At 39.7% G+C, this 205,158-nt stretch overlaps 2 protein-coding genes across 10 annotated transcripts; one reads left to right on the top strand and one right to left on the bottom strand.

Moving 5' to 3' along the window:
• Positions 1-16,104: 16,104 nt before the first annotated feature.
• Positions 16,105-170,629, bottom strand: ERC1 (ELKS/RAB6-interacting/CAST family member 1). 6 transcript variants are annotated; one of them, XM_081958232.1, is made up of 19 exons: positions 170,470-170,629; positions 162,356-163,162; positions 143,667-144,083; positions 140,759-140,833; positions 139,593-139,748; positions 138,145-138,228; positions 135,539-135,706; positions 129,244-129,411; positions 125,264-125,401; positions 123,563-123,703; positions 121,219-121,359; positions 117,009-117,202; positions 98,678-98,813; positions 95,394-95,525; positions 87,508-87,668; positions 54,818-54,962; positions 36,427-36,525; positions 29,452-29,640; positions 16,105-22,201 (listed from the first exon to the last, which is right to left on the bottom strand). In XM_081958232.1, exons 2-19 carry the CDS (start codon positions 163,022-163,024, stop codon positions 22,064-22,066), a joined length of 3,351 nt encoding a protein of 1,116 aa, XP_081814358.1. In that variant the 5' UTR covers positions 163,025-163,162; positions 170,470-170,629; the 3' UTR covers positions 16,105-22,063. The 6 variants fall into 6 exon arrangements, with proteins under 6 accessions (XP_081814358.1, XP_081814357.1, XP_081814359.1 ...); XM_081958231.1 differs by having other exon boundaries at positions 138,136-138,228; XM_081958234.1 differs by lacking the exon at positions 16,105-22,201 and adding an exon at positions 35,217-35,283 and having other exon boundaries at positions 29,503-29,640; positions 138,136-138,228.
• Positions 170,630-171,111: 482 nt separating this feature from the next.
• RAD52 (RAD52 homolog, DNA repair protein) lies at positions 171,112-198,472 on the top strand. 4 transcript variants are annotated; one of them, XM_081957259.1, is made up of 13 exons: positions 171,112-171,323; positions 175,207-175,427; positions 176,275-176,348; positions 177,350-177,451; positions 179,027-179,120; positions 181,312-181,379; positions 182,724-182,842; positions 182,928-183,003; positions 190,778-190,962; positions 192,859-192,998; positions 195,198-195,272; positions 197,221-197,421; positions 198,334-198,472. In XM_081957259.1, the coding sequence occupies exons 3-13, from the start codon at positions 176,277-176,279 to the stop codon at positions 198,393-198,395; spliced, it is 1,194 nt and encodes a 397-aa protein (XP_081813385.1). In that variant the 5' UTR covers positions 171,112-171,323; positions 175,207-175,427; positions 176,275-176,276; the 3' UTR covers positions 198,396-198,472. The 4 variants fall into 4 exon arrangements, with proteins under 4 accessions (XP_081813385.1, XP_081813387.1, XP_081813386.1 ...); XM_081957260.1 differs by lacking the exon at positions 171,112-171,323 and adding an exon at positions 172,964-173,030; XM_081957261.1 differs by lacking the exon at positions 175,207-175,427.
• The last annotated feature ends 6,686 nt before the right edge of the window (positions 198,473-205,158 follow it).

Below are 205,158 nucleotides of genomic sequence, written 5' to 3' on the forward strand. Positions count from 1 at the left end.
GTCTGATTTTGTATTGCATAAACGGTGAACTTTGATTCACAAAAACACGGAAGATCATGAATGTGTTAACCTTCAAGGCATCTTTTTTTTTTGCTGTTGTTCCAGTAGACCAGGGGGTCTCAACCTTCCTAATACCGCGACCCTTTAATACAGTTCCTCATACTGTGGTGACCCCCCCAACCATAAAATTATTTAATGTTTTCCATATTTTTTCAAAAATATGTGTTTTCCGATGGTCTTAGGCGACCCCGGGGAAAGGGTCCTTCGACCCCCCAAAGGGGTCCCGACCCACAAGTTGAGAACCACTGCAGTAGACCAACGCAGGTGTCCTTTGAACCAGAGGTGGTATACCGGTACTGGGCGAACCGGTAGCAGCGATGGCAGGAGACTCCACCCACCCACCCAGACATCATTACAGATGCTCTGCGCATGCGCAGGAGTGTTGTGTGTGAGCGGTCCCAGTTCCAACCCGGTAGGGAAGATAAGAGAAAACCATTACTGCTTTGAACCCTGCACATGAAAGAAGACAAGACAACAAAACATGCATTTTCAGCTTCTGAATTCTGAATTTAATTCATTTTGTTGGTGATGAGCTTTCAACTTTTAGGTGGTTTGAGTCAAGCATAATGAAGCGATTGCCTGCATCTTAATATTCCACTACAATCTATAACCCTAGCGATGCTCTGTTAAAGGGTATATCACAGTGATGGTTAACCTTTTTGGTGCCGAGTGTACAAAGTGCGTGCCCAAAACCCCAAAATGTAATGTGAGTGCCCCCCCTGCGCATGCTCCCCCACCCCACCTCGCCCATTTTTGGCTTCAAGGTTGGTGCAGGCCTTCCAAGCCCAAAATGGGGCATTGGGGGGGGGGAAGCTCACGTGGTGCCCCCCCTGTCCAGTTTTGGGCTCCAGGTTGGTGCAGGAGGCTTTCCAGGCCCAAAACGGGGGGGGGGCGACATGCATGTATCCGAACCCCCAAAATGCAATGCAAGTGCCCCCTGTGCATGCATCTTCCACATGTGCCCTGCCCCCTGCGCATGCGTGATAGAGACCCGAAGACCAGCTGGCTGGCGGGAGGCTTACCCGCATGCGTGTTGGAGCTGGGCTGGGGTGACGGCTGGGATGCCCGCAGAGAGGGCTCTACATGCCACTTGCGGCATGTGTGCCATAGATTCGCCATCATGCCATCATGCCATCATAAAACTAAAAGTATGGATAGAAAAGCATGTTTAACAGCGGAACAAGATGCTGAAAAAATGCTATGCAAGGTATATTTTTTCCAACTCTAGGGTAAAATATATGTAACTAGTAATTCAAGTATTAGTGCCATTTTGAGCAGGGGAGTGTCATTGGAAAAATGCAAGATAGAAGATAGAATTCTTTATTGGCCAAATGTGATTAGACACACAAGGAATTTGTCTTTGGTGCAGATGCTCTCAGTGTACATAAAAAGACAAGATACATTCGTCAAGAATCATAAGGTACAATAATAGTCATAGGGTACAAATAAGCAATCAGGAAACAATCGATATTAATATAAATCATAAGGATACAAGCAACAAAGTTACAATCCTGCAGTCATAAGTGGGTGGAGATGGGTGATAGGAACGATGAGAAGACTAATAGTAATAGTAATGCAGCCTTGGTGAATAGTTTGACAGTGGTGAGGGAAATATACATATTGTATGCAGAGTATCCAACTACAACTTCTAGAACTTAAAAAGAATTGATATAATGGAGTTGTTATTGAGTTCCACTAAAGGCTCACTGCTATGCAGAAAACCAGTCCAGTTACATCAAAGCTCCAGATCAACAGAAGGAGCTAAATACTGTCATCTGAGGCCTTATGACAGACACTAAAACAAGAGTATCTGGTTTCTGTTTGTTTAGTTGAGGGCGGGGGGGGGTATGTGTGGACCCACAAATAGTTTTGAAATCCTTGTTTTAGGTTTTTATCAGCTTTTTAACCAACATTACATGGCTGGAGGGCCATAATGCAATCTCAGTGGGCGCCCATCCTCGGTCCTTTCTTTTATTGCTATCATTAAGGCAGAGATGCTGGGAGGTCTTGTAAAGTTAAACAGTACATAGAAGAGATTTGGGCTCTTCTTCCTCTGATTCATATCCTCTTCCTTTCTGTCCTCTTCCTTTGGTTCAATTCTCAGAAATTGTTGGCAATAAACCACTTTTCAAATTGACCTTTGACATCCCTCCTCCCCGAGCTTGAGAGCCTTCTGGTCAGATTAGGTCTGTGCTCCCATGTGTTTGTATGTTTACGAAGGGTTCCCAACACTCTTCTAGATCAGAGGTCTTCAAACTTGGCAACTTTAAGACTTGTGGACTTTAACTCCCAGAATTCCCCAGCCAGCTATGCTGGGAATATACTGGGAGTTGAAGTCCACAAGTCTTAAAGTTGCCAAGTTTGAAGACCTCTGTTCTAGATGAAGATCATTGTTCTTCTCTCGCCGCCGCCCCCCCTCCGCCCCCTTTCCAGCAACTTCCTCTCCCTATTCCAGTCCAGAGCATCCTAGAACAGCAACTCGGAAGATAAAAGAGCTACCCACATCAAAAGGACAGAGTTAAAGAATGCCGGCTGTGAGTTATGAGAGACGAAGCTCAACACTCTGGCTGATTCTCACTTGTAAAATCTATTAATAAGTCAAGATTTAAATCCCAATAGAAAAAAAAAAGATTTAAATCCCATAGGCATGGTAAGCAGCTATTCACATAACATCTAGCCAGGTTAACACCAATAATGCCTGGAGAGAGGGATGATCCAAGGCAGGGGTCTCCAGCCTTGTCAACTTTAAGACTTGTAGATGTCAACTCCCAGAATTCCTCAGCCAGCAAAGCTTAGTGAGTTGTATTGTGTTGGGGTGTGTGTGTGCACGAAGGGAGGCTCAGCCAATCTCATTGTACACATGTTGTACTCTTGACAATAAAGGTTTGAATTGAATTGCAGCCTTCTCGGATGCTTAGTGACAATGGTAAGTAACAAGAAACTTGACTACAAAGGCTCTTGGTCTTATCCAATGAAATATTGTAAAAGGTCTATCGTGCCGTTGCTGACACCAGCACAGTATTAATAATTAATGATTAATTCCAGTCATAGACAGGGGGCTTCCCAGACAATTGGTTCACCTTTGAATGTAGTTATCCAGTGGCACAGACTTCGTAGTACCAGGTGCTCCAAGGCTGAAACTGGAACCAGCGGGAAAGGCAAATAAACCAAAATAGAGAATGGAGAAGAAGATATCAAAGCAAATGCATGTTGCCTAGTTCTCTCTCTATGAAAAAACAAAAGAACCCCAGTATATTTTGAATATTGAGAAATAATTGCATTCTGCAAGCAGAGATTTATTTCTGGCTGCCAATACAAATTCCTCCACCCTATCAATCCGAGGATAGTTAAAAGCTGGGAAGGATGAAATCCCCCCACCCCTCCCAAAGATTTATCTAAGATGTGCTTAGATATCACTCTTATAGTAAGGCGAACTGTTCTTCATGTAAGGACAGCTGTGATGGATGATGAAAAAGAAGAAGTGAGTGAGCAGTCCCAGCTGTGTCCAGGAGAGAGTAAATCCACAGAAATCATTTATTTCTGCATGCCTCAACCTAAGGCCCTCCAGGGGTGTTGGACTTCAAATGCCAGAATTCTCAATTGCACAGCCAAATACCACGCTGATTGTGGAATTATAGGAGCGGAGGTCTAACACATCTGGAGGCCATCAAGTCTGGGAAAAGCTATTTCATCCATTGAAAAGATATATACTGTATGGCATACCCTTTAGTCATGCAGCACATCAGCCTATTCTTGTAATGACCTCTTAATTATTTCAAGAGTAGCCTTTCTGTGAGATGCCGTAGCATTTTACATAGTCTGATATATTTATTTATTCTTTGTTGTTACACCCGTCATGGTCAGATCACTCATGTCTCCGGCTGGACTTCCCTGGCGCTACCCCCACCGCGAGGAGGCGGGACCAGATGGTCCAAGCTGGTACCGCCCCAAGCACCTGATGGAGCCGGATAGGTTCCAGACGGAGCTTGGGCCATTACCTGTAGCCCTGACCCGCGCTCGGTCAGAGGACCTAGCGGCCGCCTGGAATAGGGCGGCGGCTGGGGCCTTGGACCGGGTTGCGCCTTTGCGACCTCTCCTGCGGCAGCGACCCACCCGAGCTCCTTGGTATACCGAGGAGCTGAGGGTGATGAAGCGCCATAGGAGACGTCTAGAGAGCAGGTGGAGGTCCTCACGCTCCGAATCTGATCGAACACAGGTAAGAGCCTACTTACGGACCTACCTTGTGGCATTAAGGGCGGCCAAACGTAGATATTGTGCTGCTCTTATTGCGTCCGCGGATAACCGCCCTGCCGCCCTGTTTAGGGTGACCCGCTCCCTCTTGTCACAGAGGACGCAGGGGGCACCCTTGCAGGGCAGAGCAGAGGAGTTTGGGGAATATCTGCAGGATAAAGTCGCTCAGATCCGGAGCGGATGGGCCCCCCTCAGTGGACCGGACGGGCCGCCAACAGCGAGTCTTGTGAGACCATCCTGGGAGGAGTTTGATTCTGTTGCCCCCGAGGATTTGGATAGGTTGCGTGGACGGCTGCGACCCACCACATGTTTAATGGACCCGTGTCCCTCCTGGTTGGTACTGGCATCTTGGGAGGTGACCCGAGGCTGGCTTCTGGGCCTGGTGAATGCCTCATTGGGTGAGGGACCCTTACCAACCGCCTTGAAGGAGGCGGTGGTGAGGCCCTTACTTAAGAGGCCTTCACTCGACCCAATGGAGCTAGCTAACTATCGTCCAGTCTCCAACCTTCCGTTTCTAGCAAAGGTTGTTGAGAATGTGGTGGCGCAGCAGTTTCCACGACACCTTGACGAATCCGAGTATCTAGACTCACGCCAGTCCGGCTTCCGACCCGGGCACAGCACAGAGACAGCCTTGGTCGCGATGGTTGATGATCTCTGGAGGGCCAGAGATAGAGGTTGTTCCTCTATCCTGGTCCTATTAGACCTCTCGGTGGCTTTTGATACCATCGACCATGGTATCCTATTGCGCCGGTTGGAGGGGATAGGAGTCGGAGGCACCGTTTTGCGGTGGTTCGGCTCCTACCTCTCCGACCGGAGGCAATGTGTGTTGACAGGGGGACAGAGGTCGACCCCGAGGCCACTCACTTGTGGAGTGCCACAGGGGTCGGTCCTCTCGCCTCTCCTGTTCAACACATATGTGAAGCTGCTGGGTGAGATCATCCGTGGTTTTGGGGTTGAGTATCACCTCTACGCTGATGATACTCAGCTGTATATTTCAACCCCAAACCACCCCAACGAGGCTGTCGAAGTGATGTCCCGGTGCTTGGAAGCCGTCGGGGTCTGGATGGGGGACAACAGACTTAAACTCAACCCCTCCAAGACCGAGTGGCTGTGGCTACCGGCACCTCGGTTCAGCCAGCTGATTCCATCGCTGGCCATAGGGGGCGAACAATTGCCCCCTGTGGAACGGGCGCGCAATTTGGGCGTCCTCCTTGATGCCCGGCTGTCAATGGATGACCATGTGGCAGCCGTGGCGAGGGGGGCGTTCCACCAGGTTCGCCTGGTGCGCCAATTGCGCCCCCTACTGGACCGGGATGCCCTACGCACGGTCACTCATGCGCTGGTGATGTCCCGCCTGGATTACTGCAACGCTCTCTACATGGGGCTGCCCTTGGGACGCGCTCGGAGACTGCAGTTAGTTCAGAACGCAGCCGCGCGGGCTGTGATGGGGAGTACGAGGTACTCCCACGTAACACCTCTCCTGCGCGAGCTGCACTGGCTACCTGTGGTTTTTCGGGTGCGTTTCAAGGTGCTGATTACCATCTTTAAAGCGCTCCATGGCACGGGACCTAGTTACTTGCGGGATCGCATCCTCCCACATACATCCCTGCGGCCAATTCACTCACACAGGGAGGGACTTCTCCTGGTGCCGTCCACTAGGCAATGCCAACGGGCGACACCAAGGAGTAGGGCCTTCTCTGTGATGGGCCCAACCCTCTGGAATGACCTCCCCCCCGACATTAGAACCACTTCTGACCTCCGCTCCTTCCGGCAAAAATTGAAGACTCACCTGTTCCGATTAGCAGGCCTGGCATAATTACAACTGTCCCTCCTGGCAAATGTATTATTATCTGGTTATCTTAGGGGTTTTTTAATTTGTTGTGTCTGTTTTAGGGATTTAAAACATATTTATATTAGCTTTGTACAGTTCTTTTAATTGCATTTTAACCTCCTCCAAACTGTACATATTTAACTTTTTATTGTATTTTGTGATATTCTCTATGGACTGTACACCGCCCCGAGTCCCTTCTGGAAGAGGGGGCGGTCTAGAAGCACCAAATATAAATAAATAAATAAATTCATGGTATAAGAGCAAATAATTTGATAAGCAGGTGTTTGAAGTGGTCTGTAGCAGCGGTGGGATTCACTTCCCTTCCCTACCATTTCACAAATGTGAGCGTGCATGCATCACGTCTGAGCATGCGTACCGCCTTCTGAGCATGTGCAGTGCTTTCACATTACTTTGGGGGTGGGTGGGCGGAGTCTCTTGCAGCCACCGCTACTGGTTCAGCCAAACCGGAGAGAACCGACTGAATACCACTTCTGGTCTGTATTAATTTTTTTTTTTCGGGCAAACCAAGTAATTTTAAAATATGTGGACTTCAACTCTCAGAATTCACCAACCAGCTTGAGAGGTTGAAGACTACACATCTTAAAAGTGCCAAGTTTGAAAAACACTGGCCTACACAACTCATGGTTTTGCTTCTCTTGAGTAATTTAGTAAATTTATATGTGTATAAATTCAATCCACGGTATTACATAGACACTTTTTAAGAGCTAAATAAATCTTCCAGCATTTAGAGTGTAGACCAATTGAAAAATGCACTTATTATATCCTACAGACATACTGGTTTCTAAGAAACCTATTGGTAATGTATAATATAGATGTGCAAATAAATCAATAGCTGTATAGAGACATAAAGGTTACAAGAACATTCTGACTTTGCAAAAAGAATTATTCAGAATAAGCAAAAATGTAGGTGTTAAAACTTATCGACATAAGGAGGGAAGGGAGGGTGAACACTTGGAAGAAGAAAACCTTCAGTCTAGAGCAGGGGTGTCCAAACTTGTCAACTTTAAGACTTGTGGACTTCCAGAATTCCCCAGCCAGCAGAGCTGGCTGGGGAATTCTGGGAGTTGAAGGGGGGCGTTCCATCAGGTTCGCCTGATGCGCCAATTGCGCCCCTTATTGGACCGGGATGCCCTACGCACAGTCACCCATGCGCTAGTGACGTCTCGCCTGGACTACTGCAATGCTCTCTACATGGGGCTTCCCTTGAGATGCACTCGGAGACTGCAGTTGGTCCAGAACGCGGCCGCACGGGTGATTATGGGGAGGACGAGATACTCCCCTGTAACACCTCTCCTGCGCGAGCTGCACTGGCTTCCTGTAGTCTATCGAGTGCGTTTCAAGGTTTTGATTATGATCTTTAAAGCGCTTCATGGCACAGGACCTAGTTACATGCAGGATCGCATCCTGCCCCATACATCTCTACGACCAATCCGCTCACACAGAGAGGGACTTCTCCGTTTGCCGTCCGCCAAACAGTGTCGGGGGGCGACACCCAGGAGCAGAGCCTTCTCTGTGATGGGCCCAGCCCTATGGAATGACCTCCCCCGTGACATCAGGACTACTTCCGATCTCCGCTCCTTCCGTGTACAGTTGAAGACCCACCTCTTTCAATTATCTGGCCTGGCTCAACCGTAAATTTTTTCTTATTCCTCCTGACAGTTCTTTTAAATTTTTTTAATTTTTAAATTTTAAATTGTGTTTTTACAATTGGGGTATTTTAATGGTGACTTTTAATTGTCCAATGTGATGTAATTTGTTACCTCCTCCGTGCATGTTATGTCCTGTATATATGTAGGTTTATGTGTTTGTATACATGTTTTATGTTTTATACTCCATTGTACGCCGCCCCGAGTCCTGTCTGGAAAGGGAGCGGCTAATAAATTTAAATTTATTATTATTATTATTACAAGTCTTAAAGTTGACAAGTTTGGACACCCCTGGTCTAGATTTATCTCAGCTTGAGTTAGAAATATGGTGTGGTTACAGACTTATGCATCACACGTACAGGTAGTCCTTGACTTCACCACCATTTGTTTAGTGACCATTTGAACTTACAACAGCACTGAAAAAAATATAATGGATGTAAGCTGTTCGAAGACAAACTGCCTTTTGCAATTGACTGTTGATGATTTTGTCAATTATTATTTGTTATTATGGTTGGTTGCACAGTCAGTAAGATGCTTAGACTAGATTTGGCACTCTTATCTACCTATTGAGTCCTTCATTATTAATCACATTTGTACAGCAGCCTATCTCACAAAAAGTGACTCTTGCACAACAATAAAACAACACTTATTATTATTATTATTATTATTATTATTATTATTATTATTATTATTATTATTATTATTATTATTATTATTATGTGGTTAATCTTTGGTGAGATTCACAGCCTTTGGGGCTGGTTAGTAGCTCAACAATTCGAGTCCTAACTAAGGACCTTGGAACTGTTAAGGTAACGTCGGAGGATATAAACTGTTCCAAGTAGGGTGGTTTTTTTTATAGAGTCAGAGTGTTCAAGTCTGAAAATTTAGAATTTCCAAATAGCGAGGTAGCCCTATAGGTCTTGCTCCAAGGGCTCTAATTACAATCAGGACAACACTCGATTTCTTTTTCCACAGTCGCTCAACTTCAATTTGCAAGTCCCGGTACTTTGTGATTTTTTTCTTGCTGCTTATCTTCAATTCGCCTATCACCAGGTATTGCAATGTCAATGAAATAATAATAATAATGATAATAATAATCCTTCACATCTTTCCTACTACTTCTCTTATTGCTATCTTATGATTATATATGAGCCGAGGTGGCGCAGTGGTTAGAGTGCAGTACTGCAGGCTACTTCAGCTGACTGCTAGCTGCAGTTTGGCAGTTTGAATCTCACCAGGCTCAAGGTTGACTCATCCTTCCATCTTTCCGAAGTGGGCAAAATGAGGACCCAGGTTGTTGGGGGCAATAGGCTGACTCTGTAAACCACTTAGAGAGGGCTGTAAAAGCACTATGAAGCAGTATATAAGTCTACGTGCTATTGCTATATTACTATGTTGTTTGTATATACACAGAGAGCTTATGCACGGGAGACAAATTCCTTGTGTGTCTAATCATGCTTGGCCAATAAAGAATATTCTATATTCTATATAGAAAGTAATCAGTAATACCATATAAGAATCAGTATTGAAAAATAAATGTTATTAAAAGTAAAACATTCAAACCCCAGGCAAAGAGGGAATGAGAACATCCACCTCAACTATGGAATTATCCAGACAGATTGCTGGTTTCCTGGAAGCCTCAGGCTGGTGACATAACCAGGTTTCAAGGAACTTCTGGATCATCAAAAGGCATGCCAGTAATCTAATTTTTTGGGGGAAGAATGTTCCATAATGCAAGCACCAAAGTAGACCCATGAGAGGGGATCTCCTAGCTGATACCTTCTCTAGATAGGTGGGCTGCTAATTTTTTACTACCAGTTTGGGCGCGCTCCCGTGCTCGCTTGTCTACATGCGTGATGCTTCTGCGCATGGTCAGCAGAGCCTCCCACCGCCGCTACTACCAGTTCGGCCGATACCCGGCAACAACCCACCTCAGCTTCTTTATAAGATTAAATATAGCAGTAGCGGATGCAATCGGTTTCCTCTTTATCTTTAATACTAAACGTTAGTCTATCCATTTCTGTACAATCTAATATTTTCTTAATGACACTGTCATCTGACGGCATTTCATCATTTTTCCACTGTTGTGCAAATACAATCCTAGCTGCATTTAATATACCTTATTTTTCAGAGTACAAGACACACCCCTTTCCCTCACAAAAGAGGGTGAAAATCTGGGTGCATCTTATACACTGAATACAGCATTTTTGGCTTCCCAAAATCCCGCCCCCTTTGCAAAAATGGCCGTGCATAGCCTTTAGGAGGCTTCCAGAGTGCTCCTGGGGGCTGGGAAGGCAGAAATGAGTGAAAAATGGGCCGCTTTTTGCTTGTTTTTGGCCCCCCAGCTCCCAGAAGCACTCTATAAGCCTCCTAAAGGCTATGCATGCCTTTTGACAAAAAATGGGCCCGTTTTCGTGAAAAACGGGCCATTTTTGGGAGGTCTGCAGGGTGCAAAAAACTCTTTTAAAAAATTTGCCTCTTCAAAATCTTAGTGCGTCTTATACCCCGAAAAATACGGGTATGTACTACCAGATACATAGTCTTTTTATCATATCATAACCCATTTCTTTACTGCACCTTCCACCTTCTTCCTACCAATCTGGTCCCACTTCCCATCTAATGAGGCCAGAGGTTGATTGCCAGCTGTGCCAGCCTCATCTAACATTGTAGCTTCCTTGTAAATCCTTATCTCACTCAAACCTATACAAAACCAAACCCCACCCCAAACAAAAAAGCACATTCTCTTTCATGGCATGGCTTGAATCAGATGGAGAGTTAGCTTTGGGATTAACGGCACTATTGGGCTTTTAGCTGTATTTGTGGCAGATCTTGTTATTTCGTACTTATCTGAAAGTCTTTCAAAGCAAACAGAAACAAAGCACATTGTTTATACTTTCTGGCATTAAGTGGGAAACCATCCATCTCCAAGAGACATGCAAACAGAGCGCTCTCTCTCTCTCTCCATTTTGTTTTTTAAAAAGGCTTCTTTTGTGTCTCCATTGACAGACCAGCCTTGCTCTTAGCCTCCATCCCATCTTTTCAACTCTTGTAGTGAATTATGGTTTGCTGCACCAGGGATAGAAGCTGTTCCGTGGACGTTGGCTTCAAGGGTCTGTTTTAAAGTAGGCTCTTCAACGCATGGACAAGTCATTCAGGACCTCACAGGATTAAGCATAAAAACCTATGTTTGGATCGGATGCAAACTCCAATGAAGGTTTCATACACTCAATTACTTTACACTTCTTCTGTGTCTAGATCAAACTTTAAACTCTCAGAATAAAGCCACCTTCTTGGCTTTGCCCTTGGGCCAAACCTAAGTCATCATTGTTACATGTTTCTGGTAGTAGCCAACATGCCACCAGATTGTCTGGGCTCTGTGTCTCTCCATATTCACATAGCAGGTTGTTATCCACTAAGAATCTCTTCATTTAGGCACTCCAACTCAACTTGTTCAGGGCAGTGGTGGGATTCCAAATCTTTTCCTACTGGTTCTATGAGGGAGCACTTTGCGCAGGCGCACACCTAATGCGCACTTTGCGTGCACGTGCAGCATTCAAAGATTGCCCTCAGTGTCAGCGTTGATCTTGACATTGTTTTTACTAACTTTTGCTATTCTGCAGAGGAACATACAACATTACCTGGCATTTGAGAACCATTTCTCAGTTATTCATCACCCAACATGACCTCACCTTGTTAGTTGATCATCTAGACTGCACAAGCAGCTTGTTTCGAAAGCTAGAAATAGCGAAGTCCAGAAATAAGATGGTTTGCTGGATGGATAACTTTCTCCAACTTGGTGGCTGTTGGATATGGGACTGCCAGTGTCCGCATGCCTAAACCCACACTGGGAAATCCTCACATTTGGAGTCTTAGATAGCAGAAGACTGACAGATGACCTTTGATGTATGAATGCTTTCACACATGGAATGGTCATTTGATGCTGTTCGTTTGAATTATTTTATGCATCAAATTTATATCAGCTGCCCATCTTACAAATGTTGATTCTAGGGAGCGTACAATTAAAAAAACAATTAAAAACAAAACTCTATAACTAAACCATGGGAGAGTGATTTCAAGATCTTACTTAAGCTTGACAAAACCAAGTTTTAAAGGATTTCTGGAAAATCAGAAGGCTTGGATGTCAGTCTCACTGGGGGAATGATATTCCATGGCAGAGGCTCATTTCCTGGGTCCCGTCTATTATTTATGTTTTTTTCTTCCTGGATACATGAATTTCTTTAGTCTGCTGTGGTCCTCCTCAGATGAACTTTAAAGCTCCCTGATTCCATCCCTTAGTATCAGGTTTGTCAGGATTATGTAAAAGTTGTTCTGACTCCTGTTTGATGGTTCAGTTCTGGCTCAAGTAGAGTCCATTGCCTATTCTGGACTAGGACAAATTAGGCTAGTGAGCTGACCTAAGCTTTCCTTTCATATCATTGCATATGTAACCTTGCACTGACTTTTTCCATGTTGCTCTAGTTGTTCGGACCTCGGCTTCCTTAAAAAGCATGAAGCGGAGTCTCGATCCCGGCAAAACCGCTTCTATTTACATGACTGTGAATTCCTTTCATTCGGTTAGCAGGGCTTGGCAAACAGTCTTTCAGAGGAATATTTATCAACACGAACCTTATCTCGCTTGGAGAGCTGTCAGAGAATTAGTTTCCAAACACAGGGCAACACTTGGCACAGAGTCTCTTATAGTCACAAGCAGAACTTTCCACTCTTGAAACAACCAAAAGAATGAATTGTTTGCTGTAAAAGCCCCGTTCTCTCCTCGTTTGCTTCCTATGGGAGGGGTCAATCACCTCTAAGTGTGGCTTTACTCCCAAGTTGACCCTGCTTTCTTAGTTGTTCTTACCTTCTGACAGCTCTGCGCATGTGCACACTGGGAATAGGCTCCAGCTGTTCCTCTGCCTCCTTGCTGTCTAGCTCCCTCTCTGCCTCCGATACACACCCTTTGTCTGAGCTTTCCTCAGCCTCCAGGACTGGCTCATGTTCCTCCCCAACCTCTTCACTGTCTGATTCTGCTGCCAGCTCTCCTGGCTGCCGGCGGGCCACAACTAGTTATGACTGTCTTCAAAAGGCAGCAAAGTTAGGGCTGCTAACTTGGATCATGGAAAAAAGAAGCTAGATTCAGCCTTCAAAACAAAAGCATCGTGTCATCGCTCATTTCTTTAGACTAGGTTAAGGTCCCTTACTCAGAGAGAAAAGAGGTTGTATATAATATTGGCGTGTGGGTTGTCTAGTTTATATGAGTCAGGAAATCTTGTTCCTCGGGGCTCAAGGCCTTTCTTCTCCACCTTGAAGTCCTTAAAAGGAGTATGACAGAAATCTCCCAATCCTAACCATCAAATCTTGATAATAGGATGGAACTGAAAAAGAGGTTGCTTTTTTTTGTTTTGTTTTTTTGAAGGGTAAAACGATGCTAACATGCAAAATAACCACAGCATTCCCGCTCCTCCCATAGGCAGAACTGTGCACAAAATAATAAATAAGAGTGCAAAATGGAGCAATGGAGTACATTGCATGGTATTTCCTGTTAAGTCAGGGAGCCTTCAATTAAGGAGCTCCTATTAAACGAAAAGAACTTTATTTCCCAGTAAATGTGTTTGGAATCAGACATCCTGTCAAGTTGTCGGGGCAAAAAGTGGAATTTGACTTGGGTAACAACTGTTTTAATGGTCACAGCTTCTTCCACTTGTAGGCCTCTTTCTCAAACTGCATCCCTTCCCAAGTTTCAGGAACCACGAGAGAGAAGACAGCTGTTCCTTCTGGGCTGCTGCCCACCGGCAATTTAGAAACACATTTGTTAAAAGCATCCATTTTCTTTCCCCAAAACTTGGAGAGCCACTGCATTCATCTCAGCTGGATACCCAGAAAGAATAACACACTGGCTGTCCTGCCTTGGGTCTTATGTTTCTCAGACTCAATTGAGCACTCCTTAGGTGATCCCTAGGCCACCGTGTAATTAGTTTGTCTTGATTATCTTGACAGTTACAGTAAGGCAAATAAAGCCAAAGCCAAAATACACCGTGGAACAGTAATAAATTGTATCAGCATGCAAAGAATATTCCTGATTTTTCAGAATGGCAGGAGTTCAAGACCACTTAAGAGTGATGGGTGACCATGGCAGCAGCAACACAATCAGAGCCACACTTGATCAATTCCATCTCCAGTATGGGTCAAAAACATCCACTAGACAAGGGGTCTCCAACCTGGGCAACTTTTAAGACTTGTAAATTGTACAACTGTACAAGTCTGTACAATAATTGTACAGAATTCTTGTAAAGAATTCTGAGAGTTGAAGTCCTCAAGTCTTAAAAGTTGCCAAGGTTGGAGACTCCTGCACCAGCGAATACCGGTTTCCACATTCTTGCTGTAAAATACCTCTGTGTATTTCAGTAAACTGACTTTAAAAATGGCCCAGATTTTTTGTCATTTAAGGAGATATAATCCTAAAGTGGGAAAAAGCAGCACAAGCTGGTTGTATATGAAAAAAAATGGATCCCACCCCTTTTTTTTCTTTTGTGGAGAGCGATGGTGATGGATTTTAGCTTCTTTCCCATTCTTGTACAGGTTAATAGAGGTAATTGGTAAGATACTTCTAGTGCTGGAATCTTTTCAAGTTGCTTTTAAGGTGAGGGAGTAATGAATAGCAAAGGGTTTCTAGAGGATTTCATGCTGGCATAGGAAGGTCTCCTTACCTAGCCTCTGTGGCCATTTTACCCCAACCTGGCCACAGCCATCCATCCCTTTTAAATTCCTGGAAAATGGTGTTAGGTGTGCCAGAAAGAATTAAGTTTAAGTATAGTTTTGCCACACAAGTTTCTCAATCAGCATGTAGCATGTTCCTCTCCTCTCTGCCCTAATGTCATCCCCCCACCCCCAATGTCTAATTAGAGGACCAAATTAGAATTGAATCAGAACAAATTAGAATATTTTCCATCTGTAACAGACCTCAATTCTAAGTAGCGGGTGCCAAGCATTATACGTGTTATATACCTTGGGCCATTTCAAACTGTTGAGCTGAAATGTATTCTTGAGCAACCCTGGGGACAATCATTCTGAGAACTTGGCAGGAAAAAAATGGTCAGGCTGTGTTTGTGCCATAGTTTGGTGTGGAGAGCAAAATTAAACAGATTAACAGAGTTGTAAGTCATTTAGTCCAACCCCCCACCCAAGCAGGAGACCCTACGCCATTTCTGACAGATGGCAATCCAACCTCTTCTTGAAAGCCTCCAGTGATGAAGCTCCTGCAACTTCCGAAGGCAGCTTCTGTTCCATTGGTTGATTGTTCTCACTGTCAGAAAATTTCTCCTTATTTCTAAGTTGAATCTCTCCTTGATCAGTTTCCATCCATTGTTCCTTGTCTGGCCTTCGGGTGCCTTGGAAAATAGCTTGACCCCTTCCTCTCTGTGGCAGCCCCTCAAATATTGGAACACTGCTATCATGTCTCCTCTGGTCCTTCTTTTCACTAGTCTGGTCATGCCCAGTTCCTGGAACCGTTTATCGTATGTTTTAGTCTCCAGTCCCATCTTGGTTGCTCTTCTCTTTGCACTTTAGTTTCTAGAGTCTGAACATGTCTCTTGAAACCATGGCAATATCATTAGACTAACGAAGCTAATTTTGTTCTAGTACACAAAGTGAGGACGCTATTGTCACTGTCAGTTTATGAGAGTGACATTGTCATTAACAATGGGGAAAAGCCACAATCTTAGGCCCCATGGGTTTTCTCTGGCCAGAGTTGTATAGGAAAAAAATGACTTTCTTTTGGGCAAGTGTCACAAAGTAAACAGATCTGTGAATGTTCACCCGAAGTGGAGAGATGTCAGCAGCCATTGCTTTGTGTGGTGAAGAAAATGGACTGTGAGAACCAGAAGCATAGGGCACCATGTGTTGTAAAAACTATATTCATAGAGATGAGCACATCCTTTGTTGTGCTAAAAAGGCAAGCCAATTCCATCCAACATATTTTTTTTAGAATAAGGATCGATGTGTCATCTATGGTTAAGCACTAGTATATCAACATGCCTTAAGTACCAAAATGAAGGAATTCTGGTCCCCAACTCTTTCCCGAGATGGTTTTCACCAGATCTGCACATCCTCTGTGTAATAACCACATCTGAGCTATTGTAAGAAGTGTGACATCAGAAGACTTATCACTTTGAACACTTCACATCTTGGAACAGCAGACTTTAAAATTTACTATACAAAGGTATATATATAAGGACATAACATCTAATTTTTAAACAAGTTTATAATCTCCTCATGAACTTTGTTAATAAAAAAAGAAACAACTGAACAAAAATGTTTATATTATCAAGGCAAAGTTGAATATATAACACAATTTCTTTGCAATACATTATCTTGTCAGTAACATGACTCCATCAATTAAACACATATTATGTTGAAGGCAGCATATGCAACTTGTATTACAGACATCTATTATCTCCCACTGCTAGTCCTTCCAAAAGGAACTCAACGTATGTCAGACTATATATGCAAAAGTTGTCTCCTCCTCAATTATTAAAGTGCAACACATCACTTTCCAAGTAGACAAAAAAAGAATAATATCCCATCTTTACTACGCCCACCTGCAGTACATAAACACGGGGGGAGCCATCCCACTATTTTTCACTCCAATGACAGCCTATTATGCTGTCTTCGTGATTAATTTGATAAAACAGAACTTAGTGTTCTAAGTTCATCATGAACTAAGACTGATGAAATTAACCAACTATTTTGTCCGGGATGAATTAGCAGCATTCATTTCTGGTTATAGGAGCATCTCATTCACTTGAACCAATGTGATCATATCCTTAAAATGATATGTACAAGCTATCAGTACAGGTAAGTCAAAGCTTATGAGCTGTTTGCATTTAAGGGGATGCTCACGACAAATTCTAGTTTATTTGCTGAATGCCTGAAAGATGCATTATTTCATCCTAAGCCAAAAACAGATGGGAAAAAAAAGTAAAGGCATTTATGAATTAAACTTGGCTCAAATATTTTAAGATGCAGCATTAATAAGAATGTCCCAAGGGTGAAATTACAAACCATCTGCAATAAATTCAGCATTCTTATTCTGGCAGGAACACTTGATAGTAAATCAGATACATCTCTGCTGAAACGCTGGTTATTTCAAATGGAAAAAGGTGATAAGGTATTCTCCAAACTAACCAGGTTTAAACATTTGAAAGTACATTCATGTTTTTGTAAGATATGATTAGCAGCAATAATAAATCTAATTATGCTATGCATATTTATGTTAGCCAAACCCTGGAGCAGTAGTAGAAATCTTCTACCACAATGACAAGCCCTTTAAGATTATACTGTCAAAGAAACAATGGAACTCTCGGCAGAGGCATTGGAAATAGAACTTATGTCTAAAAAACCAACAACACGAAGTATGAATGCCAGCTTCCATGCAACCCTCCAATATAAATTTGCACTACTAAAAAAAACCTAGGAAACTTGAAAAAACAACAACAACTGCAGGACTAATGTATTTTTCTCCTGTAAAGGGACTCCATATATATTACCATCGTGATATAGTGAGGAAATCAAGGGTTAGTGATGTTCCTGTGAAGGCCACACTGGTCTGGTCTTCTTCAAGTCTGACAAAGGCAACTAAAAGGTAACTAAATCATCTCTTTCCTTAGACCAGAGTTTCCCAATCTTGCCAATTTTAAGGACTTTCCAGAATTCCCTAATCAGCCGTGCTTAAAAGGAACAAGATTGAAAACTGCTTAAGGTAACTGTAAAAAGGAGGAGTTCACAACTTTGCCTATTCATATTTGAATTCCTTTGGACAATACATTTAGTGTTTATATTTTTAAAGTACAACTTTTCAATTTCTACTCTACCTTTTTAAATTTTATTTTAAAATCAGACAATAGACACACGGTCAGTAACTGCCCCACCAGCCAGAGGATCACACAGACAGTAAAATTGACAAGCAGGGAACAAAACAGAAAAAATATTTTTTAAAAAAAAAACAAACCCCAAAAACACCAACCCTGAAAGATTTAAGAATACCAATGATGGACAGGGTTACAGCACTCATCACACGCACTGGGGGGAAAAAAAATCAGTATTCTTATGTTTACGCTTTGACACTAAAAAGTTCGGAAATGCTTTTTATTCTCTCGTTTTAAAAAAATGTCAACAGACAGCCATTTTGTTCAGAAGGTAACAGCTTCCTTTATAAATGGAAAAAAAGTAAAAAATGTTTATTACAAAAACAGCACCGGTTGCACTGATAAAGACTGAGTGTTTGGCAAGAGAAGAGTTTGCCTTGGTAACTTTGGCAGCCCTCAACCACCCACGGCCCAATTTCTCTGCTCTGTCACCTTTTTTTTTTTGCAGAGGAGAATGATATGCAGTGATCTGCTTTCCCTTCTTTTGCTGAAGTAGCGCCTCTCGGATTCCAACCACTGCCACAAAACTGTATCCCATTTCCATTGGATAAGGTCACTCCAGGATTCTATGCTATGGCGATCTATTCATTTGAGATTAGAAGTTTATTTTATGTTCAGATAGAAATTTTCCTGACAGAATATTAGAATGGATAGATAAACAGATGTATAATACTACTGATGAACGTGGATGTGTATATATTTCTATCTTTAACCCACTCCCGCCACATTAAAAAAAATGGTATCTATTTTGCTGTACTCTTTGTTTCTTTAGCTATTGCAAGTCTTTGGAAGTTCTCAGATAGTCCTTGGCATTCCTACATAAAAACAAGGGACAAAAATAGTCATCGTAACAAACCATGAAAAAAGAAAGGCGTTTTACATTGACATCTCTGTTTTCTTTATAACTGCATAATTCGGAAGCTGAAGCTCTCTTTTCCTCTTTAAAAATGTTTGAAACCTGGTTTTGATGAAATTAGAGCGAAAACCTGGATCACTAAACAATCCAACGAGGCTGGCACAAGAAATTACCTTAATCTTTCAAGAAGCTCTTAATATGTTCAAATTCTCTCTGTGTAGCATCTTTGGAGATCATGGAACATATTTCATTAACAGAAAACCAGCTTTTCAGAGCTTGAAAGAAAAGGAAAACAATTCTCAAGACAGACAAGCCTGGTTACCCAATAAAATCTATATTCACGTGGCTAATCTAAATAAAATTCATGTAAAATTGAAGCAAGTAACAAGGCACATAAAAAAAAGAATGCTTTTGAGGAAAAACTTTTCTGGGTATATTTTCTGGACACAAAAAGTTTGGTCTGATTTGTAGCAGACCATAAAGATATCAAAACTGAGGGAAGCTGTGACTGTTCCATGAAATATCAGATTACCAGACATGGATCTGAGCATTTCATTTTGTCTTCCAATGCAGCCAATGTTGTTTAAATCTACAAGAGTGTTAACCATCTTCTACTTTATGGTCAAAAAGAAATAAGAATATCATGCTCTTCCAGAATTACTTCTAACCTTACAATCTCCAGAACAGAGGTCATATTCTGCCGGTTTGGGGGAACTGGTACTGGTGGTGGCGGGAGGCTCCTCTCACCCTCCCAGACATCATCAGGGACGCTCTGCGCATGCACAGAATCACTGAACGCTCCCGGTTCTGAACCGGTAGCAAAGATAGCATGCCATGCCTGCTCCAGAGAGGTCGGCATTGGAGTGTCCAGAATTCCCAGTTGACATGGCCAACTGGAATAAGGAACTCACGGCTAACACCTTGTATTTAAGACCCACAGTTCCTCCAGATGTGAAGAAAGACAGGCCCTCTTTCCAAATGGCATCAAGATTACCTGCAATATTTTACTGCTGTTAGACCGTTGTTGGCAGATAACAACTTGTGTGTGCATTTTTCTCTCTCCCAAGTTTTTATTGAAGGCTTAGATCCATCCTTAAAATGTAAGAGGATCCACGGTAGAGGGAAAAGATTTTACACAAGAAGGAAAAGAAGAGCAATACGGGAGCTCCAGTCCAGATCTGTGGTAAGAATGGCAAGGGTTCAACAGCTGCAGCTGCTATACTAATAAGAGTAATTTAACAAATTTCTCCCCCACTTCCCCAGTATGTGGTGAATGGAATGCAAACAATAGTACCTATCACCGTTTCTTTGCAGTGGGACCTTTAAGAAATTCTCAGAATGTTATATATATATATAACATATATATATATATTGTAACAGAACCTGTTTTGCCTTAGTGTAGCCCCATGTAGGGGAAGAGTTAAATGCTGAAGAAGCATTCACGTAAACAGGGCAATAATGAGAATGTGGGAACAACCACAAACTATCTTCTCCATTTTTCAGAAAAAATCCCCCTTCAAACAAAACAAAACAAAAAGCTATCAAGGAGAATCTCAGCTAAGTTTACAAGCAGAAGTCATTTCAACCAGAGATAAGGACATTCCAGAGCTTTTCCTACAGAGGATGGATTATTTTACAGCAGGGAACAAGGGCAGCTGAAGATCCAACCATATAACTCCATAGGATAAGCACTGGTGGCAAATGTTAGGCCTGAAGGCTGAGATGGTTTTATAGGCAGCATTAAATTCCTACAGGGAGTAATTAGGGATGAAGGAGGAAAACCTGAAAGGAAGCTTTCGAAGCAGCAGGTCCTACCAAAATATGCCATTCAAGCAATAGGGCCAAAGATGTGGCTTTGATATGACACATGGGTGAATAGTATGTGTAGTTGCTGTCTATATGCCTTCCGGTGAAAGCAACTGCCGACTTAAGATCACTCAGGTCTTTTCTCTTTTATGTCAAAAGGCATTAACTAGAGGCTCTAGTTGCCTTAAAGCTATCATTACAGATCTCTAAAACCATGGAGGTGCTAACTAAGAGCAATATGAACCCTTCATTAGGAAACCCATAGGAAGAAAGACTGTTTATAATTCAAAACCAAGCTTATTTATGCCCCAATCCATTTTCTGAAGCATCTACAAGACAACATGAACCTGAATTTGCCCAACTGCATTCTTTCAAAATTGATCGTGTGACTTGGCTTTCCAGATCTGAACATAGGCATGTGCTGGGTAGAGATGAGGCAGCGGGGGGGAAAGGGGACCTTAGGGATGAAGAATGAAATATATAACATCCAGAAAGAAAGAAATCTTTAAGAGTGAGACTATATTGTAGACATTGCATTCTTTGTCAAAGAAGGAGCATATTTATGCTCTAAAGCAGGGGTGTCAAACTCATGGCCCATGGGCTGGATGCGTCACATGCTGGCCCCGCCTGGTTTAGCGAAGGGGGACGGCCCAAGTTTGACACCCCTGCTCTAAAGGTTCCTCCTGACCCTGAAGCTTGAAATAAGGAAATTACTTTAATGAAGGTGGGAATATAGCAAAACCACAGTTTGTTCCAGTGAATATTTTCAAGAATAAATTATGCATAGAACTAGTAGCGCCCTTAGTCAAAATGTGCTTTCATTATTAATATAATTCAAATGAATATTCAGATTCCTAATTAGGCTGTGAATTGCAATATGTTAACCTAAGACCATATAGAGAAGCTATTCTGATCTCTCAGTCACTGATGGAGGCTCTGGAAAATACCACTGTGGATATGAGGCAACTCCCCAAGAACCTAGAAAACAGATAAAATGAGAGAAGTGGGAAAAAAGGGCACAGTTCAATAAAAAAATGCAACAATAGTGTTATAGTAAAGTTGACTAAAATACCAAGAAAAGGAGCTGAGAAACCAGCCACCAGTTTTCGTAGCTCATTGGGTAAACAAAAGTGAGGCTCACAATAAGCAGAACAATAAGGAAAACACAGGAACGTATCCCGTTACTTATTTAAGAGAATGCATCACGAAGAATGGGGGTATACTTCCCACCTCTCCATTAGGATCAATCCTCTTGTAGAGACATAAGCAGCAAACCTAGCTAAACGGATGTTGGCCAATTGTAAGACACTATTAGAGGACATCAAATTCCCCACAGGCCAAAGATTTTCATTACTTGGAAAGTAAAACAAAAGGCGAGCGCCTCGTCACACTTTCTAGTCTTGGCAAATTTCAGAGCGGACACAACCCAGAGCCAACGGGAAAGTTAACTGTGCGGCAGAGATTCCGACGGAGAAAGGCAGTAAGAAGATGAATGCAGGCATTATCGACTGGAGGAATTACCAGTTTGTGTTCATTTGTTTATAAAAAGGTGCACCAAGAGTGTTTCCTCCCCCTCCCCTTTTCGTATGCTTTATTATTCTCATGACTCCTTGTGAACTGGGAGGGCCTGACCCCATGGCAGGCTGCTGTGGAGAAGCAGCGCTGGTTTCAGTCACGATGATTCCTCAAGTGCATTGACAACTTGCTCCAGGATGTCTGGGCAGTGATCGGCTATCTGCTGGAGAATGGCATTCGCAAACTCTTGTAGCTCTGCGCTGTCCTTCTCGGCCTTTTCCAGCTCGTTGTGAAGCTGCAAGGAAAGAAAAAGAAAAAGAAGAAGTTTCAGTTCCTGCAGCTGGGTTCATTAAATGGCCAAATCAAGATTCAATTTTCCCTCTAAAAGTTGTTTTTTTAAAAAAAGCCATGTTATTTGGAGGCAATCGTATAATCTGAATATACCGTATTTTTCAGAGTATAAGTAATACCTTTTTCCCTCAAAAAAGAGGGTGAAAATTTGGGTGCGTCTTATACACTGAATACAGCATTTTTTGCCTCCCGAAGCCCCGCCCCTTCACCAGAATGGCCGTGCAGAGCCTGTAGAAGGCTTTCAGAGAGCTCCTGGGGGCTGGGGAGGGCAGAAATGAGTGAAAAACGGGCTGCTTTTTGCTCAATTCCCCCCCCCCCCCAGTCTCTAGGAGTACTCTATAAGTCTCCTTAATGCTATGCATGCAATATTTTTGACGAAAAATGGGCCTGTTTTCGTGAAAAACGGGCTGCTTTTTGCTTTTTTTGGGGGGGGGGCACTCCCCAGGAGCACTCTGCAAGCCTCCTAAAGGCTATTCATGCCTTTTTTTGGAAAAAAAATGGGCCAGTTTTTCTGAGTGCAAAAACCTTTTTTTAAAAAAATTGCCTCTTCAAAACCTTAGTGTGTCTTATACTCCGGTGCGTCTTATACTCCAAAAAATATGGTATACTGAAATCAACTGCAGCGCCTTGATCCATTAGATACAGGTAGTTTTCTATTTGCTACAGTTTGCCTAGTTCACCGTTGCAACGGCATTTTAAAAAAGTGACTTATGACTGTTTTTCATACTTACGACCGAAGTAGCATTACCGTCATCATGTGATTAAAATTCAGACACTTGCCAAATGACGTATATTTATGACAGTTGCAGTGTCCTGGGGTCATGTGTTCACTCTTGTGACCTTCTGACAAGCAAAGTCAATTGGGAAGCCTGATAACAACCATATTACTAACTTAGTAACTGCCATGATAACAACTGTGGCAAGAAAGGTCATAAAATGTACTTAAAACAGTGTTAATAAGTGTGAAGTGTCCACATGTCAGTCCCAAATATAATTCTAAATGTATAATCTTCTTACGGAATTCATAAATATTTTGTAGTGATGCTATATTGAAAAACTGGCATAGTTAAAGTAAAGCCAAGCTACAGGGAGGTACCATAGTATTTTAGGCAAATGCATCTATGATTTTGACCAATTTTAAGTTATGGCTGATGAAAATATGGCATCGCCAGTGGAGGCTCTCAGTGAATCTGGAGCACCAGGAACTGGCAGAAAAAGCTGGTTATTTAGACACTTTTTAGTTTGGATTCAAATCTAGATTTAGCACAAAAATAAGACTTGGTCACTTAATTTCTGCAGCAAAATTAGATATAACTGATATTCCAGAATGGTTTTTAATGTAACAATTTATCACATTCACAGGACTACCCGACTCTAATGGCAAATTATAAATATATAACTTTAATAAAAGGACAAAACAAATGTGTGTATGTGTGTACATGTATATGTATGTATGTATGTACACATGTATATGTGTGTGTGTGTTTACTTAACCCTTTGGGACCTGTCTTGGAGATCCTGTAAAATTCTATGTTATCTTCTACCTTATCTGTATGAAGCCATCAGGAAGGACTGTTTACAGGTTTGGATTTTGGAGTCAATTGTTACTGGAAGCTCTAGGTTGATTTCTAAAGTCTTTGGCTGTCTCCAGATGGTAAAGGTAAGGTATTAGAGAATGAAATTGAAATTGCTTTTTCTGGAAACCAGGCTCCAGAGTTTGATAGGCCTGATATTGGAACTGCACTTGTCCTATCCCAAGACTAAGCTTGCTAAACCCAGGACTGAATACTGAACAGTCATATAAATGGACGTGCTTTTAATCAACTTAAAACTCACTGATATTGACTATTTCTTGCTAATCTACATGGGGATAATTTACCCTGAATAGAAGAGATACAAAATTATAATGGAGTTTTAAGAACGATGAAAAATGCTAAAAACCTAGTTCATGGAAGACAACCAGTTCAGGGGAAAAAATAATAATACAAGTGAACGATGGCCTATGCAAATGATGTCGACTGGAGATATTTGGCTTCTGGGAACATGGTCTGAATTTTCTGGCTGGATGAGTTGCATGTCACAGGAACTGGTAAAAATGCTTTTGTGCAAACTTGATTTTGGCCAAGCTTAATTAAGAAGGCCTTGGACTCTTGCAGACAAGGTTTTTTTTTTAATTTCGTCTCGGTGCTCGTGAATTAATTAGGCCAACTCTTGGGACCTTCACACACAGAGCCCTGACATATAGATTTCAGATAAATATGGACACATTGAGAAAGGAGGAGAGGTATTGTTTTAATGAGGCTTATTAATGAAAATGTTGTCCATGGGGTCGCAATGGGTCAGACACAACTTCGCGACTAATAACAATAATTAATGAAAAAAATTAGAACACTGGCTTATTACATTCACAGCCTTCACTGTTGATACTTTAATGTTCAGTATAAGAAAGTAAACAAAATGGAACTGAGCTGCTGATATAGAAAGCAAATATGATTTAAAAGGTGTGACAGAGTACTGATTTGGAATAATAGATTCCTATGTCTTTATCTGTTACACATTTGTACAGGGATTAGAATATGATTATCTATATGCTTAAATGTTCTGCTTTATGTTACTGGCTAACAGATGTTTTGATTTATTCAAGTAACTGAAGAATACAGTTATCTTGACGCCAGGAAGAAGTATTATTTCATGAATTCTGAGGTAGTAGCAGCTGACATTACTTGAGAAAGGGTGGGTTTTAATAAGGAACCAACTATGGATATACATTGGGGAATAAAGCTTTCTGGCTACAGCATGCTTTATTTGTAAGAAAAGTGAAAATAGACATGTATCTGAAATTTACTCTACGTAAGAGATCGTGTTTCAAGTTCTGTGTTCTTCAGATACTCTTTTTCCTCTAATATTATACATCTGTATGTTCTTATTATTTATACTGTCAGGATTTGGACATAGCATTGTGGATTTTTTCAGGCAGGGGGGTGAGCTAAAAGAATTAAAATAGGATACCAGAGAAATTTACATTTGTAGCAAAAGACTACTGATGTATCCTTTGTCAAAAGTTGGGAAAAAAGAATATTTTTCCAGGTAAATATATTTTAGATTTTTTTTCTGATGAACAGGGTAAAATTTTGCTCTTTTCATTCCATTTTTATTATTGTTATGATTATTACTTTTAAAATTATATCTTTTCTAATACCAAATCTATGGGTTTTTTCCTATTAGTTTGGGAGTAATAGATACAAAGCATAAAAACCTCCTTACACTAAAGTATGCAAAAGGAATTATGATAAGGTGATGTTTATGCTGACTAACTGACCATAGCAACTCCTGTAAATATCAGACTGACAAGTTTAACGGGGGGGGGGGGGAAGGGGGGGAGGGATGGGACTAAGTCAAGAATGATACAGAAGCTCAAGTTTGAGACCCAAGATGGTGAAAGATTTGTTTCACAAAGAAAAGGATTTAAATTCATTTACTAAACAGAGTCATGCTAAAGCATGAAGAGAAAGATATTCGGGATACAAACAGTTAATAATAGAAAATCCAGCAGCATTAGGTATATAATATGGTAAAAGAAAGATTCAATATAATTACGTGCTTGGAAGTCACAAAAGTTTTTTCTAAGTATGCAAATATAATACATGGTTATATATGAGGGAATTATCCAATTATATTGGATGAGGGAATAAATGGGGAACTCATCAAATTTGCAGATGACACCAAGCTGGCAGGAATAGCCAACACTCCAGAAGAAAGGCTTAAGATACAGAAGGATCTTGACAAACTTGAACATTGGGCACTATCTAATAAAATGAAATTCAATGGTGAAAAGAGTAAGGTTCTACATTTAGGCAACAAAAACGGAATGCACAGGTACAGTATAGGTGGTACCGTGCTCAATAGTAGCAACTATGAGAGGGATCTTGGAGTTCTAGTGGACAACCATTTAAATAGGAGCCAGCAGTGTGCAGCAGCTGCCAAAAAAGCCAACACAGTTCTAGGCTGCATAAACAGAGGGATAGAATCAAGATCACGTGAAGTGTTAATACCACTTTATAATACAATACAATACAATACAATAGTAGAGTTGGAAGGGACCTTGGAGGTCTTCTAGTCCAACCCCCTGCCTAGGCAGGAAACCCTATACCGTTTCAGACAAATAGCTATCCAACATCTTCTTAAAGACTTCCAGTGTTGGGGCATTCACAACTTCTGGAGGCAAGCTGTTCCACTGATTAATTGTTCTCACTGTCAGGAAATTTCTCCTCAGTTCTAAGTTGCTTCTCTCCTTGATTAGTTTCCACCCATTGCTTCTTGTTCTACCCTCAGGTGCTTTGGAGAATAGTTTGACTCCCTCTTCTTTGTGGCAACCTCTGAGATATTGGAATAATGCTATCATGTCTCCCCTAGTCCTTCTTTCTCTTAAGCTAAACATACCCAGTTCCTGCAACCGTTCTTCATATGTTTTAGTCTCCAGTCCCCTAATCATCTTTGTTGCTCTTCTCTGCACTCTTTCTAGAGTCTCCACATCTTTTTTACATCGTGGCGACCAGAACTGAATGCAGTATTCCAAGTGTGGCCTTACCAAGGCATTATAAAGTGGTATTAACACATAATGCCTTGGTAAGGCCACACTTGGAATACTGCATTCAGTTTTGGTCGCCACGATGTAAAAAAGATGTGGAGACTCTAGAAAGAGCGCAGAGAAGAGCAACAAAGATGATTAGGGGACTGGAGACTAAAACATATGAAGAACGGTTGCAGGAACTAGGTATGTCTAGCTTAAGAGAAAGAAGGACTAGGGGAGACATCATAGCAGTGTTCCAATATCTCAGGGGTTGCCACAAAGAAGAGGGAGTCAAACTATTCTCCAAGGCACCTGAGGACAGAACAAGAAGCAATGGGTGGAAACTAATCAAGGAGAGAAGCAACTTAGAACTGAGGAAAAACTTCCTGACAGTTAGAACAATTAATCAGTGGAACAGAAGTTGCCTCCCGAAGTTGTGAATGCTCCAACACTGGAAGTCTTTAAGAAGATGTTGGATAGCCATTTGTCTGGAATGGTATAGGGTTTCCTGCCTAGGCAGGGGGTTGGACTAGAAGACCTCCAAGGTCCCTTCCAACTCTACTATTGTATTGTATTGTATTGTATTGTATGTATACTCAAATATGCATGATAGAGAAACAAGCAGTTCTTTAGTTTAATGTATCGGTTAAAGCGCTGGATTAGAAAATGGAAGAGAGTCACAGAAAGACAGTTGGGTGACTTTGGGCTAGTCCTTCTCTTTCCGTCTAACTCATCCCAGAGGATTGTTGTCCTGGGGAAAATAGGACTATTACAAAGCTTCTGATATGACTTGAAATCTTTTCAGAGTATGTACGTTCCTTGCATGCATTTATGTATTTATTAGATTTTTATTCCACCTTTATTTTGTACAGGACTATATAATGTTTTCTTGAGCTGTACAAATAAAGATTGGATAGAAATCAAATGAATACATAAATGCATGTAAGAATACTCTGACAAGATATCAAGTCCTATCAGAAGCTGTGTTGCAATAAGTAAAAGAAACAAGAATCTGGGGTGAAATAGACTTTCCACATCATTAGTTATCTAGCAGTTATAAGGAGAATGAAGAAATATAACTGAAACATAAAGCTTATATCAGCACAATAAATGTGCACATGTATTTTTAGGATCCATATCCATTCTTCAAGACCCAAACAAGTGGTTTACTTTAAATTGTTTGAGCCATACAATAATTTTTCAATGAAAGACTCCAGATTTAATACTTATCTGTCAACCTCTTGATATATATTGTGTTTTATCCTGTTTTGAGCTCATGACATTTTGCTGAAGTTTCACTTAGATATTTTTACAAAAAACAAAAAAACCCAACCCTTGAAAGCAAAGCTTTTCATATGCAGAATAAGAAAAAACATTATCTAGAATTTTTAGATTATAAAAATAGGAATACTGATTTGAGGTAATTTTCAGTCTGACTTACAAGGATATTTCAGATTTATGAAGAGAATATTATTATTTTTTGCTGAGATACAGCAGTAGCGTATTTCTAGATCACCTACAAATCCCTTTTATATAGATCCAGTACAAACACACTGAAGATTCTATTCCAGGTTAATTCAAGGGCAGATTTGCTCATTTATACTTTCAGCACCAGAAATGTTTGGAACCCATATTATAAAAGGGTATACTTTAGCCTTGTTTAGATATAATGATTAATAGCTCAGTAATATATGAACGAGTCTCAGGCTTTTAAGCTATCTTACTCTCCATAAACTGAGGTTAATAGTAATTAGGGCGGGCCTGGGAAAAATTTAATTGGGTCTTTGGGCATGTCTAGGGCAATGTGACATAGAGCAGCTAGGAGTTCTTGGAAGTTGTGTAGTAAAGTAATTTTACACTCTGGATAAAATGTCCTCACAACATTTTTCTTTTTAATAGACATTATTTTATTTATTCTAATATGGGTTAAGCTGACCGTACTGAATTTGGGGGGCTTTTCTATCAATTCTGCTGAAAGAAACATGGAATTCTATCCTTGAATCCTGCACTGACAATATATTTCTGAATTCATATTATTTAAGAATAGCAGAGGGCTGTGAAAGTTTGACCATAAGAAAGGCTGAGCGCCAAAGAATTGAGGCCTTTGAACTCTGGTGTGGAGAAGACTCCTGTGAGTCCCTTGGACTGGAAGGTGATCAAACCGGTCAATTCTAGAGGACATCAACCCTGACTGCTCTTTAGGTGGCCAGATCCTGAAGATAAAACTCAAATACTTTGGCTACCTAATGAGAAGGAAGGACTCCCTGGAGAAGAGCCTCATGCTGGGAAAGACTGAGGGCAAAAGAAGAAGGGTACGGCAGAGAATGAAATGACTGGATGGAGTCACTGAAGCAGTCGGCATGAGCTTAAATGGACTCCAGAGGATGGTAGAGGACGGAAGGCCTGGAGAAACATTGTCCTTGGGGTGACGATAGGTCGGGCACGACTTCGCAACTAACAACAAGAAGAATAGAAGTAACTACATCTTGAACCCTAACCCTTATTACTCTAAAAAACTGCACACTTTCATTTAGAAAATAAAACAAATTCACACATAACCAAGGAATTGACATAACCTACTTAAACCCAGTTTAAGCATCCCAATGAAAACATCAAATTCTGACCTGCTCCAGAGTCATCTTCTGCAGCTCCTTCTCCCAAGCTGCACGATTCTCATCCAGATGGTACGATGTGGGAGGAATGAGTCCTCGGAGAATCAGAGGGTCCCGGTCATGGCATAGGGCTGTCAAATGTCCAATATATAACTTCAACTTGCTACGATTCTGATCAAGGTCTAAAAGAGGCTGAATTACCTAAAAGTACAGAAAACAATTCAATCATATCCTGAAACAGAAACAAAGGGGATATTTAATGAAACTTAATGCAAGAAACTGGAGGAAAGCTGAGAGAAATCACTAACTACTGGGCAAGGGAAAGGGTATGTATGGATCCAGTCTCAGAAGATTTGCAGTCAAATTGTGTTTAACTAAAAAGTACTTTTAGGGAATTAACATTTCATACAACCACACCACCCCCGCCCCAAAACTACTATACCTTAGAATACCATTTTCAAATGTTTTGAAAGATGCAAGGAGCCACATTTCTTTTTGATCATTACCAATGAAACGTTAGATAAAGGAAAAGGTTCCCCTCGCACATATGTGATAGTCATTCCCGACTCTAGGGGGTGGTGCATCTCTGTTGCAAAACTGAAGAGCCAGCGCTGTCTGAAGATGTCACCATGGTCACGTGGCTAGAATGACTAAATGCCGAAGGTACACGGAACGCTGTTACCTTCCCACCAAAGATGATCCCTATTTTTCTACTTGCACTTTTACATGCTTTTGAACTGCTAGGTTGGCAGAAGCTGGGACAAGTAACGGGAGCTCACTCTATTATGTGGCGCTCGGGATTCAAACCGCTGAACTGTCGATCTTTCTGATTGACAAGCCCAGCGTCTTAGCCACTGAGCCATTGCATCCCGACTTAGAATACCACTTAGAATACCTGCATTTGAAAGATGCAGGGAGCCACATTTCTTTTTGATCATTACCAATAAAACATTAGGCAGTATGAAATGAAATTTCTGACAAATGATCTACAGAATTTCAGCAAAGAAGACCAATGGCAAACCTCTGGCTACATCAACGTTGACTGCGAATAGAACTATGGCTGCACCTGCTGCTTGTCAGCAGGCATAAGGTATCTCTCCAACCATACCCTTTAACCCTAATAATGAATGTGGAAGTGTGATAATCTCTCAGTCAACAGAAACAGGTGCTGGTATTACTTTCAACAGTGTCGATGAATATACAATTGTTCTGGCTCCTTTGCTATGTTTCCAACACTCTGTGAATGGATTAATGGCCGTGCAATAGGAGGAGCTGAAAGCTTTAGATTAGTGGTGTCAAAATCCTTTCCCTGGTAGGACCCTGTTTATAGTTCAACATTGGGATTAACATCTTAGCGCTGTATTAAAGAGGCAGCATGGAATAACGCCACAAGGACCCTAGGTGGAGAATATCAACCATCTATGGTTACAGAAGAAAAATTAAAACACGAGGGAGCGTTTGAACAGGTCTTCACTGATTAAAACCAGGAAAACAAATATGTTTTTATTGAGATGATTGACATGTATCTTCCTTCCATAGATTATGTTCTTATTGAGAGCTAAAATATATCAAAAGCACACACTGCATGCCTGAAAGTGGGACTTTTTGCCTAAATACTTTCTGCATCTTTCACTTTTGCCTTTGCAGATGGAGAGGAGACTATATTAATAATTGAAAGGAGTTGTTTTCCTTATTGTTATCATCGTCTTTATCGCTTGTGGGAAGCCTCCTAAATTGATGAGTATAGTTTACTTTGAAAATGTGCTGAGCCTGCTGCTCTGGAGCCTAGCAGAGCTCTCTGAAGAGTTTGCTTATTTCCCTTGGGACTCATTTGCCTCACCAGTAAGTATGTCTTATCTCTAGACTTCTCCCACATCTAATTTGAGCTGGCCACTTAGCAAGAGCTGCACCACATCTCACAGCAGCAGAGCTTATCTTGAGAGGATACAAAAGCACCTGCCAAAGAGACAGGGCTTATGGACCGGGTCACAGGTCCTTGCACCACCTACATGCCTTCTATACCTCCCATCAACGAAGGGGTCCTTTCCAAGAGACAGGAATATTTTTTAACAGACTTCCTTATCTTAAAAAAAAAAGTGATTCTGCCCTAGCAGCATCTCTTCATTTGTCTGTTTTTAAATATTTTTGAATATAACTTGCTGCTGAATTTCCCAAACTGGCTTCAAAGTAAATTGTAGAAACTGACGATCATGAGATATTATTTAATTACGCGCTTTAAATCTCAATGCTGACAAGAATTTCAACTGTGCTAAGTATTGAAGTTTAATTAACTCCAATAATGTATCTTACGGGATTGTTCTTAGCATAGGTCTCCGATAGTAGCAGGCAGTGGTAGGATTCAAATTTTTTTACTACTGATTCTGTGGGCGTGGTGTGGCTTGGTGGGCATGGCAAGGGAAGGATACTGTGAAATCTCCATTCCCACCCCACTCCAGGGGAAGATTACTGCAAAATCCCATTCCCTCCTGATCAGCTGGGACTCGGGAGGCAGAGAATAGATTGGGGGGGGGCAGTCAGAGGTGGTATTTACTGGTTCTCCGAACTACTCAAAATTTCCGCTACTGGTTCTCCAGAACTGGTCAGAACCTGCTGAATATGACCTCTGGTTGAAGGATATGTGTCTTTTTTTTTCACTGTGTTTGCCCTAGTTCTTCCCACAAAGTTCTCAGTGTATGATGTGATGTGTTTTGTTCATCGGCTGGTTTGTCTTACGGCCTGAAGTTGATGAAGGCTCAGAGAAAGTAACTAGCCAGAAGTCACCGAGTTGTGGCTTCCATGTCTAAAGGAAGACTAGAATCTGAGGCCCACATTTCTAATTAGATTCAGGCCCTTGGTACAAGTTTTATATCCCATGATTTTGATAGGCATGCCAAGTTCATAAATCTCTAGAAGCCAACCATCCCAAATAGTAAAATCACCACTAAGGTGAGGATTTTGTTTGATTTTCTCATCAACTCGAATTACTAAGGTAACGATTTATCCTTATGGAACATCTTTCATAAATTATCATTCCCAATGGCAACCTTCTCATAACCAGCTGCTACATCCTACTACGAGGATTTTTTCACTAGTACTTTCCCTTGCCATCCATACCTAATTCTTCTCCTACCTGCCTGCTTTTCTCTGTTGATTCAAGTGTTGATTCTTTGACTCTCTGCTCCTCTCCCCTTACTGGCAGCATGAAATGCTGTTTTTATGTGCTAGTTTTTCCTTTTCTTAAAATGTTTGTGAAACTGGCAGTACACTAATACTTATAGGCCATAAGTAGAAAAAAGGAACAAGAAATAGTGATAATGTGATTTTATACTGTTTGTAAGAAGCCATAATACCTAGATCTAAGCTCTTCTAAGATACAACAGGTAAGGAGTTAAGGTTTTTTCCTAAAAGAAAAATGTTTTATCAACCCTATATAATAGATCCTAAATATAGAATATACCAAATATATACCAAAAAGCAACATACAGTATACCACTGTTAAATCCTGATGAATTTAAGCAGTTAAGCAGCAAGAAAACTGATTTCTCTTAAAGTTATTAGTATTCTTTTGAACCAGACATTTCAAGACTCGGGCAAAAGAATGAGAAGATAACAGATGTTGTTTTTGTACAGAAGCAGAAGATATTTTTTATGGTAATTTCATTAGTTCTCAGTATTTAGATTTAAACTACAGTCGTGTGAAAAAGAAAGTACATCCCTCTTTGAGTTCTAAAGTTTTACATATCTGGACACAGTAAAAATCATCTGGTTCTTAGCAGTTCTTAAAAACAGTTAAATGCAGTCTCAGATAAACCATACCACATGACATATTACACCACATCATCATCTGTTTTACAAAAAGAAAAATCTCTGCAATATAATAATATAAATAATAATAACCAACAGCACATTGAGAAGTAGAAGAACCCTTCCCCCAGTGTACATTACCAATACAGATAGTCCGTGACTTGCAATGGCAATTGGGACCTCAATTTCCATCACTAACCACCAATGCGATCATAAAACATGACTGCATTGTTTAGTGACAGTAATCCTTGCAGTCTCAGCTGCTTTCATTAGCCAAAACCCACAGTCATTATGTGAGGCAACTTCCTGCCAACTTCTCACAACCAAAATCAGTGGGGAAGCTGGCAGAAAGTTGCAAGTCTCAGCCAACCAGGCAGGCAGGCAGGCAGGTGGTTGCTGAGGGAGAAAGGGAGTACATGGGGGAAGGTCAGGGACGGGATGCAAGGGGATATGTGAGAGCTGTGACACAGGTTGGGGAGGGTGCACGGGTTGGGGTATGAGGAAGGTGTAGGGGATGGCCAAGTGCCAAGATTGTGATCATGTGACTGTGGAGGTGCTGGGATGGCTGGAATGCCAAGGACTGTTCATCACCATGATTCATTCAGCACCATTATAACTTTGCTGAATGAATGGTCATAGGATAATAAAAAAAGAGGGATAGTAGGAAAAACTTATTAATACTTGCTGAAAGTGTTCAAACAGTCATAAGCAAGCTTTGCCCATTGGATACAGTTGGGCTTTTTTGAACATACGAAAAATTTGACACCTCTGCTGTAAATGATCATGGGGCAAGTGAACCAAGAAAGCGTTTGTGTAGAGTTGCTGATCAATCCATCCATCCAGCTTTCTTGTTCATCTCACTTTCATATTCTTACATCCTACTGTCTTCCCACTTGGATTCAAATATTATTATTTCAACTGTATCATTTATTCCATAGCACAGAGCTTAACAAGTCTTAAAGTCATAAAATGTCCCACTATTTTCTCTCTGGTAATACTATAATATTACAAAGGAGAAAGAAATACGACTATGAATAACTTACATGAACTTTCCCCAACAAAATGAGCTGTCTAAACGTTGAGTTTGATTTTTAATATAATACAGAAAAATGTTCCTTCAACTGCACTTTTCTCATTATTCATGAAACCCTGCCTACTACTTACTTTTTACCATAAAAATGTATCTGAACTAATTAACTTACCTCATCTCTTCCTGTTCATTAGCATTCTTCAGCAATATAGTTCACTTATTATTACAAACCATTTAAACATACATATAGAGAAATGGCAAAAAAGCAACTTCAAACACTATGAAATCACAAAGAAGCTTGAATTAAACAATTTTCTGCACGAAGGGGATTACTTATTTAATTCTCAGATTGTCTTACTAAAATGTAACCTCATGTGTCTGGATTAGGATAACAATACATAGATTTAGTAAATCAAAATGTGTACACAGAATATGGTGCATTATTATTCATCTACCAATCTAATTTTATTATAATGAACCTTTTACATAATTTTACATACAGCAATGTCAACAGCATAGTTCATTTTGCTCATGAATTATAATATAAACAGTGGAAATAAAATATTTTTCTTTATGTGTAATTTAAGAATAAAAGATGGAACACACAACTTTGTCAGAAAAGTTTTCTAAACACAAATATTGGAAACCATGTTCAAATTGTGCGGTTAAATTATAATGGAAACACTTGTTCCTTCATGAATCATGCTATTGCTTTGCTGCAAATCCAATCACATGCTTTGGGAGAGTATTCTCACAAAACAATTCAAAGCTAACATAAATTACAAAACAATAAAGCTACAACAAAAAGTAGGAATAAGTTCTACATGCAAATACCACATTTAAAAGGGAAAGGAAAGACACTTAAACCACATAATCACACAGAAGCAAGATGCAAGAGTGATCATTGGATATTTTTCTACTGGTAAATAAAGCCAATTCTCACCGTTCTGAACAAAATGGCTGAACTAAGAGCATCTGATTGGCTATGCCCAAATACCCTCCTCCTCATCCTATTGGTTGAGAGAAGACAAGGGGGTGGGGAAAGCACCAGAGAAGCATGGGAATGAAATAAAGATCTGGTTAGTATTTAAATCATTCAAAGGAATAATGTAATAGGAAAGGGAGCACTATTTTAGCATACTTTTCTATTCTACTGTTATGAATCATTGTATGTTTGGATAATTATTCATGATAATCTAAATATCATTATAGCATATTTTATGAACTAGAAAGGCTAAAACCTCATTAATCCCCCCAGGCCATTGAGAACTATAGTGGAAAAATCCATGAGTTCTTAGTTTTCTTTGAGCCAGTATTAATATTTTCAGTAAGCTGGCCATCTTAGATTACTGCTAATGTTTTTCCAGTTAGAAAGTTCTCTTGCATTAGCTATTGTGTTTGCTAAGCCATTTGATATCATCCAAATCATGTTTTAGTTTAGTCAGCAACATAGAAAGCTAGCCCATGCATCAGAAATTATAAATTAATTTCTTTTACTAAACTTGTAAGGTAGGAGTCTATGACCATTTAGTGTAAAACTGAGATTTTGCCATGGGGAAGACAGCCAATCTCCCCCTTAGAATAAGCAATAAATCACAGATCTTATTTGAGCATATATATTTCCAAAGGAAGTGGCAGTTTCAAATAGTCCTCACATATAATTATAAGATTTGATGAAGTGTCTAGAAAATTCAGACCTATTTTATGTACAGTTACTTTTATCAGATCATTAGTTTACTTTCTTTGAATGTGGTAGCATTTTGTTATACTGTCTCTAACACTACATTCTGATTACCTCATTGACCTAGTACAATTTTATATTTTCTTTTATTTGAAGTAGACGCCGATTAATTTAGCTATTTATTTAGTCATACAATTTGTCAGTCATCATAATAAAGATAAACTCTATTATTATAAGAACAATCAGTCCACCAATACAATTCCAAGAAGAGTTCTGAAACAGTGAAATCTAATGATTTGCTTAGTGAGAATTCCTATTTTATAAAAGAAAAAAAAATCATCATATAACTGCAACAAACAGTTCTTTGATTCTATCTCAGAAGAACTGATCCTGGTCTTAGATACAATTTAAAAATGGGATATTTCAGTAGTAACAGATTAGTAAAAAAGAAAAGGAACAACTATAATCTTACCTGGTCTGGGGAGGGCTTATGATTAGTTTGATTGAAATGAGATGACTTCAGATTATCATCTTCATAATTATCGGCCATCAGTTTCATGCGATTCTGAGTCTACAAAACAGATAAAAGGAAATTTCAATTTCATAAAACATTAATTTATACTTTTTAATCTATAATATATATTCATTACATTAACAAGTTCATTACATTAGTAAGTGTCATCTAAAGAATGATGTGATGCAGTCTAGTTAAAGTTCAGTTTTTTATTTGAATATACTGTATAGACAGAATCGTCAGATTAAACCTATACTGGCCTCACCTAATGGCTATATCCTGGGAGATTCTAGATCAGGGGTGTTAAACTCATGGCACGCGGGGCGGTTGCGTCACGTGCTGGCCAAGCCCATGCCCGGTTTAGCAAAGGGGAAAAAAGTCGCAATACGTCACGTGATGCAGCAGTGATGAGAGGGGTTTGACACTCCTGTTCTAGAGAATGGCTAACCTGAATCTCTTCCTGTTCCCACAATCCAGCTTAGGACTTTGCTGCTTCTTGTCTCACCCAATTCCTTGGAATATGCTCCCTTTTACCCAGAAATTTGCTGTAGTCCATTAGAGTAAGTTTAATAACTCAGGAATAGAACTTTCCTATGGCATACACCATTTTATCCTGAGTAGTAGTATAGTCTATATACCTCTATTTGATGGTAGCTGACAGTAGAATGTTGGCTTTCAAGGTAGTCTATAAATCAGCGATCCTACTTTGCAGAGAATGAACATGTTTTTGGCAAAACAGCAGTTGTGGTAATTGGCTAAAATAGTTAATGGACCAGACTGTGTAAAAAGAATTAATGTATATACATTTCATATCAGGATTCAAAACAAGTATTTCAGCTCCCAGGGTATCAATTATTTCAGAATTCAAAATAGCTATTTTGGAACAAAGGACCTTTACCAGCAAAATCAAGTTAGAGTGCTGAAGAAACACCCTTATATAACAAATGGTTCCAGGCCATCTCAACAAGTACATTTTTAAAAACACATTACAATGGTTAATTGATAGGGCAGCGATGGCGAACCTTTTTTGGCTCGCGTGCCATAAGTGGGGGGATCGCAGGGGGGAGTGCCGCACCCATAATGCAATGTGCGACCCCCCCGAAGTGCGCATGCATGTACTACAGTCCCCCCCCATTGTTTGCATGCTTTTTTTGCCCACCCCAGGCTCCAGAGGCTTTCTAGGAGCCTGGGGAGGGTGAAAACAGCCTCCTTCGCCCACCGGAAGCCCTCCGGAGGCTTCAGGGACCTTCAGGACGCTTCCCTGAAGCCTCCGGAACAGTCAAAACAAACCTCCGAGCAAACCGGAAGTCCGTTCCTGAACTTCCGGTTTGCCCGTAGGACATTTTTTTTGCGCTCCGGAGGCTTCAGGGAAGCTCATGAAGCCTCCGGAGGGCCTCCGGGGGAGTGGGGGAGGCTCTTTTCGCCCTCCCCAGGCTCCTATAAAGGCTCTGGAGCCTGGGGAGGGCGAAAAATGGCTTTTAAAAAGGGTGAACTCAGCTGGCCAGTGCGCACATGCGTGCTGGCCAGCTGACAGGGCAGCGCCTCGCGTGCTCTGACAAATGGCTCCGAGTGCCACCTGTGGCACTTGTGCCATAGGTTTGCCATCACTGCGTTAGGGTATTTATATCCTGCTTTGCAGAATTACTTTGAGAATCACTTTATTTTCCTTTCCCTTCTATTATCCTGCTTCACACCAATTTAAATTTCATATCGATTCAGACCCTTCATGTATCTGGGGAAGTGAGCTGTAGATCTCGAAAGTTTGTTTCTTTAATGCAATTTGTTACTCTTCAGCAAATTGTTGAGAAAGGAATAAAATGAAGAAGGATTAATATATGTGCTGATTTAGAGATAATAGACTTGAACAGAATGTTCTGGGCAAATAGAAGATTAGTTGAAGATTAGTTGGTGAATCCTGGAATATATATATATTGGTACAGATAGTCCTCGACATAAGATCACAATTGAGCCCAAAGTTTCTGTTGTTAATTGATACATTTATTAAGTAACTTTTGTCCCATTTTATGACTTTTCTTGCCACGGTTGTTAAGTGAATCTGGCTTCCCAATTGACTTTGCTTCTCCGAGGGTCACAAAGACATTGACCCCAAGACAATGCAACTGGTGTCAGTTGTGAAGTATCTGAATTTTGATCATGTGACCATGGGACTGCGGCAGTGGCCATAAGTGTGAAAAACAATCATAAGTCACTTATTCCAGTGCCATTAAAACTTTGAACCAGCATGCATGAGAATAAATGGAAACTTTAGCCGATAGTTGTAAATTGAACTATGAGTAAGGCAAAGATGTGTAGTGCTCCTTAGGAATTTGATGTATTTAAAGATTAATGTAGCCTTTAACTCTTCTATCCTGGAGGAACATTTCAAATATTTTTCAGGTTTCAGAGGATCTTTACAGAAAAGTGGTATCTATAGCTAGCATTCCACAGTGAGCAAAGTTCCAAAACAATGTTTATTATTCTTTTTATCATTATCTCTTGCAGAACCCTCAGAGGCCTCTCCTGAAACTCAAGACTTCCACAGAAGCTCAGTTGAGAAAGGCTAGATTAATACATATTAACCTTTTCTTGATGACACAAGTGTGTGGGCTGGGGATTTGAAAGTGTGTGTATTTTTGTATGCAGACATCGTTTTGTCATCTGAGTAATCAAGTGATTTACAGAGAATGCAAATAAGGAGTGTGGATCTAAACATGTCAGAGAACAATGGAGTTGTACTCAAAGAGGAAAATTAAGTGGATGATTGACCGTGATGGTATTCAGCTGGTTCGGACTGGTTTGTGTGAACCGGTAGTGTCGACCTGCGGGTGGGCCGCCTACCTGCCCCGGCACTATGCCGTCCTATTTAGCCACGTTTTCTAAGCTGCGTGCAAGTCATGTGCATGAGCAAAGCACATGCGCAGGCTGTGTGCATACGTGGAAGGCGCGAGCAAAGAGTGTGCATTCACGCTCAGTTTTGGTGCACGGTGAACCAATGGTAAAATTATGTGAAACCCATATCTGATTATTGCAAATTAAACATAAATACTGAAAAATTAGAGGCAGTAGATGTAGTTATATTCCGGCACAAAACTGAGAGGAAGAGAGTTTTCATATAATGACAAATCACCATTGCAAAATTAAGAAACTGATAGTTTTTCATAAAATGGTACCTCCTTGCTAGATTGCAAACGACCCTCATTACTATTTAGGGTAAGTAGATTTTGACATATTGGCAAAAGAGTCTTGCAAATAAAATCAGTATCAGATTAAATTATCAATGTAATATAAGATCCAACTATATCTTCTCGAAGTTCTGAAATCTAAACTATTTTCTGCTAACAAAGCACCGAAGGCAATTTGGTTACAATAGCTTCTTCAGGAGAACATTTTAAAAATAGTGCCTGAATATTTGACGGGTTTATTTCACAGATAAATATTGTTGTTATTAAAATAAATATGAATTCTTATCTACAGCAGATGATTTTATTGTCTGTATCTGGCAATCATCAAGTTTGGGTAAGCCCATGGGGAGGGCACTATCTGGATGACGACAATCAAAAACGTGAAAGCAGGGGATAATTTAGGTATAATTTAAGAAATAACAGCTGCAATTATGGACAGACTAAATTGTTCAAAAAGTGAAGATAGCAACTGACTGAAATTTCAGGACAAACATTGTCGTTAACACACCATAATTGGCCCATTCTAATTTCCCAGTCTTGCCTGGAAAGGACAGTGTAAGGAGAGAACGATGTTTTTTCAAGGACACGTACATTTGCAATGTATAGTCCTAGCTACAAAATATGTTATATTGCTTATAGACAGGTATCTTCACAGAAAAAAAAACCTTCAGGATTTATAAAAGTAACTTTTACAAATGAATAATTTCTACCAATATTCATAAAATAGAACTGATTATTTTCTGACAGAGGATCAGAGTGGAGAGATGAAGCCAATTTTCATTCATTTAACTTTTAAGAGCTTTATATTTAATTGAAATATTATTGTGAGGCTTTTACATGAGATATTTCAGGGAACATTATCTTGACTTTATAGTTGGAAAAAATGATATGTACTCATAAAATACAATATAACATAAGCACACACCAGTACTAAGAAAAGCAATAAGAATATGGAAAATCACTTTGTAGAACTTTATTCTCGTAGACTTTATTTGGTTATCCTGTTTTGTCTTATCTTATTTCACTCTATGGAACTATTCCTATTCATTTTGATCCAGTTACCAGCAGCAGTTAACAATCTTGTACTACTATTTCTTGGTTGGGCATCTGTCTGATTACTAAATTCTGTGGGAAAGAAATGAGGGACAATAAATGCCCACATTATGCTCTTTCCAGAGAGGAAAACACAAATTACTCTCACATATGTACATTGCATATGTGAACATAAAAATTAAAGCAGATGGCAGATAATATTTTGGCCATGTCAATGCGGAGGAATTCACTGGAAAAAGCAATTATACTTGGAAGAATTAGCGGTAAAAGAAAACCAGGCCACCAAGGAAGACAGTGGCTGGACACCGTCAAAGTTGACACCAGCCGAAGCATAGAACAACTCAAAGAACTAGATCAGAAGAGATGGAGACACTTGGCCCATAGAATCGCCAAGAGTTGGAAAAGACTGAAAGGATAACATCATCATTATAATTAAAGGTGAAGGTTCCCCCGCACATGTGTGCTAGTCGTTCCCGACTCTAGGGGGCGGTGCTCATCTCCGTTTCTAATCCGAAGAGCCAGTGCTGTCCGAAGACGTCTCCGTGGTCATGTGGCCGGCATGACTAAACACTGAAGGAGCACGGAGCGCTGTTACCTTTTCACCAAAGTGGTTTCTGTTTTTCTACTTGCACTTTTCACGTGCTTTCGAACTGCTAGGTTGGCAGAAGCTGGAACAAATAACGGGAGCTCACTCTGTTATGCGGTGCTAGGGATTTGAACTGCTGAACTGCCGACCTTCTGATCAAAAGCTCAGTGTCTTAGCCACTAAGCCACAGTGTCCCTTTCATTATCATTAACGACATATAAATCATAAAGTCAGACCGTTGAACAACTTTCAGATGTGTGGACTTCAGCTCTCAGAATTCTCAGCAATAGTCATCTTGGGTAAATGTGGACTATCTACCCTATCAAGACCACCTTCTAATTTTCTCTAATTGATTGAATGATCTTGCAGTATGACTCATGGTTCGAGTGGGCCAATTAGGAGATGCATGCTTAAAACATCAACCTCTTAAGCTCAGAGGAAGAACAAATACCTGTTCGAGTCCTCAGACTGCTATTAAGGTAACAGAGAGGTTAGGGAGGAGAAAAAGGAATCAGATAATTAGAGTGGTTCTCTAGTACATTTTACAAATTTATTAGAATCTATTAATTTTGTTACAAATGTGAATCTAATAGTTGCTGCTATTGCCTTATCATGACGCTTCATCATACTAAACCAGGATGTTTTTGTTTCTCAGACAAAACGTGGATGAGTATCACATATAAATATAAGTGAAGAAAGTTAAAATATTAAGGATGGATTAGCAAGGCAAGAATCTAAAGCCCTTCCACAAAATAACTTTTTATAAAGCCAGAATGAAAGTTCTCTGAATGGAAAATCTATTGGTTTTCTGTTCCCCCTCTCTGTCTCTAGCCCATCTGCTCCCTTTCCTTTCCAGGAAAACAAAAGAGGTAGAAGTTTGACAGCATGAAAATGGGGTAGGAGGCTGAGAAAACAGATTTACATTTATGCAGTTCTGAGGGTTTGCAGTTTTCTTAAACCTTTCTCCACTTATGTATCTGTACCCTTCACATTTCATATATAATGTTAATGTGTTATCCAGCCTAGGTTATGGAAATAACTACAGCTGGAAAGCTAAAATAAATGCAAAGTAATCTTGAATTGATTACAATCGGTTTTCATTGAATGATAACATCTCCCAGTTTAACCCTGACTCCTGGTGATTTTATGAACAAGCCAAGTAGCTTTCTTCACAACGGAAAGAAATTGGTTTGTCACTGACTTCTCCTTTATAATCCTGCAGGTTATTGATGGACCCCTTGTCAGCACTAACCAGAATTAACCCTATTATAAAAGGCAATTAATACAATCTGTGACTCTTGTATTTTAATGTACTGGGAAATGAAACTATTATTCTTATTTTTAAAAATATTTTTAACTTAGCCAATTATTGGAATCCACTGATTTATATAGTGACTTAAAATACCAGAACCAGTAAAAAATAACAAAGCAGAAAAAAATCGTACGCATTAAGATATAGTAGAAAATGAAAATAGAAAGTAAAAATGTAAAAGTCCCTATTCAGATTAATAAGGGCACTTAAGTATAAATTAACCATACAAATAATTTGGAGTAGAGGAATATTTTTGCTTGATACTTAAATTGCTTGGCAATTTAGGTCTAAGTAAGTAATAAAGCCTTTCTGTCATAACTGAATTCTTCCCTTTTGAAAATAAGTATTTTCCTTTATTAAATTGTGAAGAATTCTGAAAGCAACCTATAATCTGATATTAACCACACACAAGTTCATTACATTTAATTCTTGATCAGTATGTTATTTTTTATGCCTGATGCATTTTCTGGTAGTGCAGGTAGCAATAGCAATTAGACTTATATACTGCTTTTCAGCCCTCTCTACGCGGTTTACAGAGTCAGCACATTGCCTCCAACAATCTGTATCCTCATTTTATCGATCTCAGAAAGATGGAAGGCTGAGTCAACCTTGAGACAGTGAGGATTGAACTCCTAGCAGTTGGCAAGGTTAGCTTGCAATCCTGCATTCTAACCACTGCGCCACCACAGCTCTTACCGTCAATACCATAAATAAAGCCACCCCAAAGCCTAAAGTGAAGTCTCACTTAAACAGCCAACTTGAATTTCCATTTTCCCACAGCGTAAAGAAGCAAAGCTGAAGAAAACTTGGTGCTGAAGGATGAAACGCAGGGATGTTTTGTAAAGGCTTTCTGGACATAATTCAGTGACATTAGACTGATAGTGCAAGTTGCCACTTCACAGCTGGATGGGCTCATAGAGGCTAGTTGGAAACGTCTCCATTTGAAGGCAGCAGTTAAAATGATATTTTTCTTGGGAATTGTTTTCGTCTGATTAAGGAACAATGCAGAGCTAATTAGAGTGGCATTTAGTAAAAGGAGTAAGATAAAATTAGGAAATTAAAAATAATTGCTTGAAGTGAAATATATTTCATCTTTAACAATCTTTACTATTTTACAATTTTGCATAAATACACGAGGCGTAGTGTTACCAGAGAAGAGTAATTTGATCTTAAAATGTAACCTATGTAATGTTGAAATACAGCATTTACTTAATGTACGCATGTGTGTGCACGTATAATTTATAGATTGTATATATTTATATAAAATATACAATATAATGTACAAATGTATAATTATATCTAAACGATAAAGTGTTGCTTCCCAATGAACAGTGCCAAAGCAGGCCTATGTTGACGAATAATTTGTTTCCTCTCTCAAGAATTAAGAAAAAAAAAACTGGATAAATGAATGTTTCTTGGTTTCTGATAAGGAAGACTAATGGAAATTAAGAAGAAGCTTTTAATGTTTTGGCACAGCAATGAACTTTTTTCACTATTCATCTTTGTGGAGTAGTTTTCTTTCTTTCCCTGTTTTCTGGAACATTTAGATTTGTTATTGTGATGCCAAAAAGTAGACATTTTACACTGACAAAATAAGGGGTGAGAAACTATTTTACAAATATAGCTACAGAAGGAGGTCAAATGGCATTAATATAAAATTGGTTTAATCTTTTGCAAAAAAATATGATGATGTAACAGAATGAGAAGTAGTTCTATCAAATCTAAAAATTTGTCAAGACTCTTCTAAACTAATATGATAATTATTTTATTGAAAATAGCAGCTTGTGATAGACCAGTAACTCAAGTTTTTTAAAATTTCCCTGTTCATATACAGATCTGGAATATAAAGCAGACTACCAGCAGATTATCTTTGAACAGAATATTTGCTGTTTATTTGCATACTTTTAACAATTTGTAATCACTCTCATTTACTGGGTGTCATTTAAGAACCAGTTTAAATTAAATTAAACTAAAGATTAAATATTAACATAGAAGTGGAGTTGTTTCTGCCTATACTTGTTTAAAATGTTCAAATATTTAGTGTTCAAGTAAATCCCCCGAGTAGAAGAAGAAAATTATTGTAAGACAGAGATTTGATAGAAGGCAACTTAGAAGCTCCATCTAGGGCTACAGAATCTAAGAGGCCTAAAGAAAACTAGCTGAAATTAAGATTGCAGGGATTCATTTGGTTCATGAATGTGGCAGATGGGGAAGATGATGTACTTGGCCTAATTTAAAAAGCATTATCTATATGAGAGAAAAGTTGTTTTCTGATTTCAATGGAAATCTGGTTGTTGTTGAATAATGCAAAATGAATATTAAAACAAAATCCTCTCGTTTCTTGACTTTTATAAGGCGGGGTTGCCAACCTTGGCCATTTCCAGATGTATGAACTTCCATTCCCAGAATTCCACAGCTAGCATGACCATTGAAAAGAATTCCGAGATGGCCAAGGTTAGGAAATACCTCTGTAGAGCAATGCTGTATTTAACATACATATCCATATCATAGTCAAATACATTAAAGGAGGAGAAAGGAAGAGGTATTGATTTGATATGGTTGGTAAGTAATTTGATGATCAACAATTGATTACTGAGCTTAACACAGACAATTCTCTGACTGTAGGATGAACATAGAATGTTTAAATGGTCATGTGACATTTTAATAGGAATATGAGTATGAGGGAAGACTACCCTTTGCAGAAGTGTCCCCAAATAAATGGCGCACATTCCATCTTCTTGTAAGAATCCAGCATTATGCAAACATTATTATCCAATCAGACAGAACTTCCTCTACTGTATCACCATGGGAAAATATTTTCACTGTGCCTTTTAGACTAAGCTTTATCGCCCAAAAAGATTCCGAAGAAAAACATATGGTTTGTTTCACATTATGAGGATGAGTGCAGTAGGTGAACCCTATCCTCTCTCACTTACAGTCTGTCAATCAAAGAGCAGCTATGTACCTTCCTAGGCAGCAGTTTTCTTCTCCATGATAGCTTTCCATGACCTACTTTGGTTGTGGGTTTTCTCCTTCCTGAGGAAAAGAGGAAATACCTCTTTCTTTTACTTTGAAGTCTGTGCTTGTGTTAGAACAGAGGTGTCAAACTTAATTTCATTGAGGGCTACATCAGGCTTGCGTTTGACCTTGGGGGGGGCAGGGTGGGTGTGGCCAGGGTGGGCGTGGCCAGCTCAACATCACTTGTGTCAGAGGCATCTGTGGTGGCCCAAACGCTCTGCCAGAGAAAACAGGCTCCTGAGCTTTGTTTTCGGCTGTAATGGCCTCCTGCAACCCTCTGCCATTCGGCTACGTACGGCCCTCCTGAGCTCCGTTTCCGCTGGCAGAGGCACCATGATCTGGTCCTTCAGTGTTTCCAGGGTGGCCCTGCGGGCCAGATCGAAGCACCCTGCAAGCCAGATAATGTCCAAAGGGAAGATGAAATGATGGTGAATACACTTATCTTTCTCTTGCTCTTTTTACCTGTTGGAAGAGACATAGGAATAGGCAGACATCCAAGAGGAACAGATGAGGCGTGGGAGCTGGCATAAAGAACCCTACTAGAGTATCGGCCTTACTCATTAGACCAGGGGTGTCCAAACTTGGGAACGTTAAGACTTGTGGACTTCAACTCCCAGAATTCCCCAGCCAGCATGGCTGGCTGGGGAATTCTGGGAGTTGAAGTCCACAAGTCTTAACGTTCCCAAGTTTGGACACCCCTGCATTAGACGATAGTGATGACCAACTGGCCAAACAAAATGGTGGGAAGTCAGCTACAGTACTCAGTTGAATAAGACTCTGCAAGTTTCAAAAATGGGTTCAAAGATTGCACACATCCTATAGGTACAGGATTCTACCACCCCCGCCCCAAATTTAGAGCAAGCCTTGTCTTTCAATTGTATCATAGAATTCTATCAGCCAATACTGTCTTTCAATTATGACATTATGGAGACCAGCTTTCCAATTTTGCACCCTTGAAACTGCAACTTATATCTATTCGCATTTTCTATCTGAAACTTCAAAACCAGACTGGCTTCTGTAATGACAGTCCAGGAGGCAGCACTTGACAAGTGAGAATCGCGGAGAGACAATGAGAAAAGGGCTTTATCATAAAAGCGCAGTGAAGCAGGCGGAGAGAATTTCAATTGTGTTACATTATCACTCCTTTCACACCCAGTAGCAGGGTGCCTGATTCTTAACCAAAGATGTGTAAGTGAATTATTCAGGATCATATGCACTTAAGATTTATTCAGCTGCTGGATGTCAACACATTGTCTTAAAAGAAAAAAAAAATCTTCCTTTAGGCACTAAAGAATTCGTTAAACTGTTCTGAAATTAACTGAAGTGGCAACCAATTCTCACGAAGACTAAGCAACGGATCTTCAACAGAGCTACTGTTTGTGCTTCTGTGTTCAAAGCTACATCAGAATAACAAAATGACTGAGTTGGAAGAACCCTTGGAGATCTTCCAGTCCAATCTCCTGCTCAGACAGGATGCCCTATACCAGTGATGGCTAGCCTTTTCGTCGTCGCGTGCCAAAAGCACGTGCGTGTGCAACAGCGTGCAGATGTGCCTGCACCCATAATGCACCCAGTAAAACACCCTGCGCATGTGCGCATGACCCCCCACATGCACATGTGACTGTCCTGTGTGACCCCCCCACTGCGCATGTGTGTGTGGCTCCCGCATGCCCCAGACCCTGCCCATGCACAGCAGAGACCCAAAAACCAGCTGGCCGTCCGATGATAGGTGCCCGCACATCCATGATATAACTGAGCTGGGGCAACGGTTCGCGTGCCTGCAGAGAGGGGTCTGCGTGCCATAGGTTTGCCATCACGGCCCTGTACTATTCTGGACAAATTGCTGTCCAAGATCTTCTTGAAAACCTCCACTATGGAGCACCCACACCTTCTGAAGGCAAGACTTCCCAATATATTTTCACTGTAAGGAAATGTCTCCTGGTTTTGTTGTATTCGGGTCTTTTCCCGTGTAAGATTGAGATTAACCTTAAAAGCCAAAAACACCAGCCTGAAGATGGCAAGTGAGACCTCACTGAAACGTTGCCAAGACAATCTCAATCTTACACGGGAAAAGACCCGAATACACACACACACACACACACACACACACACACACACACAATATTGCCAAAAGTATTCGCTCACCCATCCAAATAATCAGAATCAGGTGTTCCAATCACTTCCATGGCCAAAGGGGTATAAAATCAAGTACCTAGGCATGCAGACTGTTTTTACAAACATTTGTGAAAGAATGGGTCGCTCTCAGGCGCTCAGTGAATTCCAGCATGGAACTGTGATAGGATGCCACCTGTGCAACAAATCCAGTCGTGAAATTTCCTCGCTCCTAAATATTCCAGTCAACTGTCAGCTGTATTATAAGAATGTAGAAGTGTTTGGGAATGACAGCAACTCAGCCACGAAGTGGTAGGCCAGTAAACTCGTCCAACATCAGTGTGTGACCTCACAAATGCGCTTCTGGGAGAATGGTCAAAAATTCCCATCAACACACTCCTAAACCTTGTGGACAGCCTTCCCAGAAGAGTTGAAGCTGTTATAGCTGCAAAGGGTGGACCGACGTCATATTGAACCCTACGGATTAGGAATGGGATGTCACTTACAGTCAGTTCATATGCGAGTAAAGGCAGGTGAGCGAATACTTTTGGCAATATAGTGTGTGTGTGTGTGCATGTGTGCGTGTATACACACACACTACGTATCAGTGATACATAGGCAGAAAAGACTATCCATTCCTCACCACCCTCCCACCCCAACTCCAGGAACTATTTTTTCCGAGAGGGAAAAAAGTCCTTTCCCAATACTTCGAAATTCCTGGATTCTAAAGTGATGGGGACTGTTCAGTGTCAGCTTAACACGGTCTGTCTGTAAGAGCCCAGAAACAGCTATGCATGCACACATGAATGTCCCTTTGTCTGCACCTTGTAAACACTGCTGATAGCAACATTATTTAAGGAAAGAATTCTACTTGGCGTTGCTATTGTGTCTTTCAGAGAAATAATAAAATTTGGCTGAATTATAAAACTAGTACTTTCCTTAAGCCTGCTGATTAATATTGCCAAGAGCCTTCACTGTATCTGATGCAGAAGTTCAATGTGGCTAGTTTTCCAGTAGACAAAGGAGATGGCTATGGAAATAAGAGGTATGGGTGTAGCTTATGCACAATATTAGATGTGGATTTCTTCTTGATGAATAAGCACTGCTCATTCATCTTTGCTCTCCTTCTTTACAACCAAGAATTCAAGGCTGACTTTGATTTTATTCATATCTTCAGTAACTCAGGAAATCAGGGCAGTCCTTAGCTATCTTCTGAATTAACATCTAGATCAGTGTTTCTCAAACTTGGCGACTTTAAGTCCTGTGGACTTCAACTCCCAGAATTCCCCAGCCAGCATAGCTGGCTGGGGGATTCTGGGAGTTGAAGTCCACAGGACTTAAAGTCGCCAAGTTTGAGAAACACTGATCTAGATCCTATTCTTCCTCGAACACAGTTTCAGTACCTAAAAAGACCTAGGTATTTTAGATAAGGTTGCTAATTATTTGTCGTTTAATTAACAGCAATGAAACGATGAAGCAGTGAAATGCCTCTCAAATCGGCCAAAAACTGGTAAGAAAACCATTTGATGGTTTTATTTGATGGCATTTTGCCCAGACACATCAACTTGTCACAAGTTACCGTATTTTTCAGAGTATAAGACGTGCCCTTTTCCCTCAAAAAAAGAGGCTGAAAATCTGGGTGCGTCTAATACACTGAATACAGCATTTTTGGCCTCCCGAGCCCTTGCCCCCTTCACCAAAATGGCTGTGCAGAGCCTGCAGAAGGCTTTCAGAGAGCTCCTGGGGGCTGGGGAAGCCAGAAATGAGTGAAAAATTAGATGTTTTTAGCTCAATTTTGCCCCCCCCCCAGCCCCCAGGAGTACTCTATAAGCCTCCTAAAGGCTATGCATGCACTTTTTCCCTCGTTTTCGGGGGACCCCACCCCACAGGAGCACTCTGCAAGCCCCCTAAAGGCTATCCATGCCTTTTTTGGGGGGAAATGGGCCCGTTTTTTTAATTTGCTTCTTCAAAACCTTGGTGCGTCTTATACTCCGAAAAATATGGTATGTAAAGGGGCAAAACAAACAGAAAACCCACCCTATCTTGTCTGTTAACTATGCATAATAAAGTAATTACTTTGTGATCCTGCTGGGGATTGAATGACAGTAACTTTCAACAATACATAAAAGATATTATTGCAAAAATCAACTGGCAAAAGTTAGATTTTAGATTTTTAATTTGGGGGGGGGGATTACACTCCCTTTGTGACGTTTAGAAGTGCAAATTTAGAAGAATCATGTCCTAAGCCCATGATGGTGAACCTATAGCATGGGTGCCAGAGGTGGCAGGCAGCACCCTTTCTGTGGGCACACAAGCCATCGCCCCAGTTCAGCTCTGCTGCACATGCGTGCGTGACTCCTGCTGGCCAGCTGGCCTTCGGGTCTCTGCTGTCCATGCCCGGGGGGGCACATGTGGGGAGGAGGAACGTGTGCATGTGCGGGGGCCGTACGTGGGGGAGTACAAGTACGCCCAAAAGTGGGGCACATGCAGGGGGGGTGCGTGTATGTAGGGGGGACATGCGGGGGTTACACGTGTGTGCACAGGGGCGCATGCATCGGGGGCATGCTTTGCATTTTGGGGATTTGGGCGCATACATGCGCATTTGTACACGCTTTGGGCACTCGGTCTGGAAAAGGCTAGCCATCACTGTCCTAAGCCATTCTGAAGATGCCCAACTTCATCAAGCACCAATTTGTTATTTATTGTTACATATCTGCATGTCAAAATATATGGATGGGGTAAGAATTGTTTGGAAGAAGTGAAAGTTGCTTTTTCTTTGTCACTCCCCTCACTCATCCTTTTCCTGAAACTTCTGAGAAGGAAATCAATCAATCAATCAATCAATCAATCTATCTATCTATCTATCTATCTATCTATCATCTATCTATCTATCATCTATCTATCATCTATCTATCATCTATCTATCTATCATCTATCTATCTATCTATCTATCATCTATCTATCTATCTATCTATCTATCATCTATCTATCTATCTATCTATCATCTATCTATCTATCTATCTATCATCTATCTATCTATCTATCTATCTTCCTATCTATCTATCTATCTATCTATCTATCTATCTATCTATCTATCATCTATCTATCTATCTATCTATCTATCTACCTACCTACCTACCTACCTACCTACCTACCTACCTACCACCTACCTACCTATCTATCATCATCTATCATCTCCTCTTGCCAATTTTATTTGTTTATCCTGCCTTTGCTCTGACCCACAGAACTGACTGCTGCAGAGGCCAAACCAACTTCATTTTGCACAATCCCAGCCGGTATCAGTTTCTGTGTAACTTTCTGCTATAATAGTATCCTGGACTGGACTATTATATAAATTGACAGCAAACTACTACTCACTCCCCACCTCCAAAAAAGAAGATTGTGGAAACATGAGTATATATATATATATATAGTCTACAGGAATGGAGAGGGAGAAAAAACTCCCCCAAAGAGAAATTTGACCCTTTTTTCATTTACGTGTTCCCTCTCTTGTCAAAGATGATGGCGTTACTGTAGGTCAGGAAGTTCAGTTGAAGAAATATCAGAAATCATAGAAAGAAGCAGAAAAGTAAGAGGAGAGGGGGTAATAGAAAAAAAGCTGCAAACTTTAGTTTGATTTATTGACAACTGGAGGTTTTGAGAGAGAATCAGGAAAGCCAAAAGTTTATAAAATCCCAGTGGTATTATAATAAGCAGAGGATCTAATATAGGAAGGAGAAATCGGGTCTTAAAGAGGAAACAAATGTATCAGAAATTTGCAGCAGTTTAAACATCTGGAAAGAATGAGAAAGAAGAGATAATCAAGAAGAAGTTGATCTGAATCCAGTTTTTCCAAGTCAGATTCTTCTAAATCTGATGTAAGGTTGAAACCTAAGCAGACAGTTTTTGAGATATAGAAACAAACAACATAAAACAGAACATCTTCAGTTTTAACTAATACATATTTGTATAGTCTTGGGAAATGAAGAATTATTAACCTCAGAATTTATTTGGCAGAAGTTAAGCATCCTGGTTTTCAGAATTAAAGATGAGGGAGATTTAGTGTAAGACTTGGACATACTGATAAGAGAATATCAATCTGAGAAATTACCAAAGTGTATTAAATGATGTTAAAAAAAAGTCTTGTTTAGCATCATGCTACAAAAACAAACTGTATATTGTGTTTTAGACAAAACAATTTTTTTAAACATATATCTTTAAAAGTTGTAACAGGTAACATAGCATAACCCTCATGAAAGAATGTGAAAAATAACTTCTTTGAAATCATCAGCTGAGTTTTGAGTAGAGGACAGTAGAATTTATAACTTGTCCAGAACAAGAATTCTTGATATTGGATGTAATGCTGAATTGTAAGGATAAAACAAATAGAATAAAATCTAAAATCAAAAGAAACCAATGTTAAGAGAGGTTACACCAGTGTTTCTCAACCTGGGCGACTTTAAGTCCTGTGGACTTCAACTCCCAGAATCCCCCAGCCAGTTGGCTGAGGGATTCTGGGAGTTGAAGTCCACGGGACATAAAGTCGCCAAGGTTGAGAAACACTGGGTTACAATGTAAAAGAATTGCTTTATGGCAGGGGTGTCCAAACTTGGGAACTTTAAGACTTGTGGACTTCAACTCCCAGAATTCCCGAGCCAGCTGGCTGGGGAATTCTGGGAGTTGAAGTCCACAAGTCTTAAAGTTCCCAAGTTTGGACACCCCTGCTTTATGGCAACCTTCATGCCACTGGATTGGGAATGGAATTTAAACCCAACCCTTCTGGAAGGCACCTCATTGAGAAAATGTATATTTTGTCTTTAAATTTCCAGGTTACGACAGCGTTCCGAAACAGTATATCAAGTTTTCACAACTTCTACATACTGGATATACAGGTTGCATCACCCAGTTTGGTTAAGGAAACATAAGCTAGAGAATAACCAAGTCAGAGAACACCAAGGATCCCTCATTTCAACCTTGAGCTACACATATTCTCCCTTATTTGTATCAACTTTACAATTAAAAGTAGCCTTCAACTTAACAACTATTCATTTTATGATGGTTTGAAGTTACAACAGCCTCAGAAAAAGTGACTTATGACCCAAAGATTCAGAGTTACAACCACTGCACCGCCCCTGCCGTCATATGATCGTAATTTGGGTGTTGGCACCTGGCTTCCATTTGAGCTGCTTGCAGTGTCCTGCAGCCGTTATGGTGATATGCAATCTTCTCAGTGAGCTTCCAACAAGCAAAGTCAATTAGGTGAGCCAGATTTACGTTAAAGACCATGTGATTTGCTTAATGACCATGGTGACAATAACTGTAAAACTGGGTCTGGTCATGTGAGGACTCGCTTTAACAGCGTGTTGCTTAGCACTGAAATTCTGGTTCCTATGGTATTAAAAGAAAAATAGTGACACTATCTATAAAAAATGGAGATCATGAAATACCATAAAACAACTCAGGCTTTTGGAGCAGGTTAAATAAGCCTATGTGAAATATGTCCATATTGTGCAGATGCAGTCTTCCTGATCAGAAACCTTTCTTTCTTACATTCAAATTCAATTTGTTAGACTACAATCTGAGTTAACTGCAATTCTGCTTCCAGAGCAGAGTTTTATTTGCCTGAATGCTCATGCTGTTAAATTTCCTCCTTTGGCAGTTCAAACGTGTCTTCTTCTTTATGTTACCAAATGAAAACCTTTTATTTGAGATGCATTACTATTGTAATGGCTTGTAAAATATATCCACTGATTTAAAGCAGATATGTATAGTCACACCAGGAATGGTGCTCTCAAAAAAACAGATGTGGCCGGAATAATAATTTATTTAGCATGCTTATATATCACTTTATGAATCTAAGTGATCTATAGTGATTTTCAAAACAATAAGAACAAATCCCAATTAAAATCAAAGAAGAAAAACCCAATAAAATATAAATTAAAAATCCAAATCAACAGGGTAGTAAGCATCACAAACATCAACGACGGTGACTGCTCTAATTTCCAACGTCATTGTGAAACAGTTTTGTCTTGAAGGACTTATGAAATGGGCTAGAGTTAGACACCAAAGGAAAATTGACGAATGTTTTGGAAAAAAGCCTGACTGTGGATCTCCTCCACCCATCGTACCTACCATGTTTCCCCAAAAGTAAGACAGGGTCTTATTTTCTTTTGACCCCTGAAATAAGCTCTTGGCTTATTTTCGGGGAGGTCTTATTATTTTTGAGGTGCAGGAGGCAGTGAGCATAGACACCTCATGGCTGCTGCTGTGCCGCAATATTTTCAGGGAGGGCTTATTTTCGGGGGAGGGCTTATTTTAGCACATGTGCTCAAAAGCCCAATTGGGCTTATTATCAGGGGAGGTCTTATTTTCAGGGAAGCAGGGTACTGTAAATGAAAAAGAATCCCCAAGTGGGACAAGCAAGCAGGTCAGTTCTGATAGAGAACCACAGAAAAGAGCTTGGAGAAGGAATGCAAAGGCTAATAGGACAATAAGAAGTATTGAGAGCAAGGAAGAGCAATAAGAGAGCAAGGAAGCAAGCAAACCTGGGAAGAAACGAAACTCAACATTGCCCCATTTTTACCCCCTGCACTTCTAGGCTTTCGAGATCCTATTATTATTGATAGCCTACGTCAATAAAGTAGAGGGCCAGTAGTTCTTGTAAAGTCGGTCTCCTGATTGGGCCTACCTCAAAAGGCTGACAATTCTACAGGGAAGAAGCGGTCTTCTAGAAACAAAGCCATGTTCAACTTTGCGGATTAAAACCAACATTTCCAAGGATGTCTGGAAACCTATTGGCCACCAGTGCATTTATTGAGGATCTAGTCAGATAAACTCCAGCATATAAATATCTTCTTGTGAACCAAACTTTACTGATTATGTAGGTCAAAAATAGAAAATATTAGCTTCTCTTTCAGTTTTGAGGCTAATCATACAAATAACATTTACCTTAAGCATCTAGGGTTCCCCCTTATCTCTTCTTTGCTGAACTTCGGACATTCCTAGACATGCAGTAAAATAGTAAATTACTTTCTGACAAGTGCTTCTTGTCAGAAAGAAGTACCTGTTGTTACACTGCAAAAGTACCTGTTGTTTCAGTTGCTGAACCAAGCGGTCTTTTTCACGTTTTAATCCAGCGACTTCCTCTTGAGTTTTTTTCTTAGAGGACGAAAGCTCCAGGAGAGCAATGTTGGCATCTTTTTCACTAATGGCAGCTAGAAGGGCTTCTTGTCTGGAAAAAGAAAGAAAGAAAGAAAAGAACCGATTAACTTCACTCACCCTGCTCCAAATATGCAAATGTATCTTGTGCCCTGTTCATAATTTAATGCCGATTCCTGCTTTGTGCTCCCTTTAAAATATCAAGCTGCATCTAGTTAAAGCGATGGTCATTTTAAGACTATTAAAGTGGTGATATGTTGAGGGAACAATAAGCCCCACTGGCCTAGCATTCACTGGAGTTTATAGCAGAAGTATTTGCTAAATAAATCTATTGGGATATCTCATGATAGCAATGAGATTCTCTCAGAGAACTGACAGCCCCTTTCAATATGACTATATCCTGGATATCCCCCTTTATGCAAGAAAGTTGTATGCATACATCGACAGCTTCCTAAAACAAGCTATATCCAGTTAAACTCAGAGCAAGTTACATATACCTGTTTACTTTATCGTTTAAAAAAGTGTCCAGTTCATTTTTCAACTTAAAACGCCCTGTATTTTTTAAAAAATGCAATATAAACTGCTAGCATAGGAAGATCATGCCTGAATATTTCCAGAAGCACTGCGGAAGTCCCTCCTGCTCAACAAAACTACTTAAGAATCACGTCCACATTTCTGGAAAAACTATCTGGACACTGATGAAGTCTGAACTCCCTGTAGAGTCTCTGAGGGAGTCCCCTCAAATGTATAACCAATACTACAAAGACATCTCAGATATGACTTTATAGACTGGTCTCTTTCTTAAAGATACATCAAGGGTCAAGACCATGTGTTGGTTACATTTCTATTATTCCCAAGGCGCAATGACGTGAAAAAAATTCAATGGCCTGAGGTCAGAACAGTCCACTCATAAAATGATTTATGGCCCAGCAGCTCCACTCCTCAGGTCTATGGATTTTATTACAAAATAAACCTCACAATAAGATACAATTTCCTGTCTGAGGGAACAGCTTTTACATTAGGACAGCCTTGCGATTATTTAAGTGAAATAATAGGTCTGAACCACACTGGTGCGACATGTTGCTGGTGTTCGCATCCTCGAGCTGCTAAGTTTTAAAACACTCTATATAACCATCAAGTAGACTGGCAAACATTTAATCCTAAATTAAGAATACTCGCATGTTGGATCGATTATCAAGGCAGTACAGAAAATTTGTGACACAAGACACTTGTACTTTGGCTGCTAGTAACTTGACTTTTTAAAACTGCTTTAAAAATGTTAAATCAATACAAGAGAATATTCTTACTCTTAAGATAAGCTCTTGATTGCCGTGAAGAACAAAAAATGTATTTTTATAAGGACATACTTCACTATTCTCACCTAAAGGATATACGGTAAATAGTCACCCCAACCTGTCTCTCTCTGTGAGTGCATGGTTGTACATGCGTGCACACACATGCCCATGTGTGTATGCAATAAAGAGGGCTACATTTATGTGCAATATGTAAGTAAATGTGATAATTTATTAGAAAGGGTTAGAGATTTTCATTTCTCTTAATATATATATGTGATTCCTATAAGCTATGTTAAAAGCATTTAAATGGTTTGTTATAAAGTTGTAAAGATCTCAGTTAAAGGTAAAGGTTCCCCCCGCACATATGTGCTATTTGTTCCTGACTCTAGGGGGCGGTGCTCATCTCCGTTTCAAAGCTGAAGAGCCAGTGCTATCCGAAGACATCTCCATGGTCATGTGGCCGACATGACTAAACACCAAAAGCGCATGGAACGCTGTTACCTTCCCACCAAAGGTGGTTCCTATTTTTATACTTGCATTTTTACATGCTTTTGAACTGCTAGGTTGGCAGAAGCTGGGACAAGTCACGGGAGCTCACTCCGTTATGCGGCGCTAGGGATTCAAACCACCGAAGTGCCGATCTTTCTGATCGACAAGCTCAGCATCTTACGCACTAAGCCACTGCATCCCTTTTCTCAGATCAGTTAGGATCTCAAGAGCTCAGTTAGGATGTGGTAAATTGTTGTAAGTACTGATCAAAATGAGACAATTTAGAAATTAGAAAATACTAATACAAATACTACACCCCCAAAACCTTCTTTGCAACCCAAATGCTATTACAGGGTTCTTGTAGCCAGGACCGATGCCTTCTTAGACCGAAAATGAAACTCATCATTATGGACTAGGGTAATTTAAATGCATCAATATGTTTAAAACATAATATTTATTTCAGCCTTCCATTAGGGTAATTTAAATGCATCAGTGTGTTTAAAACGTAATATTTATTTCAGCCTTCCATTAGTTTGAGTTGTGCTCATTTACTAAAATCCTAAAACAAAACAAAAAATGTTTCCAGGAAACCACAGTATATACATACAGTATTTATAATTCTTTGTGAAATTAGCATTTAAAGATTGAATAAATTTTCTCAATCTACCAAAAAGAAACAACATACAGCACGAGAACACCTTAAGTTTGTTGTAGCATGACAGCCAAACTTTATTACAAGGACTCTAAGGATTCAACCTTAATACATTTCATGTGGTGCCAGTGTTTCTTAGAAAGATAATTGCTTTTTCATCTGATTGCAGAAGTATTCTCAAAGGACCAAGAGAGATTTTTCTCTTTCCTGCAAGTTCACAGGAGAATGAGGCATGCTTTAACAGAGATCATGCTGATTTTTTTCCCTGGACACAGGTTAAGAGGTTAACTGAAAAACAGAGTAACATATTCAAGAATTAAATTCTGGGGGTCAATAAAGATTAAGAGTCTATAAACACCATGACAAGAAAGATTTTTTTTTAAAGACAAAGAGAGAAAGTTTTAATCACTGAATTTTCCAAGAGTGATTTCAGGAAATAGAACTAAAATAAAATCAGACTGAGAAGCTTTAATTACAAGTGCCATATTTCCTGTCAACCTGTGTGTGAGAGAGGAATGAGCTAGTCTTTACGCAACCAGTAAGCTCAAGAGGGATTATTCCCTGGTGTTTGGTGGCTCGTTGCACTGCTTTTGCATATTGGGATTGTTTTAGGTGTCACGACTAACAGTTTCTTCCAATAATTGTGGAGAACAAATGGATGGTAAATGCTGGAACCCACAGGTCACCTGAGCAAACAAGTTGTTGCAACAATAAAGATTAACGACAGCTGTTGTGTACATAACCTCAGTTACATTTTTATCTTGGGGAATCAAGAAGGTACTTATGGAAATAAATTTGGCTCAACTGAGAGGGGCAGCTACTTGGTGGAGGGTAGGCTGCCTCATATCAGACATCTGAAGTGGTGTAGGGTTTCCTGCTTAAGCAGGGGGTTGGACTAGAAGACCTCCAAGGTCCTTCCAACTCTGTTATTCTATTCTATTCTATTCTATTCTATTCTATTCTATTCTACTACAGAGGAAGTCTGAGGTTACTCTGTGATGGTTCTAGTTCTTCTCCCAAAGTCGATAGGCAACCACTGAGAGACACTCTTTTCTTTTTTGTCTCAAAGCCTGATTGTATAAAAGTACATCACCTTCAGTTACTATTCATAAGGGATCCCCTAAAGAGCTGTAAAATCTGCCTTCAGCCAGATGCTGTAATTGCTGTCTGTCAAAACAGAACTGTTTTCTTACTAAACATTTCAAAGCGTTGATTAGTTTGAAGGTGGGCGGGTGATGGGAAAGGTGAATGGGGGACAGAGGAAGACTGATGGCTTGTGGACATTGAACTTTTATTTAGTTAAAGTCCCCCAGAGAGATACTAACACTACATTTGAGAGAGAGAAAAAAAATCTTGCCTGTTCTGGCGGAACAAGAAAGCAACAGGAAGAAATTGTTACAAATAATGTCTGGGTTCCTGATATGGGAAGCATAAAGAAGTTCACACATGAGCAAACAACACACCAAACAGAATCACTGATATTGCTGCTCACGAAATATGCAACTGTCAAAATGAAGAAATCCCTTTTAGCACACAGCTGTTTTCCTCCCATTAACTTTTCTGCAACAGTAAAATATTGTTGAGGTTCAGTGTCTTAACAATTTCATTCCATACTAGTGACCCCAAAGCAGCACCCTAAAGTAGACTGGTTGTAGTCACTATTTCTAAAAAGCATGAGGATCAATAGTTTAATGGATAAAATGAAGGGCCTTTAATACCTGAGTACATAAGATGTCATTGAAAGTAAAAAATGGCTTAAAAAGAACAGGGAGAAAGTTGATGTCATGATCAAAAGTACAGTCTATTAGAGATAATAGCAAATTACATGTTTATTATCTGTTAGTATAAAGCAACTATTATCCTTCACTTCAATCATCCGTAACAAGGCTTTGTCATATTCAGGTATAAACTGCATTAAACACAAACTATTATATTTATATAAGACTCTTCTTCCTTTTTTTAAAAGAATATCTTTTTTTAATTGGACCGGAATTTGGAAAGATATACATGAAATAAACAGCAATGAGTAACTGTTAGCCATAGTGTAGCCTTCAATTCATCAGTGACTTCAATACCTATTTTCTGAACGCAAGCATCACTTTGTACCTATGCATCTCTAATAAGTAACAGGTTCTTAAATCCATTCTCAAATTGTGAGCAACATGAAGTGCTGTGTTAGATTGCAGTAAGACAAAGGTAGAAGTTTACAAAAAAGAAAATACTTGTCAGCCCTGAAAAACTAGACCTCTCTATAGGATATTTACATTACAAAGACACTATGAAGGGACTCTCTACCTCTTCCTCCACCACTACAAGCCCACCTTAACATATGTTGGAAACTGTTGTTTTGCTTTTGAACTTTAAAATATCTGAAAGGCATATATATATAGCTGTTCAGTCCAAATATGGCACATGCAAGAACAACTCTCATTTGTTTTGGAGATAAAAGTTCATTCAAACAAAATGGTTCTAGCAAAGGTGCTGTTAATTTTGTCTGAAAACACCCATGGATGTTAAACCAGTCATTCTATCTTAGCCCCCAGCACTAACTGTATAGTGTAGCTATAAGGTGTTGTGGCTATTTACTTTAAAAATAGTTTACACATCAAAGCTTTTCTGGTAATTGGGAGTTAGACATACAAATACTCCATACTTTTAACTCCCAATTACAGGAAAAAAAGTTTATTCCTTCCTTCCTTATGTTATACCCAAGCAAATTAGAGGTTTTTTAAAAGCTTCATGCTATGGAAGGAAATGGGGGCATGAGGTCATAGCAAGAGATATACCTGCCATGTCCTCATGTCCCTCTATAGCAATGAATCTCTTAAAATTACTCTGTTAGCAGGGAGTTTTTAAAACAAATTCTGAGTGCTGCATGATGGGAAATGACAATGGAAAAGCAAGAAATATTTAACTATAATTCCCATTCTAAAACGTTTTGGAATGTTTAATTTCTTTACATAATGAATGCTTCACTTTAATTAGTATTCCTCAGGTTTCTATTTCTCAGGTAATGCTCTTGATTTACCTTACAATAAAAAAGGTGGTAGACTTTAGGAGAAACCCTACCATACTACCACCTCTTACAATACTAGACCACACAGTATCAACAGTAGAGACCTTCAAATTTCTAGGTTCTATCGTATATCAAGGCCTAAAATGGACACCTAACATCAAAAACATCATCAAAAAAGCACAACAAAGAATGTTCTTTCTGCGCCAACTCAGAAAGCTCAAACTACCCAAGGAGCTGCTGATTCAGTTCTACAGAGGAATAATTAAGTCTGTCATCCGCACCTCTATAATTGTCTGGTTTGGTTCTGCAACCCAACAAGACAGACACAGACTTCAGAGGATAATTAGAACTGCAGAAAAAACAATTACTGCCAACTTGCTTTCCATTGAGGACCTGTACACTGCACAAGTCAAAAAGAGGGCTGTGAAAATATTTACAGACTCCTCACATCCTGGACATAAATTGTTTCAATTCCTACCCTCAAAACAATGCTGTACAGCCCTGCACATCAAGACAACTAGACACAAGGACAGTTTTCCCCCGAACACCATCACTTTGCTAAACAAATAATTCCATCACCACTGTCAAACCATTCACTAAGGCTACATAACTATTACTATTAGTCTTTTCATCCTTCCTATCACTCATCTCCTCCCACTTATGACTGCAGGACTGTAAGTTTGTTGCTTGTATCCTTACGATTTATACTTATATTGTTTCCTGATTGCTTATTTGTACCCTATGACTATCATTAAGTGTTGTACCTTATGATTCTTGATGAATGTTATCTTGTCTTTTTATGTACACTGAAGAGTACACACACCAGAGACAAATTCCTTGTGTGTCCAATCACACTTGGCCAATAAAGAATTCTATTCTATTCTATTCTCTCATTTCCAAGCATGACCATGATCAAAACGTCATCTGTTTAGTAGCTCCATCTATCTATTACAATTGTATTAAGATTTTGTTTGAAGAAATAGCAATAGAATTTAAGACTTATATACCGCTCTATACTTCTTTACACTTCTCTACTATGCATAATTATCTTGCCTTGAAAAATTAATTTCCTTCTATTTCTCCTCCCTTATTTTAAGGTATGGTTTAATCTCAGTTTAATCTGTTTTGGAAGACAAATCAAAATTTAATAAAAGCAACTGTAACAAGAGAGTAATAAATAAATGACAAAGCAAAAAAACAGTAGCATTAAATTGAAAACACCTACATGGCTTTAATATAGGACAACAAGCAGATAATCCAGTGTTGCTCAGGTATTTATTTATCCTAATCCTGTATTAGACAGGAAAAGCCCTGATTTTGTTGAAAATGTCTGAACCAAACATAATTTCTAATGTTGGATTTTCCCTTACTTGAGGGAGCCCCCTTGTGGAGTATGTGAAGCCATTACCATGGCAACTCCACTGTTCTGTACAGAAGAAGCCATTTTAAGGCACAACAGGCTGTATCTTAACAGAACACACACACACACACAGAGGGGTGTTAGGGGTGTCTCCCCCCCCAATTATTTATTTCCAGAGAGTAAGTCATCTGTGTACCAAGTTTGGTATATATATAAGATAGATAGATAGATAGATAGATAGATAGATAGATAGATAGATAGATAGATAGATAGATAGATAGATAGATATTCCAGCAGGAAACAAACAAAATAGAACTGATGGCTTTTTGTTAAACAGTCAGAAAAACTTTGCAGAGTGTATCTTCTCCAATTCTTTCCAGTCCCTTAAAAAAAGTTTTCCTTTAGGTCACATGAACAAGGAGGGCTTAGAATGAATGAGTTGGCAACCCTCCCGAGACACTGCCATATCAAAGCGCTGAGAAGTGTTCTCTTGGATTTTTAAAATCTATCTTCCCACACAGTCGCAGCACATTTTCAAGCAAAATGTACCTTTTGTTGGTTTCTCCCATCACACTATGTTTGATAGTACTTCGTTCTGTTTTTGGAGAGTTAGCCTGCTAATGGATAGGCAGATATTTATTTATTTATTTATTACTTGAACTTATTAGTCGCCCCCTCTCCCCACAGGGACGTACAAAGGTATTATATAGCGTATAGAGGAGGTAAGAATAAATAAATAAGTTACAATACTTAAAAAGTTAAAACCCCAGTGAAATTAACCCTTAAAAACTAAAATTACAATTAAAAATGCCCTGGGCTGGGGAGGTTGTAGAGTTATGCCAGGTCAGCTAGTCGAAACAGGTAGGTTTTCAGCTTCATACGGAAGGAGCGAAGGTCGGTTGTAGTTCTGATGTCTGGGGGGAGGTCATTCCAAAGGGTGGGGCCCACTACAGAGAAGGCCCTACTTCTGGGCGCTGCCCTCTGGCACTCTCTGGAGGACGGCACCCGGAGTAGTCCCTCTCTGTGTGAGTGGACGGGTCGCAGGGATGTATGGGGCAGGACGCGATCCCGCAGGTAACTAGGCCCTGTGCCATGGAGCGCTTTGAAGGTGGTAACCAGTACCTTGAAGCGCACCCGGTAGACCACAGGAAGCCAGTGCAGCTCGCGCAGGATAGGTGTTATATGGGAGAACCTCGATCTCCCCATAATTACCCGCGCGGCTGCATTCTGGACCAACTGCAGTCTCCGGGTGCACCTCAAGGGGAGCCCCATGTAGAGAGCATTACAGTAGTCCAGGCGAGACGTCACCAGCGCGTGAGTGACTGTACGCAAGGCCTCCCGGTCCAAAAGGGGCCGCAACTGGCGCACCAGGCGAACCTGGTGGAACGCCCCTCTCGCCACGGCTGTCACATGATCTTCCATAGACAGCCGGGCATCAAGGAGGACGCCCAAATTGCGTGCCCCTTCCACCGGGGCTAATTGATCATCTCCGATGGTCAGCGATGGCATATGCTGGTTGAACCGGGAAGCCGGAAGCCACAGCCACTCTGTCTTGGAGGGGTTGAGCCTGAGCCTGCTGTCATCCATCCAGACCCGTACGGCTTCCAGACATCGGGACATCACTTCAACAGATAGAGTTGCTTTGTTTAATTTCTTTCCGACATTTCTGTTTGGTTGGACAGAATAAATGAGATTATAAACAAAATCTCCAAACAGAATGGTTGAAATAATTAAAAATACAGGTGGTCCTAAACAACAGTCCGTTTAGTTCAAGCTTAAAAAGGCACTGAAAAAAGTGACTTACGGCTGTTTTTTTCACACAGCTGTTGCAGCATCCTCATGGTCACGTGATCAAAATTCAAATGCTTGGTAACTGACTGATATTTACGACAGTTGCAGAGTCGTGGGGGTCACCTTTTAGGACGTTCCAACAAGCAAAGTCGATGGGAAAGCCAGATTCACTTAATAGGCGTGTTACTAACTTAACAACTGTAGTGAATCACTTGGCAATGGTGGCAAGAAAGGTCATAAAATGGGGCAAAATTCAATTAACAACTGTCCCGCTTAGTAACAGAAATTTTGGGCTCAATTGGTCGTAAATTGAGGAAAACGTGTACCACTAGTTTCTCTTAGGACAGTATTCTCTTTCCCACAATTTCACAGACTAGACATAGCTCCTCACTTAAGTGTTCACCATGATCAAATATGAGTCCAACTTTCAAACTCTGAAGATGTTTACTGAATGTTAGAAATATCAATAGGATAATAGCGCCCCAAATGTAAGCTTTAAATAAGATTTTATCCACATTTTCCCACCTGACAAGTATGATTAATAGGAACCTTAAAAGGTATTTTAAAAACAGCAGGTATGATTTCCAGATTGTATACTTATCAGATCAAGACTGTCTGGGTAAATTCTATCTCTAACTTTAATAGGCCCCTCCTTATAAATGAAGGAAGTTGAGAACCATTTTATGGGCTACCAATAAATATTTCTCTCATCAAGTGGCTGACCTTGTCTTGGTTTGGAAGCTATACAGGTTGGGCCTCTTGAATGAGACTCCTCCAGGGACATTTGGGGTTATATGCTAGGTTGGGAAGTAAGAAAAACAACAACCCCCCCCCCCCCACCCCGATGAAGACAATTACAAACCACTTTTGTACAGTTGTTATAAAATTACACGGACATATCCATAAAGTCAAGTTGTACTTGAAGGAGACATTTTATGGAGAGTTTAGCACTCAAATTTCTGCACTTAAAAAAAAAAAAGCTACTATAAATGAATAGGAATTATATTTAAAGTGCTCATCTGGATTAATTTGCCAAAAAAAAATAACTAGAAGCCAAAAAAATAAACTGGTCGTAATTTTTTTTCATTTGTGTAAAAGAGAGCAAGGGGAAAAATTGACTTCAACATCTGTTATATTTGTTTGAGGTTATTAAAAAAAATCCCCCAATTTAGAGTTCTGAATGATGTGTAGCTTTGTAAATGACAACGATGGAGTAGAGTTTTGAATGGAACAGTCAGCAATATTCTGAGCCGTTGTCCAACTGTTTCTCCCATAGAGATGCACTGTGATATTTTTTTTTTCTCATTTTATTTTTCAATAGCTCCTGGTTTGATCCAACCTATTTTTGAACTCTAATGCTTTTGCTGGCTTCTCCTTGCACACCACATTTACTTCTAGTACGCTTTCAGAGAGTGATCTTGCTATTGGAGTCCCTTTGCATACTGTCAATTCTTTCCAAGGTTTCACTGGGTTGGAACAAATAGGAGGACGGCTAGATTACAAACACAATAGATCTGAATTTTGCAGCTATGTCATCACATTTAAAATATTGCAATTGCTGGCAAACATTGAAGAGCTATGGATTGTGAATTGCTGACCGTGGCTGCAGGAAAAACCTCAATTCTTCAAAATATAATGCCATTACTTATTCTGAAATTCTGCAGAGTAACGGTTGCTTTTTGTGAGAGCTAAAGAGAAATCAGGTTCATATCACCATCATCTCATAGAGCAGACAATTTTGTTTTAATGAAAGATTAATGTGTCTCTGTTCCTTTTTTCTGTGTTTTCCATGCTTCCCATTTATTCTATAATTTCACTGTGTTAAACCTGGAAAATGGAAGACAATTGTTTCACTTTTTGACAATTTCCTTCTATCTTTGCAACTTTGTTCAGTATTACAACGTTAAGAGCAGTTTGTGGTAAGCATTCAAATATTGAATGATGAAGCATATCTCACTTTGCAAGTGATACTCTGCTCTCTGTCCTTACCTATTCAACTAAACCAGAGATGGGGTTCAATTCATTTTACTACCAGTTTGCTCGGTCAAAAGCATGTGCAGAAGCATCTGGGCGGAGCCTCCAGTCGCTACCACCACCACCGGTTTGCCCGATCTGGGGCCAACTGGCAGAAACCCACCTCTGAACTAAACCCTTTCTTTACTACTTAACATCAACCTCTCTTTATTTGTTGCATTTGGTTACATGAACAATCAAATTAACAATTTTTACAGCTCCTGATGTCTAAAATAAATGAGCCCGAAACTCAAAACTCAAGTATACAGTGTACCAAGTGAAACCAAAGTTTTATTTAGAAACATTGTAGTAACCCGTGATCACGTGACCATGATTTAGGATGGGGTTTTTCATCACTTTCCAGTAGAAAATGGCAAAACCCATCCATTGGAGATGCTGAATTCGCTTAATAACTGTGTGATTCGCTTTATGACCATTGTAAATGATTTTAAAATTAAGTCAGTCACATGATGCCTTGACTTATGATCACAATAATTTATGACCAAAATATTGGGCTCCATTATGGTTAAGTCGATCCATCATCTATGTATCCATCCATCCATCCATCCATCCATCCATCCATCCATCCTCTATCCTACCTACCTACCTGCAATTTCAGTTGTATGAAAATCAGTGGGAAAGAGTGCTTGGAGCTCAAAATCCAATTTATTATGCTGTAGCTGAGATTCTTGGAGAGAGATGCTTATGGGCTCTGTTGTCTTCTTCCATTCTCCCTTTCACCATTTCTGCTGTTGTTATGATGTTCTCAAAAGATTAATAATTGTGGTATGTTATCAGTCCACATTAGGGCATCAGAAATTTGGTTTTTTTTTAAAGCTGAGATGGAATATCAGATACACATAATCAGGGAGGCACATTTGAATGAAGTCCTTACACCTGGAAATATGCTGTATCATTTCAGCTAATATAGCAATACTTTCATTTCCTATTGCCTCTTCTACATTAGTGGGGGAAAAAATCATTGTTGGCAAACAGAACTGACTCAGGAGAGAGAAGCTATAGATTTCTCTAAAAGTAAAATGCAGAATAAATTCAAGGGGCAATGGAAAACACGGGCAACCATTGCACCCTCCTCTTAATATACGGAACGGATTCAATTTTGAGGTACATGAAACAAAACAGAAAAACCCTCATTAACGAGAAATGAGAGAAGAGTTTATTAGGCCAAAATAGTAGATCATGAGAGTGTGGCCAAGAAAAAGAAAAAGAACCATATTTTAAATCACGAGGAAAAATTAGTTCAGTGAATATTATCTGATTTGTACTTTCCGAATCAATACAAACCCTGAGCTGCCCCCTTTCATCTCAGGCTTCACACCCAGTTTTGGGTAATAAATCAGACACTTAATTCAGGTCTCCGCTGGGCTTGGCAGAAGACTCCCAGACACAACTCAGCTAGATTAGCATCTTTACTGCAGACAAGAATGAAGCCTCGAGATGAACAAATGATCCCTGTTGCAGTGCAAAAAAAAAAAGAGTCAAAAATCTATGCTTCAGAGCACAGGTTAAGCTCTGGGCTGCTTCCTCCTGTGTGTCCAGCTGCAAACAGGCAAGAAAGAAAAGCATACCGCACCTCAGAACTTTTATTAGCTTAACTGTAAATCAATTCAACAAGGTAGCATAAACAGAGATAACACATACACTGGAGGTTGTAAATCTGGCAAGGGTATGTTTGCAGCAGAGAGAAGCTTTGCCTGCCTGCTGCAGCAGAGAGAGGGGCTCTCTGAAGAGAGACGGCCTGGGATGTGGGTCATAAATTCCAAAGGCGGGTCTGGCGGAGCTCAAATAATCCACGTTCCAGAGTCAAAAAACAGTGATCACCCGCCCCCCCCCAGGTAGGGGGATACCAGGAGCTAGAAACTCAGAAACAATGGAAAGCAGGTCAGAAAGGGAGTCTGACTTGGAAATGTCAAGTGCTTCCTTTCTTTTTCTGGTTGTGGGTAGCTGGAGAACATCACGCCATTTCTTGCACTTCCATTTTTTTTAAATAAGAAAAAAAAATCAGACGAAACACTTCCTCATGTTATGACTTCCTTTTTCAGGCTTCTTTCCCTCTATTTCCTGATTAAGGAGAGCAGGAAAGGGGAAGGTTGTTTTCTTCTGTCTCTCTGCCAGAAATTCACAGAATTCTCTCTCACGTCTTCAAGGGGAACGGGTCCTCTCTCATTTGTGCAACGTGCCCCCCTCATCCCTCCTCAAACAATGCCCTCCTTCATTTAGAACCGCTAGCAGGTGCAGAAGCTTGACAGGGTAGCTAGCCAGCTAGCTTAGGCATCAAAGACTCCTTCCAATATTCAAGCACCAAACGTTCTTACACAGCTATGCACAAAGGACAAAAAGGAAATTGTAGGACCAGGATAGGAACTGATAGGAAACTGGATGTGTTTTCAGTGTGTCTGGCAGCTGAATGTGGAAGACCAAAGCATTGATCCTTACTATTACACTGAATGGTCCAATGAACAGGGCATCCAGCTTTCGGGATGTGGAAGGAATCTTTCTGGAAGAAAATAGCTGCTGCTTGTTAAGAGTCACCACTCAACTGTTGTCCCGGGAGAGACTTGTGACTTGGCTTTCTGGGGAGTAGAGGGTGTGGTGCTGGGGAGATTCCTGCTCTTTTTGCCATCTACTGTAAGCTGTTGACTGTTTCTAAGTCTTCAGCCTGTTCTGATTGCACTATTAGCATCCTGAACCTCCTCAATCAGTGGTTGGTACCATGGGCTCCCAGTTGACTTCCAACTCCCTGATTCTTTTCTGTCAACATCTTTGACTTCCACTAACAACTTTGCAGCATCTCAGGATAGGCTGCTCAGGTACCACCCTGCCTTCATCAACTCTGCCATCATGTCCCATTGTTTTCGATGACACACTGCTCTCCTGTCCATCAGTTTTGTCATGCTCCATTGTTCTTCTAGTTGTCATTATTTCCTGTTCTTCTCCACTGTTCATTTTGCGGCAATGACCCACATTGGTTCAATGTAGCAGAGCCCTTTTTGAAAGGGCCAACTTGTCTCATCCCGCAGGCAAGTCTGCAAATTTTCTCCATCATGTCTCTCTATCTTCAATACAACTTTGTTGAATTGGTCAACTGAATTCTTTTTTTATTTGAGCTCAAATTCTCAGTTAACAGCTGCAATTTAACAGTATGTTGCTACACTGAGTTATTTATTTTTGTAATTAATAACATAATTTATATCTATTTAATAACGGATAATCAATTACATCATTGAATAAGTTACTAGAGCAATAAAGCTACCACATTTTAAAATGCATTTAAACGTAATTTAGGCCCTACTCACAATAAAAGTAAAGAAGCGGTCAGAATTTCAACAAGTTTTGAAGCCGGACTGAAATGTACAGACAGTTATAGATCCACAAGGAGGTACTATAAGTGAAATCTAAAGTTTATTAGGTAGAAACTTGGCCAGCCTGAAATGGTTAATTATACTAGCAACTCTGAGCAAGCTTTCCTCTCATGCATACTTGTAAAGAAAAAAAGGAGGGAAAAAGAGAAAGACAAGCAATTTCTGGACAGATAATTACTTGGCAGTATTCAACCTATAATCAAGTTTAAAAACAGCACACTCTGGTTTCCTTGAAATATGTCACGGGAAGCAAAATATGGAGGGACTCTGAAAGCTTGGCAATAAATTTTGAAATAAACTTCTGGAGTGCTGACAAATTCTTTTAATTAAGAGTAATCTGTTTTCCTTAATTCTTCTTCTAGATATGTAGTTTTCCTCTCCCCCCACTCTCAAGCCAGTATACAGGCATGCTGTGTGCCTACCTTGCACTGAAAGTAATAGGAAAATATGTATTGGTGAATGTCCATCTTCTGTTTAAAAATTAACCCAAAGCTGAAAGTTGTTTTCTTCAGATGACAACTATATGCTCCCATTTATGAACTCGCAATCTGTGAATCCCTACTTGCCACTTGATCTGCATGCCCTATCCAATAAAATATGACATCTTAAAAAGCCATAAATAAAATTACAGTGGTTCTTCAACACTCATCATTACCATATTTTTTGGAGTATAAGATGCACTAAGATTTTTGAAGAGGCAAATAAAAAAAAAAGTTTTTGCACTCTGCAGACCTCCCCAAAAGGGGCTGTTTTTCGAGAAAACGGGCCCGTTTTTGTAAAAAAAAACAACAAAAAAACCAGGCATGTTTTTAGGGGCAAAGGTTGGCCTGTTTTTCGCTCATTTTTGCCCTCCCCAGCCCCCAGGAGCACTCTGAAAATCTCCTAAAGGCTATGCAAGGCCATTTTGGTGAAGGGACGGGGTTTCAGGAGGCAAAAAAATGCTGTATTCAGTATATAAGACGCACCCAGATTTTCAGCCTCTTTTTTGAGGGAAAAAGGTGCATCTTATACTCAGAAAAATATGGTAATTTGTTCTGGGACGTACGATGACCAAAAATAATGAGTACCAAACAAATGTTTCCCATAAGGAATAATGTATTGAGTCACAAGGCAACTAACATTTTAATTTTTTGAGTACCAAACAATGAATACCAGGACAAAATTTGTGTTGAGTATCAAATTTGATGAGTTTCAAAGCAGTTGAGTACCATGGTACCACTGTAGTTTTATGCCAACTACAAGGCAAGGATACTACTCCTCAATGAAAGCAATACTAACAACTAGTAAATGAAAGTAAGCACAGGTTGTCACATATTATATAACTGTGAATATAATGCTAACATTTGCAGTACAAAAAAGGCAAAGCAGATTTTTTAAATTCTGTGAAGAGCAAATGGATATGGGGAAAATGAACCTAGATGATTGGAAGCCCTGGTAAGGTATAAGCTTTATGTCACAGCTATAAGAAATGAATAATTACAAATACAAACTTAGACAACCCTGGTGTATAATACACCAGATTTAACTGTGGCTGAAAAAAAGAAAGTGAGGATAACTGGTGTGGCATTACTATGGGATAGTAGAAATGAAGACAAAGAAATGGAGAAGATCACAAAGTATCAAGGCCTGAAAACTGAAATTGAAAGATTATGGCATAAACTGGCTGTGGTGGTTATTGACACATTGGGTGCCATACTAAAAAGCCTTGGCTAGCACTTTGAAAATCTGCACATCGACAACATTTTCGTCTGTCAATTACAAAAGGCCACAATGCTTGAATCTACTATGCCGATACATTACGACCTCCTAGGTTCTTGGGAAAAACTCCATGTAAATGAAAGCCAACTAAAGAACTGGCAGCTGTGATTTCATGTTGTATATGTGTACATAACAGCTACCACCATCATAGCCCAAGGCTGAAAAACCACTGTACTATGCAGTTCACATTCAGCCATATGGAGAAATAATATGAAAGAGTGATGATGGGCAGTATGGGAAAAGAAAAGAAAAGCAAAAAGTAACTTCAGATTCAAATTTATCCAGATATTAAATTCTTTAAAAGGTAAACTTTGCCCACCCACCATTTCTCAGTCCCAACATGAGACTTCAGATTCTTATAAAGAAAAATGCCATTTCCTATAACCATTGTGGCCTCCTTTTCAACCAAAATATACACATATGTGTCTATGTATAGAGTTCCTCTTAAAATACCCGGCTTTGAAGCTATACAGATCTATACAAGAGGAAACACGCAATGTGATTTTCAGTGAAGCAAATACACTAGCAATGCTAAACGCAATGTTTTTTCCTCTCACACATCACATAGGATGTGCTTAATTAATATTAAACTTTCCGCATCTGTCTTTTATAAACAGTTGCACAAACTGAAATCACTTCTGCTGTTTTCCTCTACTTGTTTAGACTGTCTGGCATTAACTCCAGCCGATGGAGGCCCGCATTGTATGCAGCAGAGTAGAAATATTATTTTACATACTGTATATAAATACATTGCCTCAAGTATCTGTAAGTTAAATTACTGATATGCATCTAGGAAAGGATACTTATTATTTCATTAATAAGATTCAATTAAAGAAAATAATAAGGTTTGCCCGCTGTCTATGTTCTTCCATCCAGCAGGGGAGCAGATGTTTTCTTCATTGTCACCCTATCAGCATTTCTGTTCGCTGTCAATGGTGAGACAAAAGACCAAGCCATCCACTAATTCCTGGCTAGTTTGTCTTTCCAAACAACACTTATGGAACAGATGGACACTCTTTAATCCTCTAGAACAGGGGTGTTCCACCATGGCAACTTGAAGACTTGAGGACTTCATCTCCCAGAATTCACCAGTCCACAAGTCTTAAAGTTGTCAAGTTTAGTTCTGTTTAGTTCAGAACAGAAAATGATGAATCACAGCATTTATATAACCACCTTGGGGAAGGAAGGCACACAAACATATTAAGATTGCTTTCTTCTAGAATAAGGACACAACAAAAACAAATAGACTCCAATTGGGCCATTTTGGGTCACTCATTACTGTACTGGTTTAGTTATGTGCCACCTATCAGAAGCTTTGCTCTAGGTTAAAATAGCAATGTAAATTCCAAGATATTTAGCCCCCAAATGTTCATTGGAAAAGCCAAGACTTTATAACTTTCTGAAAGATAGCATTGATCTTGGGAGAGAGAGAGTTTCTTCCAGAAGGCCAGGGCAGCTACTCAGAAGTTTTGTTTCTGAGTCCCCACCTTTTATATCTTTTAGGAGAGGATGGATTGAAAATAATGTAAAGGTTAAATACAGAAAAGGGCTGAAAGTATTGCATAATAGAGCCATGATGGCCCAGATCACTCTTCCACTTCTAATACAGACTCTCATTTAGGAAGAGCATAATCACTGCTGGCTAAGCCTGGGGAGGCCAAAATGCAAGTTCATCCTCAGCGATTGATTGAATCACATATTGATTCTGGGTGAACCTACTTTTTTAGCCAAACCTACTCACAGGGTTGTTGTTTGGTAGGGAGTTCTATTTATGTTCCACAAGGAAAGGAAAATGTCTGTCTGTCTGTCTGTCTGTCTATCTATCTATCTATCTATCATCTATCTATCTCTCTATCTATCTATCATCATCATCTATCATCTATCTATCATCTTTCTATCATCTATCTACCTATCTATCTATCATCTATCTATCTATCTCTCTCTCTCTCTCTCTCTCTCTCTCTCTCTCTCTCTCTCTCTCTCTCTCTCTCTATCTATCTATCTATCTATCTATCTATCTATCATCATCTATCTGTCATCTATCATCTATGCAATAAAGCATGGCTGTCCATAACAAACAACAACACCCCTCCCCAAACAAACATTGCTACAAAAAAATAATAATCCTAAACATACATTACAGAAGTGGAGAAGACTAAATGGCAGTTAGGAAAATGTGAAATTCAAGGAGCAAATTAAGCAAAAAGGGAAATTAAGAACAGGCAGTGGCTTCTTGCCAAGAAGCAAGTAACCACATTAGAGGTTTTTCTTTTCTTTTCAAAAGTGATACTGTTACTAAGAGAGTCATCACCCTGCCTCCTGCTTGCCAATTCCACCCAGTTGTAACCATGGACTGAAATCAGATTCCTTGAACTTTTTCTTTTCTCTGATAGAATTGCTCTAACTTTTTTATCCAATTTCTGATGTCCAAAGCCGAGAGCTTCGCTTACACTTACATTTATACACACACAAATACCCAGAGAGAGAGAGATAGAAAAGGAAAGTATTCCTAATCTAGTATGCTTGTTCCTAAATTTCCTTTGCCAATTTTCCTCTGGTGCATATATGAAATCTGTCTGTGTATGTATTCTCAGCAGAAATAAAACAAAGATTATGATAGAAACTGATAGTTTAAATAATCCACTTAAGAAGTCTAAGCATATTTTCTGTAGGGACCAAGTTCAATTAGATGAAAATACTTGATACTCATTATAGTTTGATTATTTTTCATATCTTGATAGTTCATAGTTCGATATTTATCATATTTTAAGACCTAAAATGGACATTTAATATCAAAAACATCATCAAAAAAGCACAACAAAGAATGTTCTTTCTGCGCCAACTCAGAAAGCTCAAACTGCCCAAGGAGCTGCTGATTCAGTTCTACAGAGAAATTATTGAGTCTGTCATTTGCACCTCTATAACTGTCTGGTTTCGTTCTAAAACCCAATAAGACAGACACAGACTTCAGAGGATAATTAGAACTGGAGGAAAAACAATTACTACCAACTTGCCTTCCATTGAGGACATGTATACTGCACAAGTCAAAAAGAGGGCTGTGAAAATATTTAGACCCCTTGCATCCTGGACATAAATTGTTTCAACTCCTACCCTCAAAATGATGCTATAGAGCACTGCACACCAGAACAATTAGACACCAGAACAATTTCCCCCGAAAGCCATCATTCTGCTAAATAAACAATTGCCTCAACACTGTCAAACTATTCATTAAATCTGCATTACCATTACTATTAGTCTTCTCATTGTTCCTATCACTCATCTCCTTCCACTTATGACTGTAACTTTGTTGCTTGTATCCTTACGATTTATATTGTTTCCTAGTATAACTATCATTAAGGGTTGTACCTTATGATTTATGATGAATGTATCTTTTCTTTTATGTACAATGAGAGCATATGCATCAAAGACAAATTCCTTGTGTGTCCAATCTCACTTGGCCAATAAAGAATTCTATTCTATTCTATTTCAAGTGTCCATAGATGACGTATCTGAAAACCTACAAAGTACATGTTGCCAATAAAATTGGAGACGATAAAATCATAGCAAACACGTATAACCAATCAGCCAATTCTACAGTTATTCTGCAGATCATTATCTATTTCCACATTTCTGTCATTTAAAATACTAGAATACCACCCTGGTTTTGTACCTCTCTTTAAAACAGAGGGCTATAATTTTAAGACTGGCTAAAATAAAAGCTCAACATCAAAGGAAGCCAAGAGCTTACATGCCATGATGAATCACTCCACCCTAAAACATTTTGTTTTCTTGGACAGTAGGAAATTTTTATTTTCAAACCCCAGCAGCATAATAGACCCAGAACTAGGAAATCAATTCTGTTCCGAAGACATTCATTCTAAAGGTGGCGATAGCTGAACTGATTAGTGTAAATGGATTAGGGACCTATATTTGGTTGAGTCCAGGGAGACATGCCTTCTCTGCCAGGGGACCTACTCCCAAGATTAGATTAGCTCCATGTCTTTTGATATTCGGAAGTCCCTCAAGATCTGGTTAAGTTATCAGGCCTGAGGCTCCTGGGAACCAAAGACATGCTTTGATGGCTCCATTGTTGGGTTGGGCATTTTTCTCTTATTTGCCTAGGGTTTGATGTAATCTTTATTTTTCAATGTGGATTTTCGTACTTTTATATTTGTGGCTTTCTTGATTATTATACACCACCTAGAGTTGCTCTTAATAATTTTTAATAAATAAACAAACGATGTTCTTATATCTTTTAAGGACACTGCTGATGAATCTGCAACATATAATTCCAGATTTAACAGAATAATGTTCTGTATGCATACAGCATTGTGATGGATCACTTCCTGCAGAGTTTTTAAATCTTGAAACTTTTTTGCTTGGATATGCATTAGAAAATAAACAGGCTGAGTTTAAAATTTCCCATACCTTTCTTTAAATGGACCATTCCCACAGAATAGGAAGTATATTCCTATAGCATGGAGCATACATGTATGGTCATGGTCATATTTGTGTAAAAAAAAGAAGAAGAAGGAGGAAACGGTTTTGATTCATAGGAACACAGACAGAACTGGACAAATAACAACCTTCCAAACAGATGCCAACTGATTCAGAACTGGAAAAAAAGAGATCCAGTAACACTCTTCTGTTAGTTTTTGTCTTTAATCTTTGATTAAAATGTTTTGATATATTTTAAGTTTAATAATTTTTAAAGTATAGGCTAGGGTCCACATCTCATTTCTGACTATATTGTATTGGAATTTATGGGATTTTTCCCCTCAAAATACAATTATTTTCTCTGAGTGGTGAGGAATCAGTATCAGGGTGGTGATGGCAAAAGCAGGTTATTTTTTAAAAATGATTCTGTGAATCTCTTCTTTAAGTGGCTTTCATGTTTCAGGTATAGATTTTTAGAGTAACAATATGCAGCCAACTTCCATTACGCAAGCTACAAGTATTCTCGTGGGATCATCAGACACTGTGACTGTTCTCTCAAGGAAAAACAAATTATCAGCCAAGAATGATTTTCAAAATACGCTGACTGTAAATCTAAGTTGGTTTTTTTTACACAAATGATGTATTACCGGTACTTTACACACTCCATGTTGCAAAGGAATGGTAAACTACAGTAGTCAACATTATCATACAGTGAAATATCTAAGCCATATAGAGAGAGAGCTACTCGATTAACCATATATGGAGATTCGGGGTTCTTTGTAAATCAGCATTGCTGATTTAAATACAGTTACAGGATTTTATTATACTTTTAGTTTGACACTGAGCCATTTACTCTGCCTTGCAGGTGTTGAATATTGCTTGACTGCAGTTCTGATTAAGCCCAATGTTCTTGAAGCTGTACAGTTCATTGGCAACTTGTCTACAGAAAATACAGAATGAGCTGCATTGGCGACATTATCGTTTTTTTGCCAGCTTGTTTCATGCCTCATTTGACACGAAGGCTACGAAATTATACCCCAAACCAGCTCTACATTTTCAAAGCCAAGACCTCCAAATTAGCACATTTTGTGTGCAGTTTGTGAAGATGCCAGTGGTTAAACTATTCTCTTTCCGCGGCCTCTAATTCTAACTTAGTCCTTTAGACCACCTCTTTGAAGACAAGGCAAACAGATGGCGATGAATACATCGAACACATATTCACTTCAAAAATTTTATTTAGACACGTAAACGTATAGAACGGAAAGCACAAACATTCTCAGCCAGGATCTTCAATCTTGAACGAAAGCATGAGCGAATGATTTTTTTTTTGCCTGCAAAATTTCTATGACATTTCCTAGATAAGATTATTATTTTCAGAATTAAGGCAAAGTATTCAAGATTCTTTAAAATTGTATCAAGATAAAACTATCTTGCAGCTTTTCCAGAGATCATTTTTTTAATTGAAAGGCTCATTTTAGCTAGTAAGCTGAAATGAAAGGTTTCATAAGTATTTCACATTTCTTTCATTATAAATATATGACACATGTATTTTGCTGGTTGAGCCAGCAGGTATCAGCAGGCAACTGATCACAAAAATGATTGCATGCAGAGGAAAATTAAAAAAAATTGTTTTAAACAACAACAATAAAATTTGATTAGCACCTATTCTCACCATTTTGTCTTTTCTATGATCAAAGAAGTCAATTTAGCCTTCTCTGTTTTTCTTATTCAATTTGCCAATTCTCCTGTGAAAATTAAATACTTTTTATATGTCTAATTCAGAGGATTTTAAAGAGTTATAGGCAATTAAGTCCATTAACTGATGGACAAAGATTTGGAGAAAAAATAATGGAACTTCTTTGTTTTGTATATGAGCCCCAGAGCTCACTGTAACAGCATTGCCCAAAAGGCATTAAGAGTTGTTAACCTAATTTTGTGAGGCTGCTTCTCCGGTAACATTGTACTGCTAACTAGGGCATACAAAACCTTTGCCAGACCAATTCTCGAATACAGCTTATCTGCGTGGAATCCACACTGTATATTGAACATTAATACAATTGAGCAGGTCCAGAGGTATTTCACGAGAAGAGTCCTCTACTCCTCTGCTCACAATAGAATTCCCTATGCCACCATAGGTCCCTATGCCACCTTGAAATTTTGGCCTTGGACAACCTGGAATTATGCTGCCTGCAGTCGGACTTAAGCATAGTACATAAAATTGTCTGCTACAACGTCCTACCTGTGAACAACTACTTCAGTTTCAATCACAATAATACGCGGGCAAACAATCGATACAAACTCAAGGTAAACCGCTGCAAACTCAACTGCAGAAAATATGACTTCAGCAACAGAGTGGTCAACACCTGGAATGCTCTACCTGACTCGGTTGTTACATCCTCAAATCCCCACAGCTTCAACCTCAAACTGTCTACCGTGGACCTCACCCTATTCTTAAGAGGTCCTTAAAGGGGGCACGCATAAGCGCACCATCGTGTCTACCGTCCCTGTCTTACTGTCCCCACTTATCTGCATCTACTTCCTTTGTTCATGTTTATGTCCATACTTATACCTGTTACCTTGTACATGTTTGATAAACAAAATAAAATAAATGGTAACCAGATATATTGAATGTGCAAAGATAGACTCAGTAATTCTCACAATGGGGGAAAGTTCGGTGAAGACTAGAACTTGCTGAGAAGGCTGAATTGGGTTCTTTGATCAGAGGAAAGACAAGATCTATGTTTATTTGGTGACTGAAAACCTCTTGTGAACTATTTGTGTAAAACAGAAAAAAAATATAGCATTGATGAATATATTACAGTCTATTATAGTATATATTACAGTAAAACCACAGTGAGAGTTAAATTTATAACTACTTATAACTTCTGAAAAGAAGTTTGGAAGGTACTTTGTCTCTTTTATTCTTTCTTTTCCATTTTTCTTTTAATTGCGTTTGTAGCTTTCTCTTTTATTTTTGTTTTTAATTACTTTGTAATAATTTGGATTCGTTTTTATCTTCCTCTTAAAATGTATCAATATCTATTATTTATTCCTAACATGAAATGGAGTATGCTGCCCATGAAGCAGTGCCGGACGTCCACCACATGAATGTGTGCAGCACATGCGCATATGCGTACTTATCGCCTGCGACGCTCCAGCTGCTCAGCGGAGTGTCGCGCAGGCACCGTACGCTCTGTGCGCATAAGCCTTGAATAGCTCAAATACAGGTAAGGAGCGCAGCGGGCCCTCTGGACCACCGTACCGGAACAGTACCTGGTGCTCCCAACAGGCACCGGTACACCTCTACTGGGGCGTACCAGTCATAACCCACCACTGCCATGAAGTTACAGTTGTCCTCCCGTATCCTACCCCAGTCCTAGTGATTGTGTGTGGCATAACAGTCATAAATAAATATATTCAAACGTATTAGTTTTAACTTTTTAAAGATCATCCGTTATGACTTCTGTGGAGTCCTATTAAAGAGGCTTAATCTTCCTCTGTTTTACAAAATCTGTATCAACTACAGTACCATATTTTTAAAGAATCTAAGGAAAAATAGATATCAATTAGAAAAAAATTTCTAGACTTAATATATGACTCAAAACAGATTGCAAGCTAATTTTGATATGGCATATGGTGTGGTTTTTCTTGAAAATTTGCTCATTTAAAAAAAAAACACAAAACAAGCTATGTATATGTGTAAAACAAACTTTGAGATTTCTCTCTTTCCAGTTTTAACTAGACTATATGTCCGGGATAGAATTGGCAACTACTAAAAGCTAGTTTTTATTGTAATTCTATATTAAATCAATAATGACAAGCCTTAACACAGGAGATTAATTTTATTTGAAATTCTGTTAAATAGTGCAGGGTCTATACTTAATGAAATATGTAGCACACTAACAATTTATATATGCTAGTAAGTGCTATGAACATTTATGAGAAAAGGAATGACCCCCCGAGGAACAAGTAGTTTTTCGTTAATAAAAAGAAAAAGTATGGCTCTGGTATAATTACACAAAGCCTATGGAAGTCCATAGGGATGCGGTGGCTCAGTGGCTAAGACACTGAGTTTGTTGATCAGAAAAGTCGGCAGTTCGATGGTTCAAATCCCTAGCACCGCATAACAGAGAGAGCTCCCGTTACTTGTCCCAGCTTCCGCCAACCTACAGTTTGAAAGCATGTAAAAATGCAAGTAGAAAAATAGGAACCATCTTTGGTGGGAAGGTAACAGTGTTCTGTGTGCCTTCGGCGTTTAGTCATGCCAGCCACATGACCACGAATGGAGACGTCTTTGGACAGCCCTGGCTCTTTGGCTTTGAAACGGAGATGAGCACCGCTCCCTAGAGTTGGGAACAACTAGCACATATGTGCGAGGGGAACTTTTTACCTTTACCTATGGAAGTCCTAAAGTATTATGACCATTTTAGTTGTGAGTGAAGACATCTGAATGTGGAATATGTTGAACTGCTGTGGTGTCCTTATATAAATATGCACGAGTTTGATGTGGGCTTAAATTTACATGCTTATGTTGTACTTCCTCAAAAAAATGCAGCCAAAAGTCCAAGGTGATTTGCAAATTTTCCTTTTGATGAAATTGGACCACAAGTAAACATTTGCAAAAAGGTAAGGAAGCATGCAGTAAAAAACAGCTAGTCTATCTTTTTAGCTGCTGCATATTGTGCAAAATCTCTTTTGAAAGGCCTCTGAAGGAAACTGTCAGCAATTGAAGAAATGTGATGTAAGGAAAGCTTCATAGTAATCATCCAGTTGTTGCACAGAAGAAAACAAAACAGGGAAGAGAAAAGACTAGCTCTTTGCTAAAAGTGATTTTCAAAAGCATATATTTGCTGTAATGAAATACAGGGTCATTTTTATAATACTGATTCTGTTCATGCATTGTAATTGCCAGAGGAAGCCTTGGCATTTGGTAGTGTAGGAAGTTAGCACCCACCCAACTCCTAGGAAAATGAAATATTTAAGGAAATATTAAAAAGACAGAATATTATATTTCCTTGGATGAGAAAAGGATAGACATGTTTTTAAAGACAAAGCAGCTTCTTGCAGCTCCCTGCCCCCCACCCTTAGCTCCAGGGTGATGGGGTTAAGACATGGCCCTTAAGGCATGATAGGATTAGCCCTCTACTCATCTCACCACATGGCACCTGGGAAGATTACATCACCAGCAGGGCTCAACCAAGCCTGGGAGACAGACAGCTTACAAAGTTAGCTAAGACCCCCACTCCCTGGGAGTCTGACCACCAATCAGAATACATTTCTTATAAAGGAACAGGAAGCTCCAATGCGGGCCCAAAAGAGAGTATAAAATTCAGGCTCTCTCAGCATCTCTTTCCTTTTTTTCCTTCAAGATCATCAAGGCATGTGATCCCCCTTTTTCCCCCAGGACCTCAAACCATGTGGTCCTGTCCATCATTAAAAACCATCTTTCCAAGCAGCTTCCATGAATCCAGTGTCATTTGCTCCACTTGGAACTGAGCCCAGATGGATATTTCTTCCAACAGTAGGTTCTCTCAAGGATACCTGAAGGCCTGTGCATAAATTTTCAGACTTCATAACAGAAACAAAAATAATACTGCATTTAGATCTCTTTTGTGAAAGTGTCTATAAAAAACAACAACATCTGGAATAAGTAACATAATCTTCTGCATTTGCAGCGTTTTATTGTAAGATTCTGTAAAAGAGTTGGAAACAATTCTGGCAATTTGTATGTATGTATTTACATCTCACTTCTCTTAAAAAATCTTGAAGTAGCTTAAGATGCCAGAACCAATCAAAGGTTCTCAAGTAAAAGACAAACAAAAATTGAAACCTGGATTGGAAGCACTATTAGAAGAACATATTGTGAATGACCTAAAAATTCATTTTTGTGTAATATTTATGAAAATAAATTGGTTTCTACTGAGACCAAAGGCAGAGGTTCATTAATAGGGGATTGACAGCACATATCCATTGATATTTCAAATTAAAATAATCAATCATGAGTTATGCTGTGCTGTATGCCCACTCTGCTACTTCACCTGAAATTTAATTTCACAACATATAGATTGATTTAACCATAGTTTCAATTGGGAAAATGTGACCATCCTAGACCAAGCGGTGTTCAAAAATGCTAGGGAATTTCTAGAAGCCTGGCACTCTGACAAATCAAGCATCAAGAGAGACACATGGACATTAACAACATCTATAAGATAAAGGTTCTACTCACACAGATGTGCAAGTCTTTCCCAACTCTAGGGGGCAGTGCTTATCTCAGTTTCAAAGCCAAAGAGCCAGCGCTGCCTGAAGACATCTCCATGGTCATGTGACTGGCATGACTAAACGCTGAAGGCACACGGAACACTGTTACCTTCCCACCAAAGGTGGTCCCTATTTTTCTACTTCCATTGTTACATGCTTTCGAACTGCTAGGTTGGCGGAAGCTGGGACAGATAACTGGAGCTCACTTTAATACGCAGTGCTAGGGATTCGAACTGCCAAACTGGCAACCTTTCTGATCGACAAGCTCAGCGTCTTAGCCACTGAGCCATTGCGTTTCTAGTAACATCTATTGACTATGTAAAACACACTATCATTCAGCCAGCCCAAAAAAGAACAAAAAGACCGAAGCACCTTGCCACCAGCAATCAGCAACCCAGATCAGCATAGATATCCAAGGTTAACATTAGACCAGCAATCAAGTAAACAATACTTCAATCAAAAACTGCCAAAGAAGCAAACAGCCCAATAAAAAAAAATCTCTAAGACCACTCCCACCAACACTGACAGGCAAGGCACTAGAATATAAACTGACAGCAAACCGCACTCCTTAGTAGCACTGATGATATTACCTACTTTGGGTCACATACAAGAAAACAAGCACGCTCAGAAGGCACCAAGGACCCCTCATTTCAACCTTGCACTTACAAATGTCCTCCTTTATTAGTATCACCTTAAATTGGCAGCAATATTGTGTTTATGCTCCAGAAACTGGGATATTATTGCTTCTCAATGCAGGAATGCAGTTTGGTGGTTTATGTGGCTACAACCACAAACGCTATTCCCTCCTGCAACCAGGCACAGCTCCCAGGCTTGCTGTTCCAAACACACATAAAAAACTCCGCAGAATTCCATGTTTTGGATGATAGATACAACAAACCACAGCACAACCGGTTGTAGTTCATTAGCTAGACTGAAATGCTGGAGCAGCTAGTGGGCCAGATTACAGCAACCAGCAGTGGCAAACTTTGATCCTGGCACTTAAAGTTCACACATAACCTGAATGGAAAGCTGGCCTACAGTGGAATGTTCTTCTGATCTACGGTCTTTGGATCAGACAGAAGAAATTAATCCATATTCTATGGAAAGTTTACTGAAGAGTTCAAATGCCAAATGCCTTGGCTCTGAACACGCGTCATTTGTGTTTTATACTTTTTTGCTAGCATTAGCCAGACAGTTTCTTTAAATGAACCATTTTTTTTACTTATTTAGGAAGTGCATAACTCAAATTTTCATTATAATAATTTCAAAGCTGGAGCAGAAATAAATTAAAACAATGAAAGCATATGATGGTTAAATATTATGCAAGAAAGCAGGAACAGTAATTCATCCATAACTTTCACGCCAACAAACATTCAAAATCTAGGCTAAAAAAATAAATCTTCAGTTGATACTAAAAACGGAGAAGTCTAATTCAATATTGAGGGACACTTTACTGCAGGGGTGTCCAAACTTGGCAACTTTAAGACTTGTGGACTTCAACTCCCAGAATTCCCCAGCCAGCTCTGTTCTGCTGGCTGGGGAATTCTGGGAGCTGAAGTCCACAAGTCTTAAAGTTGCCAAGTTTGGACACCCCTGCTTTACTGTGTTACTGAAAATGAAGTGTTGTCAAGGGGCATTACCATGTTATGGTCAGGGCACTTGCAAAAACACGTTACCAATTTACAGTATGTAAATAGTAGTGTAAGTTTGATTCACTGTCACTCTATCCAGTGATAGAGGGACCGATGTGGGTTCACTATCAACTTTTTCTTGGACAATTTTGATTCCCTTCTAAACCTAGCATCAAAATAATTAACCCCTCAGAAACTGGTATCCTGTAAATCAGTGTTTCTCAAACTTGGCGACTTTAAGTCCTGTGGACTTCAACTCCCAGAATCCCCCAGCCAGCATAGCTGGCTGGGGAATTCTGGGAGTTGAAGTCCACAGGACTTAAAGTCGCCAAGTTTGAGAAACACTGCTGTAAATTAATAATATTCATTTATTATTTCCTCATCTGCCTATTGCTCAGGGTCTGTTCCTTTTTCTAATGATCCAATAACCTCAGTGAAATATTAATTAAAATATAGCTGCTTTGCCTCTTGGAAAATATGGCTCATCTGAGAAACTTCTGGTCATAGCTGAACTCCTGTTCAGGCCCCCTTCAGCTATATTGACACACATAGAAAGTAGGTGAAGGGAACGAAAAAAAAATAGCATTCATTTGCTCAGGAGGACCAAATTCTAAGTTTATATGTTTGAGCAGGAGCTACATAATTGTGTAATCCCTCCTCCAATGCTTCAGGTTTTACTGAGGTGATTCCACTCGGATGCATAAAAAAATAGGATTAGGCAACAACTAAATTTCTCTTTTTCAGTACGCCTTCAACCCGCTCCTTGCCACCTATGAAGCAGAGTAAGAATTTCACATGATGATCAAGCTGCTAGAGAAGACATATTTAGAAACAAACAAAAATATCTAGCAGACATACAGGGCTGCATAGCCATTTGAATTCAAAGGGAAGGCAGTTGTGGGAGGCCAGGAGAAGACGCAGCTGCTTTCAGATGATCCTGACAAGGGCTATGGGGCACACCCACAGATGCTCTGAACCACAGTTTTACAGTCTTCAAACCTGGTTCTTGGCACTATCTTGTTATTCAGTTAGTTGATGTCGTTTATTAGTTTCTGTCTTCCAGACAAGTAACACCTATACAAAGCTCTCTCTTTTTTTTCTTGCAAAAATTACCACAAAGAATAAAACTTCTGCTCATCCAGAATGTCTCTCTCAGCCTTCCGACAACGGCACCAAATGTAGCATTCCAAAAGGACATGAGATTTTTTTCTCCCCCACCCCAAATGACATTTCTATAGGCATTTTATAATCTAATAATACGAGAGGAAAAATGACTCCAAAGTTGTGTATAGCTGACTGGAATTCAGACATCTGTTCTGATTAAAGAGTTTCCTGAGTGGGGGTCCTCCATCCCACTATAAATATTTAGCTTTTAACTCAATTAAAACAATATAAGACAGGTTTTATTCTCCACAACCTGCAACTGGAATTGATGTGCTAGCTTTTTCTGAGATTGCCTTAGAATGAGAACCAAATTCTTACCGCACCATCTTTACTGTTCCTAACACCCTCTCTGTAAACAAACTGAGGAAGAGATGGCAGTGGTAAGAAGAGTTGACTCTCAAGACAGGATGGAAACAAGAGTACAGTAGTAGCAAAAACTTAAGAAGTGAACAGCAGAAAGAATCTCCTTTTCCAACATCATTAACATCTTGATCAATTGTTGACTGGAAAAAGCCCCTTAAAATCACCACCTGGTCCTGTTTTCAGCAGTTGGTCTTCCTTCCAAAACTGTCATGGCTCATTTAGATAGCATAGCACATTTCCCCCCCTAAAGGATTATTCTCAGGGATGTTGGAATTCAAAACATAATGAGACACACTCATGTTTAAAAAATACCTCTATAACATAACCGCTAGTCACGTTTTTCAGAATTCGTTTTTTGTCGACCACATGGAACAAGCAGCGTATTAAAAGAGGAGTATAAAGTACGTGGAATATTAAAACAAACTGCTCTAATCTCAGAGGCTGAGAAAATTATGAACAATTTGAACTGGCAATTTCTCTTCGAAGCATTGGAAGATATGGACTTTAATGAGAATTTTATTCAAGGAATCAACTAGTGTATATATATCAAATGGGGTTTAATGGTGATTTGACTAAACCCTGTTTTATCCAGAAGAGGACAAGACAAGGTTGTCTTCTGTCCCCTTTTTTGTTTATTTTGGTTCTTGAAATTTTGAATAGAGATTAGACAAGATGAGAAGAGAGTGGATCTAAAAATTAAAAATTAGGCTTTGAAATTCAGAGTCTTTGTTGATGATTTAGAGTTATTATTATTTATTTATTTATTATTTATTTCTTAGCGCTTATAGACCGCCCCCTCTCCCGAAAGGGACTCGGGGCGGTGTACAGTCCATATCAGAAATACATCATGAATAACTATAAAATTTAGACAATTAAAATTATTAAGTAGATAGATAAATAAGTAAGAGGAGGATAAAAAGATTTACAGAACTGTACTGCTAAGTAAATAATTTAAAATTTAAAAATTTAAAACCCCAACAAGTATCCTATACAATTAAATTTAAAAGAACAATCCCCCTAAAAAACCAGTAAGAAATATGTTTGCCAGGAGGTAGACGTTATAATTATGCCAGGCCAGCCAGTCGGAACAGGTGTGTCTTCAATTTCTGTCGGAAGGAGCGGAAGTCGGTGGTGGTTCTAATGTTGGGGGGGGGAGGTCATTCCAGAGGGTTGGGCCCATCACAGAGAAGGCCCTACTCCTTGGTGTCGCCCGTTGGCATTGCCTAGTGGACGGCACCAGGAGAAGCCCCTCCCTGTGAGAGCGAATTGGCCGCAGGGATGTTTGTGGGAGGATGCGATCCCGCAGGTAGCTAGGTCCTGTGCCATGGAGCGCTTTAAAGATGGTGGTCAAAACCTTGAAACGCACCCGAAAAACCACAGGCAGCCAGTGCAGCTCGCACAGGAGCGGTGTTACGTGGGAGTACCTGGTACTCCCCATGACTGCCCGCGCGGCTGCATTCTGGACTAGCTGCAGTCTTCGGGCGCGTCCCAAGGGAAGCCCCGTGTAGAGAGCATTACAGTAGTCCAGGCGAGACGTCACCAGTGCATGAGTGACCGTGCTTAGGGCATCCCGGGCATCCCGGTCCAGAAGGGGGCGCAATTGGCGCACCAGGCGAACCTGGTGGAACGCCCCCCTTGCCACGGCTGCCACATGGTCATCCATGATTTTACAAGACACTCTGAGAGAGATCAAGTCTTTGATAAAAAAGGAAAGATTTTGTGCACTAACAAGTTTTAAGATTAATAAATGAAAAGCAAAGATGTTGGTAAAAATGACTACACAAGATCACGACAATCTGATGAAAAAAAAAGTTTTAAAGTAAAAAAAAGTTAAATATTTGGGTGCTATTTGACTAATTTGAATCGTACAGTGTTTCAAAATAACTAGGTTACGGTATGGTATGAAGTTAAAAAAGATACAGTGAGATGGGGGGAAATGCAATTGTCACTGAGATTTTTAAAGAAATCCCATTCATATCCCATTCTATCTTCTCCCCATATTTAATATCTATGTAAAACTAATGGAGTTTGACTTAAGGTTTGGAATGGGTGTTATCAGTATCCCGACTGCCTTAAGATTGACTCAGCCTTCCATCCTTCCGAGATTGGTAAAATGTGGACCCACACTGTTAGAAGCAATATGCTGATATTGTAAATCACTCAAGAGAGTGCTTTAAAGCATTTTAGAGCGATATACAAGTCTCCGTCCTATTGTTCCTTACCAGTTAATTCCAAGGATGTAAACAGCATTCTTGACTAATGCATTCAGTTTAAAAATAGTCTGTATGAAAGTGAATATGCAAAAATTAAATCCAGACAAGAGAGATGCCATTGGTAAATAGGAATCTGGAATATCTGTAATATTTGTACAAGCTAGAGATTAAGACTATTAGAAGTAAAAGGAAAGAATATAAAGTTGGTTTATTTGGTTAAAGTTAAAACAAGATATCTTACTTCTGGAAAACCTTAGCTGACCCAAGGATTAAAAAGATGTTTTATGGATTTGTTTATAAATGACAGTTGGGATATGGGATGAAGAAATAAATCTTTGTAACCTGAGAGGCAGTAAAGAGTTGTTAAATTTGTTTATGAAAGTTGGAAGTCACTTCTTTAGACATTCATTTTCTCTTGCATTGTATTTCTACTTTTCCTTTTTATTCTTTCCATTCTTTTTTCAATTACTATATTTTTTCCCATAAAAATAGTATGTATACACACCCACCCACACCCATCCCAATAACCTATTGTAATTTCAAATTTCAGATAAGGACTAATTCAAAAAATGCCATCTATGTATAAGAATGCATGTGGTGCAGGAACGAAACACATATATACTTCTATCAGGATATCCTCTATTTTTATACATAACTCCACTTATAAAAAGGTCATTACAATTGAAGACAACAGCTATTTAAGTAATTTTTTAAAATGAATAACGTGAACAGGAGTTAACCAATGATCCTTAAAGGAGAAATCAGAATGAAATATTAAGAGAAACAAAGACATACTTCATCTCTAGCACCTCCTCCAAATGCTTTCTCCGTTCAGCCCGCAAGTTGGTTAAATGGGTTTCCTTCTCAGCCAGAGACTGCTGAGTAGAGGACAGCTTTGCTTTCATAGATTCCAGTTCTTGTTTTACTTTCTCCATAGCCATCATCAACTCTTCTACCTAAGGAATTTAAGAATGATAAAGAGGAAGAAGAGAGAAAGTATGTGATTATTAAACAATATTTGCCATTCACCAGAGTTATAGCGTGATGGAACAAAAATATTGCAAATGGTCAATTTATCCCTGTTGAAATAACACAGTTAGTTTAAAATAACACATATTGATACTATTATAAATTACAGGCAGCACTTCTTTATTACACATATGTCTATTCACTATTGGGTTTTAATTTATAATCACTGATAATAAATCTTTTATGCCCTATCTTCATTAAAATGTAGAGAAAAGTTACATTACAATTTTTTAATTACAAAGCCAATGTTCCTAATTTCAGCATTTCAACAAAACTGTACTAACACATTCTCAAATACATTAAAATAATTCTCTTATGCACGTTCAGAATATTTGAATAGATCTTTCTCGCTCAGAGCAAAGATTTAGTTTATATGAAGTGAAGGTTGTTCTGTAACTAATTGAAAAGTTTGGTATTTATGCTGGAACTCTATTCCATTTTGCTTATCTCCATGGTTTGATTAAAGGCAGTGGACATCTTATTGATCTATTAGCTCTTGAACCATCTTGCTGGACCATCAAGAAAGAGTATCTGATAAAAGTTCAAAATAAATTGCAAGGAAGAGTAGATTGCTAAAGGAGAAAGATACCAGCACATGTTAGTCTGAAGAAATCAGAAACAGGACAAGAAGACAATCCCTTCCTTATCTAACTAAACCTAAAACCTATAAAAGAAAGGTAGTTATGGAAGAAGTTTTACTCAGAGGCAAATTCATTTGTCAAGCCTCTTCTTAGAGCCTGGATGATTTCAATAGGATAGAACCACCGATACCCCTGAATTCTTCCTCGTTAATATCACACTGCAGACAGCAACGTGACACAACAGTTCTGATGAAATACCATCTCCTATTGCAGGTTTGTCAAATTTGATTTCATTGAGGGCCACATCAGGGTTATATTTGACCTCGGGGGACCAGGTTGAGCGTGGCCAGCTCAACACTCGTGTTGGGGGTGCCTGCAAGCAAAAATAGGCTCTTGAGCTCAGTTTTCAGTTGTGACAGCTTCCTGCAATCTCTGCCAGCAAAAATGGAGCTCAGGAGTGCTGCCCGTGGCAGTCACGAGCGCAATTTTTGGCTGTGACGGGCTCCTGCAACCCTCTGCCAGTAAAAAGTGAGCTCCAGAAACGGAGTTTTTGCTGGCAAAGGCACTGCAGGCCGATCCTTTGCTGTTTCTAGGGCGGCCCCGCAGGGCATATCTAAGCAACCTGTGGGCCAGATACGGCCCCCAGGCCTTGAGTTTGAACCCCCTGTCCTATTGGGAAAGACAAAGATAGAATGAAATGAGAACCATTATTGCAGCACACTCAAGCAACGGCTCTCAAACTTTGTTTGTCTATGCCCTCAATTTCCTGGAAAATGAATAAAAGGAGGATCATTCATGAAAAACCTCACAAGTGGGTAGAAAAGGCAAGTTAAATTGGATCTGCAGGCCAGAAATTTATAATTGAATTGCCAAATTATATTGCTAGGTGTAACAATATCATGTCATTAGTGGAATACATGCTAATAATTCATTCATTTATTTATTTACTTATTTATTCAATGTTAAAAAAATCTGTATGCCACTTTAAAACACAATTATGGGTGTCTTACAATACCAGTAAAACACTCAAACTATAGAACATATAACTGTAACATGGTTGACTTAAATCCTGCCTCCTCTGGCTTCCTGTAGTCCTCCAAATGTGCTCTAGATGGATTTCTTTTTAAATAGATTTGAGGGGCAGTAACAGGGAAAGGGAAAGAAAGTATGAGTACAAAGTATATTCAGTACAACTCCCCCTCTCAAAATACAGCAATAGACTTATATAACTCTTCATAATTTAAGTGGCTTATAGTGCCAGCATATTGTCCCCAACAATCTGGGTCCTCGTTTTACCCAACTTGGAAGGATGAAAGACTAAGTTAACCTTGAGCCGTTCAGAATGGAACTATAATTATAACTATAATAGAATTGAAAATAAAATTTATCGAAGTCAAAGCTCTCTTCTTTAAAATGATTGGTGAAAATATTTTCCCATAAAATTGCTAACAGTTCTATGAGTGACTAAGATTTGCAAACCTCAAAACCCAATGCTAAGTGTTTTCTCTTCTGGCCATCTCTCAAACTTTAACATATCCCAGTAGTAGACAAACCTCAGTTTCAGATTATGGCAATTATTCAACAATAAGAAGCAGAGCATGCTGAAATATTATCTCTCGGACGATAAAGCATTTGTTAACAGCAGAAGTAGATGTTTATGCATTGGTTTAAAAAGGAAAACCACATATATTGGGCATTCAACAAACCCTGCAAAATACATTAATCTATAGGGCATCAAGTTACCAACACTTCATGGAAGCAATATAGAAATGAGATACTTTTAGCATAACTGACAAAGAAACTCCCAAACGCTTTCTTCCATATGCTTAATATTATGTAACATCCAATACAATTCCTTCGGAGTAATAAGTGTATCTGGATATCTTCAAAAACCCATGCTTCTTGATTTAAGATTCAAGTGTTGAAACTCTTTTTAATAAAAATGGACCACTAAAGACACAGAAATTGAGAATATTCTGAAATACTGTATTATCAAATTGAATTCCTTCGGATCTACATAAAATATACTGTTACATGTTTAAGTTGTAATATCAGTTATGTGTTTTAAGGTCAATCATTACCTCCTTCCAGGTAATGCAGTAGAAGTTATATGGACAGAACTAACGATACAAATCCATAAATATTCAACAATTTTTTTAGAGAGACAAAGACTCTTATGGGAAAAAAATATGCTAATCTGATGTACAAATATCTGGAAAAGTTGAAAAAAGCTTTTTATTATGAAAATATTTTTGAGAGTGGAAGATGATGCTCTTTTTCAATGTACGTTTCATTGTTTGGAAACAGATTGTTTGACTTGGCTACGGAAACTAATCTTTGGGGTCTACAGACTCAATGTGATATTTATTGCAACCTCAACCAGATACATTTCCCAACTTCTTAGAGTTTTATTTAAGAAGAGACATGCTATAATGGGCTTGGGAGACAGGAAGAAGAGCCGCAGCCAAGTCTGACAAGAGATAGCTCAGCTTGCAGAAGGAATGGTGGTGAAGAAAGCATCTCAGAAGAGACCTTTCCTAGTTCTCTGGAAAGGAAAGACAGGCGATGGGGAAAAAAGAGCTTTCCAAGATTATATTAGTGTAATCTTACAATAAATGTAGTATTAGTAGTGCTCGTGGTTTTGGTTTCTTTTCTGAACTACCTCAAAGAGCTCAACAAGAGAGAATTTTATTCTCCATGTGCAGAATTTTATGCATTCAATGCAGGGGTGGGATTGAAAAATTATAGTAATCGGTTCTCTGCCTAGTTGCTGGGTGAGCGTAGCCATGGGGGATGTGGCTTACTCAGCCTCCTATACCATGGGGGGGAGGGCATTTTCACCCTTTCCAGGCTCCGGAGGCTTTCTTTGAGCCTCTGGGAGGGCAAAAACGTTCTTCCCTGGGCTCCGGAGGCCCTCCGGAGAATTGAACGGAGTGTGTGGAGACTCCTGGGAGGGGCAGGGCGGGGCCAGCGAGTCCTTCCAACTACCGTTTCGGCAAACCAGATACAAAATTAACATCCGGTTCACCTGAACTGGTCCGAACCGGCTGAATCTCATCCCTGACTCAATGTGATTGTCCAAATAGCCTAATATGGCGGCAAAGCTATAGCATGAATCATGGGGAAAAAAATACCCTAAAATATTTCCATCACTAAAAAAGAAAAGAAAAGAAAGAAACCATTCTTCAAATCTATCTACCTTTCCAGACCTGAAGAGAAGAAATAGCAGTTGCAGCTTGTTAAGCAATGGAAAAAAGAAGGGATTAAAAAAAACTGAAAAAGACAATAAACTGGCACTAAATACTACTGCAACCAATAAGAAGGTTTCTATCTCTCCCTGCATGTGGGCCTCTACTTAAATAAAACTGTCTGTTTAACTGAAGCAGCTGCTTGATTTAACTTGTAACATTGAAACATTTACTTAAATAAAAATAATTCCTCAGTGAAAGTCAGAAACTTGAAATGAAGGTGATAGCTGGATTTATGGCAGGGGTGTCCAAACTTGGCAACTTTAAGACTTGTGGACTTCAACTCCCAGAATTCCCCAGCCAGCAGAGCAGAGCTGGCTGGGGAATTCTGGGAGTTGAAGTCCACAAGTCTTAAAGTTGCCAAGTTTGGACACCCCTGATTTATGGGTTTGTTGGTAAGCCGAAAGGCTATTGTACAGCTTCAAAATGTTTTCTATTCTTAATTTGCACTAGTCCTTTGAAGTAAAATTTGATTTAGAGAACTAAGTCAATTTAATGTCAGTAAAAAAAAACCACCAACACCCTCAAAAAACAGCAGAACACATCCCAAAAACTAATTCCAGTCTCACTGCCTGCCTTATTTGTTGGAATATATCTCAAAAAAAATATGAAGAGTGCTCTAGACGTCTCTGTTCACTTCCTGTTCTTTACTGTATTCTCCTCCAGAGAATTCACCCATGTCTGAGCCAGTAGACTCCTCTTTTGCATCAGATGATTAATTTACATATCAATGATAATTTGATAACACCATTTGAATTTATTCAGCGCTATAGTCCACGGTGGACAGAGGAAACATATGTAATAGATTAATCTATGGGAGCACTTTGGTTAGATAAACTTTGGGACAGAGTTGTATCAGAAGATAATTAAAAAAATATCTATGAACAAAATTTAGATAGAACTGTGAGGAAAAGGTCAACAGGATTTAAACACTGAAGAATGAAATAGTGAATATAGGTTGGAAGGCAATTTTTTAAACAGCTGATTTTACATTGTGTCTTATTCAAAGCAAAGTTGTTAGAAGAATCTTTAATATAAAAACTAGACTTTGATGCAAAACTCATGAAAAATGTTGCAGTTGTTTATGTTATTCCTGATGTGTTGTCAACCATATCAGTTTGAATGTACTTCAAGAGCTTTTTAAAAGAAGCATAGCATGGAAAAGAGAAAACTGAAGAGTTATAAATTTGCTAAAGTCTGTTGTGGACAAGGTCATTTTTCCAGAAAAGCAAAAAAAATGAGCTCTCACGTCTTATGGCTATATTTATAGGAAAGAGTCCTAAATGCACATCAACATTCTTCCACTGAATCAACCTGCCTTCCATTGAGGACCTGTGAATGTCATAGCAAGCAAAACCTTCAGCAACACAAAGAGATACCGCACGGCGCTACTTTCAAAGATGACCTGAAAACTGCAGCTGGCCCAAAGCACAGCTGCTAGCAAGAGAAGTTGTTGACCTCATCCTCTTCGGATTACAGTTTTATTTCGGGGGTGGGGGTCCAGATTAAAGCAAAAAACCTCATTTCTTCTTTGAATACAATATGCTATTTATATGTGGAAAAACGCCCTTTGTGAGATTTATTTTGATAGCTGATAGCTACAGTTCTTGAAAAAAAGTATATTCAAACAATGCATTTGTGAAGGGGATCTGACCTCATAACCATTCTTAAGATCTACTACAGGTGAAACTCGAAAAATTAGAATATTGTGCAAAAGTTCATTTATTTCAGCAATGCAACTTAAAAGGTGAAACTAATATATGAGGTAGACACATTACATACAAAGCAAGATAGTTCAAGCCGTGATATGTCATAATTGTGATGATTATGGCTTACAGCTCATGAAAACCCCAAATCCACAATCTCAGAAAATTAGAATATTACACGCAATCAATAAAACAAGGATTGTACATAGAAGAATATCGGACCTCTGAAAAGTATAAGCATGCATATGTACTCAGTATTTGATTTGGGCCCCTTTTGCAGCAATTACTGCATCAATGCGGCGTGGCATGGAAGCTATCAGCCTTGGCACTGCTGAGGTGTTATGGAAGACCAGGATGCTTCAATAGTGGCCTTCAGCTCTTCTGCATTGTTCGGTCTCATGTCTCTCATCTTTCTCTTGGCAATGCCCCATAGATTCTCTATGGAGTTCAGGTCAGACGAGTTTGCTGGCCAATCAAGCACAGTAATCCCATGGTCATTGAACCAGGTTTTGGTGCTTTTGGCAGTGTGGGCAGCTGCCAAGTCCTGCTGGAAAATGAAGTCAGCATCCCCATAAAGCTCGTCTGCGGAAGGAAGCATGAAGTGCTCCAAAATCTCCTGCGTTGACCCTGGACTTAATGAAGCACAGTGGACCAACATCAGCAGATGATATGGCTCCCCAAATCAACACAGACTGTGGAAACGTCACACTGGACTTCAAGCATCTTGCAGTATGTGCCTCTCCATTCTTCCTCCATACTCTCGGTCCTTGGTTTCCAAATGAGATGCAAAAGTTGCTCTCATCAGAAAAGAGGACTTTGGACCACTGAGCAACAGACCAGGTCTGTTTTTCTTTAGCCCAGATAAGACGGTTCTGACGTTTGTTGTTCAGGAGCGGCTTGACAAGAGGAATACGACATTTGAAGCCCATGTCCAGGACCCGTCTCTGTGTGGTGGCTCTTGATGCACTGACTCCAGCCTCAATCCACTCCTTGTGAAAGTCCCCAACACTTTTGAATGGCCTTTTCCTGACAAACCTCTCCAGGCTACGGTCATCCCTGCTGCTTGTGCACCTTTTTCTTCCACACTTTTCCCTTCCACATAACTTTCTATTAATGTGCTTTGATACAGCACTTTGGAAACATCCAACTTCTTTTGCAATTACCTTTTGAGGCTTTCCCTCCTTGTGGAGGGTGTCAATGATGGTTTTCTGCACAACTGTCAGGTCAGCAGTCTTTCCCATGATTGTGGTTCCTACTGAGCCAGACTGAGAGACCATTTAAAGGCTCAGGAACCCTTTGCAGGTGTTATGGCTTAATTAGCTGATTAGAGTGGGACACTTTGAGCCTAGAATATTGCACCTTTTCACAATATTCTAATTTTCTGAGATTGTGGATTTGGGGTTTTCATGAGCTGTAAGCCATGATCATCACAATTATGTCAAATCACGGCTTGAGCTATCTTGCTTTGCATGTAATGAGTCTATCTCATATATTAGTTTCATCTTTTAAGTTGCATTACTGAAATAAATGAACTTTTGCATGATATTCTAATTTTTTGAGTTTCACCTGTATGTTCTTGGGTGTACTGTAGTTTCAGCCTTTACTGCAGCAAGGAGAAAAGGTTCTGATTCTAACTTTTTGAAACAATTGTCCGACCCTCTGCATCTTCCTTCCTTCCTCCCCCTCGCCCTGCTTCATTTGTCATGCTAGCTGTACCTGTCATATTTTTCACTTTATTTATTGGGTTCCTTCTCTCTACCATACAGTCTTAAACATTATTTATGTGGTTTAGTTCAGGAGTAGCCAATCTGGAAGCTTTTAAACATTTTGGACAATAACATCTCTAAACAAAGACCATGTTGTTAGCCATTTATAAAGGTTGCAGTCTAACAATGCTCAAGAACAACATATTAACACATTCTTAGAACAAAGTTGATTCTGTCTGCTTCTTGTGTAGTGAAATGTGATAGCATTACTGAGAAGGCTTATTTTCAGGCCTAAGATTTATATATGGGAAAAAATATAATTATACGTCACATTATTTAATATATTTCCTTTACTTGTGTTACCCATGTTAACCTGAAATATCAATACCAGTTGACCATAAGCATGCAAACCTGTTTTTCAGCTTGTGTCCTGGCTGATTCTTCTTGAGCTAATACCATTTCCCGTTCTGCAGTTATTTGTACACTCTCTCTCAGTGCTTCTTCTAGCTCCTCAATTCGATCATCCTTCTTATGCAAACTATCCTGGAAAATGACAGGACACCAGATGAAGTAGCTTCTAGAGCAAGTGCTAGGTCACCCACAAGGGAATTTTCAGCAATGGAATTCCACAAAGTTAAGTTTTCATACAGAAGAAAATCACAGATGTAAGGTGAAGGAAGAGCTGGAGTAAATCCGTAGCCAAGACACAAGTTAGCAAACTGAGATGAGCAATAGCAGTGCAATTAGTGTTAAGACAGCTAGAGACTGGTGGGTAGTTTTTTGTGCAAAAGCACATCTTCACATGCAGTTCAGGTTAGTAGGCAGAAGATGTAGATGCACAGCAAGCATTACCCTTTTTTCACAGGTACCCTCAGTTCAAAAGTAAGAAACCAGAAGAAGCATGAGATGTTGTAAATGACTTAAGAAAAACTGACTTAAAAAAACCTCCACAATACTGAGATCTCTCAAACCCCTTTCCTATAAAGATAATTGATCCACTTGAAAAAATCAGGTGAAAAACTGAAGACAAAGGAATAAAATAAGTTGAACAGTTGAAAAATCCTGTACTATATGACTAGGAACATAGTCTTCTCACAATAAAACACATGTTTATAGATAAAAATGTTACATTAAATATTCATTTAATGCCTGAAAATATAACTAACTAGAGATGATTAATCAAATCTGAAAAATTGAAATGCATTATAGCAAATGTTGGATCATTTTCTGTTTCTGAACAGTTGCCTTTCCTAGCTGTTATACCTTCTTTATGCTGATGTAAATGATTGTAATAAAGATTCGATTGATTTGCTGTTATGATAAAATGATCATCTACCAAGTGCTTTGGATTCTGCCAATTATATGGCAAGATAATTTCCTAACTGTAGAATCCTACACAGCATTGTAATTACCTCAATCATATCAGGGCCCGTATCAAGATACCTACAATATGTCCATAAGAGTGATATTGTTAGTTGTGTGAAATATATATATTCAAAACACAATATTAAGATAGGAAAGATAGGAAGGAAAACACTGCATGGAAAAGAGTGGAGCATAAAGCCTTGATTTTAATTAAAAGGAAATGGAAAACGAGGGGATGTCAAATCTGAATTCATTTTGAAAACTAAAGCCTGGTATCAGTTTTTAAATTCTTTTAATAGCAAATAATAAAAATGCTATTACTTTTGAGAAACCAGCTGGCAAAAATTGACAGATTAACACAAAATTGAATATATATATATATAAATTCCAAACATTAGAAGAAATGCATTCCTATATATAATTATTTGATTCTTTTTTAAAATGGGAAACTAAGAGGAAAGTAGAATACAGTGAAAAAGTGAAACCGAAGTAGAAAGATTTGTTCATTTCCTAGTTACTACTAATGGATGTGTATTAGGAAAGACAAGAGCAGAATGCAACATGGATCTAATGGATAAAAAGTGTTGGTATCAGAATATTCTATCAACAAAGATGATCAATTGAATGACCTTCATAGAGCAACTAGTATGGCATCAAGAATACTAGTTCGTTTATGCCTTCTGCAGCTTTGTTGACTACATTCTTATAACGCTGATAAAAGCCTTAGAATTATACTCAGTCAGTCTGTAAAAAGACAGTCCTAGAAAATTATAGTATGCTGTTTGTTCTGACTACATAGACAGGAAAAATACTCATTAAGTTGTCTACCTTATATCAGAATCCAGACTATCACATTCAGTGCCTTTAGTTGTTATCTTCAGTTCTGCAAAGAATTGTTTGTCCAAGTACAATACATCTGAACAATTATGTAGAAACATGAGGAATAAAAAGAACAGAGCTACTGTATGTAACAGATTTCCATGTACTCTGCATTGGTGATAAGGAGCAATTATTTTTGTAAATAAAATTAATCCGGTTAATTTCCACTTTCAAAAATGTGAAATATATAGAACATTGACAATTTTGTCTCACATAAAATTGGTGGCCCTTAATATTATAATATAATCTGATGAAAATTTAATTTGATGTTTAAATAAATTCTGTATATTACACATTCAGAAATATACACACAAAAACATCTACACTGCTATTCAAAAATCCTCTAAAAAAAAATTAATGAGAGTGACAACTGTTGCCATCACAAAACAATTAGCAACCAATAAACTGTCATTAAGAATCAGTCATATGTCTAGGTTATACATTAATCCTTTAAATTAGCTTTCTGGAGAAAGGTTTGGATTTTTTGCCTAAAATCTTACTGAATTTGGCGTGAGCCAGTCAGAAGTAAGCCTAGATATAGGACAACCAATTTTGAGCTACTCTAAACTATTATTGCTAGAGTAGCAATTAGATCTACATTTTTGCCATGGAACTGTTAGATACACACTTAGATTTCATAGGAACACAACATCTATTATACATAAACTCATCTTTGTATATGCTTATACAATATAGCACCTGTAAATATTCTTGTGATGAATGGGAGGAAATATACACCGAATAAGTGTAAAAGGAAGGAGTGTCAGGATGCTTAGAAAGATACTTCTGTAAGTCTGATAATATTTACTGAAGTTTGTGTATCTCTCAATATCTCAGCAGGCAATTTCTTTTGTTTTGCCAGATTTTTAATTTTTTTCTCCATTTCCAAACTTAGAAGGACTCTAATATTAGCTGAGTTCAATGTTTTACTATTGGCTGTTTCAGAAGATATACATAAAAAAAAACTTCATTGTGCCAAGTGGATTTATGCTTTTCTTTTGATCAGAAGCAGTAGCTTTAGATTTAATATTTTAGTGTTCCTACTATTTCTACTTCTATTTTAGACTCACAATTTTACTTAAATTACTTTTTGTCACAACATTTTACTCTTTTACCAAAGAAGTCACCTGAAATGCTTTGCATTTTTAACTCTTTTGTTCTATGCTGTTTATTGGCTGAACTAAAAACTGACTACTATATAGTATAATCTGCATGTATGTGTGTGTGTGTGTGTGAGAGAGAGAGAGACAGAGAGAGAGAGAGAGACAGATTGAGATTCAAATGCTAAAGCCAAATGATTTATTATTTTCAGAAGCTTAGAATATTATGAGAGCAAAGTTACATCTTTAAGTATAAAGCAATCCTTCATTCAGAGTAAGTTTCAAAGCAAAGCAAAGCAAAGCAGTTTAATTCAGATGATCATGCATTGCATATATATGATATGATGTTACCTGTAACTGCTGGGAACTGTCATTAAGATTGTCTTCCCGCCTCCTTGCTTCTTCCAACATTTGCGCACTCTTTTTCTTCTCCACCTGTTCTTTATGCTTTAAATTTGCTACCTTCTTATTTTGATCTTTAATTTGCCTACAAATAGGAAATCAAATATTCAAACACTTGTGCAACCCGCATACATTGAAACTAGCAAGTACTGTAAGAGAATTTTCACACTCAATACAGATAAGTTAAATAATACCTGATTTTTCCAGTTTTAGAAATAACATAGGTAACAGCTCCTTCTGCGATCTCATTTCTAGAAATAACTTAAGTGTAATACAATTTCTACCACTCTGTTTGATTATATGAACCACATATGTGGGAATTGTCCTATAACTGAAAAAAAATTGATTTTTTAAAATTCCCATTTGAATGTACCAATCCTGTTCCCTGAAATGCAAACTTGGCAATTGTTTGCAATTCTATGGAGGGTGGAAATTCATCTTTTATAGATTTTGACCAAAAAGCAACCGTTCGGTTTGCAATTCCAATGAACGCAAACAGATTACTCCTGCATGCACATATTATACAATTAATTCCTATTCAAGATTTCAAGCCAGAAATTATGTTTAACATGCAAAAAGGCTATAATTTCCCTCATTATGATAAACACTGAGAATTACTACAAAACTACATTAATAGTTTACTTGAAAACCACTGGTGATTTAATAAAAAGAAAATCCTGCTTAGTTATCAATTTTTTTAAAGGAAAAAAAGGAGTCCATGGTTCATTTGTAAAATATACTTCAGAACCGATGCTAATTAGGAAAGCTGTTCATTGAAGAAATCTGTATCTTATCAACACTCCAAGCAAGGTAAAATTGTGTAGAAAAATTGGTTACTTATTAAAATTATGGTTCTTTTGAGTAGCCACTTATGAGTTCCCACAATGGACTCTCTAGCTATGCAGAACATTCCTAAGCTTAGGAATTTTGATGAGTCTTCCACATGCTTTAGGCACACTTTTCACTAACCTTCCTAGTTGCCATCAAACTCTTTCACCAGTTGATTCTCATGAATGGTTAAATAGGGAATTGTCTAGGACCGTGATGGCGAACCTATGGCACGCGTTCCACAGGTGGCATGCGGAGCCATTTGTTAGCGAGGTGTTGCTGTCAGCTCCAGCATGCATGTGCGCGCTGGCCAGCTGACTTCCGCCTTCTTTTGATGCTGTTTTTCATCCTGCGTAGGCTTCCTTGAGGCATCCGGAGGTCGAAAAACTGGCACTTACGGGCAAACCGGAAGTTCAGGAACAGACATGCGGTTTGCTCATAGGGCCGTTTTTTGCCCTCCGGAGCCTTCAGAAGGCTTCCCTGAAGGCTCCAGAGGGTGAAAAACGGCCCTACGGCCAAACTGGAAGTCACTTCTGATTTGGTTGTAGGACCGTTTTTCATTCTCTGGAGCCTTCAGGAGGCTTCTTGGGGGGGGGGAGCAGGGGGGGACTGTTTTCGCCCTCCCCAGGCTCCTAGAAAGCCTCTGGAGCCTGGGGAGGCCAAACAAAATGTGCCAAAAGCGGGGGGGGGGAATTGGTTGCATGTGCATGCGCGTGCAGGGGGACAAGCGCTTGGCATTATGGGTGTGGCACGCCTATGCACGGCTCCCCTGCACTCCCTCTGCTTTTGGCACAGGAGCCAAAAAAAGGTTAGCCATCACTGGTCTAGGAGATGCGTGAGGGACCACGAAGTATGAGAAGAAAAGATCCTTCTCCCAAATGCCACATCTCTCTGGATATCCATAGTGCTTGGATATTGTGACCAAGTACATGCTTAACAATTTTGGCAAAGATGGTACTGAAGGAAATCCAGAGGGTTGTCACAGCTGTGTCTAAATATCTCTCTTAATGTGAGTTGGACACTGCTAATTTTCTAGATCACAGCAAATCCTTACGGTGGTTACAACTCTTTTAAGAACTGCTACAATGATAACTCTTGTCCCCAAAACAGGAACTGATCTCTCCCACAACTGGTAATTATTCAGCAAAAGACCACTGCTCTAAAGGCATCAAGAGAGTGCAAATATTGCTCCAAGCTATAGGATGTGTGTCTGTATGTGGGTGGAATGTCCTGGCTCAGATGAAAGAGAGACAGTCTGTGGTAGAAATGAGATCTCAGGAGGCAAAATTAGCTTGCCTTCATGCATGACATAGACTGTACATTGAATAATATGCTAGCTCAACTGGCCACCAAAATTAAAAAGGCAGTTTTCCAAGACAGCAAATGCTTGTGACCTAGTCTGAGGGACATTCTTTAAATGAGGGTTAGGCAATGCCATCAAGCTTTCTCCATCTGGTTCAGCACCTGAACTGGAATTAGTCTCCACTACCAGAACTTTCTCTCCGGGAATCTGATCTACACTGCTATGGTAGTGTGGTAGCTATTCACCATTTTGATGAGTTAAATATGAGAACGTAGAGAGGCACTGAAGCACTCACTTGTAAGAGGGAAGAACTTATAAATAAGGCAGCCGAAGATGCCTGGATGTGCTGGCCTCACAAGCAGCTCTTATCTGGGCTACAGTCATATTAAAATTGTATAAGGTTTATCTTTATCTGATAATGTCTGAAAAATATGGCTTGAAGCTTAACACCTCAAAAACCAAGCTCATGGTCGTCAGCAAACAACCCATTAATTTATCACTGATAAATTCGGAAGGAATATCACTAGAAAAAGTTGAAAGGATCATGTACCTCGGTTTTAATTTACATGAAAGCTGGGACATGATCAGTGAAGTAAAGACAAGGATAGAGAAAGCTCGAACAGCATTCTTCAAAATGAAAAAGGTCTTCAGCGGTCACGACATAAGCCTAAGACTGAAAATCAGGCTTGTCAGATGTTACACCTTTTCTATCCTGCTCTACGGAGTAGAGAGTTGGTCTATGACAGAAAATCACTTGAAGAAACTAGAAGCATTTGAATTTACAGCCGGCTGTTACGTATAAGATGGGCTGGCAAAATCACAAATGAGGAGGTGATAAGCCGCCTGGGAAAGCAAAGGGAAATCATCAAAGCCATTAAAAAGCAAAAATTAGAGTGTTTTGGACACGTGATGCGACAACCAGAAAAATACTGCATCCTTCACTTAATCCTCCAGGGAAAGATTGAAAGGCAAATGAGGTCCAGGCAGAAGAACATCATGGCTTCAAAACTTGGTTTAGACAAAACTCAGCAGCACTTCTTCATGTAGCTGTTGACAAAAATAGGATTGCCAACATGATTGCCGATGATGGATATGGTGGAAGAAGAAGAAGAAGAAGAAGAAGAAGAAGAAGAAGAAGAAGAAGAAGAAGAAGAGGAGGAGGAGGAGGAGGAGGAGGAGGAGGAGGAGGAGGAGGAGGAGGAGGAGGAGGAGGAGGAGGAGGAGGAGGAGGAGGAAGAGGAGGAGGAGATGGTTTATCTTTAAGCTGTGAATTCAGTCCAAGTTTTATTCAAACAGAAACCACCTTACTGAGAGTTTCAGAAAGGTTCTACAAACAGATTGGACAGTCAGAGGCCTTAACGGACTAGCAACTTCTCTAGATTGCTTCTGAAATACCAGGAGACTTTACACTCTTCTGAGTATAATCCTGATCATGGTAAATCCTAACAATTCCCGTTAAATCCCACCATTTCTTGGTATGGTCAAACATTCTTATTATGCCTGTCTGTTTATGCTCTATTTTCAGATGCAATGTTCTCAAGAATTGGGTGGAGGAGGCTCATGATCTGGAAGGGCCCAGAGCAGGAGTGGGACAACTGATTCCTAATGGGGCTGGCAGCACAAAAGTGATGACTGAAATGTGTTCTTCCTAATCATTGTCCACATTTGAAGACCACACTTCGACACTGGATAGCTTTGCAGCCAAATCAGGTTTAACAGGCATGGGAAATCTTGCAACTGGATAAAATTTGGTGAATGTCAACTGAGGAACGGTGGAAAATCACAGCTTTTACGTTAAAATTTTCTGCTTGAGAACAATTCATTATTGGAAACAATGTGTATTCTTTTCAGGCTTATACCATTTTGCCTTGAACCGTTTGCTGGCCTGTAGCGCATTTAGAAAGTATTCAGACCCTCTTCTCTTTTGTCCATTTTGTTATGTGGCAGCCTGATTCTACCGTTGTTGAAATTCATTTCCCCCCCTCTCATTAATCTACATTCAGTACTCCATAATGACAAAGTGAAAACAGAATTTTAAAAATGCAGACTCACTTAAGGAAATAGGGTGACTTTTGTGTTCTCAATGATCAATGATCTTATAATAGGGAGAGCAGACTGACAAGGAGGAACTGAGAAACTGCTTAGTTGTCTGCTCCCAGATAACTCTTCTTAGGTGGAAAGTCTAATTAATCTGGCTTGCTTAGTAAACATCTGGCAGTGCAGATGGCATTATATATAGTATGCTAATCTCCAAAGAATAGGCATTAAAAAAAAAATTCCTACCAGAAGGACAGAAATCACCTCAGAATTTATTTATTTATTTATTTATTTATTATTAGCGTTTATATACCGCCCCCTCTCCCGAAAGGGACTCGGGGCGGTGTACAGTCCGTATTAAAATACAACAGATTAAAACGTAGAAATAACTATATAAATACATATATAAGAGGAGGGTAAAACAATAAAAGAATATCGGCACTTGCATGAGGTGGTGCCTCAAGAATTTTGAAGGGTCCTCACGGTGCATAATAAATAGGTGAAATGAAAAAGAAAACTCTTTCCATGAAGTTAATACGGAAATGGATTTAAAAAGTCCCATCAATAAAAGAAAATAATTTGGAGATCCAAGCATGGTGCTACTGTTGAACAAGAACGAGAGTAATTGGAGACATACTAGTAACACGAGCAGTGCATACATTGCAATGCATATATACTTCTACTCCCCTGCCCCTCTTCCTCCCTCTCTCCTGAAAACCCACTTGTGTTACACTAAATCTCTGATGAAAAACTAAATGATTCTGCAGAATCTAATTACATTGAATTCTAGTAGCATTCAATTATAGGATGACTGCTAAGGTCAACAGTTGTTATGTAAGGCATTTTACTTTTAAAGTGAATACTTGTGTTGATTTACTAACAACTCAGATGCTTTACATTCTTTTAAAAATATGGCCATCACTTCAGAGGGCTTTAAGTTGAACTATGGAAGCTGTGCATCCCTTCACAACACAAAAAGGAGAGCTTAAATATTGATCAAAGACAAGTTTTTTTAAAAAAAATCTATGCACTTGGGAGGTAGAACTTCTAATGACCTGTCAGGAAACAGCAATTTATTTTCTGTGTTGTGTATCCTTACAGAACAATAGGTTAAAAGGGGAAAGAGAAATGAATAGAAGTTCTTCACGAACAAAGCTCCTATACCACAAATTACAGAACCCTTTAATCTTCACAATCCATTAGCAGCTGCACTAAAAGGAGAGAGCGAGAGAGACAGGGAAAGAGAAAGAAAAAAACCCCTCTAATCCTAGACAGGGAAATAACTTAAATCTAAACATGTATTTGTGGGATCAAGCTCCAACATTGTATTGTACTCTTTTGTGTTCTTCCAGCAAATGAAAAATAAATATTAAACCTGGACCCCAAATATATGATTTCAGATGAGGATTTACATGATTGAAAGATCCTTTGGGCACACCCAAACAAGATGTTATAGAAATTACCTTCTTGTACTTTGTTTCAATAGAGGTTATAGGATTCCCAATTGAGGAAAACCTGATCAACTTTGAAAAGAGCAAATAAAATTAATCGTAATAGGTCTCCATTAGTCTCTACTGCCATCTGCACAACCTTAATGGAGAAGATACTAAACAGTGTGGTAGATCACAGTCTGTTCTTTGCAGATGCAATGAAGGCTTGGATAAAGGACCTCTTTTGTTCATCTACAGTAGGGGTCAGCAACCCGCAGCTCTGGAGCTGCATGTGGCTCTTTCATTCCTCTGCTGTGGCTCCTTGTTGGTGGTCGGCTCCACAAGTGATAGGGCTTTCAGTTAGGACAGGTAGAGGAAAAAGGATGCCACACTAGGAGACTCTATGGTGGGGGAAACTGACTTCCGGTCAGCAGAGGAAAAAGGACACCACGCTTAGGAGGAGACTATGACGGGAGAACCAGACTTGCGGTTGCCTCCAGAATTGAACGGGGGGCATCCGGTTAGGACCCTTATGGCTCTTTGAATCTCTAAGCTTGCCGACCCCTGATCTACAGCTATAGCACAGGTTGTTGTATGTCCAGAAGAAAAGCCTGGATCATCGATTGAACCAATTGGCTGCAAGAATTCTTCCACTTGTGGTCTTATCCTTTGCCATGTCCTTTATTGCTCTCAATTCCCTTTGACCATCTAAAAGCAGCAGTATCATCTGCTTGGCCTATCTCCACATTTCTTGAATCAGTCAGGACTTTGAAAATGTCACCAACAGATAAGGAGGAATTCCTCAAGCACATTCTAAAGTACAGATTGATCAAGTACCTTGGTTGGATCATTTTAACTAGCATGTTCCCTTGGAGAGGTTCATAACAGCTGACATTCCAAACGTGACCAGAAAATGGTCCTTCCAAGACAATGGATTTACAGATAGTTCCCCCACTTTTATATTATTTACACGACCAAACAGAATAACATAAATAACTTCTATCACACTATATTTGCGGGGCTGAGACAGGTTCGTGAGTGTTCTTGATTGGGCAACATCAGACGGATCACTTAATTTCCCCACGGTAATAAGTGTGATGTAGTTTAAAGGCAAACCATCTCAGCTAGCTCAGTAAGAGTGACTTTTTGAAGCAGGATGCACAGTATTCTGACTGTATCCCTACACTGTCTCAATCACACAAATGCAGCAGCAAACGGAGCAACAAGTAATTAAAATTTGCGGACTATCAGAAGGATCTTCTGGTCAGGAAGATGGAACTCTTACAGATCAAGACTACTTTCTGCTCTTTTAGGAGTGAAAGACAAAGAAACCCAGCTGTATTAAATAAACATAACATGAAAAAAAGTAAGCACTTTAAAAAATACTTCAGAATGACATGAAAAATGCATTATAAAATAACCACTAGCAGTAATGCCTTTATAATAAGGTCTTCCTAACCTGGATTGAAAGCCAAGAAGATGGTAGATCACAGCAATTTTCAGACAATCCGCAAGACCACCAAGGAAAGCAAAAAAGCATTTTTTTAAAAAAAAATTCAATGTGGAAATGATTTGCTTTTCGGCAGTACAATCAAACAGATGGTTATGGAATTCCTGATTGTTTTCTGACCAGAAGACTAAATGAACGGGGTGAAGACAAGAGTTCTTATCCAAGAGTGGATAAGATTGCTACTTTATTTATGCCAATGGTCCTTAAGATCTTTCATCAATTAAGACTACTTATTCATAGAACATTTTTATATGAAGAGAAGCAATGGGGGAGGGCCCCTTTTAAAGTTCTATCTTAAGTATACAGGTTTGTGTCTATCTGATTACGTGTCTATGTCTTTGTGTGTGTGTGTGTGTGCGCGTGCGTGTGCACATGTACATACTATAGTTATATCATGAAACTCCTACTATGGAGAAGTTTTCTGAATGCCCCTTACATGGCAAAGGATACGAAAACCAGAATAGTAGTCTGTAATATAACAACGTTTAGGAATTGCTGTTTTAAGATAAGTGAGGCTTTAAAAGCCGTTAGCCAAATAATGGCTATTCAGCTATGTGCATTATTAGACATTTGGATATTCTTTGATTAGATATTGTTTTGACCTTGTTTGCTTTGGCAGATGACCCAGAGAAGATTACGGTCTTGCCTGCATCCTATCTGTTCTCTTGACAATTAACCGAAGAGGTTTCTTGACATATAAGATATGGAAGGCTCTTCTCTTTGCAAGTATGCCATCTATGGAAGGAAACTAGAAGTGTCGTGTCATATTTAGATCACATATTTTATCAGCTCTAAAACTCTAAAGTGGCCAGAGAATCAATTTATCCCCATGATTTTATCTCAATGTCTTAATCGTATGCTAGTAAGAAATACAAAAAAATTTAAATCAGGAAACTAAAATATTTCAGCAGGTGACTGAAAAATTTACTTATTTTTACAATCTTCATAGCCTCTTGCTACTCTTTTTAGTAAGGTAGCTGTTGGGGATTTCCTCTCTTTTCGTTGCTTATTATTTTATTCCCTTGGTTCCATCAGCTCAAATATCTGTGGCTGGGAGTTGAAGTCCACAAGTCTTAAAGTTCCCAAGTTTGGACACCCCTGCATTAGGAGAAGCTGGAACTTTATAAGACTGACAGAAAGAAAAGAAGTGGCAACTATGAGCAGCTTTTTTTTTCTTTTAAGGAAAAAGAAAAGCAGCCCATTATGGAGTAAAGCAAAAAATAGAAAAACAAAGCCTGGGAAAGTTTTGAGAGAGAGAGACTAGACTAGACTAGACAACTAGCATGTAAGGGATGTCTCAACCCGCAGAAAGGGACATGGGAGGGGTTTCAGAAGGGAGACTCCCTATTTTTCTGGAGAAAAGAAAAAAGGAAGGGAGAAATACTTTCAGTCTTGCAAGATGCAATAGAGTTAGTATTTCCTGGTTGTGCTTTTCTGTTGGGACTACCTTGCAAGGCTAATAAGCAGATTAGCACGTAATCTGTTGGGAGGAGATGCAGGGGGAAAAGATGGGGAGAATGGCTGATAGGAGCCCACCAACATCTAAAGCAGGCCTACACAACAAGCAGCACCATCAAGAAGCCGGTAAAGCTGGCCAGCATTTTTAAAAGGTCAATTCACTTTCCGTCAAAAGACATGCGGCTGAGTAGCTCCAAGCCTCACTGCCAACAATTCCTCCAGCACTGCGACCACTTTGCTACCTGCCAAACAGTCAATCGGTTTGCCAGGTATTCCTTGCTTGGTGGCCTGCAAAGATTTTTAATTTATCAATGAGCCCCCTTCTCCTCTACTAATTGCACAGGTTTGATCTACAGTGCCAACCACCGCTTTTGCAGAGAATACGTAGCTGCTTACTTCATATATACCTTACTGTGCTTTCATATTTAAAGTTCAAAATGGGAACAAAATATACCTCAAGTAATTGTGAATAAGTGAATAAGATTTTTTAAAAAGCCAGATGATAAGTAAGAATTAAATAGGCACAGGAATAGGTGTTGTGGCCTGCCAGCGGATCTGGCAGCAGATTCAGACAGTGAGGAGGTTGGGGAGGAACATGGGCCAATCCTGGAGTCTGGGGAAGGCTCTGACGAGGGCTCTGTGTTGGAGGCAGAGAGGGGGCCAGAGTCGTATGCCAGTTATCAGCTGCCTTCAGAGTCAGACATCAGTGAGGCAGACGAATAGCTGGAATCTGTTCCCAGTGTGCGCATGCACAGAGTTGTTAGATGAAGGGAACAGCTAAAAGAGGAAATAAAAGAGGAGCGAAGGGGGAGTGGAGTTTGCAGGAGACAATTAGTTCGCTTAATTGGTTTGTGCCAAGTTTTGCAGATATCGGCCTGTCATCTCTCCATGCCAGATAAGGTCTGTGACTGTAAATCCTCCTTTGGAAGACTTTGCTGGATGTGAATGAGGAGAATTCACAGTAACTTAATAAAATGGTTTTTTTGTTGGGACAAGGAGTTTGCTTTTTGCTCTTGGGAAGCCTAGGTCAGAACAATAGGACAGATAAAAGCCTTCATTTTTGTTAAGATCAAAGCAATAAAGACATCCCTGCAAGAGTGAAACAGAATTCTGCTCAACTTCCTGCTTCTGTCCCTGTATCAAAAAAAAAATGAACCTATGACAATATCTACTTTGTAATATGGTTAACATATTAAAATCCATCTCCCATTTCTTTTCAGCTATCCCCAAGACTAAAATTTAAATGTTACAAAGCTACCATGCTTTGGACAAATATTAATGTGGCACTATTAAGATGAAAACTTGGTAAGTCGAACAGGAGTTCTCTTTCTCAGCTTTTGCCACAAGTCCTTGTCATTTTCTTATGCTGCTGTTCTCCCCCCCCCCCCATTGCATTTATAAGACCTGGTATCCAATGCCAATAAAAACAACGTTTGTTCCTTTAAAAGTCACAAAACTATAACTAGCCTGTTGTATGTGTGCCAGGAAGAAGTCCCAAATGGGTTTTTAGAGAAGATTGGGTTGGGTGGATTTTATTTCCGGAAACCAGGAAACTCAAATCTTAAAAATAAATTTCATATACAGATAACTATACAGGAAAGAAAAAGGAAGTAGAATTGAAAATGGTCAGACATGGATAGGATACAATTTTGCACCTAATCCTTAAAAAGGATTGTAATAAAATTCAAAGGTACAGACATCTAGAAGCATTTTCACTTCTATCATTCTTAAAATTTCGTATGTGAAGGAAGTCACTGAACTATATTAATATTACAGTGCTGGAAGACAAAAAGTTTGTAAAACTATCTATAATTCTGCATGATGGGACATGTAAAATGAGATCCTGATTTACAAGTTTTAAAATCTAAACTTCTGGATATAAAACTCTTAATTCTGACTGTTTACCAAAGTAAATTGAATGACTGTTTACTCTTACTTTTTTTTCTTACATGAGGTTTTTCCTTGGACAGTTATTTTAAGAATGTGGTTACTTTAAAAATATTATAAATATTTCATTTATTTATTAAGATTTATATAGTAGCAAAGCTATGAAAGCTAATTCTGATTTTAGAAATCCAAGAATGAAACCCACTTGGAAGGCCAAATAATAATGGTTTTAATAAAATGCTACCGAAGGCAAAGTATAATTGTAATCAATTGTTTAGGATTAATGATAAAATTAAAAGTATTAGTAAGAAGCATCAAGCAGTATGAGAAGTAGAATACAGCTAATGCAGTTCTTTCAAATGAGAATCTACTTCTTTCAATACCAGGAAAAATAGTATATTTAATAGAAAAAAGAAATATCCCATGTCCCAATACTTTGGCACTCAATTATCCTATTTATAAGTAGAGAAACATCTATAGAACCATTTAGCAAGACATAAGTTGTAAGTCAAGGATTACCTGCATAGTAAATAAATGTATGAATATCAGACCATTTCTGATTCCATGATTCATTTATTTTCACAGTAGTATATCTACCCAGGAAGGTGAAAAGGCTTTTTATTCTAAATGAAATTTACTTTTAAAAGTTATTTATTTTATCTTTGCAAAATTATTACATATAAATAATCAGCTGAACTCTTCCTTCCAGAGATAAGACTATCGTGTTTTTTAAAATGCAGAACCTTTACAATATGCATTACATACCAAACAATTCCCTAGCAACTATATTTCAGTGGAAACTTCTGGCACATGCCTTTAAACAAATATATGTTCAGTATTGTTCACATTTAGCTAGTGAAATGTGATTAGGTCTCTTTCCTGCTAGCTTCTTATCCGGTTAGAAATTAAGAAAATTAAGGTGCTGTTTTGTTTGGATTTAAAAAAAAAACTCCTTTGCCGCCTTTTACTTTAAAGCATTTTAGATCTGACTTAAAAGAAATCTACATAGAAGAAGACTGGGATTTGCCAGCCCTATTTTACCATAATCTTCCATATGGCATTAATAAAGCTACATGCTAAATGTTTGGAAGTTCTATGGCACAGACAGGCTCTTGAAATTATCACAACAGTATTTTTAAATTTTCTCCCACTACATGTGATGAAAACAGGGAATGTTACTGTTAGCTTTGCTTCCCAGCTTTATCCTCTCCCATATATGAGTAAGTGGAGTTAATACCAAGAGGGAGGCTGATCGATAGCTCAACACAGACTTTTATTGTAAGCCTGCTTATACAAATATTTTTACAATTTTAATAATACCCTCTCAATCATTCTTGAAACCTGCAAAGAGGAAACATGTGAGCGGCATCATATTCAATAGTCTCTATTCTTGAGGGTCACTTTGAAAACATCCATCATTACCCCAACGAGCTTTCCAACTGATTGAGTAGTTATGATTAACTGCATAAAAGCATTTCTCTTCTTGTATCCACATGCTTTTTCAAAGATGGAGACTCAGAAAATATTTATTACATTGTGGTATTACACTTATAGAGCTATTAACCAACATTCCTCTCAGATATAAGAAAGATCACACCAAATATTTGAGCAAATAAAAATGACAACTCTTTTTTAAGGTAAACCAAATAATTTTTTTCAAAGACCTGATACCACGTATAATCCATAGCAAGCTGTAAGTCTGGGGGGATGAGGGTGGGCTTGTTACAATGTTTGCAGCATGACAGCTGTTGAAATGAGGAATGAAATTGTACAAGCCACCCAACCAAAAGTTAATAATAAACGATTGATAATAAGCAATCCAACTGAATAATAAAACTGCAGTGACTGGCAAATGGTTTTGTTATTGGCCTCTCTTCTCCATGATCAGAAAGGAAGAAAAATGAATATGAGTGAGATGAAAACTATGTCAGCGAGATGATGAGGGAAGAAGCTAATCCGTAATGTATTATTTTGTTCCACCCTCTCCTACTTAACACAGTAATAGGTACACTGCCAATACATGAATAAAGCACTTTTTTCTCTCTGTTGTGCAGAAAATCATCAGTTTCAGATTTTTTAAAAAAGAAAAACCAAAGAGCTGCAGTGCTTCATCACAAATTGCAGACCTGCCAGTCTAATAAAATCTTTAAATGAACATACTGACCTTGAAGTGAGGCTGAAGCAAGCAGCAAGTCCAGGGTAGGGAATGAGAAAGAAAAAGTCAGAGAAAGATTTAATGAGATACACACTCCAAACTTGACACATCAAGAAGAGTGACGGAAAAGCAGCATAGCATCAGAAAGCAGAGCCAGAGAGCAAGGTAAGACATTTTCAGTCAAATCTCAATATTTCAGAAAGTTTCTCAATCAACGAAAGAGCTTTCTAGTTAGATTGCATATTTTCACACATAACATGTGATTCAAGAGTCACCTTCAGCGAGATTTGCAGCATAATAAATATTAATAAATTAGTTAGAACAATTAATCAGTGGAACAACTTGCCTCCAGAAGTTTTAAATGCTCCAACACTGGAAGTTTTTAAGGACAGATTAGATAACTATTTGTCTAAAGTGGTGTAGGGTTTCCTGCCTAAGCAGGGGGTTGGAGTAGAAGACCTCCAAGGTCCCTTCCAACTCTGTTATTCTGTTCTATTCTAAATAAATAAAAACTATTTCAGGGCTCACCACCCAACAGTAACACTGAAAGAATTCTCAGTACACTGTGTGGATCACAGTGAAAAGTTAAGATTTTACTGTTGAGGAAATGTTCTTATCTTAGACATCTTAGTGGGAAAGTTAAAATCCTGACAATACCAAGTTTCTTTTGGCTGCTCCTCAGTCAAGTCTAGTATTTATTTGAAAATATTATCTCAAAGAGGAAGCCAAATTTAATAAGAGGACAGAGATTAGGTGAAACTGAGCTTTTGTATGTTGCTCACGAAGCTTCGGGGGAAGCTAGAATATTTAATGAGTAACAATCTTAAGTAATATATGAATATTAGACTTCATAAAAAATACTGTATTTCATGTTATTCTCAAGTTTTTCTTCTTCAAGCATCTATGCTTTCCGGATTCTTTCTAGTGTCCAGATGATATACCTCTTCCAAGCTTGAAAAATATATAACTTGTATCCAGTTTTTTATTACTGTATATAATAATAATGAAAGGTGGAAGCTATTAAATGTATCTTTACACAAAGCTAAATTAAAACTGTAAATTAGGATATTTTATCATTTCAACTAAATAATTCAAAATGCACATATCTTAGTTCATTTATTTTCAAAGCGGTAATTTTGAATGTTTGTTTTGCTCATTTGGTATTAATCCATGGATTTAAGAATAAAGCACAACCTCCTGAAAACCTGAAAAAAGCAATGATTGATTGCTTTTAATTTGTTCAATGGATTCTGATAAGGCACAATAAAGGTTATTTTGAATAAATTATATACTCTTTTCATTTCTTTTGGGTGAACTATCGCAGTTGTGTACAATGATATGCTTCATATTTTTTGTGGATTTAGAGCAGCTTTATATTAGTATCACTTTAATTCTAGTAGAACAGAAAAATACCATGTTATTCCAGCTTTGACTCAAATTGACCTGCATGGGTCAAGTTTCTTTTACTTAAACCTTGTCAACTGAAGATTATTACTGGACTGACAATCTTTTGGCTTCTATGCTGGGAAAGCTGCTCTCGTATCACCAATTCTTCCCTGAAGTATTGTTGTAATCAGCATGGGAAATCAGTTTAGTTGGGATACTTAGGTTTTAATCTTTTTTCACCCGATCTAAGCAAGTAGAATTTAAAAACAGAGATATCAGTCAACGTTTCCTTTTTATGTATCACTTACTTGCTTATAATAAAAGAAATTATAATATAAATGTATATATCTACTTTCTAAGTCCATTCCTTTAAAACTGTAAAAAGTTAAATTTATTCTTTGCCAAGAAATGGCATTAGGTTAAATTACATAGCAAAACAGCTGACAATCTATTTGATAAATCATTCACCAACCAGGAATTTTATGTTTGTAGTTTCAACATTAAATGTGGACTATATATTTTTAAAATCAAATATATGCTATAAGTGTGTGTGTGCATATATATTCCAAAGTACTGCATCATATGCGGTATGTATTATGTATAACTCTGAAATTTTCGTAATGTACAAGGGGGTTCTCCGATTCTGTGTTATCACAACCCCTGAAATGACAACTGAATTTATGAGCTAGACAACAAATGTATCACTTTGATAATGACCTGGCTCCCCAGGTCAAACACAACTCTGATTTGGCCCTCAATGAAATTGAGTTTGACACCCCTGATTTAATGGAAAGCTTGCTAATTTTTTCGTATTTCCTGAAAACTATGTTTCATTTTCAAGACATCCATTTCTCATTTTCAGTGCCTTATTTATTTTTATCTTTATTTGTTTTTTATAGTAAGAAAGTCCTCCCTTGATTCATACAAATAGGATACTGCATATGTTCTATGCTTCACTATGCTCTTACAATAGTTTCCTCAATTGTACTTATTTACACATGGATTCAAAATTAATGGGGAAACGCTACTGGGAATTTTATTCACAGCAATACTACAAATTTATAGCAATATTACAAATGAATAAGGGGTGAGATTTAAAAATATGAATCACTCTGAAGACCTTGTAATTTCATGCCATTAGAGTATTATAAAAATTGCATTGTTAAGGTGCAATAAATATACACAAAATAATTACCCAAGAAAAACTGTAGCCGATGAGTACACCTCACAGAAAAGAAACAATTAGTTTTGAACAAAATTCTGTATCCTACAAACTTCCATACAACCCTTCCTTACAGGCTGTCATGCAGGGGCAGACACTGGTAGGAAGATAGATTGCATGAAATATGCTTATTGGGAAAAGGCATTGCCAAAGGAACCATACAATAAATCAACCCGAGCCAGAGAAAGAGAACAAGAAAAATGCAACATAAATATCAATGAAAAATGATTATGGAAAAGCAAGTTGAGAGCAAGGAGGCTTTAATTTTTTTGTTTCATTAGGCAAAAAATGCTACAAAACAAATAATAATAAATTAATACTTTTAAAGTTGACTGTAGCAGAGATAATCGCATTGATTTTCTATTATTTATGGGAAACAGCTATGGGAAAATTGTTTTTCTCCTCACTTATGAAGTGCCTTCCAAGATAACAGGTGAAGAAAAGCCGCTACATCTTAAAGCTATTTGACTCTAAGCAGGATAAGTACCATCCAAAGACCAAGCTGAGCTGATAATCCAATCCTGAGAATTTGCTGTGTTCAGTTATTAGTATGCTCTTAATAAAATGCTTACTTTGCACTTCCCTACCAAACTCAACGTGAGAATTGTAAATGCTAAATGTACAGCTTTTCCCTATAATATACTTGCCTTCTGTTGTCTAGGGCTAGGGTAAGATTTAGATTTCTGGATCAATCTGTTGTCATATTGAAATATTATATCAAACTAGCCGATAACCTGGTGTTGCCCAGGTATTTATTTATAGGGAAAAAATGTCCGGACCAAACGTAATTTCTAATATTAGATTTCCCCCCTTACCAGAGGGAGCCCCCTTGTGGAGTACTGTGAAGCCGTTACCAGGGCAACTTCACTGCGCTGTAGAGTAGAAGCCATTTTAAGGCAGTACAGTAGAAGCCATTTTAAGGCACAACAGGCTGTATCTTTACAGAACACACACCCAGAGGAGTTTTAGGGGTGTCTTACCCCCATGGTATTTGTTTCAGAGAGTAAGTCATCTGTGTACCAAGTTTGGTTGAAATGGCTCGAGGCATTCCAGAGTTATGCACACACACAGCCATTTATATATATGAAAGATAAGATAGAAGAATAATACAGAAGATAAGAAACAGCAATTCCATGAAGCTATTTCATTTCAAAGAAATTTCCTTAAGATGTGACTATGATCTGCATAATTTTACTGGCCTGGGGCCAGTATTTATAGGATTTATATCCTGCTTTTCTGCACATATGGTTCCCGAAAAAATCAATAATTAAAATATAAAACAATCAATTAAACTCCTATAAAAGTGATTAAATCATTACTAAACTGGTTCAAACATGACAGTTTTGGTTAAAGAGGGAGGTCCTAGAGGGTTGGAGATTGTGTGCAGCTCTCTGTGCATTTTACAGTTTGGACACAGTAGGAAAAAGCTCTTTCCCCATGTATCTGGCAAACAAAGTATTTAAAACACCTCTGCCGCTAACTGTAATGTCCAGCAAGATTCATATGGAGGTAGGTGGTTTCTTAGATAGTAGTCAAGTTATAAAACCAACCAAATCTTAAACTATGCCCACAAGTAAAACATATCACCAAATTCATTATTACCGTATTTTTCGGAGTATAAGATGCACCAGAGTATAAGATGCATCAAGGTTTTGAAGAGGCAATTTTTTAAAAAGGAGGTAGATAGAGGGAGAGAGAAATACACTAGGTAGGGAGGGAGAGAGAGAGAGTAGTTAGATAGGTAGATAAAGGGATAGAGACAGAGAAAGAGAAATACAGTAGGTAGGTGGGGGGGAGAGTGTAGCTAGGTAGGTAGGTAGAGGGATAGAGAGAGGAGAGAGAAATAGGAAGAGGTAAAGAGAGAGAAATACAGTGGATAGGTAGGGAGAGAGAGTAGGTAGGTTGGTAGGTAGAGGAATAGAGAGAAAGAGAGAGAGAGAAATATAGTAGGTAGGTAGGGAGAGAGAAATAGAGAGAAATAGAGAGAGAAATACAGTAGGTAGGAACAGAGAGAGTCGGTAGGTTGATATGTAGAGGGATAGAGAGAGAGAGAAATACAGTAGATAGATAGGGAGAGAAAGAGAAATACAGTAGGTAGTTAGGGAGAGAGAGAGTAGGTAGGTATGTACGTAGGTTGATAGAGGGAGAGAGAGAAATACAGTAGGTAGGGAGAGAGAGTATAAGTAGGTAAATAGAGGGAGGTGGACAGAGAGAGAGAGAGAGAAATACAGTAGATAGGTAGTTAGGGAGAGAGTAGGTAGGTAGGTAGATGTTTCCAGGTGTATTTATCCATGTGCTGGAGAAGGAAATCACTGACAATTTGCAGCACCTAAGACTTTGTTTCTGCTGGCACAGCACTTGATCAATGTAATTCTCATCAATCAGTTAAAGAGTTTTCCAAAAGGATTTTTTTTTTTCACTCTGCAAACCTCCCCAAAACAGCCCATTTTTCATAAAAACGGGCCCCTTTTTAAAAAAAGGGCATGAATAGCCTTGGGGGGGGGCTTGCAGAGTGCTCCGGGGGGGGGGGGGCAAAAACAAGCAAAAAACCGGCCTGTTTTTCATGAAAACGGCCCCATTTTTTGTCAAAAAAATTGCATGCTTAGCTTTATGGAGGCTTATAGAGTACTTTGGGGGGCTGGGGGGGGCAGCCTGTTCTTTGCTCATTTCTGCCCTCCCCAGCCCCCAGGAACTCTCTGAAAGCCTCCATAAGGGTATGCACAACCATTTTGGTGAAGGGGGCAGGGCTTCGGGAGGCAAAAAATGCTATATTCGGTGTATAAGACTCACCAGATTTCAGCCTCTTTTTTGAGGGAAAAAGGTATGTCTTATACTCTGAAAAATACGGTAAGTAAATTAAGGAAGTCTCTAGTAAAAAAAAAATGATGCATTTTATTTCAACCCAAAATTTCAATTTATCTTTCACAATAGTCAAAAAATGGCAGACTTCTCAACTATTAAGAAAACATTGTTTTAAGTGTGTACCTGCCTGTAGCTTTTTAAAAGCAGCTCAATAAATCTGAAATTAGCCTTTCCTTCTCCACTCTCTTAACACCCTTCTCACCTTTCCAGTTCAGCTATCTTCTTATCTTTATCGTTCTTCTCATTTTCCATCTCTTTTAGGATTTCCAGCAGGCGATCAACTTCAGCTTGAGCCTTGGTAGACTCTTCTCGATACTGGGCCACCTCTTTTTCGAACTGCTGAAATCTATCATTCATCTCTGGATTGGCCCTGGCCTCAATGGTTGCTTCATAAGCCTTTTGAGAAAAAAAAAAACATTCTAAGAGTTATTTTGCACATCCACCCATCTATAAAATATTCTATTCTGAAAGAAAAAAAATAATGTAAAGGAGAGCCATTGCATACAAAATGGAGCCCAGTTCTTACAATACGAAGATACATTAATTCTTGAACAATGAAAACTGTGCTCCTATCTCATATAATATTCACATAAAATGAGATCTTTATTATAGTTGTAAGGTAAAAGTTCCCCTCGCACATATGTACTAGTTGTTCCCGAATCTAGGGGGCGGTGCTCATCTCCGTTTCAAAGCCAAAGAGCCAGCGCTGGCCGAAGATGCCTCTGTGGTCACGTGGCCGGCATGACTAAATGCCGAAGGCGCACGCAACGCTGTTACCTTCCCACCAAAGGTGGTCCCTATTTTTCTACTTGCATTTTTACATGCTTTCGAACTGCTAGGTTGGTAGAAGCTGGGACAAGTACCCTCTTTCCCCAAAAATAAGAGCTCCGCGGATAATAAGCCCAATTGGGCTTTTGAGCGCATGTGCTAAAATAAGCCCTCCCTGAAAATATTGCAACACAGCAGCAGCCATGAGGTGAACACGCTCGCCGCCTCCTGCACCTCAAAAATAATAAAACCTACCCAAAAATAAAGCCAAGTGCTTATTTTGAAAGTAAAAAGAAAATAAGACTCTGTTTTATTTTTGGAGAAACAGGGTAACGAGAGCTCATGTGGTGCTGTGGATTCGAACCGCTGACCTTTCTGATTGACAAGCTCAGAGTCTTAGCCACTGAGCCACAAGTGTTCTTTAGATTTGTTAATGTTTGTGTGTCCAATACGAGCCATATTTTTATATTGAATATTTTCACCTTTCCTAGAAGCAACAGAATAAGTATTTTTAAAAATAATAGTAATTGCTATAAATTATACTACAATATTTTAAAATTTTCAATGGGAGTGTCTTTTACATTTTTGTTTCTTTCCAGCTGCTGCCAGTTTTTGCTTTTGTTTGAGTATCTTAAGAGACTCAGATTTTAGTCTAGACAACTTCACCCTAATACCTTATGGGTTTCCTGGGAATCCCAATAAACTCTGCATGGCCACGTGATAACTACAACCAATGGATGAAACACAGCTGACCACAAACATTCTCCAAGACGTTACTGTCTTTAAGATTGACTTAAAATTTTACTGGCTGGCTAGTCAAAAATACTATTGACAAGCTAGTTAGTATAAGATGTCCATCTTCCCGGCAAGCTAAGATACATTATTTTGGCTAATTTCTGGTTATGGAAGTCTGTGGTTGTGGACAGAATTGGACTATTTCCCTTCTTTTTTTAAATACAGTGATTTCACAAAGCGCCCCCCCCCCCCCCCAAAGGCCACTATTCCAGATTGGAATTGTTGCCATAAAAATTTTCAGGAGCTTCCCAGGAGAAAGGAGCTGATATCGCGACGATACGGACGTGTCGATACTTTTACCACTGCGATACTTCGCAGTCGATACTTTTACCACTGGGTGGTCCATCTGGACCTAAACCATCTCGAAGGGACGATGACAGGGAAGAGTACGTCTTGCTGATCCCAGGGACATCGCAAAGTCCCTGATTGATCCAAGAGAATTTCTTCTAGCCGGCAATAGAAGTGCAGCTCCAAGCTGCTGAAGTCGGGACAGCTCCGCAACCAGAGGAAAGCGGAAAGAGAAAGTATGTCCATCTGGTGAGGAAATTTTATTTTTACAAAAGAGACTGCCCAAAAAAGATTAAAACCAAATCAAACTTGTAAAGAAAAGAAAAAAAAATAAGTGGCGAATTTAAGCTATTTTGTGTTATCCTTTTTTTTAAATTGTCTTCTATGGATGGAAGTTTTGCAAACACTTCCTACTTTTTAAAGTGAAAGTATTGGCTTTTCTTCTACTTTTTTTTTAACCTATGGATTAAATCTTTTTTTTTTATTTTCACAACATTGGCTTGGATGGGTTTTTTTTTCTTTTTATTTTGTTCTATTTAAGAGCCTTGTTTCTTTTAAGCTTGGAATATAAAGAGAATATAAAAGGAATATAAAGAGAGCAGTAACATCAGAGGGAAAAGAAGTTACACTGCCACTTGGAGGTTGGAGGCTGAGTTCTGGAAATATTTTTCTCTCTCTTTTCTTTGATCATTTTGACCTTGCACTTCAAAGGTTTTAGCTTGCAAAGAGATAAGATGGGTTGTTTATGCAGGTGCCCTTTGGATGTCTCTTTGGCAGCGAGAGAAAAGTGAAAAACAAAGCTTTGTTTTCCAACTAGAGTGGCAGTGTTTATAAATTGGACAATGACACAATACCAAGAAGAAACCATAACATTACAACAGATTATGTTTGAAATTCAAAAATTATTTGAAACATCAGAGAGAATTGAAAAAAAATTGGAAAATATAGATGGTAATATAGCAAAATTTGATGAAATTGAAGATAGCCAGCTAATGGAAAAAGTGGAGGTTAGAGTCTCAAAAACCCAAGGGAAAAATGAACAAAGAGGCAAGATAACTGGGGATATTGACAGTGATCTGTACGTGATTGGAAATGGAAAGAATGGAACATGGAAAGGGAAGAGAGATGGAAAGGAGCTCCACCCCAGATTTCAAGGTATAGAAGGAGAAAAAAGAGAAGAATTGATGGATTTAAGGAGAGGAACTTTGACAAAAGCACTACTGATAACCAAAGATAAGCTGATTAAAGAAGCTGATGTAGGGTTTCGAGAATTTATAAGACATGCAACAAGCAACAAGGTGCGAAGAGAAGTCCACACAAAGTTGATTAAAGAAATAACCAGAAGATTAATCCCACATAAGGCAAAAGAAATAAGACTGTACTACTACTGGAAAGACACAGGTTGAGACATAAAAACTATTGACAAAATACTAGCTAAATAGTTAAAATTAGAGCATTATGTTAAAAATGAAGTGATAATGGATATAGCTAGATAGATAATTGATAATGATATAATGTATACATATGTATCGGTTTGACAAGAGAAAATTTGGTATAAATTTTTAAATGGTGACTATGAAAGGAAGTTTAGAAATTTTGTTATGTATGAAAGCCTATAATATTGAAATTGGATTGATCATGGATATAGTTAGATAAATAATTGATAATGATATAATGTATACATATATATTGGTTCGACAAGAGGAAATTTGGTATAAATTTTAAATGGTGACCATGAAAGGAAGTTTTGAAACTAGGTTATGTATGAAAGCCTATAATATTGAAATTGGATATAAATTGTAAACAGTGATTAAGAAAGGAGGTTTAGAAACTTTGTTATCAAACATAATTAATTTTTATTTAGAATGTTTCAGAAAGATAGAATGTTGTTGGATGATATTGTAAATAGACAATGGAATGCCATTATGTGGTTTTGCTTTGAATTTTGGAATATTTGTTATAAAGGGATGTTAAAACAACTATAGTCATATGAAGGATGAGGTATTATGATAGTAATATATATAAATATATTTGATGTAAAATATATAATTTGATATGGATTATAGGTGATGACTGTGGAAGGGATGCACGAAAGTTATTTGTAACCAATTGACACCCTTTTTATAATTTGTAATGGAATATGTTTTTATGGTGTTTGCTCTTGTTTGTTTGTGTCTATTCAAAAAAATAAAAAAATAAAAAAAATTCAGTAGCTTCCCCTAGTTCATAATATGAGTTTTCTTAAGTCTCTGACTTGCAGACTTTCAATTATCAACACCTCTTTCAACACTCATTCAACATATAGGTATGTTCAACTGATTTATTTCTACTTTATTAGTACTTAAGTTGATAACTTTTTGAATTCTTATGTGTGCTACAAAGCAGCAGGTTATCTGATTTTGAATATCATATGAAAATGGGCATGAACTTCTTTCCCAACAGAAGTGCAGTAATAATTGTACAGCTTATTCTGCATAGCAATGAACTCAATGATACAATGAAATAAGGATGAAGTCATCACTACAATTTCATTTATGACGAGACAGGTATATAACGTTTACCTTTTTCAGCTGAGATTCAAATTTCAGGCATTCTTCTTTCTTTTGCTCCAAAGCAATGTCTAATGTTTTCAGTCTAGAGTCTTTTTTCAATCCTGCTGATGCTAACGAAGAGGCATGTTCCTTCAAATCCAGGAGTGTAGTCTACAAGACAATAAATGCGTCAACAGATATTGCTCTCATTCTCAAATATTGATTGTGTTCTTTCATAGGCTTGAATACCATACTGCAATAATGGATTATTCTATTCAATTCAACTCTACATTCCATTCCATATATACTTATATATGGAATATACGCTTAGAATCAAAATTGAAGTGTTTTTAGTTACAAGACAGTTACTAATGTTTGAAACTCATTTAAGGGCTATATGATTTAAAAATAGCTATCATACTATTTTCAGTGTGATAGCTATCATCATATTTTAACGACTCCATAATTCCTTGCGGGGTGGAGTTTGAACAACTGAATGGAGCTAGCACAGTGTTTACCGGCTGGATGCCCTTTCTGTCGCCAATGATGAGTTCTGTTCAGCAGATATATTCTCACTGTGCCCGGAGAGAGAAATATCTGCCTCTACCTAGGATTGAACTCACAGCCTCCTGATTATGAGGCAAGAGCTCCACCTCTAGGCCACCGCACCACTTCTTTTTTAGTGTGATAGCCATCTATTTGTTTAAATAAGCGATAGGAGTTTGGGAGGAACTTTCATGACTAATAAACATATTGAATGCATTTAAGTTTTAATATGCTGAAATCCAAAAAATGGTTTGAGAAATTGCTCCTTTTTACAACATAAAGGTTTGTTTCATCTAGTAGAATGTATAAAGGTGTATAAAATGGGAAACATAATTAGTTTTGATTTTAGAATAATAAGCCTTCTCCCAAAACATTCTAAATGGATTGTTTTCCAGTGAAATATATATAGAAGCAATTCAACCATTTCAACAGAATTAAAAAAAAAAACATGTTTCATGTATTCTGGCTATAGAAAACCATGGGATTTTGGAATAAGTCTTTCCTTTCCTAATTTTTCATCCAAGGTTCACAGACACCAGTGTCTGTCATCCATTCTGCAGAAAAAAGTTAACCAAGTGATAACTTTATTTTAAAAATTCCAATAAGAACCAACTGCAAGCAGATGATCTTTCAGTCGCCCAGCAAAAAACAATTGGTCTGCTGGTCTTGGCACATTTGTGTTCTCCTTTGGGTTTCTTATTTATTTTTTATTTTATTTATATTGGATTTATATGCCGCCCTTCTCCCAAAGGACTCTATGGGCTGCTGCATTCTTTCATGCATATCATTAATGTTAAATAAGGAAAAGACAAAACAAACCAATGCCTCAAGCTTTTACATCCATTTATATCCATCCATTTACAACTCATTAGCAACACAGCATGTTAAACTATGCTAACGCAAGTATTGTACTAATAGTGGTCCTTCCATTTACAAAGTGCAACTCAGGAGCTTTTGTAATAACTCAGTTGTGGAGCCCTGATTGTCTCTAACAATAGTGCAAAATACACAATGGCTCTTCAGGCTTAAGGCCTAGACTTAAGCAACTGTTGTTCTGTTATAGCTTATGGATGTTCGCAGCTACCACATAAGCTTAGATGGATTTTCTTTTTAAAAAAATACCAGATCACAAGGCGTAGGCAACACACACTGAAAGTGATCTCATGTGAAACACTGAAAATACCATCTGAAATCTTGGTCCAAAAGAACCGAAGAAAACAGCATGATTTGTTTGGAACTCAAAGCAACTTTTAGAACATGCACATTTCACTCTGAGCATGTAACAACTGAAATATTTCAAACTCCAATGTTTTGCACACCCTTACTTTTGACACAAGCTTATGCAAATGAAGCAGTTACGCATTTAACTTACGTGGCACCTTAGAATCAGACAAACAGAATCTAAAGTTTTTCTCAGCAAGGAAACTTAATTAATTTTCAAACTCGGTACATTGAAGGAATGCCTCTTTCCATCGATTTTCCTCCCCCACGCAATAAAATCACCTTTGGAAAGCCCAGTTTGGGTAGTAGTAGCTATTAGGAACAGTCTATTTCAGGGTTGTCCAACTTGATTTCATTGAATGACAAAATCAGAGTAGTGTCTGACCTTGGGGGGCCGGGGTGGGCATTGCCAGTTTGACATCACTTGTGTCGGGGGCACCTGTGGTGGTCTGAGTGTTTTGCCAGCAAAAACGGGCTCCCGAACTCCGTTTTCAGCTGCAACGGCCTCCTGCAACTCCCTGCCAATGAAAACGGAGCTCGGGAGCCTATTCCAATCCCATTTTAATGTTGCAATTCCAAAATGTATATATGCATCTCTAATATTAACCTCCTTTTCTGTAAGATCTGCTTGCAAGATGCTGACTTTCTCTTTAAGGTCTTTCATATCCTTTTTATGGCTGTCAATCTCCTCTTGTTTTTCTCGCTCATCTCTGTCACGCTGCTCCTTGAGTCGCTCAATAGTACGCTCCTGGCAAAAACAGAATATTATTGCATAGAAACGTAATCTTTTGAATGCACATAAACATGGTTGATTTCAGAGTTCCTGTCTCACTCAGAATACAAGCCTTGGTAAATTCAATTTACTGGATTTTAAAGGATATAGAGAAATGTGATTTTAAATAAATGCTTGTAATCATTTTATTTTGAAACCATTAAATGGTCAACATTTGAAATAAATGAATTTATTAAATAAACTACCAAGGATTTTTATTTCCAGAAACTAAGAATTGAGACAGCACTCATTGTTTCTGAAAAAAGGCATTACTAACATTAACAAAGATGACAAAGGATGCAACATAATGTTATAAATTGCTAAGAAAGGGGCTTCACAATGAAGGCATCAGGCTTTGCTATATATGAGAACCATTATAACAAGCAAATTATGGAAAGATAACAGTTCTAGTTTTTTAAAATCATTGAAAAACATCACTGATTACTTTGAAATAGCCTTTTACAAATTTATAAATTCACTTTAGAGTGAATTTATAAGTGTAGCCACACTAATTACCTGCAATACTTTCCCCAAGGCAAAGCAAAAGAAGTTAGCATTCAATTTGCGGTATAGGTGGCTGAGTCCTAATACAAAATACTTACCATTTCTCTATAGAAAAATCTATATACTACAAAAACTTTCATGCCTGTGCTTTTTCACTGGGCAAAATCAGGGTAAAACCTTTTAAATCAAGGCACCTCAAATGGGCTAATTTAGAGAATGTGTCCAATATCTGGGACCCATGACTCCAGTAGAATTGAAATTTGGCAAATGTTATAAAACATTTATGACATAAAATGATCATAAGTAATTTTCAACAAAATATCCTAAACATTTTCTGTGGTCAAGACGGGCAACTTGCAAAGCACGTACATATCTGAATGTTTCCTTAAATTTTTAAGAACTTTTCTAGTGAATGCAATACATTAGAAACTGCCATGGTTTATGATATTGAAGAATCTGGCAAGGAAACGTTTCTAAACAATGACCCAACAGGTCACTGATTGTTTATGCAAGGGTCTCCAAACTTGGCAACTTTAGGACTTGTGGAATTCCACTCCCAGAATTCTTCAGCCAGCCATGCTGCCTGGGGAATTCTGGAAACTGGAAGTCCACAAGTCTTAAAGTGGCCAAGTTTGGAGACACCTGGTCTAATGAGAACCTAAAATTGTTATGCAAGATTATTTTCGTTATTTAATGTTAAAGTCATCAAAATCCTATGGATACCAAGATTCCACTTGAATAAACAACCTTGACAACGTCATTACCTCAATTCAATTTTTTCCCCTTCGACTTGGAGGGAGGAAGGGGTCTGTTTATTTCATAAATTTTCTCCTTTTCCTTTATTTTTTATCATTACCAGGATTAATAACTTTGTATTATATTGTTAATGCCATGGTATGCATTTATATTTTTCTTCATTTCAACCAATAAAATAAATGAAAGAGGACCCAAGATAATTACTTCTCAAACAAATGTCTACAGGGATGAAGGCACCATCTTTAAATAATGTTATCTCCTTTCCTTCAGACTTACCTTTTCTGCAAGTGCTTCCTCTAGTGTAGTCAAGGCTGTATCAGTGTTGGTGGTATCAGCTTGCAGGGATTTTACTCTTTCTTTCAAACTGCTCATTTGTTTCTCTTTGTCTCTTAGTTGCTCCTGAAGATTCTCAATCTTAAAGGGAAGGACAGAGAACATAAAACTCAGGGGCCACAGTTAGGGATCAGAGTTCTCAGTATCCTAATCCTAATTGCTATTCTCTACTAGAGAGTAGCAGAGAAAGATCTCATAGCCACTACTCTCTTTGGCCATTATTTTTATTGTGGTCCTGCGATTCAGCCACAATGTCTGACCTGCAAAAATCCAGACTACCTCTAGATACAGAAAGTTCTCTTTATTGGTAAGAGTCATCCAGATTTTTAAAGTCCAGACGTTATGCTTCTATTGTGCAGAATCTAGAGACAGGGGAATGGCAACAAGGAGGAACACAGGAAGACCCACAAGGCTCTAAGGCTTCTTTTGCCTTTATGTAACTGAACCCAACCCTTTGGCCTCAAGCTCAATTCTTTCTCCAAAAGCATGATGCACTTAGGATCCTCTATGCTTGTCTGAATAAGAAAGCACTTTCTTATCATTGCACACCAGAACAAATAGACACAAGGGCAGTCCCCCCCCCCCCGTGCCATCACTCTGCTAAACAACTAATTTCCACAACACTGTCAAACTATTTAGTAAGACTGCATTACTATTATTATTCTCATCTTTCCTATTACCTATCTCCTTTTCTACTTATGACTATAACTTTGTTGTGTGTATCTTTAAGATTTTTATTGTTTTATTTAGTTTCCTAGTATGATTTATGTTGATTGCTTATTTAATATCCTATGACTATCACCAAGTGTTGTATCTTATGATTTATGAGGAATGTATTTTTATGATGACTATGATCATGATTTATTGCTTATAGCTTTTATGTACACCAAGGGCTCATGCACCGAAGACAAATTCCTTCTGTGTCCAATCACTTGGCCAATAAAGAATTCAATTCTATTCTATCCCATCCCCATCCCTACCCCTTTCTCACTTCACTCTGAATAGAGAAACTAATAGTATAAGAAGTATGGCTTTCAGGAAAGGGTTAGGGTTAGGATTTAGAGGATTTCCTTTCCATTAAAGTTTATGATGTATTTGTCAAGAATTTAAAGTGTTCCAAGGTATTTTGCTGAAGTGACCAACAATTATCTCCCTGGAAGCTACAATATTTTATTAGCCAACTGAACGAACAGTTAATTCAACTGTAGTTAATGTTAAGTCTTACGAAATCCTTTTCAGTTCAGTAGCTAAACAAGCAGAAGACGAGGGCATGTATCTTTAATCAGTTGGTGGGCTATAATAGAAACATAGTAATAAAAGTAAGTATGAAGGGTCTTTACAGGCATATAGAGAAAGTCTGATCTTAGAATCTGTACCAGCAAGTAAGCGGGAATCTCTACGCTTTTAACACATATTCCCAAACTGACTTTAATTGAAACATCAATTCTATTTTCCAAGTCAATGATTTATTACAAAGTTCAGAAATCTGTAACACAAATCCACGCGGGAAATTCTTCAGGGAATGGCATTTATCGTAATTGCATGTGAGAAATGTCTAATCAGCTATTACTGTCCTATTTAATTGTTTGTGGATAGAAAAATTTAAAAAACACAGGAAAAAGTTGTACACACTGATGGAGGGCTGATGGTTGGACTGTAGGAACCTCAGAAAAGATTACACAAAAGAGATCAGCCTTCTAAGTGTGTCTGTAAAAAAACTTCTGGATGTGTGTGTGTGTGTGTCTTAATTTTAAAAATAAATAGAAATATGATGTACAATTCAAACCAATTAAAAAACAAACTAAAAATGCCATTCAATACAGCTATAAAAATACAACCTCTTTCTAATAGAAATATCTATTTAAATCAGTTTAAAATGTAAAACTGTCTCAGCTATCTAAAAGTAATGGAGACCATATGCATATTTCATCAATCCATTGTGTCCTCTGTCTCTCTCTTACACACCCTGGGAAGAAGATTAAAGAGGACAGATTAAAATTAGACTAAAGCTCGTAACATAGGCATACAAGCTCTGTAGGACATTTTATCCTATAAATCTATTTTATTTCTTGTACAAGCTGTCACACTGCTTATTTTCTCTCAATTAATATTAGCAAACAGTTCACATAAATAGCAGTCGGGAAGTCTTTCACAGACTTCACTGAAACAGTCTTAACACATTTTTAAGAATGTCAATAATGATTTGGTTCTGTAATGCTTATATATATTAAAATGTAGTAAAATGCAAATATAATAACATGAAATAACAGTAAGCAAACAAAGAAGCTTTCTGCATGTTTTATAGAATTCCTAGCACTCTTACAAAGAAAATCCTGCCCACTTAAACTAATTACTGAATATAATTGATAGGCACTTTAAGATCAACAAAGAGATACTGATATTGATATTCAAATAATGTTTTAATTTAATGAGAATTAGTTAAGTAAAAATGACTAAAGCTTCTTTTTCATTCTACTGCAAGGAAGAGTTACAATACTCAAGAGGTAATCTTAAAACATCTTGTAGCTAAGACCTTGTATGTCTTGATGAAACCATTTTTTCCCAGACTTCTCCTGGTTAAATCTAACCATTTATTTGAGGAGACTGGGATAAAAGAAGTGCTACAGAAAGAGAACTGCTCAAAATATCTAGGATCCCTTTATTTATTTGTTCAATTTATATTCCACTTTTTGCTCAATTAAGTATTTGAAGCATAGGTTTCTCCTGATGCTTGAACTATAATTTCATGATTCCTTGCTACTTTAGTCTGTGTTATTGAAGAAGGTGGGGTTGTACCCAAATCATCTGGAAGGAAACAGGTTGATTATTATGCAATATAGTTTGAGCAATTAGTTTGTTTGATTAGGTTTTTTTCCCCCAAACTAACTGTAACCAGACAACACACTATTTATATAGATATTGAAACTGTTGCTTTTGTATATGTAGCAAAAATAAAAATATATATTATATAATATAGTATCATTAGTTCATAAATGTCTAACGAAAAATGTAGTTAACTTGTACTTAATTCATGCTTCCATAAGTATTAACTTAGGGCTTTATGTGGTAAGCATCCAGATGCTTTGGCCCTATCAAACTATAGTACTTATGCAGCAAGAAAAAAATAACAAAATTATCCTGAGATAATCATTTAGTAGGAACTTGATCAAAGGACAAAACAGCTCATATAATGTTTTCACTGATACTATCAATTGTGTTGTGAAACAAGTGAGCAGGGAGACACATTTGTTAAACGTTTCTGCAAATAGAAAATATTCACTCCAGGTAAGTATGAAATTACTGCTTCTACAACTAAAGAGAAACAGAATAGAATAGAATAGAATTCATTATTTGCCAAGTGTGATTGGACACACAAGAAATTTGTCTTTGGTGCATATGCTCTCAGTGTACATAAGGAGAATAGAATTCATTCATCAAGAATAAAAAAATACAACACTTAGTGATAGTCAATGTTACTAATAAGCCATTATTAGTATAAGTATTAATAACTAGAACAGTTCTAGACTATTATTTGAAAAACCTGTATGTGTGATTTGCATAATCTGCATGAAATATCATATATGTTCATGCTGATTGCATAATCATTCTAGCAAGTAATGCAGAATCTGCCACTCCATTAATGAATGTTACAGTGAATACAGTTGAGGCTAATCAGATGGATATCTTATCCATATATTGATTACAATTCAATTACTGCTTACTGCTTAATTTAGCATAGGAATCATTGTTAATTATCATGGTTTTATAAATATGTTCATTGGTATAAATATGTTCATTGTTACTAGAGTCAAAGAAGACTCAGTCAAGAGCTTCAGAAAACAACTTTACAGCTGAGGTTAGTGTTACATTCTGGTGAAAATAAAAAATTGTTCAGTTTTTAAAACAATGTTTGGTAAGCCTACCTTTTTTTGAAGAATGTTAACCTTGCGTTCTTTCACATCAAGCATATCCTTGAGATCATGAATCTCTCCAGCTTGAGTTCCCTTCTCCTCAGCCATCTCTTGAATTTGCTTAGTCTTTTTGTTCAACATTGCCTCCTTCTCTTCCAGGCGCAACCGAAGTGCATCTACCTGAATTCAGTCATATGGGGGAAAAACCCAGTTTCTTCTCATTAAAATGCTTTTAAGCAAGTAAACACTGCTAACAAATAATTGATCTATCCATGTGTACTGTATTTATCTTCTCTTCCTCTCTAAGAATTAGTACACCAAGAGGGCAGATCTCTCCCTGTTGGACTTGGGGGTTCTCTGTTGCTGTTCCCCACTATAGGGAAAAAGACCTATTTCCATGATGGCGAACCTATGCCATGCGTGCCTGAAGTAACACACAGAGTCATGTCACCTGGCATGCCCGTCGCCCGTTCATCTAGATTTCTGATGCGCAGGCAACGATCAGCTGGTGTTCGTGCGTGCAACAGTGCCGGAACCAGAAGAACTGGTCTTCCATTTTCCGTCATGAGCATGCACGCTGGCCAGATGACCGTGCGCAGCAGTAACCGGAAGACTTGCTGGCATGCGTGTGCGGGAGACTGGAAGTTCATTTTCTGGTGTGCACATACCCCATGGGCAGCTCCTCTTCCTTGTCGCGGCCCAGATGAGCGTGCACGAAGTGCTCTTTTTTTGGTACTCGGTGCCGCATGCATGTGCTCCCTTTTCGGCACTTGGTGCCAAAAAGGTTTGCCATCACTGACCTATGTATTCAGTCCAACACAGCTTAGAGTAGTTCCTATAGCTATGGCATCTGATTCTGCTGAAGCCACAATCTTAGAATGAGCAAGCAACGTTGGCCTTGAATCGGAGACACAAAGAGTCTCCGATTTTCAGATATACCATGGGGAATGAAGGAACGAAAGAGCCATCCATAGAACCGCTGGAGAAAGAGAAGCAACTCCAACTAAGCACAGATAAAGGTCTGTATTAAGGACCAACCTGTGGCAATTTGGGAGGAGGGGAAGGCCTACTTATTTCTTATTGTGTCCGCAGACTGCCACCCAGTGATCATATTTTGGCTGACCAGGTTGCTGCTGGATGCAATTCAAGGTATTGGTTGTCATTTTTCAAGCTCAACATGGCATGGGACCAAGTTATTTGCTCTAATGGTATCCACATACTCCTGGTCCCCTCAGTGAGGCATTGACCCCCGATAGGTCCTAGGAGGCGGTTCCTGGAAAAGTCTTCCCCCAGAAACATGGACAACCCAAGTGTTACTGGGCTTTCATAAGATCATGAAGACATACTCTTCTCCCAGGTATTGGCCAGGGTGCTAGTTTGAATACATCAGTGAGGATGTGTAGCATAGGTACTTTGTTTCTTTAATGAGAGCCCCTGGACCTGGGTTTCTTTCTTTCTTTTTTTTAACTTTTGATGTTTTAAACTGGATAGATAGGCAGCTTTACAAATTTGATTAACAAATAATACATGATGAAGAATTGGTGTTAGAAAACGATTTAGGGATGGAGGTGGTTAAAAAAATAGGAACTTGAGAAAGGAATGACCAAATTCTATTTTTTAAGTTTGTAAGAACAGGGAAAAGTCTCTTATTATACTAGAAATTGGAATAAACCATATCTTTGAATGTTCTTCTTATCCTGTATGGTACAGTAGTGAATTTTGACTATCAAACTGATGTTCTCTACTATCATTGCAGTTCAGATTCCTTGACAATATAACTAAATTATTATTTCCTACAGTTTCTTGTGTATATATCAGACAAACAGGGAACAGGGATTTATTAGACAGCTATAATCAAATATATAGTTAAGTTCAAACTGAAAACACACCTGTTCCGACTGGCTGGTTTGGCATAACTTTAACGTCTACCTCCTGGCATACACATTCTTACTGGTTTTTAGAGGGGTATTGTTTTAAATTTAACTTGATATTTTAAACTTTTGTATTGATTGATTTATTAGCTGTACAGTTTGGCATATTTTACCCTCCTCTTATACATGTATTTATATAGTTATTTCTACGTTTTAATCTGTTGTATTTTGGTACGGACTGTACACCGCCCCGAGTCCCTTTCGGGAGAGGGGGCGGTATATAAACGCTAATAATAAATAAATAAATAAAAAATGGTTGCTAAACAAGAATCCATTAACTAAGGAATACTTCTCTAATTACTGGTATACAATGAGTGCATGTGCATATATAAAATTAAAGTTCAAAATCACAGTGAGTGTCCTAAAATTTTTATTTAAATATCAAATTACTTTATATGTGCAGAAAAGACAAAACTGGGATGTTAGTAAATATCTTCACATGAGAAAATGATACATTTCTTGGGCACTGAATTCATGTTTCTACACTGAATTGGTAAGGGGTAAGCCAAATAACTGGCATTTTTAAAAAAATCCCAAAACAAACAAAAAAGTATTTTAAGAAAACTATTTGGCACAATATTCTTGTAAGCCAAAGGAATCATGTGCACAGTAATAAAATTAAATATAGATGAAGCATTTCATTTCAAAATAAATGTTGGTTTATATTTTGCTTTATTTACAAAAATATTCTAAGTTCCTTGGCTTATTCATAAAGCCTCTTTCTCGAATTCAAACTTGCTACAATTTCCTCTCTACCGATTGGCCTTTCGGAATAAACAAGCTCAAGATATTTTGCATTTCAGACCACTGTTACAAAAGTCACTGCCAACTTTAGGCAACTTAAAACAAAACAGACGTCCCACATAAAAACATAAAATGTAAATTTATAAATCCAATGGTATCCGTGGTAATCCATATCACTGATTCATAAATTACTCCAAAGAAATTCATTATATGCAGAAAACATATTGAATTTCTTGGCCACTGGCAAATGTGAAACATACTGGCAGCTGTTATTAATTCATGTTCTCTCTGAAGATACATATTTATGTACTAAATAACAGAAGCCCATATTGCTTTAAAGGCCAATATATATATTAGACTGCAAAATAATTTGTAATAAAGATTTAAGAAATGTCATCTCCACTCCTATACCATTAGAGACCATTTTTTAATTATGATGCTTCCCAGAAGCTCTCTCCATTTAACTTTCACCGTACAATTTCCTGTACAGTTTTTGTTTTCTCTTTCAGACTCTTTGTAGAAATATTCAGTAAGAGATTATACAAAGATTGTCTTGGCCCTCCACAAACTGCTAAATGGCTAGGTTTTTAATTAGGTAACTGCAAATTGTTAGGCTAAACATTTAAAAGAAAGTGTAAATTTTGTAAATCAAATTAATGTTAGGAAAAGAAGCATTTTGAGTAATAATATAAATTAATGGGTAAAAAAATATCCTGAAATTTAAAATTTTGTCAATTTAGGAAGTTTCAACTTTCAGAACCAAAGCAGTGAATTATTTAACTGCTAAGAAAGAATTCAACTTACAGCTATGAAAATGATCATTTTGTATTTTGCAAACGGTTTCCCAATTAGGTATTTGCAATCTATGTAAACTTATTCTGATGATTCTAACAGAAGACAAATTTTAATAACTAATATACTAGCGCCCTCTTATGGCTAATATACATAACTTTAGTTAGCAATAAGGAAGCAATTACACACACACACAAATACATAATCAGTTATTTAATGTTTATATTGAACATTTCCCACTTAAAAATGTAATGGAAGTTTTACCCACACCTATATGTATTAATTTCAGTACACATGATGTGCTAGAATGTATCTTTAATCTATGGCAAAGCAACTTTTTAGCCAATGGCAATACCACTGTTAAGAGTAAAAGCCACAAGAATGCTTGATTTCCCCCCTTATATTTATTATATTGATATATTTAAAACATAGAACCAAATAACCAATTCCCTGTCATTCATTTTTCAATGTCAAGATTAAAGGACTTTTGTAAATAAACTTCTCTCTTTTAAAGACCAGAATCCTAATCAATGAAATTGATAACTTTATGTGTACCATTTGCTCATACTAGTAGTCCTCAACTTATGACTATTTATATAATGATGATCCAGAATTACAATGGCCTCAGAAGGGGTGCTTTATAGCCTATAAAGTACTCCTGGCCATTGCAAAATGTTTCCCCCCACACAACTCAAGGTCATATGATTGGGATCCAGGTGCTTGGCAACTTGTTAGCACTTGCTGAATGGTGGAGAATCAATATTCAGGGATGAGAAAGATCTTCTAGTTTGTCACCCGCTACAAGTGATCATGTGACTGTAACGTTTTCTGCCAGCTTCCCTAGAATGTCAGTGCGAAAGCTGGCAGAGAAGTTTGCAAGCTGCTGTCTCCTGCCTAGAGGACTAACCCTCTCGTCTTTGGGGTTGGCTGAAAGAGCTGCCTGCCAAGGAGAACTTAAGTCCTTGGGGGGCACTGAAACGGTGCGTGTGTGTGTGTGTGTGTGTGTGTGTGTTCCTGCACCCCACTGAAGGAATTTGCTTCCATGCATGGAAGGGAGCTGAACTCCTTTGATGGAGTCCAGAAATGGAGTCCGAAATCCTTCAGCTTTGTTCTTGCATCCCAATGAAGGAGTTCCTTACCATGCACAGAGGGAAGCTGAATTCCTTCAGCGTGCAGCTCTTTCATCCAACCTCTAGAGCCGTGATGGCGAACCTATGGCACATGTGCCGGAGGTGGCGCGCAGAGCCTTCTCTGCTGGGACACGTGCCATCACCCCAGGTCAGATCTCCGTAGCGTTTCTTTTGTGAGCTTCTGTTTCCCTGCATATGATGACACAGAAGCTCACAAAAGAAAAAGATCTCACCTCTTGCCGCGCTGGCGGTGTTGGGATGCCCCGTCTCCCACCAGCCGGCTGGTCTTCCACCGGCCGGTGGGTCTCTGCTGTGCATTCGTGCATGTCCTGTGCATGCGCACATGCATTGAGCATGTCCACGCATGCAAGCATTTGCATGCGCGCATCTTTCCGTGTGGGCCTGCACATGCGCAGCTTGGGCACTCGGTGTCTAAAAGGTTTGCCATCACTGCTCTAGACAAAAGAGTTAGATGAAATCCAAGCAGAGTCAGCATGGTAAGGGAGACCCTGGGAGATTCGGCACAAGAGTTTCTCTTTCCTCGTGGGTTGAAAATCCTGCTTGGATTTTGGCAGGGAGGATTTTCATCTCCTGAGCTGAACCTTACAGGATCTCCTGTATCCCCGAGGAACCCCATGGTTCTTATTCCAGCTGCTTAACAACCCGTACAATTGCTTAACAACCACAACCAAGAGTGCCAGGATTGTGGTTGCTGAGCGAAGCAGTTAATGTGTCAACTCGCTTAACTTCTACTTCACTCAATGATCCACATTCTGGTCCCAACTATGACCATTAATCAAGCACTTCCTGCATTTGTAAATAAAAGATAAAGCAGAATACAGCCAAGACTTTAAAATGTTGCACAGAACTGGAAAAGCGATAGCGAAAAATGTTCAGCACTGTATTTGTATCGGTTCTGACATATTTAATTACAAGACTGACAGCAAGTTGCAAGTTAAAATGATCTCTTTTCCAATGTGAAAGCTTTGCATATTTCTTTCAGTGTCAATTCTAAATGTCTTATACGAGCATTTAAATTAAACAGCATTTGTCTTCTACTACGACCTGAAATGAGGATTTGGAACACAATAACACAATCTGATTGAGAGGAAGCTAACTCTAATGACTTTTAATTTCAGTGCAGATGTAAACAAGTTTAATAGCTGATAAACAGGACAGAGTGTCTTGTACGCTAATTAAAGAACACAAAACAGAGGTAGGAACCGAGAGCCAGTTTTAACTCTGGATGAAAATAAACTATTTCTTCTCACTGGGACCTAAATGATCACATCAGAAAAGGTAAGCTTATGGATGATAACAAATGACAGATTGTCCTCATTTAATATCAATAAGTGAGACTGGAATTTCCATTTAATAAAAACTAAGATAATTATCAAATTATTCAGGGATCACAGAGATCTAGAGTTTGTCACCAGCTGCAATTGATAAACAATGGGAGATAACTATTATCTTCATACTATGTTTATAGATTAACTAGTGGGCACTGCTGAATAGACCATATTCTTTGTTTTCTCAATTCTTTCTTATGATTTAAAGAGATATTCAAGTTTGGAACTAGGAAATCACAGATTTTCCTTGAAACGTTAGAAGAACTGAAGGGGAAAATCAGAAGGAATGCACATTCCACAGCCCAACCCAATAATTCCATCATCGTGCAGAACTCCCCGGTATTAGGGATATGTTCGTTACCTCTGTTTGCAGGATGGCAGCTCTCTGTTCTTTTGCTGTGAGGGATTCCTTGAGTACATCAATATGTTGCTTACTATCAGAAAACTGGTTTGTGAGGGTTTCCAATTTTGTCTGTAAAGCCAGCAACTCTGTATCTTTCCGGGATAGTTCCTGCTTCACTTGACTGATCTATAGGAAGAACCAAGGATGAGAATGTATGTGATCAAATGGCAAGAATGCATTCAAAAGCATTATGGAAACGGCTTCATTCCAGTTTAGCACCACATTTCCAGCAATCTGAAAGGTACGGCATCAAGCCAGCTCAAGGAATCTGAATAAAGGAATAGTAAACCTTAAAAAACATGCTTTTGTGTATGTTTAAAGAGTTTTTGAGGAAAAGAGACTAAAGCATTCCTAAAAGGAAACTCCTTGATAGGAAGATCATAAGACTATAAAGTTGTAGGAAACAGCTTCTCTTATAACCACTAGCCTCACAATTGTGAAAAGCCAAAATTGAAAAAGGCCCCAATACCAAGGAAATCAGTCGTAGCGTAAGATTTTTTTTCTTTAAGCATTCAAAAGTGAACAGCAGGAAAAGAAACCCTGGTTTTTAGTGAGCGGAAACGGTTCAGATGAAAACTATTACTAGAAGGTATTACATGTCTGCATTATTATTACCCTGTTTCTCTGAAAATAAACCTCCCTGGATAATAAGCCCAATCGGGCTTTTGAGCGCATGCGTTAAAATAATCCCTCCTCGAAAATATTGCAACACAGCAGCAGCCATGAGGTGACCACGCTCGCCGCCTCCTGCACCACAAAAATAAGACTTCCCTGAAAATAAGGCCAAATTTATTTCGGCGAGGAAAAGAAAATAAGACCCTGTCTTATTTTCGGGGAAACACGGTACTTCACATCTTTTTTCACTTTAGCTTTATGCGCTTCCTCAAACCTCAAGAGATGTAAGATAAAATATAAATGTAAACCAGAGCAACGTACACGGGCAAACACAGTTTCAGTTCGTTTTCAAGGTTATTTTCAAGGCTTAGAGATAATAAGCTACTAGTTGAAGCGTAGCTAAAGCCTTATAATATGCTGGCCATCTTTCAAAACCTTATGTGAAAATGGCAAAATCTTGCTAGATTTCAGACAAGAACATTAAAATCACATGAAATTTCATGCAGTAAAATGGAGCAACAAAGTCAACATCTGATGAAGATTAGCAATCTCAATTCATTCCATCATTTTGGGTAACATCTTTTGAGGGCAAAATATGCTTTTATATCTGTGGGCATCATATTGCTGACCCCCAGCCCATGGAAGGAATTTAAATAATATACAGTAAGTCTTTTTATCCTTTATTATACTTCCAGCTCTTTAAAAACATCTTTAGCTCTACAGTAATAGTAACATTAAGATGCCAAAAAGAGTATTTCCTCTTCCTTTGTTATAAATACTATCTACTACCTGACCTTAAAGACAGGTGTAACTTCACTTCATTTTTGCCTTAAGACCTAATTTTTAAGATGAAAAACACAATAGTTTCCTATTTCCTACACAACATGACAACTAGATAAAATTTAAAGGAAGATACAAAGTTCAGAAACTTTCAAAATCAAAAAAATCAAACTTCTCAAACACACAAATGTTGGTGTAGCGGTGAAGGTGCTGGCCCAGAAACCACAAGACTGTGAGTTCCAGACCTGCCTGAGGCATGAAAGTCAGCTGGGTGACTTTGGACTAGTTGCTCTCTATTAGTCCAATACACCATGTGGAAAATAGGAAGAGGAAGGAGTATTACCGTATTTTTCGGAGTATAAGACACACATTCCCCCCCTCCCCAAAAAGAGGCTGAAAATCTGGGTGCGTCTTATACACTGAATACAGCATTTTTGGCCTCCCGAAACCCCGCTCCTTCACCAAAATGGCTGTGCAGAGGGTTTGGCAGGTCTGCAAACTGCTCCTTGGGGCTAAGGAGGGCAAAAACAGGCCATTTTTTGCTCATTTTTGCCCCCCCCCCATCCCCAGGAGCACTTTGCAGACCTCCCAAACCATCTGCATGCCCTATTTGTCACAAAAAAATTACATTTTACTAGAACTAGAAATTGAATTTGCTGCATACAATAAATCATAGAAACAATGGAAGACATCAAATGTGCCCATGCGTGATATGTAAAAAGCATCATTCCAGGAAGTTCAAGCAACACAAGGTTCATATTTGTGCCCCTAACAGCGCATTAAAACTGTGCAACCTTATTAAAACAAGATTACCTCTCCTAGCTCAAATTAAAACAAGCAGGCTCTACTATTCGTTTCAAAAGCTTCATACATGCATCTCAAAGATACAAACCATGCTGTGACAATTTACTTTCATATTCTGTCTAAGCGCTAAGATTACAATGCATGCAACTGGAGTGATCTTTTAAGCTGAGCAAGTAATATTGGGTGTTCAAAGGTAGTAGATTATACATTGCAATGTATCAACCAGGTGTGAATGAGGACAGATGCAGAACTGTTAGTTTTCTTGCTCTTTAGCATTGCAGAGGGTAAAGGAAGGAAAGTAAGCCACCCCAGAAAGCTAGCAGAGTAGTGCCGCATAAAGAAACTTTCAGTCTTACGGCAGAGACCTCTGTCTGGAAATCGGCCACTTTTTTTTTCAGTTCCTCCCCTTGAACCTCTTTGGCATTTAGCTCTTCCTTCAGTTGCTCTACCTGCCACGACATTGTTAATTCTTTTACATTTAGAGCAAAATATTTTCCTCTTAACCTGTTGCTACTGGAATGCAAAGCGTAGTAAACATACAAAACACCTAGCAGACCCCGCCATGATTAAACACCAGTTTCTCAGAATAACTACTTTCCCCTAAACTCATATTGCAACAACTATCATACTTTACACATTTTTAGATGACGTCATGTAAAACATGCCTATCAATCCTCGGTATTCTGGTGATCTGGTAATTTTTATCTCCCTTTATCTCCTCTTTATCGACTACTATGATGTGTATTATTACATGACGCTGCTGTTGAAAACTAACTGGAAACTGCAGTTGATCCAAAGTAAGGAAACAAGATTGCTAAAGTGCTTTTCCATTTATATTACACTTTATTTGCTGGATTTTGTACCCAGTCCATTTCTAGATTTAATGTAGAATCACCCCTTGGAATGCTTTTGGGAAGACCTATTTTTGGTGCTTTCATTAAGTGATGTGAGACAGATACCTTCCAGGGAGCACGTGATGGCACTTCAGCTATAGAATTACTGAATTGCGCCCCTCCCGGGAGTCTTAGATAGATCTTTTGGGCATCAAGTAACCATATTATTCACCCATGTCTTATAAACAATAATCTTGTAAAAGAAAACTTTTTGGATTTGCTAGTTGGCTTCCTTTCATTATTTTCAGCTCAGTTTACTATTTTAATCAGAACCATATCAAATGCTGAATTGATTGGAAGCGACATAAATAAGACAAGCAAATCTATGCTATGCATTTTGATCTGATTGCTCTAATGCCCAAAGTTAATTAGCATATAAGCAACAATTTAAAATGCAGACCCCAATTTCATCATTTTTCAAAGAAAGCCCAGGGTGTTTCCTTCTTTTTCTCTGACATTAAGCAGACTTTAAAAACATTTATATTGATCAGTTTGGTTAATACATGACCACTTGTAACCTTTTTGAGATCTTTTACCCTTATGTGACTTAAATTTCAAAGTCATCATTTTCTCCAAGACACTTTTGTTATATCATCGACAGTTGTTTACGTACATTTATGCAAGAAATGTCCCTTGAGTATTTTACCAGAGCCTGAACAATACACAGTTTTATTTAATTGTGTTGACGCAATTCGATTTTCCTAAATTGGTTTCTACATCTTAAATCAAATTTGGTTCACCAATCTAAAATTACGGTTACATGGATTTACAGCTTTGCTTAAGTATTTTCACTTAATTTGAAGGAACTCTAGTAGAGAAGATAGAGCACCAATCCTTTATAATATTCTGTGATTTAATGAATGACTTTGTTTTTTGGGGAATTGTAAGCTATTTTTTAACATATACGGTTTAGTTATTACCTTGTTTTTCATAAATTTGGAATGGCTGCGATACACCTCCATTTGTTTAATTTCTTCTTCACGTTCCTCTGTGCTAAGTGCACCGTTTGATTTCAACATTTGGATTTCTTCTTCTAAATCTCGGAGTCCACGTTCCATAGAAGAAATTTTAGAATCCTTCAAATACATGGAACAATGGTTTAGTTTCCTCAAAAAATATTTTGCTAACAACATTTGAGTTAAGGGACTATGTCTGAGAAACCTCTCCCTGTAGCATTGTGCTATACATAATTTTTAACTGTAGCATGTAATCAAATAGGCATCTAGAGTTTAACCCAAAGGTGTTTTTTCAAAAAGCAACTGGACTTTTTGGTTTTTTGAAGATGTTTCGATTCTCATCCATGAAGCTTCTTCAGTTCTGACTGAATGGTGGCGCATGGAAGGATTCAGAACTGAAGAAGCTTCTTGGATGAGAAGCAAAACATCTTCAAGGCAAAAACAAGGAAGTTCAATGACCTTTTGAAAAAAATACCTTTGGGATAACCATGACCTGGATGACTGAAACTCTCCATAGACATCTACAATTTAAAAAGAAAACAGATATACACTAATGGAAAGTGGCATTTTGAACCCAGAAATAACACTGGGAATTCACGGAAAACTTGGAGGCAAATAAGAAATAATCCTTTAACAGAAAAACATTTACACTTCAGCAACACGGTCAGAAGTATTTATCTGTACATTCAATGAAAATAGCTGCTGACATACAAGTCCTTTCAAAAGGAATGGAACATCATCTAGAAAAGAATGTACTATTTCTTAATTTTTTTCTGTAATATTTTTCTCCTGTTTCAAATATAACAATTATTTCCTTGTTATTGAAACCATTTTATATTAAAGTTCTTCCTATGAAACAAACAATTATTTAGAATATATTTAAAAATAGGCATACATTAAAAGAATTAATGACGGCAAGTATGACAATAGGTAAAATAGACCTATATCATTTCACGTACATAATATAAACCAGATATAAATAGTTCTGCACATTTATACAATACTCTAAAATTCTCCTGACAATAGCAGAGGTGCTAAAAAGGAATCAGTGCATTGTACAACATGTCAGAGTGAAAATTCAAAAAATAAAGAGAGAAAAACGATTCCATTGGATAGAAAGAATTGGTTACCTTCATTTCTATAACAGTCTGTAAAGCTTTGGTTTTGGCAGAATCGGGAGCATTTTCAAAACGACGGTGCATCTCCTGTTTTAAGAAGAAGAAATATTAAGTAGGTACCTAAACACAACAGCATCAAACATCTGAGATTCATAGAAAAAGTATTATAGGTAAACAATTCCATCTTTTTTCCTGGTACAGCTACGGTTATTATTATTTTTTAAACAAACAAGAGACAGCTAGAGCGAACGGCATGCCAATATTTTCCGCAAATAAAGCATACTCAAAAGTAATAGCTAAAGGAACTTTAAAATTTTTAAATACCTATTAGCAATGATCTTATCAAACTTTCGTCTTCCAGAAGGACAAAATACTTGGGGGAAAAACAGGATTAATAAATAAGAGCAACAATCTGCTATGTATTCAACAAGCTGATAAAGCATCTGTGCCAGCAATACTCCTACATTCCCAGAGTAGCAACCACCTAGTTACTGATGACGACAGCCCTTTCCACAGTGATAACAAGGAACTGTTCATCAAAACAATTCAAGTGCAGCTGACATAAATGTTCTGTAGTTAAAGGTAAAGGCTCCCTTCGTACTTAAGTGCAAGACGTTCCCGACTCTAGGGGGCGGCGCTCATTTCTGTTTCAAAGTCGAAGAGCCAGCACTGTCCAAAGATGCCTCTGTGGCCATGTGGCCGGCATGACTAAAAGCTGAAGGCACACTGAACGCTGTTACCTTCCCACCAAATGTGGTTCATATTTTTCTACTTGCATTTTTACATGCTTTTGAACTGCTTGGTTGGCAGAAGCTGGGACAAGTAACGGGAGCTCACTCCGTTACATGGCTCTAGGGATTTGAACTGCCAAACTGCTGACTTTTCTGATTGACAAGCTCAGCGTCTTAGCCACTGAGCCACCGCATCCCTGCTTTGTAGTTAAGAAGGAACAAAATGAAAATGCCTGGACTAAAACACTGTTTTGCACTAGACCACAATTATTCTTGGATTAGAATAATGACCAACAAATCATGCACTCATTTTCTTTGCATTTTTATAGTAATTTTCATAATGAAACATCCAGAAATATTAAATCACATTAAATATTAGCATAAGGTATTAAATGTTTGGGTAGTGTAAGCATCGAGACTAAAGGGAAAAAAACTACAGAGGCGTAAAAAGTGTAAGGGGGAGAAAAGAAAAAGAAAAGATCTAATAAAAGACAGAAAAGAAATATATAAAGAAGTGACCTCCAAAATTAATTACAAGTATAAACTTTAATGACTCTTCACCACCTCTAAGGTTACGAACATTTATCTCATCATCTCTTACCCCTGAGCAAATCCATAAAAATTATCTTTCAATCCTGGTGTTAGCTGAAAATCCATTCAGGAGCCAGGAGTAACATGTCTTATTTTATTCTTGATCAAATAAACCAATTTTATATTCCTTCATTTTACTTTTAGATTCTTTAGTTCATTTAAATATTGTTGTACACTTTCATTTCTTCTTTGTCCTATCACAAAGAATTATTCAAGGCTTTAAGAAGCCTATTTTGTAATTTTCAGTAGAAAATTATTCAAGTTACTTTCTTGGTTTGTAAGGTATACTTCCCTTTTAAATTGTAAGTCAATTTCTTTGTACATCCAATGAAACAACCTTTTCTAAAAACATTCTCTTAGACTGTAAGTTGCAAATCCACTTTCAATATCACCTCTATTTTGTCAGATATGTTTTTTCTACATCTAACATTTCTTCAATAACATATTTTGGATAGAGTCTGTCCAGAGAAGGAGACCCCACTACTGACATTGTTGATATTGAGTCTATTTTCTGATTCCATTCTTCAAAAGTCTTCTTCAATATTTTTATTGTTAGACTGTTCAGCACCCTCTTACATACCTGTATACCTCCCATAGAGCTGTCAGATCTCCTTACATAATTTGACTTTAATTTGCTGTAAATATGATTTTAATCTACAAAAGAAATGTGGAAAGCAAGTTTTCCTTATAAGAAAGTCTTTAGAGACTATATGATGGGTATCTGATTTTGTTTATATGAATATGTTCTGTCCAAAATAATTCAGCTGTTTTGCCTTAAATTTATAAATTTAATCATAAAGTTATATGAAAATCAATGAAGAATATAATGCTTACTCCACTTGAAACATGATGCAAAACAACAAATGGTTTCAAACATCCTTCATAGTAAAGTCCCTTTCTGGGAGAGGGGCGGTCTAAAAATCTAAGAAATAAAATAAATAAAAAATAAAGTAATTGTTTCTATGGAAACTATGGAACTATCATTCTTTATTGTTGCCCAGATTTCTGGTTTTCCAAATAGAACTAGACAATCATTTACAGATTCCCAATAAAATCAAATAAAAGAATAATGTACAGATTGTGGTGATTCAGGTAGGTTCTATTTATAAACACACAGAATAGACTTGCTGTTATATAAGGATAGGATAAATTCCTGATTGCTCCCAGTATTTTTCTTGCTCAAGAACGAACTTCTAAAGAACAAAAAAGTAAAGTTCATAAATATGTTGCTTATTTTGTTTTTAGACATGTTCTTGACTGATACCCTCTCCATGTCTGAATTCAGACTGAAACATAAATGGATATTCACAACCCAAAAATTCAAATTTCAGCTTCCAATCTTTTTTTTTTTTGGATACTTTTGATATTATTCCCAGATACATCCACAACTTCCTACACACAAAATTTATCAAATGATATGTGAGGTCAGAATAAATTATGAATAAGAAACCAATTGTCACTCAAGTAAGTGTAGATTCCAGACTAAGATGTGTGTTGCTTTAAACTGGTTAGAAAAATCTGCAAGTGCTTGCTCCTATCAAAAGATAAAAGAAGAAAAAGAACTGGGCAAGATTAGATGGATTATATGAATAACTCACTTCTCTGAGCAAGCTGCTTTCCTTTTCCTTTTGCTCTAGTAAGGTTTCCAGGTGATGAACGTGCATTTCAGCCTCTGCCAACCTTCGTGTGCGTTCATGATCTTCCTCGGTGGCTTTTGCAGACAATCCCTTGCTCTGCAGCATTTCCAGTAACTTTTTAATGGACTCATCACGAGCATTTAAGGTCTGTTTCTGAGTCTCGATGCGCAACTCCATTTCTTCCAGGGTTTTGCGCAGCAAGAAGAGTTCCTTGGCTTGACGCTCATGCTCGGCGTGAAGTCGTTGGAAGTTTTCTTCTGTTAGTTCTGTCAGAAACGGTTCACTGGATCTACTGCTGGTATCTTGCTGGAAAAGTTGGTTCAGGTCCCTCTGGATCCTCAGCTCGTCCTGAAGAGCTTGAATCGTCATCTGCATATGCTGAGAAATAAACATCTGAATCAGTGATCGCTTCAGTAAGAAGAAATACAATACAGATTTATGACAGAGAATATAAATATACAGCGTTGTTTCCCAAAACATTTTAGACATCCCTTTCTTTAAAACAGATTTAGAGCAGGTTTTGAACAATTAAGATATGAGAGATTCCATAGAGCAGCAGTCTCCAACCTTTCCAGCTTGGCGGCCTGGCAGGAGGGGGAGGGGATAGTTCTGGGCAAGTGGTAGGTAAGAGCCCAGCTCCATTTGTGTGAGTGGCAAGCACACCCACCCACTGCTTGCACAAATAGAGCTTTGTGTGTGAGTGCGAGCGCCCGCCGCTCACACAAGTGGAGCTGTATGCACATGCCCCAGCGCTTGCACACTGCTTGCACTCACCCACTGCTTACAAGGCCCACTAATGAGCCATGGCCCATGGAGTTAGGGTCCCCTGCCACAGAGTTGTATTTGCAGAAAAGCTGTATATGGTGGTACACCTGCTTCTGAAAGTATCATACATATCTTGTATAAATGCAAACAATATTCTGGGGACATGGATATTTACTTGGAATTCTGTTTAAAAATAAGAAATATTGATTGGGATAATCAAGATAAAGAGTCATACCTCTTATAGGGAGTGTATTTGCATATTACTAAAAAGGCTGCAATTTTCATATCAAAGGCCATTATGAAGAAAATAGCCTACCTACCCGGTTTCCCTAAAAATAAGACCTCCCCAGATAATAAGCCCAATCGGGCTTTTGAGTGCATGTGCTAAAATAAGCCCTCCTCCGAAAATAAGCCCTCCCCTAAAATATTTAAACACATCCGTAGCTTGTCCCCGCCATTTCCTGGGGGAGAAGGGGGGAACATGCCTCACGCGCCCCACATGCACCTACCATCCCTGTGGAATGGCCTCGGGGAGGCCACTTCTGCAAATCCTAGCTACCACGCCACTTCTCTTAATGGCGGCTGCAAAAAATGGCAGGCCCAGCGATGTTAGGGCTGGCAAGAATGTACCAGAAACAAAGACAGAACTTCCAGCCCTCTTTGGACCAGGTGATCAATGGGCCGTGAGCCGAGGTTAAGGGGCCTCCTGCACATCAAAAATAATAAGACTTTCCTGAAAATAAAGCCAAGTGCTTATTTCGGGGGTCAAAAGAAAATAAGACCCTGTCTTATTTTCGGGGAAACATGTTAAAACAAAGTGAGTATGAATATATTTTACTGTGTTTTGTGAATTCTTTGGAGAGCTTTTTGATATGGTCAGGTGTTTACTCAATAAAAAATATTGTATATTGTGTTCAATATAGAACAATTGACTAGAATATCTAAAAAAGAACAGATGTCTAATAAGGCTATGATACTATAGACTTTTACATTAGAAAGTTGATTTTAAAAGTACTCTATTGCTAAATAATCTCAAAGGCAGTAGAGTTAAAAAAAAGATTTAAACTGTTTACAGATAAGTAGCTTGTCAGTAGAACATTTCTCAGCTCGATTAGGTGAAGCAAAGAACATTTTGTTCATGTCGACATGAACAGAAAATAGTCAAAATAAACCCAAGGAACAGAAGTATGCCCCATAGGAAAGAACAGAAGCACCTTGACATCAACATATTTTATTAGATTCCTAGAACAGGAAAAAAATTTTTTTTTTTGGTTTATGAAAGCAAATAGGAAAAGATATTCTAATGCTATCAAAAAATAAAAACACAATTTCACGTGCTGGAACTAACTGTTCGAATAGCTATGTTAGCAAGACCAGACGTAATTTCTTCCAGTGAAACCTACCATAAAACACACAATGACTTGATAAAACAGGATATATTATTTTTTACTGATATTGAAATTTGAGTCTTGTCTTTCTAATGAATAGCATCTTAGAAGTTTAAAATAAAAAATAATAGATTCAACGTGGGATAGAAAAATAATTACAAAGTGTAATAAAATGGCAATAGCATTAACTGCTTAGTCTACAAAATTACTGAACAAAACAAACCAACTTTAGCAGATGACAGTCTACCAGAAACAGGAATTTATAATATAGTACCATCCATAGAGGAATCGTACATGCTTTATGGACAATTAATGTGGTGAATGAAACAATTCTATCTCTTGTTTTTTAAAAAACAAGTGTAAGTCTGGTGTCTTCTCCATTAGCTTCACTATCAAACACCTTTTATTTCAAAGACAGCTATAGCAATAAATATGCAATCACATGTGCCATTATAGTGTATCAAGACTCATGAAACAGACTAAAAGCAGAGCAAGAACTGCTTATTAGAAATGTACAATGACTAACATACTTACAAATTGCTGGAAGAATAAAAAACCATCTCAAAAAAGGACAGACGTTGAGAAAACTGACAGAATTTGAAATATTTATTTAAAAAAATCAAGCTCACTTGTCAGGGTGTGTGTGTGTGTGTGTGTGTTTGTGTTTGTGTGTGTATATATATATACATACATACATACATACATACATACATACATACATACATATATATATATATATATATATATATGTGTGTGTTGTATTTGTGCTGATAAATGAATAAAGAGAGACTAGTATGGATCCATTTCAAGCTGTTTAGCTCTCATCAGCTAGCCATACCCTTACTGGGATTTGAACCTGGGATGTGTTACATATTAGGCAGACTTGCTAGCCACTACACCACCGGTTCTCCTCCTTTATCAGCTAAGCCAGGGAAATAAGTATGTGTTTGTGTTACAACCCCTGGTATGACCAAATATGGGAGGGAGCTCACTCCTCCTTCTTTCTGTCCTTCGGCTCATCACAGAAAACCATGCAGGCAGAAACCCATATTTTTATTTGTAATGTTGCCTTTTTATATTTTATACAAATATAAAAAGGCAACATTAAAAATAAAAATATGGGTTTCTGCCTGCATGGTTTTCTGTGATGAGCCGAAGGACAGAAAGAAGGAGGAGTGAGCTCCCTCCCATATTTGGTCATACCAGGGGTTGTAACACAAACATATATATATGTATGTATGTATGTATGTATGTATGTATGTATGTATGTATGTATGTATGTGTATATATATATATATATATACACACACACACACACACACACATACATACATACATACACATACACACACACACAGACAAAACAGATGGAATAAATTAAAACTGTATGATAAAGTAGATGCAAATCTTCCAGAGACATACAACTAGTCTTTGACTTATGACTGTTCACTCAGCAACCGTTTGAAATTATGAGGGAGCTGAACAAAGAGGTTTACGAGGCGCTTGTTAGAAATTACAGCCGCTGCAGGACTGCTCCAGTCACAGGAATAAAATTTACGCACTTGGCAATCCGCCCATTTTATGACCAACTGAAGGAATGCTACAGTGCACCTGTGTATCTTTCCCCCATCCCAGCCTGCTGGGTTCTTCCAGGCCTTGGGCCTGCATCTCACCACGCTGGTTCCCCACATCCTCCTCCTTATGTCTTGGGGATAAGCCTTTTCTGTAGATCTCCTTCAGAAAGCAGCTGAAAGCAGCCTTCTGACACCAAGGCTGTGTGTCACCGTCTCAGACTTGAGCACCATTTTGGGAGTGGCTGCAATGAATTGCGGCTGTTCCAAAAGGATGCCCACTTCTAGGATGACGTCATGCAGCTGCCATCATGCATAGGGAGGCTGAGGGGTGAAACAGCTGGCTCTCCTTTCTGAATGTGATCTCCGGATAAGTCTAATTCCAGAAAAAATATAAATGGATATTAGCAGAATTTGTGAAAACATATTCTGGTGGCAGCAAGAACAAATTTGTCATAACACTGGAAAAGAGAAACTTTGCTGATGATGTCAGATTGGAGGACCAAAGTTGGGGAACATGCAACGACGATGTATATCCGTAACAGAAGTTTAACCAGCAAAAAAAGTTCCCCACTATATTATATCAACAGAGAAAATTTAGACATCTGGAATATTAATTCAAATATATGTAGCAATAATCTTTAATGTTTAACATAAATGTTTAATGCTTAACAGCTCTCTCTCTCTCTCTCTCTCTCTCTCTCTCTGTTATTTCTCTGGAGAAATAAACAAAAAGAAGGGAAAATGTACTACTAGAAAGCTTCCGTATGTTTTTATTTATGTATTATTAATACTTATAATTTATTCTTGTTATTCAACTTCTTCTATCTAATGTGAGATTTTTTTCCCTTTGCATTTCCTTATTGTAGTAGTAATAATAATGCCAATATTAATAATAATATCACTTTGAAAAACAAATGGTTCTCTCTCTTACTTTTCTTCAACTAGACCTACACCTTAATTGGGAGACAGAGACACTGAAATGCATGTAAGTACAGAAAGTATTTGTATGATATTATTTACTTTACTCAAAACTCCCTGGAATCTGCCTGCATGATCCTTAAATTTGCATACTTTAGCATTTCCATGCAGGAGGTCCTCCCTACTTTGGTTCTTGGTGAAGTGACTCATGCAAATGTATCGGGGATTTGCATTTTTTCATATTAACATATTTCTTTCCATGCAATGATTCACTATAGCTACTAAAGTAGTTCAGTGTGATTTAAAAAAATAGTTTTTTGTATTGTTGAATGACTAAAATACTTTCCTCCTCAGTTGATCCTCTAAAATTCTTTGCTCAATAAGCATGACTTTAAAAGCAAAGCTCTGCTGGCTCCATCTATCTTTAACCGCATTCAAGCTCTCCAACACACTCAGATTCATATCCAATATTGATCAAGGCTGGAGACAGAGATATTAGGTAGGTGGGCCGGTATAAATACTCTCTTAACTTGGGATTTTCATCTTTTCTCTAACCACAATGAAATAAAACATGTGCACGAATGTACTCACAACTTGCTCTGTGGTTTTATACAAACATATGTTTCCAAAGGAAAGAAATCGCTGTGTTCTCCCCTATCCGCTCCAGAAAATATGAGCTACAACAAGACAGACACAGACCACAATGGAACAACAGTCAAAGAAAGCCGAAATAATCTCTTGAAGGGATTGATCTCAATGCAGAGACACGCAGAAAAATTTCTCTGTTCCCAATATCGCATTACTTTCCAAAAGTCATAAATCTCAGCAAGGGTTTTACATCCTTGTTTATTTCTAATTTAGATTTCTATTGACACCCAAGTCAACAGTGACCCTGGGCAACACAAATTAAAAATAAAACCATAGTCGACAGGACCAACAAAAGAAACAAAAGACATATCAAGAAAATTAGACACACACAGTCTGAATGGGCACCTACTCCAACCTCTTTTGGAGCTTAGAGAAAAACCTGGCCTTCAAGACTCATTCGAAGGATGACAGGATCAGGGCTGTTTGAAATGCCAGCAGAATGCTGTCACAGAGGGCAGGGGCCACAACACAGGAGGTTGACTTCCTATGTCCCAAGAGAAAGCACTATCAAGCCAGGAAAGGATACAACTGATGCGCTAGATCAGGAGTGTCAAACTCAATTTCATTAAGGGCCGCATCAGGGTTGTGTTTGACCTCAGCAGGTGGGAGGGCAGGGCCCTCTGCAAGCAAAAATGGAGCTCGGGGAAGCTGTGCGTGGCCCCCTAGGACCCTGATTTTGGCCGGCATGGCTTCCCGCCAACCCTCTGCCAGTGAAAACCAAGCCCCTGAGCTCTGTTTTCGCTGGCAGAGGACTGCAGGAGGTTGCCCTGGCCAAAAACGGGGCCTGGGAGGGCTGTCTGTGGTCCTCCCAAGCTCCGTTTCCACTGGCAGGGGCACTGCGGACCTGTCCTTCATTTTTTCCAGGGAGGGCCCACAAGCCACATCTAAGCACCTTGAGTTTGACACCCCTGAACTACATGAATCTGGGCAAAGATCTTCCTCACCACACCTGCAACTTGCTCTTTGAGCAGGATCTGTGTGTCTGAAAACACCTCCCAAATACACATCCAGTTTTGTCTGGGAAACTGCAACTTTGGAACCAAAGATGGAAACCAAAGTTCTGTGAACCCACAGACATCCTGCCTTTTGCATTGGGCCTTCAGGCCTGTCACATTTAATGCTGTGGGAAAATGGGAGGGAGGATTATCTGGAGTATATAATAGCAACATTCCTTTCTCAGATAGCCAAGGGCATCTTGCCCTGCACCTGGAGTGGAGTGACTGGGAGGCATCTCCAGTTGGGATGGTGCCTGATTGGATCACATGATGGACATCTGGGTACTGGGCAGGGATTTGGACTTTCATTTGGGTGGGGAAAACCTGGAAGCTTTCAGATTCAGGTTTTATCAGGTATGCCAATATAACATCTCTAATAAAATGGAACTTTTAAGGAACTTCAAGCCTCGGAGTCTTCTTTCATTGGGGGTGTTACTTGGAACCCTGAGACATGCAGTCTCATGAAATTCCTGGTTTATGTCTTGATTTAGGGTTTATTTTAGTTGAGAAGCATAATACCTATTTGCCTTTGGCATCTTCTTAACACTAAGCTCTAGTTACAGTTTAATAACCCTGTTTTCTATTTAGCTCCTCGGCTCTTTTGCAATGTGACTAGCTCTCTATTCTGCACTATTTGCTCCCCTTTTAAAGGCTATGGCCTATTGTTCTGTTGGGTTTGGTTTATGTCTTATTTTTTTCGTTGTTCCTTCTGGGCTATTTTTATTTAAGGACTAATTAAATAGTTCTAATGTTTTCCTTTGCCCCTTATAAAAGACAGACTACAGACCTGACATTTAAGATACACATTCAATGAACACATATTCCTGCAGGGAAGACTCACATCCTGAGTATATCCTGGTGGTGGTTGGAGGTCAACTATGACAAATTATTCCTTTTCATTTCAATCCCGCCTTCAATTGTCATGTAATGTTGGCTTTTAGTCCTACAGGGATTTTTTTTCAAATATGCATAGTAGGATATGTTCCATCTAGCCAAATGTAATTTTTATAATTTGTTCAATGTTTAAACTTCTTTATTAATATTTGACTAATTTGCAGTGAAGAATGTGTGAGCCTATATGCAGAATATAATTTCATTGTTTCCTCTTTGATGGTAAAACTTTCCAGGTTTTTTTTTCAAGGGGGGGGAGGGTAAAGTTCTGTTAATCAGAAAGAAGAATCACTTTTCTCCTTTGTGTTTAACAATAAGAAATAACTAACCCTGATCATGAACATTGTTACATCATGATCATACATAACAAAAGGGCTGCAGCCTCAATATATCCTTATTAGTATATGTTTTATGGACATCTACTGTTGGGAGGACGTTGGGGGAATGGATTCTGTGTTGCAAATTATTTATATCCTGCCTGTTATTTTTATAAGTAACTCAAGGCGGAGGACATACGTAATAGACCTTCCTGCTTCTATTTTCCCCCGTGGAGTAAGTTGGGCTGAGAGAGAATAGCTGGTCCAAAATTACCCAATCAGCTTTCATACATAAGGCAGAGTTAGAACTCACAGTCTTCTTGGTTTCCACCTTTATGCCTAAATACTAGATTGATCTATCTGTCTATTCGTCTGTCAGTTTTTTTATGCTGCGAGCAGGGGCGGTATTCACTTACTTTCCCTACCGGTTCGCAAATGTGAGCACGCCCGTCGACACATGCGCACAGTTGTCTGCACATGCACTTTGCTCGTGCGCATGACTTGCACGCATGCACATGGCTTGAAAACATGCCTAAACAGGACAGCTCATAGCCTGGGTGGTTGGGCAGGCCCATCCATGATTTCCACTACAGGTTTGGGTGAACCGGTCCAAACTGGCTGAATACCACCTCTGGCTGTGAGCCACCCAGAATTAATTGGGCCCGCATCTTCTAAATTGGATAAAATCAATAAATACTCCTTTGTTCACTTCTCCTGTTCTGACGTCACATCCCAATATACAATGTCAGTTTATCTTTTGTCTGCACCCATAACAAGGGAACATAACTACGATGCTACATAGAGCATAATTTTCCTTAGGATTCTCAGGAGTTCCTGGATGGCACAACAGCCCAGTTGAGGGCTGAGTCAATAACTGGGGTGGTACCTGGTGACCAGGGCGTGGCCTAAAGAGCTCATCTGACTCAGCCCAATCAAGAGAGGACAAGGTCAACCCATCTTGGATACTCCTCCCCCTCACTACGGAGAAGGCAGCATTTCCACTCATTTCCTGCAGTTAAGATTTCCAGCGAAGGCCATAACTAATGAGCTCAAAGACAAACTGTTTAGATTAATTCCTGCTATGTTTGCAAAACGGGTATGTGGCTGATCTGGCAAAAGGACTGCAGGAGCTTACCCATTCTCTGTCCATCAGAACATAATTTTTAAAGACTCGATTCTTCTTCTCCACTACCAGTTTGCTTTCTGGATTGGATTATTCTGGGCTTCCTAAAGCAAGGTAGAGCTCTGCTGTGATGAACAGTCCTATTAATATTATTTTGATTTTCACAATGCATGTTTATATGGTGTTGCATTTACTTGTGATCACCAATCTAGATAATGTGTTTTGACATAAAAAGTGATCATCCACAGATTGGCTGTATCCTTCTTGACTGGCAAGGGTTTACCAAAAGTGGCTTATTCAATTATCCATTGAGATAATGAATCCCTACGCTACATTATTGGATCCACTACTTGCTTAAGAAAAGGATGTACTGTACTGCTGTTTATTTTACAGACAGTTTCTACTTGCATTTTCCATTCCCTTTTTAAGACACGTTTGAGAAAATAATTTCCTGGATCACAGCCAATCTATTATTCAAGTTTATAAACCCCTGCTTGAACCCTCTCTCTTCCATTTTTGATCGTTGCTCATTCAAGAATGCTCTTGAATACGACATTTGCAAATCAAGATAACTATGAAGTTTGGGCAGACTTCACATTTATTCCTGATCAACATATTTTTTTATCAGCCAAATTGAAACAGGGAACCTGAGAACTTAATTTAGTTTACTTTATTGTCATTGCACATGGTACAACGAAATTAAATGCTGTCTTCAGTGTACGTTATAACTATAAAAATAACTACCTATACATCCTTTACTTTCTATATAATCGAAATTGAAAACCTGATATTGCACTATACCATAGAATTCAATATGGTTACTGCCCTGAGATAGAAGCTGCTTTTCAGCCTATTTGTCCTTGTTTTTATTATCCTGTACCGTCTGCCAGATGGTAATAGTTAAATAAAAAGGATGCCCAGGATGAGATGAATCTTTAAGAATGTTTTGAACTTTCTTAAGGCAGCGAGAGCTATGAAGCTCTTCCAAAGAGGGGAGAGGGCAACCAATGATCCTCTGGGCAATAATGTTGACCCTCTGGAGTGCTGTCCTATCTGCTACTGTGCAATTGGCAAACCATCTACAGATGCAGTAAGTTAAAATACTCTCTATGGTGCAGCAATAGGTCACCAGCAGTTTTTCATTCCGTTGTTGTTTCCTGAGAAGTCTCAGGTAATATAATCTATGCTGGGCCCTTTTGACCAGTGCTGCAATGTTAGTGCCCCAGGTCAGGTCCTCTTTTATGATAACACTTAAAACTGGCCACTTGCTCCACTCAGTCTCCATTGATAAGCAAGAGCTGGATGTCTGATCTATTCCTTCTGTAGTTCACTATAAACTCCTTGGTCTTATTGGTGTTAAGGACCATGTTATTGTCTCCATACCACAAAAGCAACCCTTCCACCAGAACTTGTCATGAATATTAGGAACTAATTTCTTTTGGAGAGAATAAAGTACAATAAAAAGACAATAAACAGAGATTTTAATCTAAAACCTAAAAAAAATGAGGATATGACAAATGATGTGATGCTTTTTTAATATCTAAAAAATATACCTAACGAATGCATCTCAAAAGTTCAACTTGTAATGTTCCTAAATTCTAAAATTTGAATACAAATCCTAAGTTTGAATGAATTAAGATTATAAAAACATGTAGGAACATAGTGAAAAAAGAAACATTGTGTACGGTATGCCTGTTTACTTTTATTAATGGAACTGTTAGTTAGATCTGTCATTAATTACAGCCAATATAAATACATAGATCTAGTGTTAGACTTTCCATCAACCAAAAAGAGCGGCAACAACATTAAGATGAATCATCCATTTTCCAAAGACTGTTCATACCCAACTGTCACAGCAACCATGAAATAAAATGTTACCAGGGAGATAATGTGATTGATAATCAAATGGAATAAAGATAAGAATCAATTTGCTTATATTTCAGAAAACAGCTCTATGGTTCAATGCCATTTCTATCATTTCACTTTGTCCTTCAAGTCTGGCTCAAAGGTAAGAACAGGAAGAAGAGGAAGGAGATACTCTTGAAGGAATGGAAGAGCAAAACATCAGCATTGTTCTGAAAGGCAGGTGGGAGTGGTAATGAAAAAACTTCAAGATTACTCCCTCTTGATTTTGTTTGAAATATGCACAGGCAGGCAGGCAGTCTGTCAAGCTTTAGAGATTCTATTAGTAGATCCAGCAACAACAGAATTCTACTAGTCCATAACTTAAGAGTCGGTTTTCTGATCTAGTCTATTTTGAAGGGTTGACAAGCACTACTGATCATATGAAAGTTTTGAGAAGTAACATGGAAATGCAACCTGTGCTCCATAGCTACCAGAAAAGCCTGACATAAGCGTACTCAAAAGTATTGTATGTATAACAGATGATATGGTTTATATTTTAAAAAAAAATCTGGCCAAGTCAGGCTTCCAGTGAGTGCCTGGAAACAAAGGAGATGACATCATTGCTATCAGAAGATACAGTCTTTCATAAGAACACTAAGTCAGCCAAACTCACTTTCTAATCACATTCAAAACGTTCAATTTAACCACTTTGTGAATATTAGAGACCTTCAAAACGATAAGCCTCATTTGACACCTGGTGAGTTTTATCTTCTTTGGATGTAAACAATTTTAAACAGAAACTTAAGAATTTAAAATAATATACCTTAGCAGAAAAGGTTTTGATTTAAGTAAGTTTAAAATAGATTGGGAGTCCAGAGACATTTCGAATATTGGTTATTTCCGTTGTAAGATTTGAAAAACAAGTATAATTAAATAATATACTCACAGGAAATGACTGGAATGAAACTGAACCTATATTAGGGATGGAGACTTGATAAATGTTGCAAATAGACACTAGAGGGAACTAAAGGATCAGGCAGAAAAGAGTTAACCGGGCTAAGCTGACTATAACTTTTTCTTATCTTAGTTTTTTTGAAACATTGTCTGCTGTATTAATAACTGATATCAGTAACAATAATTTCAGTGGATAAACTTTTAAAAGATGATGAGAAAAACTTTACAAAACTTTCACCTGACATAAATATTATAGAAAATCAAGAAAAGGATCTGGTAATGGAACACCTGTGACAAGGAAACCCAGGATGATATCTTTTTATGGGATTTAAAAAAGAGGCTGATGAAAGCTTTGAAGCCTTTAAACGCCAAAGATTGATAAAAGATCAAATCCTGTAATACTACAGGAATGATTTAAAGTTCAGGACTGAGCACAACAAAAATAAAGAATATAGAGTTGGACTATTTGATCAGGGCTAAACTATTTGTTTGAGATTTCTGGTAACTCCTAACAGATTTTTTGCTGAATTAGGATGGAAAAGATATGATTCCTAGGTTGCTAAAACTTAGGCTATGGAGAGAAGCGTTTTTGTATTTGTAATTTTAAAATAAAATGAAAAGTTAGTATATTGGCTCATGTTCCGTGTAATGAAAGTTGGAAGCCACCTTTTTATTACAGTCATTTCTGCTTTTTTCTACAATCTTCTGGACTTTCTTTTCTTCTGGTTTACTTTGTGTTAGTTTTTGCTATGTTTATTAAAAACTGCACTAAAATTATGAACAAAAGATCTACTCAAGCTGTAGAAGATACTGAAGATGGGGCTTGCATAGGTGGATCAAAATGTGTTTACCTCCACATTCTGCACATGACAAATAATCAAGGAAAGGAGAGGCATGTTTTGATATATTCTACCTGGGTTTTGTTGTGTTATGGACTCAGGAGAGGAAAAGGTCAGCTTGCAAACCAAATAACAGCTGACTCATAAATAAAACTGGCCAGAGATCATATGAGTTTATAGTCTAAATCATCTGGAGTGCACCATTTTTTTTTCTTAGTTTTATTTCAAAGCAAATATGTTGGGACTAAATTTAGAATTGTTAAGTAAATTTGGAAGAACTAAAGTTGGCAGAAATAATAGTGAATTACAATGAAACATCATTTTAGTGTACAAGCGAGGAAGTTACATTTGTAATTTATAAATGATTGTTAAATATTACATGGGTCAGTGTGATGGCCTAACTTACTGGCATTAATTTATGTCATTTGCATCACTACATAATCATGCAAGTTATGTAAATCACTGCAGAAATATAGACTATTGCATGGAAAGTTGGGTAAAGCAAGGTCCACTAAAATAAAAGCTTCATTATGGTCAGGTCACTTTTTTTTTCAGTAGAGCTGTGCCATATATAATTCTACAACTTGGATACTTAGAAAAAGAGTTTCATTAGGTAAACCAGAGGTATAAATGATACTATGCAAAGTAGTACAGCAATACTGTAATTACATTGCACAAGTATGTAGAACTCTTGCATTGGAAAATAGGGTTCTCATTCTTAAAAAACGGACAACCCCAACACGAAAACAGTGTTTAATACTACAGTACAGATAGTCCTCAACTTACAACAGTTCCTTCAGCGATCTTTCAAAGTTACGACGGCATTGAAAAATGGGATTTACAACTGTTTTTCAAACTTATGACCGTTGCAGAAACCCTATGGTCACATGATCAAAATTCAGATGCTTGGCAATTGATTCATATTTATGACCCTTGCAGTGTCCCAGGGTCATGTGATCACCTTTTGCGACCTTCTGACAAGCAAAGTCAAGGGGGAAGCCAGATTCACTAAATACCGTATTTATCGGCGTATAACACGCACTTTTCCCCCCTGAAAAATAGGGGGCAAATGATGTATGCGTGTTATACGCCGATATAATGTTAAGAAGCCATGTTTTTAATGCGGCTCTTCTGTGTGCCGGGCACCCGCTTCCCTCCCTCCTCTCGGGCTTTGGAGGGAAGCTTCTGCAAAAGACCGGGCGAATGACAACAAGTTACGAAGTCTCCGAGGCTGTAATTTTCCGAGCTGTGCGCGCGCGCCTGTTTTCCACGGCGTGGAGCAGCGGCGAGATTCTGTGCGGCGAGCGATGATTCCGGGGGCCATCCGGGAAGATGAGGAACGCGAGGGGGACCCTGCCCCCCCACTGATGGCCCCAGAATCATCGCTCGCCATGCAGAATCTCGCCGCTGCTCCACGCCGTGAAAAACAGCCGCGCGCGAACAGCTCGGAAAATTACAGACTCGGAGACTTTGTAACTTGTTGTCACTCGCCCGGGCTTTTGCAGAAGCTTCCCTCCGAAGCCCGAGAGGAGGGAGGGGAGCGGGCACCCGGCACACAGAAGAGCCGCATTAAAAACATGGCGAAGTCTCCGTGGCTGTAATTTTCTGAGCTGTGCGCGCGGGCCTGTTTTCCACGGCGTGGAGCAGTGGCGAGATTCTGCGCGGCGAACGATGATTCTGGGGCCATCAGTGGGGGGGCAGGGTCCCCCCTCGCGTTCATCTTCCCGGATGGCCCCCGGAATCATCGCTCGCCGCACAGAATCTCGCCGCTGCTCCACGCCGTGGAAAACAGGCGCGCGCGCACAGCTCGGAAAATTACAGCCTCGGAGACTTCGTAACTTGTTGTCACTCACCTGGGCTTTTGCAGAAGCTTCCCTCAGAAGCATTCCGAGGGAGGGCTGTAAGCTTCCCTCCGAAGTCTTGGGATGTTCTGAGGAGCCCCCCAAGGCAAAACGCCGCTGCCAGGTAGTTAAAAGTACGTCTCTGATTCTGTCAGACTCTCAGTCTCTCTCTGATTCCTTCCCTCACTCCCTCTTTCTGTTCCTCTCTCTGTCTGTCTGTCTGTCTGTCTCACTCACACACACACACACACTGTGGTCACCTTGTTGAGTGTTCCAATCACATTTGAAACACTCAACAACTGGCCTGCATTTATGGTATTTTGCAGCATTCTGCAGTCATAGGACCAATTTTGTAAAAATTGTTTTGTAAAAACAGAATATCCAAGTTTCTTTGTTAAAACAGTTGCTTTTACTGTCCTTTTACATTATTTACCTTATAAGTGGTAATAATATTAATAAAAAAAAGTTCTGAGCTACCCTTATTTTGCTTCAAAGTTCTTTATTTGAAATTTAAATTTTTTTCCTGAAATTTCCCTTAAAATGAAGGTGCATGTTATACGCCTGTGCGTGTTATACGCCGATAAATACGGTAACCATGCTACTAATTTCACAACTGCAGTGATTCACTTAACAGTGGCATGAAAGCTTGTAAAATAAGTCAAAATTCACTTAACTGTCTCACTTAGCAACAGAAATTTTAGGCATTTTAGGCTCTTTAGGCAACAGAAATTGTTTTCTGAACATTTGTATGAGAAGCTGAAACTGAAGCTGATCTGATAATTTTCTTTTCCTTTCTTATAAGGCAGGGGTGTCAAACTCAATTTCATTGAGGGATGCATCAGGGTTCTGTTTAACCTTGGGGGGGGGATGTGTGTGACTGGGGTGGGCATGGTCAACTCAACATCACTCGAATGAGCGAATCGGCAGTAGTGCCTGCCGGAACCCACCCCTGATGTGGGGATATTTCTTTAAAGTAAATTTCATTATTCATGTCTTCAGAATAAAGAGCAGAAATCACTAGGTGCAAGTGATATATAGAGGGTGTAAAACAATTTAATAAGACATGAACTGGCAAATTAGGACACCAAGCTTTCAGATGTCATTATATATTTCGCCATGCTTTTAAATAACACCCTTCCTTTTTGGCCATTGTTCCACAAGCCTATCATTATAGTGGTAATTATAGTGGGATTTAAATGAACAATTTGAAAGGGTGTGCAGAATTATATAGAAAAACCACTGTATCCTCTTCTGTTGAATATTATCTGGCTGACCAGAAAGCCATAGCTTTTCATGCATTTTTAAAGTAAAAAAGAAGTATTTCATTCTTTTAGATAAGAGGATCATTCATTCATTGTTTATAAATTGTCAGAATTAAAAGGCTCCTGACAGTTTATACCACAAAAACATAATAAAAACATAACAACCAACTGCTTTCATTCCATATACAAATAGCTTACCTTAATACAATAAGCCTAGTTGTGACATTTATTCCCCCGATTCCTTCTAGAACAAATATTCATAGATCAGTTCCTACCTCAGCAGTGATAGAATACACTGCAAATTAGATAGGAAACTGCAGAAGTGGCAAATACAAATGGAGATGGTCCTCATTTAATAACCACTTCTTCAGTGGCCATTCAAACTTAAAATGGCACTGAAGAAGCTGTAGTTGCGGCTGGCTTAGTGATCAGATGTGAAGTTCTGATGTTCCCCATAGGCAGCTGTTGGTTTGCTTTAATAACCGTGACATCTCCTTAACAACCGTGGTTTCACTTAATGACTATGGTAATTTTCTTAATGACTGTGGCAAAAAAATGGTCACAATACCAACCTTCATTACGATTCTGCAAATTATGGCTATGATGGACAGGCTCCATTATGGTCAGAACTCAGTGACTGCATATTAGGTCACACTTGTTTGTGTTTACAATATCAACAATATGCAGAATGAGGATTTTAAACCACCACCTAGTGAGATTGAGAGGGGAACAAGAACACCTTGCTTCTTTGTATAAAGCCCTATTAGCCTCCTGATATTTGAACTGAACCTTCTGTGACAAATTTTAAAGGCAGGGGTGGGCTGCAGGGGGTTCGCAGGAGTTCGGGAGAACCTCTACCTAAGATTCTGTGCAGTTCGGAGAACTCCCAAATCCCACTCCTGGCTGGCTCCGCCCACCCTGCCACTCCCAGGAGTCCCCATGTGGCCTGTTTTGGATGCAGGTAAGTGCAAGGCGCACGTGGAGGCTCGGGAAGGGAGGGGAAAGGAGCCTACGGGAAGTTCGGGAAGGCTAGAACAGGCCCATTTCTGGCCTCCAGAGGGCCTCTGGAGCCTAGGGAGGCCGTTTTCGCTTTCCTGGAGACTCAAGGAAAGCTTCCGGAGCCCAGGGAGGGCAAAAAAGCCCCCTACCATGGTGCAGGAAGCCGACTAGGCCATGCCTACCATGGCCACACCCACCCACTAACTGGGCAGAGAACCCCTTGCTAAAATTTTTGAAGCCCACCTGCGTTCAAAGGGTTCTTGTAATGGACCATTTCTGAGAGTTTTTTTTACAATTGAGAAAAAAGAGCAACAGGATGCCGAGTTTAACATGGAGAGGTTTTTAAGAGTTTATTTATGGCTTTTAGAATTTTTATTAACAGTGGAAAGTTTTCCTTAATGGCCTCTAGAGAAAGTTAAAATGAAGAAGGGCAGGACTTTCAAGCAGTTTTTTGGCTGAAGCCCCCATATTATGGGATAGTCTTAATCTGGAGATTAGGCTAGAGTCCTCATTGCCCACTTCAGGAAATTATTTAAAATAGAGCTGCTCTATGATTCTATCTACGTGTAGCTTTGGAGCAAAAAAGGCAACCAAATTTAAAAAGCTTTTTCAAATACCAAGACCAAGCGTCAACTGTTAGTTTTCAAATTAGGTTCTGTTGATTAATTGTGCTTTGAAATTAATAATTACTTAATATTATGAATTATGGTATTTCTGTATTATGCAACCTGAAGAAATCAGAGTAGATATCTATAGTACAGGTAGCCCCTTGACTTACATTACATTCATTTAGTGACCAAAGTACAATGGCACTGAAAAAAGTGATTTATGGCCATTTTTAATACTTACGACCATTTGCAGGATACCCATGGTCAAGCGGTCATAATTCGAATGCTTGGCAACTGGCTCCTATTTATGATGGTTGCAGTGTCCCCAGGGTCATGTGATTGTCTTTTGCGACCTTCTGACAAACTCACTTCACAATTGTGTTACTAACTTAACAAGTGTAGGGATTCACTTGACTGTGGCAAGAAAGGTCATAAAATGGGGCAAAGCTCACTTAACATCTGTCTTGGCTAGCAACAGAAAATTTTGGGCTGAACAGCTGTATTAGTGCTGCTGTACTGTCCCTAGGGCCACATAATGGAGGGATACTGAATGATACCCGAGACTATATATAAAGGTTAATAATAATAATAACAATAAAAAAGAGAACTAAATTAGACACAGTTAAGTTTTGATTAATAGGGGGAAAATGTTGTGACATAGAATATAGTCAAATAAAGAAAGGATAATAATAATAATCTATACATATGTATGGGTATAATACAAGGAAATTGGATGTAAATTGTAAACAGCGATCTGGAAAGGAGGATTAGAAAACTCTGTTATTAAATATTATGGATGTTTAGCTAGAATAGGATATAAGGATTTAATGTTAATGGAGGATTTTATAAATAAGTAAATGAAATGCCAGTATGTGGTTATGTATTAAATTTTGCTATATTTAATGATGAATGACTTTTAAACAATTATAGTCAAATAAAAGTGGAGGTTTGATGATAGTAATATGTATAAACATTTGCGTTAAGATACTAGAGTTAATATGAATTCTACTTGATGACGGTAGAAGAGATGCACAAAAACTGTTTGTAACCAACTGATATACTTTCTACAGGATGTAAAGAAGGAGGATTTTTATGTTTGTTTTAAAAATTAAAAATAAATAAAAAAGTTTTTGGCAAAAAAAAAATGGGCTGAATAGCTGTATTAGTACTGCTGTACTGTCCCTAGGGCCACGTAATGGAGGGAGCTCCCATTACTTGTCCCAGCTTCTGCCAACCTAGAAAGCACGTTAAAATGCAACTAGAAAAATAGGAGCCACCTTTGGTGGGAAGGTAACAGCGTTCTGTGTGCCTTCGGCGTGTGCCGGCCACATGACCACGGAGACGTCTTCGGACAGCGCTGGCTCTTTGGCTTTGAAACGGAGATGAACACTGCCTCCTAGAGTCAGGAACGACTAACACATACGTGCGAGGGGAACCTATACCTTTACCTGTATTTGGGGCTTTGAAAATGGGGAAAGAAGTTGCCCCCAAGTTAAATATAGAAAAAGCTAAGACAGAATCTTTCTGTCTTTTTAAAACCAGTCAGATTGGTTAAGATTATTGTATTCATTGTGGAATTTCACAGGAATGAATTATTCAAAACCTACCTACTATCATGACTGCATTTTCCCACTCTCCCACACGCCCTTTTTTTTTTCCTGCTTAAGTCCTTAGTTTACTAACCTGATTTTCTTCCTGAACCACCCGATACTGTTCTTTCCAAATCGTGATTTTGGAGGCTTCATCTTTCCTCAGGGCCCTCTCTTTTTTCAGCTCAGGACTCCAGAATGTCTTGATGCTGTTCATGGAGGAGCTAAGTTTGCTTTCTTTCACTTCGACATCCTTCCGCAATATATCATTTTCCCGGAGCACCTCCTTTAGCTGTGTCTGCAGGTCCATTATTGTGTTGTCCCTAGCTTGGCGTAGTGAATGAGGCACTGTAGAAGCCATGCTCACAGGAGGAAGATGGTGTTCTCCAAATGCAATAGTATCGCTGGCAACTCCACTACTGGCAATGTTGGGGCTGCTGCCCATTGCAGTCATCCTAACACCGTAAGGCAAGCGACCCCCAGATCGGCCAAGGGTCATGGTGCTTTTAGGTGTATCTGCGCCCACATTTTCATGTTCACTTAGGTACATGGGGCCTGACGTGGCATAGGCAGCATTTAAGGACTGGATATTTTCCATTGAAAGTGTCTTGCCACTTCCACCTCCAGTACTACCTCCAGAGCTGCCCCCTGTACTGTTGGTTCGACGATGGCCCAATCGTGGTGAACGTGGCAGCCTTGGTGAACGCCCAGGGCTCTGGCTACTTGGCTCAATTTTCCCAACTGACCGAGCACTTCCATACATGATTGAATTTCTGATGGAATTTGATTATGAGTTGAGATTCTTTGAAGTGGTCTTCCTATGTTTCCGTTTAAGGCTGGCTACTTTTATATTAGGTCCGAGCATTCGTTCCTGAAATCATAGTTTTTTGATGTCAATCATCTGAAACAGAAACACAAATATAAATATCTCATTTCGCACAATCTATTCCATTGCTTATTGTTCAATATGCTTTAAATTTCCTTATGTTAGTAAGAGTTCAAATACATGGTGCACTATGTAGGAAAGTAAATTTAATATTTTAAAATTATTTTGAATCTCCTTCAGGTGTTATTTGTAAAATCTGTTATATTATGCTCGCAAGCCTATCTACTTTTCTTCTCTTTTTGTCTTTACTCCTGTGCACTGTAACATTTATCAATTAACTCCTTATGCGCACATATATAAAAATAAATTAGTTCGGATATGAAGACCATGATAAATAAAGGCAGCAACATAAATGCAATTATTGTGCCTTTAAAAATGGTAGTACAAAGATTTGCGCTATTTTTTAAGCATCAGTCATCAGATTTTAATGCTGAAATTTAGAATTTTGATATTAAATTGAAGTAAAAAAAATTCCATTGGAGACACTGCTAGAAATACTTCAGATGCCATAGCGTAAAACAGAAGTGACATATGGCAGTGATGTTTTATAAGACAATAAATATTCTTTTTATAGGATCCTTTTATAGGATCAAAACATTTAACGGATTAAAAGCATCATCTAAACCACAACTACTGAATGGTTAACAGCATTTATGATGTACATCACCCAGAGTCACTGGTTGAGAGGGGTGGCTACAGAAATCAAATAAATAAAAAATAATAATGAAATCATTAAGGACAAAAAGCAATGGCTTTGGTTCAACAAAAAGCTACCAATCAACTAACTGTTTCAGATTATTCAATATATATAAAAATGTAAAAGTGAAATTGTAGAAAGTGTAGAATTTCTAATTGGTGAGAATTCAAGAAAGAATGTAGAATGGAATTCAGGTGGAAGCAGATCTTGAAAGCTGTCAGAAGGGAAAGAAATGAGGTGCAGAACATTTTGATTCAAACTGCTTTGAATAGCTCTGTTTGAATCAAAATGTTTGCATATCCCTGAGGGACATTTGGAGTACAAGAGAATGTGGAAAGGAAAAATAATGGCACTGGTTACAATTACACATTACAACTTGGTAAACTGACTTTGGCAGGCAAGATATAGAAATATGTTATACCAAACTTGAAAGTAACACTTAGCCTTAACACTGCCTTCTCGTTACCAAATTCTGAAAAGCACTCTCTGTTGCTTCTATGGGTTTGCAAAAAATTAGCATAAGAACAATAATTTCTATGTACTGGTCTGCTTCATACAGACGATCAAGGTGTAATAATATCAGATAATGTCTCCGTCTATAATAGGAATGAAAATCAGAGGATTCCTCAATCGTGTAGAACAGAGCAGATTCTATACATCAGTGATGGCGAACCTTTTTTTGCTCGCGTGCCACAAGTGGGGGAGCGCAGGGGGGTCGAGTGCGGGCGTGCCGCACCCATAATGCAACGCGCGACCACCCCAGTGCGCATGCGCGCAAAACGCACGACCACCCCCCATTTTTACATGTTTCTTTTGCCCTCCCCAGGCTCCAGGGGCTTTATAGGAGCCTGGGGAGGGCGAAAAGAGCCTCCCCCGACCCCCCGGAGGCCCTCCGGAGGCTTCAGGGACTGTCCAGAGGCTTTCCTGAAGCCTTCGGAGCGCTTAAAACCACCCTCCGAGCAAACTGGAAGTGACTTCCGGGTTGCTCGGAGGGTCGTTTTAAGCGTTCCGAAGGCATCAGGGACCGTCCGAGGCTTCCCTGATGCCTTCGGAGCGCTTAAAACCACACTCCCAGCAACCCGGAAGTCACTTCCGGATTGCTCGGAGGGTGGTTTTAAGCGCTCCGAAGGCTTCAGGGACTGTCCGAGGCTTCCCTGATGCCTTCGGAGCGCTTAAAACGACCCTCCGAGCAACCCGGAAGTCACTTCCGGTTTGCTCGGAGGGTGGTTTTAAGCGCTCCGAAGGCATCAGGGACGGTCCCTGAAGCCTCCGGGGGGCGGGGGAGGCTCTTTTCGCCCTTCCCAGGCTCCTATAAAGCCTCTGGAGCCTGGGGAAGGCGAAAAATAGCTTTTAAAAAGGTGGGCTCAGCTGGCCAGCGCGCACATGCGCGCTGGCCAGCTGACAGGGCAGCGCCTCGCGTGCCCTGAGAAATGGCTCCGCGTGCCACTTGTGGCACGCGTGCCATAGGTTCGCCATCACGGCTATACATGATTATACAAGTGTAAATGTTACCCTCTCAACTTAATATATAATTTCATAATTTCTTCATACAGTAGCCCAAATTAAAAAAAAAAAAACGGAATCTAAACTGGCAGAGTAAGACAGAATATCAGTAACACAATGTCTAAGACTATTAGGATTACTCAGTATTATTAAAAGGTCTCATTCTGAGGTTATAAGGAGGATTGTTCTCGTTAGTCAAATAGTCTGTGTGTCCTCCTCCTCAATTTCAGATAGATCCCTATTTCTTTCTGCTTTGGATAAGCTGCACTGCATCACCTCTCTAAATGGGGATACATGCTTGAAGTCAGAGCTGGAAAACAGACCCTGACTTTAATTCTCGGGAGCTGGGATTTGTTTGCTTTCAGGATCTGCACAAAAGTACTTAATTATACAGTTTGTCAAGGCACATTTTTGTTGCTCACTCACTAGTTAAAAAAATAGAATTGCTGTGGGTGGAGAAGCCAAAACTGCTTGGTGTAATAAGATGAGCTAAAGGCACATCCATGCAAAGCAAGGAAGAGCCAGATAAAAACACAAGTGAGGAGAGCAGGAAAGAGACACAAACTATGTGCAAATAGTCCATGGAGAAACAGACACGGTATAGGTAACACAGATTATCCTAAATCTTATTAAAGAACTATTTAGCATGAGGCAATACAATATCATTTATTCTGACTTGAAGCAACAACATAAGCAAGTATGCGCTCATCACTGAACAGATACTAAAGATTATGACCGACAAATGAAAACAGCAATTCTATAATGCTCATTTTATTTGCCCTTTATTTTTATTAATGGTATTTTGGAACTGATTTTCTTAAGAAAGTGGGGCTGAAATATCCATTAAAACAGCAAGGAAACTGTGTAATATTTTTATCAGTTTTCATAATTATATCGTGTCATATAGGTACAAGTTAGGCAAAATAGTGAAAAAGTACAAACCAGCTTTATACCTTCTCTGATACATATTCAGGTTCTGATCATCAACACCTTGTGAAACCATTTCCATTAAACTACTGGTAAACAATAATTGTATATACAATGTACAAAAATAGAAATCCATAAGGCAAGAAATTAAAAAAAAAATCATAGGTCAAGATTCAGAAATGACCAGAAGTAAAATCTTGAATAAAATCTTGACGTTGGTTGCCAAGTGAACTAATTATTTTTGTTGATCTAGCTCACGGGTGTCACGTGACGGTTCACGTTTTCCCCATTCGCGGAGTTGGGGTGGACGTGGCCTGCGTGTGACACATCCAGCCCACAGGCTGCCAGTTTGGCAGCCCTGATCTAGCTTATGAAGTGGCACCAGAATTACACTTCATTAAATTGACCCCCCATTTCTATATTGACTTCTCCAGTTTCTGTATGGGTTTCTCAAGATCACTCGCTCTACAACTGATTAAAAGAAGTTGCTCATATTACACAAACACACCAGTTGCTACTATATTAAAAAGCATGGACATTTTCCTCTGAATCTCCCTTTGAAAGAAAACCAAGTTGTTATCAGAAGCTGATTTTTAAAAAGAACCGTTATGAATACAGAATATTCAACTGGTATAAAATTCTGATTATGCAGGAAAAGATATACTTCTGACAGAGCCACTGATACTATCTGTAATGTGGTATAATGAGAACCAAAACCCATCCACATTCCATTAAGTAATTTCAGATAGATTTTCACCACAAGCAATGAAAAGGCAGCTATCTTTTTCCCCACACTAACAGATAGTCCTTGGGTTATGACCACAACTGAGTCAATTTCCATTGCTGAGACATAGTGTGAGTTTTGCCCCATTTTACAACTTTCTTGATGCAGTTGTTAAATGAATCTGACTTCCCCATTGGTTCTGCTTGTCAGAAGATCACAAAAGGTGATCACATGACCCCAGGACACTGCAACCGTCATAAATATGAGCCAGTTGCCAAGCATCTGAATTTTGATCATGGAGATGTTGCAACGGTCATGTGTGAAAAATGGTCATAAGTCACTTTTTTCAGTGCCATTGTAACTTTGAACGGTCATTAAATGAATAGCTGCAAATATTAAATCTGTATTAAATCTGAACTCAGAACCCCCAAGTTAAAGCCCCTGATTGTCCATGAAAATCAATGAATTATTTAGGGAAAGAAGTGCTTTCCACTTTAGCATATTTTAAAACACACACATGCTAACACTACAAACAAAATATGATAGAACTATCCATCATAGTAAATTACTGAATATTCGCTTTCTGATGCTTAACAGAATTCTAAATGGGCTCCTTAACTTTATTTAATCCTACTATTTCTGCTATACAGACTCAAGAACCTGGTTAAAAATTCAAGCTTTTTTTAAATTTTAATTTTGAAGTACTGTACCATTCTTTCACATTTTCTTTATACTTACACAAACATAACTTTTAAGGTACTTCTGACAAAAACACCCTGGTCTGTAGTACAAAACATGTTTTTATTTTATAGTAATTTAAAAAGTGGTTAAAGTAACATATTGGCTGTACAAAGTTTCCTTCAATTAAGCATTTAAAGGACAAGTCTACAAAATAACAGAAGCATCACGGATACTAGACAAGACCAAGGCTTAAAAACATATTTTAAATGGATGTTAATAGGGAGTAGAGACTCATTCTTCCACACTGGCAGAACGAAAATTGGAATGGAAAATGCGGCTTATTGTCAAATATTTTCCTGGTCAGCAAGGAGTAGACCAGATTAAAAATGGATAATTCCCAAAAAAGGATGATCTAAATTTGCAAAGTGGAAGGCCTAAAGCAGGGGTGTCCAAACTTGGGAACTTTAAGACTTGTGGACTTCAACTCCCAAAATTCCCCAGCCAGCTGGGGAATTCTGGGAGTTGAAGTCCACAAGTCTTAAAGTTCCCAAGTTTGGACACCCCTGGCCTAAAGGGAGAGGAGGAAGCTTTCAGTCACAGGACTGGACTTTAACAGAGAACTTTGCTGCTTGAAATAAAAACAGATAAAAAGGATGAGCCTTCTGAGATTATTGGAACATGTATCAGATGATGTTCTCCTTCTTCAAGCCCCAACTGGATCAGATGCAAGGAAACATTTAAATGGCAGCTGTTTGCTATCCTTGGAGCAGTCGACAACAATGGCATTCTGAACAGAACTACAATTCCTCATGAACAGGACAAAGAGCAGAAAGCTGCGGATTTCATATTATACACAATACCATTTATTGTTTCTTGTGTAGCTAAAGTGCATTGGATTTCATAAAGTGCAGTGAGTCATTTAATAGAAAGCAGCTACCTATTGTTCTAAGCAGTGGCTTAAACAGGGTATATCACATATTAAAGTGTGCTGCCAGAATAGGAACAAAAAGGTATTAAATTCAGGGTGGCCTCCTTCCTATCCTATTTTCTCTCTGGCCCGAAATATAATAAATGACATCTAAATCAATGTTAAATGTAGCAAACCACTCCTACCGTTTTCTAGAAGGTAAAGTAAAAATAGACATCTCCCTTTTATGAGAGGACTTACTCCATTTAGTCATGCTTTTTTGAAATAAGAAAACTGTTTGCTCTGCTTTATGGCTAACCAAAAATAGCAAAATCTTATCTGAACAGAGACAAAGGTCTACAATATGTAAGTTATTACAAGTCAAATATGTGAAACAGCAGACATCTATAAAGCGCTTCTAACACCTCTTTTGGATTAATCAAATCAAAACATTCAAATTCATTATTCTGAATTATTTAATTCGAAGTTTGATTGTTGTGTAATTTTGAAAAGTGATTTCAAATGAGTTTTTAAATGATGTCTACATATGTCAAAGTTAATATTACATTATGCAATATGATGATAGATAGATAGATAGATAGATAGATAGCTATAGAGAGAGAGAGACAGAGACTGATTAGGGGCGTGCATAAGCATACCAGCCTAAAACATCCCCATCCTACTGTCCCCATTTATTTGTACCCATTTCCTGTGTTCTCATTCATGTTTATTTTTATTCCTGTTATCTTTTACATGAGTGACTAACTAACTAAATAAATAAATAAATATATAAGAGTAATTCTCCACAGATAACTTCTGTATCTATAAGGATGCTATTTAAATTGACAAAGGCATCAAGGCATACTTTTTAATAGGATTTTTAAAAGTAGGAAATGACAAGAGTTGTCAGGCTCCCCCACCAAGTAACCCTATCTCTTTCAGTACCCTTAATCTGTACTTTTTTTATTTAAAAAAATCACCACTTTTAATATCTTATCTACTATTTCAAAGCGCCTGTTAGTGGAGGCAAGAATAAGCCAAGTACCCGTAAGTGAGAATGACTCTATAAACCCATCAAACAGCTTAACGCTGCTTTAGGATCTCTGCAAAGGTCCAAAATGATCCAGTGTAGCTCAGGGGATGCACAACTTGTTGCATCCATCGATCCAACAAGACCATGGGATCCCCTTTGAGAGATCACAGTGGGCAGCATTAAAGTCCAAAGAGAAGAAACCAGGAAGGGCTGGCTTGACATTGATAAGATGTGTCGAGATTCTTTCCCCCCCTCCCACCCCTCAAGGCTCTGTGTCAATCATGACCAGGATGGGATAAATTATGGGCTGGGACTGTGACAGCTTCGCCCTAAGAACCACTAAGTTATTGTATTATTTTAAGAGGTGGGACCCCTAATCCCTGCCCTCATAGTCCCTTGTACTCGTATCTATTTCGTGTATTCATAATCATATCTGTTATCTAATTCATGCTTGATGAGATATATATATAGAGAGAGCTTTAGAGATAGATTTTTTTTAAAAAAAAGGCTTATAGCAGGACCGATGGGGGGGGGGGGGCTCGGCCACAAGCTCTTTCCCGGGTGGGCTCGGCCACTCAATTCCAAGGCAGGGAGCCAGGACGAAGAGCCTCCCGATCGAGGGACCCTGGATGCCCAGGCAGGCCTTGAGGGGGACCACCTTCCTCTTCCTTAGGGCAGCGGACGGGGGGGAGGCCGGGCAGGAGCCTCGCGACCAAGGCGGGCAGGCCCTTCCCCACCCCATCCTTCCCTTCCCCCTCAGGATCCCTGGCCCCACAGCCAGTTCGGTCCCGCTCGCCCGGTTAAGACCCAGGCCGGGATTCCCGGCTGCTCCCCAACGGCCGCCCAATACCTGTCACAGCCGTACAGCGGGTGTCCCGGAGCAAGCCCGCCTTCCTGGCCCCGTTGCACCCTTGGCCACTCGGGCAGCGCCTCTTCTCACTATCACCTCCCGCCCGCGCCTGCAGCCGAGGCGCAAGAAGGCGAATCAGGCAGGCTCCGCCCACTCCCTCCCCCCACCTCCGTCGTCGGCGCCAGCCCCGCCCGCTGGCGTGTGACGTCCCGGCGAGGCTCTCCCCGCCCTGCCTTTTCCGAAGGAGGGAGGGGGGGAGCGGAAATCAATCGGACGGTCGATCAATTGGCGGCACGCGCAGCCCACGCCCTGCTCTCCCTCCCTTTCCCGAATGTCGACTCACCTCGGCCCTCCGCTCGCCGTAGTGCTTCACGCCCCACCCACCCAAGCCTGCCAATCACGAGAGGCGCGTGGCGATCCTTCTTCCCCCCCCCTTTCTCCCTCTCACCTTTAGACCAATAGAAACTTGCTGCCGAAACGTTTTCCCGCCTTCTCCGAGAAGGCCTGGGCGGCACCCAGACACGTCCCGGATGCCACCCTTTCCCTATGCCTGTCCTTCCATGCTCCTCCCCCTCCCCCCCTCCCCACTGAGCGCGAGAGGCGGTCTGGCGCAAGCGCAGTGGGCCCGAGCGGGAAGTTCGCCTGCTCTTTTATCTTAGGGTTGAGTCCAAGGCGGCTCTGGCTCGTCTCGGGCTCCATTTATCTTTTGTCCGGAGAGGGCGGTGCCCTTGACAGCCGCCTTGTACGGAGGGCAAAAAAGGGGCTCAACGATCGTCCCGCTCTTTCAGAGCTGCCTGACGACGCCATTCCAAATTTTCAGTCCCCTTTTTACGTCTAAGGGATCCTACTTTCACGTAAGTTTCCTGCCTATAGGGTTTCCTGCCTAGGCAGGGGGTTGGACTAGAAGACCTCCAAGGTCCCTTCCAATTCTACTATTGCATTGTATTGCATTATTTGTATAAGTTGATAAAAGGTGTTATTCGGTTTGCTCAGCTATATGGCAGACAGGCTGATCCTAGTAATACAGGAGGATATTTGTGGCTCAAGGTTGAAATGAAGGGTCCTTGGTCCTCTCTGGGTTGTCTAGTTTAATGAAATGAAGGACTAGGGGAGACATGATAGCAGTCTTCCAATGTGCTCTTGTTTTCTTGCAGACGTTTAGAATAGCAGAATCGGAAGGGACCTTGGAGGTCTTCTAGTCCAACCCCCTGCTTAGGCAGGAAACCCTACACCGTTTCAGACAGATGGCTATCCAACATCTTCTTAAAGACTTCCAATGTTGGGGCATTCACAACTCCTGGAGGGAAGCTGTTCCACTGATTCATTGTTCTCACTGTCAGGAAATTTCTCCTTACTTCTAGGTTGCTTCTCTTCTTGATTAGTTTCCACCAGGGGTGAAATTCAGCAGGTTCAGAAATTTTGAGTAGTCCAGAGAACCGGCAAATACCACCTCTGGTTGGCCCCAGAGTGGGGTGGGAATGGAGATTTTGCAGTATCTGTCTCCTGCCATGCCCATCAAGCCACGCCCATAGAAAAAAAGTTTAAAAAAATGAATTTCACCACTGGTTTCCACCCATTGCTTCTTGTTCTACCCTCAGGTGCCTTGGAGAATAGTTTGACTCCCTATTCTTTGTGGCAGCCCCTGACATATTGGAACACTGCTATCTTGTCTCCCCTAGTCCTTCTTTTCATTAAACATACCCAGTTCCTGCAACCGTTCTTCATACGCTTTAGACTCCAGTCTCCTAATCATCTTTGTTGCTCTTCTCTGCACTCTTTCTAGAGTCTCCACATCTTTTTTTTATATCGTGGCAACCAAAACTGAATGCAGTATTCCAAGTGTGGCCTTACCAAGGCATTATAAAGTGGTATTGACACTTCACGTGATCTTGTTTCTATCCCTCTGTTGATGCAGCCTAGAACTGTGTTGGCTTTTTTGGCAGCTGCTGCACACTGCTGGCTCATATTTAAATGGTTGTCCACTAGGACTCCAAGATCCCTTTCACAGTTATACTATTGAGTTTCATTATTGTAACTAGGTAACATCACCAGTGCTACAAATAATGTAATATAAACCGAGAGCCAAGCTCCCTCCTTACTGGTACTGATGATGTTACCTAGTTTGGGTAATGAAACGTCTGCAAGAAAATAAGGAAGCTCTGAGGGCACTAAGGGCTGATCATAAACTGCTAATCAGGATCAGTTCTGGCTAGAGTTGGGAGATATAGATCTAGAGATGGTTAGAATGGGAGACCACTAGGACATTCCCCCCCCCCCGGGGGGGAGTGAGTGAGGGCTTATGGATTGGAAAGTCCAAAATAATTATGGAAAAAGACGACTTACAGGTAGTCCTTACCTTACGATCACATTTGAACCCAGAATTTCTGTGGCTAAGTGAGACATTTGTTTTGAGTCAGTTTTGCCTCATTTTACAATCTTTCTTGCCACAGTTGTTAAGCGAATCAACCCATTTGTTTTAGTGAATCTAGCTTCCCCCATTGACTTTACTGGTCAGAGGTTTGCAAAAGGGGATCAGATGACCTTGGGATTCAGCAACCGTCGTAAGTATGAACCAGTTGTCAAGCATCTGAATTTTGATCACATGATCATGGGGATGCTACAAAGATTGTAACTGTTAAAAACGGTCATGAGATACTTTTTTCAGTGTCGTCATTTTGAATGGTCACTAAATGAACTATTTTAACTTAGTTAAAAGTACTTTAACGTAACTGCACCTGTGTATGGTTTGCCAATTGCACAGTGGCAGATAGAACAGCACTCCAGAGGTTTAACGTCATTGCCCAGAGCAGGGGTGTCCAAACTTGGGAACTTTAAGACTTGTGGACTTCAACTTCCAGAATTCCCCAGCCAGCATGGCTGGCTGGGGAATTCTGGGAGTTGAAGTCCACAAGTCTTAAAGTTCCCAAGTTTGGACACCCCTGGCCCAGAGGATCATTGGTTGCCCAAAGAGCTTTATAGCTCCTGCTGCCTAAAGAAAGTTCAAAACATTCTTAAAGATCCATCTCATCCTGGGCACCCTTTTTTTTTGAACTATTACCATCTGGCAGACGGTACAGGATAATAAAAACAAGGACAAATAGGCTGAAAAACAGCTTATATCCCAGGGCAGTAACTATTGAATTCTACGGTATAGTGCAATATTAATGCAATATCGGGTTTTCAGTTTCAATTATATAGCATGTGAAGGATGTGCCTTTGTGTTTTTATTTGTACAGTTATATGTACACTGAAGATGGCATTTAATTTCGTTGTACAATGTGCAATGACAATAAACTAAACTAAACTAAACTATTTGAAGTCAAGGACTGCCTGTACTAATTGCTTCTATAGTGCCAGCAAGAAAACTGTATTATGTCCTTCATCCATCTCAATGTGGAGGAAACCACTTTTGCTTTTTTTTTAAACAATCATTATCTCTGCTTCCTTTCAAGCATTTACCTTAAATTAATGCTTTTTAGCTGTTCTTGGTATGATAACACCTTTTTTTATACAGCTTCATAGACAAATGAAAATATTTGCAGAATCTGTGGGGTTGCTAAGAGCTCACACCGATTTGATGGCAATCAGTTTTATGCAAAAGCAGCTTGCCTTGACACTGTATTATAAACATTAATCATTTCCCAGCTGGAAAGCCAGACATCTTGCTGAAGAGGAAGTGTGGGACATGTAGTCCAAATGTGATCAAGATGCACCAAGGTGGAAACATCATGCTGAGCAAAGTAATAGCATTGGAGCTTAACTACTCAAGTCCTTGAGTAGCAATGTGATGAAAGCAGATTAATTTTCAATTCCGTTAGAATCATTTGCATCTTTGGACAAGACTATTAATGGAGAAACAAATTTAAGCATGTTTTGGGAACTCTTGTTTTGCTGAGTTTCAATGAAAACCTTATAATATTATTTTTATAAAGCTTGTGATGCATAGATGAAGTTCATAATTATTATAGAGGACAGTCAACCATATCTTTTTAAAATCAAAGGCATACCTGTAAAATATATTCAATTCTGATACATTTAAAAAAAACTTCTGAGATGGGAAAATTGTTCCTCTTGGTGCACCTTGATATGAGTTGGCTGCATTTCCTTTCCTTTTCTTTACCTCATGCCTTTCATTGACTTACTGTTTCTTATTCCTTTTTTACATTCTGCATAAAATTGGCTATTCTGGAGGGGAACATCATGATGGAGATAAATATATCGTGTGTGTGTGTGTGTGTGTAGATATAGTTAGATAACTAGATAGATACCATATATAGATATAGAGATGTAGATATATGTATGTATTTGCGTCTGTATGTATGTGTTCTGACTTAGGCTTCCCCAAAAATTACGAAGCAGATTCCTGGTCCAGACAAAACCCCTTTTATTAAACAAATGTGAATTCCTCTCATTCGCATTCAGCAAGGCCTGGCAAGCAGTCTTTCAAAGGAATATTTATGACTACACACCTTATCTATCTTGGAAAGCTGCCATGTAAATATTTTCCAAACACAGTGCTGTGCAAGGAAAGACTTGGCACAGAGTCTCTGAGATTCACGGACAGATCTTCACACTCCTGAAATGAATCTAACGACCAACCGAACAAATTGTTTCCTGCAAAAGCCCACTCCCCTTTCACTCCTCTTTTATTTCCTATGGGAGGGGCCATTCACCATCCACCTGTGGCTTTACTCCCAAGTCGACCCTGATTTCTTAGCTGTTCTTTTCTTCTGGCAGCTCTGCGCATACACACTGGGAACAGGCTCCAGCTGTTCTTCTGCCTCACTGATGCCTGACTCCGAAGGCAGCTGAGAACTGCCAGACGGCTGTGGCCCCATCTCTGCCTCCGACACAGAGCCCTCATCAGAGCCTTCCCCAGACTCCAGGACTGGCCCAGCTTCCTCCCCAACCTCCTCACTGTCCAACTCTGCTGCTAGCTCCATTGGCAGACCACAACAGTATGTCTGTCTGTCTGTCTATGTGTGTATATAGGATAAATGTATGTATATAGAACAAAAATGGCATTTTCATGCAGTTCAGAGTAAGCAACTTAATGCCTTTCAAAGCTTTTGAACTTCTGACAGGCTGTGCCTACCAGGATTTATGGCAAATGTAGTGCAAATACTCAGTAATACCAGATTGTTACGCTTAGGCGGTCTTTCTGTCAGCATTTGTGCAGACTAATTCTGTTCAGATTTAGGTTGAAATAGACAAAGTCTGCTTCTTTCTTTCAAAGAAGTGTTGCTTTGGTTTAATGGAAATTGTTGCATGTATATTTGCATCATTTTTTTTTTTATAATCAGAAAAACACCCTGCCTTTCATCTCAGTCACTAGGATGATCAAGGAGTCATCGTACCGTAGTATAAGGGAAAAGCTATTCTTGGTTTCAGGTGCATCTTATTCTCTGACTGAAATAAAATGCTCTCTTTAATTAGGAATTTCTCATTTATTAGGAAAAGTCAAGTTCTGGAAAAAGAACAAAATTTGCACGGAGCTTCTGTGCGGATATCCTGCTCTGCTAATTCTGAGGAGGTATCTTCACATTAATTCTTTGCAATATTTAGGATTACTATTGGTTCAAATGTATTAATGGAACTTACTTCTCCTATCGGTATCTTGATTTATCGGTATGATTTATCAGTTGTTTGTATCTTACGATTCATGATTGTATCTTACGATTTATGGTCGATGACTTATCATTTTGTTGTTTGTACACTGAGAGCTTATGAACTGGAGACAAATTCCTTGTGTGTCCAATCACACTTGGCCAATAAAGAATATTCTAATATATATATATTTTGAAGGGATGTCCAGGGTAGAAATGGCAAGAGATGGAAATGGCAACACCAGTGACACACCCAATACATGGTTTGGACAGGTCAGTATATCATTGCTTTTAGTTAGTTAGTTAGTTAGTTAGTTAGTTGGTTGGTTAGTTTGCTGCCCATCTCGCTGCAGCTATCTTAAGATTCTCAGGGATGAAGTATTGTGCAACATTTATTAGGGATAAGAATATGGTTTCTACATCATCATAACAAATCAGTAGGAAACGTACTTAGATATTTTAAAGGAAACAGGCCTGGATGAAAATCAGGTTGGCGCTAATCAATCTTTCTGAAATAATCCCAATGTATTTTGTATCCTAGGGACGCAGTGGCTCAGTGGCTAAGATGCCGTACTTGTCGATTAGAAAGGTCGGCAGTTCGGTGGTTCAAATCCCTGGCGCCTCGTAACGGAGTGAGCTCCCGTTACTTGTCCCAGCTTCTGCCAACCTAGCAGTTCAAAAGCATGTAAAAATGCAAGTAGAAAAATAGGAACCACCTTTGGTGGGAAGGTAACAGCATTCTGTGTGCCTTCAGCATTCAGTTATACCGGCCATATGACCACCGAGATATCTTCGGACAGCCCTGGCTCTTCGGTTTTGAAACAGAGATGAGCACCATTCCCTAGGGAACGACTAGCACATACGTGCGAGGGAAACCTTTACCTTACCTTATTTTGTATCCTATGCAGAAAACATGAAGCTCGGGTATTATTGAGATTATTTTACAAAGAAGACTTTGTACAATTTTGAAGTGCTGTTTAGGTCTCTCTTTTTTGGATTAATTCATAAATTGCTTCTTGTTGAGGAATACTAGGCAATATGCCGATATAATTATCTCTTCAATTTGCATTAAGATAGTGAGACTTCAGGAGTGAACTTTTAAAATGTTACTTTTATCATTTTATAATTTATGACAGTATGATAACAGTACAGTTTATTCTTTCATTTTGAAAAAGACTTAAGTGTGAGCAAATTAAATCTTGAAATGGAAACAATCAGAAGAGGCAAGAAGGCAGAAAGGTGGCTAAATCTGTTGATTTTTGTGTTTTGTGAAGTGCCAGTACACAGCAGATGAGTACCAGGCTGTTCAGGCAGCTCTGCGGCAGAGGCTGGGCCCAGAATACATCAGTAGCCGACAAGCCGGAGGAGGACAGAAGGTACAAATTAGAGATTAGAGCTTTACTTTACTTTGTACTGAAAAGCATCCTTTTAACCCCAGAGATGTGAACCTGACAGGCTTGGAGTAGCATGTTAAGATGCGTTAACACTTAAAAAAAAAAACATGTACTACATAGCTGTCAACAGCTAGTATCACCAAACCAGATTGTTGAAAATCAGTACTAACCTTCAGGTTGTCAAATTAGAATCGCTGACAAGAGATTTCAAGAGAAAAATAAACATAATCCTGGCCAAAATGGCTCTAAAAACGCCAGGTTTTTATTGCAATATTATATGTTGTGTGTACAGCTAGTCCTTGACTTACGGCCAACTTACAATTGAGCCTCAAATTCCTGTTGCTAAGGGAGAAATTCGTTAAGTGAGTTTTGCCACGTTTTACGATTTTTCTTCCCACATTTGTTAAGTGAATCATTGCGGTTGTTAAATGAGTGACACGGTTGTTAAGTGGCTCTGGTTTCCCCATGGACTTTGCTTGCCAGAAGGTGGCAAAAGGGGGTCACGTGACCCCGGGGGGGGGCACTGCAACCATCATAAATATGAGTCAGTTGTCAAGCATCCGAATGTCAATCGGGTGACCTTCGGGATGCTGCGTAAGTGTGAAAAATGGTCATGAGTCACTTTTTCCAGTGCTGTTGTAACTTTGAACGGTCACTAAGTGAACTGTTGTAAGTCCAGGACTCCCTGTTTTGCCCAACTAGCTTTACAAGGGATCTCTCGTTCTGTGGCACTGAATCTTCCGACAGCTTTTCACACATGTAAAGGAGTATGACGCATATAATGCTCAATCCCACCTTTGCTCCCTACATATCCCATCCCACACTGTGGCCTAGATTTTGAGATATTACCAGCTTTCTCCTCCTGAAATAAGAGTCCATCTGATCACTTTAATATTTATGTATAGCTCTTATGTAGAGAGCTATTTAAGTGAAAACAACGTCTGTCTCCGAGTTGGTAGACATAAAAAGTAAGCCCCGTTAAAATGTATTTTGTTACCTGCTTCTTTATGGTTTTTGCTGTGCTATGTCATAATATAGTTAGAATATAGTAATATAGTTAGAAACTACGTATATTACATAGCTATAGATCCTTCTTGAAGCTTGAATCTATATATATAAAAATGTGTGTGTGTGTGTGTGTGTGTGTGTGTGTGTTCCAGAATAACTCTGGAACACCTCAAGCAATCTCAACCAAACTTGGTACACAGAGATAAATAATGTGTGTGTGTGTGGGGGGAGACATCTTTAACACCCCTTGAGGTGTATGTGTGTTCTGTTAAGATACAGCCTGTTGTGCCTTAAAGTGGCTTCTACTGTACTGCCGTAAAATGGCTTCTACTGTACAGCACAGTGGAGTTGCCACGGTAACGGCTTCACATACTCCACAAGGGGGTTCCCTCTGGTAAGGGGGAAAATCCAACATTAGAAATTATAATTTGATTTGGACATTTTCCCCCTATAAATACCCAGGCAATGCCATGTTATCTATTGGTATGAGATAAAAATGGATATTTGATAGTCTACAGCAAAACGTATTTCCTTTCTTTTTGCTCTCAGGTTTGCTACATAGAGGGACACAGAGTCATCAGCCTGGCCAATGAAATGTTTGGATATAATGGCTGGGCTCATTCTGTCACTCAGCAGAACGTTGGTGAGTCCAATAAGAACTTTGTTTCGATTAAAAAATGTGGGAAAAATATTCCCACCACAAAGGCAATGCTAATAAAATGTAAAAGAAAAGGCTGCGGGCTTCGCAATACTGCTCTGTTCAGGGAAGCTTTTTTGAACTGGCAATAAGATTTCATGTAAAGAAAATTAGGAAGCAGGTTTTTTTTTTCCATTTTCCATGTGTTCCTGATAAAAATCCATTGTAGAAGAGCATGAGAAATATTATGAGGAATTATAGAATTGCCTCTCTTCCTTAGGCAACTTGAGACCTTGAAGTACGAGGGTGGCCAAGAATTCTTGGAGTTAGTTTGCATATAAAATAGCAATAGCACTTAGACTTAATATACCACTTTACAGTACTTTACATCCCTCTCTAAGAAGTTTACAGAGTCAGCCTATTGCCCCCAGCAATCTGGGTCCTCATTTTACCCACCTTGGAAGGATGGAAGGCTGAGTCAACCTTAAATACCTTAAATAAAATCTTTATTAAAACCTTAAATAAAATTGATGCCTATTCATCATTTTAGATTGATTTCCCAGCCAGAAAGCAGATTTGCTTATCTCTGCTGTAGTTCTCTTACCTCTTAAGTGAAATCACCACAATAGCGTGTTATTCTACTAGTTACAGCTTTTAATGTGTCTTTTGCTAGTCCTCTCAAGCACCCATATTTATTTATTACTTGGTTTTCTAATTTGATAGATGTTTAAAACTGTTCCCTGCGTGGCCAGATCCAGTTTGTACAATATTCTCAAATCTTGAATTCTGTTATATCAGGCCTGCAGCCTTCTTTTCTTTTGGATCTTTGGCCTGCCACACTTTCTATTATTCTACTATGCATTTTCTACTGTGGGAAAATGGGAGGGGGGATTGCAGGAGTGAGTTGTCTTGTAGCCATAACAACATTCTTTCTAGAAAGCCAAGGTCATCTTTTGTCTTTGCACCTCTGCACCTGACCTGACCAGAACTGGATAGATGGAACTGCCAGCATGGCAATGGAAGATTGGACATGGGATGGACTTGGGGGTGTGGGGGCAAGATCTTGAACTTTCAACTAGGTGGGGGAAAACATGAAGCTTTCAGATTTGGGTTTTCCCAGATGTGCCAACGTTGCTCTCTTAATAAATTGGAACTTCGAGGAATACTTTGCCTTGGACTCTGATATACTTTTGGATGCTATTTGGAACCCTGACACTGTTGCATTTTTGTGATCGGTGGTCACTGCCTCCCGGGTTACCAGTCCTTCTGTGACTGTTTCTCTCCACCTCCTGCCTCTGTCACCTGCAATACTTTACACTTTTTGAAATTGGTAGCTTCTAAATTAAAGAGCTACCATGTTTCCCCAAAAATAAAAGCTGGTCTTATTTTCTTTTGGGCCCCAAAATACGCACTAGGGCTTATTTTCAGGGAAACAAGATTTTAGAGTGATCAGCCCCGCCCTCTGGCGCTCACACAAGAGCCCAGCAAGCACGCGGGGACTGATGGCATCCGGCAGCAGCTGCAGTCCGCTGGTCCATTAGTCGGCGCACTCTGGAGCTGCGCAGAGCGGAAGGCACAGCAGAAGGCAGGCGATGCCGGCACACCACACGGGCTGCAAGCAACCCAAGAGACATGAAACAAACCTCCAGTGGCCACCTGCCGCTCGGCCCCACCGCCGCTCAGCTTTCCCGCGGCCTGTGCATCCAGATCGCCTGCCTGTCCCGCACGCCTCTGCCTCTGTTTTAACAACACAAGACAGGGTGCATTCATCATTTCACCTGAATGTATCCTTTTGCTTTTTGCTGTAGTAGTCTGTTAGGAAAGGTCAAGCACTGATATATGATACAGTTCCAAGTAAAGCTTCTTTGGTACTTCTAATTAACACGGAACAATATTTATGGAAGGTTTGTTTCCCCCAAATATGGTATCTTATATTCAATATGTGCTAACCATAAATAGCTGTTTATTTAAACAATGAAAATGATCAGGCACCCTTGAATTTAATTTTAGTTAAGTGTGTTCTCTTGCTTCCTTTTTATATAATTTATACTGAGTTTGGCCTTAGTTTTCTTTTCAAAAATAAAGGCTACCATAAAGGTCCTTTAAAAAAACAACAACTCTCATGCAGTTTTATATATTTCTGTTACTGCTTCTTGCCTTAGTCGTTAGTGTAACTTTTTTCTTCCTCCTTTTGTAGATTTTGTTGATCTAAATAATGGCAAATTCTATGTGGGTGTTTGTGCCTTTGTGAAAGTTCAGCTTAAGGTAAGCATGCATATGTGGGTGGGTATTCTAATGAGGTGGGGTTTTTAGGAACAGACAGTTAAATCAGAGGTCCCCAACCCCGGGCTGTTGCCTACTACCACAGCCTGTTTGGAACTGAGCCATACAAGCAGCAGGCGAGCATATGCGCGCAACTCCACTTGCACGAGCGGCAGGTGCTCACGTTTGGAGGTGCAGCTCAGTTTGTGCAAGTGGCGTGCATGTGCGCCTGCCACTCACACAAACGGAGCTGTGCATGAGAGTGCACGCGCCCGCCATATGCATGGAAACAACCCTTCTCCCCTGCTGGACCGCCAAACCAGAAATGTTGGGGACCACTGAGTGAAATTATACCTAAATGTGTACAATAAGAACTCTTGAAGGTGCTATTTATAGTCAGGCGGAGAGATCCTATTGTTATTACTCTTGTCAGTTCTGTTACTGGTTGAAAGGGATTATTTAATGCTGAAGAAGTTACTCCACTTATATTTTCCCCTTTGTTATAGGCCAAAAATACACTTGCTTTGAAGAATTAAAATACCGTATTTTTCGGAGTGTAAGATGCTCCAAAGTATAAGACGCACCTAGCTTTTGGAGAGGAAAAAAAACAACAACAATCTGCTTCTCCCAGGAATTTGCCTCCTTGCAGCAAACAGCAAACAGCCCATTTCAGTTTCAGTTTCAGCAGAGCCTGATTAGCACAAGCAGCTGATGGTCGGTTGGATCGGCCTCCCGACGTTTCAGGCTGCAGGGATTGCCATAGCCTATTTCCGCTTTTGCACATCCCATTTTCAGCTTCTGCACACCTCGTTTTTGGCCTCCGCGCTCTCCATTTTCCACCGTTCTGGGCAGCATGGATCGGAATGGGCAGAAAATGGGTAGTGCGGAGGCCAAAATTGAGATGCAGAGGCCGAAAATGAGGCATGCGGAGGCGGCAATAGGCAATGGCAATCCATGCAGCCTGAAACAGTTGATGGTTGGGAGGCTGATCCAACCAACAGCTGCTTGTGCTAATCAGACTGCTGAAGCTGAAACAGGCTGTTTGCTGTTTGCTGTTTGCTGCAAGGAGGCAAATTGCTGGGAAGCAGAGGCCAAAGGGTGGGCGGGTATATAAGATACACCCAAATTTTCATCGTCTCTTAGGGGGAAAAAGTGTGTCTTATACTCCGAAAAATATGGTAGGTTGAAGTGTGTGCTCCTGCAGATGAAGTATCCAAATCCCTGTAGATTCCAAAAAAATATATGAATGCACCTCCGTCATCTATTCCTTTTTTCCCTTCAAATATTAAGAAAGGAATTGTGAAGGTAATTATAGTAAGGGGGGATATAAATCTACTCATATTGCAGGATGGGGCTTACCATGAAGATGTTGGCTATGGAGTAAGTGAAGGCTTGAAATCTAAGGCCTTGTCCCTTGAGAAAGCAAGGAAAGAGGCTGTCACAGATGGATTGAAGAGGGCACTAAAGTAAGAGTAACCAACGCATGCAATATTTTGTTGTTGTTGTGAAATAGAGAATTATGTTTTAAGAAGCAGCCGTCTGTCTCTTCAGGTGCTTTGGTAATGCTCTTGGGAACTGTATTTTGGATAAGGACTACTTGCGCTCAGTGAATAAGCTCCCCCGGCAGGTATGTTGTGGGGGAGGAGGGACAGGGGGAGGAGAGCAGGTTTCAAAGAAAGTAGAAATGCCAAATTCTGGAGTGAGCACAAATTGTAATAATTAATAGTAACTTGCATCATTTATTCTTCTTCATAATCACCATATTTCACCATTTGCCTTTTTTCTCTTAGAAATGTTCTCTCTTTTGTTCATTATTACTCAGAACTAAGCCAAAAGTATTACGTCATCATTCTAGCATTATAAAACAAGTTGTTGTTTTTTTTGTTTTTTTGGCGTTATTTGGAATAAGATTCTGTAACCTGCACAAAAACACACGTAACTTCGTATAATTTTTATGCGGATCTTAAGAGTATATTGTTTTCTACCTTAGGACCCTCTGGATAAATTATCTTGAACCTTGCAATTCATTTATTAATTTACCTAATGGTAAGGTTAATGGAGCTTATGTTTATTTTTGCACAATCATTTTTAAGATGACACTATGAAGCTTCTAAAGATCCCTCTTTTAATATCTCTCGGCCTTGCCACAAGATTAATCATGGTTTATTCACTCTTTAAAACCTATAATTGGATAACTAGCCTAGTCTCAAATGTTCCCCTTTTAGGGAATGCTGTTGGCTGACAGCTACAAATGGCCCTCGATATCTGGATCCTTTATCTGGATCCTTTTCAATCTGGGTTCGAACCAGAAAACAGCACTAAAACGGCACTGGCTGCACTAGTCAGTGACCTTTGGAGGGCTCAGAATGAAAATGGTGTAACCAGTCTGGCCTTCCTTGCCCTCAGTGGCTTTTGATACCTTCAACCGTGGTATCTTGGCTTGGCTTGGCGAGCTGGGAGTGGGAGGAGGCACTGTGTTATGATGGTTCTCCTCCTTCCTCTGTGGCTGGTCCCAGTTGGTGTTGGTATAAGGCAGGGGTATCAAACCCAAGGCCCATGGGCCAGATCCGTCCCGCAGGGCGCTCAGATGCGTCCCACGGGGCTTACCTTTGCTATCGATTCGCAAATGTGAGCGCACACGCTCAGCCTTCCACGCATGCCCTTGGGCTTAAACAAAAGTGCCTAAATGAGACAGTGTAGAGCTGGGGTGGGTAGGTGGGTCTGAACCGGTCCAAAACGGCAGAATACCACCTCCGGGGCTGCTCTGGAAATAGCAAAGGACCAGCCCATGGTTCCTCTGCCAGCAAAAACAGAGCTTGCGAAGGAGCGGGTTGCAGGAGGCCGTAGCAGCCGAAAACGGAGCTTGGGAGCATTTTTTGCTGGCAGAGCACCACAGGCACCCCTGACACAGGTGACGTCAAGCTGGCCATGCATTCCCCCCCCCCCCCCCACCCGGCCCTCCTGGAGGTCAAACACAACCCTGATGCAGCCCTGAATGAAATTGAGTTTGACACCCCTGGTATAAGGGGAGAGGTTGAGCATTAGGGCTTTGTAATGCTGATGATAGCCAATGAGATATCTCCACCCTCAGCCAGGCAGGTGTTGCTGTGGCAATGCTGGACAAGCTACCTGAAGGCTGCACTGACTTCCAATTTTTTTTCTGAGTTTTTTCTGAGCTAGCATCTATATAGTCCCATAGGGCAGTGTTTCCCAACCTTGGCAACTTGAAGATGTCTGGACTTCAACTCCCAGAATTCCCCAGCCAGCATTCGCTGGCTGGGGAATTCTGGGAGTTGAAGTCCAGACATCTTCAAGTTGCCAAGGTTGGGAAACACTGCCATAGGGCACCATGCGTTATGTAGTATCAATGTTAGTCTAGTCTTGTTTTCTACTTTTCTCATTTTCTGGTGATTCTTTTATTGGTGACCATATAAGTCTTTATAAGTACAAAAATAAACCACAGAGCTAAATGATGAGTGCACATTCCAAATTCAGTTTGGAAGTATAATATGCCACAAATGTCTAAATGCTACTTCTATTCAAGCAGGATCCCCTTTCTCTAAAGTCTTCTACTCATTCTACCAGGTTAGATACGGTGGGCAAGTTCCTAGTCCCTTATTTTAAAGGTTGCCATCCTATGGAGGCTAAGAAATGTACCTTTTCTGGAACAGCCCACTCTATAGAAACCTTCCCCCAAAGCTTAGCAGGCCTTTTACCTTCCTAAAGGGACACAGTGGCTCAGTGGCTAAGACGCTGAGCTTGTCGATCAGAAAGGTTGACAGTTTGGCGATTTGAATCCCTAGCGCCAGGTAACAAAGTGAACTCCCGTTACTTGTCCAAGCTTCTGCCAATCTAGCAGTTCGAAAGCACGTAAAAATGCAAGTAGAAAAATAGGAACCACCTTTGGTGGGAAGGTAACAGCGTTCCGTGTGGCTTTGCCATTTAGTCATGCCAGCCACATGACCACAGAGACGTCTTCGGACAGTGCTGGCTCTTCGGCTTTGAAGCAGAGATGAGCAATGCCCCCTAGAGTCGGGAATGACTAGCACATATGTGTGAGGGGAACCTTTACCTTTATCTTCCTAACTTTCCATAAAGCACTGAAGGCCTGTCTTTCCATCCAAGCGCTGGGATTAAAACAGCCGACTACACATTGGAAACTTGACTTGGCCCCAAGTTTATATACACACTTGGACACGGACACACACACACACTTGGTTTTAATAGTTTAATGTCAAGTGCAGGAAATCGGGAGTCAATGCAGTTCCATCCGAGGGCCGAGAGTCGGACTGCTGAACCACCCTGGCCTGCTTTGGACCTATTTGGGTCCGTCAGGGTGGTTGGGGAGGCTGGGGAGACCGGAGAGAGGCCGGAGAGGCTGGAAAATGGATGCGGGGGCCGGGGCTGAAGGCAGGAAGAGGAACGGCGACGGCGCGCATATGTTTGGCGCAGGCGATGGCGGAGGGAGTAAGGAGACGTCCGTGAGAGTGACTGGCAGGGCCGGGGCTGGCCGGGACTGGCTGAGCAGAATGGAGCTGAGCAGCCGAGCAGCTGAGTAAACGGCAGAGACGGCAGCGGCGGCAATGAGAAAAACGGGAGAGGAGACGCCGCTGCCAGGGGGCCTTGCTGAAGATCTGCTATCTCCGAGCGTCCCCTGGTGGCTCCCCCCGCCTGCAGACCAGCCAGCACTAATAAGAAGACGCCGAAGGCTTAACATCAGGATATTGGAACGCTGGGTGAGAGCCTGGAATATGAGGTTTTTGGGCTTTTTGGGAGGGAGCCAGGACAGAGTCTGGAGTTACAGGACGATGGCCGGGGGTGGTCTAGAACAGCAGAAGCTACCGGAAGATCGGGCCTAGGGCCATGGAGAGGCCGGAGTGGTGCCTGGATTAAGCAGGCCTAGGCTAAGAACGCCCCCCCCACCCACTGAGGACCCTAGACTTCTGTCCATGAGCTCATGCTCACCTGGGACCATCTTATGCCCACTCGGGACCATATAGGGCTTTCACCCACTTTTGTCATCTTTTATCATCGTTTATCATCTTTGCCACCTCTATTATGCCTGCACCATCTGGACATTTGGACTTCTATCTGCCCCATCCTCATCCAAATACGAACAGGATTCTGCCTCTTACCCCCCCCCCCCCTACTGACTTTGTTACCATCTGCAGCAGCTTAACCCCACTGGATTCTTATATCAATTTACCTGAGGTCAGACCTGCTCCGCCTGCGGGAGGCCCCTCTCTTGCAGGCATGGCCCATGGCTCTCTCAAGGGCCCGCCTCGATGACGGGTTTGTCAACCCCGAGGTGCAGGAAACGGAAGCTAAGGGGTTTTTTAATTAAATGCTTTGTATCTTTTTTAGGGGGTTCCAGGGTGGGGGGGAGGGTCCATCAGACCGGGAGGGAAGCCAGTGCCAGGCAAACGGGTGAGTCCAGGAAGGAAGGGAACGAGGGGAGGGGGGGGAAAGAAAAGGTCATTTCAACGGAGGGTTGTTTTATTACAACGGTCGTGGGGAGAGGGGGATGCAAGGACAGGAGAAGATCCCAAGGTCGGTTGGGAGACCGTGGCTGCTGGCTACGCCCGTTCGTTTGTACCAACCCCCGCAGTTGGGGTGGTCAGGAGCTACAGAGCCAGGGCCTGTGGCTGATGCTTTGCAATGCAAGGTCTGTGATTAACAAGGCCCCCCTCATCAATGAGTTGATCTCAGAGGGGGAGCTAGACCTTGCAGGGATAACGGAGACCTGGTTGGGCCACGAGGGCGGTTTGCCCCTCGTGGAAATGTGCCCACCGGGTTTCCGGGCATTTCATCAGCCCCGGGCCCTGGGTAAGGGTGGTGGGGTGGCGGTAGTTATTCGGGAATGTTTGGAGCCGAGAGAGTTCACTGTTCCTCAGATACCCGGGTGTGAGTCCCTTGGTGTGAAATGGGGCCCAGGGAGGCAGTGGGGCTTGCTGATTGTATACTTGGCTCCTCGCTATGCATCAGCAGCCCTGCCCGAGCTCCTCGAGCTGATCTCGGAAACGGCAGTTGAGACCCCCAAGCTTCTGGTTATGGGGGATTTCAACTTGCCGTCGACGGGAGAGGCTTCTGAGGTGGCTCGGGAGTTCATGGCTTCCATGATGGCCATGGACCTGACCCAATTAGTTCAGGGCCCCACTCACGAAGGTGGTCACACACTGGACCTTGTTTTCGTATCTGAGCAGTGGACGAGTGATCTGGGAATGGGGGATTTAGTCATCACGCCCCTGTCATGGTCTGATCACTCATCTCTCTGGCTGAACTTCCCTGGCGCTACCTCCCACCGCGAGGAGGCGGAACCAGACTGTCTAAGCTGGTACCGCCCCAGGCACCTGATGGAGCCGGATAGATTCCAGACGGAGCTTGGGCCAATACCTATAGCCCTGACCCGCTCCCGGTCGGAGGACCTAGCGGCCGCCTGGAATAGGGCGGCGGCTGGGGCCTTGGACCAGGTTGCGCCTTTGCGACGTCTCCTGCGGCAGCGATCCACCCGGGCTCCTTGGTTTACCGAGGAGCTGAGGGTGATGAAACGCCACAGGAGACGTCTAGAGAGCAGGTGGAGGTCCTCACGCTCCGAATCTGATCGAGCACAGGTAAGAGCCTACTTGCGGACTTACCTTGTGGCATTAAGGGCGGCCAAACGTAGACATTGTGCCGCCCTTATTGCGTCCGCCGATAACCGCCCTGCCGCCCTGTTTCAGGTGACCCGCTCCCTCCTATCACAGAGGACGCGGGGGGCACCCCTGCAGGGAAGAGCAGAGGAGTTTGGGGAATATCTGCAGGACAAAGTCGCTCAGATCCGGAGCGGATGGGCCCCCTTCAGTGGACCGGAAGAGCCGTCAACAGCGAGTCTTGTGAGACCACTCTGGGAGGAGTTTGACTCTGTTGCCCCCGAGGATTTGGACAGGTTACGTGGACGGCTGCGACCCACCACATGTTCAATGGACCCGTGTCCCTCCTGGCTGGTACTGGCATCCTGGGAGACGACACGAGGCTGGCTTCTGGGCCTGGTGAACGCTTCGTTGGGTGAGGGATCCTTGCCAACCGCCTTGAAAGAGGCGGTGGTGAGGCCCCTGCTCAAGAAGCCTTCACTGGACCCAACGGAACTAGCTAATTACCGTCCAGTCTCCAACCTTCCCTTTTTGGCGAAGGTTGTTGAGAATGTGGTGGCGCAGCAATTTCCGCGACACCTCGACGAATCCGAATATCTAGACTCACGCCAGTCCGGTTTCCGACCCGGGCACAGCACGGAGACAGCCTTAGTCGCGTTGGTTGATGATCTCTGGAGGGCCAGAGATAGAGGTTGTTCCTCTATCCTGGTCCTATTAGACCTCTCAGCGGCTTTTGATACCATCGACCATGGTATCCTATTGCGCCGGCTGGGGGGGGATGGGAGTCGGAGGCATCGTTCTACGGTGGTTCGGCTCCTACCTCTCTGACCGGACGCAATGTGTGTTGACAGGGGGGCAGAGGTCGACCCTGAGGCCACTCTCTTGTGGGGTGCCGCAGGGGTCGGTCCTCTCGCCCCTCCTGTTCAACGCATATGTGAAGCCGCTGGGGGAGATCATCCGTGGTTTTGCGGTTGAATACCATCTGTACGCTGATGATACGCAGCTGTACATCTCAACCCCAAACCACCCCAACGAGGCTGTCGAAGTGATGTCCCGGTGTTTGGAAGCCGTCGGGGTCTGGATGGGGGACAACAGACTCAAACTCAACCCCTCCAAGACTGAGTGGCTGTGGCTACCGGCACCCCGGTTCAGCCAGCTAACTCCATCGCTGGCCATAGGGGGTGAACAACTCCCCCCTGTGGAGCGGGCGCGCAATTTGGGCGTCCTCCTAGATGCCCGGCTGTCTATGGATGACCATGTGGCAGCCGTGGCAAGGGGGGCGTTCCACCAGGTTCGCCTGATGCGTCAATTGCGCCCCCTACTGGACCGGGATGCCCTACGCACGGTCACTCATGCGCTGGTGACGTCTCGCCTGGACTACTGCAATGCCCTCTACATGGGGCTTCCCTTGGGACGCATCCAAAGACTACAGCTAGTCCAGAACGCAGCCGTGCGGGTGATTATGGGGAGCTCAAGATACTCCCACGTGACACCTCTCCTGCGCGAGCTGCACTGGCTGCCTGTGGTTTTTCGGGTGCGTTTCAAGGTATTGATTACCATCTTTAAAGCGCTCCATGGCACAGGACCCAGTTACCTGCGGGATCGTACCCTCCCGCACACATCCCTACGACCAATCCGCTCTCACAGGGAGGGACTACTACTGGTGCCGTCCACTAGGCAGTGCCAGCGGGCGACGCCTAGGGGTAGGACCTTCTCTGTGATGGGCCCAACCCTCTGGAATGACCTCCCCCCCCGACATTAGAACTACCACTGACTTCCGTTCCTTCCGTCAAAAATTAAAGACTCACCTGTTTCGATTAGCTGCCTGGCACATTCTTAGTTTTTACCTCCCGGTGGATATATTTTAATGGGTAATTTTGGGTAATATTTTAACTCCTGGGTTATTAGAGTTTTTAATGTACTATATTTATTATTCTATATACAGTCTTGCAACCTCCTCCACCTACGTATTTAATTATTTAACTGTTTTATGTATGTATTTTATAACGCATTTTAGTGACTGTACACCGCCCCGAGTCCCTTTCGGGAGAGGGGGCGGTCTATAAATACGAATAATAAATAATAAATAAATAAATAAGTTCAAATGATTGCATGCTAATGCCCTCAACAAGAGGTCAACGCAAACTGGCCGTAGAGAAGAATCAACAGAATTCAAGATGGGCTGGATTTAGATCTCATATGGGCGCAAAGGGACTCTAGACTGACGGTGCGCTTGACCCCTCCCTCGGGCACAGCATGGTCATCTACATTTAATAGGTTTTTAATTTTTGATTGTGAACTACCCAAAGTTTGCTATAAGATGGGTGTCTATATAAATCTTTTAAATAAATAAATTGCCATAAAAAATCAAAAGAAGCCAAAGGTGATCTGCAGGGTACACGGCCCTAAGAATAATTGTAATTTGCTTTAAACAGATAAATAACGCACATTAGCTCAGATTACAGCATTGGCTAAAAGTATGATGTGAAGGTGCAAATTCTGCATGAAATACCCCTTGTTTTCCGGGTAGCTTTACCTTTGGACTGGGGTGGGGATGGGGGGTATTTCCTGGGCAGCTTCCCCCTGATAAATTATGTGAAATGCTTCTACTATTCTCTGAATTTCTCTATTTCAGGGGTCCCCAAACTTGGCAACTTTTAAGACTTGTGGACTTCAACTCCCAGAATTCTCCAGCCAGCTCCGCTAAATATTTGGAAAGTTGCCAAGACCTCTGCTGTACTTGAATGGCTTTCTGTTTTATCCTTTTGCTAGATGCCTCCAGATTTAGATTTGGGCAAAGTGAAAAGACAGGACTTTGATCCTACTATTGAGAAGGCAAGATATAACAGCTGCTTGCAAAAAGGAAGTGAAGACCAGAAGCTCTTTTCCTTGTCTACCCCAAGCAAATCTCGCAAGTCGGCTTCTCCCTCGAACGCGATTGAACAAAACCAACATAGGTTAGCAGCTTCATTAGATGTTTTTCCCCCGGGCAGGCACACATTTTGAAATGATAAACTTTTCATAATGAGGTTTAGAAAGTTGCTGGCAAAAGTATCCTGAACTTTAATTCAGTAAGAAATTCCTGAGCGTTGTCAGATATTCTACTTTTGTTCTGGCAGGAGGGAAAGAAAAAGTAATGTAGGATGGCTTTTGTGAATCCTGTCAGGAAAAAAAGAGAGTCTAAATGTTTCCTATTTCCTAAGTGGGTATAAAATTGGCAAGGTACATATCCAAGTGGCACATACTGTATTTTTTGGAGTATAAGACGCACTTTTTCCTCCCGAAAAAGAGGGTGAAAACCTGGTTGTGTCTTTTACGCTGAAAACAGCATTTGTGCCCTACCGAAACTCCTCCCCTTTTGCAAAAATGGCTGTGCCGAGGGTTTGGGAGTCTTGCAAAGTGTTCCTGGTGACTGGGGAGGGCAAAAATGAGCAAAAAATGGGCCATTTCTGCCCCCCTCAGCCCCCAGGAGCACTTTGCAAGATTCCCAAAGCTCTGCATGCCCCCCTTTTTTCCTTCAAAAAACGGCCAGTTTTTGCGAAAAACGAGCCGTTTTTTTGTTCGTCTTTGCCCCCCCCCAACCCCCAGGAGCACTCTACAAGCCTCCCAAAGCTCTGCATGCCCTTTTATTTTATTTTTTGCAAAAAACGAAGTGTGCAGACGGTTGGGGAGGCCTGCAGAGTGCAAACACATTTTTTAAAAAAATTACCTCTTCAAAATCATGGTGCATTTTATACTCGGGTGCGTCTTATAGTCTGAAAAATACGATATATCCTATAGCAGCTTTTTTCAGTCTGATGCCCTCTGGTTGCACTAACATTACGCTTTCAGAATTTATTATCCAGCACGAATTCCTCTCTCATGAGTTTATACTGGTAGTCTTGGATCTTCAGTAAGTTATTAAGAAGGCTTGAGTTTCTTCAAAGTTCCATTTTATTAGAGATGTCATACTGGCACATCCGAGAAAACCCAAATCTGAAAGTTTCCAGGTTTTCTCCACCCAAGTGAAAGTCCAAGTCCCTGCCCCAGCACCCACATGTCTGTCATATGGCCCAATCAGGCACCGTCCCAACTGGAGATGCCTCGCAGTCACGCCACTCCAGGTGCTGGGCAAGATGTCCTTGACTCTCTGAGAAAGGAATGTTATTATGACTATACACCTCCCATACGTCATATAACCCCCCCCCCCTCCCGTTTTCCTACTGCATGGAAGGCCTGAAGGCCCAAATGTAAAAGATTTCTTCCAGGCCTGACAGATTGACTCAGCCTTCCATCCTTCCAAGGTCGGTAAAAGGAAGATCTAGATTGTTGGGGACAATAGGCTGACTCTGTGAAACCGCTTAGCGAGGACTGTTAAGCCTAAGTCTAACTGCTGTTGCTAAGTGCTATTATTAGAAGAAAAGTATCATGGAATTGAAATTTAATATGCCATAAGCAAGCCTTGCCATCCAGCATGAGGAAATGTTATTAATGAACTAGAGCAGGGGTGTCAAAGTCAAGGCTCGGAGGCCAGATCCAGCCCGTGGGTGCTTAGATCTGGCCAGTGGGGCCCGATCTAAGGAAGTGGCAAAGGACCGGCCCACGGTGCCTGTGCCAGCAAAAACGGAGCCCAGGAGGGCCGCGGGCTTCAGGAAGCCATCACAGCCAAAAACAGAGCTCAGGAGCCTGTTTTTGCTGGTAGAGCACTTGGGCCGCCACAGGTACCCCCGACACGAGTGACGTCGAGCTGGCCATATCCACCCCAGCCCCCCCGGGGTCAAACACAACGCTGATGCGCCCCCCCCAATGAAATTGAGTTTGACACACCTGAACTAGAGGGATAATCCCCCTTGGTTTGTACTCTGTTATCACAGGATCTCACTGCCCTTGGATTACGACGCAACTCAACTTCGGAAGATACGGCAGAAGCAGCTTCAACAGAAGTTCAGACAGGAGATGCAGGAGAAACAGCAGATGCAGTCAGATGTTTCAGCTTGCAGGGCTAAAGATCAAGGTAAAGAGGGTTGCAGGAACTGGGTATGGCTAGTCTAGAGAAAAGAAGGACTAAGGCAGTGATGGCGAACCTATGGCATGCGTGACTTCCGGTTTCCTCTGAGGGTCGTTTTGAGCACTCCGAAGGCTTCAGGGACCTTCGGGAGGCTTCCCTGAAGCCCCCGGAGCAGTCAAAACGACCCTCCGAGCAAACCGGAAGTCCGTTCCCGAACTTCTGGTTTGCCCGTAGGCACTCCAGAGGCTTCAGGGAAGCTCATGAAGCTTCCGGAGGGCCTCCGGGGGCAGGGGGCTCTTTTCGCCCTCCCCAGGCTCCTATAAAGCCTCTGGAGCCTGGGGAGGGCGAAAAATGGCTTTAAAAAAGGGTGAACTCAGCTGGCCAGTGCGTGCATGCGCACTGGCCAGCTGACAGGGTACCGCATGCCCTGACAAATGGCTCCGCGTGCCACTTGTGGCATGCATGCCATAGGTTCGCCATCACTGGTATAAGGTCTCCTGCTTGAACAGGGGTGGGGGTGGGGGGTGAATTAGGAGACCTCCAAGTTCCCTTCCAGCTCTATTCCAGATAGAGGAGAATATAAGTAGTATGATTAATTCCTTCCATGTTAATTGTGCCTTCGTCAGAAGGAGAAAATGACCTGCCAAACAAAGGTTCTTTTATACAAAAATGCATAAGCTGTTAATATCAAACACGTTTAACTTAAAAAGAAAACCATAGAGGAAAAAAGAGGTAGTGAAATAAATAATCTGGAATAGTTTTAGGGATGCAGAGGATCAGAGTGTTTAAACAGGAGGTGATCAAGTAATTATAGGGGGCAATTCTAATTGACAAAAATTTAAACAGTTGAGCCGTAAATAGATTTTGTGAAGCAATTTTGATGTAGTTTTGCAAGAAAATAGAATGATGTGGAGCTCAGAGGGCTGGGAAAGGCTTGGACCCAAAGAATGGGAGAGTTGCAGTGACTTCTGTTGCCCCTGAAACTTTCCCAAGTGCTGTTGAGTCACATTTGACACCTTTTCCAATAAGTGTTTGGATGAAAATATTCAAGGGGATGGAGGAGGGAATCAACAAAATACAATGACTATCCCAAAGGATTCCAAAGGATTTTAGATTTCACTTGAAAAAAATTATTTAAGTATAAATACAGCACAGTTCGTTTGATGGGAGGGGAAGAGGAGATGAGGGCAGTGAAAGGCTCTTCCTTGTCACTCAAGATAATTATAAGGAGTTGCAGTTACAACAGAAACATTAAGAAGCTCCCCCACCCCACCCCGAAGAAAAGCATTCAATCAGCTGGAAGGGATCTTGGAGGCCTTCTAGTCCAACCCCCTGCTCAAACAGGAGACCCTATACCAGGGGTGACAAACTTGATTTCATTGAGGGCCGCATCAGGGCTGTGTTTGACCTTAGGGGGAAGGCTCTGGGATGGGTGTGGCCAGCTTGACATCACTTTGCCAGCGAAAACAGGCTCCCGAGCTCATTATTTGACTGCGACATTTTCCTGCAACTCTCTGCCAGCAAAAATGGAGCTCTGTTTTGGCTGGCAGAGGCACTGCAGGCTGGTCCTTCGCTGTCTCCAGAGTGACCCTGCAGGCCACATCTAAGCACCTCGTGGGTCGGATCCGGCCCCCGGCCCTTGAGTTTGACACCCCTGCCCTACACCATTTCAGACAGGTGGCTGTCAAGTCTTTTCTTTAAACCTCCAGTACCCACAACGTCTGTAGGCAAACTGTTCCACTGGTTCATTGTTCTCATTGTTAGGAAGGTTCTCCTTAATTCCAGGTTGCTTCTCTCCTTGATTAGTTTCCATCCATTGTTTCTTGTCTCACCTTTTAATTAAATTAAAATTAAAAATTACAAAAAAAAAAAAAAACCAATAGCAAAATGTCCAGTGATGACTGACACACACACACACACCCGTAGCTCTTCAGTGCCAGGAGAAAAAAGGAAGCTGGGAAGGGAAAGGGAGAGAATACAATCTCCTGGGAAGAAAGAGACCAGTAGGAAGTTGATCTGCAGCAACTCGGAGTTGCACCGTTGCGCTACCACCGATTCTCCTTTGATGACATAAGGAAAAGACTCTGATATGCCGTTTGTCCATCCCCAATTTAGTTTTACCTGCCTTGATCCTGTCTCCCTGCCTCAAATTAGAAAGGCGGGTGACCGTTTCACTCTTCAAGCAATTCTGTTCTTTGCATACAGCGGTGTCCACTCCCCCTGCCTTGGAATGCAACTCTTCTGTACCACCGGAATCTGTTGTGGATGAATTCCTTGCAGGTGAGTGTAAAATTGCTTTAAGTTGATTAGCTCTTGGTTTTTTTCATGGTATTCACGGCACCAATTATTACGGTACAATCAGTGGTGGGTTCCTACCGGTTTGGCTGAACCGCAAGTAACTTGGCGACCTGGGTCGCTGGAACCGGCAGTGACCCAGGCCTGCCGCGCCCTTGAACCGGTTCTCTTGTTTTTTGCTTCTGTGCATGCACAGAGCAATTTTTGTGGTGTTGCGCATGTGTGTGCAGTGCGCAGGGGCACGCGGCATAACTCTGAGCAAACTGGCAGTAGGTTCTGCCGGAACCCACCCCTGGGTCCAATGTACATCCTCTTTTTCTCATGCAACTCCTCCCCAACACACTTGGTTTGATGCTGAATGCAGACTGTGGGAAGGACTGTAATGAAAGGAAGAAACAGCCAGGGGGGCATGTATAGCAAAAAGTTACTGGGACCAAAAGTGTTACCCATCTATTCACCCACATTCTGTGACGACCCAGAGCGAGGCACGGAAGCAACACAGAAAGAGAACAGTTCTGACTCCCCTTTATTGCTCCGACGTTCCCCCAAACATCCTGTCATGCCCCTGTCAGAGTCGGACTCTGTGACGGAAGACAAACAGCTGGCAGAGAGTGGGAAAGTGGCTCCGTTGGCTGTGGAGGAAACTGGGGAAGGGCAAAGTCAGGCTGGGCAGAGGAGGGGACGGAGAAGAGAGCAACGTGGGTTGTGTGGCTTACGAGGGGGGAAAGGGCCCCGTTTCCCTTCACAAGGCACACCTGGGGATGGAGTTTAAAGGAAAGGCAAATGGGAGGGTCTGTTGTCGGGAACAAACACTGACTTCATTTGGTGTTAACTGCTTATCTGAGTTCCTGGCATCCTCCCAACTGGTTTGATTTACTGCTGTGCTACTTCACTTCTGGAACTCCTTATCTTGCTTGCCCTGCCATATTAATGACCTTATCTTGCCTTGTTGGATTTATAATTGGAAGTTTTCTGTTTACAAGGTTTGGACTGGAGTATTTTCAGCCAAAGGCTGTTACAGGTTTGTGGAAGAGTTTTTCTCCAGGCCGGAGAGTTGGCAGGGACGTTGGGGGCACAGTTGGTGTTAATAAAGGGACTCATACTGGTTTTCTGGCAGTGTTGCCTTTGTGCTATACCCTGGGCCATCATATGCCCCCATGTTTACTGCAAGTCCTGGAGCAAAGCTCTCTCACACACCTCCAACAGCCTCTGGCTGCGAGTAATCCAGCAAGCAAAGTTAGCAAGGCAGCAACCAAGGCAAGAAGTCCAGTGAGGCAGGCAAATCGGACAAGGCACACAAGACAAAGCACAGCAAAATCCAGACGTCGGCAACTGCATGCGAGGCTCCACGGATTCAGTGCTTGATCCCAACAAACGCCCCTCCCAACGGCGTCTCCTTAAATCTCAGTCCCCAGGTAAGCCTTGTGAAGAGGGGCAGGGCGCTCTCCTCCAGAGTCATTGGGTTGGCCTGCGCTGCTCCTGCCTCCTCTCCACAACTCCATGCTCGGGGAAACAGAAGGGGGTGGTCCTTGCTCAGCACCGGAGCTCCGTCATTCCCCTGCTCCACTGCCTGCCCTCTCTTCCCCCTTCTCTCGGTCGTCCTGTGGCCATTCTTCCTCGCTGGCAATCCTTCCCAAGCCTGAGAGACCCAGAGCTGCCTCGACCTTCTCCGGTCGTTTCTCTGGAGCCAACGAGGTCTTGCCCTCTTCCTTCGTCGGCCCCAGCTCCAGCTCATCATCTTCTGCGGACTCAGGCTCCGATGGAGCCATGACATATTCCCTTTTTCTAGAAAAACTCAGATGTAAGCATTCTCATATCTGAGCTGGACCCTGACTATTGCGGCTTCCATTACAATCTAGACCCGTTGGGAATCAGACGCATGACTGAACAATCAGTGGTTGAGGTTTTAGTTTTAATTCCTGACTGATTACAGATGATCCAGAACTGTGGGACTTTCCTTTGGAAGCAACTGGTCACAATACAGCAGCAGTGCCAGCCCAACGCTTACATTCACCTCTTGGACAGCATTCCATGATGACTCGCAGCCGAACCCCACAAAGAATAAATAACCAGCAATCAAACATAAAACCTTCATCTTGGCATCTGTCCTCCAGTCCCAAATCTTACTTAGCAGGTAAACTGTAAAAGAGATAGGAAAACGAGTAACTTTGTCTACATTAACTAGGGCTATATGACAAAAGCATGTAGTAGGGGGGAACAAATAACATATTGTCTACTCTGTGAAAAGCAGCTAAAATGCAGCTTCTGGACCACGAGGAATGTTGTATATGAAATAGGATAGCTCAGCACATGAAGCTGGACGGGAATCTAAACCGTGTCTAAATCCTGCAGAGCACAGAGAAAAAAAAATCCTCATATTTCCCAGTGATTCCAGCCTATGCATTATAGGCAAGTCATTAAAACTCTAAAGCAAAATTGCTGAAAATGCTGTGGTAAAAAATGAAACAGGACACATTTTATTGTAGACTAGCTGATAACCTGGCATTGCCTGGGTATTTATTTATTGGGGGGAAATGTCCGGATCAAACGTAATTTCTAATGTTGGATTTTCCCCCTTACCACAGGGAACCCCCTTTTGGAGTACTGTGAAGTCATTACTATGGCAACTCCACTGTGCTGTACAGTAGAAGCCATTTTACAGCAGTACAGTAGAAGTCGTTTTAAGGCACAACAGACTGTATCTTAACAGAACACACACACCCGAGGGGTGTTAAGGGTGTCTTACCCCCACACTATTTTTTTCCAGAGAGTAAGTCATCTGTGTACCAAGCTTGGTTGAAATTGCTCGAGGCGTTCTAGAGTTATGCTGGAACACAGACACACACACTCACAGCCATCGATTGATTGATTGATTGATAGATAGATAGATAGATAGATAGATAGATAGATAGATGATAGATAGATGATAGATAGATAGATAGATAGATAGATAGATAGATAGATAGAAAAACTAGGTGAAACTAGGCAAAAAACCATATATTTTTTTAAAGGAAATCCTTTTCTGAATGACTGTTTTCTATTTCAGCTGAACAGAGCCCCTACCGAAAAGGCCAAGGCATGAAAAAGAGAAGACTGGAACCTGCATAGAAAACACTTCAGACTCTTCAGCACGAGGGTTTTAATTCAGAATACATTTTAGTCCAATAAAGTTGCAGACCAAAGTATATTTTCTAGATTTTATTACAGGAAAAAGTGCATTGCTTTGCAGTATTTAACTAATGGCTTAAAATGCCACTTCAACTCTAGTGAAAAGAATTAAATATTACAAGTCCTAATATTTCGCTTTATATGTAATTTTATTTTAAAACTTTAAAAGGTACTTTCTTAACTTTCTTCATTCCGAGTAGAGGAGAGCAATTTTAGTAATAATATATTCCCAATATAAATGTGTTATAATGGTCTCACCTGGATATGACTTTGATGATCAGGGAAAAACCTATTTTAAGTTAATTTATAATTGTCCTTTCTTTTCATGAATAAAACCAACAAAACTAAGGTTTCCACCTACTCAAAGAGGCACAACCTGAAAATGTTTGGAAAGTTTGTTGTTAGAAGTATAGAAAAGCATGACTTTTTAAGTTTGTGTGGGTTATTGGTTTTGTATTCAAACTCTGTTTTCTTAAGTCACTTGCACAAATATATATATACATATATACATATGTGTTGTATTTGTGCTGATAAATAAAGGGAGACTAGTATAGATCTATTTCAAACTATTTAGCTCTCATCAGCTAGCCATACCCTTACTGGGATTTGAACCTGGGCTGTATTACATATTAGGCAGATGTATTAGCCACTAAGCCACAGGCTCTCCTCCTTTATCAGCTAAGCTAGATACACACACACAAACAAACAAACACATATGTATATATAAATATACAAACTAGCTGATAACCCAGTGTTGCCCGGGTATTTATTTATAGGGGGAAAATGTCCGAACCAAATGTAATTTCTAATGTTGGATTTTCCCCCTTACCAGAGGGAGCCCCCTTGTGGAGTACTGTGAAGCCATTACCATGGCAACTCCACTGCACAGAAGCCATTTTACAGCAGTACAGTAGAAGTCATTTTAAGGCACAACAGGCTATATCTTAACAGAATAAACCCCCCGCCCCCGGGGCTTTAGGATTGTCTTACCCTGACAGTATTTTTTCCCAGAGAGTAAGTCATCTGTGTATCAACTTTGGTTGAAATTGCTCAAGGCGTTCCAGAGTTATGCTGGAACACACACACAGCCATTTTTATATATATAGCTGGTGAGCAATCTACTTTGTTAAATTGAGCAACTTTTCTCCAAATAATTATTGCAATATAACATGAAAATAGGGTCAGTATACCTTTTGTTTCTGTTGCAAAAGGGAGGATATTTAAAGCAGTTTTTTTTCTGCGAGACCAATAGCATCAGGCTGAAATAAGTCCCCAATCCAGATCATCTATCTGTAGGCTGTGGTGCCGTTTGACCAATAGCTAAGATAACATTGGAAAAGGTCCCATTACTATATGCCACAAATGTCATTGACTTAGGAAGAGCCCACATGTAAGATGTTATGTAATGTATGTATATAATTGATATAACTTTCCTTAATCATTCTTTTCAAATAAACTTCCTTAATTTTCCAAATTGGCCCTCTATGTTCTGATCTTCAGATTAAACCAAAATTATTTCAACTCTCAATAATGCTAAACATTGTATATAATGTAGCTTCAGGACACACTTAAATATTTAATGAAATGTTTCAATAAAGAGACATTGGCATTTTCTTCCTATTAGTGTTGACACATAGGCATTTGTTTATATCCAAGTATTTTATTCTTTGGCAGTTATTGTGTGTATATGTTACCTAGACACAAATAGGTTTTAACCTAGAATCCTAGATGTTTTTAAAAAATGCATTTTTTTTTGTTCATGATCAGGAGTGCAGAACAATCTTAATATTTCCCAGGTGGACAACATCAGTAGGCATTGGAAGTGAGCTGGAGATGTTCTGGGTTTTCTTGAAAGCTTAAGATTCATGTAACTATCCAAAGGGACACATGAAATTTTCCACTAGATCCTTGGCAAGTAGTAGCCAGACATCTTATGATTGCTACGGTATATTCTGGCTTCCTACCTACCGTATATAAATCTACTTTATGGTGTGCAACTTAAAATAGAAGAGATAAAGGGAAACACTCCTTAGCTGATTTTTAAAAGCTAAACAACATTGGACCTGCTCAGTACTTGATTGTCTGGAAATGCAGGAGCTGTAGACTAAACTGGAAGTTGTTATTGTTTTTTAAATGTAGTGTTGCCAAGAAAACTACATAGGTATGTCTATGAAACCCTGAGAAGTTAGAAGGGATCATTTGACTCAAGGGCAGAGAAGAGCAACAAAGATGATTAGGGGACTGGAGGATAAAACATACAAAGAATGGTTGCAGGAACTGGGTATGTCTAGTCTGATGAAAAGAAGGACTAGGGGAGACATGATAGCAGTCTTCCAATATCTCAGGGGTTGCCACAAAGAAGAGGGAATCAATCTGTTCTCCAAAGCACTTGAGAGTAGAAGAACAAGCAATGAGTGGAAACTAATCAAGGAGAGAAGCAACTTAGAACTGAGGAGAAACTTCCTGACAGTTAGAACAATTAATCAGTGGAACAAGTTGCCTCCAGAAGCTGCGAATGCCCCAGCACGAAGTTGTTAAGAAGATGTTGGATAGCCATTTGAAACGGTATAGGGTTTCCTGCCTAGGCAGGGGGTTGGACTAGAAGACCTCCAAGGTTCCTTCCAACTCTGCTATTGTATTGTATTGTATTGTAAAGAGTGCTATATTTTACAAGGATCGGAGTTGCTAAACTGTTAAGTCAAGAAATACACTCCATATTCCAAGACTCAACTTTACAAAGAACATTGTTGGCAAAAGAAACAACTTCCAGTCTTGAAGCAGGGTAGCACAGCAAATATGATTGATGTCCAGTAGCTCCTATTGGAAAAAAATGGTTACATTGATTTCATTCTTTAAAAGCAATTGGAAGTGACAGGCCATTTGTATAACTGCCTCGTTTCCTTCGTCTCCTCACTGCCAAGACTACTACGGAAATGTTTATTTGGCTAAAAGAAATCTTTAGGAATTCTTCCAATTTGACTACTGCAAGATCTGCAATAACTATTCCGTATAGTAATCATAAAAGTATCAGATCAAAGCTGGAGATCGAGTACACTACTATACTAGAACTAAGTGGTAGCCCAGGCCAGTCTTCCATTCCTGTAATAATAAAGGATTTCAGCTATAGATCTGCAGTACTTAAAACAGCATGACTGACACTAAGCTCCTGTAACGTCTTATTCAGTTCTAATCAATTCAAGCACAAAGCTCCATGTTCTTATTCCCTTTGTCCTTTCCTATATTGCAAGTAGCTTTCTACATAAGTTCTACATAAATTTCCAATATAGCAGCAGACTTATGAAATCAGTGATCCCACAAACTTTCCCCCCAGAGGCATAGCAGCTTCTGTTCTGCTAATCTCTTAAGACTCTAGTAAAGTGCAAACTAGTTCATGTAAACCATAAAAATAAAAAACCCTACCCTGTTAAATTCCAAATGTGCTCACAGGTCAAAGATACAGGGCAAGTACGAAAGCCTTTCAATAACTGAATATTCCAATTTTAAGGCCTCCTCTTCTAATAATTGTCTAGTATCAACAGGGTTTTCATACCTCAATGTGAGGTTATGTTTTATAATCCGAGACTATGTTTCAAGGGAGGCTTTACAAGTATTTCCATAAAATAGGCTTAAAAAAGGAAGATTCTTATTTAGTATAAAAATTCTGGAATAAAGCTTTAAAAAACAAGCAGAACCATGAACTTCACTTGGAGGGAATGAGAATTTCAAGGGAGAGGCAAATATGGGGGAGACAACTTGGGGAAGAATTATTTTTGTTTTTAACTAGTATGTCTCTGCTGGGTATTACACTTCAAAATTAAAAACTTCGGAAGGAGGAGGCAACGTTGCGACGATACGGACGTGCGGTCTCGATGGCCCGAGACCGCTGCCAATACTTTTGCCACTGGGTGGTCCAATCGGACCTAAACCGTCCCGTAGAGAGGGTAAACAGGAAGAATATGTCTTGCCGATCTCAGGGAAAGTCACTGCAAAGTCCCTGATCGATCCAAGAGAAGTTCTTCAAGCTGGCGACAAAAAGTTCAGCGCCAGGCTGATGAAGTTGGGATGGCTCCGGAACGGAAGGGAAGCGGAGAGAGAAAGTGTGTCCATCTGGTGAGGAAACTTTACTCTGCCCAATTTTTTAAAAAGTTAAATTAAATCCGAAAGCAGAAGAAAACAAGCAGCGAAATTAACCTATATTGGATTGCTTTGGATAGTGTGTTTCTTTTTCTTTGTAATTCTACTTTGTGGATTGAAGTGCTCGCAACTTTTTTTTTATTTTTAAAGAGAACGGATCAGTTTTTTTATTTTTTAATCTATGGATTAAAGTCTTCTTTATTTCAACAAGGACTTTTACTTCTTGCTATTAATTCCATTTAAGAACTTTGTTTCTTTTAAGTTTGAAATAACATTAGAGAGAGGGAAGCAATACTGCTACTTGGAGGCTGGAGGCTTGAGTTTTTGAAACAATGCACTTTCCCTTTTCCTTTTGATCTCACTGACTTTGTATCTCAAGGCTCTGCAACTTGTTTATAGAAAGTGATAAGAAGCAAGGGCACGAATTGTTTATACAGGTGCACTTTGACAGTCTTACTGGCAGTGGGAGGGAACTTTTTTGAAGATCATAAATGAATTTGCGTTTAAGCTAATTTAATATAAGCCTTGAAAGCCAGAGTGGCAGTATCTTACCAGCTTGCCAAAATGGCACAATATTCAAAACAAACATTAACTTTGCAAAACATCCTGTCCGGAATTCAAAATTTGTTAGAAATAACAGAGAGAATTGAGAAGATGGAAAATTTAGAGTTTATAACAGCAAAAAATGATGGGGTCAGAGTCCCAAAAATTGAAGGGGAAAATGATTACAAAGACAAGACAACTGATTATTTTACCAGTGGAGTGAACATGGTTGAAAGTGGGAAAAGGGGAATATGGAAAATCGGCAGGAACTATACCCCGGATTTCAAGGCATGGAAGAAGAAAAAGAGAAAAAATGATGAATTTAAGGAGAGAAAACTTCTCAAAAGCACGATTGACAACCAAAGATAAACTGATTAAAATAGTAGATGGAGGGCATCGAGATTACTCAAGTGATGCTACAAGCAACAAGGTGCGGAGAGAAGTCCACAAAAATTTTATTAAGGAAATAAATAGAAGATCAATTCCACAAATGACAAAAGAAATAAGACTGTATTATTACTGGAAGGATACAGGCTGATATATGAAAGTTGATAAAAAAAATTAGTTAATTTTAGTAATTAGTGATTAGTAATTTAGTAATTTCTAGAGTGCTATGTTGAATAAATAATTGACATACATGTGTTGGTTTGATGAGAGGAAATTTGATATAATTAGCGAATGAATTTCTGTTAATAAATAATAACTATAACAATAACAATGAAATGACAAGGGATATAGTTAATATATATATGTGTGTGTGTGTGTGTGTGTGTTGTAATTGTACTGATAAATAAATAAAGGGAGACTATCAGTACAATTACAACACAAATATAAAAAGGCAACAGTAAAAATAAAAATATGGTTTTCTGCCTGCATGGTCTTTGTGATAGGCCGAAGGACAGAAAGAGGGAGTAGTGACCTTCCTCCCATATTTAGTCATACCAGGGGTTGTAACATAAATACACACACACACACACACACACACACACACACATATATATACATACATACATATATACATACATACATATATATATACATATATATATACATACATACATACATACATACATACATACATACATACATACATATATATATATGGATACAAATAGTAAACAGCAACTTGGAAAAGAGGATTAGAAATTTTGTTATCAAACAATTAATTCTTACTTAGAACATGTTATAAAAGTGTAATGTTATTGGATATTATAAATAACTAATGAAATGTCATTATGTGGTTGTGTTTTTAATTTTAGATTATTTCATGCAAAAGGACGTTAAAACAATTATAGTCAAATGAGAATTGTGGGATCTTGATAGTAAGATATATAAAGATTTTTGATTTCAAATATACAATGTGATATAAACTATAAGTAATGACTGTACAAGAGATGTACAAAAGTTATTTGTAACCAATCGACACACTTCTATAATATGTAACGAAAGATGATTTTTTTTTTGGTGTTGTGTTTGTCTGTTTAACCAAAAATAATAAAAAAATCTTTAAAAAAAATTAAAAACTTCAATCTTTGAAACCATTTCCTCCCATATTGGACAGTGAGGTTATTAGGGAGGAACATGGGCCAGTCCTAGAGTCTGGGGAAGGCTCTGTCGGAGGCAGAGAGGGGTCCAGAGCTGTTTGCCAGTTATCAGCTGCTTTTAGAGTCAGACATCAATGAGGCAGATGAACAGCTGGAGCTTGTTCCCAGTGTGCGCATGGGTCGACTTGGGAGTAAGGCCACAGGTGGACGATGAATGGCCCCTCCCAGAGGAAATAAAAGAGGAGCGAAAGGGGAGTGGAGTTTTCAGGAGACAATTAGTTGGCTTAATTGGTTCATGACTCTTTGAGACTTCTTGCCAAGTTCTGCAGATATGGCCTGTCAGCTCTCCAAGCTAGATAAGGTCTGTGACTATAAATCCTCCTTTGAAAGACTTTGCTGGATGTGAATGAGCAGAATTCACAGTAAAATAATAAAAGGGTTTTTTGTTGGGACCAGGAGTTTGCTTCATGCTCTTGGGAAGC

The sequence above is a fragment of the Natrix helvetica genome (assembly GCF_964273705.1).
Source record: "Natrix helvetica genome assembly, chromosome: 6".
NCBI lineage: Eukaryota > Metazoa > Chordata > Lepidosauria > Squamata > Natricidae > Natrix > Natrix helvetica.

Bases quoted from the DNA above. Each gene is read 5' to 3' on its own strand.
- ERC1 (XM_081958231.1), bottom strand. From the start codon at position 163,024: ATGTATGGAAGTGCTCGGTCAGTTGGGAAAATTGAGCCAAGTAGCCAG. The intron at 125,402-129,243 runs GTAGGCTTACCA...CTTCCCTTTAAG, and splicing joins TTAACATTCTTCAAAAAAAG to ATTGAGAATCTTCAGGAGCA. The intron at 98,814-117,008 runs GTGAGAAGGGTG...TCCTATTTGTAG, and splicing joins AAGATAGCTGAACTGGAAAG to GCAAATTAAAGATCAAAATA.
- RAD52 (XM_081957258.1), top strand. From the start codon at position 173,006: ATGACCTTGGGATTCAGCAACCGTC. The intron at 179,121-181,311 runs GTGAGTCCAATA...CTCCTTTTGTAG, and splicing joins TGTCACTCAGCAGAACGTTG to ATTTTGTTGATCTAAATAAT. The intron at 181,380-182,723 runs GTAAGCATGCAT...CTCATATTGCAG, and splicing joins TTGTGAAAGTTCAGCTTAAG to GATGGGGCTTACCATGAAGA.